The sequence below is a fragment of the Heloderma suspectum genome, chromosome 3 (assembly GCF_057233095.1).
Source record: "Heloderma suspectum isolate Gila_16-S chromosome 3, 16-S_ref, whole genome shotgun sequence".
NCBI lineage: Eukaryota > Metazoa > Chordata > Lepidosauria > Squamata > Helodermatidae > Heloderma > Heloderma suspectum.
Genome location: NC_139460.1, coordinates 216,838,783 through 217,086,758, shown reverse-complemented (window position 1 = coordinate 217,086,758; position 247,976 = coordinate 216,838,783). Strand labels below are relative to the sequence as shown.

The window sequence follows — 247,976 nt, the reverse complement described above, 5'->3', positions numbered from 1 at the left end:
TCCCCGCAATCCTGCAAAGACAAGATTTTGAGTCTCATACCAAGCTTTTAACACATTTAGTTCATGTAGAGTTTCTTCAGCAAAGGAGATGGTTACCTTGTCGTGGTGCTGGAGCTTGAGCATCTCAATGACGTCATGAGCTAAACCGTGAAGGGACACCCAAGACGGGAAGGTCATGGCAGAGAGGTCAGACTAAATACAATCCCTGGGGAAGGAAACGGCAACCCACCCCAGTATTCTTGCCATGAAAACTAAATGGATCAGTACAACCAGAGATATGTCGGTATACCATCGGAAGATGGGACTCCCAGGTCGGAAGATGGTCAAAATGCTACTGGGGAAGAACAGAGGATAAGTTCAACTAGCCCCAGATGTGATGATGCAGCTAGCTCAAAGCCAAAAGGATGGCTAGCAGCCGATGGTGCTGCTGGTGGTGAACGACAAATCTGATGTTCTAAAGATCAACATACCATAGGAACCTGGAATGTAAGATCTATGAGCCAGGGCAAATTGGATGTGGTTATTGGGGAGATGTCAAGATTAAATATAGACATTTTGGGTGTCAGTGAACTGAAATGGACTGGAATGGGCCATTTCACATCAAATGACCACCAGATCTACTACTGTGGACAAGAGGACCACAGAAGAAATGGAGTAGCCTTCATAATAATAAAGTGGCTAAAGCAGTGCTTGGATACAATCCAAAAAATGACAGAATGATCTCAATTTGAATTCAGGGTAAGCCATTTAACATCACAGTGATCCAAATATACGCCTCAACCACAGATGCTGAAGAAGAACAAGTAGATCGGTTCTATGAGGATCTGCAGCACCTACTGGATAGTACGTCAAACAAAGATGTTATTTTCATTATAGGAGACTGGAATGCTAAGGTGGGTAGTCAAACGACACCTGGAATTACAGGCAAGCATGGTCTGGGTCTGGGAGAACAAAATGAAGCAGGACATAGGCTGATAGAATTTTGCCAAGACAACTCACTTTGCATTCACTCAACAAACACTCTCTTCCAACAACCTAAGAGACGACTTTATACATGGACTTCACCAGACGGTCGACACTGAAATCAGATTGAGAACATCCTTTGTAGACAAAGGTGGTGGGCATCTATGCAGTTGGTAAAAACAAGACCTGGAGCTGATTGTAGTTCAGATCACGAACTTCTTATTGCACAATTTAGAATCAGACTAAAGAGAATAGGGAAGACCCACAGATCAGTTAGATATGAGCTCACTAATATCCCTCATGAATATGCAGTGGAGGTGAAGAATAGATTTAAGGGACTAGATTTAGTAGATAGGGTCCCGGAAGAACTGTGGACAGAAGTTTGCAACATTGTTCAGGAGGTGGCAACAAAAAATGTCCCAAAGAAAAAAACCAAGAAGGCAAGATGGCTGTCTGCTGAGACACTGGAAGCAGCCCAAGAAAGAAGGAAAGCAAAAGGCAACAGTGATAGGGGGAGATATGCCCAATTCAATGCAAAATTCCAGAGGTTAGCCAGAAGAGATGAGGAATTATTTTTAAACAAGCAATGCGTGGAAGCGGAAGAAGATAATAGAATAGGAAGGACAAGTGACCTCTTCCAGAAAATTAGAAACATCAGAGGTAAATTCCAGGCAAAAATGGGTATGATCAAAAACAAAGATGGCAAGGACCTAACAGAAGCAGAAGAGATCAAGAAAAGGTGGCAAGAATATACGGAAGATCTGTATAGGAAGGATAATAATATCGGGGATAGATTTGATGGTGTGGTCAGTGAGCTAGAGCCAGACTTCCTGAAGAGTGAGGTTGAATGGGCCTTAAGAAGCATTGCTAATAACAAGGCAGCAGGAGATGACGGTATCCCAGCTGAACTGTTTAAAATCTTGCAAGATGATGCTGTCAAGGTGATGCATGCCATATGGCAGCAAATTTGGAAAACACAAGAATGGCCAACAGATTGGAAAAGATCAACTTATATCCTCATACCAAAAAAGGGAAGCACCAAAGAATGTTCAAACTATCAAACAGTGGCACTTATTTCACATGCCAGTAAAGTAATGCTCAAGATCTTGCAAGGTAGACTCTAGCAATTAATGGAACGAGAATTGCCAGATGTACAGGCTGGGTTTAGAAAAGGCAGGGGAACTAGAGACCAAATTGCCAATATCCGCTGGATAATGGAGAAAGCCAGGGAGTTTCAGAAAAACATCCATTTCTGTTTTATTGACTATTCTAAAGCCTTTGACTGTGTGGATCTTAACAAATTGTGGCAAGTTCTTGGTAGTATGAGGATACCAAGTCATCTTGTCTGCCTCCTGAAGAATCTGTATAACGACCAAGTAGCAACGGTAAGAACAGACCACGGAACAATGGACTGGTTTAAGATTGGGAAAGGAGTATGGCAGGGTTGTATACTCTCACCCTACCTATTCAACCTGTACGCAGAACACATCATGCAACGTGTTGGGCTTGATGAAGCCAAGGCTGGAGTTAAAATTGCTGGAAGAAACATTAACAATCTCCGATATGCAGATGATACCACTTTGATGGCTGAAAGCGAGGAGGAGCTGAGGAACCTCATGACAAAGGTGAAAGAAGAAAGTGCAAAAGCTGGGTTGCAGTTAAACCTCAAAAAAACCAAGATTAGGCAACCATCTTGATTGATAACTGGCAAATAGAGGGAGAACACATGGAGGCAGTAACAGACTTTGTCTTTCTAGGCGCAAAGATGACTGCAGACACTGACTGCAGCCAGGAAATCAGAAGACGTTTACTTCTTGGGAGGACAGCAATGACAAATCTTGATAAAATAGTGAAGAGCAGAGACATCACGCTGACAACAAAGGTCCGCATAGTGAAAGCAGTGGTATTCCCCGTAGTAACCTATGGCTGCGAGAGCTGGACCATAAGGAAGGCTGAGCGAAGGAAGATAGATGCTTTTGAACTGTGGTGCTGGAGGAAAATTCTGAGAGTGCCTTGGACTGCAAGAAAATCAAACCAGTCCATACTCCAGGAAATAAAGCCAGACTGCTCACTTGAGGGAAGGATATTAAAGGCAAAACTGAAGTACTTTGGCCACATCATGAGAAGACAGGATATCCTGGAGAAGATGCTAATGCTAGGGAAAGTGGAAGGCAAAAGGAAGAGGGGCCGACCAAGGGCAAGATGGATGGATGATATTCTGGAGGTGACGGACTTGACCTTGGGGGAGCTGGGGGTGGCGACGGCCGACAGGAAGCTCTGGCGTGGGCTGGTCCATGAAGTCACGAAGAGTCGGAAGCGACTGAACGAATAAACAACAAACTAATGCTTATAAGCAAAAAATCATTAACATAAAGGCAAATGGACAACATGGGCTATTTCATCTCCCACTTTCCCAGGACCTAGGAATTGACCTTCTGCTGGATGTGTCTGATCTCATAAGCTAAGCAGGGTCAGCCCTGGTTCATACTTGGATGGGAGACTGCCTGGGAATCAGGCTTCCTGCATTGAGCAGTGGGTTGGACTCGATGGTCTTGTAGGCCCCTTCCAACCCTATGATTCTGTGATTCTACCTTAACGACAAACTCTTAATGCTCTTTACACACACGCATGCTAAATGCATTGGGGGCATGCAGTTTCTTAGAATCTATTGGGTTGGAGCCAGAATCTGCCTTCTATAACAGTGCCTCTACCCAGTTCTTGGAGACCCCACCACAGCTCATTCCATTAAGAGGGGTCACCTGTGCAGCATTTTCAGCGGGCTAGAGGAGCTGCTATAGGAAGAAGAGGGTGGGGAAGTCTATTTTCACCAGCCCAGTTGACAATACTTAAATCTAGATCCAACCCAGTATATAATTATAAAAATTGTGTCAGTTTTTGCTTGTGAAACATAAACCAAAATGCACAATGTGGGTTAAAACTGAAACCAGCTTCTCTACTGAAACTAAATGGAAGCAATATTTCAGTTTCATTCTCTCAGGTCACAGGTTTTTGGCCAAAATCATATGGAAAAATAAGTTTATTTTCATTATTTCCTTGTGCTTAAAAACACATATCTGGAATATAGTATAGAGTTATCTCACTTAGGAAATCTGTACATAGTTGTGAGGTGGGAAAGGTTGCTCTGAATCCTCAGGCAATGTCTTCTGCTTTTGTATGATATATGCAATGAAAAGATTCCTCCTTATGCTGCACACCTAAAAGGCTTTCTTTGCATCAACACCTTTAGAATGACACAGCCTAATTCAAAGACATCTGAAATAAATTCTCTCTGGAACTGTAGATGCAAGATCAATAGAGGGAGCTGGTGTGCTGAGATTTTCATGCCTGCTGTATTTTTCACTAGCAATGGAGCTATGAATTTTTGTTACTTTGGATTACTAGAAGGGCAATCTATCAGTCATGTTGGTTTTATAGTACACATTATATCTGTACCTTTTGCCTTTGGGATAGCATATATACAAATTATTGTTAACTTCTTAACCCAGAAGCAATGACCTCTCCATTTGCATTTGCCAGATGCACACACTGGCAATCACTTAACTGTCAAAGGCAACAGAGATTAAAATCGCAATCCGATACTTGGAAGCTGCAGGCTGAGGGGCTACAGGATTTGGCAGAAGCCCTGCTATGCCAGCAGAATGCTAGATATGACACTCCCATGACAAATATGCTAATTGACCTGCCCGGATAAACTGGTGGAGCAACTAAAATGGGGCAGAGTTGTGGGTGGGACATGGGTGACATAGGGGAGGAGCACATCCTATGCTCCTCCAGACTATGCCCCATTGATTGCAGAATTTTACGCCACATCTCATGCAAGAAATCCTCCCCATTAACTTCATAGGAAGGGGAAAAATAAAAACAGCTTCCCCTATATCATTAACCACCCTGCCCATATCATGAAGACAGACCATGGGATGTAGTTTACTTCCGTACCATATGGTAGCAATACCAGTGCAAGTATATAACCCCAACACAAAAAGACTTCTGCTCAGATAATTGGGAAGGGTGTGTGCATGGGGCTATTCTCTCTGGCCCCATATTGTGCACAGCTAGTGCTCCCAAGGGTGAACACTGATGATGGGAAATGGAGAGAAAGGGTACTTTGCCCCAAGGCCATAAAGCCTGCCTCCAGAACACTCCTAGGAAATTCAGGATATTGCTAACGCTTCTCTTCCTAGGACCCTAACAGGTACCTTGCTTTAGGGCTCCAGCCACCAACACCAATCCCTAAAATCCACTCCAGCAACTGGGGGTGGGGGGCAAGCTCTCTGGCAGAAATTCATGCAACAAATGAAGGTGTTATCATGCAGCTGATACCATAAGGGACATGGCACATTAAGCTGGTGTCTGTTGAGCCATTGTCCATGGCACAGGCATCTGGTTGGCAATCCTACACATGTATCTTTTCAGGATCTCTTCTACCTTAAATGCTGTCCAATAAAGGCCTTGAATTTGCCACATCTCTTTTGTTTTTCTCTGTTACAGTGTGGGAAAGGGATCCCTTTCCTACACCCTTGTATAACCTGGCTTCAGCTTGCCTCGGCACAGGACTCTGAAAGAGGTGAACAAGGGGCTCAAAGAACACTTTAAGGCCAGTGATCCTTCCTCACTCAGGTAACCTTACTGTGAAGGTGCAGAGTTCTCCGGACACGCAAATGGGATGGATGTTGTTGCCAGCATATATAAGGCAGTGAGGTAGAAGAAAAGGAGAGGGAGAGTGGCAATGAATCCTGTTGGAATGCTCAGCAGGGCTATTGTGTTGGGCAAAATAGCAGGGAAGGGGATTGGTCACATGGGTTACCAGGGGAAAGGCAGACTTTTAAAGAGGGAAGACTCCTGCACAGAATCATGGTTGGTGACAATACCAGGCCACAAAAGTAATTTAGTAATGGTATCATCCCCCTGCTCAGAATGCTCACAGTGACCTTGTGATGGAGAATGAAATTGGGAAGCAACAAAAGGAGAAAGTGTAGTAGTAATGGGTACTTTCAAGTACACGCACATAGACTAGATATATGTGTGTTCCAGTCATGACGAAGAGGTAACATTTCTAGATTTCCTAAATCATGGGTGGGCAGCTTCTGGGGGTGAATTCCCCTCCCCTCTGAACCCACTAGGGGCTGCATCCTTCTCTGGTGCCACTATAATTGCCACCATGCCACCAAAATTTGCCACTGCAGAAGTGGCAAAACAACGGGGCTCTTTGAGGGTTTCTCTAAAGCAGGGGATGTGCTATAAAGCAAAACAACTCCCCAAAATGTTTAGAGATTACTCAAAACCACATTAATAGAAGCTCAGATGTATACCACAGGTAAGGAAAGGTAGCACAAAGTCCAGGAGGTCACCAGCATGGTTGAGAAATAGTGTCAAGATAGTTAGAGGAAAGAGGGCTGGCTTCAGAAACTGGAAGAACAAGGAGAACAAAAAGGGACATAAATGCAAGCAAACAATAAGGGATGCAAAACTGGATGTTGAGCATATCGCTAATAATACCAAGACCAATGGGGAAAATATCTTTAAATACATCAGCTGCAGGAAACTGGCCAGGGAGGTGGCTGGACCACTGGATGACAATGGAGTTAATGGAGTACTAAAGGAGGGTGAGGAGATTGCAGAAAAGCTGAATGAATTCTTTCTGTCTGTGGAAGATGTGGGGCAGACACCCTTGCCTGAATAGATACTTCCAGGAAGAGTTTGAGGAACTGAAGCAAATAGTGTTGACAACTGATGAAGTTCTAGACTTTATTGACAAAAGAAAAAAAAATATCACCAGGTCCAGGTGCTTTCCAGCTGAGAGTTCTTAAAGAACTCAAATATAAAATTGCAGATCTTCTAACAGTAATATGTAATGTGTCCCTAAGATCAGCCTCTGTACCAAAGGACTGGACAGTGGCCAATGTAATACTAATTTTTAATAAAGGGACCCAGGAAATTACAGAGTAGTTAGCTTAATGTCTCTTTTGGGTAAATTGATATAAACCATTATTAAAGATAAAATCAAGTATATAAAAGGAAAGGTACTGCTGAAAAAGAACATGGTTTCTGCAAAGGTTAAGTCCTGTCTCACCAAATATTTGGGATTCTTTAAGTCTCAGCAGGCATGTGGAGAGGGGTGATCTGGTAGTGATAAACATGGTTTACTTGGACTCTCAGAAAGCTTTTTTATGAAGTCCTTCAGCAAAGGCTCCTACCCAGACTTGGCAGTCATAGGATAAGAGGAGAGTTTCTCTTATTGGTTGGCAACTGGGAAAAGAACAGAAAGCTGAGAGTAGGAATAAATGGTCAGTTCTCAGAATGGAGGGAAGTAAAGAGTGGAACCCACAAATATGTATATTGGGACCAGTACTTTTTAGCTTGTTCATAAATTATCAGGAGTTAGGGGTGAACACTAAAGTGACCAAGTTTGCTGATGACACCAAATTATTTAGTGTGGTTAAAACAAAAAGAGACTGTAAAGAGCTCCCAAAGGATCTCTTCAAACTGGCTAATTGACATTAAAATGGTGGAATGCTGTTCAATCTAAGCAAGTATAAAGTGATGTGCATTGGGGCAAAAACTTCTAACTTCACATATACATTGATGGGTCTGAGCTGGCAGTGAATGACCAAGAACGGGATCTTGAGGTTGTGGTGGATAGAGTCACAGCATCATAGAATAGTAGGGTTGGAAGGGGCCTATAAGACCACCGAGTCCAACCCCCTGTTCAATGCAGGAATCTAAGTCAAAGCATCTCTGACAGATGGCTGTCCAGCTTTATCTTGAATGCCTCCAGTATGAGAGAACCCACTACCTCCCTAGGTAGTTGGTTCCATTGTCGTATTGCTGTAACAGTCAGGAATTTTTTCCTAATGTTCAGCCAGAATCTGCCTTCCTGTAACTTGAGCCCATTATTCCATGTCCTGCACTCTGGGATGACTGAGAAGAGATCTGGCTGCTGTGAAAAAGGCAAATTCTGTGTTGGGGATAATTAGGACAGGAATCAAAAATAAAGCTGTCAATATAATACCCTCATACAAATCAATGGTGCAGCCACCATTAGAATACTCTGTACAGCTGTGGCCACTGCACCTTAAAAGGAGTATTGTGCAGCTAGAAAGTGCAGAAAAAAGACAACCAAAGCGATTAAGGGGCTGGAACAATTCCCCATGAGGAAAGGTTACAATGTCTGGGGCTCCTTAGCTTAGGAAAAAATAGCAAGTAAGAAGGGACATAGTATGTATAACATTATGTACCTCATAATACTATGAAGCTTGGTCACTGAATGAATCTGAGTGGTGGGAGATTCAGGACAGACAAAAGGAAGTACTTCTTCACACAGCACTTAGTTTAACTATGGAATTCACTACCACAAGATGGTCATCAATGTGAATGATTTTAAAGGAGTCGTAGACAAATTCATAGCGGATAAGGCTATCAATAGCTACTAGTCATGATGGCTATAACTTTACCTCCAGTATCAGAGGCAGTATGCCTCATCATGCCATTTGCTGGGGAACATGAGCAGGAGGGTGCTATTGTGCTCATGACCTGCTTGTGGCCTTCCCACAGGCATCTGGTTGGCCACTGTGGGGGAAAAATGGCTGGACTAGATGGGCCTTTGGTCTGTCTAGCAGGGCTCTTCTTATGTTGTTATTGAAATGCCAATCCGATACCAGATAGGATATGAGAGAACAGGACTATGAGCTTGATCCTATGCATAGTGAGTGTGCATAGGATTGCAGGCTATATGATCCCATATTCAGCTGACAGGAAATCACATTTGTGGTCTCTGGGAATTATTTCTGAGTAAAGATTAATATGATCAGGCTGTAGACCACCACTCCTAAACACACTTCAGACCTGGGAATAAATTCCTTGGAAATCAGCGGAGTTACTGCCACATAAACATAGTTAAGATTGGGGTGCAAATATATGGTTTAGGGAGCAACAATATTTTTTTTTCAGGAGGGGAAAAATATTATGACAACTAAGTAGCATTAGCAAAATGGTAGTGGATGGATGGGATTGAAATGGATTGGAGTGGACGAAGCCAGTTGTTATTCCAGCCTTCTAGATTTGGAAATCAGGCAGATTCATTTTATTATTCCCATCTAATCCTGTTTCTGACTGTGCTTTCTAGCATTTTGTATTTACTACATCTGCATTCATTGTTCGCCCCAATGTACCATTCCATTGTAAAAGGTGTGTGTTTAATCAGCAACAATTCAGTATGGTACCGTGCGCTCTTTTTACAAATAATAATTAAAAGATGTACCAAATTAACTTGTTAAACTGGACTTCACAGATCTTTTGGTTGCATTTCTACCTGTAAGAGACAATTGAATGTGATTAAATAAATAAATTAAAAATTAAATATTTATTAAATAAATAAATGAAATTAAAGATACATCTTTAATTGAATTAGAACACCCAAGTGTTTGTGTATAAGAACTGGTTTTCCCTGGAGCATGGTAGTACAGCTGAACTTTTTGAACTACTTATATCTTAATTTTGCTTTCTAGAGCTGTTTTAAAAGTAGGTTTAAAACAAACGAACAGAGTAAGCAAAATTACATTGCTCTGGTTGTCATTTGATAACTGGCTAAGGGTCCAATCCTATGCAGGTTTAGACAGAAAAAAGTCCCCGTGCCAGCTGGGGAATGCTGGGAGTTGTAGGACTTTTTTCTGTCTAAATATGCATAGGATTGCTCCCTTAGCCAATTTGTCCACCTGGATGTGCATGAACAACCTACTGCCTAATGAAACTAAGACCTATAGATTCAGCTTTAGAAAGGAGGGGTGGCTTCTGTGCAAGGTTGAAGTCAATTATTGGTTCCCAGTTCCTTATTCTTAGCTCCTAGTTTATCTTTTGATCTTGGATGAGGTTGGTAAAGACAGACTTGTCTTCTAGGAGTCCAATTCAGATAATTCATTCTTAGTATATCATGTCATTTCTTCTACAGGTTGGACATTTCTATTTTAGAGTAACTGTGCTATTAGACATATTCCATGTAGTCAGTGCAGTCTAGAGCAGGATACTCATGCCTGTGTAACACTGAACATGAAGAGAGTTTATTTCTTAATTATGGACTGAAGCCCAGTTGAGATCAGGCATTTCTGGATAGTGCCCAGAGGCGTGTGCACATGCATATATGTTTGCTTTTGTTGTTGTTGTTCAGTCGTTAAGTCGTGTCCGACTCTTCGTGACCCCATGGACCATAGCACGCCAGGCCTTCCTGTCCTCTGCTCTCTCCCGGAGTGTGCTCAAATTCATATTCATTGCATCGGTGATGCTATCTAGCCATCTCATCCTCTGCCGTCCCTTTCTCCTTTTGCCTTCAATCTTTCCCAGGATCAGGGTCTTTTCCAGTGACTTTTCTCTTCACATTTGGTGGCCAAAATATATGAGCTTCAGCGTCAGTATTTGTCATTCCAATGAGCAGTCAGGGTTGATTTCCTTTAGGATTGACTGATTTGACCTCCTTGCAGTCCAGGGGACTCGTAAGAGTCTTCTCCAGCACCACATATCCCACCTTTAAGGTTAAAATCCTACCAAGGTGGCTTTCAAGTAAAACAACAATACATTAATAAAAACCATTAAAAACAATATGAAAAAATAACACATAAGGATCTGTCCCACAGGACAGTTGATGATAGAAAGCCCTGTGGGGGAAGGGAAGAAGGACAGTCCAGCTGGAACAGGGGCCTGAGGTGATCTTTCCCTGCCTGCCTCTTACAGAGTCCACAGTCACCGCTCTCTGTACCTCTCTTCCACTGTCTCTGACTCAGAACTTCAGTCTTTTCTTCTTTTCACACATAGACATTAGATTATAACATTTTCAGCCAGGAGAGGTTGGGGGAGAAAGGTATGACCTCTTACAGGTATTTATGAACCCTGTTGTTTCCATGGAAACACATCACCTGTAGTTTACTTAGCAAAAGAGATACTTGCCAACGTGGCCTGGACCATTGAAAGGGGTTTCCAGGAGTACATCTTGAACCCTGTCCTATACAAACTCATCCCAGTCTAACAACAGCTGTTTCCCTCTCTCAGTGCTATGAGGGCTGTGTTTCCAGTTTGTAGAAAGGATAGCCATGGACGTCTTCCTCCCATCCAAGGGAATGCCCTAAAAGCTAAAGAAGAGGCAGCCCCCTCCCTACTGCAGGCTGGAAAGAGAGTGTGTGATCCAGAACTTAGATGGGATATTGAAGTCTGCCAGAAAAAGACAGGAGCATCAGAAATAAATTGAGTGAGTGAGTGAGTGAGTGATTGCAGTCTTCTCCCCTTGGCACTCACTCTGCAAGGAACTGTTTGTTTTGTAAATTGTAACATGGGACACAACCATCTGTACCTTTTAATTTTCAATTTGTCCATTGTATAATGCAACTTTCCCCAACCTGGTGCCCTCCAGATGTTTTGGCCTACAACACCCAGACAGCATAGCTGTTGGCCAGGAATTCTGGGAGTTGTGGTCAAAAACATCTGATGGGCACCAGGTTGGGGAAGGATATTCTAAGGTCACAGACACACCTATAATTATGGTTAGAATCGAGGCTCTTCTCAACAACTTCTTTTACCATAGGAAGTGGATAAGAATCCAAACCAAAAGAGAGATGGTGACATCTCTCATATTATACCAGTGGGTTATATCCAAGGTTAGTCTAATCCCGACTGATTTCAATGGGTCTGTTCTAAGTAGGACTAACATTGGCTACTACCCATTGTCTTTGGATAGTAGAATGATATCAGCATGTAGAATAGCAGTGAATGGTCTCCGCTATGAAAATCCACGTTCAAGGCTAGATCTGCACTAGTGCTTTTTATCAATTTTGATGTACACTGATAACTATTGGGACACATTACACATTCCATATGCCGCTTTTCTAGCGTTATTTCCCACTTTTTATTCCATATTATCCAAAATACCACAACAGATGTCACTGAGTGTGCTACAAGGTATAAATGCACAAGAGGGATATAGCATCCCCATGATGGGATTATATCAATATGACACCAGGTGTAGATCTGGCCCAAACCTCCACTCAGCCATGCAGCATACTGTGTGACTTTGGGCTGATCACCGTTTCTCTGCCTGGTCTACCTTCCAGGGTTGTTGCATGTTGGATAGAATGGAAAGCCCTAATAAGGCTGAAATGAAGAATAACTTAGGTGCTGTAAGCATCAACACAATCCAATGCCTCACTATTGCTCTTTGAGAAAGATAACTAACAGGAGCAACAGAAAAGCCTGACTGGTACCAAATTACACTGCCTAATTAGTACATTAATTAGGGATGCGCCCGATCTTGGAAGCTAAGCAGGGTCAGCTCTGGTTAGTACTTGGATGGGAGACCACCTGGCAATCAGGCTTCCTGCATTGAGCAGGGGGTTGGACTCAATGGTCTTGTAGGCCCCTTCCGACCCTATGATTCTATGATTTTGTGAAATAATTATTGAACCCTATTCTCATAGCAAGGGTGGGCAACTTGTGGCCCTCCATATGTTGTTGGACTGCTCCCATCAGCCCTAGACAGCACAGCCAATGGATGATGGGAGTTGTAGTACACATGTTGCCCACCTCTGTCTTATAGCATTAAGATGATGGGCATGCAAAGGAATAGGTCAGTTATTGGTACATTCTTTTTGGTCATAGCTAAGTGGGGCTTTCAGACCCATCCAGATGAAGCAGAAGGGTGGATGCATATAAGGATTCTGAAAGTAGTGCTGTTGCAATCTCGTCTTTTACACAAAGATGATTCAGCTAAGAGGTACTTTAATTGCTCCTTGAAGCAAAGCAGGGTGGACAACATGACTCTTGAACCTGCTTTCCTCTGTTTCAGCATTTGCTGATAACAGATCCACAAAATAATAATAATAAAAAAACCCTGAGGGCAAGGAAAACAGGCATTCATCATCTGCTATGTATAGGTCAAATCGATCTGATAACTGCTTTAAATGGCAATATGTGAATAAGCAGGAGATATGAAGAGGTGTTCACAAAATATATGAAGATGAAGTGTATTTTTTTTTTTTAAAATCTGGCCAACTCTAATTTCATCTTTTCTGCAACCTTCCGTGTAGTGTTTTAAAAGTGTTACTCTGCAGAAACTTGGAAGCTCAGGTCACTCCATTAAAAGATATCATCTTTGATCTGCCTTAGTCCTGCAGAAATGAGAGAGAGAGAGAGAGAGCGAGCGAGCAAGCAATAGTGTCTCTCCTTCCCACTAGGCAGAGTGAGACTACTGATCTTTGTGTGCTATCTGTGTGCAATTAAAGGGTGGGCTCTAGGCAGAAGGGGAGTAGGAGCCAGGAGCTGGATGCACTGGATACTGTTGTTGCACAAAGTCCCAGCATAACTTGAAAACTTTTATAATCCTTTATGGTAAGGGAGATCCACTCCCAGCATCCCTAATCAATGATCATCTATCTGGGGAAGATGGATTTGAAGTCCAACACATCTGGAGGGCACCAGGTTTGGGGAAGGCTTATCTATAGATTCCCAATTCTAGTTCTGGCTGCTTCTGACATTAGTCATGTATTATGTACTTTATCACCAGGAATCCATTTGATTGTCTTCAATCAATCAATCCCAGCTACTCTTTTTTTTAATCTATAAAAACTGGCCCTAAGTCATTAGAATATGAGATTAGAGACCAATTTACATGGTTTTAGGTGTATCTCAGGTATTGATCTACAATGGGAAAGGTATTGATCTACAATGAAACATTTGTCCCATAGATCCATCTCATGTCCAAGAGCAACAAGGAATTGACTCAACTCACATCTGAGCAGGGGCTGTATAAATGGCCCTGAAGACAAGTCAAACCAGCTAGCCGGATGCGTCATCTTCCAAAAGATAAAGACACTGTTGTTATGGCAATGAGCACTTCAGAATGTGGCTGGGGTGTTCCCCCAGTTTTGAAACCTACCTGAGACCAGCTCAGAACGGTGCCAACAAGACATGAGAAACATTAACGTTTTGATCTGGAGGCTATCATGAATCCCATGGGCAGTGGCAAAAGGTATGTAGAAAAAGGGCTGATCAGGGAGCAGCTGTACCCAGAACATCTGAGTGGGATCCACATAATTGGACTATGTCTACACTGTACATTTGTGACCTTTCTGCTTTGGCTGAAATGGGAGGAATTGTTGGGTAATAACTCATTCTTGTTTAATCAGGAGCAGTAGCAAATTGGGAGCTTGTAAATGGGATTACATGAACAGATACAAGCTATCTCTGCTTGCCTACGGAGACCTGCCAAGCTACCTCTCACCTGTTCTGGCTTTTAGGCATTTGGCAAAAAAAACACACCCAGCAACCATGGCTTGGATCCAGATTTAGTCATACTTAGAATAGATCCACTGAAATAGGTGGGAGTTAAGTTAGTAATCATTAACTTATGTCCCATGGATTTCAATTGGTCTTTTCTAAATATGTCTAAAACTGGATTCAACCCCAGGTGTATTTCACAAAGCATTTGAGGGGGGGAAGGTTTCTTAGCAAGTATCTGCACTCTTTTTTTTGCTGGCTCTGTGGTTCACTGATGCTTTTAATAGCATGTTCTAACTGGGTGGCTTTAATACAGCCTTCCCCAACTGGGCACCCTCCAGATGTTTTGGACTACAATTTCCATCACCCCTGACATTTGGCTGTGCTGGGTGACAATGCTGGGAGTTGTAGTCCAAAACATCAGACATGAGGTTGGTGAAGGCTGGTTTAATGGGTCTTAGTCTATTGTGTGTGTGCGTGTGTATGTGTGTGTGTCAGAGAGAGAGAGAGAGAGAGCAACTTTAGAGATATTTCAGGATAAAAGGCCTGCATTTGTCTTCACAGAAGCAAAATTGAAGCCAATAACCTGTAGTTAGAAGGGAGCAATGGAGTCCTGAGAGCAAAGTCACACATGCTGAGAAATTTATCTGAACAAATCTGGTATCAACAAGATATTATGGCCCAAGTTCACTGGTGTGTGTCGAGGTTACCACATGCCTTACAAAGATAAAGTAGATCATCTTTCCTTCCTAGCCAGACAAGAATAGAGAGTAAAATAACCAAGAGTCTTTTTGCACCTTGAAAGACTATGGGAAAACATGGAAAAGCTCCAGTAAAGGAGGCATGCAGGGTTTTTCTTTAGTGTAAAAGCAGCCTAAGAGGCTGGTAGCTGCCTAAGCTTTGGGCTCTAGTCCACAAAAGCTTATGCTCCAATAAATCTGTTAGGGTGCTGTCCAATATACATTTACCTGGGAGTAAGTCCCATTCAACTCAGTGGAGGCTTACATCTGAGTAGGGATGCACAGGATTACACTCTTCATTTTTAAGGTGCCATGAGATCCCTAGAGAGGTTCACCTGGCACCTATATTGCACTCCTTCAATCAGGCGCCAGGTGAAGACCTTTTTATTTATTTTCTCAGCATTTTAGCATTATAGTCTTTTAACTTTGCTGTTTTAAATCTGTTACTGTATTTTAAGAGCATCTCTACACCAGCCTAAAATCCCGCCTTTAAAACGGGGCTTTCTGCTTCCGTGTTAAATGCAGGATCACAACGAACTCCTTTTGCATGTGTTTCCTTTCCCCCCCTTTTCCGAGTCTCCCATATGTTTCATTATATAGCCGCTAGATCATGCTGTGGTGGTCTAGCTCCTCTTATTGTGTGTTTCCCTCTTTTCATGAGGGAACTCAAGCGGAACTCAAGCGCTGTAATTTGATAGCTCATTATCTCCATTCTTTTAAAAAACGGAAGAAAGGTCATTTAGTCCTGGAGAAGCACTGGAGGTTATCAATGTTATCCTCCACAAACTTCCATGAGTAACCAATCTCAATAGCAGGATAAAAGCTCCATGTGAAGAAGCCCTCTGCATTGCTGCTAGGTTTGATTCTGGTTGTATTTTTATACTGTAGTTTTAAGCTTTTATATTTTATACCATTTTTATTCTGTACTTTGTGGTTTTGATTTTTGTGAACCGCCCAGAGAGCTTCACCTATTGAGCAGCATAGAAATGTAATAAATAAATAAATAAGCCCCTTTGTTGCTTTTTGCTCTGACAGACTAACGTGTCTACCTGTCTGTAGGGGAGTCTGTCTCCTCCAGAGACTGGCCGGCGCTGCTGTACCAGAGCAAATGGCTCCAGCTACAGTGGTAATTTCACCTCCTGCTTGTTGCATGCATGTATGCATGCATGTGTGTTGTGTTTCTTCCTCAAGGGTTCCCCGGATTGCAACTGCTATAGAACCACTGTTCTATAAAAGTGAAAAAAGGGAAGGAAAGACTAGTCTTGGAATTACATGGTGATAGCTGGAGTGGCCACGTGTCCTACTCTATAGAAGACAGTTCTCTACTTGAAAGGCTGTCAGAGGACAGTCCTCTGTTTGAAGACACCCTCTGTTTGAGGGGGTGTCCAGTCCAACTCTGGCTTAAAAATAAAGAACTATCAGAAGGGAGAGCTGCAGGGGCCTTGAAGTGGCCCATCCACACCTGGACAGCAGATGGAGCAGCAGGCGCCCAGGTCACCTGGTCACGGTCATCCCTGCTACAGTGAAATGTATTGGGTTTCTATGTAAATTGTAATAATTATTTCAACATGCACACCTATATGTATAAATTAGCATATGCAAATGTTATGCAAACGTGTGTCCCCTTTTGTCATTTTCTGTCACTTTTGGTATGCGTCACTTTCTGGTGAAGTTTACCTCATTCTTTGGCGATACATGTGACCACTTTATGCCCCTGCTGTACAGCAGGGTGAAGTGACTTGCTTCAGGTGGCACTATTGGGGGGAGGAGAATAAATGAAGGCAGGAACTGATGTCTGAATGGCGCAACAAGACTTTTAAAACTGTAGGTCCCCCTAGCAGTGTCCGTGTGTGTATGATATGCCATTTGGGCTTTACTTCAGGCAGCAAAATATGTCGGGCCACCACTAGGATGGGAGTGTGTGGGTGGGACAGCAAGGCCTGAGTCAGGAGAGAAAGTGGTTTCCTATCCTTGAGGCTTTCCCCAGCTATGACTTCTTTTTTCTGCACCATTCACTTGAGCAGAAGTGATGGAGTAAGGAGCTATAATCGGGGGAAAGTGGGGGTAAAACTCCGGAGTCATGGATTTTATTATTGGGCTTGGAATTCTGCCTCACCAGCCATCCACTGGTGCCACCTTCTAAGCTGAGCTGGGCTGGACCTAGGAGCAAATAAAAGAACCTTAAATATTGGGCAACGTCCATGGTTCACTGAGTTATGCTTGGACCAAAGTATCTGAACTTTGTGCTCCCTAATTGGGGTGATCTCATCCTGTTACCACAGCAGTGTTTAAAGTCCATCAGGGACGGGTGTACACTGCACTCAAAACATCTCAGTTCTTATCAGCCCCTCGCTCTCTCCCACTGTAGTTCCTTTACGTTCCTGTGTCCATATTTGTTTTTTCTGACTTCGGGATGAAGTTAACCATCAGTGCATTCATCTGGTGCTTGTCTCTGACAGTGGGGAATTGCACTGAAGAGACAATGCAGGAGAATGAGGCCCACCAGTCAGCACTGCCAGAGGATAGCTCTTTTTCTGACTGGGGGATTGGGGCCATCCGGGACAGTTTTGAAGCAGTTAATGGCTATTTTGACTTTGTCTCAGAGCTGTTAGGAGGGAAGAATGGAGTCTGTCAATACCGATGTAGATATGGTAAGCTTTTCTTCTTTCATGTCCAGTCAGGGCTGGCACATATTTATTCTTTCTTATTTATTTATATCATTTTCAGCCAACAAAGGCTCCCAGAGTAGCTTACAAAGATTATTAATAAGACAGTCCCTGCTGTTGGGTTTACAATCTAAAAGGCACAAAAGGAAAAGGGATTAGGAGGGAGGATGAAAGAACAAAACACAGGTTGTTAGAGCCTTTCTACATGAGGCATTTATTGTGCGTTTGTGATTCCTCACTCATGGTAGTTTGTGGGTGATTTAGATGACATTGTCATCCTCCAGGGCCTCTCCCATTCTTTGGAACCATTTTAGTGAGGGGGGTTTCTAACGAGGAATGTCTGGTATATCCATGAATGGCGGCATGAAACCCTGGTGTATTTGCACAATTCCACTATACCACATCATAGAATCATAGAATAGTAGGGTTGGAAGGGGCCTACAAGACCATCGAGTCCAACCCCCTGCTCAATGCAGGAATCCAATTCAGAGCATCCCTGACAGATGGTGGTCCAGCCTCGTCTTGAAGGCCTCCAGTGTGGGAGAACCCACTACCTCCCTAGGTAGTTGGCTCCATTATTGTATTGCTCTAACAGTCAGAAAGTTTCTCCTGATGTTCAGCCGGAATCTGACTTTCTGTCACTTGAGCCCATGATTCCGTGTCCTGCACTCTGGGATGATGGAGAAGAGATCCTGGCCTTCCTCTCTGTGACGACCTTTCAAGTACTTGAAGAGCGCTATCATATCTCCCCTCAGTCTTCTCTTCTCAAAGCTAAACATGCCCAGTTCTTTCAGTCTCTCTTCATAGGGCTTTGTTTCCAGTCCCCTGATCATCTTCACTGCCCTCCTCTGAACCCGCTCCAGTTTGTCTGCATCCTTCTTAAAGTGCGGTGCCCAGAACTGGACACAGTACTCCAGATGAGGCTTAACCAGTGCTGAGTAGAGGGGAACCAGTCCTTCCCAGGATTTGGAAGCTATGGTTCTATTAATGCAGCCCAAAATAGCATTTGCCTTTTTTGCAGCCACATCACATTGTTGGCTCATATTCAGCTTGTGATTGACAACAATTCCAAGATCCTTCTCGTTTGTAGTGTTGTTGAGCCACGTATCCCCCATCTTGTAACTGTGCATTTGGTTTCCTTTTCCTAGGTGCAGAACTTGGCATTTATCCCTATTAAATTTCATTCTGTTGTTTTCTGCCCAGCACTCCAGTCTATCAAAATCACTTTGAATTTTGTTTCTGTCTTCCAAAGTATTAGCTCTCCCGCCCAATTTTGTGTCATCTGCAAATTTGATTAAGTGCATTCCCTGCACCTCCTCCTCCAAGACATTAATACAAATGTGGAAGAGTGCTGGGCTCAGGACTGAGCCCCGTGGTACCCCACTTGTTACCTCTCCCCAGTTTGAGAAGATCCCATTGATAAGCACTCTTTGAATCTGATTCTGTAGCCAACTGTGGATCCACCTGATTGTTGGTTCATCTAGCCCACTTTGAGCTAGGTTGCTCATCAGGATATCATGGGGCACTTTGTCGAAAGCTTTGCTGAAGTCGAGGTATATTATGTCCACAGCATTCCCACAGTCCACAAGGGAGGTTAGTTGATCAAAAAATGAGATCAGGCAGGATTTGTTCTTGACAAATCCATGCTGGCTTCAAGTAATCACTGCGTTGGTTTCAAGGTGCTTACAGATGGATTGCTTTATAATATGCTCCAGAATTTTCCCAGGGATTAATGTCAGACTGACTGGTCTGTAGTTCCCAGGTTCCTCCTTTTTACCCTTTTTGAAGATAAGGACAACATTAGCCTTCCTCCAGTCATCTGGCACTTCACCCATCCGCCATGATTTCTCAAAAAGAATAGACAGTGGTTCTGAGAGTTCTTCTGCCAGTTCCTTTATTACTCTAGGATGCAGTTCATCTGGCCCTGGAGATTTGAACTCATTCAAAGTCATTAGGTGTTCCTTGACCATATGCCTGTCAGTCTCAAGCTGCAATCCTGCCCCTTCAGCCTGTACTTCGCCTTTGCCAGGGGGGTCATAGACCCACTTTTGGGAGAAGACTGAGCCAAAGTAGGAATTGAGCACTACTGCCTTTTCCTTGTCATCTGTTATCATTTTGCCATCCTTATTTAATAGCTGAACCACCATTTCTTTCCTCTGTCTTTTACTTTGCACGTACCTGAAGAAAGCTTTTTTGTTGCTTTTAGCATCCCTCGCTAACCTCAGCTCGTTCTCAGCTTTAGCCTTCCTGACGCCATCCCTGCAATTTTGTGCTACCTGCCTGTACTCTTCCTTTGTTGCTTGGCCTTCTTTCCACTTCCTATATGTGTCTTTTTTTTTGTTTTCAGGTCATCTCTAAGCTTTTTGTGAAGCCACATTGGCTTCTTCTGTTGTCTTCCACCTTTTTTTCTTGTTGGGATTGTTTCTAATTGTGCCTTCAGAATTTCCTTTTTAAAAAATTCCCACTCATCTTGGACTCCTTTTCCCATTAGAGTCGCTTGCCATGGGACCTTACTGATCATTGTTCTGAGTTTATTAAAATCAGCTTTCCTAAAATCCAGGGTATGCATTTGACTACACTCGGCTTTTGCTTCCTTTAGAACCAAGAACTCAAGTAAAACATGGTCACTTTCCCCCAAAGTTCCTGCAACTGCTACTTTATCCACTAAGTCATCTCTGTTGGTTAGGATCAAGTCAAGGATAGCCAATCCTCTAATTCCTTCCTCTACTTTCTGTAGGAGGAAGTTATCCACCACACAAGTCAGGAATTTCCTGGAGGGGCCATGTCTTGCAGAATTTGTCTCCCAACAAGTATCAGGGAAATTGAAGTCCCCCATTACTACTACATCATGCTTCCTTGAAACTTTGGCAGTTTGCTTTTCAAAAGTTTCATCCTTGTCTTCTCCTTGATTGGATGGCCAGTAGTAGACTCCAACCACGAGGTTCCTTTTATTCTTCGCTCCATTTATTTTAACTCAGATGCTCTCAATGGGACTACCAAGCTCATCTTCCTGTATTTCTGTGCAGATACAGTATATGTATTTTTCACATATAGTGCAACCCCACCTCCCTTTCTGTTCCACCTAGTTGTTGTGTAATGTAACATATAGAAAGGCAGAGAAAGAAAAATCTTGTGTGTGGGGGGGGAGAACATACATAAAGGAGCCAATCTTAATCCCACAAAGAATCTAGAAGCAGAAGCCTCAGTAAAGTAGCAGATTAAAAGCCTAATCTAGAAAAGCCCTTAGTTTCAAAGTTCTTATAGGTGTTCTTTCTGACAGGGATGAGAGAAACAGCTGTTCCTTCTCTGACTGATGTATGGGACCAGATTGGTCTCCCCCTTGCCATGATATTCTTCCTGGGAGGCAGGGGGTGCAGCCTTCCAGTGGCCCTTGGTTTTGGTTTTGGTTTTGCTGCCCTGGGCAAATTCAAAATGTTGCCTTGTTTTTGTCTGTGTGAGCAATACATTATGAAGAGTTGGCCATGATACTATATTCTTATTGCCAATTTTCTTATTTCAAGTAACTGAGATATCACATGATTGTGATGCATATTAATTCATCTGGCTACATAATCCCTGAGATTCTGGGACATTATAATTAGCGTAGTTTCTAATAGCTATTTCACCTACAAGAATGGATACTATTCTTGTAACCCACCCTTGTTGCCCTTGCAGTTTCCCCTATCAAGATCTGTTGAGTACCAAAAGAATAATGGTTCAGGCAACCTGGTGCACTCAAGATGTTTTGGACTAGTACCAAAGCATGGCAAAATGGTCAGGGATTGTTGTAGTTGTAGTCCAAAACATCTGGAGGGCACCAGGTAGCCTCTCTCTGCTTTCGTTAAATAGACAGGGATGGGGAAGTGTGGAAACATCTGAAGTGTGGAGGGTACCATTCTTCCAACAAGCTGCTATGCTGCTTTCTGCACCTCCTCCAAAAGTGCAGGTACCAGCTCTCTCTCCAAGGCGTTTACATAGCTGTGGCAGATGCCCCATGAATTTTGGCACTCCTTTATCCAGGTGGTTGCCTAGTTTGCCATTATGGTTGAGCCAGTCCTGCTTCCCTATAAATGTCAGGAGTCCCAGCCTGACAGAGCCAGTATGGTGTAGTGGTTAGAGTGTTGGACTGGGACTCAGGAGACCTGGGTTCTAGGCCCCGCTCGGTCATGAAGCTCACTGGGGGACTTTGAGCCAGTCACTGACTCGCAGCTTCACTGAGTCATAATGCGGATAAAATAGAGAGGAGGAGGATCGTGCACATCACCTTGGGCTCCTGGGAGGAAAAGGCAGGATATAAATGTAACACATACATACATACATAACAAATGGGCTGCAAAATCCAGACTTCTCTGCTCCAATCCAATGTACTAGCTCAGCCTTCCAGTTGGTCTACAACTCTCATCATCTCCAGCCAGCATGGCCAATCATGGTGGCTGCGGGATGATGGGAGTTTTAGTCCAACAGATCTGGAGGGCACCAGGTTGGGGAAGGCTGCACTCACAACAGGGGTGGCTCACCAGATGTTTGGGCCATTCTCATCATCCCTCCCCATTGGCTATGCTGGCTAGGGCTGATAATGGGAGTTGTAGGCCAAAACAACTGGAGGGCCATAAGTTGCCCACCCCTGACCCACAGAGTCAAGCTTCCAGGTGAAGGGTTAGAAATCACTTGCACCAACCAGTTCAGTTCCTGGGGCCACTGATACATGCCATTTGTGTCACTAGACCCTTGAACACATCTGGGATCAAGTAGGCAGGGGTGGTCAATGCTGGGCTGTCTTCATGAGCAATTTAGTGTGAAATTAGAACAGTCTGAATTCCTTCATGACAATTGATGTTGTCACCAATCCACTGCCAACCAGCCATTTCCCTCTTGAAAAGCTGCATTTTCTGAAACTCCTTTTACTACCACTTTTTTCTTTTCTTTTTTTACTGAAAGCGGCTCCCTGGCAGTTTTACCACAGTGTGCCAGTTTTATATATATATATATATATATACACACACACACACATATATATACACACACACATATATATATACACACACATACACACACACACACACACACAAAATCTTGGGCGTTCCTCTGTCAACTGGCAGTGACGTTGTCAAGGGGGTGTGATACCCCATTCCCTCTTGTTTCCCCAATGGAAGTAGTTTTTCCCATTGAGAAAATCCCCAGGAGCGCAGCAGTGACCCCTCACATTACCGCAGTAGTGGGGACACTCATTCACCTTAGGTAGCCTGCTTTTAATCTTTAACATATCCTTCCCACCATGCATATTTACTCAGAAATAAGAAGTAAATCTCGCTCCCCTGCAGTGAAAGTGTTAAAGGCTAACTTTAGTAACTCACCCTAAAGTGCTCTTTCGCTTCTCAGATGCTCTCTTAGATCACTATTGTGATGTTGTGCTTCTTTGATGTTCTGTAGTTTCAGGTCGTTTCTCTATTGTTATGTAAAGTCCCTTCTCTGCTCTATTGCTTTATCGCAGATCCGATCTTTCTTTCGGGTTTATGGGAGCTTCTCATTGCAAGCAGGGAGAAGAAGAAGAAAGGGAGAAGGGGGGGGGCGGTGGAAGCAATAACTCCATTTCAGATTGCTGGAGTGGGGCAAAATTGGGGTAGGGCTCTCAGGGGGACGCTTCAGATGCTGCCCTCAAGAACTGCAGATTTGGGCCTCTTCAGGGAAATCTGCACAGATGGGGAAATTAGTTGCTCTCCATCCATAATAATGTAGTAGCAAGGGGGAGCCTGGACAGGGGCAGGAAACAAGCCTCTCTCATTAGTTGAGCAGCCCCTGCCAGTTTGATGACATTTAGTTCTACTCCTCCCAGCCCACCTGGAAGTATGTTCTTTCAAGTGCTGTGTGACCCCTGAAAACCAGATTTTAAAGGCATGCTACATTCAGCATATTTTGCTTTGTGTGTCCCTGATGGAGCAAAGCCAATTCCATGAAAATCTGAGTAATACTCCAACGTGCTTCTCATTCTGTTGTTGTGAAGATCCCCCGCCCTACCCAACCTCTTTAGGAGTAGAGAGACTCCCACCCTGCCGAAACCCCAAGTGGTCAAAGCCAGCAGCGCTCATCTTCAGTGAGGTTGGTGCACACAGCTTGGGTGGGCAGGCATCCTGTTTTACAGAGGACAGTTCTCTATTTGAAGAACTCTCAAGGGACAGTCCTCTACTGAAGGCCTCCTGTCTATTTGATGGGCTGTGCAGTTCAAGTCCAGTTTAATGTTAAAGAACCATAAGGAGGGAGAGCAGCAGGGGCCTTGAAGTGGCCCATCAATAGCACCTGGGCAGCAAACTCAGCAAGGCACATAGGTCACCTGGCCACAGTTTTCTGACTATGGTGAGATGTATTATATTTTTATTGAAGAGCTGGTAATTATTTCTAAATTTGCACCTACACATATAAATGAGCAATGTAAACTGATGTCCTCCTTTGTCCTCTTTTTGGGGTGATGGATTCCCTCTTTTTGGGCAACATGTAAGTAGGTGTCCTACACGCAGTTACTTGTGTGTGTAGCTGGACAGGGGCCCCATTAATCATGTATGACCTGGGTTTGCTGTCTGGTATGGCTGTGAGACAGTGAAGGAAGGGAAACACACGCAGCCTCTTTGGAGGAAAAATGTGTTGCATTTGTTTTCTCTTATTTTGCTGAGACTTAAGACTCTGCATTTTGCTTTCACGATGCCTCCCCCCCTCCATTAGCCCCTGAAATTGGTACTAATGGAGCTGCTTATCAACTCCCTTCTCATCCCGCACCACCACCATCCCTGGAGTGGCCAGTGGTTATTTAACCTGACCTCCAAAAATTCCCATTGGCTTTGCACTATTTAAAAAAAACGAAAGCAAAAAGTATTTCTGTACCACACATTACAGATGGTCCAGCACCAATTTACACATCACATTTTTGAAAAAAATGTAATGGAAAAATATATTATACAAGTACACTCATCAGAGAGCCAGGATGGACTGAAGCCATTTGTCAAGTGTGCTCTCAGCTGCCAAAACCTGGGTTAACTGCTGTGTAATGTGGGGAATGTCATCTAGCCACTTAAAAGAAAGACCACCAAAGTAGTAGGGCTCAGATGCCAGCAAAAAAGAGGGAGGGATTCATCCTGTTGCGACATGGCACCTGACATGGCGAGGAGGGTGAGGGCATCTTGCTCCTCTTATGTCCTTGGAACGGTGATAGCTAGCTTGGCAACCAGTGAAGGTTTGAACTGTCTCTCTCCATCTGGTCTGCAGGGATTTCTGCAGACTGTTAGGCCACTGGAGGGTAACTCATTTCATTTTATGTCATTTATTAAATTTCTATACTGCCCCTTAGCCGAAGCTTTCTGGGCAGTTCACAAAAATTTTAAACCATTAAATACATTATATAAAATATAAAAAACCATTCACATAATAACATAAAACAAATAACACACACAACAAAATATATCTAAAACAATGTATAACAATCACCCAAAGACAATCAGGAGACTCATTATACACTACCAAATGCCTGAGAGAAGAGGGCAATTTTAATTTGGCGCCAAAAAGATGACAATGTTGGCGCCAGGCAGGCCTCATCAGGGAGATTATTCCATAAATGGGGAACCACTACCGAAAAGGCCCTCTCCCTTGTTGCTGTCCTCTGAGCCTCCCTCAGAGGAGGATCCTGGAAGAGGGCCTTAGATGCAGAGCATAGTGTACAGGTTGGTTCATGCTGGGAGAGGCGTTCTGTCAGGTACTGTGGTCCTGATCCTCCATCCTGCCCCTTTCGCAGAGTGGCACGAACAGAGGATGGATACAGATTAACATTTTCCAAGGGGCAACGTACCACACTGTGTTTATAGCCACTTGCCAAACTGGTAATCTGTGTTATCTTCAGCATCTTCAGGTGTCCCATATTATGATAGATGGGAACATATGACCCTTCAGATGTTTTGGCCTACAGCTCCCATCACCCCTTGCCATCGGCTGTGCTAGCTAGGGCTGATGGGAGTTTAAGGCCAAAACATCCAGAGGGCCACAAGTTGCCCACCCCTGCCTTAAGAATTTGAGATTGATGTGGGCAAGGGGGAGATAAAAGGCTTGCTTGACCACCAGATGAACCTAAGCAGCTGCCAAGGCTGAGGTTTTCTAGGATGAGGTGAAGCAGGGGTGGCCGTCAGGGTCTAAATCTGTTACTCATGGCTCCCTCACTGACTGGGAGCTTCACCACACAAAGCTAAACTCCTGCATTCTTAGGGGGACTTCTGCTTCCGGATTCTTTGTGGGATTAAGATAGGCTCCTTTATACGTGCTTTGAATCACGTGCTTTGAATTGAGGAATTCCTTTCTCAGCAAGTTCTATATGTTTCATTTTACAGCCACTAGATGGTGCTGTGGTTGTAGCGGAACTGTGCAATTAGACACATCCAATATATTGGATCAATGTTCCTTATCGGGGTTATCTCCAAACTTTTAAAAAGTCGGATAAAGGCCAGAAAGTGTGGGAGACATCCTGGAGGTTGACGATGTTTTGTAAAGGATCCACAAACCTCCATGAATGACCAATCATGAGCATGTGATAAAAACCTTGTGTAGAAATGCTCTGGGCGAGGAATCTCAACAGCAAGGAAGGAGGGCTGCTTTGGATGTGACTTTTCCCTGTGCAGGGCCACTTCTGATGGATGTGCTCATTACGTGTGAAGCAGAGGTGGGTGGCAGAATTTGCCCTGTGGGCTGTCCACTCTTGGGTATCTCATCTGCACAGTGCCTATGCATGAAATGCTGATATCCATAAGCCTGAGTAGCACAGCTGATTCCTAGAGGTTGAATGCAGATTTAAGCAGGATCAACTGCGCTGGTGGAAGTGGACTTCCCTGCCCCTCCTTTCCATGGCAGTCCTTCCAGCCCTTCTAAAAGTATGGCACAGAGAGTCAGGAGACCCTGCTGAGCAGGGTGAGTTGTGGGGGTGGGGAGGAGAGAATACCCAAAAATTGGGTGGAGGGACTTTCAGTGAGCAGAGCACTTCCTCTCACGGAACGGCACGTCCTCTTGCGGAAGCCAGATCCTGGATCCAACCGCCAGACATTATATGAAATATTGATAGTGCGGCTGAAACATATGGACATTCTGCTTTTGGCCTGAAGGTCCTGTGCAAATGAGGTGCTCATGAATGGATGTGCAGCAAACCTAAACTCAGGGCATGCATTTGTGGTCAGGGAGGGAGGTGCAATCCCACTAACCCACTAAGAGGATAAGTCCATCTGAATCGGGTATTCGCTGTTATAATACAGTCTTGTTAAACCAAGAAATGCTTAAAAGCAATAAAACTTCAGTCAGGAAGGATGGGATAAGGCTGAACACATAGTTCCTTCTAACATACAAACTGTCAGATATGGATTTGACATGCATGTACCTTTTCTTTAATCCTGCTGCCTTGCATACGGAACCTCTTGGACTAGGAACCACAGGTGTGAATTGCATGTGCATCCAAATACACATCCATTTGCAGATGATGCCTACCCACACTCTATGGCTTTGCATGGGATTGTCTCCCAAACATGCCCATTCCTTCTGACCAGCAGGTGGTATCTATTGATGTCCCAGCACTAACACTAATGATGCTGTGCTATCATCAATCAACACATGCACAGCATAACTAGCACAATGAGGAAAACCACCAATTTGCTGCCAAAATTCTTTTTCTGTCTTACTCCTGATCACCACCATTTTCATTTTCTCTCTCTCTCTCTCTCTGGCTTCCCCAGCCTCCTCTGGCTTCCAGCTGCTCTCCCTCCCCTCTTGCTGGCTTCCCTGCCAGCCCCCCAGCTGGCTTACTGTTTCCCACCCTAGCCCTGCTCTCTTTAGTCAACCCCTCCCCACCCCTGCCAGCTTACCAGACAGAAGTGTCAAGAGTCCCCTTTTCTCCCCCCCCCTTTTCTGTAGTGTCTGTGTGCTGCAAAGGAAAGCATTGGCCTCAAGCTACCCACCGCCTTCATTCCCTAAGAAGGTCCTGAGCCCCATGTGTGGCCCAGAGGCATTCATGGGAATTGAAGATTTCATTTTCCTGGAGGCCCTCCAGGAAAGCACTTTGCTTTGAAGCAATCCCAGCTGCTGGTAACAATATTTGCTAATTTTTAAAAAGTGGTAGGGGTAGAACACATTGGTGGGCACCAAGAAAGGTTGCTGGGGGCACCACATTGCCTACCCCCTATAGTACATGCTCTCCCCTAAGATTATTTCCCCCCTAGATTTTCCCTTTGCTCATCGTTGCCAACCTCCACTTGACCAGCTTTTGAATCTGCTCTCTACAAAAGACCACCCAAAACCTGCGATAAGGAGATTTAATTTAAAAACCAAATAATGAACTAAAGTGTAACCTATCGACAAGCTAGTAGCCTTAACTAAATCATAAATCATGACCATTACATTCCAGGACAGATAATATCAACTGCTTGGCTGTTGTTGTTTTTAACATCTCTGTGCAAGTGCTCATAAAAGCTTGTTTTGCTGACATGAAGGCATTTGCTATACGCATCTCAACTCGACAAGCAATGACAGAGCCATTTGTATCTGCTATTTCTCCTCTCACGTGATATGTAGGTGCGTTCTCAAAAGCTGGCTGCACTGCAGGGGGCAAGAAAAAAAATTAAACATTCCTTGAATGCTGTGACTGTAGGATATTACGTTTTCTTTTTGTATATGTGTTGCATTTTATTGTTGTAGATAAATGAATGCAGTGTGCCTAGTAGGTTTCTTGGCCTTCTTGAATGTCCAGTGTGTGCATGACCTGGAACGTTAAACATGGTCAGGAACAGAGAAGCCATGGTATCTGAGAGTTGGCATGCAATGCTACTTCATATGTTTGACAGTATCTTATAGGCGACATGTAATGGAATGTGTTTGATTATTGACTACTGACATCTTATAAAATACCTTATTTCACATCTGCTAAAACTGGAACAATCAAAAGGGCAACATCTGAAGCAGCTGAATTTCAAGAACATTCACGTTCAAAATACATATTTAAATTTCAAATATGAAATGACACACTCACAACTTGAGGGGTGAAATTCATGATTTTGCCAGACTGTGATTTCTAATTTGTGCAAAATGTAATTGCAGTTCTAGTCTAGAATAATTAATATGGTGTAAAACAAGGGTGCACAATACCTGGCCTACAATCCTACAATGTAATGGCAAATTGCACTCTTCTGGGTCTTCTGGGAGCATGATTTGCCTTTTAAACATGGTGGTGCTCACTGAAGCAATTCCACAGCGATTCAGCAGCACAATGACAGCAATTGCAGTGGCGGCAGGGGTGTGTGGCCATCTGGTAAGGTCTGGTGTGGGGGGCAAAACTGACCTACCAAAGTTGCCCACCCCTGGTGTAAAGGGTGTAAACCTGTAAATATGGCTTCAACTTTATATTTCTAAGGACACTTAATCAAATGTATTCCTTCTCTTTGGCAAACCAAAGCCAGACTTTTCCTGTTGTTCAGCAACCCCCTAAAGAACTTTGTACAATGTTGTTCTTTCAAGGCTACTATGTAGAACTTTTAGTAATTTTGTTCCCCTGTTGCTTGTCTTGCAGGGAAAGCACCAATGCCCAGACCGAATTACAAGTCTCCAGAACCCAATGGCTGTAGTTCTTATTTCCTGGGTCTCAAGGTACCCGAAAGTGTATGTACTGCTAACAACTAATTTCCTGACAATATAATTTACTAACCAAAACTTCCAGGGAGAAATGAGCACTTGATTTTGCTGGCAATGTGGTGATCGCTTGTTTATTTTTGTCCACTTTTCTCCGAATGGGGGAGAGCAAATGGGTCAATGTTTGCTTAGAGAGTCACTCATGTCATGGTATCAAGTGCAAGCTGTCTGCCTGCCAATGGCTGCCTGCTGATGGCGAGCAGAAGGATGATGTGTCGCCTGACTGCTGCCCATGTAATTTACTGTTGGATTGGCTGGCTAGTCACTGCAGCATTTAGCCCCCAACTGTTGGTGGCTGCTGCCATGAATGAAACAAGCCCCTGGAAGGGGATAGCATAAAAGGACTCAGGATGCAAAACTCCCATCATCTTGATAACGATTAAAAGACAAAAGTGTCCTCAGTCATATGAATACTGGAGGAGCAATAGGTTGCAACAGAGGAGCACCCCCCAGAAGCCCACATGGCCCTCGGATAAGGACCAGATTAGAATGAATCCATCAGTGGACACCTGGCCCAGTGCCAGTTGATACTGCTGCCCAAGAAAGGGTTCAGCATTTGCCAGCTCAAGGCTGATGAACAATATATAAAGCTTGGTTGTCTCCCTGCTCCTACAAAACATCTTTGCACTTGTGAATTGCGGCTGGCCAGTGGAAGCCTCACTCCACATGGCTTGATCTTTCCTTTGTGCTGCTTTATCCTTCTTCTATATTGGGAAGCACGTGAGCTATGTCCCACTATGTCCAGGATCTTCTTCTTGTTGCTGTCATTATTATTGTAAAACACATTTATTGTCCTGCTAGTGCAAACAATCATCCTGAACATTTTCTTTGCATGATAAAAGTCAAACAATACAGATTGCAATACATATTATACACATCAATCAATAAAACATCTCTTCTCTGGATTACTGAAATAAGGTATTGCATTTTTACACTCACTTATATATATATATAATATTAATTATTTATTATTACATTTATATCCCGCCTTTTTTCCTCTTGCAAGGAACTTCAGGCAGCTTACATGATCCTCCTCCCCTTATCCTCACAACCACCTGTGAGCTAGGCTAGGCTGAGGTTCAGTGACTGGCCCATAGTCACTCAACGAGTTTCATGGCTGAGTGGGGACTAGAAGCCAGATCTCCCAGGTCCTAGTCCAACCTTCGAATCACTAGACCACACCGGTTCTCTCTTTAATGCAGAATCCAGAGTAACCAATAAACCATTTTTCTTCTTTATATATCCATAGATTTGATAAGTAACGGAGAGAGCAATCCTATCTGGATCGACGGTCACCTCCGACCCCGGGGGCGACTGCCTATCCGGCACGAGGGGGAGGATTGGTAAGGAGCGAATCTCCTCCCCGCTCCCGCTGCCCTGCTTTAGCGGCTAGACAGCCGATTTCAGCTGTCTAGCCGCGGGACCTCGGAGTGCAGGAAGCAGTGGCCGGATGACACATAGGATGTGTCGTACTGGCACTTCTGACCTCCCAGCCCTGGGAGCGCCCCGTTTTCCACACTCTGCGCTGCTCTTACGAGTGCAGAGCACGGGGATGATCTGCGCTGCTTATGAGGCAGCGCGGGAGGGGGTGGAAGTCAGTTCTCAGGGAACCGACCTCAGAGTGCAGGCTCTGAGGTCGGTTCCAGGAACCGACCTATCCTATGGCCATCTAGGCACTGACTAGCAGCCATAGGATTGCACCCTAAATCAGTTTGTTGAAAAACAACATTGAATATTTGGATGTATTGCTTTACTTCTACACACATTAATGCATGGTGTTCAGGATATTATTCAGTTCTTCTGGTATTTAAAAAATGATGGGGAAAGTGTTTATGCATTACCTGTATGTTTCCTGATGAATATCTAAAACAGCTGTGATGGCTGCTTCATTGACACATTCAGGTCATCTGTAGAAGAGGGGGTACTGCTGGGCGACGAACAATGTCTTGTTCTCAAACTCTCAGTTTCTTGAATTACCATTTGTGCTGTTCAAAGCACGATCGGGAGGTACCCTGGGTCTCCAAGACCGAAAGTCAAGTGATGATAGGCTTATCTAATGCTTAGTCTCATTGCAACAGATTGTTCTTCTGCTGGACTCGATGGACCACCAGTGTTACAAGCCAGCACCTTCATAATGGAAAGTTATAAATGGAATTTAGAGGTGAAATATGAGCCCAAAAAGAGTTATGGTTCAGAATGGCATCTCCCCTTTCTTTCCCTGTACAGCTGGATATGGGTATCCCAGCCATGACTAAGTGCTGCAACCAGCTGGATGTATGTTACGACACCTGCGGTGCCAACAAATACCGCTGCGATGCCAAGTTTCGCTGGTGTTTGCAGTCCATCTGCTCTGACCTTAAACGCAGCCTTGGCTTTGTCTCCAAGGTGGAAGGTGGGTTCTCCATTCGGGCAGGCTTTGCCACAGGGAAGTGTGCAGCTCAGCAATGGACAATTTCCTAAGCAGCTGCTGGGGAGGGAGGGGCTGTCATATTCTCTAGGTCCTACAGAGGGGTGTGTGTGTGTGTGTGTGTGTGTGCACCTAATGGGTACATGGGGGGGGGCTTGCATGTGTGTGAGTGTGTGTATGTGAATAGATGGATGTGTTGGTGTGTGAGTGTAAGAGTGTGTGTGTGTGTGTGTGTGTGTGGTGATTCAAAGTGTGAGGGATGGGGAGAATGAATTGGGTGGCAGAAAGGGGGGGGAGAAAAACAGTTTGCCTTCTGTGAACTAGGTTACTGCTGATGCGCTTCTGTGAAATAGATTTCTGCTGTTTAGTGTGTTGGGGCTCAGACGCCACCTCTGCATTGTACTCAGTCTTTTGGGGAAGTCACTTATCTTTTATTACTAGCTACACCTCCCATGTCAGCCATTATGTGGTGGTGCCCAGGAGTTTCTCAGCTTGCCAAATGCACCTACGAGCCCAAAAAGGTGGTTTTGCCCTAGAGCGGCAAACTCACTTACGGATGAGTTTAAAAACAGAATTCTGAGACCAGCTCACCGCCCCACCCCCCTGCCCCAATCTGGCCACTGATTGTCAGATAATGCTAATTCCTATTATATATTTGACATCATGATCAGACCAAATAAAATGGTGCTAATTTCCCCATGGGACCTGCAGGAGAGGGGCAATTAGGAACTGGAAATAGACTGGAAATCTGGTCGACAGGTTGTCAGTTGACTATCCCTGTTGAAGGTAAGCAGATTTTTATAAAGCTTCCATAGGATGGCAGTTTCCCTGTTCCCTAAAGCAGGGGTGGGGAACCTGTCGCCCTGCAGATGATGTTGAATACACCTCCCATCACCCCTGACCATTGGCCATTCTGGTTGGAGCTGATGGGAGTCGGGGGTCCAACAAAATCTGGAGGGCCACAGGTTCCCCACTCCTGCCCTAGAGGAACAGAACGCAGTGGAAAGGTTGCATCTGATCTCCCTCTGGGGAAGTGAAAGCAACACAGTCCTTTTTGAAGAAAGCAAAACGTGTCACATAGTAAGATAAAGGGGTTCAATTTTGTTTAAGCCATCCTTGTATAAAACCTTACAAGTTTAAAAGGGCATGTAATGCATAGCACGTTGCTTTGAAAAATATTGTTGAGCAAGAGTCCAGCATTTCTCCCCCACACACTATTTACCTCTCTCTGGCTCAGCCTTCAGCAATTAGATGGCAAAGGGACCACTAATTCCCCCTCCCACAAGTATAACAATTAAGATAAATGAGGAAGCTCACACTCCAGAGCTGCTGAAGCAAACTCACCACAGATTCCCAAAGGCAGTGCCTCTCATCACTGGCTTCCAACAGGTACAGTTTTGGTACTCACAGGTGTACACAACTTACTAGAAACCAAAGAAATAGGCCATAGGAGCAGGCCTGACTAATTTATACTATGCAAGGGGTCCCCAGTGCCGCGCTGGTGGTCTCTATATCACCTCCAATGGCATCACAAAGGAGTCTCCCACCTGGTGGCTGGGGCACCCAATTTTTTAAAAATGTTCCTGTTTTTTTAATATATGTACATGGATTTGTATGAAATGCACACAACTTTATAACAACTATACATAGGCTTCAACAAAAGCGGACCAAATATCCAAATATCCATTTGAAGGTGGTGTCTATATGCCACCCTTTCAAATACTGAACGCATTGTAAGGTCCTCAATCCATTGCATTATAGGAGGGGGGAGTTTATCTTCCAGTGTTGTAATATCAGTCTTTTAGCTGCCAAAAGGGCACCAAGAATCCAGACCATTTGTGGATTTCCATGAAGCAGGTAAATAATTTAAAACAGCATGTACATCAGTGAACACTGAAGACTGTTCCAGTACAAAATTTACCAGTACAGTAATAACCTCCCCACAAAAAGAAGCAACTGCTGGACATTGCCAAAACATATGTTTAAAAGAAGCATTTGCTGTATTGCACTGCCAGCATTTCTTCAGCAAAGGAAATCCTTGTCGTGGTGCTGGAGCTTGAGCACCTCAATGACGTCATGAGCTAAACCGTGAAGGGACACCCAAGACGGGAAGGTCATGGCAGAGAGGTCAGACTAAATACGATCCCTGGGGAAGGAAACGGCAACCCACCCCAGTATTCTTGCCATGAAAACTAAATGGATCAGTACAACCAGAGATATGTCGGTATACCTTCGGAAGATGGGACTCCCAGGTCGGAAGATGGTCAAAATGCTACTGGGGAGGAACAGAGGATAAGTTCAACTAGCCCCAGATGTGATGACACAACTAGCTCAAAGCCAAAAGGACGGCTAGCAGCCAATGGTGCTGGTGGTGAACGACGAATCCGATGTTCTAAAGATCAACACACCATAGGAACCTGGAATGTAAGATCTATGAGCCAGGGCAAATTGGATGTGGTTACTGGGGAGATGTCAAGATTAAATATAGACATTTTGGGTGTCAGTGAACTGAAATGGACTGGAATGGAACATTTCACATCAAATGACCACCAGATCTACTACTGTAGACAAGAGGTCCACAGAAGAAATGGAGCAGTCTTCATAATTAATAATAAAGTGGCTAAAGCAGTGCTTGGATACAATCCAAAAAATGACAGAATGATCTCAATTCGAATTCAGGGTAAGCCATTTAACATCACAGTGATCCAAATATACACCACAACCACAGATGCTGAAGAAGCGGAAGTAGATCAGTTCTATGAGGATCTGCAGCACCTACTGGATAGTACGCCAAAAAAAGATGTTATTTTCATTATAGGAGACTGGAATGCTAAGGTGGGTAGTCAAACGACACCTGGAATTACAGGCAAGCATGGTCTGGGAGAACAAAATGAAGCAGGACATAGGCTGATAGAATTTTGCCAAGACAACTCACTGTGCATAACAAACACTCTCTTCCTACAACCTAAGAGGCGACTTTATACATGGACTTCACCAGATGGTCGACACCGAAATCAGATTGACTACATCCTTTGTAGACAAAGGTGGCGGACATCTATGCAGTTGGTAAAAGCAAGACCTGGAGCTGATTGTAGTTCAGATCACGAACTTCTTATTGCACAATTTAGAATCAGACTAAAGAGAATAGGGAAGACCCACAGATCAGTTAGATATGAGCTCACTAATATTCCCATGAATATGCAGTGGAGGTGAAGAATAGATTTAAGGGACTAGATTTAGTAGATAGGGTCCCGAAGAACTGTGGACAGAAGTTCGCAACATTGTTCAGGAGGCGGCAACAAAAAACATCCCAAAGAAAAAGAAAACCAAGAAGGCAAGATGGCTGTCTGCTGAGACACTGGAAGCAGCCCAAGAAAGAAGGAAAGCAAAAGGCAACAGTGATAGGGGGAGATATGCCCAATTAAATGCAAAATTCCAGAGGTTAGCCAGAAGAGATAAGGAATTATTTTTAAACAAGCAATGCGTGGAAGCGGAAGAAGATAATAGAATAGGAAGGACAAGAGACCTCTTCCAGAAAATTAGAAACATCAGAGGTAAATTCCAGGCAAAAATGGGTATGATCAAAAACAAAGATGGCAAGGACCTAACAGAAGCAGAAGAGATCAAGAAAAGGTGGCAAGAATATACGGAAGATCTGTATAGGAAGGATAATAATATCGGGGATAGATTTGATGGTGTGGTCAGTGAGCTAGAGCCAGACATCCTGAAGAGTGAGGTTGAATGGGCCTTAAGAAGCATTGCTAATAACAAGGCAGCAGGAGATGATGGTATCCCAACTGAACTGTTTAGAATCTTGCAAGATGGTGCTGTCAAGGTGATGCATGCCATATGGCAGCAAATTTGGAAAACACAAGAATGGCCAACAGATTGGAAAAGATCAACTTATATCCCCATACCAAAAAAGAGAAGCACCAAAGAATGTTCAAACTATCGAACAGTGGCACTTATTTCACATGCCAGTAAAGTAATGCTCAAGATCTTGCAAGGTAGACTCCAGCAATTCATGGAACGAGAATTGCCAGATGTACCAGCTGGGTTTAGAAAAGGCAGAGGAACTAGAGACCAAATTGCCAATATCCGCTGGATAATGGAGAAAGCCAGGGAGTTTCAGAAAAACATCCATTTCTGTTTTATTGACTATTCTAAAGCCTTTGACTGTGTGGATCATAAGATATTGTGGCAAGTTCTTGGTGGGATGGGGATACCAAATCATCTTGTCTGCCTCCTGAGGAATCTGTATAACGACCAAGTAGCAACGGTAAGAACAGACCACGGAACAATGGACTGGTTTAAGATTGGGAAAGGAGTATGGCAGGGTTGTATACTCTCACCCTACCTATTCAACCTGTACGCAGAACACATCATGCGACGTGCTGGGCTTGATGAAGCCAAGGCTGGAGTTAAAATCGCTGGAAGAAACATTAACAATCTCCGATATGCAGATGATACCACTTTGATGGCTGAAAGTGAGGAGGAGCTGAGGAACCTCATGACGGTGAAAGAAGAAAGTGAAAAGCTGGGTTGCAGTTAAACCTCAAAAAAACCAAGATTATGGCAACCAGCTTGACTGATAACTGGCAAACAGAGGGAGAAAACGTGGAGGCAGTGACAGACTTTGTCTTTCTAGGCACAAAGATGACTGCAGACGCAGACTGCAGCCAGGAAATCAGAAGACGTTTACTTCTTGGGACGACAGCAATGACAAATCTTGATAGAATAGTGAAGAGCAGAGACATCACACTGACAACAAAGGACTGCATAGTGAAAGCAATGGTATTCCCCATAGTAACCTATGGCTGCAAGAGCTGGACCATAAGGAAGGCTGAGCGAAGGAAGACAGATGCTTTTGAACTGTGGTGCTGGAGGAAAATTCTGAGAGTGCCTTGGACTGCAAGAAGATCAAACCAGTCCATTCTCCAGGAAATAAAGCCAGACTGCTCACTTGAGGGAATGATATGAAAGGCAAAACTGAAGTACTTTGGCCACATCATGAGAAGACAGGATACCCTGGAGAAGATGCTGATGCTAGGGAAAGTGGAAGGCAAAAGGAAGAGGGGCCGACCAAGGGCAAGATGGATGGATGATATTCTGGAGGTGACGGACTCGACCTTGGGGGAGCTAGGGGTGGCAACGGCTGACAGGAAGCTATGGTGCGGGCTGGTCCATGTAGTCACGAAGAGTCGGAAGCGACTGAACGAATAAACAACAACAACTGCCAGCATTTAGCCAAATTAGACAATCCCTTATTAAAGAGATGTTGCAGCATCCAACAGACATGAAACAACTGTTTTTGCTGAATAAGATGCAGCCCAAGATGCATAGACACAACAGATAGACACCAGAGTGGCGATCCACTGATTAAGCATTTTGTGGTGGTGCCCACAGCAGTTTTATCGATTTCACAAATGTGCCCACGGGTCCAAAAAGGTTGGGAACCCCTGCTGCAAGTATCTTACCTGAGTTTCTACTCCATTCCTCAAGCCTCTTTGTCATTTAAGAATTCATCATTTACATTCCTGTCTCTACTTCTTATCATATGGGTCCTAGCCAGGATTTGTGCTGGGACAGTGTTTTCCATTTCCATTTCATTTGCACTACATTCTACATGAGGCTACATTGAGGAAGTTGCCTTATACCAAGTCAGATCTTTGGTCCATCTAGCTCAGTATTGTATATACCAACCTTCCCCAACCTGACACCCCCGCAGATGTGTTAAACTGCAACTCCTATCATTCCCCAGCCAGGTTTCTATTCTCATGGCTCAGTCTAGCTGGCTTGCAATGGCTGTTATTGCTGCACTTCAGAAGCACCAGAAAATATTTGTTTATCTATTATTTCTGGGATGAACAACTTTTCCAGCATGGTTAACATAGAAGGGTAATGTCAGACAAGGGGCCACAATTAATGTACACATTGTGGCCAGTCAAAAGACACTATGCAGCTATTCCTCCTTCGCATATTTTTCTGTTAACAAAAAAGATGACAGAAGCAGTGGGAAAATATGGAAGGGTTACAAATTGAAGATGTTGTCTGGACCCCCTGTAAAATTCTGTGAGTGAGGCAGGGGGATTACACAATAATAGACTCTCCTGGAAACACTCACCAAGAAGACTTCATTGTGGGCTTTGAAGGTGTTTTCTGGTTGACATTGCTGACATTGGTCTGTTGTCCCACACCGGGTTTCTTCTTCAAGTCTCCTTTGAGACAGCAGGCTTGTTGGAACTGGGCCAGTAATTTTTCTTTTAATTAACAGCTGTTACTTGTTCAAGCCTAAGTAGGTGCCCATTGTGTTCTCTGTATACCTGATTTTCACTTGATTGGCAAGTCATGGGGTGGGGGAGCTGCATGACTTCCTTTGCTCTCTTCTTTTGGCTAGCCTGATAAAAAGATGTGGACTTCCTGCTCCTTTGAGACTGAGGGTCCATTGGTAGCTGGATATGTTATTGTTCTGGACCCTGGCTCCCCACCCGACAAGGGAGTGGTGGTGCATGAGACATTCCTGGTGTCTGTCATGTCAGAGTAAGTATGGAGTCTCTGCAAATTAGAGAGTTTAAAGGCTTGGGTTTGCTTTTTCTCTTTTATGTATCCTCCGTTCTCTTTCTGTCTTTGTAAAAGCCTTTTCTTTATAATAAATGTATTTTTTCTTCTTCTAATTTCAATGGGAAGTGTGTGATTGAGGTCTCTGACCAAGACCCCAGTTTTCTCTCTTCACATGGCTTAACCACTTGGAAACCCTACCAAGGCATTTTGTCCGGACTCTGGAAGGGAGGGGTTGCTGTATAAAGGGGCTTCAATAATCTTCAGTCTTGTCATGACATCGGTATTCTTTTTCTTTCTTACAGATCACAAATGCAGATCCTGCCAAAAAACTGATAGGGTGTGTGGCCTGACAACCCCCCGTCAGCCAAATTCTCAGTCCAGCTAACATAAGCAAAGGTCATACTAATGCTGACTCACAGCAGTTAGAATAGCAAGTCAGATTCTGAAATTCACTTAGGGTGCAATACTATGGCCGCTAGACAGCATCTAAACAGCCATAGGATTTTTCAGTTCCCAGAAATCCGACTCCCTGCCCCTTCCCCCACCACCTCATAAGAGGTGTGCATTCATTGTCCTGGGATCTGCGCTCAGAAGAGCAGTGCAGAGCAGCGGAAAAGGGGGTGTTCCTGTGGGAGGGGAGAGGACTGAGGAAGCACCATTACGATGCTTCCTGTGAGTCATCCGGCCTTCCCCATCCCCGCTCCAAGACGCCCCGGTTAGACAGCCGAAATCAGCCATCTAGCCACAAATACAGGGCAGCTGGAGCATGGAGGAGAAGATCCCCTCCGTGCTCTGCTTGCCCTACATTGGATAGTTGGTAGCCTCTGAGTTCAGAAGCAGCCGACTATCCCCATAGGATTGCATCCTTAACTGGGTTAAAAATTATGAGACCTGAAAATGTTAGATGTAAAATTTTAAAATGTTGGCAGCTACTTTTCAAACGTTTATAGTATGTTGCCTTTACAGTTTCCTAGTTTTCCTCAGTATAATGAAGACTATATACTTAAGTTTATTTTAAACTGAAATAATGAATCCCTTCCCTTAATTATGAGCCATTTTTTCTTACATTTACACTCCCAGGCCTGCTCTTCAAAGTTGCCCCTCTAAACAGAGACATTTCTCAACTTCCAAGTTGGTGTTCCTTCCTTTGAATGGCTCTGTTCTTTCTTGTCTTATTTCTAAGTACTTCTCTGGTAGGAAATATTGTCTCTTCTTCATATGAAGTGCTATGCAAATTTATAATACTATATATTTGATAATTGTATTGCCAAAACTCTTTCCCAGACTAGTCCTAAAAGGTAATAAAAGTTATTGTGGTTATAAATATTGGCTAGAATGTCACATTCTAGAGAGGCAAAAAGAAGAGGTTATTCTTCACACATCATTCTTCACACATCACACATAAAGGAGGAAATGCATACCAAGGCTTGGTGGTTTAAGGGGCTTAGCACAAGCACATCATTATTTAGGGCTCAAGATTCCTGATCCGATCGCCCACTTTTTAAGAAGTTGAAAATGGTGTGGCGGGGGGGGGTGTCTCTGGGTGGGGGCAGGGGGAAGAGAGAGAATAGGATCAGAGCTGTGGTGCTAAGGGAAGCGAGTTAACCACTTCCTTCTCCAATACTTACCTGATTTAAATTGACCCTGAAGTGGAGGGAAAATAGCAATTTGGGAGGAGCAATTTAAAATAGCAATTTTAAACTGGGGAAATGGCATGGAGGAAATGGTTAAAACCACCTTCTTCTGCACACTGGCCCCAATTCAATTCAAACACACACGGGATGCAATTCGATGCATATTTAGACAGAAAAAAAGTCCTACAACTCCCAGCATGCTCCACCCAGCACAGCTTGCTGGGGAACGCGAGAGCTGGAAGAATTTTTCTGTCTAAACATGCATAAGATTGTGCTCACCATCTCTCTCTCTCTCTCTCTCTCTCTCTCTCCCTCTCTCTCTCTCTCTCACACACACACACCTACCCCACAGCTGCCTTTAACAACAACAAGGAGATCCTTGATCATAGATCTCATGTGTTATGTCAAACTGTTTGACACTCAATATCAGAAGGAGCTATGGAGTGATATCCCTGGGCTCAGACAATGATCTGACATGAAATAGTTTTTGGTTGAGTACAAACATACCATGACATTGTTTTATAGAAAGGCAGGGTAGAAATCCTAGAAATAAACAAGTTCATTCATAAGAACATAATCAGAGCTATGCTGGATCAGACCAAAGGTCCATCTAGTCCCACGCTGTGCACCCAAAGGGAGAGCCTCCCTCCCTCTCAGCTTTTAGTGCAAATGACAAAACTACAGTCTGTTTCAGGTGGGCGGATCACACTCTTATAAAAAAAGGCAATGCCATATATATATATATATATATATATATATATATATATATATATATATATATACATACATACATACACACACACACACACACACATCTCTCTCTCTGTGTGTGTGTGTGTTCAGTTAAATAGACATTGAACTGAATATACAGTACATAAATACTGGCTATTCTACTCAACTTTTGTGTAAGTTGTTGGTCTGAAAAGTTTTAAAACTATTGCTGTTTTTATGTAAGATATTAATTTGAATGGTTTTAGTCTTTGTGTTTTATGTATCAAATCGTGAACTGCTTTGTAAGGGCCTCTGGGAGAATGAGCATCTAAACTGCAAATGCAGTTCAATGTAAGCAAGTGTAAAGTGATGCACGTTGGGGCAAAAAATCCCAACTTCAAATATAATCTGATGGGATCTGACCTAGCAGTGACCAACCAAGAAAGAGATCTTGGATTTGTGGCGAACAGCTTGAGGAAAATGTCAACCCAGTGTGCGACTGCTGTAAAAAAGGCAAACTCCATGTTAGGCATAATTAGAAAAGGAATTGGGAATAAAACTGCTAGTATCATACTGCCCTTATACAAATCTATGGTGTGATCACACTTGGAATACTGTGTACAGTTCTGGTTACCACACCTAAAAAAAAAGATACTGTAGAGCTGGAAAAAGTGCAGAAAAAGGCAACTAAAATGATCAAGGGGCTGGAGCATCTCCACTGTGAGGTAAGGTTACAATAGCTGGGATTGTTTAGCTTTGAAAAAAAGAAGGGTAAGGGGAGACATGGTGTACAAAATTATGCATGGTGTGGAGAATGTGGATAGAGAAATTTTTCTCCCTCACTCAAAATACTAGAGCTGATTGGTGGGAGATTCAGGACAGATAAAAGGAAGTACTTCTTCACACAGCACATAGTTAAACTATGGAAGGACACAATCTTATGGGGATAGGCGACCACCTCTGAACTCAGAGGCGACCACCTACCCAATGCAGGGCAGGAGAAACACAGAGGGTATCGTTCCCTCTACGCTTCTCCTGCCCTGCATTTGTGGCTAGACAGCCAATTTCGGCAATGCCATATATATATTTCGACTGTCTAGCCACGGGACAGCAGAGAGGGGGAGGAGGCTGCTGGATGACACATAGGATGTGTTGTACCAGCATTTCCACCTTCCCTGCCCTGGAATGCCTCCCGGAATGCCCCGTTTTGGCCACTCCGCACTCCTCTTCCAAGTGGGGAATGCAGGGCTGTTCCATGCTGCCTTTAAAGCACAGCAGAAGCGGGGGGGGGGGGAAGGTTGGTTCTCCAAGAACCAACCTCGGAGTGCAAGCTCTGCGATCGATACCTGGAAAACCACATAACCTATTGCTGTCTAGCTGCTGACTAGTGGCCATAGGATTGCCCCCGAACTTGCTAACATGGGATGTAGTGATGGCCACCAATTTGGATGGCTTTAAAAGGGTATTGGCCCCTTCATGGATCACTGCCTTGTTGTGGCAAAGGGGCTTGCGTAACTCAGTGAAGCCATAAGCTATGCCGTGCAGGGCCACCCAAGATGGACAGGTCATGGCAGAGAGTTCTGACAAAATGTGGTCCACTGGAGAAGGAAATGGCAACCCACTCCAGTATTCTTGCCAAGAAAACCACATGGAACGTATCACAAGGCTAAAAGAGATGACGTCGGAAGAGGAGCCCCTCAGGTCGGAAGGTGTCCAATATACTACTGGGGAAGAGCAGAGGGTATTTCCAAGTAGCGCCAGAAAGAGAAAAGCGGCTGGGCCAAAGCCGAAAGGACACTCAGCTGTGGATGTGTCTGGTGGTGAAAAGAAGGTCCGATGCTGTAAAGAACAATATCGTTTAGGAACCTGGAATGTCAGATCAATGAATCAAGGTAAGCTGGAGGTGGTCAAACATGAGATGGCAAGATTGGACATTGACATCTTGGGAATCAGCGAACTAAAATGGACAGGCATGGGGGAATTTAATTCAGGTGACCATCATATCTACTATTGTGGGCAAGAATCCCTTAGAAGAAATGGAGTAGCACTCATAGTCAACAAAAGGGTGGGAAAAGCAGTACTGGGGTACAATCTTAAAAACGATAGAATGATCTCAGTACGAATCCAAGGCAAACCATTCAACATCACAGTAATTCAAGTCTATGCCCCAACCACTGATGCCGAAGAAGCTGAGGTTGATCGGGTCTATGAAGACCTACAACACCTTCTAGAACTAACACCAAAAAAAGATGTCCTCTTCATCATAGGGGATTGGAATGCTAAAGTAGGAAGTCAAGAAATCACCGGGATAACAGGCAAGCATGGCCTTGGTGTACAAAATGAAGCAGGACAAAAGCTAATAGAGTTTTGCCAAGAGAACATGCTGATCATAGCAAACACTCTTTTCCAACAGCACAAGAGACGACTCTACACATGGACATCACCAGATGGTCAATATCGAAATCAGATGGATTATGTCCTTTGCAGCCAAAGATGGAGACGCTCTATACAGTCAGTAAAAACAAGACCTGGAGCTGACTGTGGCTCAGATCATGAGCTTCTTGTTGCAAAATTTTGGCTTAAATTGAAGAATGTAGGGAAAACCACTAAACCATTCAGGTATGACCTAAATCATATCCCTTATGAATACACAGTGGAGGTGAGGAATAGATTTCAGGGATTAGACCTGATAGACAGAATGCCTGAGGAACTATGGACGGAGGTCCGTAACATTGTTCAGGAGGCAGCAACGAAATCCATCCCAAAGAAAAAGAAATGCAAGAAAGCAAAGTGGCTGTCTGATGAGGCTTTACAAGTAGCTGAGGAAAGAAGGGAAGCGAAAAGCAAGGGAGAAAGGGGACGATATATCCAACTGAATGCATAGTTCCAGAGAATAGCAAGGAGAGACAAGAAGGCCTTTTTAAATGAACAATGCAAAGAAATCGAGGAAAACAACAGAATGGGAAAGACTAGAGATCTCTTCAAGAAAATCGGAGATATCAAGGGAACGTTTTGTGCAAAGACTGGCATGATAAAGGACAAAGAAGGCAGGGACCTAACAGATGCAGATGAGATTAAGAAGAGGTGGAAAGAATATACAGAAGAACTATACAGGAAAGATCTGAATGTCCCTGATAGCCATGATAGTGCGGTCACTGAACTTGAGCTGGACATCCTAGAGAGTGAAGTCAAGTGGGCCTTAGGAAGCATTAGTAACAATAAAGCTGGCAGAGATGACAGTATTCCAGCTGAGCTATTTAAAATCCTAAAAGATGATGCTGTTAAAGTGCTGCATTCAATATGCCAACAAATTTGGAACACTCAACAATGGCCGCAAGACTGGAAAAGGTCAGTTTACATTCCAATTCCAAAGAAGGGCAATGCCAAAGAGTGTTCAAACTACCGCACAATTGCGCTCATTTCACATGCCAGCAAGGTGATGCTCAAAATCCTACAAGCTAGGCTTCAGCAGTATGCGAACCGAGAACTACCGGAAGTACAAGCTGGGTTTCGAAGAGGCAGAGGAACTAGAGATCAAATCGCCAACATTCGCTGCATCATGGAGAAAGCAAGAGAATTCCAGAAAAACATCTATTTCTGCTTCATTGACTACGCTAAAGCCTTTGATTGTGTGGATCACAACAAACTGTGGCAAATTCTTAAAGTGATGGGGGTACCAGACCACCTTACCTGTCTCCTGAGAAACCTGTATGAGGGTCAAGAAGCAACAGTAAGAACCAGACATGGAACAACCGATTGGTTCCAAATTGGGAAAGGAGTACGACAAGGCTGCATATTGTCACCCTGCTTATTTAACTTATATGCAGAGTACATCATGAGAAATGCCGGGTTGGATGAATCAGTGGTCGGAATTAAGATTGCTGGGAGAATTATCAACAACCTCCAATATGCAGACGATACCACCCTAATGGCAGAAAGTGAAGAGGATCTCAAGAGCCTCTTGTTGAGGGTGAAAGAGGAGAGTGCAAAAGCTGGTTTGAAACTCAACATTAAAAAAACGAAGATCATGGCATCTGGCCCCATCACTTCCTGGCATATAGAAGGGGAAGAAATGGAAGCAGTGACAGATTTTAATTTCTTGGGCTCCAAGATCACCGCAGACGGTGACTGTAGCCATGAAATTAAAAGACGCTTGCTCCTTGGGAGGAAAGCTATGGCAAACCTAGACAGCATAGTAAGAAGCAGAGACATCACCTTGCTGACAAAGGTCCGTCTAATCAAAGCTATGGTTTTCCCAGTAGTAATGTATGGCTGTGAGAGCTGGACTATAAGGAAGGCTGAGCGCCGAAGAATTGATGCTTTTGAACTGTGGTGCTGGAGAAGACTCTTACGAGTCCCCTGGACTGCAAGGAGATCAAATCAGTCCATACTAAAGGAAATCAACCCTGAGTGCTCATTGGAAGGACAGATACTGAAGCTGAAGCTCAAATATTTTGGCCACCTAATGCGAAGAGAAAACTCTCTGGAAACGACCCTGATGCTGGGAAAGACTGAAGGCAAAAGGAGAAGGGGACAGCAGAGGATGAGATGGCTAGATAGCATCACCGATGCAATGAATATGAACTTGAGCACACTCCGGGAGAGAGCGCAGGACAGGAAGGCCTGGCGTGCTATGGTCCATGGGGTCACGAAGAGTCGGACACGACTGAATGACTGAACAACAACAAAAGGGTATTGGACAAATTCCTGGAGGAAAAGTCTGTCAATGGCTCTGTGCTACCTTCAGGACCAGAGGCAATGAGCCTATGTACACCAGTTGCTGGGGAACATGGGTGGGAGGGTGCTTTTGTGCTCATGTCCTCCTTGTGGGTTCCTGGTCAACAGCTGGTTGACCAGAATGCTTGACTATATGGACCCTTGGTCTGATCTAGCCTGGCTCTTCTTATGTAAATAACATTTCTTTTATAATCAGGATGCCATCAGGGATAGGCAGAAATAATAGTTTTAACCCCATGTTTCAGACCACATGTGATTATGTCTCAGGAGAACTTTTTTTTTCCTAGCCACCTTACTGATCCTATAAGTAAAGGACTATTATAATCAATTACATGGACTTGTATACTAGGTGTGTGAAAATACAAAATGCTTTGTTCCCACGCACCCACCCCCCAAAAAGTTGTCTGTTTGTCCTGTGTTGTTCTCAATTATATAGGTACAAATAAAAAAGAGAGCAAAAATAATTACAATGAATGCTTTTACAATACGCATCCTCGCAATATAACCTTGAAAGTATCCTAGGGGGCCTTTGTAAAAGAGGAGTAGGCCAGCCTCTTACTTCTAGGATGGTAGGGCCCTGCTTGTTCCTGGAAAGTGGAGAGACTAGCAGGGCTGGCATCAGGGGTAGGCATGTTCAGGCACCTGTCAAGGGCTCATACCCCAGCAGGGGCCCATGAACAAGAGCTCCCTGGAGTTGTTCTCTCTTCATCATTGCAACCTGCTTGTTTATCTTCCTCCTGCTCTGGCCCAGACAAAGATGGTGGTGAGATAGAGGAGGAGTAAATGCTACGGTCTACTTGCTCATTGGCTAAAGAGCAAATGATGCCTGTCAAGCAGAAGCCTGTCAAGCAAGCAATAGCAATGATGAGAAAGAGCAGGCAGACCAATAGCAGCAGGTGACAGTGGTGATGAGAAGGTAGACTCATGGAGGGAGGGAACCCATTGAGGGTGTCTTACCCAAGGGCCCTCAAAAACCTGGAGCTCGCACTGCTTCTTGACTGGCAGTTCAGAAGACTGAACCAGCTCCCTTTGGCATGACCAATCAGGATGGAGTCTGTGGGTGAACGCCAGTCTATAGATGAGCCGAACACGTCCCAGAATTGTACAGTGAAAATCTGGGATTGCTGCTTCTGACATGCTTCCCCTTTTGCTTTTGCTACAGGCTGTGAATCAATAGCAGATACAGTATTCCGAACGGTCAGGACTCTGGGGTGCCGCCCCTTCATGAATAGCCAAAGAAGCGCCTGCATTTGTAGTGAGGAGGAACGAGATGAATTGTGAGGTGAGCATCAAGCCGCCTGACAGTGACAGCTCTCACTTTGTGTGTCCCTTTGCTTAGAAGAGGCTCGGTCTTCTACCCTCTAAACAGGTGCAATTTTGATCATGGCAGGGTTAGAGGAGCAGTTCATTGCAAATGCAAACGCAAATGCATTCACTGCAGCTTTGAAGGTGAGATTGGTTGAGAGAGGACTGCAAAAGCAGGAGGTTGCCATGGCCTGACGCTCTTGTCCGTTTTGTCTGATGACTCCTAACACCTTCTCAGAGCACCTGCTTGACTTGATGACAACCCTCCGTGAAGACCAACTGAGATGTGTGTGAGCATTCCAGACGTAACAAAGGATGCAGAGACTGTATGGTGACACCGATGATAATACATCTCTGCAGCTAATATGTGCACAACAGACCTGCCGTTTTCACCAGGCAGACAGCGGCCATTGCTTTTTAGATGGTGCAGAGCCATGCAAACCCACACTACTGGAAAAATAGGTGCAGGGCTGTACCACCCGTCCTGGATCACTGACTTGCTCAACAGGATGGTAGATTGTGGGAATTCACCTTGGGAGCAACAAAACAAAAACAACAAAAAAAGTACAACAAGAGCACATTCTGTATTGTTCCTGGAATTGTCATTAATTTTATTTCCATTCAGGCATTACTCCACTTAAAGAGAAACAACAGTTGTATTGTCTAATAACAAGAAAGAAAGGAACAAATGTTATATTGAGCATAAGAAAAGTTTAAAATGCAGGCCGTTGTAAAACTAGCTTTTATTAAATAACAGATATCGTTCAACAGATAGCATCAGAGATTGGCAGTTACATTTATGATGCTCTCTTCTAACTACATAGAATTACTATTATTTTACAACTTCAGGTGATAGATGTACAGATTTTGTTTTATGATCATTCTTATTCTTCCAAAATATAACTCCTCTCTACATACGGTTTTACCAAATTGTCACTCGTCCCAAATGGAAGGATTGCTGACACTTTGCATTGAAATTACTTTTCTAAACATAACCTGCCACAACTAAACCTCCTAATCTGACTCAAGGTTGTCTGAAAGTCTTGGGGCTGTTTTTGCACTGGAGTAATAGTATTTCCATTCTCCAACCATTGACATCAATACTGGGCAAACATGAGAGGTTCAGTGCCATTTTTTCCCTCGGGCCCACACTAAAGGCTGCACTCCCCCTGAAAAAAAATTAAAACTAAATCCTAAAAACTGGCAGCTTGCTGTCAACATTTGGTGGCAAACTGCCCTGTACAAGGGTTAAATTTAACATGGGACAAGTGACGATTTCATTAATTTAACTACAAGGATTAAATTTAGTTGGTTTGCAAGCTAAATTTGACCCCTGCAGCATTTTTTAGCACTATGGATACCACTTTTTTTGTTGAAAGAATGCCACTACCAAATTGAGCAGCATGGCAGGGGGCAGATGAGACTGCATCAGGGAGGGCACATTTGGCCCACAGGCCATGTGTTGCTGATCCCTGATTTACATTATATTTGCCTTGCATTATTATTTTCCATGTTCTCATAACTAAAGCACATCTTCCCCTGTTTCCAGATCTTATGCTCTCCAGGGATAAATGTGTTGTCTCTCAGGAGTAACATTTGGTATGTCCATCAGTTTCCTAGACTGTCCTCTATCATCATCATTTTTAATCTCTCACAATAGTTGTACATGATAATAAAACAAGAGCAATCTGATCAAAATGATGCAAAATGGAAATGATCCATGAACCAAGAATGGGTCGGAGGGACAAAAGGCAGACCACAACGATATCGACTCTCTCCTCCAAGGCCGGAAGGAGACAGTGCTAGAGAATGGAAGGAGAAACAGTATAAATTCTGGACTATTCTGGCAGAACTAGTTTGTGGACTGCAGCAAAAGATTTCCAAATTCAGTATTACTGAAATCCATAAAATTTACTGAAGAGGAAATGTAACTAAATGCCACTATTTTCTCTTCAGTAAATTCAGTAACTCAGATTAATCCTATCAGCTTCAGTGGTCACATAGCCATCTTTGACAGGGGGAAATCAGCCATGCTGATATTTGGATACCTGCATGTTCATCTGGTGTTGTGGAGAGCTTCAACACTTGTCCAGATTGCAGGTTAGTCTGCCACTGGTTCACCTCACTTTTGGAAGATTTTCTAGGTCATCCCAATGTAGGATCTCACCATCTACTGAGATTCTAACAAGTCAGCCAAAATGCCTAGATCTACCAAAACATTTTTTATATATATATCAGCCTCTGTTGATTTTAACACTTAAAAAATGACCGCATGCCAGTTTATGCTGTCGCTACATTGCAGCCAGACCTCCTTCCCCACTTTTATCCCCATGTCAGTGTAGCCTTGTAAAAACTCAGAACTCCTATTGATGTGATTATCTAGGCATTTGGGACGCTCTTTGAATACATAATTTCTAACAGATGTTGGTACCATGTTGGTCTTGTGAATCAAATGGTGTATTAAATGTAGAGAAAACCATCAAATAACTTGCAGATTGCATTTGTTTTCTACATGAACAAGGTGCGTCATGGATTTTCAATGAAAAGGTAATAAGGATCACACTGGGTTGTATCCAGTGGTGCCATTCTGCTAACTCAAAGCTTCTACCACTTCTGGAAGCCCTGTTTTCATCCTCGCGCAAGGGTCAACTACAAAAAATACTTTGATTCTGCTTGCATGAGGCACTGCGATGTCATTAGCCGAGGTGTCGCTTGTGCTAGTTGTGTGAGTGCTACTAGCAGTTGTGGAACGACACCAACTCCTGTAACTGGCGCTAATGTTGGATATAACCTAGCCTTCTGCTAGTATAACATTGGAGATAACTCAGCCTGGTGTCCTCCAGATGTGTTGGACTACAACTCCCAGAATACTCCAGCCAGACGATGCTGGGAATTGTAGTCCAACACATCTGGAGGGCACCAGATTGTGAAAGGCTGATATAACCCACCCACCCTTTAAAAAAAACACCAAAGTCCGGCTACTGCTCACTATTAAAGGCACAAAGGAGAAAGTTTCAGTGGGACACATGTTCACAAGACAGAGCTACTCCTCCATATCAATTCTAATTGGGCCACCAGTCAAGATGCGATTAGCCGTGTGACTGGCTTCCTCTTCCTTTGTCTCGGCCCATCTGCGTATCCGTCTGCGGCAGCCCTGAGCGCAACGAGACCTCTCATCCGTCACTCCACACACAAGGACACGGCAGTGCAGGAATACTTCCTGAATGTAAAAGGACAGATCTGTTAAGTATCATGGTGGTCTGGCTAAATCTGCCATGCCCTTCCTCTATCCTAGCTTTAGTTATGGATGCTGGGATTTGGTAGTGAAAGGGAACAAGTTGGTGGATAGTCATGGGGTGGGGGTGGGGAGGAGAATCTACACAGAAGCAAGGAACTCTTACATGCCACCTGTTTTACCTCTCAACCACGTGGAATCTATAAGCTTCTGAGGGGAGCAAGGCTCCAATGGATTATATGCTGGAAACTGAGCTAGGAAGAAGTAGTCTCTCATGCTTGGAGCTTGTTGGGCTATGAGGCTTGTACTGGTTCTGTCTTGACTCCCCGTCTTGCTACGGCACTCTTAACATTTCTTCTCTCCTTTCAGTATATTCTCCTCCCAAGAAGAACTTAAAAGTGCTGCATGAGCTTTCTGCCACCAGACAGTATGGATGAGGTGGTAATCCTCCCACTCTAAACTGCCAGACTCATTTGCTTATGTAAATTAAAAGCATACATATCAAGAATTGCTCTGCATTAAAATCAAAGTTGTAAGTGAAAAACAAGGGAGACACAGGGCTTCTTCACATGGAGCTTTTATCCTGCTGTTGAGAATGCTCACTCACGGACGTTTGTGGGCCCTTTAGATGATGTCGTCAACCTCCAAGGCATCTCCCACACTAAGGGTGCAATCCTATGCATGTAATAGCAAGGCTGACTGGGGAATGCTGGGAATTGTAGGCCTTTTCTCTGTCTAAACATGCATAGGATTGCACCCTACATGACCTTTATTCCATTTTTACATACATTGGAGATAATGAGTTATCAAATTATCCCACTTGAGTTCCCTCCATGAAAAAGAAAAAGTCGCAAGAAGAGGAGCTAGACCAATGAAACATATGGAAGACTCAGATGAGGGGGAGGGGGGAAAGGAAGCATGTGTAAAGGAAGTCCATTGTGATCCTGCATTTAAAATGGAAGCAGAAAGCCACATTTTAAACACGGGATTTCAGGCTGGTGTAGAGATGCTCAAAGGGCTCCTTCACACGGAGCTTTTATCCTGCTATTGAGATTTCTCACTCATGGAAGTATGCGGGTCCTTTTCATGATGTCGTCAACCTCCAGGGCACATCCAGAGATATTTCCCAGTTATTCCATCTCAAAAAGATCCGGAACGAATGAACTATCTTTTAAACTCAGAATGTTACGCGATTAAAATAGTCACTAGATGGTGCTGTTTCATTGAGTTCTGCGGAACCTTGAAAATTAAAAGTTTTCCCTCTCAGCAATCATGTGGTCACTGTCTGGGAGCCCATGGGAAATGAGGAAAGGCTCCAGAATGGGAGGACTGCAGGGTTTTTCTTTAGTGTAAAGGCAGCCAAAGTGTTGGTCGGGGTGGCTTAAAAGCAGCCAGGTTATAAGCAATCGTAGGTGGCAACAGTATCCCATTGTTGAACATGCTTTGAAAGTCATCAGCTGACCTCAACAAGTTGTAAGTATCTTTAGCTTTTACACTTGAAAAAAAACTGTGCTTAGCAAAGTTTTTTTCTCTTTTCCAAGGAGACAGAGGGCATATCAACTCTGTAGAATTAACATGGGTTCCCTTGTCATTCCCTCTTCCTAGGCGACCCTGGGAACTGCGGCTCGCTGCTAGGGATCTCTAATTCTTTGTTGAAAGCCATGTGAGTTAGTGGCATATAAACCCAAGTGTGTAATGGAGATGCGTTCCTAGGATGAGTCCACACATACTCCTTTGTCACCTAATGACTGCAACATTCGCAAGTGACTTGAACATGTGAAACAGCCATTGCAAACCAGACACCTCAGACAGAGCTTCAGTGTAATGGCATATAATATAATGGTACAAACATTTCCATTGGAACCAGTCAGGCCCATAGCCAGCCTAAAAGTTTGGGCAGGGGGGAGTTCATCAGGTTGCAGGCCTTTTAAAGACAAAAATATAAACTGTGTTTTAATTATTTGTTTGTTAAAAAAAAAAGAGGGGGCAGAGAAAATTTAGGGGGCAGCCCCCCCAACCCCCCCCACACTTGCTATGGGGTCCAGAACCAGTTCACACAATCAGCTCTGGAAGTCAAGTGCTGAATAAAGGCATGGTATGCATGCAGGTGTAATTATCAGCTCTCAAACTGGACATCTTGCTGTCTGAAGGCCAGCCCAGGATGAAGAGAGCGTGATGAGCCAAGAAATTGGAAGAGGAAAATAGGACACAGCATGCATTGACAAGGGCCTTTTCTGTTGTGTCACCCCATCTCTGGAATTTCTTCTTCCGAGTTGTGTGCTTGGCACCATTACTGATTTCTTTTCAGTGCCAGGTGAAAACCTTTTTAGCCGCCCGGACCTTTTAAGTGTCTCATAAGATTTTATGCTGGCATTGTATCTTACTATACTGCTCAGCTGGATCTTGCTTTATTGTAACTTTTATGGCTCATTGTTTTAAACTGTGATTTTATTGGAAGCCACTCTGAGACGACTGCTGAAGACCAGCCTATAAATAATTTTAAATTAATGAGTTAATGAAATAAATACAACGGAGGAGTCAGAAGAGATGGGAAATAAAAACCTGGACACAAGGTGCAGGCCAAAATGAGGGGGAAAGCAATATAAAGAATATATTGGAACATAAGAATGAAATATTGCAACTGTTTTCTCACACACATATATATGAGAGCCAGTGTGGTGTAGTGGTTAGAGCATTGGACTGGAAGCATCTCTAAACCAGCTTAAAATCCCACAATTAAAACGAGGCTTTCTGCTTCTGTTTTAAATGCAGGATCACAATGGACTCCGTTTACACACACTTCCTCGCCCCCTCTTTCCCCCTCCTTTCCCCCCTTATCTGAGTCGTCTATATATTTCATTCTACAGCTGCTAGATGGCGTTGTGGTCTAGCTTCTGTTATTGCGGGTTTTCTTTTTTCACGAGGGAACTCAAGGGGATCTCAAGCATGGTAATTTGATAGCTCTTCTTTTAAAAAAAAAATGAAGGAAGGTGATTTAGTGCAGGAGACACCCTGGAGGTTAACAACATCATCTAGGACCCACAAACTTCCATGAGTGAGCAATCTCAATAGCAGGATAAAAGCTCTGTGTGAAGAAGCCCTGGGACTGTGGAGAACCAGATACAAGTCCCCGCTCGGTCATGAAGTTCACTGGGTGACTTCGGGCCATTCACTGACTCTCAGCCTAATCTACCCCACAGGGTTGTTGTGAGGATAAAATGGAGAGGACGCCATGAATGCGACCTTGGGCTCCTTGGAGGAAAGGCAGGATATAAATGTAACACATGCACATACATGGGACTGACTTTAGGAAGATGCTCTCCATGGCACTGTTTTCCTCACACCCTGTTCCCAAGGGGAGCTGCTAAACTAGGTTGTGGTTATCGTCTGATGAACTGGCTTTGGAAAAAGGAGGAGCAGAAAATGCATCTCTGGTCTGCAATTCCGTGGGGCCTCTAAGAGGTGAATGACCCACTCTCCTGCATGCATTGCTCATAATAATGACAGTTGTTTTGCTAGCATATTGTTAAGAGATTGCTGCTCTGCATGTTTGCACACCTTGTTGTCTTTGCCCACAAATTTGAACACCGGGACCTGGAAGTGCTTGGCAAGATGATCTTTGGACGTGTACTGCTTCACAGAATCATCGGAAACACAGCTGAGGAAAGAGAGAGCAATGTTAATGTTTTTCACAGATAGGGCAGAAAAATCCAAGCACACCCCAGCAAGAACAGGGCAGGAAGGTTGGCTCTCCGATTAGTATCTTTAGCCAGGGTGGTATGCAGTCCAAGAACAAAGAGGGAAAAACAGAAGTGGGGACTGGTAGCATTGCCAGAAATGTGAAAGCCAATGCAGCAAGGGGAGTTGTCAGAACACACATAGCTCAGGTCTCTGCACGTGTGCGCAGACACATGGTCCTCATGAAAGCCAAGGGGTTCGCCAACATATTGCAGTCAAGTTTATCCCCACTTCACCTTTTCGAACAGAGGCATACAGATAATACAGAGCTGACTCAGCAGGCATACATTAGCTTTTCTTTCTTTTTTAAAGTATATAACTTCAGAAGTAAAGACGCAGTGGAGAATACCGCATAGAAAATCTCCTCCTCCTCCCATCTTTGATTCTCAGATACGCAGGATTCCTGCAAAACCAAATAACTTTTCATAGCAATTTTTAATTTTTCTGTTGATCTTTGCACATTTCTTCAGCTTGGATTGTAAATAATAAGGCTGGAGACAGACAACTGTTTCTTCAGAGGGTTCAAGTTGGTTTGAAAATGTGGGGCTATTTGTGGGGCTACAGTCATCATTCCACATTGCTCTGATAAAACAGGTTGCACAGGTTTCTTTTAATTGTTTTGAAAACCTGAAACATCTGCTTCATTAGAGGTGACAATGGGACAATTTGTGATACCAACTCATGAATGATTTAAACAATTATTTTACATATTTTTTGTCTGGATGTCAGTCAACATGACATGGGATCTGATTCTCAATCCATTTAATCCAGAATTGAAACTAGTGGGACTAATTTAAAGAAAGTAGGTTGAGGACTGCAAACTTCATTCCCTTGAAAAATTAGCTATAATGCTAAGGACATAAAAATGCCACAATTGAAAATTAATTGACCGACACCGGTGTTATTTTTCAGCAACCAGCCCTTTCAAAGAGAAAAAACATCTGGTTTTGTGGTGAATTATAGCACAACATGGCATATTTCTCTCCAGCAATCTAATCTCAGGAATGTGGACTTTGAATGTTATAAAAGCTGTAGTAAAGTCAAAAAGGGAAGGGAAAAGCCACAGGCACTATGATCTTTTAGCTATAATAACCTTTAATACCTGGACTCGTGGCAGAAATAGCTAACAAACTGTTTATCCAGGGGTGGGAAGGGAAGGGCTCACTTGGCAACACTTAATTAAAATCCAGGGTCATGATCATTGCCACGTTAGTACAGCTCCTTATATTACTGCCTTGTAAGGAGGGGGGAGATCATTTTGTAAATATGTGAAGTGTGGTTCAGGTATTGTTTCTGTTGCAGAGACACAGATTAGCTGCCCAAAGGTTGGAGGGAAAATGAATATGTCACTGTTGATTTATGTTCCTCTGTTATCCAAGGCCCCGATGCCATAATACATCAGTTAGCCTTTAAGGTGCCACAGCCTCTTTGTTTTTGCTGAAACAGACTAACACAGGCAATCCTTCCTCTGGAAGTGGCCAGGTCTTTGAATGGGGACAAGTCAGCGGAGGCTGGTGGCTCTGATTTCAGTGGGCCTGTGAATCCATTCTGGGTCTCAATCAGAACCATTCAGAACTCTAAAGAAGCTATTCAAGGTTCTGAACCTATTTTAGAGATAGGGCTCAGCACCTTGGATAGCTCCTTTAGAGTTCTAGCTGGTTCTGACTGAAACCTGGAATGGATTCATATCCCCACCAAAATCGGAGCTCCCAGCCCCCACGGGGACAAAAAGAAGTTAGTTTGGCACCTGGAACCTGGGCTGCACCTCCCTGCAAGCGAGGGGTTTGAAATGAATTTTGTCTGAGCCATGATTGTGCACGTGCACTGTGCGAGCTGCAGCAATTCCCATTTGGCTGCAGGAAGGGAGGAGACTTAGATCGTGCGTGTCTGGGCAACTCATGCTGCTTTGGAGACTAGTGCTGTCTGCCTGTGTGCTGGTCTGTGCATCCCTGTAATGCAGCCTTCCCCAACCTGGTGCCCTCCAGATGTTTTGGATGACAGCTCCTGACCATTGGCCATGCTGGCTGGGGCTGGTGGGTGTTGAAGTCTAAATCATCTGGAGGGCACCTGGTTGGGGAAGGCAGCTGTAATAAATCCGCATTTGTGAATAAAAAAGATTTGTTCCAAAGATACCCTGAGAGCATCTCTACACCAGCCTAAAATCCTACATTTACAATGGGGCTTTCTGCTTCCATTTTAAATGCAGGATCACAACGGACTCCCTTTACACTTGCTTCCTTTCCCCCCTCCCCTTTCCCCCTCCTCCTCCCCCTTATCTGAGTCTTCCATATGTTTCATTGATCTCATTCCTCTTCTTGCTTGCCACATTTCCTCTTTTCATGGAAGGAACTCAAGCAGAGTAATTTGATAGCTCATTATCTCCGATCTATGTAACAATGGAATAAAGGTGCATAGGATTGTGCCCTTAGTGTGGGAGATACCTGGAGGTTAATGGCGTCATCTAAAGGGCTCACAAACTTCCATGAGTGAACAATCTCAATAGCAGGATAAAAGCTCCATGTGAAGAAGTCCTAAGTTTCTAGAGGAGACTCCTCAAGATTGCCATGAGCGGCCCGCACAAAGCGGGGAATGACGTAGTACTAAGGGATCTAAAAGCATTATCTACCACCTAAGATTAGTTGACCTACATTTATTTGATGCCATAGTGTGAGTATTATAATTTGCGTATTCTAAGAATAAGAATCAGATTCCTTAAGGAAATTTATCTTAAGGAAATGGTGTCAATTTCATCATTTAACATAAAATCAATGGGACTCAAATGAGCTGAGTTTTAGAATAGATCCTGAAGACCAAAGGTGAAGTTCCAAAGCTAACCTGGGTGTCACTATTGCTAAGGGCCAAAACAGATATTTAACTAAAACTGTATCTACCAGCTATGTTTTTTTTTCTTTTCATTTTTTACTCTATAGTAAGCACAGGAGCTCTGATCTGAATCAGGGCCCAGGTGTGGGGTAGGGGGGGCTTTTAAGATCTGGATTGGTGGCCTTGTGCCTTGTCTAGAGTAAAACTGTAGGGCACAGGGGATGTTGCTGCTAGATGTGGATTTAAAGTAATGTCTGTTTAAGCCCTCAGTTTCAGCTCCTCAACGGAAAAGTAGGAATAGCAGCAATCTACTTTGCAGGGTTGTTCTGTGAGGTAAAGGTGTCCCCAACCAGTCGTGTCCGACTCTAGGGTGCGGTGCTCATCCCCGTTTCTAAGCCGAAGAGCCAGCGCTGTCCAAAGACGCTTCCGTGGTCATGTGGCCGGCATGACTGAACACCGAGGCACATGGAACGCTGTTACCTTTCCCGCTGAGGTGGTACCTATTTATCTACTTGCAATTTCTTGCTTTCCAACTGCTAGGTTGGCAGAAGCTGGGACTGAAGACAGGAGCTCACTCCATCACGCAGCACTCGGGTCTCGAACTGCTGATCTGCCGACCTTCCAGTCTGCAGTTCAGCATCTTAACCACTAAGCCACCGCGGTTCTGTGAGACACAGGGCTTCTCCACATGGAGCTTTTATCCTGCTATTGAGACTGGTTACTCACGGAGGTTTGCAGGTCCTTTAGATGATGTAGTCAACCTCCAGGGCACTGCCAGTACTAAGTGACCTTTATTCCATTCTTTAAAAGATCAAAGATAATGAGCTATCAAATTACAGCACTTGAGTTCCAGTTCCCTCATGAAAAGAGGAAAACCTGCAGTAAGAGGAGCTAGACCACAGCGCCATCTAGTGGCTGTATAATGAAATATATGGAAGACTCAGATAAGGGGGGAAAGGAGGGGGAAAGGGGAGGAGAGGAAGCGCATGTGAAGGGAGTCCGTCGTGATCCTGCATTTAAAACAGAAGCAGAAAGCCCCATTTTAAATGCGGGATTTAGGGCTGGTGCAGAGACACTCCAAATGGGAGTGCTTGCGAAATGCTTCCTCTATAAGGAGGAGAATGAAACAGTGCTAAAGAATCCAGAGGGATTATCCATCACCTGAGGAGAGCCAGTGTGATGTGCTGAGCTAGGACTGGGGAAACCCAGTAAACCACCAAGTTCACTGGGTAGCCTTGGGCCAAAAATGTAGCTGTGATTTTGCAGCTAACTCAGACTAAAATCCTTTGCAGATGTTTTGTATATTACAAATTACCCTGTATATTTCCAGGACTATTTCTAGTAAACAATGATGAAGTCATTAAAGAACAATGAAGTCAGTATTGACTCACACCTGAAATTATTAATTTATAAAATGCATTTAAGGTTAGCACTTCTAAAATTGCCCCCAAAGGCAGCAGGAAAAAAAAAAAAGGATCTCTGGAGGGAATTTATAAATTTATGAGATACATTTGGAAAGGACAATACCCATATATCTTAGCAAAGAAGAGAAACACCAGATTCTACACAAGGCTGCCCTTGAAGCATGGCCAGCTCTTAATTGATTACAAAGGATACAGTTTAAATGAACAATACTCAGTTGCCATCCTGTAAGGAAATGTCATTAACTGCTTATAATGAAAGCACCTTGTATTACAGGACCTGCATCTGATAAAGTGGAATCTAATCCATGAGAAAACATATACCATAATTAATGTAATAGCTTTTAAGCTTCCCCAAGACTGTTTTGTTGCTGTTGTTGTTGCAACAGATTAATAGAGCTACCCTGTGGCATTCAAAGACTCTCTCACACACACACCCCATCTGAAGTGGTACAGGTGAGCAAAAGATATATCTTAACAGACTACTCCTTGCACAGCTTGGCACTTACCAACAGACAGGTGGTGCTTCCAGATGAAGCTTTTACTGTGCAATCACAAATTCAGGGGATTTTATGGGGGTCCATTCGTCATCTTCGATTCGCAACCCTCCCATGTTTCCCCACCACTTTTTTTCTTTTTTCTTACCAGGAAAAATAGGTTAAGGAAAAAAAGATGGAATAGCTGCACAATCCCTTTTGATTGGCACAATCCCTTAGACATTACTTTTAATCTGTGTGTGAAGGTTTGAAGCCTACAGAGGCAAAAGGAAAAAAGGTCAGGCTTAGAGGCCTGGAGCCTGGAGTTTTTCTGTTGGGAGGGGGTAACCCTGAGAGGAGTAGTTTCATTTCTCCACTTTAGTTTCATTTCTTCAGGTTTGAAGCAGTATTTTGGGTTTTGAGGAGGAGGGTATATAAAGCAAGTGAGAGACCCAGTAAAAGCAGAGATAGCCAGAGCCTGAAGTGAGAACAGAGTCTGAGGAGTGAGCAGGAAGAAGCAGCCTGGAAAAGTCTAAGGACAGGTAGGGCAAAGGAACTTGTGTTTTGCAACTTTTATTTTCTTTTATGGCCTTTTGTATCACTCAGCTCTATTGTGTAAATACTGTAAGTTGTGATTATTTGCTTTGAATTTATGAGTTAACTACTGTGGTTAAACCTCAAGTGTCTAGAGTGTCAATCACCCCACGTCTACAGCCTAAACCCCATGTTACTGGGAAGGGGATGTTTAAAAGAAGGAAGGTGGGACTCTTAAGGAGACAAGAGATCCTTAAGAAGTTGCTCAGGGGGTCCAGGTTGCAAGGGGAACTTTGACACTCTATCTAGCTGCTACGTCTCTTTCTTTTTTCATTTTTACTCTAGGCTCAGGAGCCCTGATGATCCAAGTGAAGGGTATGGGGACGCTAGAGTCATGAACCAGATCAGGGCTCCTGAGCCGCTAGTCGTAGATGTGAAGAAATGTCTGTTTTGGCCAAGGGTGGACAACTTGGGGGGGGGGTCTGGGGGCCATTTTCATACAGCCTGGATGGGCTGCACTTTGCAGGGCACTGAAGGGTGCCTGAAAAAAATTACCCCCCCCCAAATGACTACCAAGCACTAAATAGGCCAAATGTAGCTTGTTCTGAAGCTAAATTTAACCTTTACATTACTAAACGGATTACATTTTGCTTCAAAACAAGTTAATTAGGCCATCTTAGCACTTTGTAATGCTAATACAGCCTTAAAAAAAAAAAAAACCATTTGTCAATGCGAGCTCCAGGTTTTGATGGCCCTTGGGCAAGGCAACCTGCATGGGCCCCCTTCCTGAGTGCGCCGACCTTTGCAGCTCCACTGTCACCAACTGCCAGGGCCAGCCCAAGACATTTTGCTACCTGAAGCAAAGGACAAGATCGTCCCCACCCCTCCCCCCATTCCACGTACAAAAGCCGACTGGACTGGCAGGTGAATCTGCCTTCAACACTAATGATGGGACAACGTCCTCCACTCTACTTGAAGGCAGCAAGCCAACTTAGGGTGTGCAGAGGAGGCTGCAAGTCTCACAGTTATCTCCTCAAACACCTTGCTGCTGCCTCCCAGCATCTGCCTCCTGAGACAACTGCCTCACCCTGCCTAATGGTAGGGCCAGCCCTTCCATCTGCCTCGTTCTCATCACTGCTACCCTTTGCTTGCTTGCTTGGCAAGCAGAGAGCCAGGGAGCAAGTAGGCCATGGTGTCTATTGTTCCTCTCTCTCATCACCACCATTGTCTGGGTCAGAGCAAGAGGCAGGTGAACTAGCAAGTTGCAGTGGTGAGAACTACAGGGGCTCTTGTCCATGGGCCCCTGCTAGAGTGTGGGTCCTGAGCAGGTGCCCAGTGATGCCTACCCTTAACACCCTTCCTGCATTTTGCCATGGCAGGGCAGGGGCTGCTCCGGGGTGGTGGCGGGGGTGGTGGCAGGGCCAACATGTGGCCCAGTCCTGGTTTTAGCCTTTTTTTCACACTAATTCCAGGTCTCAGGTTGCCTTGCACCACAGGCCTGATTTAATTTGGCATGCTAACTACACTTTACTCTCATTTTTCTTTGTAAAGGCCTGAATAATATTATCAACAGTGCAGTGTCCTCTTCCCAAAGCAACAGTTCTCTCCTATTGCCAGCTAACCCATGCTCAGTTGGAGGCAAGATGGGATTAGTGATAGGCTTATTTTCAGTATTGTTAAATTAAAAGTTGTGGGGTCATTTGAAGTAGCGATTATCCAATAAACAAACTGTTTCAACTAAAGTGCTTGGCTGCTGTTGTTGTTTTTGTAAACCTAGTCCTACAGGTCAGACACATTAAGGGTGCAATCCTATGCATGTCTACTCAGAAGTAAGACCCACTGAATTCAATGTGCATTACTTATAAGTAGAGGTGTGGTGGAGCCAGGGCTCACAGGGTCAAAGCTTTGGGATGTTTTGATTGGCAAGGACTATGACGTCATCTGCCACCCCTGTCATGCTTCCCTGTTCTATCTGAGCATAGCTGCAATCCTCACATGAGCTGAGGAATGGATTTTCTCAGAAACAATATATTGTTGTGAGCTCTCCCTGTTATAATGCAAAGCATTCTGGGGTGACTTGGTCTCCAACGGGCAACTAAGACCCACTGGCTTTACAGAAGACGAGCTCCTGATGGAAATGAAAACTGCTAGAACTGGTTTGTTGACTTTGAGATAAGAATTTACACCCTGGTGCAGGGAAAAAGAGACTTATGGAAAATCTTGAGCTGGTGGTCTTCTTATGCTGTTTGGGGAGATGTTGTGTCTCTCCCTTTCCCTTTCTTGTGCAATCTCAGGTCTCTCCAGCAAACGTCCAGCATGGTAACTACTATTACACCGTCCTTTGCCAGCTCAGTATTCTTTGACTATCAGCTGATCTTAATAAATTGGCTACTATACTGTGTGCTGCTGCTGACAAATATCAGCAGATCAGTATTGCAACTGCAGCAGGCAAGGAGGAGAAATTTAATGCCTGCTTCATTCTTTCTGCCAATGGGGTGGGGGGTGGGGAGGGAGATTTCCTCCAATGAAAATAGGACCTTTAGGGCGCAGTTGTATCAGATTCACCTTGAATACTTGTAAGCCTCAGATCTTGGAGGCTTATGAGCATCCAAAGCAGAGTGGGAAGCACACCACACCTCTCGCTCTGTGAGTTTGCCCATCTAGCTGAGGCATTGGGGAGGGGGAGGGATGGAGGCTAGGGAAGGCTGGTATATCTGTGTGTGTGTGTGTGTGTGTGTGATACAAACACACACATATAGATATACACATAGCAGAGAGAGAGAGAGATCAAGGCATCTGCCTGCATTTTTGGACTCTCCTTGTGGCCATGGCGATGGAGGTTATCATGATGAGCACCTGCATTTCCAAATTTACCACCACACTACAGCTCCTGAACAAGTGTGTATAGGATCATAGTCTACATCCATTAAATTGAACCCTGGTTCGTGCTGTGAGCCACTCAGGAACTTCAGAAAGTATCATTCATTGTAGCTCTGAGAATCGTCCCTGGGCTAACTATGCGACACTGGCAATAAAACATATTGAAGTCAGTGTTGTGTCTGTTCCATCCTACCTAGCCTCCATTCTGCAGTGTCTAGAGGCCCTCTAGAGGATAAAGGAAGAAGAGGGGTTACTGTGCATATGCACTACGAGGTTATCGGAGTCCTTTAATATGAGGCTGTGCTTAAGTGCATCGTTGTGAACATGCAATGTTGGAGGATCCCAATGCTGTCTCCAATTTTGATTGTTTCTTTTTCTTCTCTTCTCTTTTCTTTTTTTGTTTTTGTTTTTATTTATTTAAAATTACTCCTATGCTGCCTTTAAGGGTGGAACCCAATAACAATTTTGTATTTGGGGTGGGGTGGACATACTTGTGCCCAATGCAGCTAGATTAAATTCTTTAATTCCTTCATTGATGTCTATGGGCAGTTCTCTCTCCCATCCTCGGGGACATTAAAAATAGCTTTTCAGTGTAAGCCAGGAAGTTGCCTATCCAGACAATGAGTGGTTCTTTCTATCCTCTATAGAAAAATCTATGTGTCTCTGCCCTCCTTGTTCCAGCTACTGCATTCTATTCCCCTGCTCTCACGTAACAGTCAGTTTTTTACTTCCTCAGTTGCTCAACATTCTGTGCCACTGAGCTACTGTGGGGCTGTTTGGGGTTTTCCCCCCACCGCCTTAGGACTCTTTTTGGTCATTTTTTTTTTAGGATTTGCAAGTATCAGGGTTACCAGAGTCTGCCAAGACCTCTCAATGGTGTCTGGATAGCGTGGTTTGGGTTATATAAGCACAAATATAGGAAGACTCACATAGGTCTTACTATCTAACATGAGTGTAGAACCTCAGGCCCGTGGGCCAAATCTAGCCCTTCTGTGTTCCCAATCTGGCCCTCCAGGGTTTCCCAGATGGCCATGAGTAGGGATGGCCTTGATCAGGCTGCCCACCGAGGTAATCCAGCTGCTAAAGATAGCAATTCCACTAATTGGTTAAATATGCTGTAATGGTGGGTCACCACCTGGCCCATACAGAAGGACAAATGGCTTTAACTATGGACGCCAAATTAATTATCAACCATTATAATTAGAGGGGGAGTTGCCCCCTGTACATGCTATTGTAAATCAACCATTTGCTTGCCCAATAGCCCCCTCTGGTTACTTTTTTATGCAGTGGGTAGTCATGACAGCTGGTGATTATTCTGGCTGGCAACCTATCCTGTCCCTGCCTGCCAAAAGCCATTTGGTCTTAGGAAAAGTTGGCACTTCCTGTATGCTCCATCCACCCAAGCAACAAAAAGAACAGGGCTTTAAATATCAGATCAATGAAAGGAATGCATCGATACTTGCCCATCTTGAATTAAGTAGTACTTCAGGTTCTCATCGGTCTTGGATGTAGGAGTGGCAAAACAGCTTTCCACTAGTGTCTGAAGACCACTCACATGCACCAAAGGCTCAATCCCAAAATACAAAGAATCTCGGAGTTTAAGGGTAGGGAGGGTATTCCGGTAGGACTCTTCAAACTCTTTGTCTTTGAATATCTCGAGGGTGAAGGGGAAGACACCCTGGTTGCGGCCCATGATCTCCAGCGGTGGGTTCTTAATGTTGGGGACGTAGCCCTCTGAGATGATGTAGTGGCGAGGGAATTCACACGTGACAGGGATCAATAGCTTGCCGGTGCGGACGATGATGTCACCATTACTGCCAGGCATTTGCTTTGGCAAGCCAGTCACCATATTGGTAGCGATGATTTTGTCATTTACTACCTGTGACCAGAAGGAAAAGGAAATATTGGGAAGATGGATGGACATAGACAACAAAAAAGTGAAAATAAAGTTAGGACCAACTTTATTATAAGTACGTCACTGTGTGAGCATCTGCAGGAGTGCAGAAAAAGGACAGAATGAAAAGATAAGATTGAAAATGTGTGGGTAATGTCTGCTAAAATCTCAGGGATGGAAAATAAGATTTCAAGGGGTTAGCAGGGAGGGCTTTAGTGCCCTGCATAGATCTTTGACCTTCCCCCATGACTAGCAAAACCAGAATAGAATATGTGAATTGAGGAAAATGGGGATTTCTTTTACATTTCAGAATTCAGTGTCTTGTCAATAGTTCGTCAGTAGCTAGTAAAAAAAGAATAACTTTGGGTGTTATAGTTTTTATGAAAAAGTACTTTAAAGTTAGCTGAAAATGCCCCCTATTGGTTGACAAAATTATGACATCACCATTCAGGGTTGGATCAGCCCCAACCACATGCCTAATGGACTACGACTCCCATCCCCTGAGAATTGACCGTGCTGGCTGGGGCTGATCAGAGTTGTAGTCCAAAACCTCTGGGGTGCCAGGTTGGGGAAGGCTGATCTGTTGCTATTCTGTTGGATTTTACTCTTTCCTGCCTCCCCCCCCCCCTTTAATATAGCTCTGCTGTCACCTGTCAGTCCCCCAAATTCCTGTCAGGCTCTTAAGGGGATCAAACTGAAGTCTTTTAAATGGAAGATGAGAGCTCTCTTTCTCCAGCTACAGTTACTAAGCTGGAGTTCAGTGTGTCTTTCTTGATATCAATCCGCTGCCACTTTTTTGCCGGCCCCAAAAATCTTGCCTGGACATAACCCAGTATTGTGATGGGAGATGGGTAGGGCAGTGAGGTAGAGGAGTGGTAGAGAATAGAAGACCAGGGGGAGGGTTTACTAGATTTGAGTGAAAGAAGAGGCCATGCAAGGTGTGCAGTCTGATGTCTTGATAGCTGCCCATGTTGCAGAGGAGAAACCCCCTGGGCTGGGGGGTGAAGCAGATGGCAGCAGAGCAGGAAGGCTGTGAACTGTGGGGAGAAGGGGGCGGCATGTGGACCGCAGCTCCATTCGCTTGCTGGCAAGCAAGGACTGCAGTCTTCACGTCCTCAAAAGGCTGCTATGCGAAAGCGAGTTGTTCGTGGCCTACAAAATGTGTCAGCAGATTGATCGAGAAAGGCAGGAGAGAGACACAGTGAAAGTCCAGTTCAATAACTGTAGCTGGAGAAACAGAGATCCCATCTTCTTCCCATCTAAAAGACGTTAACTTGCTCACCTTAAGGACCTGAGAGATGACAGCAAAGCTATAAAAGAAGGTAGAAATGACAGTGAAAAGCCAATTGAATAGCTGTGGATTGATCAGTCATGGCTAGGGGAGCCGAGTGGTGATGTCATACCCTGTCAGCCAATAAGGTGTTTTCACTCTCTGCAGCTGCTAATACGTTTTCTTGAAAATTGTAATAACAAGAAGAACAATTCTTGGTTCTCTACCTCAGCCTTCCCTAGCTTTGTGCCCTCCAGATGTTTTGGACTACAGCTCCCAGCATCCATAACAATTGGCCATGCTGGCTGGGGCTGATGGCAGTTGAAGTCCAAAACATCTGGGGGGGCACCAGTTTGGGGAAGGCCGCTCTACCCATTGAGCATACTCTTGAATGCTATTATGGAACTGATACTAATCTGAGAGTTAGGACAAATCCCCGTTCCCGAGATTTTTTATGGTAATGCCGTGACAGTTGGATTGGTATAAAAGCAGTATGTGTTTGTAGTGTTACCATATTATTTAATGTGTTCTTACTTACACCAGTAAGTACATATGGGGAAAGGTTATAGGGATGATGTTCTAAATAGAAAGACCCCCTTTCAGCCAGGAAGGTAATATTGGTACATACATCTATTGTGGTACCACAGGATTTCAGGGAGAAGAGGATGTTGACATGCGTGCCATTGGATGCACCTCTGCAGGAACCATTGACGAGTGAGAGGTCCATCCCTCCCACAAGATCCTTAGGGATGTTCACCTCTATGGAGGTAGATTTGCATAGGACTGGGACTGTAAGCAAGAGGAAATCGAGTAAGTGAGCAGGAAACTACATGCCTTGAGAGGACAGTCAGAGAACCTAGATGAGTTCTCCTCCGATGCCTGTTATTTCTGCAGCAAATGCTTCCTGGCATATATTCACGGTCCCCCATGGAAACCTTGCTGTGATCTGCCTGCTTGTAAATGGCAATTATTATGTTAGGCTTTAGATTCAGCATCTTTTAGTCCCCAGAGAGCTGTCTGTCTTCTATGCTGTGACATTCCCGCCCCTCAGGATGTGAGCTTCACTATGCTTACGCTGTATTTCTGGGATCCTGTCATGGCATTAGCAGCACTTTTATGATGATTCAGTATTAGAGCGAGGGATGGTTTTTTTTCTGTTAATCCTAATCTTCTACAAACCAAGGACTCTTCCAGATGGAAAATGGTCTCCTTTGCAGCAGCACTGCAGATGGCTAGGGCTGCACCAGCAGCAACATCCTGGCCTTCATAGCCTAGGAGAATGCAGGACCATCTTCGTAACATGAAGATGGGAAACTGCATTGTCAAGGCTGGGAAAGTTTGAAGAAATCAATCATAAGAGATGTGCATTCCAGCGCAGTAGAAGGGACATTCATGGCCTCCAAACAGAATTCCCCCACATACACCTCCAGAAACAAGCTGGGATGTGGGAAAGTTTAAAATGTACAGTGAGGGACTTATGGCACCCCTTGTCATGCATCACAGTGCTGTCTCATCAATGGGTGCGATACCATGACCCTTTCTTCACACAGGTAGAAGTGTAATTGAGAGAGCGCAGGACAGGAAGGCCTGGTGTGCTATGGTCCATGGGGTCATGAAGAGTTGGACACGACTGAATGACTGAACAACAACAACAGAGGTTCATCCACCTACCCCGGTTGAAAGCGCGTTGATGCACTCTGTGGCCACACTGCCTGCTGCCACCCGCAGCAGAAACACTTCACTGCCAATCATGCATTCAGCCAGTGTGGAAACGGCTCTATGTGCATAATGATGTATGCAGATAGAGCTCCTCCACACAGGGCTGGCCCGAGACAGTCTGCTGCCTGAGGCAAAGAATTAAGATGGCACCGTCTCCCATTTCTTATACAAAAGCTGGCTAGACTGTTTCTTCAACACTGGTGATGGAACAGCACCCGCCATTGAACTTGAAGGCAGCAAGCTAGCTTAGGGCCTAAGGCAGGCCATGAGGCACACAGGTCTCTTTTCCAACACCTTGCTGCCACCTCCCAACATCTGCCACTTGAGATGACTGCTTCAACAACCCTGCCTCCATGTGAGGGGTGATACAAGGGTGTATGGACACAGAAATGGCGGAGTAGCATTTCTGTCACTGACATTAGTGGTGAGGAGCATGGCCACAGCATGCATCAGTGGCAGGGAAGGGGCTAACCCCTGCAGCCCCCAGCCCCCTTCTATCACTTTATTTTAGTGTAGGAGGGGTCATGTGATCCTCCCTAATGTCTAGACCAGGGCTGGGGAAACGTTTTCAGCCCAAGGGCCAAATTCCAATCTGGGAAAGGTCAGGGTGGGGGGAGTTATTCCACCTGTGAGAGAGGCCAAAGGCAAAATGAGTGTGGGCAAATGCGGAATGCACAGGGCCTAATTGCTCCCTGGCTTTCTGCCAGAGAGCAAGCGCAGCTGGTGACAACGGTGGTGAGAAGGTTAACTCTCTGCGGGAAGAGGCCCATTGAGCATGTTGTGCCTGAGGGCCCTCCAAAACCTGGAGCTAGCACTGACAGAGACATCAGTAGAAAACTCACCCCAAAGTCCCTCCACATTTACCCATTTGAATTTAACTAAAGGGTTTCTTTGCTGCCACCATTATTCTACAGAGAAAAATTGGGGCAGGGAGAAGAAATCTGGAACATAGTCTTGCCTGCTTTGCTGACGCATAATTTTCACGCTTGAGGGATGGACAGACTATAAATTATTTTGAGTGGAGAAAGCTATAGATTCATGAATCCTGTTAAGAAAGTAACAGTTAGAAGGCATTCGTTTCACCAGATTTTTCAGGGCCATGGAAACAGGTGTTGCCTGTATCGAAATCTGATGCATTGGTTCCTGACTCCCTGGAATCTGGGATAAAATGAGCACCTTGAGGCATAATTTTTATTTGTTCCCTTCATATAAAATGTTATTGTTCAAGCTTTAATTCTGTTTGAAAACCATCTGCCTACTCTAGAGGATAGTTTTGGAAAGAAAACAATTTGCTGGTGTGCACATTCATGTCCCCCACCCCCACCCCGAGGAGTGTGTCTCCCTCCTGACTTCACCAAGGGTGCTGTTTTGACAGAAAGAGAAAATGAAAGGCAAAGGCTTTCTCTAAGCTCCTGCGCTGGTAGATACACAAGAGAGGGAAGGAATCGATGTTGACCAAATAGCAAAGAACAAACCCGGGGGGGGGGGGGTGCAAAAAGAAGACAAACATTACTTTTAAGTCTCTGAGGGGCAATTTGGAAACCATTTCCAATCATTCCTGGCAGACATATAACTTCGGATAGATGAATTGATCAGCTCATAGGCCTGATTTAGGACGTTTATTAAGTTGCTCAATGAACTCTTTGATAAATGAGTGTGCTTGATGCTTTTCTGCTGTTTGGATCCCAATTTTGGGGCCTGTCTCACATTAATCAGGCAAGGCAAGTTCAGAAAAAATATGTATTTCCTCCCAAAAGCAATTTTTAAAGGGGGAAAAAACCACATAACAAATTACATTATTTGTCTAGGCCTCTCTTCTCCCACCCAGTTGTGAGCCACTGGCCATGTGCATTTGAGGCAAAAGGGTGATGAGGCAAGAAGGCAGATGAGGGGTGTTAAACCCATCCCCAGCCAAGGCTTACTTCCCCACAGCCAGTCCCCTGACCGCCCCATTCTCTCAGCTAGTGGGGGTTAAGGGTGGGAGGAGAAGGAAAGCTGGATGTAAGGAGAAGGCTAACTTTCCCACCCCTATAGCCCCTTGACACTTTAGGGCTGCCTTCACGGGGGGGGGGGGGTTGCCTGCAGATTGGGAGTGTTTTGAGGTCGTTCACAACACATGATGTCAGGGCCAGTGCACTGCCAGCTAGCAGCTTCTGTCTTGAAACACCGCATTATCAGAAAGTCATTTTACTCTGCCTTTTTCAGTTAAAGTGGATCCCAGGTGGTTCCAGCGCAGTGTGCCACGTTCCTTTGCATGAACTTCTGGGTGTGCCTTTGTGACCTGGCTGTGACCTGGCAGTGACATGGTCAAGGGGTTGGGCTGCCCCTCCCCCCCATTGATTTTCCCCATTGGCACTACTATCCCCAGGGAGAGTAACTAGCCTGCCTTTCCAACTTATCAAAGCACTATTGTGCTCTTTCAAGCCTTCGAAATCACTCTGCACTTCCTTTTAGCCAATGGGAGTAACTAGCCTCCATTTCCCTATTGAGAGCCATCATTATATCTTTCTCTGATGTTTGCGTTACGTCGCTTCTTTGATGTTTGTGGTACTTTACTTCTCTGATGTTGTGTTAATTTGCTTTCTGATGTCATGTTACTTTGCTTCTCTGATGTTTGCTTTACTTTGGCACTTCTCTGGTCCTTACATTACTTCAGCACTTGTCTGATCTTTGTGTTCCTTTGCTCTCTGATGTTTGCAGTAAAATGGGTTGGAAGCTATAACTCTGAAACAGTTTGCTGGAATGGGGCAAAATTGGGGTGTTGGGGTGCTCTCATGGGAAGCCTTTGGATGCTGCACTGAATAATCTGGGATCTTGGCTTCTTCATGGAAAAATGAGCAAACAGGGAGCTTATACTTTTTTCCTTTGGCATTGAACAAATGCACATTAGGCTTTATCGCAGTAGCGATCTCCTGGGGTATCAGGATCACAGGAGCAGAGAGGCCTGTCACTGCAAGCAGGGAGAAGTGGCCAGAGAAGGAGAAAGCAGGGTTGGAGCTATAGCTTCCTGACTTTTTTCTGGAATGGGGCTTATTTACGCTGTTGGGATGCTCTCATGGGGACCGACTATCTAGCCTGCCTTTTGTCATTAGTAAAAGTGCTGCAGTGCTGATTCTAGCCTTCAGAATTGTGAATTAATTACTCTCCATTCATAATAATGTAGTAGCAATGGGGAACCTGGACAGGGGCAGGAAACAAGCCTCTCTCATTGATTGATGATGTTCAGTTCTACTGCCAGGTTGATGATGTTCAGTTCTACTGCCAGGTTGATGATGTTCAGTTCTACTCTGCCCAACCGACCTGGAAATATGTGGATTCCAAGTGCTGTGTGACCCATGAAAAGCAGGGTTTTAGGTATGGTTTATTCTGCTTGTCCGGCTTCATGTGTCCCTGACAGACCAAAGCCGATTTCCTGAAAATGTCTCTCTGTGTGCTGTCTGTTTATATGTTTTTATGTAAATATAGTTTGTATAATGTAGTTTAATTGTTTTTAATCTTTGTATACCACTCAGAGAACTTTGGCTATGGGGCAGTATAGAAATGTAGATGATAATGATGATGATAGTATCTCCACCTAAGCCCCTTTTCATCATTTTACCGTCTCAGTACACCCTTTTGTATTCTCTTCTCCCATTTAGTCAGAACCATTTATTCTTGCCATTGCTGCACAGGGCAAGTCTTCTTTAAACAACATTTCCCCAGCCTTCATTTTTCACTGTTACTTTTCAGGAAATTACTGACACCGATGCCTTTTGTGCCTGCTTATTTGGGTCTCTCTAGTCTGGTGAGATATCTGCTGCTATCCCAGAAATGTGCATATCTTACAGTGCCTTCTAAAATGTAAACAACTTCTAGTAGGCAGCTGAACAGTATACCCTGAATATGGCTGAAAAGAGTGAATGTTTATTACTAATTTAGAGCAACAATGTAAAGTACAGCTAGAGTGTAAAGTGGAAGCATTAATGTGATACAAGCAAACTGCTCTGGGTAACTGTGGGCATGGTTAACTATTGTATCACCATATACCTAATTAGAATTAATAAAAAGCTGTATTTATGCAGTTGGAGGCAAGTTCTACACTTTATGTCCCCATAAACTATTGCAGGGCTAGGCAACCTGGCACTGCCCAGGTGTTTGTGACTACAACTCCCATAACCCATTACTAATGGCCATGCTGGCTGGACATCATGGGAGATGTAGTCCAAAACATTGCCTACCCCTAAACCAGGGATGAGAAACCTCTGGCCTGCCCACAGGGCTTACTCATTGGCCCAAAAGCTTATCCCTGTTAAGAGATAATAGGGTATTTCAAGGCAATTAACCTTTAAATATCCTGCAAAGAATCAAGCTGTTGCAAACGTTTTGCGCTGTAACGTTTGCAGGCAGGCAGAACTGCTTATTTGTGATATCTGTGATGCTATTTGAAAATGCTGCGGTGTGATTCAGTCCCTCTTATTTCTGAGTAGACATCAAGAACTTTGTTCTGCTTCCTTCTGGGTAGGCTTGAAATGGTAATAATCACATTTGGCCCTACCCGCTCTGCATTTGCCCCTCCCCCAGACCATTCCCATTTTGCAGTTTGGCCCCTGGGCTAAAAAAGATTCACCACCCCTGTGCTAAACTATTGTATGTATGGCCATATATTTGATTTGCTTAATAAAAAGCAACAGCTGTTCCTTTAACATGCTGTCCTCTTGAACAAATGTGTTCGATTCTTCCCATTCCACTCTAGATCCCCAAATCAAGTTGAAGCACTCTTGATTGCAGGGCTGATCCACCTATTAGGCAAATGGGATATTTGTCCTGCACATCAGCTTTACAGAAGAGACTGCTTCAGGATGAACCCACCAGCTTCCTCTGAAAAATGTGGGCTGGTCTACTTCACAGGCAGCCCAGCTATTTTTCTGTGACAGGGGAATGTGGAATAGTATGTTTGCCCCACACACACACACACACACACACACACTCCTGCCATGACAGATTGGAGTGATGTGTAGCTGCCAATGGTAGCATGATGGAGGAGGAGAACTGGTGCATGTGGAGAGGGGACTCTACGATGAACAGGCAGCCAAGAAAAAGGGTGGGACACCAAAGCCAGGACCCAACTGAGGACTTCCCCAATGCCCAGGGGCTAGATGGAATGGGGTTGATTTATATTTAAATTTAATTTTTGAGTGACCCCAGCATTTGAGAGGGTTTCCCCAAAATGCACTTCAGTTCTAACAGGGTGGGAAAACAGAAGGCACAAGGTGCATTTGCTCCACTGCAGCATTCTCCTGGACCAGCCACAAAGTACAGTTTGTCACTAGATATCCTGATTGTCCTACCTTGGCAAGCATGGTTGTCCTCTGACAAAACAAGACCCCGCGGGCACTCACACTGGTAGGTGTCTCCCACCGCGATGCAAGCATGGCTGCAGCCTCCGTTGTTGTTGTGGCACCCTTCGATATCTAGGACAGAAATAATAAGCAGGTACAGAAAAAGCATATTTCAACACAGGAGGTACTGCAAGGTACTGCAAGGATGTTGCTGTCTGATGAAATAGAATAAACCTGAGGGATTGCAACAGGAGAACAAGATGGGGGTTTCATACCAATTGCAACAGTGCTATACTATAAACCTGCATATATTATATATTCGCTTGGTCCAAATCCAAATCTGGGGCCAAATCCTGCTCAAGCCTCAGAAAGTTCTGCTTCACAACCCTCACTGCAATGAACGGCAGCATGGTTTTCAAACAGCTCCTGCTTTTGTGCCACTCTGATTCATTTCAGTAGGGCTTGTACAGGAAAACTTCCCGGTTGGACATTGTAACAATCTGGTGGGACAGGAAGCACAAGATCCCGCTTTCTTTGCATCTGTGCAATGTCTGACTCCAAAGCTGCCCTCAGTTTGACAATAGTGTGAGATGATGATGTAATTTTAAAGGAGGTTTTAATATTTAAAAAAATCTGAAACTTAGGAACACAGGAAACTGCCTTATACTAAGTCAAACCATTGGTTCATCTTGCCCAGTATTGTTGACACTGACTGGCAGCAGCTCTCCAGGGATTCAGTCAGGAATTTTTCCTGTCCTACCTGGAGATCAAGCCTGGAACCTTCTGCATGCAAAGCATCTGCTCTTTCATAAGCTTATGGCCCCTTAGGGATGTTTCAGAAACTATGTTTTTAAGTATACACACTTAAGTTTATAGGTACACCTAAAGTTTACACTTCAGTTTACAGGTACACCTAAAAAGAGAAAGATTTCAATGTGAAAAACTTGTCTGTAAATACAGATTCACTCAGTAGGAATCTCTCGGTCATTTGGTGGCAAACATGGGTGTGCCACCATTTAAGGAATGAACTGGCCCTTTAAGCAAGGATGTATTATGGACAGTGCTGGCAGGGGCACTCAGTCAAAATTTATCTGACCGTTTCAGTACTTGCTATTGGACAAAAATGAGGTTTGGAGAAACTTGAACAGATCCTGGTATTTGTTCCTCTAAGCTAAGAGTAATTAAAACCGGGGGGGGGGGGGATTTTAAAAATGGATACGTCGCTGTACATATTGAAAAGAATGGTGAATGTCCAAGTAAAATTTTGAAACATCCATGGTTTTTTTTAGATGGGTGATGAGCTCCCATCAGTTCACATGAGATTGAAGTTAGTGGTCACATGATATGTTTCAAAATCTCACCACTCTGATACTGTAATGATCAAAAAACGTTACATCCTTCGGAGGGTTTGTGGTTGTGCGATGGATGTCAGGGTGGTTGCAAAGTAAATTATATCTTTCCTGGAACAGCTCATAAACCACATGGCATATCAGTAAATATGAAACTGACAAACCCGACTGTATGTTGCTCAATCAATTCTGAAGAGAGCATTACACACATGAAAAATGTCACTTATTACCACAGAGTTTTAAAACTATCTATATAGCAAGTACAAACTTCTCAGCACTTACAGAAAGAGAAACAATGACTCTTCCCAGCAAAAAAACCCAGACTGAAATGGATACTACCAGGCCTTTACCCCCAAAGGCCAAAAATTGGGAAGAAGTTACACGTGCATCCTAGATTAAGCAGGGATCAGAATATTGTTGATGGAGGTGTATTATATGGGCTAAAGGATGGCTTTCCTGCTCTGTGATTTTGCCCATCTAGTTGAGGCATTGGGGGGGGATGGAGCCTGGAGTCAGCTGGTGATAGCTCATACCCCCACTTCCCCAGTCTCCTCCCCTCCCCGCCCACCGACACGCCCCCTTTCTCTCCTCTCTGAGCTCGTGTTTGTGGTATCATATAGGCAGCCAGCGCGGTTCTCTCCACGTTAGCTGGGAGGGGGAGGGGAGCTCAGACTCCTAGGTTTGAGTGCTGTCTCTGGCCTCGGATCCAAGAATCTGAAAAATCCTATGGCCCTCCAGAGGCCATAGGATTGCCGTTTTAGAGGAGGGATTTTCTGCAGGACCCCAGCAGGGGAGGAAAGGGTTAAATCCCCCCATCCACACCTGCTGCAATCCTGATAATGATCAGCCCTTCTGGCCACTGCTGTTGGCATTTTTAAGAAGCTGAAGTTCAATGCAAAGACAGACTGAACATCATGTTGAGGCAAGTGGCAGATACGGTGCTGTAGTTCCTGTTGGTTAGCCCATGTTTCTGTCAGTGTCAAGCTCAACTTTTTTTTTTTTTAAAGCAAGAAGATGTATGTGCCAAAACAAGGGTGTTGAACCTCTTTTAGCCCAAGGGCAACTTTCCATTTGAGAAGCTCTCAGAGTCGCCTTCCAGTGGTGGGCAGGGACAAAGGCAAAAGAACACAGGGCTAAAAGTGAAGGGGGGAGGCTGAAATACCAGAAATACTGGCGTATTTTAACTTAGAGCTCTTACTGCCAGTAAATAAGACATAGGAGAGGCATTTCAGCCTTTTAGAGTGGGGGAAAATGTGCAAAACTGAGAAACCACCAAATGATTGGCAGGTGGGGGAAAGGGGTGGTGCCAGAAGAAGAGGGTGTGGCCAGACGGGGTCTCCAGGTGGTCCAGGTTTGGCCTGCAGGCCTGAGGTGCAACATCTCTGCCCCAAGCCATGCTTGCACAACTTTTGATCCACTGGCCTTACAGGGTGGAAGTTAGATGAACCTCCTATTTTTGCTAACAGGCTGAGATGGCAAAAACGGGATGTTGTCAAAATATATAGCCACTGTTTGTCTTTTCATAAGCACAGCCTCAGTGAACAGCCGTTGATCATTGGAGCAGGATGCTTTTCAAACATGTTGGGCAATAACCTATCTTGTCACTGCTGATGGTGAATCTTAAAGTCCGATGGCACATTGATCAGACTCAAGGTGTTTGTCAGTGGCGTAATTCAAGGTGTTTGTCAGCGGAAGGTATTCTAACTCACTTTTCCCCTCACTCACCTTCACAGGTCTTTCCATCCTTGCCCAGAGCACGCCCAACTCCACATTCACAACGGTAAGAGTTCTTCAGGTTCACACAGAACTCGCTGCAGCCTCCGTTATTCCTTTCACATTCGTTTTCATCTGGGGAGGAACAGGAGCCACAAATCCACGGTTTAACGCCATGCAGCTGGTAACTAGCACCTGGTAGATATCAGCCAACAGCTCCATTGATGTGACTTGGATCAATTTCTTGTCAGGTGGCATTGGCTAGTCAGTAGCCACTTCATACAGCGTGTTATCAAAGAATAGCCAAGATTTTGACTCCAGAGATATAGGCTTGTTCTCACTGTGTTATGCACATGTGTATTACACACAGGCACACACACAAATGCTCTTGTGCCATCTTGTTTTGCGTTTGAGTGAGCATAGAGAGTTCGGTTAGAGCAGCCTTCCCCAACCTGGTGTCCTCCAGATATCTTGGACTGCAATTCCCATCATTCCCAGCCAGCAGTGGCCATGTATCTGTCGATCCGCTGGCATGGGTTGGTTCATGTGTAGAGCTCCTTCTCATGTGTCCCAGAGGGCAAATGTAGGAGGCAGGCTACAAGGTAAACCCACACAGCCCCACAATCTTTCTCATGAATCCTTTGCGCCCTTGAAGGGAGTCATCTGAACCCCACTCGCCTTACCTAATATTATATCAAATGTGGGATTGAGGAGTTAGTGAAGAAAGCCTGATATAAGACCCACATCCCAAAGCGGACTTTTAAAAGGGCCAGAAATCACTGGACACAATGGGCAGTGTCCAATGGTTTTGTTTAACAAACTGAAATAGTGCTAGCGGAGCTCCACCGAATCTTTCCGTTGTGCACGCGTTTGCGCATTACACTTGCATAACCAGTTGTGCAATTGCTTATGGAAGGGTAATGTGTAACCCGTTGCACAAGCGAGCTTGCACAAGCATAACTTTAACTGGATTCTCCTCTTGTGCATAGTTTGGAACCTAGTTTCCACCAGCACAAGGTCATTTGTGCTAGCAAAAGGACACTGTTAGTTACTGCCCAAGGAGTTTCAAACTGCCTTCCATGGAACTCTGCGATTCCTCAGAAGCCGATCAGGGATTCCTCAGTGCAGGACCAGTCCAAGACGTTACGCTGCCTGAGGAGAAAGACAAGATAATTCCCTTTCCACCATCCCCACCCTAATTCCCTGTATAGAAAGCTCCAAGCCTGGCAGTTTAATCATACTTCAACACTTGAGAGGGGAAGATGTCCTCCACCCCACGGAGGTAGAGGCAAGCTTGCGGGGTGTAACTTGTGCAGCAAAGCATGCACCTGTGTGATGCCCGCTGGAGTGTAGGGTGGCCACTTACGCATTGCCAGAAAAGAGGAACTGCACCACCAAAAAAAGGACACCAATTTACATTACATTTGCATGTGCAATTTATAAGTATAAATGCAAATAATGCAATATACTTTAAATGCAAAACATCTCACCTATGTGCCTGACTGCTCAGCCTGCTGTTCAGGTGCTAACTGCAGACAGGCCACTTCAAGGCCCTTGCAGCTCTCCCTTCTGATGCTTCGTGGGGCTCCTTCACAACCGAGCTTTCATCCTGCGATTGAGATCGCTCCTTCATGGAAGTTTGCGGGCTCTTTTCAGGATGCCACGATCATTCAAGGCATCTCCTGCACTAAATGTCCTTTGTTCCATTTTTAAACAGATGGCAGATAACGGGCTATCAAATTACCCTATTGTGTTCCCCTTGAGCTCCCTCCGTGAAAAGAGGAAACGCAGCAAGAAGAGGCGCGAGATCAGTGAAAGAGAATGGAAGACTCAGCTACAGGGAGAAGGAGGGGCAAGGGGGTGGGGGGAAAGGAAGCATGTGAAAAAGGGAGTCATCATGATTCTGCATTTAAAGCGGAAGCAGAAAGCCCCGTTTTAAACATAGGATTTTAGGCTGGTGTAGAGATGCCCTTGATCTTTAAACCAGACTTGGACTGGACAGCCCTTCAAAGAGAGGACTGTCCTCTTTCAAGTAGGGCACATGGCCATCCTATGAGTGTGTGGCCTTGGCTGACTGCCTCTCTACCTGCTTTCTCAGCCAGGGGGCTATCTCAGCAGTCCTGTCAGTGAAACGTTGGGACAGCGCAAGAGGGCCAGACAGACAGTCCAGGCCAACAATAAGCAAGGAGTGCTGCTGCCAGGGTGCCAACTCAGGAGGGTGGGAACAGCCAGAGGAGTCTCAGGAGGAAAGGCTCAGGGAGCCGCCACTGCCCCCTGCCCTACCAACCCCCAGCATCCACTGCCTGAGGCGGCCACTTCACACTCCCTAACGGGAGGGCCAGCCCTGCCTTAAGGAGAAGATTGTCAACAGTGCACAATGGACGACATCCCTACCATTACCAATCTTCCCTTTGATGCGTCGTGTTGGGCAGAGTACTGTTGGATGTGCTCTGTGGCACACTCAGTTCATGAAGGCCAATGAAGAAGTGAAATAGGTTTGGCTAGTAGGGGTGTTGGAGAAACGTGCAGGGCTGGCCCACAACATTTTGCTGCCTAAGGAGAGCAGCAAATGGAGCCCCCCTCCCCCCAAATAGTATCCTAAATTGGTCAAGGTGCAGAGTACCCTAAAGGTTCCCATAGTATCCATAGTACCCTAAATTAGTCATTTTGCCCCCTGAGACAGAAAATCTCACAAGAGCCTCTCCCCCTTCCTGGGGAAGTAAAAACGCAATCATCATGCATTACATAATTAAGAATTTCATGCCCTTTCATGATACTCAAAGCCTGCTGCCTGAGGCAGCTGCCTCACTCTGCCTAATGAGAAGCAGATTCCTCTGCAGGAAACACTTACCGTGGATCAGCAGCTTTTTAGCTATATTGAGATTTGTACAGAAAGCCATGAACTCTTTGTATATAATTTCTGGCACGTTTGCATGATGTGTGTGTGTGTTTCAGAAGCTTGTACACTATTTTGTGACCTTGGAGTTGGTCTAATAAAGGTATTACCCTAATATGGAATTTGAATGTTTTCTTTTTCTTTTTTATGGCCAACATGGCTACTTTTGCTTTTTACTTTTGCCTTGGATGTGATTTTTTGTTTGTTTGCCCTGTCTGGCATTACCATTCTGCGATTCAATAACTAGAAAAATAAGATGCTATAAAGCAGACTTTTAATCTGAATTAGGACAGTGCTTAGATCAAAATGAATTTTTCTTCTTTCTTCCCACCAATGGCTGACTTTTATTATCTTTCTTTCGATAAATGGCTTGCTTTGGTTGAACATATTGGAGTTCTGCTGTGAGTAATTCTGAACATTTATCTAATTCTGCTGGGGGCACCAGCCAAAGACTTTTCTTTTCTGGGTTAATTGCCTGGACCAGCCTTTCTCAACCTGGCGCTGTAGAGATGTGTTGGACTACAAACCTCATCATCCCTGTGCTGGCTGGGGGTGATGAGATTTGTAGTCCAACACATCTCTAAGGCACCAGATTAAGTCTGGCCAAGTCTGGCCTAGAGTTACCTATTGTCACATTTATTTTCATCTTTGTGATCACCTTATCTATAGAATCATGATTATCCCCATTATCAGGGTGGAGATGGGCAATTGTGTTTTTTTAAGTGACTAAGGGAGCAATCCTATGGCTGCTAGTTAATGGCTAGATGTCCATAGGATATGTCGGTTTCCGGGAACCCACCTCGGAGCCCGAGGTTGGTTGCCTGAGAACCGACCTTCACCCCCTCGTGCTGCTTCACTGGTAGCTTGGAATGGCCCTGCACTCGGAAGAGGAGCACAGAGCAGTGAAAAGAGGGCATTCCTGGCGGTGTTCCAGGGTGGGGAGGGTGGAAATGCCAGTACAACACATCCGATGTGTCTTCCAGCAGCCACTTCCCCCACTCCGCCTTCCTGCAGTTAGATAGCTGAAATCGGCTGTCTAGCCACAAATGCAGAGTGGCTGAAGTGCGGAGGGGACGATCCTCTCTGCGCTTCTCCTGCCCTGCATTGGATAGGCGGTCGCCTCTGAGTTTGGAGGCAGCTGCCTATCCTGATAGGATTGCGCCCTCCATGATGTTATTATGTTGTTATTACATGTAAATCCTGCCTTCCCTCCAAGGAGCTCTAGGTGGCACACGCAATTTTCTATCTTATCCTCACAACAACCCTATGAGGTAGGCTAGGTCACCCTTGAGCTTAATTGGCTGAGTGAGTATTTAACAGCAGTCCTCCTCTGACATTCTAACCACTACATGATACTGGCATGACAGAGCCCCCAGCGCCCATGATGCACACTCTCTTTTTTTTTGCCTTGCTATCTTCTGTGGTCAAATAGGCTTTTCAGGTTTTTGAAGCACTACACAACCCCCAAAAACCTGTTTGATCAGAGATGAGTGTGCACACCACAGGCAACAATATTTCTTTTACATCACCTTAAACTTCCTCAAAACTTATTGTGTGTCGCTAGCCTGAGAGGTTTATACATTTGCAGGTACAGGGAGGAGCAGGAATAGTTCCATTTTAGAGCTGACATTTTCTCCAACCTACTAATTAGGTTTGAGTCCTCAGATTAAAGCTTATTTGATCGGTTAGTGGATTGTTGCCCAAGTAGTTAAACACTAAGAGGGAAAAATAAGAGTGTCCACTGAAATCATAGGCCTTTGGTTTGCTTTAATTTTTCAGCAAGAGCTAATTGCAGATAGGCATGGATGAGAATTTTGTTTCTGTTCACAAATCATGCAAACATGTTGTCCTGTTTGCAACTCTGAATGTGAGCAGGAAGGCTTCTTCTTTTTTTTTTTAGAAATGTTTGCAAATTCCTAAATTTGCAATTGTGTTAGGAAAATGTGTATTAAAAAATGCATTTTCACATTTTAGTCAATGGGGCAAAAGTGTTCACATTTGAAAAATATGCACTGAAATGTACACCTTCCCCATTCGAAATGTGCACTTTCCCCATTCAAACAAGCTGAAAACAGGTCAAAAAGGAAAATGAGAGCAAGCCAAAATGAGCTTCAAAGTGATTTTCAGAAAATTTAGGGGATCTTGAAAATTGCTGGTTCTCCCATCCTCACTTGCAGGCTATAGCTCAAGGGGGAAACATATTAATCATGACCTACTTTTTTTCAGTAACTCATAACAATAACAAACAATAACAATAACAAACTCATCATGACGTTAAAACAATAGTGGTTTCATTTTCTTTTTCCTGGAGAGGCATATATTCCCAAGCTTTGACTGTAGAAGAAATCCCCTTAAACATTATCTGGTACACAGTGTTGGCAATTCAAGAATCGTGACAATCCCATTATGTGTCCCAAGCCATTATCTAACCTCAGCCCTCGGAGGCTAGGAGAATTAATAACCACAGACTGGCAAGCACGCTTTCTATTGGCCTCTTAAAATATGCTCTTGTAGGGATGCCATAATATCTATAAAACAGCACAGCAGATTATGGTGAAAGGCCTGCAGATTATTTAAAATAGGAACAGCTCTGAAATACTTTATGTGAATCCTGGCAATCTTGTAAAATTTTAATTACGATATGATTTTAAAATGCCCACAGCCTAACATAATGTATTTTTTATTTGTAAGGAACAAGGATGCCACATTTTAATGTAAGTGGCTGGAAGAAAACATCACTTCTAGATGATGTCAGTTTCCTTGGGTAGTTTATGTTTCTTCAAGAATGGAGACAGCCTCCCCAAATGTGGCACTCTCCAGGTTCATTGGATTACAACTCCGATAATCCCTTGGCTATGCTAGTTGAAGAAGCTGGAAGTTGTGGTCCAACACATCTGGTGGGCTCCAGGTTGGAGAAGACTGAACAGAGTGGTACTAATATGCAAAAATTGACCATGGAAAAGATTTTCAATCTCCAGTCTGTTAGAGGTGGTTGTGTACAAGGAAACAGCTAATTTTTAGTATCAAAAGTGATGGGGTGAGAGTGTACATGCATATGCATGCAGTGTATGTGAGTTAAGTGTATGTCCTGGTTCACGTGATCATGGAGGGGAAATAACCCACAATGGCTTATTCCCCCTGCCCCCGTGTGCATGCCAGTTGCATGCTGGGGGGGGGGGATTAGCATAATTACATTTGGTAATGCAACTTGTCATGTCATGCGAACCTGGCCTGGCCTGCATGGCTTATTGCCATAGGTAACAAGCCACCCAGAACCCTACAACAGCACATGTGTTCCGGGTGACTTGTTACCCATGGTACCTTCCACCCTGGCTGGGTTTGCACAACATGGCAAGCTGCACTGCTGAGGGTAATTATGCTAATCCTCCTGGCACTTGACCACCATGCGCATGGCGGGGGGGGGGGAGAATAAGCCATCATGTCTTATTTCCCCTGCGTGATCGTGCAAACCCAGTCTGAGGAATTGAATGGATCAGCAGTGGAAAAGTTTCTAATGAGAGAAGGGGAGCTGGCAGGGTGGAGGGGAATACACAGAAGACTAGCTCTGCAACAACCTTGTAAAGTGATTTGGTCTTTGCAAGCAAAACTGTTGCCCTTTGACTGGCTCCTCATCTTAACATTTGCTGTCTCACATTGCAGGGCAAACTTGAGCCACTTCTATGTGTTCTCTAAGATGCCGGAATAGCTAAGCCATATAGATGTACCCCTGATCCTCCTTAAAAGCCTCGATGAAAACTTGGGGGGAAGACAGCTGCAAACAATACGGTAGGAGATAGGCACGTAGCAGCCAGGGAACAGAGCACAGCCCTCTGAGGCTTCCCATCTAGCCCCGAAGTATCGCCTTTGGCATCAAGGACACGCCATCTTCTTACGGCCCTCATCCACGTTCTCCTGAGCAAGTGGAACTAATAAACCTCTCCAGATGTCCCAGGTGTTGAACTTCTTTCAGCCCAAGGGCCAAATTCAGTTTTGGAGAAGCGCTTGGGAAAGGACGGGACAAAGGGCAAAAGGGGCAGAGCCAAAACAACAGAACCACCAGCTTATCGTAGCTTCAAGCTCTTACTGCCATAACTAACCAAGCCTTAGGAGAGGCACTTCAGCCTTGTAGAATGGGGGGGGGGGGGGACTGCACAAAAACCAGGAAGCCACCAAACAGTCAGTGGGAATATCCAAGGCGCTATCCAAGGTGCTGAGCCCTAGTCTCAAAGTGGGTTCAGGACCCTGGATAGCTCCCTTAGAGGCCTGACTGGTTCTGACTGAAACCCAGAGCGGATTCACAGCCCTAGTGACATCAGAGCCACCAGCCTCCACCGTATCCAGCTGTCTGCAGACCCAGTGGGATTGACTAGATGCACGTCATCAGTGGATGCTGCATTCTGGAGCTTGGCTATAACTAAGCAAGATGGTTTGAAAATGGACTGATAATGTTTCTACAGCATTAACACACACACAAAACCTTGTACCCTATTCCTCTCTCTCTCTCTCTCTCTCTCTATCTATATATATATATATATATAATCTAAATCAAGACAATGCTAGGATTGAAATGAATTTTCTTCTTTCTTCCCACCAATGGTTGACTTTTAATATTTTTTAATTAATGGCTTGCATTGTTTAAACATTTTGGAGTTTTGTGCTGAGTAATTTCCTAATGCTTAATCTAACCCTGCTGTTTTTGATCCTAAAGTGCCAAGGTTTAATATAGTTTTTGGAAGGAGGCAGGAACGGTTAGACAACCATATGAAGGGTGAGTTGATGGGCACACAGGGTTTAATCCGTTCACAAATTCTCCGAGTTTGTACACGTAAAAGTCTATTGGTTTAGGTTAAGTTATGTTTGTTTATCTCAGTGCTGTGCCATAGGGAGAAAAGATAGATGGGGAGTGCTCTGGCACTTTAACAGGGATTAGTTCAATCAAACCTTTGACTATTTAACTGTTCCTGTTCCAACTATTTTCCACATATCAATTTACATGGGGTTTTATGGGATCTGTGAGTAGGTAAGATGTACTTGGGGCGCAATCCTACACATGTTTAGAAAGAAAAAAGTCCTACAACTCCCAATGTTGGGAGTTGTAGGACTTTTCCCTCCTTTCTAATCATGCACAGAATGCACTCTTAGTGTGTTTTCAAAATGCAGTGTGTGTGAAAATACACAGTACAGTGTGTTTTCAACATGCTTTCTTTTTACTCTGAGAATCTTGCTTGTTTCCTAAATCCCACCTCTTTTCCTACAGTTGTCTCTTTCCAGTCTTTTCTCGCTTCTTTCTCATGCCCTTCTTATCCATGGACAATATATTATATTATATTATATTAATAGCATGGATAATATTAGTGTGTATTTCTGCTACTGCAGGGCAAGCACAACTTTAGAAAGGTCAACCAAACACTCTGATAACCGCTCATGAAAAAGTAGTGATAGTGAATTATGAAATGGAAGTGGCAGCAGCGGGTGGGGGACTCCATCAGTAATTTGTTCATTCATCCCCCCAGCACTTCCTTTTTGCTCCTCATGTTCCCTCTTCTGGGTCTTTCCTTACCAAGGCAGGACTGTCCATCTGGTCCCAGGATTGTTCCTAAAGAGCACGTGCAATCTCCCACATCCAAACAGGAGCCCTGGCAATCAGCCACATCACAGATGTCATAGAAATCTGCAAAATGACAAAGGAGGTTTGTTAAGAATGCAGAATCACTGGTGTCCATATTCTCAGTTAAGTTAATAGGATGCAAGCTAAAGGTGAGACTAGATGCAACACTGACAGGCCTCTGAGTTCAAATCAGGTCCCAGTGGACTGGAACCCAGGACTGGAATCAACCTTCGCCTAGAGAAATGGGGAGAAGGAGATTTAGGAGGAGAAGAATGGGCAGGGCAAGTGGGACAGCTCAGTATCCCTCTCCCACCAGCCCATGTTTCACTTTAAATCAGACCCACCCTTTGCTTTATAGGAATTCAACCCAACTCATCACAGGGTTGTATCAAATGTTAGCACTACTTAGAGTAGACTCATTGAAATGATTGGGACATAAGTTAGACTAACATTGGATACAACCCATTGATTGTGCTGTTGTAACATCTATTGTGCCCTTAAGGCTGCAATCCTATACCCACTTATGGGAGTAGGTCCCATTGAGTTCAGTGGGGCTTACTTCTGAGTAGGCATGTACAGGATTAGGATGTATAGGATCAGCATCCTTTTGGGAGATCCATGGGATTAGAAGTGGCATGTCACTTATCTACTGGGACATTCACCAAAGCTGGTCCTTGTAGCCTCTGGCCCTTTGGTGAGCCATGCTGATCTCTGGCATCACTGGTTAAAGAGCTCAGGTCATGGCTCTGGGAAAGACCTCTGCTGGAGGTATTAAGATCTGCAGGAGAGGCCCTTGGGGGGGGCACTGTAACCTGCAGAAGCCATTCTTCTTTCCCCTCTGTTGCTCCCAAAGTGTGGAATAGGCTTCCTCAAGAGCCTGTCCAGCATTTGGTCTCCAACAGTGACTAGCCATTGGGCCCCAAATATCATATATGGCAGCCTTCGGCAACCTGGTGCCTTCCAGATGTGTTGGACTGCAACTCCCATCATTCCCATGCTGGCTGGAAATGATGGGAACTGCAGTCCAACATATCTGGAGGGCACCAGGTTGCCGAAGGCTGCCATATATGCACGCTTCTCTTTCCTTGAAGCGTCCCACTTAAAGAAATTCTCAAAGAGAAGAATACATTTTTGTATCCCATGTGCTGTATTCATGCACAGCAACTCAGACAATCTTGACAAATCAAAACAACAAAACAGTTTGAAGCAGCACACTTACAAAACAGCTAAAAGCAAGCAAGTGAACAGCCTCATCATCAAAGCCCACAAACCCAACGCTTTTCTTAAAAGGAGGGGCACAGCCACCCTCTGAAAACTCACGACGGAGTGGACCAACTGTTCCCCTCCAGCAACAGGCTGCCACATCAGAAAAGGTGTGCTGGCTATCCCAGCATCCCCATGCACACCTCAGCAAAAGAGGAAGCTTCAAGCAAGGCCCCCCACAGCTGGCCGTAAGGTATGTGAGGGCATTGTCTTCCAGAAGAAATAAATTCCTGACAAGATTTCTCTGTTATAAACTATAAATACCAATGAGTAATGCAACAAGGGGCTATTAACTAGATTGCCTGGAGATGCAGAGCTGAACTGGAAATTAGCTTTACATTTCTTGCAGAAGTCAGGGCAAGCTTCTCCTTTGTAAAATGTGGTTTTGGGGGTGGGGAGTCATATATGAAAAGTCCCCACTGGGAACTCAGAAACTGATTGAAGGTTTTTTTCATGCATGATAGCAAATGCACCTTAGAGTGCTATTATTATGTGCATTGTGCAAGTTGTTAATATGGGAAAGAAAGTGGAAGAGGGAGCCATGTTAAAACTGAGTGTATATTCTGGCCACTGTAGATTTTACATTCCCGTTGCCGAGGTGGGAAATGCAAAAACAGAGTGCCTTTATTTATCCGTGGGGGTGGGCACACCCTGAGCTTTTCTAAAAGCTTGGTGGGCTTATTCTGGCACTACTTTCAAAGTTGAAATATTCATAACTCCCAGAAGTGAGGCACACAATCAGGACAATCATGTAGGTCAGCCTTCTCCATCCTGGTGTCCTCCAGATGTGTTGGACTACAACTGCCATCACTGCCAGGCTGGCAATGATGAGAATTACAGTCCAACATATCTGGAGGACACTAGGTTGGGGAAGGCTGATCTAGGTGTTCTGTTCATACCACCCCTACTACTGGGTGGTCCAAAGATTTGCCTGGCCAGAGAAGCCAAGGAGCTTTCGGGTGGGTCTAAGATCAAGATGTTCAGGATAGCAGGAGAGCTGTCCAGCAGGGAGGCTCTAGGGAGCAGAACAGGGTAAGGCGGTGCATCAGCATTGGCTAGACCCCAACTGACCAGCATTATAGGTGATTCTGCTGCTCCACTACTTTCTGTTCTGACACTGAGGCCCATGAGGAGTCCGGCGTCCTTCTCATGAGAAGGTAAACCTCGTGCTGCCAGTTGGGCACTGCACCTCTGGTTCTGGGCTTCTGTTCAGATGCACCACCAGCTCTGCTCCTGGGGTTGTTCTTGGTCAGTCTACCCCCATCCTGGTGCCCACCAGATGTTTTGGTCCACATCTTCCAGCATTCCTGACTGTTGGGCATGCTGGCTGAGGCTGGTGGAAGTTGAGCCCTGAAACATCTAGAGGGCACCAGGTTTGGGGAAGGCTGATCTTGATGGATCTGGAGCAGAGGGATGAGACCAATCAGAGTGAACCAGTTCCTCTGAACCTACAGCCTCCTTGAGCAGAGTTTCTTCCCGGGTCATAGATTCAGGAGGGTTATTAATATCTTCTGACACCCCTTGAACCCATACTTTCTAGGACCAGCATAAGGTTCTCCTCTCCCTCCAAGGTCTCATCCAGTTCTGAGCTGGTCCTGTCAGGGAGCTGTTGGGATGCAATGGCAATGCTGCACTTGCAGGGCTATATCATTCCAGACTGTAGGAGTCACATGTATGAATTTTCCTCTGTTGAAAAAAAAAGCCTCCCTTTGTTTGGGAGGAGCTGTAGGTCGGTGGTACAGCACCTGCTTTGCATGCAGAAGTCCCCAGGTTCGATCCCCGGCATCTCCAAGCAGGGCAGGAAAAACTCCTGCCTGAATCCCTGGAGTGCCACTGCAAGACAGTGTCAACAGTACTGGGCTAGATGGACCACGGGCCCGATTCAGTATAAGGCCGCTCCCTGTGTCCCTGTGCTCACGTAAATAAGAACAACAGCTTGCAAGTCAGGGAGAAGGACTAATGTCCGGGGAAAAAGAGCATCTCGGGGAGGCGGCCAGGATAGCTGCGCGTGTGCAGGGGGTGTTTTTAAAATGACGCTGACAACAACACGAGGAATCATTCAAACATGTGAGCTTCCATTTGCAGTCTAGAATGGGTCATTCAAGAATAAACTGGGTTCTGTGATTCCCTGACTATGTGTTTCAGTTCTCAAAAGGCCTCTCCACACACTTTGCCAAGAGAAGCATTGTAACCACAAGGAGACTTCTTTGGGGGTCACTTACGGCCACAGTAGGCATGGTAGCAGGCACTGGGCTTGGTTAAGCGGTAGACGTAATAGCCTCCTGGGCACGCCTTGACTTCGATAGTTGTGTTCCAGAGGCAGCAGTTTCCATTGAAGGTTGCACAGGCCTGCCTTTGGACAATGCCCTCGGACTCTTGAGGGTGGCTGCCATTCAGCCAAATGGGGGCATGGGTACCACAGTGGTTCTCCGGGATGCAGAAGGTAGGCATGGCATCACCAGCCATCGCAGTGAAGCGGTACCATTCTCCATCAACACGGCTGTCACACTCGGGGTCATCGTCAGCAGAACCATTGAGCTGATAGTCTGTGTTCCTCCAAGGTTCATTCAGACTGATGTACGCAGAGCAAGGATCGAGAGCTGGAACACAGAAAGGAGAAGCCAGCTGTGATGAAAAGAAGGACACTACACATGCCAGAAATCTGTGGAGAGAGACCTAAAAAATGACGATGAGGAAAAGACAAACGAATGACCAATTCAGTCAGTCAGATTTATTTGCTAAACACCATTGGTCATCACAAACATACAACATAATCAGAATAAAATATACATTTTAATAAAGAGGATCCCTAGCACATTGAACACCATTTTGTATAATAAATTTGTATCTAAGTTGTTGGGTTGGAAGAGCAAACATAGAAAACTTATATCTACTGTATGTATCCTATCACCGAATAGGTAACAACTCTTCTCCCTGCTGTTCAAAAAAGGAACTCTCTCTCAAGAATCTCTTCAGAAACCTATCCCTAGAGGAATTAAACAGATAACAGTATAATACATAATGGACCATGTCTTCCACAGTACATACATAGCAGTTTACGGGTATTCCTGTATACTTGCCCTCTAAATATTCTGTAGGCATAGTTTGGAATCTCAGTATACCAACAGATAATTCAAAAAAGTAATCAGATTTAACAGAATAGTAAAATGATGAAAATAGCATAGCATGAAGATGACATTTAGTTAGCAAAATATCTCACTCTTTAGTTTTATTTTTAATGTTTGGTGTTTTACAGCTCAAGAATTAGCAGACTTAAACACATCAGAAATCCATCCATACTTAATTATAAGGGTTTCACATGCATTAGCCCAGATCTATTAGAAATGTGCTCCAAATAGCATTTTGGGGGGCAACCTTGTTTCTGGCATGTGCTGTACTTTTAGCCAGTACAAAATCAAAGCAATATGAACTCTGGACAATACTGAAGAAAACCCAACCTCAAATCTTGTCCTGGAGATAGGGGTACCACATAGTAAATTCAAGAGTGACCTCAAAAAGAAATCTGGATAGTTTCAAGTTTAACAACATTTGCTTTCCTCCTCACACTTCAGCATCATACACCACTTAAGACAGGGCAGCCTCCAGCGCTGGCAGTATGCCCACACCAATCATGTTGCACTCATGGGAATGACCACTAGTGCAACGGGAAGCTAGAGCTTCATAGCACAATCCCAGAAACTAACTCAAAGTCAACGTTCACACAAGATGCTAACCCACACTTATTTTTCTTGAGCAAGCCACCTTGAGAACCCATGGTTTATTGTTGGGTTGTTCAGAGTGGTTAACAAGCCCTCCTGTGGAAAATGTCCTGGGTTCAGACAACATGCTAACTCGCGGTTCAACAAACAACCCATGGTTCAGCAACAACCCACACTCAACCACCGAGTGTGAGTGAGCATGTTGTGTGAACAGCCCCATTCTAGCACTCCTTGAATGGGAGGAGTCAGCAGAGCTCCCTTCTGCATGCCCCACTGAATTCTCCCATTCTGGAAGTCCTCATTTGAGCTAGCAGTCCAGTGGTGCTGGTGGTCATTCCGCTGAGCAAAAGGACAGCATTGGATACAGACACGTTCTGCATCTTGGGGGCCATTCTATTCACCACACAGTGGCTCAGGAGTGGAAGTGTATTTTGTTTCAGTGTCCCAAACCAGCCTCTTCAACCACTGCCAGACTTCATTGTAAAGTTGGTGTCACCTAGCAGTGGGGGCTACCCAGTTACAGGCCACATGCGCTCAGGCATAGCATCTCATTTCCAAACCTGTGCATTCATTTACATTTTACATACAAAATTCAAAGCGATCGAATGTGAAATTGTGGAATATGTGTAGCATGTTTTTATTTTCCTCAGGAGTGAAACTGCAGACCGATAATTTCCCTTACCAGGATTAAAATTGGCAGGGGCTCTGAGGACTGCATAAAATGATCTCAGGCACTGGATCCAGCCCACAGGCCACCAGCTGGTCAAGCTAAGAGAATGACAAATACCCTTAGAGTGAAATCCTATGCATGTTTAGGATCCTACAAAAAAATCCTACAACTCCCAGCATTCCCCATTAAATACATTAAATTCTCCATTACTTCTGAGTAAACGTTCATAGGACTTCCTTGTTAAGTACTTAGAAATACTATGGGAAGAAAATGTGATGGAGAAAAGACATGAAAGACTCCAGCTACTACACGGGGTGGGAGCTGGGGAATGAAACACCCAGCTCATATTCTGTTGAGACCAAATGTGGAATACCTAACTGAAGCTGATGATATCTCCTTCCTATTCTAGAGAAGCCACAATCACCAAATGCCCAAGTAGTACCTGTAAACCCATGTTCAACTACGGAGACTCTTTCAGTGCCATCTTGTACAACCGACAGCAATGTTACTACTAAGTTCGTCACTTGCTCTGGTTGACTTATTCAGAAGCCTTTGAGATACAGAGATCAGTGGCTGATTATATTTACCAAAATCAAAATTGACAGTGCTCATTTATCTAATTGTTCCTTTAAACAAGAGAGATGGGGAGATGAGCGGATAGCGTCATTACATGGTCACTAGCTCACACTGGACTTAGTGGTATCTGACTGGTGCTTCTTTGTTACTGTTCTGTTCTTATTTAAGGCAGACAATAAAACTTCTCATCTAGCTTCCTGGCTGGTGTGTCCTCTAAGGCAGGGGTGGAGAACCTCAAGTCTGCAGGACAAATCTAGCCCTCTGAGGTTCCCCAAATTGCCAAGCCTCCTTTCCCCTGAATGCTGATCATTTTGTGGTTTTCCTGCTCTAGCATGGTTTTTCCCCCCATTCAGAAAGGTTGAGATGTCTCTCCTAAGGCTTGATTACGGGCAGTAAGAGCTTTAAGCTAAAACATGATGGTATAGCTTCAGCTATTGGGTGTTATAGAAATGCAATTAATTAATCAATTAATTTTTATATTGGCCCCACCCCTTTTCCCCTTTGGCCCTGCCCACCACTGGAATGTGGCCCCCGAGAGTTTCTCTGACATTGAATTCGGACCTTGGACTGAAAGAGGTTCCCCACCCCAGCTCCAAGGCTTTCATGACAATAGCCAAGGAAGCCTTTTCATAAAGGGATGCTTTCTGCTAGCAGTGGAAAGAACATAACAGGCCATATTGATGGATCTTGATAGCCAGGGAATTCCAGCTGATATTTGCCACAACAGAAAAGGCAGTACAAATGTGTCCCAGTTCATTCCCTGAGTAAGAGGCGACATGGAACAAAGCTTCTTCCTCTGATATGTAGGAAAGGAATATATGGGAAGTGAATTCCCTAGGGATTCAAGGCCCAGGTGTTTTTACAGGTGATACTATTGAGCACCTTGAGTCACACCTGAGAGCTAACTTCTGCCAGCCAATGCAGACATGACAAAAAATTGGTGTGACTTTTCATGTGACACACCTTCTTATCAATTAAGGGGCCAGAATTCTGCACATGCTGAAGCTTATGAACTGCCTTCAAGAACAGGCTTTTTCCTTTCCTTGTACGTCCTGTTGCAATGAAATTCTCCTAACTGGGTAACAGCGAGGAGATGTTTCATTTAAGCAATGCTGATTTCTTGATCACGTACAAGTCACCTGCAGTGAGAGCTGTGTATACGTGCAGTGGTCAACTGAGAACTATTCCTAACAAACAGGATTTCATAAAACTCTGAAAACAGAGTTTAAAGTAGAAGCCAGAGAGAAGAATTTAATAAAAATATTAATTTCACTTTTCATCAGGGCAGTATTTAATCTTCCCTTAGCAGCTTCTGCAGTGAAAGTTTGTAGCTTAAATCTTTGCATACATTTAACACCTGATTAAGTACCACTTAACAATGACTGGCCTTGTCCACCATTCAAGCAGGATTTATGCTAATATTTTTTCTGACTAAGGCAAATTCATTACCTTCACTGTCCTTCAACTAAAAAAGCCAATTGCTCTGATTAGGCATATCAAAACTGAGCAAAAAGCATTTTCCTAGTCTTTGAGATTTGCTTTCCTACTGGGCTGCCCCTGCTACTCTTACAGAATTTCACACCTAAATTTTAGGACTTGTGCGATATCATTGGCACCGTTTGAGAATAAGAATGTATTGTAACCTAATGAGAAACTTCTTTAGGCAGAAATGAACTGTGACTACTGACTGTTTATTCTTGGCTTGTTTATCCATGATTATGGATATTGGGATGGCTGCAATTCATCGTTCCCTCTATTTGCAATAGTCAGCGTGAGTGTTGCTGTTTATGTAACAAAAACGGTACCACTCACACACAAACGGGAGGCTTGGGAGAATCCCAAGATTTGCAGAAGTACAACCCCCCCAAAAAAACACCTTTAAGGGAAAAAAAACCCTATAGCAGGGGTGGGGAACACCCCGCTCCTGCTCCCAAACAGCCCACTGAGGGTTAGCATGCTTGTGGCCACAGCATGCTGACTGTTGTGGGGAGGGGAATGGAATGGAACATCATGAAGGAAGTCCAGGCTGACTGTTGAAAACAGTGAACAAGGCCACTGCATGCTGCAACATTTTGTTATAGCTCCCATTGGTACTCAAATCAACTGATACTTCATGCAGGAGATCCATGACTGATCTGGCTTTAAAAAAACACACCCTGAATGCAACTGTGTGCCTGTCTGTCTGTCTGTCTGCCTGTGGTTAACCTGTTCTTCCATTACATTCTCTCAATCAAAATCTGCCCTCCTCCCTGCGGTCTGCTGTTTGCTTCATGGTGGGAAAAAAACAAAAAAGTCACATTATCATTGTGGTTCATCCCCCCCCCCCCCCACACACACACAATTTATATCTGAATGGATCCAAGACTGGGTCTTTGGACTTTGCTTGAATGCTGCCTTTCACCAATGGAATTTCTCAACAACATTAAAAAAAATGAAATTCTGCCTCTGAACCCAAAGTAAGAATTAGGTGCATGGGTGTTCCATGCTTCACCATACTGCATGCCTTCCCCAAGCTGGTGCCCTTCAGATGTTTTGGACTACAGTTCCCTCAGTCCACATCTATTAGTCATGCTGGCCTGGGGCTGATGGGAACTGTAGTCTGAAACAGCCAGGTTGGGGGAAGGATGCACTGTTTCAAATGCATCTTTATGGGACTCTGGCTTAGTGGTAAACCTTCAGATGAGAGCATGGGAATTTCTTGTACAGATTCTCAGTGAGTATTTCCTTCACCTCCCAACTCTAGACCATTGTCAGCCATGAAGCTCACTGGCCTTGGTCCAGTCTCTGCCTAGCCTACCTCACAGAATTGCTGTGAGGATAAAATGGGTAAATTCATATAAACACAGATGTATTCCTAATACCCTTTGAGAAAAGGTGTTAGGGAACCCAAGCAGCATCTCAGAGTATTTACAGCCAATGGGTTGTATCCAATTTAGTCCTACTTAGAAATGAATGGGACTTAAGTTAGACTAACATTGCATACAACCCAATATTTTGTTTCAGTTTCTGGAAACAACCATGTTTCATTTTGTTTCTCAGAAGCAGAATCTTCATGACAATAATTCCTGGACCTACATTTATTTAAACTTAGGACTTATCCAGACACTTGGTGAAAGGGTTAATTTTAACATTGGCTGGATAGTCCTGAAACATCCCCCATTCAAGGCAACAGCTCAATATTTAGCCTGCATGAGGTGTGTGTGAATAGTCCGGCTCTGTAGGGGTATTGCTGAAATGTTATTTATCCTCTTAGAAAAAAAACTGGATAGTATGTTTTAGCACTAGAATGGGGCGGTGTTCCACCTTCAGAGAATTAAATAAAATTGAAAAGGGAGTACAGAAAAGCAAAGGCCTCCTAAAACACTGGGGCATTGTTACTATAAAGGAAAGACATAAATGTGCTGGTCTCCTCTTCCTTTTTTAAGTGGTGAAAGGAGGAGGAGAAGCTTGCAGAAAACTTCAGTGTTTGATAGGTACAGCAGTGGGATAAGGTGGGGGAACATTGTTCAGCCTCTCTAAAGTAACCTTCCCCAACCTGGTGCCCTTCAGATGTTTTGGACTTCAACTACCATCAGCCCCAGCCATATCGAATGTGTCATACCAGATTTAAAAACTGTTGGCTTTATGTAGAATCTCTGCAATTATGAGACATTATTTGTAATTGGTGATTATATGGGCTGTAATTTGTGTTTATTTTCCCACTGATGAAGACCATTTAGGTCAAAACGCGTATGGGACAGGGGTATTGTAAAGTTTGAATAGCCCAGATATAGATACTAATTATTATAGTATGTATGTAGGAGATATTTGAAGACTGTTATTAGATCTTTTTAACCTTGTTTGTAATATTTTATTAAAACCTTGTTTTTAATTGTTTATTAGAATTGGCAGTTTTCTATAACCTATATTGTTTGGTGGCTCTTGAAATTCTGTACCTTAGTTGTGGGCAGAGAAATTTGGGAGACAATTTCACCAAATTTCTCCAGGGGGAGGAGACATTCTCAACAATTTCTCCCAGGCAGGGTTCCCCATTGGCAGGGCTTGTAGCACAGCTTATTTCTTTTTTCCTGAGTTTTTTTTGGGGGGGTGGGGTTCATGTTGGAACAGCATCAACTGTCCTGGCAGGCTGGCCTTCAGTTTGTGCCCACTGCAATGCAACTGGGGGCAGTGTTGTGTCCAGCTGCAGGGATGAGGTGGAGCTAATGCTCTGCCAAAATCTGTCCTCCATTTTCCTGAAAGTTTTCTCCCACCATGAAAGAGGCTTCCATCGTTCTGCCTCATTCAGGATGTTTCATAAGTTATTTTTGTGTGTTTTTGAGCTAACCTAATCACAGCTAGCCTCCCGGGCTGCCTGCACATCCTGATCTGAAAAAGCCCTATGAGAGGAATTACCTCATGGTGCCTTAAACTGGGCTTAAGTGAAGTGTAGGAAGCTGAGGCGGTTACAGACGGCCAGAGAGATGATTGTACAGTGAAAAACAGGACACTTATGCTCACTCCTCAGCCACCTTCTAAATAAGGTAAGCCCAAGAATCCCAAACCCAACCCATGAGAACTTCTCTGAAATTTCTTCACTACTGAATTTCTTTTCGAAAGCAATTTCTCTTCTGTCAAATTGAATGAGAATGGTCGGAAAAATTTTGGGAGAAATTTTCAGCACAACACTACTCTGAAGCATGCACAAAAAGGCATGGAAAAGGGGAGATGGAATCATATCACATATTCCATATTACGAACAATGGCTTGAATCCTATCTTTCCATCCAAGAATGGAACAGGGTTCACATTCATGGAATGGGGTTTCCCCTTTCAGCCACCTGAAAATCTGCTCCTGTAGAATGGGGAATCCTTGGGAATGGTGTGGGGAACAGTAGATGTAGGAGGTGTTGGCAGAAATCCCACTCCCTTATGTTAATGGAGAAGTGATGTAGGATCCAAGCCAATATCTAGATGTATTTGTTTATTTCAAAAAATGTATAGCCCACCATTCTCATCAAAGACAACCTATGGGACCTAACAAGACAGGCACTGATACAAGAAATCAAGGTTTAGATGCCTGTGACATTTATATGGCAGTCATAATATCTGGAGGGCATGGAGGGTGGGAATCATACTTTTTGACAAGTACAACATTCAGTGCATTCAGTGCTAAGGAAACACAAGATCCCTGCAATTCACATGCAACCATAACTCTGCACTGCTCACAGTAAAGGGGTCATACCTGTGCATGTACTGCATTAAAACCTGATTGGCTGCAAACGCCCTGAAAGGAAGACAAGGTCACTGCAAGAACATTGCCTGATCAAGCTTCTAATAAATAGCTTTGCATCTACTCACCCACTGTATTCTCCTGTAAGGGCCGTGCTTTAGCACGGAGGCAGAGGTACAACACGATAAGCAGGAACATCCCCCTCTGACAAAGACAATGTGCAACATCCAAATAATCCCTTTTAAGTGTGTGCCGTGGATTCACCTGGACGCTTTCTCAACCACACCGGGCGTCCTAATAGGTTCTGGAACTAAGCACACCCAGAGAGAGAGAGAGACTATTAAGGGTACTGGAAGCTTTTATCAGAGGAAGAGGCTGAAGGGATACGGAGCTCAAATGTAGCCTTGACCTCCCCATAGCAGCTCTGCCTTTTGAAGACAAAGGGGGCTATTTTTTCCCCTCTTTCATTCCTTTTTGTTTTCAAGCCCATCCTCCAATTGTTTTCTTTTGCAAAGTGCCTGGCAGTGACACATCTGCTATCTTATCTGGAAAGGACTGCTAAGGAAAGGACACAGAGACATCCTGTGGAGATGGGGGGAAGGAGGAAAGATGGCCCTTATTATCTCTGTCTTCTTCTTTTTTGAATTTCCCTGAATGAGGAAAGGGCAACCACAGAGACATAATCAGAGGAAATAGTGGAGCAAGGGACAAGGAGCCTTCACTCCTGAGACTGCCAAAAAGGAGCAAAACAGTAACGGGGGCGGGGTGGGGGGGGGGAGGGAAATAGATATCTCAACTGAATAGTACATAACATAAGAACATAAGAAGAGCCATGCTGGATCAGACCGAAGGACTATCTAATCCAGCATTCTGTTTGCACAGTGGCCAACAGCCATGGGCCTATGGCAGGGTCAACTTGTGGCCCTCCAAATGTTTTGGCCAACAATTCCCATCAGCCCTAGCCAGCATAGCCAATGGGGAGGGATTATGGGAGGTGTAGGCCAAAACACCTGGCGGGCCACAAGTTGCTCACCCCTATGGGAAGGCCACAGGCAGGACATGAATGCAATAGCACCCACCGGCTTGTGTACCCTTGCAACTGGTATTCAGAGTCCCACTGCTGGTACTGGACCAGTGGGTGCCTTCAACTGAAATGAGCTTTACTCTTATAGGCTAAAAGCAATTTTCATGACCATGCCGGTATCTCTGAGGGCGCAGCTGCATCATGGAGGGGTGGGTACCCTCCAGATGTGTGAAGTCACATCAGCACTAGCCAGCATAGCTAGTGGTGAGAGATGGTGCTCCTAGGTCCATCTTTGTCACTAGAATCACAGGTGGCCTTGGGAGCTAGGAGCACCTTTTACCCACTCCGACTGGTTCTGCAGCTATGGTTGTTCCTGGACCATGATAGCTTGGCCGTGGTGGCTGAAGCACTGATAATCTCAAGACTGGATAATTTCAATGCACTCTGTGTGGGGCTACCCTTGGGCCTGGTCCAGAAGCTGCAGAGGGTGCAGAATGCAGCTGCAAGTCTACTAACAGGGGCCTCTTTTTGACAGTGCATTACACCTGTGCTGAAAGAACTCACTGGCTGCCAGTAAGCTACTGGGCCAAATGTAAGGTTCTGTTGTTAACATACAAAGCCCTAAACAACTTAGGACCAGGTTACCTTGCCCCTTATGTCCCTGCCGGGCCCTTGCAGTCCTCAGGAGGAACGCTTCTGATGGTGCTGCATGTTCCTGAGGTCCCCTCAGAAGTGCTTATAACAGAGCATTTAGTGTTCTAGCACCCACCCTCGGCAAGGAATGCGCTCTCCATTGACATTAGGTGGGTGTCTTCAGTCTTGATCTTTAGACATCTGCTCCAGACCCAGCTTTTCATGCAGGTTTTCCCTGAGGGGTGACCCAGCCTGCATGGTTAAAATCAACCAGTGATTATTTTATTTTCTGTTTTGTAATAGGTTATGGTTTTATTAATCATGTAAACCACTTTGAGAGTTTGCTAGAAAGCAGTATATACATGTTAAAAATAAATAAATTATGGGAGCTGTAGGGCAAACATCTAGAGGGCTCCATGCTGCCTACCACTGATCTAGATCCTGTGTTTTGACTATGAGCTTATGAGCCAAGTGATTCAAACAAAAACAACCAACAACTTCAGGCTAGAGCACATAACAAGAACGCACAAGCTCTTTTTGCTCCGCTTTTTTTCTCCCTACTTTGTAACAGCTCTTTGGACATTATGAATGGATTTCCTGATTTGCCATTATCAGGAACAAGACATTTGGCAAGCCACAGGAAACCCCTCAGGGTGGGTTGCCACTCGGGCACCTTGAGGCTCGAACTGGAAGCCCCCACCCCCGGTACTACAGTGGCTGCGGGTCAGAGTAGGGAATTTTAAACAGCTCCAGCTAGAAGAAGCTTTATTAAAGACATTTTCAGCCCACTTTTTTGCCTAAATAGGAAGCACTTGAGGACATAGAATCATAGAATAACATTTGGAAGGGGCCTACAAGGCCATCGAGTCCAAACCTTACTAAGTAGAAACATCCCTAAACCTTACTAAGTAGAAACATCTGAGAAGGCTAAAGGTATATGACATTTATTCCCCTCCCTTCTTCAACCTCAACCTGTAGAAACCAGGAAGTTCCACATCCTCAGTAGAAAGTGCTACAAGTACTCCAGAAGATGCCAATAACACGACCACATCTAACCCTGCACAGAAACAGGAGCTTCTCCAGCTGAGCAGGGCACTGCACAAAAGAGTGTGCCAGAGGATCACAGAGACATCTTGCCACATCTCCTACCTAAAGCAAGCAGCAGAAGGTGAGAAAGAAATCACGCCCAGAGACATTTTCCTTTCAACATCTTTACTCTTTGGAGGAAGCAATCCTACCAGGATAGGCGGACACCTCAGAACTCGGAGGCGGCTGCCTATCCAATGCAGGGCAGGAGAAGCGTGGAGCGGATCATCCCCTCCGCACTTCAGCTGCCCTGCATTTGCGGCTAGACAGCCAATTTTGGCTGTCTAGCCGCAGGAAGGCGGAGTGTGGGAAGTAGCAGCTGGATGACATGTTGGATGTGTCATACCGCATTTCCAACTTCCCCACCCCAGCATGCCCGCAGGAACACCCCATTTTTTCCACTCTGCGCTCCGCTCCTGAGGGTGGAGCACGGGGCCGTTCCGTGCTGCCTACAGGGCAGCGTGGGAGGGAGTGAAGATCGGTTCTCAGGGAACCAAACTCAGAGCGGGGGCTCCGAGGTCAGTTCCCGGGAACCGCCCTATCCTATGGCCATCTAGCCACTGACTAGTGGCCATAGGATTGCACCCTAGGTGAGGTTCAGAAGGGCTGGATCTTAACTAAGAATGAAGGAGTAGGAGGTGGGAAACAGTGAATCAAGGAACTGGCAAATGAGCAAGTAAATAATAAGGCTCAAAAATCAGATAACAAGACAATTAAAGAGGAGTACAGGATGGCTCATTCTATAGTATGGGACATCGTGAAAATTTTTTTGCGTAGAAGTGTAAAGAGTGATGAGGGAAGATGGGTACCTGTTTTATGGGGTACCAAGGCCCCATCAAAATGTTACTCTCTACCAAAACCACTTTGTCCTGGCTCTCATTAGAAAGTTATCTACATGTAGCAAGAGGGAAAGATAAAGCCGATAACAAAGACTGATAATAGTAGGTGAGGATAAGAGCTAATGTTCTCACTGTGTGTAGCCAATAGAAAGACCATCATTGGTTTTGGACTCACAGACAACAAGCCTGTCCTACAGGGGCAACAATACAGCAAGTCAAGGGAAGTTATGCGTTGCCATATTCACTTGGAGGCTGATGTATTCTTCAATTCTGGATCAAATAAAAAAGTGACACTTTCAGCTGAATTTCTGATGTGAAGTACAAGCACATATAGCATTATTTCCTTACCATTTATGCTTTCACTGCCTGCTCCAGCTCACATTTGCTAGCTAGCGTTATTCATTTTGACACTAGTTGCACTTCTGCAGCAGATCAACGAGAAGCCATTTGAACAAGAGGACCAGCAGCCTCTCGTTTATATTTGCCCTACTTTGAAGAAAAAAAATGTGCAAAGCCATTACCCTCCATCATATGTTGCATATGAGATTGTGCAGTTCCTTATCCCAGGGAAAGGCCACCTTGTGTCCTCTAGGTTTTGTGGATTACAACTCACACAAGTCCCAGCCAGTATGGCCAATGGTCAGGGGTTATGGGAACTGTAGTCCAAAATATCTACAGCACACCTGGTTGTCTACCCATGAGCAGCTAGAGACTTATCTGCCAGAATGAAGGATTGGCATTTCAATTACTTCTGAATAAACGAAAGTGTACCACAGTGGAGGAGCTATCACTGTTGAAAAACCTTCCATCACCATCATGCCACTTTCCAACGGGCAATTGCTTTGAATTGTCTCTGATCCAAATTTATGTATTTCGATTCCATAGGTTCTGGAGAGGCAACAGTACATTAAGGGAGCACTCCTATGCACGTTTAGACTGAAAAAAGCCCTAGAACTCCCAGCACAGCTTGAGTTGTAGGACTTTTCTCCATCTAAATATGCATAGGACTGTGCCCTTAAACTTAGATAACATAGAGCATTAAAATGAAGAGCACTTCATTGCATACTTTTTTCCAAAGATGTGCCAATCCTACTCCCCAAATCTGCTGCGCCAAAACTCCAAAGTCTGGAGAACTTTGCAGGCCCCATTTGCACTGTCCAGTGCAACAAGAAACAATATGAAGTATTTGTTTTCTGTAACCTTCCATAACAAATGCACTCCAGCACTTATTGTGGTGGTTGTGAAGCCACCGAGAACCAGCCACATGTGGCAAAGTCCTGCCTGCAGTTAACTGGAGGCTGTAAATTCCAGATAAGCTTGGACATTCTTCTAAGATTGATCGCTCAGGGTCAAGGAGCTAGGAAGACCTCATTTTGGTAAACAAGTTACACCAGGAATCTATGAGCTCATACTGCACCCTGGCAAGAGAATGAATGAATGAATTAAAAAAAATAGGCGTTCACGGAAACATTACTGGAATTGAAGACATAGATTTAAAGGGGGAAAATAATCTAAGGCAAAAGAGTGCTGAAGCAACAGTGCACAGAAATTGATAAAATGAGCATTTTGGAGAAAGGGAAAAAAGCCATAAGCGGAGATGCTGTGGAAATGGGAAGCAAAATCCAAATCTCGAAAGCATTAACCCCAGTGCCCCATCTTTACACTTTCCTAGCAGGCTGTGCACACATCACATTTCTGTGAACTGCCGAGAGAGCTTCGGCTATTGGGCGGTATAGAAATGAGATGAATGAACGAATGAATGAATGAATGAATGAATGAATAACTAAATAAATTTTATCTCCGGTTGCTAATATTTTGGCACCTCAGCAAGTTTTGTCCACACACAGATAGCAGGAGAGGTGATAGTAGTAGAGGAAAAGGAGAGGTGCAAGTAAAAGTGGCATAATCCATCAAAGACAAGAAGGGAGCTAATACAAAGAAAGAAGTCTGTACCAGTCTATGTGCAATAATATTAAACAAATTGTATCTTCCACATAACGTAGATCCAGTAAGGAACACGAAAAGATTCCTTTTGAAACAACGCCGTGATCCCCGTGTGTTTTGAGGGGAGAAATATTCTAACTGAGCAGGGTGGCAAGAATAGAAACAAGTTGCCTCTAATAGTGTTGAGGCTGAAGTGGCTGGAGGCTGGGCCAAAATGTACTGAACACAAGGAATTATTTAAGGAATTTTATTTTAAAATTCTTGTTTTATTTTTTCCTCCATTTTATTATCCTTTACAACAAATGGGATTTTACATATACAGGGCTGGAGCCAAGCAAAGTTTGTTGAACTTCAGTCCTTTCAAAATCAATGGGGCAAAATAATCATGATTTAAGTCCCATTGATTTCAGTAGCAACCAAGTGCAACCAACTTTGCTGGATCCAACCCATAGAAATTTTAGTAACATTCTTGAGCATTTTTCTGGCTTTTTTCTTTTTTGTTCTCTGGACTAGAACAGGTATGGCTAATGGACTCCCTGGCCCCTTAAGCAGTTCTGTCTGGCCCTTGTGACCCTACCACAGTGTAATCAAGTTGTAATGCAGAGTTTAGCCAGTTTCATTTCCACAGAAGTTGTAGTGTTCCAACACTTTCATGTATGTTTTTGATTTTGTAGGCGATATGCATATTAATACGGCTATATTTACACATAATGCTAGGCATGAGCCCATGTGTGTCACAACTGGTAAACCAGGCACCAACTTTATAGAGCTTGACCACATATTGGGATTGGTGTGTGTAGCAAATCCCAGTTGATTGTGTCAATTGTTCTATTGTATTTTATGATTTTAGAGTCATTATTCTAATGCTGTTGAAGTGGTGCGTCATGTCCACCCTGGGCTCTTTGTAAGGAAGGGTGGGACAAACATCAAATAAATTATTATAATAATCACTACAAAGAAACCAAATACAGAAACTGACCATCCCTGGACTTCATCTTTTGCTAGGGGTACAGAAACCTGACTTAGTGAGACTTCAAAACTTTAAAATTTTTATGATGTCCGTACACTACTACATGTACTGCTGCATCTTTACTTCCTCCCCTTTAAGTTGGAGGATAAGGCTATCAATGGTGTGAAGATTTGATGCCTACAGAGGCAAAGGGAAAAAAGGTCAGGTGTAGAGGCCTGGAGTTTTTTGTTGGGAGGGGGAATCCCTGAGAGTAGTTTCATTTCCCCAGCTAAGTTTTAATTTCATTTCTTCAGGTTTGAAAAGGTACTTTTGGTTTTGGGGAGGAGGTATGTAAAGAGAATGAGAGAGCCAGTAAGAGCAGAGTCAGGAGACCAGAGCCTGAAGAGGGAGCAGGAAGAAGCAGCCTAGAGAAGTCTAAGTACAACTAGGGTTGTACTTAGTTGTACAACTTGCGTTTTGCAACTTTTATTTTCTTTTAAGGCCTTTTGTATCACTCAGCTCTATTGGGTAAATACCTATACAGTAGTTGTGATTGCATGCTTTAAATTTACCAGTAAACTGTTGTGGTTAAACCCCAGTTGTCTGGTGTGTCAATTACCCCACATCTGCAGCCTAAACCCCACATTACTGGGAAGGGGAAGTTTAAAAGAAGTGGGACTCTTAAGGAGGCAACAGATCCTTAAGGAGTTGCTCAGGGGGTCCAGTTCATAAGGTGGAACCCTGACAAATGGCTAGTAGTCATGATGGCTATATATTACCTCCAGGATCAGAGGCAGTATGTGTTTTTATACCATTTGCTGGGGAACATGAGCTGGAGGATGCTATTACCTTCATGTCCTGCTTGTGTGCTTCCCAATGAGGCATCTGATTGGCCACAGTGGAAATGGAATACTGGACTAGATAGGCCTTCGGTTTGATCCAGCATGGTTCTTCGCATGTTCTTAAGGTATGGACAGTATATAGGCTTGTTTCGTATGTTGTGTGAATACACATTTTGTCTTTTGCAAACACCTGGAATCAACATTCGATAAATAGCACCCAAAGCAGATTCCCAAATCTAACAGCTGAAGCTATAGCATACAATCCATAGGCATAATGACAAATGGAAAGGAGGAACATTTCTTAATTTGGGCACCCGTTTCCTCTGTCACTGCACAAAACCATCTTATAGGAGTGTAGTGTCCAGACTCCATGCGATACGTTCAAGTGCATATTTTGAACATATTACTCCACTTCTGTGTCAACTGCACTGGTTGCCGTTCAGTTTCTAGGCCCAATTCAAAGTGTTGGTGCAAACCTTTAAAGCCATAAATGGCTTAGGACCAGTCTAGCTGAAGGAATGCCTGCCACCCATAACGGTGTGATGGATGACTACCAGGGAAAGAGCCTTCTCTGTCGTGGCCCCCCATCTGTGGAATGCCCTTCCCAGGGATATCCGCCTGGAGTCTTCACTGTATTCATTTAGACTCCCAAGTTAAGACCATCCTCTTTAAGCAGGCATTAAACCTTTACTCTGTTGCTTTAAGTTTACCGCTGGCTCCTCAATGTTTTTAATATTTTTTCATGCTTAGCTATTGTATACTCAGATTGTTGTATTACTTTATTTATGGTTATTTTGTTGTTTGGTTTTATGATCGTAAACCGCTTCAAAGGCATTTTCCAGTTGGGTGGTATATAAATCAATCCTGGGGCTGAGCCTTCGATTACTTTTTCAGTTTATGGGATCACTGCTAAATGAACTGCCTGAGCAACATGTTCCAGGGTTAAATCTTCATATGCATGTATGCAAATGAATGGGAAAACAACTTTTTTTTAAATTCATGGGAATGTTAAGTAAGAACTGGCTCTAAGACAGAAGTGTTATAATGCCTCCTCACACTTCCTATAGCTTTGCATTTTAATGTTAAAGCAAAGGATGGGGAACATTGATTGTATTTATTCTTATCTTCTTTCTGCATTGTATTTCAGGGATTTCACCACCATACAAGATGAGATTTGACTTAATGCCATCAAGGGCCCTGTTACATACATAATGAATAGGGGAGGGTGGTATAAGCTAAAAGTTACTTTTTGTTCTAACCATGAAGCAAATAATGATAGAAAGGTACCGTTATTTTAACACAGCTTTAACTTCCTGAAATGGACTGTTTGCCTGAATGCTAATTAAAGAAATGCTTTAATCAATGAAGCATAATAAGAAAATCTCCTGGCACCAGATACCTTTAGATTACAGCCAAGAAACTAAATACCCTGCTCATTCTAATCTTGGGAAAGCAGCCATGTGGGAAAAAAAGGTTGCCAATGCTGGAAAACAGCTACAGACACCTTCGTTTAGTGCGCAATCCTATGCAGGTTTAGATATATATATAAAAAAGTCCTACAGCTCCCAGCATTCTCCAGTCAGCATGGCTGGCTGGGGAATGCTGGGAGCTGTAGGGCTTTTTTCAGTCTAAACCTGCATAGGATTGTGCCCTAATACACCTTTCTGCAAATAACCTCATCAAGGGCATAGTTCTCACTGAAGTGCTAAAGCTTATCTGGGTTTTACCACTTCAGACAGGTTAGGCCTCACATGATGGGATGCTCCTATATACGAAGACATAAACAAAAAATATATCCACACAGAAAAGTAGATATTGGGTATGTAGCCTTGCCTTCTCCGATGTCTAGTTTTCTATGAGCAGGCAAGGTTGCCCTTTTTTTTAAAATGAACATTTTATCATGTGAGCCTCAACCTGCTATGTGAAGTGGTACAGCCCAGACACAGGTTTAGCACCTCCATGAGAACTCAATTTAATAGGCACCCTAAACACCCCAAATCAAAACTATTGCGACTATTAATTTAGGTAATCCAGTCCCTGTAACACAGTCCCATAAAAAAAAATCTGATCTGATTTGTGTAAACAAAACCTAGTGTGTAAGAGAACTAGAAAAAAAATGGGCAGACATCACCATAGTCTGGAACAAAGTTTCTAGATGTCATCTTTCAAAATGGCCACTGCCAAATTTTAACTGGACCTGTTTCAGCTCCTAGAACACTTACAGGCGTCATTCTGTAAGTTACAAGACTGCATTACAGGGAGAGGACTAAGGTCCTCGGTTTTTTCTGGCAGGGCATTGTCACAGACACTACTTCAACAACTTATTTTGCCATGTGGTTGCCAGTCGACTAGCTACAAAATACTTCTGAGAGCAAGGGGTGGGGGCATCAGCTTTGACACTGGGGATTCCAGTTGCCAACCCCTACATCACTATGCATTACTTGAAAGTGATGTGTCTCAACCTGGATGGCTTACAAGCAAGATTAAATATACAAAGCAAGTGAGGGAGAAAGGCAGGGACTGACATATTAAAAGATAGGGAGAGATAATAAAAGCCAGATAAAAACCTGAAAAAAATTGCTGACAAAAATTGGGCTAGAGAAAAAGATTTTGGGGTGGTATAGTAGGTTTGGAGGGGCCAGCGTTATCTTGCATGTACAAGAAGTTAGAGAAGCCATCTCTGCAGATGTTTTTTCGGGGGGGGGGCTTGTCCATACATTCACCCTGTAATGCCACTTATATGGAGAACAGGAGAGCCTAAGGGTGCAATCCTATGCATGTTTAGACAGAAAGAAATCCTACAACTACCAGCATTCCTCAGCCAGCATGCTGCGAGTTGTAGTAGGACTTCTTTTCTATCTAAACATGCATAGGATTATGTCCTAAGCCAACCTTCTGTTAACTCCACCTTGATGTTTAAACTATATTATAGGACACTCTTCCTTCCGTTCCAGCCTCCACTCCAGGACAAGTGATCTCTATTAGTTAAGGGAAGGCCCATATTACAAAATACATATATAAAAAGACACTGCATGGGACTACCAACCTTTCTTGGGTCAGTGGGCACATTTGGAATTTTGGGAATGTTGTGGGTGCTCTCAAAAAAGGGCTGCCGAAGGCTTGACCATTCCTAAAATAGCTCCCATGATAGGTATGGCCATCACAAAACATTCATTTCCCAGGAGGCAAACCGGTGAGACTAAAACAAAAGCAACTTGCCCAAGAATCTAGGTACAAGGCAGAGGTAGGGTCTGAGCTCCAAAACACAAAACCACTTTTTTGAACCCAAAAGAGATGGCGCTGGAGGGCAGCACATTGCTTTGCAGGATGTCAATGTCCCAGCTAAAAAGTACTGATTAAAAAAATCTTAAAGAAATAAAAGATCAGGAATGGTAGAAAGTCAAGACAGGGACTAAGAGGGGTATCTGCAGGCACATTGGTGCCCACAGGCACCATGTTGGAAGATTCCAGGTGTATTAGTAGTGGGCATCATGAAAGTGGTTAGACATACTAGCTTTTTACTCCATGTACACTTGAGGTACATTTACTGGGGATCTACAGCCAACCATGGCTTTCCAGAGTATATGTGCACAATATAAATTACCCATGTGTGATCACCACATGAATCAATGATATTCATGTTATTTCCATGCAATGCATGAGGCAGCCCTAAGTTATCTTAGTGTTGTCTCGTCTATAAATGGAGGAGCTCCAGCAGGTTTCTTCTTTGATTAATTGGGTGGATGATCGCCAGGCCAAAGTTAGCAAACTCCCTGACCTTGGATTTGCTCCCTTCAATTGGGCACTAAGCAATTTCAACACACCAGTTCAAAAACTGAATAGTTATTTATTGTTCCAGAAGTACATTGCTCTTTTATACATATTTAATAAATGATACAGGATTTTACACATGTTCAGTATTTTATTTTTAAGGACTTTTCTCCATGCCCCCTCCCTCACCCCAAACACGCACAAAGGATTCTGCTACAGGACTGCTCATTTTCTTCCTTTTTTAAAATGCAGCATACAAAGAGGATAAAACAGGTATTTTAAAAACAAAATCAAAAACATAATTGAAAATGGAAGGACTTAGGAAGAAAGATGAGGAGAGAAAAACACCTTGGAACATGCATCCATTCAGTCCAACATGCCATCGAGTGAGAGGAGGCAGCAACAATCCCATCTGCATTTCCACATCTGCAAGGCACCTGGCGTCTGGTTTATATTTATTTTGTACACTTTAAAACATGGTTCTCCATAAAGTGGGAGCCTCTCGCCTTGACACAGTGAGAAGTAGCGAACTGAAAGGAAACACCCGGCCTTTCTGCAAATTAAGCTTAGAGCCCTTCTCCAACCTCCATCCTGTCTCCACAGTATTTATCAAACAGGACGATAAGAAGAGGCTGATTCCACTCAGTGCAGGATGCAAGATCCACTTAGAAAAAAATCAGCTGGTTTGCAAGAGGTGGTGGTGGAGTGCCATTTCCTTGTTTAAAGGAGAGGGGGCTTGCAATCTGCTACCCTACAGAAAGCTTGGCCCTTAGGCATCAGAGCATTCTTTTAAAGCTACTTAAATAAGAGAGGGGTTGTGAATCAATGTGGAACTCTGTCTTGCTCCAGACCTCGGACAAAGTCACTAGACTGAGCAATTTCATCAAGACACATAATTCATTCTGCTGTGCAAACATCAAATTTAATTATTCCTGTCCTAAAGCTGCTTCATAAAGAGTCATGATTTTGAGCCAAATACTATATATCTCCAACGTTTTCAATTTGATAATCCAGGTGGCTACCAGATTTGGGGTGAAAAGAGTGTGTGTGTGTGGGGGGGACTTTGCTCCCTTAAGACTGAATATGAAGAATTATCTCATGCAACATCACCATTTATATGTAGAAGTAGATCCAGGGCAGTGGGACGTGTTGAAGTTTAAGGTATTCAGGAATAATTCAAAGTGTCAATTATCAAACGTTCAGGACAAGGGTTATTCAGTTTGTGATCATGATAAAACTGATTACATCACTAATCATCCAGTAAAGGAGGAAGTCTGCGTGTTAGTCGGTAGGCAGGGAGGGGAAGCTCATAATTTATTTTTTAAAGTAAAGAACAGTTTCACATTGATGTTACAAAAAAGACACAATCTAGAGGTCCAATATAGAGTGCATGTTAAATGGAGGCAAAGTTCTTTTTTGGATCACCAGCCATAGTTTCTTAAGATGGCTTGACTGTTTTCTTCACTTTTTTAGTGCACTTTTATTATTGTTTAAAAAAAGAAAAGAAAAGCTAAGCAGGCTGCTGGTGCACCATCAAGAGGCAGACTCTGCAAAGCTGGAAAAATATGCCTCCACATACAATCTCTACATGAAATGCCCAACTTTTAAATATATATTTTCGTCTAGAAAGAAAGAACGTTTGAATGTGACAATATTCACCAAGCCCTTTGAAAAGACTTAACATCCCACAATGCCTGATCTTCTGATTGAACACATTGCCCCCTCCCCAGCCACAGTCCTTATTCTGTTTTGAATGATAAAAAAGCCCTCCACCCCCACCTGACCTCCCAGCTTCCAACTGCAATGCTTTAATTAAAGAGGCGAGAGCTATGAACAGGTTTGCCAATTCTGCCAGGGTTCAGAGGTCCTCTGCTGATCAGTCTTTATCGCTGATTTGTCGGACAGGCAAATGTACCTGCAAGGGGTCCCGAAGCCTCTTAAGATCCAATTCTGCCTGAAAATTAAGAAGAGCAAAGTCATAAGAACCACATTTCCCTTCAACAAGCAGTAATGAAATTCCTTTATTACTGAAGCTATAATAATTAGAAAACTATAAGAAAAATGAGTACATGATATCATCTGAACTAATGTTATCTACATATATCCAACTGACCTAAGAACAAACATAATTAAGTACAATAATCCCCCTTAAAGTAGACAGCATACTCATCCACAAAGGCTCATAAATTTCAGCTGCAGTAACTGCAAAACCAGCAACCTTCCAAGTGGCAGAACAATTCCCTTATCCCTGTCTTAAAGACTATATTTATATCCCAACAGTTAATGCTTATTTCCTGTATACAACCAAAGAAACCAGCATTCCACAGAAACCAAGATAATGTCAGTGGCAGTAAAAACAGCATTTCATGCAGATAAGCAAGGTTGCCAACCCTGTTTCAAAAATACTGGAAGGTCAAAGCATGACAGAAATTGACGGGGCTAAGAACCAAGGCATGGTGCGTCAAGTCATGGGTGTAAGAGAACCAAGTCTTTATTCGGCCAGTTCTGAAGTTCACGGGATTTTTAGAACATGATATTAGACAGAATGTAGTTTGACTAGCTGGATCAGTAAAAGAATGGACAACTGGCAACTCTAAAAATCAGATGCCATGCACTGGAGATTACCCACACAAATCCGGGGTTCTACAGAATAGCATGCCTACAATGCTTTTGGCAGGGGTTTCACCCATGTTTGCAATTTCCTCATCTTTTCCTTGTTCACTTCTATGGCCCAACATAGTGCACTACCCAAAGGATTTCAACAGACTCACTATCTGGGAAGCAATGTTATACAGTTTGTAGAACCTCAGCTCCAGGTTACATCAAGGATGAAAGGAAAGGGGACATTAATTCTTATTCATGGGCAACTCAGATGACCATTTGTCATGTATTCACTGCATGAAACTCTTGCACATATTGCATCCCCATCTGGGGCCTACTGGCAACATGGAGTTGGCCACCACCACCACAAGTGCTTGCAAATAGTGGGCAAAAGGTTTGGGGTTTGGTAGTTACTTTCTTCCCAAGTTGTATTCCTACAGGTTTAATCAGCCACTGGTATCTGTGTCAAAATTATGTCTGCCAGAAGAGCCGGTGAGCCAAGTGCATCAATCAATATTGAACACAGGAGTAGTTCATCTCCTCCCATTCCTGCTCCCCACTTTCATTACCTGAGCAATAGCATCCTTGAGTTGGTTGTATTTTTCTAGGTCAAAACGCGTTTTTTTGGCTCCTTTATGGAAAAATAATAAGTACTGCCTATCTCTGGCATCTGGGTATACATACTCCTGCAGAATGTGAGATTGAATGAAAAAAGAATTATCAGGTCATGAATTATTCTTTATTAATAAAAGGGTTGTGAGGGAAGAGGACAGAACTGCAGATCAGCTAGTCCCTGCATTGACTAAATGTAAGATGGGAACAGAATAATGCAGAACAGAACATCAAACTTGACGCACAGTCATAAACCTAAGTTATCAGTTGAATAGTGATAAGGTATGAAGTCAAATATCTTTGGCATATCAGAGTGAAGAGGCTGCAATTCCCCAGCTCATCATCTTACTTATGGTTAGGATTGAGCTTTATGGTGGTTTATTCACGCTGTAGACTGCAGATCTGCCTTCTCTACGATACAGTGGCAAGCAAGCTTTGGCAGCTTAGCCACTCTGAACAGGACAACATGCAGTAGCCCATTAGAGCCACAGCAGTCAGTAAATGAAGCCTTGGTTTATGATGGAATTTGCCCTGCTAAGTTAATACTCAGTGAGCCTCAGTGAAATGTAATGCAAACTGCACCAGAGGCCAAGGTAGCTGTTGGGTAAATACTTGCTAGCTCTACTGACAGGGTCCTGGAATTAGGGATGTCTGTCGCTGTGGAATCCACCCCTTTGGGGGCTTGATTTTTTGAGCACCCATCTGAGCCACGGGGCTTTTCCCGAAATCCAGAAACCTTTTCCATTAAAAAAAAAAAAAAAAAGTAAATAGAGATGTGCAAAATTGTGCTCTGCGATTTGTGCACATTTCCATTTACGTTTTTTTTAAAGGAAAAATCCGCAAGCTGGCCCAACTCGATGCAGATTAGATTTTAAAAAGGGGGGGAATGCTTTCTTTTAAAAAATGTAAATAGAAATGTGTACAAATTGCAGAGCACAATTTGCGCACATTTCTATTTATGTTTTGTTTTTTTTTAATGGAAAAAGTTCCCGGATTTTGGGAAAAGCCCCGTGGCTCAGCCTGCAAATCATGGCTGTGAATATTTACGGAAATTGCAATATGCGCAAAATCATAGCCATAGAGCAATTTGCTCAAAATTGCAGGCATAAATGGTCTAATTCTAATTAGACCATTTACATCTGCAATTTTGAGCAAATTATGCTATTTATGCCTGTAATTTTGCACAAATCGTGGTTTCCATAAATATTTACAGCCATGATTTGCACAAATACCCCCCCCCCCCAAAACACAAGCTGGCTCAACTTGTCACACAACAAGTCTGGCCAGCTCATAGATGAGCGACGTGGAGTCCGGGGGGCTGAGCTGGAGAAAACACGCCGAGGTCTAACCCCCAACGGATTCCTCTGACATCTTTATATCCTACTACCGTTAAAAAAAAAGTACTGTGGACACACTCTTTGGACTAAAAAGTGATTTCTGGCTCACACTCTAAATGAAAGTAAACATAGGGCGCAATCCCATGCATGTTTAGACGGAAAAATTCCTACAACTCCCAGGCTGGCTGTGGAATGCTGGGAGTTGTAGGTCTTTTTTCCTGTCTAAACATGCATAGGACTGCACCCTTAGAAAAATAACTTAGTAAGAACTCTAAAGTAGCCTGGAAGTTGTGGCCATGGTTGGAGGGATCAACATAGAATCTACCGCTCTAGCATGGAATGTGCAGATACATCATAAACCTTCATTTCCATTTTCAAAAAAAAAAATGGTCTCATAACAAAACAATTTCAGTTATCAGTTGAGAAAGTTACCCTACAAAGCTAGAGAGCAAAAATTGGCAAGTGATGTGCAATAGCTAGAGGAGGTTTCCAGAACACCCAGTCTTTCACCCTGGTACATTCTGCCTCCTCAGGGAGCATGAAGAAAGACACAAAAATATAAAAGGAAAAACAGATCACCATAATCTTTGAGGAGGATTGGCTAGAACAGGAAGTTAGAAGCTTAAAGACCAGGGGCAGTATCCAATGGGATGCTTATGCCCCTGCCAACTCTTTTGCACCCCATGATTCCATTGTGCAAATGGCCTCCATTGCTTGCACAACAGTGATTTAGCGCTTCCCAAGGGCAACTTGAACTGAGCAAAAATGCTTGTTTCTGGAATGGAACAGGTCAGCAGAGTTTGCATAAGGTGTTTCCGCTCATTTCAAGGCTTCCTCTAGGAAGTGCTAAATCTCCATTGCATAAGTGGTGGGTCCCGCTTGTGCAATGGAATTAGCAGGACCCACCACTTGCAGAAGGAAAGTGATGGGGCAGAAGGGAATCGGCCGGCGCATAAGTGCCCCGTTGGATACTGCTACAGTTCACACATGTATACCATCTGATTTCTCTTCACTTAGCGTCTGAATGGGATATGGCTGAATGGAAACCAACAACTGAAAAGCATGGTATCTGAGGGGATATCGAAGCTATAGCTGTCACGGCTCACTCACACATGCAAGTCATCACTCGGTGTTGCATATTCACCACTTTCTGAGGGCATGTGTGAGCCAGGCCAAAGCTTCAGAAGTACACACAGTATTTACTCTGGTTTGCAAGTACTATGCAGCATGGATGAGGAAAAGTAACATTTAGGAGAATGATTTTCAGAGGACTTCCTATAAGATTGAATAAAACCAAAAGCAGATCTCACCTGACGCGTTACTACGAAGTATGCATACATTGCCATGGCACTACCGTACGTGATGAAGTAGGTCACTGGCTCCATAATGTCCCAAGAGTATTCCCACCAGGTGAGCCGGGCCAGAATCCCAAACTGAGTGGCCATGTAAGCCAAGCCACCCCATAGCACCCAGGTGGTTCTCTTCTCTGCTTTTCTGCAGATATCCATCCTAACCTGCAAGAATAAAATGTTCAGAACTAGCACGATATTGGACAGTTGCTTTTAAAAGGAGTTATGAAATAAGCACATACATCAAGACCAGTGTTTTCAATACTGATATTATAAAACTGCTTTTTATAGCAGTCTGAGAGACTGACATATTTCAAGTACAAAGTGACTTGAGTTTTCATTCCTTTTGTGCAACAACATTTATTCCTGATGAATACCTATGCCCCGCTATAGAGCTTTTCATTCTTTAAAAAAAAAAAAATGTTTTATTAAGTTTCCCCCCACCCAATTTTCAAATATACAGAAAGAAGGGGAACACACTTACAGAGCAATCTTGTGGGGACAGTATGGATAATGGGCCAAATCCTGGGGCCTCCTGGGACAGCAAAGGGAAACTGGATCCTGCAGACTTAAAGCCATCCCTGGAATGCCCTGTTTTGGGGCTTAAAACTGACAAAAGCCCCACTGGAAGTGGCACTTTCCGCGGGTGGATGGGCACTTCTGTCCCATCAAGCATGCTTGTCCGAGTGGGGGTAGGATTGCTCTGCCAGTTGTAGATAAGAAGAGACATACAAAACAAGGGATGAGGGTGGGAGGGAAGCTGCCAGTCACACTATGACTGATTCCTGTCCTTGGTTTGCAATGGGTATGCCTGCATGTCATGGGCCCTTTTCAGTGTTTTGGTGTGTGTTTTTTTAAAGATTGCCCAATGCCATTTTCACTTCTAATGCTGCATTTTCAGAACCAAGCTTCTTTTTTGGTGGGCAGGCAAACTATCTCCCCTTCTGTGTCTTCTCCCTGAAATTTCTTATAATGTTCTTTCTGGGTATGCTCACAACAGGCAAATAACACCACAATATTTACTTGTGAATAAGCACCTGAATCTGTGTGTGAACCAGGAGGCTGAGATGTTTACTCGTGAGTTCTTCCACTGCCAGGAAAGGTTCCAGCCTCTGGTCTGAAATGGAACTCTGGAAGGAGACTTTCCCAGCCAGATTATCTGCCCCACGGAAGGTTGTAAAGCACATCTTTGGATATAAAACTGCTAGCTGGGAAGGGCTTCAGACTGTCATTTCAAGCATCATGGTGAAGCAAATCTGCTTCCATGGTAGTGACAACATTCCTCAAACGCTGCAGGGAAGAGTGTTCCTCTAATAAGGAACTTGCTTGGCTGGGAAAACAAAACTCAGAAATGGAGCATGGAACACTGACTCCCCAGGAATGTGATGAAACATAGTATTAGGGCCCTTTCAGATGTAACATTCCCAGCTTGCTGAACCATGGCCTAGCATGGTAAGAATAAGTGTCCTTACACACATTCTCCCCAACCTCACTAGCTCTGGGCACCCATCCTAGTTACATCTGAAATGGGGAACTGTCATTTAATACTGGTTTACTAACTAGGATCTTAACCCATGTTCAAACCATGGTTTAAGATTCTGGTTAGTAAACTGATATTAAACCTCAGTTCCCTATTTTGGACATAATGGGGAACTGTAGTTTAAGCTAACCAGGATTGGCGCACCAAAGTCAGTGCACAGACAAGTGGGGTGAACATGTGGGCCTGACATTCGTTTCTGGCTTGCTATACCATAGTTTAACAACCTGAATATGTTAAGTACAAACCAGGCCTTAGTGTTTTACATTCTATATGTAGTTTTAACATTGATGCATATATTGTAAATGTGAAAGAACAAGAATGATGGGCAAACAAAACTGGATCACAACTGAGCTGGTATTTTCTCTTCCTTGGTATTTTTTGATGAAACAGCTTGAAAAATCGACAGGTGATTTCTGTGGTATGTGTAGTGGTTTGGAATGTATAGAGAATTTCCCCTTGAAAGGATCTTATGTCAGTTTACCCTGAAACAGTAGCCCAACAGTTTTCATTTTGTATATGAAAAACTACTCACTTTGAACACATTTCATGTTGTGGTGCTTTTATAAAGACCTGACAGCACTGCATAAAATAGGTTTCCCTTAGGCACCAAATCCTCCTACTAGCAACAAAAAAGCTATTGAACTCTACCGTTTCAATTGTGTCTGCTGTTACTGTATAATACAATTTATGCTATTTTTTCACTTGTTAGAGCAAACTGGAATGTAGCTTAATGGAACAGAGGTCCTCACCTTCTCCAGGGGGGCTAACTGCTGTTTGAGGTCTTCTAGCCGCCCAATTAGTTCCTTCTCCTTATTCAGCTGGTGTTCTTCAATACACAGTGTAGTGTATAGCTGCTGAACCAATGTCTTTACATCATTCAGCGTGGTTGCGTCTTCTTGGCTTAAGAGATCTAAACAAGCAAAAGGACCTTTTAATATTTTATTCTTCACACTGCTTATTGTCCCAGCAACTTATCAGAACCAAAATAACAAATCAGTTGCGTCTGCTCTGAAATTTACAGAACCAAGTGAAATAGAGAATGTCACTACCTTGGTTTCAAACAAAGACTAACTGAAGACTTAATTTTTTTTTAAAAAAAACACCTAACATGGAGAACCATGCTTTTTGAAGCTCCTAAAAGTCAAAGGGTTAGTACTTTGCTTGTACTTGCATCTCCTGTGATATGAATAGTTTCAGTTGTAAACATTCTACACTGGAACCATTTTCATCACCACGTACAGAGAAAGGAAGGCTCAGGACTTCAGTTTAGACTTTTAGAATCTAATTTAACCATTAAGCCATGCCTTCACATAGCACTCTCTTCCACTTCCCTAAGCTCAAAGCCAATCCTGCAGCTCCCACAGATAAAAGCAGAGGCTTCCAGTAGCCTGGGCACATACTGGTTTTGCAGCAAAGCCCAGAAAGAACAGTAGTGTAATAGGCAAACTGTCAAGCTTTGGAAATGGTAGTGTTTAGCACTCAGTATTCATGATGATTTCAGTTCAATAGATGCTTGGCTCAAATCAGTTTAATATAGCTATAGCAGCACTGGTGTTTTTTGTACAAACATTTTAGCATGATCAACTAGAATAAAATATCCCAGTATCAAACAGAAGATGCACTTACAAGTCCAAGGCCAACAGGACAGTGAAATCAACTCCTATCTGATAATCTCCACATTCCATGAAACCTATTATAGCTACTTGGTTTCACTATTATTTGGAAGTTTGGAAGCATGTAGAAACGACAAAAATGTTAAGGTTATTAAGATAAAAACGCTTTGTTAAGTTTCTGGCTTAAAATGGGTTATTATAGATTTTGTCATGATAATGCAAACTAAAAGATATAGAACCTTGCATGCAGTAAATTTCAGCACACAATCTTCAGGCTTAGCATGCCTTTGTTAAATCTCAGTGAAATCTACAAAATAAGCCAAGTTTGACAGACATCAGTTCAGCAATTATACAACAGTGAGCAACAGATGGAGATAGCACAACATTTGAACCACGGCAATACCTGGAAGTTCTAATGTTCTATATCAAGACAAGAAGTGTAAACAGCAAAGGGTTGGGGTCAAAACCTAGTCATACTTAAGAGTAGGAACACTGAAATTAACGGGCCTTATGTTAGTCACAACCAACTGAAGTCTTACTGATTTTATGGGTCTGTCCTATATATAACTAAGTCTGGATCCAATTCAGTGTTTTTACAAATTAAAAAATAGCATTATATTAAAATGCTTCAAAATATCGAAGCATTTATGCTACATTTGACTTATACACAGGTGAAAAGCAATGGAACTGGTACACATGATTAACATTTTCTTTCCAGAATCAGGTAGTAATCAGTTGACATCTTAGGAAACTAATGTTGAGATTTCCACACTAGCAAGCTAGCACTACTGTTGTTCTCACAATAGCACCCTAAAGGAAAAAGTGAAAGAACACTTACATAGTTATGGGTATATAGGGCCGATTGTTTAAAGGCAGTCAGCATATAAATGAAATGAAATGAATTACTTTCCTCTGTTCTCAGAAAGCTTTTATATCTGGAATTAAATGTTAACTCCAGATTGCACCTCTACATTGGAAGATGAGTCATTCATCTATTTGCAGATTAATGTCCTAATGATGTGTACTTCTCATACCTATTATGAAAAATTGTTCTATACACAGGGTATGAGACAGACTAAGGATGCAATCCTATGCCCAGTCACTTGGGGGTAAGCCCCATTCACACAGTGGAACTTACTTCTGAATAGACATGTATAGGATTGTGCTAGAATCCTTTCAGAACTGTAAAGTGTAATATGTAACTTTTTTTTCTTTTCTCTTGATACTTTTTCTTGTTCCATTTGTTTTCCTGTTCTTTCATCTTTTTGTTGATGTGTCCTCAAGAATACTGTAATGTTGGAAACTGTAGATGGTGATTATGTTGTTGGTATTTTTTATTTTATTTATGAAGATAAAAAGTAGAATAAAAATTAAGTCAAAAGAACTGTAAAGGAGCTTGGAAGTACCTTTACACTGTGTACAGTACTTTAATAAAGGTCCTTTTTATTGTTGCTATTCTTACACATGTCTGCATTATGCTCACCTCTATATAGACAACGCTCTATTTCAGAAGATGGAGGAGTTAATTTTAGGTCAATGGATAAATTATTTGAACAGAACACTAGCAACACATTGCCACTTCTGCATCTATCTCCAGTGTTTGGAATCTGAATCTTTTAAAAGTTCTATGTATTTGTATTTCCCTGCAAAGACGTTCTAGAAGCAACCCCTTCTCCAATTTAACCCTAGTTTTGTTTAAGTTGGTGTTTATCAAACTTTTTGAAGCTTTTCTCCCTTCCAAATTTACCCACCATCTGCCGCAACCAGGTGTTCAACAGGAGAGTATGCAGAGATCCTTGCACGCAGTTATGTGCAGGCAACTGTGTTCATACAGCCTGCTGCTTGCTGTGTGTGGCTTGAGGTACTAATCTCAACACTGGCATTTGCGATAAAAAGCAAGCAGACTCTTCCTGATCCACCCTCTTAAAGCCATGCACAGGGAAACTCATAAGAAAGCAGCAGCTCTTCTTCTAAACTCCCTTTTTCCCAAATCACGTTGTGGCGATAAGGCAGTCACTCACACAAATTTAATATGGATCAGAAGGTCTCCTTTGCCAGGGAGCATTCAACCCACACAAATCTTGGCTGATACTAACATCTACCTTAGGATTTTAACCCACCACACTTCACACCTCACCTGCCTCCAGGTGCGTCATGCCCGGAAAGGAGCGTGCCCCACAGTTTGAGAACCACTGGTCTAAGTTAATCTTACTATGCTGCCAGATATTTCACATCCAACTCTTCTCTGACCTTATCATAAGCTCCTTCACTTTATCTCCAAATTCAATTATTGCTTTTTGAAGTAGTATTTTTCCCTATAATGTTAAAAAAACCTATCTGGGTCCAAGATGCAGATCACATAGTAGCCTTGTAGCAGTGTGTATAAACAACCAAACTGAACATATACATTTGGCTCATTTATATCAACAAGGCAACGTAACACAGTGTATATATATGAATGCATGGATGTCCTGCTCTTTATGATGAAGTTAGTGTGTAAGAGTAAACTATAATCTAGTATACTTTACATACTGAGGTATCACACCATCTGATTCAGTGTGCAATCATCCCTGTGATGTTAGGGACGAAAGCCACCATGTATGAATATCGTCTTAAATACACTGTGGACAAGACAAGTACCTGGCATAAGGAACTTCTAAGTAGATACACAAACAAGGCATTGAAAGTTAGAAGTTGCCAGGCTAGTTCCAAGGCAATAAAAGAGGACGCCTTCAGAAATCCCAGGAAACACCATGAGAACAGCCCAGGTTTGCCTCATGGAGCACTAAAAATGTGTTCTATAAAACTGAGAAGATGTTATGGGCATCACCACTTGTTGGCATGAATTTTAACATACGCGTTATACTACCACTGTTGAAAGCATGTCTCTGATTAAGGCTTAGTAGCTAATATTTATTTATTACATTTATATCCTGCCTTTCCTACAAGGAGCTCAAGGTGGTGTAAATACTTCTACCCTCATTTTATCCTCACAACAACCCTGTGAGGTAGGTTAAGCTGAGAGATAGTGATTGGCTCATGGTCACCCAGCGAGATTCATGGCTAATTGGGGTTTGAACCCAGATCACCCAGAAGTTAAAACTTGTATGATGTACGGGATGATCTTTTGTTGGCCAGAGGCACTAATGCAGCCAGTTAGCACTAATGTTACACTACCTCCGCTATTAACTTCTATAAAGGAGCATGTGATCATTCAACATCTCTGTGTCACTAGTGGTAATCTTACTGCTGAACACCAGATGAAGTTAACGTACTCCTGGAAGTGGATGCAACACCAGTCCATCAAAAACTATCACCACCTCCTGCGTTCTTCAGTTTTCACTAGGGATATTTGGTCATATATGTGTCCAATTATATATTCTTTCCCCTACACTGAGAATTTCAGTATATGAGAACATGTAGATGTTGCTGCTCAATCAGGCCGTGAGGCTTTTTTCTGCCAGGTGGCTGTGGTCTGGTGAATCATCATACACCTGGTGCAAGGTACATTTGCTCAAGATTTCATACTTTATGTTATTTTCCTGCAAGGAAATTATGCCTCTGCAGAGAATGTATGGAGCAGCCTTTAAAGGCTATTCAAATAATTCCTATTAAGTACCAAAACACTGGGCACAGGAATCCATCTTTGTTTAACAGGTGCATGTTTATGTAAATTACTACATAGTTTATGTAAATTACTACATACATACAGTCCTTTCAGAGTACTAATCTGAAAGGACTGATCACTTCTTTCATCACAAGAAGCAGAAAGACAGAACATATGCACTTATGGGGCTGGGAATGGACAGGCCAGGAGGAGAGGTGGTGCATCTGGGCTGGGAATGCAAAATCAGACTGGGAGGAAACATCCTGATTATGTTGCATTCCTTCAACACCAAAATGAAACCATATTGGTGACACTGGTAATGTAACGTGTGCAAAGAGTGTTAAAACTGTTAAGATATTCAAGTGGAAGCAACATGAGCAGAACTACTCAACTATCATGGTAGTTAGGGCAAGACAGAAAGGAGGCCAAATGACTATGGAAGAATGTTCAATAGGATTTGGTCCAGCCTTAGGCTTAGCTGTTCACTTTTTTAACACACACACACACACTCAGATTAGTTCTATAGAAAGTTAAATTAGTCAGGTCACCTTTAAAACAGAAAATCTTTCCACTGAAGTTGAATCAAGAACTGTCCTTCCCTCTTCTGTCTGGTCAAATATTTTGCAACAGCTTCTCTTCTCAAAAGTGTAACTTACTTTTGGCTTCTTTAATTGTGCCATTCTTCCCCCATTATTTGTGGGCACAGCATTTTTTAGTGCCATGTTGGTGACTTACACCTGTAATAATTTCATAGCCACATCCCAGTAGCAAAACCAAACCTGAAGAGTCCCCAACATTGTGAAGGGCACGTGGTTTGCCTGCTGACCTTGACCCTTACGCCAAATCAGGACCCCGGATTTCAGCAGATGGCAGGTGATGTTGCCTGTCATCATTTTTGTTGTCTTTTCATATTCAAAGTCCCAGTCACCATCATGATCATGTGGTTGATAGCAGTCTTATTAGTATACTTGGTTTTGCCCTAGTGATGCTGTATTATAACTGGCTTTTTAAAAAGCAAATCTAAATTCACATGTTCTGGATCCAAACATGTATAACATGAGCAGAAAGGCACTTCAGTTCACATTGGGGGTGGGGGTCCGAGATTTCTGTTGTCTCCCACCTCCATTTCCCATGGCTCCCATGTTACATCCCACTCCATTCCTGAGCATCCACTGACCCTCAGGATGGGCTTTTCAGGGGGTGCTGGGGGCTTCAGTTGGGAGGAAGGGGCAGGAAAGCCTTGTCCATGAGTAGAATTCTGCTTGATGCTCTTCAAATCCAAGCCTCTCTGTATCACAACCACTGACCCTTCCCAAATAATCCCTAGTTGGCTAACTAGCTGCCTTATTGTACCTGCAACCTTTGCAACAGGAAGTCAAGTTACCATGAGGCCAGTATATCTGTCACACATTCAATGATCGATATTCTTATTAGTGGGATCTTGCACTACAAGAGTTCTTTTACCAATACCCTGGAGAAATCTCATGTGTGTGAGGATAGTGATTTGTCACCTAGAGTGTGGGTTCTTTCTACTGGACTGTTTGCCACTTTTTCAGTACAAAACACTTCTTACAGAAATTGGGATTAAAAACAACCCAAGGATGAGCAGTATGAATGAAATGTGGCAAGTAAGGGTGCATGTGTGCAGGGGGAAAAGTGACTGAAGACTGGGGGGGTGGGGCATATAGTTAGGCAGGACACAGTAGCCTTGCCCTTGAGACACTGGAGAGTTGGAGGTGCTGCTTGAATATTTTCACATTTATCTCCACATCACGATGGTCAGAGTTAGCATGATCTGTGCAGAATTCTGAGTGCATAGGTTTGCAGTAGATGAACCATCGTCTTTCCCACCATAGATGAAATTATCTTTTTAAATTGTTAGATGAAGGATCTTCCTGAAAATGACTTCCGGAAATATATCCCAATTGCATGAAGTTGTTACCTCTCTTTGGTGGACGAACATGATAAGTCAAGTCATTAATTACTAGTTTGAAATCATCAAGGAGTAGAAGATCTATGCCTGTTGAAGACGCTACGCGTGTCCCATCTGTAAGGTAAAACAGGAATATTTTATTAAGAGCTAGATGTGCCTTACCAACATTAATATTAAAATGCTGCTTTCAGTGCAAATTACAGTGTAATACTTTGTAAAAACACACATTTAATTTGCAATATAAGAGAGCATTCCATAGTCTCAAAGTTGTAAACTAGAAGTGTCCCAGAATCTGAGCTGTCCGAGGTACGAGGTGGGTTGTAGGGTTTAATTATACATGATGGGCAATATCCTAAACTGCCACTGTGCTTCCACTAGTTCTGTTGTGCCAGCGGGACCTGTCGCGAGCATAACTGGAACTAGGGGCTCCTGAAACAAGCTCAGAAACAAGCGGAAATGCTTGTTCCCAGATCAGGACACATCAGCTGAACTCCCTTCTGAGAGCTCCCCTGATCTGACCTATTCTGGAAATGAGCACTTAACAATTGTTTCAGGATCCTCAATTTCCCATTGCACTAGTTTTAGGACCTGCTGGTGCATGGGCAGCTTAGGATACTGCCTGATGGTGACAGACCTGTGTGTTAGAATGAAGAGCACTGCCAAATTTGTATAAAGTGGGTAGGGATTTAAAGTGGAGCTGAACCCATTCCCTGTGTATTTCTTTTTACCTGAAAACCACTTCCCCGCTCCCAGATGTTTTTCTCTCAGTGGTACCGCAAGACCAGAAACAAGCATTGCCAAGAGAAAAACACTGAGGCGGAGGGGATTGTGAGCAAGAAGTGGCAGGAGGGGGAAGGGTTCAGCACTCCCCTGCTATCCACTGGTTTTCTACTTTGAAATCCTCTCTCATTACACAAATTTGGCACAACCCACATTCTAACACACTGGTCATGCTGTCTTCATGTACAGTTAAGCCACTCCGTTGGTTAACCTTCTGGATAACCACAGTTCGTTTGTGGTAAAATTTTATGTAGGCTTTCTGCATTCCACCTTTCATTCTCCAAGAAACAAAGAAGATAACAGTTTCTCATTCAGAATCAGCCACTGTAGGTGTAGTAACATGCAACACCAAGAGAAGTGAAATGTAACTATGTTAGCTGCAGCGAGAGTAAGTGGTTCATTAATGCTGAAGTTTTAATCACCTTGGAGAGAAAGCAGTCTAAATCATAGCACATCTAATATTCCCCAAGAAATAAAACGTAACCAGCAGTTAGTTAAAGTTACCAGAACCTTAAGACCTCTATTATTAAATAACCTGATACATTTTTCTTTTTATCTTTTATTGTTCATCACTCTGGAATCTGTTTAGATGTGGAGCAGTATATAAATGTTGTACATAAAATCAATCAATTAATCAATCAATCTTTGGCATGCCTATTAAAAAAAAAAAAAGACTGTCAAAGGCCAACGTTTTCCAAGGTGCAGATTTTCTTGTTTTCACTGTTAGTATTACCACACATTCAAAAGAAGTGCAATATTCCTAATCTGAGTTAGTGTCTGTATCCATTTTACAGGCAGTTTGGGTAGTTTAAAGCAAAGGAGCTGTAAGTGCAGATGACAAGAGCAGAAGTTAACTTTGTATTGAATTCAACAGTACCTGGTGAATAAATTGCAACCCGGTCAATTCCCCGGTCTTCTGCCTGTAGTTGCCGTAAGAATACTCCAACTGAGTCTGAGATAGGCTTAAGTGTAAACTGGCAGCGCTCACGGCGAGATGGAAGATTCACAGATATTACAGGTAACCCGTTTTGGTAAACCACTGTAACGTCTATGGGGGTAAAAAAAAATAGGCAGTTAAAATAGATTCTTTTCAATAGATCTATTCAGGCAGCCAGTCTTTAGATTGCACACAAACAGAGCCTTCCCTTTTCAAAAAATCCCCAGCACTGGTGCCATCTTGAAGCCCAGTACTTAGAGGAGACATGTCTCTGCCTTGGTGGATGTCCTAGGAGGATTTTCCAGGCAAATTTCTCTCTGAATACTGCTAGCTATTCATCTGACATTTCTCCATATAAAGCTTCAATGAGGTCAGGCCTCTAGGTCTTGTCCAAACTCACTTCATGTCCTTGGGGAGTGTCTCCCTTGAAGACTCATTTTCCTTGTAGCAGTAGCTTGAGCACAGATCCCCAAGTTGGATGCCTCTTTCTTCAAAAGAAACGTTATGCAGGATAAGGTAATCATTCATCCATATCAAAGCTCACCCCCCTTCTACAGAACACAGGAACTGATCCTCCCTGTATTGCCCCTGCAGTAGGCTTTGGACTCTTAATTTAGAGGTGCCAAGATAGTGATAAATCAGATCCAGGTTTACTTACAAGGAGATACTTTATTGAGTACAATCAGCACACAGGAGTACCCAATGGTTGGATCAGACAGCTTCTCTGAACCCAGAGCCATGGGATAAAATGGGTTTTATAGCATACATGTCAGCAGCGAGGCAGCATGACGGCAGCAAGTATTAATTAGCATCCATCTACCACTTTCCCATCATAGACTAGCAGTGCTTGTTCAAAAGGAAAACAATCTGAACTTTCCCACTACAGACACCTAGCTGCTTTAAGGCAAACAAGCTTCACTTCCCAGGCATATCCTGATAAGGCCCTCTAGCTCATTAGTCTGGAATGTGCTTGAGGCCGCACCATTGGCCTTATTGCTCTTTGACTCATCCTGGTAAATCAAGAGGCCTGTTAGGGAAAACAGTGGCCTTCTGAACCAAAATCAGAGAGTATTATGGGGCACCTAAGCCCCTCTAAAACTACTGATAGCTTGGTTCAGGCCTGGGACCTTAGATTCCCCTTCTTCTGACCCCAGCCACTATAAGGAGAATTGTACATAGCTGTGTGTGCAGGGAAGGGGTGACCCTACCATTGAGCAGAATGAGGCAACTCTTTCACACAGCAGATGATGGGGAGCAGCAGCAAGGTCTTGTAGGACAGAGATGTGGTACCTCATAACCTGCCCAGTGGCCCCTAGGTGAGCATGCTGCCCTTAGATGCAATGGAGGATGCTGTCCTGTCAACAGTGTTGGGAGTAAGATTCAACTGCCAGTCTGAACATAAAGTGGGTGCCATCTTGGTACTTCACCTCAGGCGGCAAAAATGTCATGGGCTGGTCCTAGTCCTTTCATGGCAAGAACCAAGCCCATCTGCAAATACTGTGCTCTGCCTGTGTTATTTAAGTCAAGTAAGAGCATGTCAGTATGTGGTGTTTCAGATGTAATGCTGAATCATGGCTTGGTTAGCTGCACATACCCTTCCTTCATGCCATCTTTTCTGCATTTACATTCTGGTTCTTGGCAAGCCACAGCATGCTATCTTGGCTGAACCAGGCTTGCTCAACTCAAGGTTTGCCTTGCCGACACCATCTGTGGCTTCAAAAGGAGTATCTCCACAGGTGGGAGGCTGCCAAGTGCTGGACGGTGTTCTGCTTCAGATGGGGGGACTTTGCAGGAGCGGACGGTGCCAGTCGGCTTGATCTGTGGCTTCAAAAGTGTGAGGGAGAAGCTGTGTCCATGTCCTGAGTTCTAGCTGAGATTTGGGTTAACAGCCTGGATAGACTTTCATTCCATGCATATTCTCCTCTTCCCTGTTCTGGAAACACATGCTCTTTGGGGTGCTTTCTGCCCTCCCCTTAATTTTTTTTAATGTACTTCTGCAAACTTCAGGGTTCCCCTAAAGTTCCCCCCTCTTGCATGTGAGTGATGCGGATTTTGCATCATAACCATAGACACTCAAATATGATATTCAGAAACAGAGGAAATGGTGCGCAAGGCTTAACCTGGGTGTCTAGCCACATCTTCAAATACAATTTTTATGGTAGATACTTCTTGCTGAACTAAAGGATCTACTGCTCTTTCACATGCCTAAGTAGAATGCTCTCTTGCTTCTAGAAAGAGAAAGTAAGATTTTCTGTCTGAGTTGTACGTTTTTCTTTTCTTTAGAGACAGGAGAATGTTCTGATCCCAGTTACCCATTTCTGATCCCCTTTGAGGGCCTGGACGTTTGGGCTTCTAGCCTATGTAGTGTTCTTTACTGTGATTGGATATATATTTCCCTGTTCATTTTTTCCATCCAGAATAATTTGGTATTGTTATTAGCTCAGCTGTTGTAACTTCAAGACCATCCTACTTGTCTGGTTCTCAAAGAGGGAACTGGGCTAAATGACCTCCCGTCTATAGAGACAGGAAAATTGTTCAGGCAAAGCAATAATTTTATTCTCACCCTCCACCCCTACACACACACTTTACACACACCACTCTTCTGTTATATATACTCCTCTAATGTTCAAACCACCACAAAAATGTCTGCCTATCTTACAAATAAGGTGAACAGGAAATATACAGAACTATAGCAAGCACTAGCATCCAGGCTTCCAGCATAGCAAACAGCTGTTCAATCACACCACTAGATCCACTTCAACTCCCTAGCAGTTGGTTCTAGGACTCACCTGAGGAACTTAAAGTCTGTGTGTGATGGCAATTAAATTCTGTATCTAAAAAGCAAATGCTGCCTCACAAGCTCAACATGTACAACACACTGATCTATAGAGAACAACATCTGAAGTGTGAATGTCTCACCCTTCATTATCAACACACTTACTTGATCCTCAAATCCACAGCTGGGCAATACCTTTATTAGGATCAACCAAAATGTCAGAAAATAGTGAGCAAGCTTTTGCGTATGCCAGAACTCATCATCAGAGTGCTAGAGAGCTTCAAATAAAAGGTATTGCCCAACTGGATTTTGGAGTTTTTTCTTATAAACATAGCCACCATTGCCTTTTGTAAGACTTTCTTCATGTTACTCAATGGTACTACCAAAATGCTTCAATACTACGGCAAGTAATTTCAACCACCACCCACCATTAGTGATTTCTTAGACCAAAGAATTTTCTACCATTTGGGTAAAGAGATTATGTTTCTTGCACTTTTTAAAATCTGCTCCCTATTGAAGGTATTAAGTTACTAAAGGCATGTATGGTCATTTTACACTCCAAACCTAGCAAGAATCACCACTCATTTGAGTAACCAGTTATATCTTTTTTCCTTGAACCAAGTTTTATTAACACACTACTACTGAAGCAGTACCCCCCGTGTTTTGGAAACACATAACTTTTGATAGCATTTCACTTTTTCATAGTTTTAAATGGCAGGTTACTATTAAAATGAGTTCTCAAATCCATTTTTAATTCTTAAAAATAGAATTTTCAAAAAATACGTAATAAAAATAGTATTTTTAAAAGATATTTGAGCATACTTTAAAGATGGGATTTTCAAGTTTTCCAACAGTGCAACAAATACACATTACATTACATACAAACAGCAAAAATAAGATATAAGCCTAATCCATACACACAACATCTAGCTGGGCAGATGGCTTCATCTTATTATAACAGCTCAAAGAATGCAGCAACATTTTAGGATCCTGGAACATAACCAAAAATTTGCCTACAAGAAGCAGGTACTATAATTTTCCTTTAGAGGACTGTGAAGGCTTGTTTAATTGTTTTTAATTATTCTGGTTAGTTGGCTTTTGCAGTTCCATGAAGCATTCACTGGCTTTTTGTCAGACAAAATGTTTCTGTACAATTTTGTAGACTCCATGTCTTATTTCCATTTCTGGTTGAACCAGGCTGACCGTAGAATTCCTTTGCAGAATTCTCAGGACCAGATGATCCACTAGCAGACAGTAGGGGAGGAGTTCACAGATTATTCTGAATGACCACAACCACTCATAAGCACTAATTAATGATGGAAGGAAGTGAATACAATCAAGGAATACCAATAATGTATTTTCATCTGGAATACATACATTGAATACAATCAAAGTGACACCAATAATGTATTTTCATCTGGAATACATACATTGTAGATGGTGTGAATGTACAACAGAGGAGGCTGAAAAATACCAGTTTGAGATCATATATGCATTCTAGCTGTACAGGTTCCAAATTCAAAGAAAAATGCAGGAAATGCAAAAGCTTTTAGAGCACTGTTTGTGAGGCTTTCCTAGGCTAAATCTGCATTTGCAAAACAAAGAAAAAATGAGGATGAATAGATGTAAAATTAAATTATATATTTAAGTTAGCTTTTGAAGAAGACCGAGCATAGTTACACAACATCTTGAGTCTCTATAAGAAAAAAATATGATTGCCCTTCAAGACACAGGTGTGTGACCTTGAAATGACAGCCCTAAATTAGGTTGGCAAGTGATGTTTTGGAATGACAGCTGCCATTAAGTCACCAAGAACAAATAATCATGAAGAAAGATCCTTATCTAAACAAGGAGCAGGGAAATGAAAACTGACCTAGAAAATCACACACTTCTTGTAATTTAGTAGCGTAGAAAGACCATGGTAGGCATGGCTGTAATTTCTTTCAACAAGCAAACTTCTTCATCAAATTTTGAACTGTTTCAGCCTACTACTTGATCTCACTTGCCATAATTTACATGGAAAAAATTACTGAGTTACATTCCTAATTAAAATGAGACACATACATAACTCTTGAACATTTGAAAAGAAATCTTTTATTAACCAATTTGTTTATTGTACTCACCATCAGAGGGCACTACAGTACTGCAATAAACCACTTTCAAGGTCTGCCATGGAGGAAACCTTTGGTGTGCCTACAAAACGAACACAAGGCAAGATTTATTAATAAAACAGCAAATGCTCCGTTATATCAGATGACCCATGCCAGGATACCAGTCTAGCCACATCCTACTATCCACTGCAGGAAAGACAGTAAATCAGGAGAATCTTACAAGAGCAGTACCTCTTGTTGCCATCTGTCATTCGGTATGGATATTCTTCACAAGCCAGTTCTCATACCTTACAAAATTTGCTCACCTGATTTAGAGGTGGGGGGAAGAAATAATTTAGGGGTCATGAAATCTTTAAGCAGCAGTTTTGCCAACCAGTACTTTGAGAACAAATTTCCATTTTAAGCCAAATGTGGGGAGGGGGTGTGATAATAGACCGCAAAAAAGATTCCAGGAATAGAGCTTATCTAAAGAAGATGTACAATGCAAACAGAATGGATTATTAACACATTTAGAATCAAAGTGATAATCCCTTTAGGAATCCTAGCCAGGACAGCTAACCATATTGCTCAGTGTAACACATTTTAATACAAGCAAGCTTGCAGAAGCAGAAAGGAAAAAAATGTTCGTGGGTGAGAGTATCTATATTAGGGAAAGCTTAAGAGGGGCTACTCGGAAGAATTGATTAAGCTACATACACTGCAGATTTCTGCCTTAAATCGTTTGTTCATTTGTGTGATTAAAACCATCCCACACAATTACAGAATTTAAACAATTTAGTTTAAAATTTCCAGCATTTTAATGATTTTCACTTATTTGATAATGAAATTTGAGTTTCAGTTTGCTAGAGACATAGCAAACACAATTACCGAATAAAATCTCTCCCTCACAAAGGTCCAGTTAATAAATTCATCTGAAATCTCTTGTATTCATTGCCATATACCTGTGCAACTTCTTAATTTCTAAATTAAATTATTAATGGAAGCCACTGTTTTTCAAGAACATTTCAAAAATAAAGTTGTATATTGTGTTGAACCTGTATCTATAACACCTCTAATATCTTGTTAGGGCATCCACCTTAGTGTGACTAAAAAAGAAGAGATGTCTTGAAATATAGCGGTTAATATTTACACACAGCCAGCACCAACATTATATTCTGAAATATTTCCCATCTGTTTTTCTGTGAATAAACTTAATGTCTGAAGTGGGGACATGGATGAGATTCAAGGGGCTACTTTCCTGATTAGAAAAGAATGCCATTTTTTCTAATTCCAGAAGTAGCTGCAGCAATCTTCCAAGGGTCTTCACTAGGGATGTCAGACAATTTCGCCACGAATCTCGGGGAGGCCGAATGCCAGCGCATTCGGCCCCCCAAAATCGGTGGCGAAACGGTCTGCCCCCCCGCCCCCCCCGGGATGGGACTTACCCTGTGCGAATGTCCCTGGCAGCGGTTCGGTGGCGGTTCGGCGGCTGCTGGTCTTCCGACCGGCCGCCACCGCCTTTTCCAGTAAAAAAAAAACAAAACACCAAAAAAACGTGATAGGCTACGTAAACATTTACGTAGCCTATCACGGCTAGATTTTTTAAAAAAATACCGTGATAGGCTACGTAAATGTTTACGTAGCCTATCACGGCTGAGTAAAAACAAAAAAACAAAAACCGCGCGTACGCAAATGGCGGCGCCCATGGGCGCCGCCATTTGCATTCCTTATTTTGGCACGTCTAATCTACGTAAACATTTACGTAGACTACGGCAAAAATAAGGGGAACGCAAATAGCTTGCCATTTGTGTACGTGCGGGTTTTTTTTTTTAACTCAGCTGTGATAGGCTATGTAAACATTTACGTAGCCTATCACGGCTGATTGCAGGGACGGAAACGGCGGAGGCTACGGCCGCCGCCATTTGCGTTCCCAGCCAGCCAGGATTTGCGGCGGGAGGGACGGGGCGCCTCCCCCGCGGCCAGAATTTCGGGGGGAGGGATGGGGCGCCTCCCCCCCAGCCAGAATTTCGGGGGGAGGGACGGAGCGCCTCCCCCCCACTGCGAATCAAATTTCGGGCAAGGTAAGTGACTTTCGTACATCTGATGGTTCCTGGCAGTCTTACCAGTCTGCCCTCGGGTCTGGTGGTGCTGCTGTTGAATGCCAGGTCGGCCCAAAATAAAATCTCCCTCATCCATGATTTGATTGTGGATGAGGGGGCTGACCTGGCATGTATTACTGAGACCTGGGTGGGGGAACTGGGAGGGGTTACTCTCTCCCAGCTGTGCCCTCCTGGATACTCGATGCAGCACCAACACCGACTTGAGGGTCGGGGAGGGGGGGTTGCCGTGGTCTATAGGAATTCAATCTCCCTCTCCAGGCTTCCTGCTCATTCGAGTGCAGATCTTGAGTGTTTATACCTTGTGTTGGGTACCTGGGACAGATTAGGGATTCTGTTGGTGTACTGCCCACCCCGCTGCCCATCAGACTCCCTGCCTGAGCTGACGGAGGTGGTCTCGGACTTGGTGTTGAGGACCACCAGGATGATGGTCCTGGGGGATCTCAACTTCCATGCCGAGGCCGCTGTATCCGGGGCGGCTCAGGACTTCATGGCCGCCATGACAACCATGGGGCTGTCCCAACATGTCATCGGCCCAACGCATATAAAAGGACACACGCTTGATCTGGTTTTCTCGACTGGGCAGGAGGATGGTGATCTGAAAGTGGAGGACTTAACATCTGTCCCTTTGTCATGGTCAGATCACTTCCTGCTGAGGTTTAGACTCCTGGCGGCCTTTCCCCTCTGCAAGGGTGGGGGACCTATTAAAATGGTCTGCCCCCGGAGATTAATGGATTCCGATGGATTCCAGAGGGCTCTGGGGGATTTTCCCGCTGGTATGGCTGGTGCTCCTGTCGAAGCCCAGGTCGCTCTGTGGAATGCAGAGATGACTCGGGCGGTTGACACGATCGCGCCCAAGCGCCCTCTCCCTCTGAGCAGAGCCCGGCCAGCTCCTTGGTATACACCTGAGCTGAGGGCAATGAAGCAAGAGGGGAGATGGCTAGAACGCAGGTGGAGGAAAACTCGTGCTGAGTCTGACCGAACACAGGTAAGAGCCCACTATCAAGCCTACTCTGTGGCGGTGAGGGTGGCAAAGAGACAGTTCTTTTCCACCAGCATTGCATCTTCTCAGTGTCGTCCAGCGGACCTTTTCTGAGTGGTTCGCGGCCTGTTACATTCTGGACCAGGGAGAGAGACGGTGGAACCCTCAGTAGCACGCTGTGATGAGTTTGCACGGCACTTTGAAGATAAAGTCGCTCAGATTCGTCATGAATTGGACACCACCATTAATGCAGTTCCATTGGTAGAGGCGTTCAGAGCACCATCTGGTCCAGTTTTATTGGATGAGTTTCAGTTACTGAGTCCTGAGGATACGGACAAGGTGCTTGGCCAAGTCCGATGGACTACTTGTGTGCTTGACCCTTGCCCTTCATGGCTTATTAAATCAAACAAGGAGGGGTTGTCCGGCTGGGTCCAGGAGGTTGTAAATTCCTCCTTGAGAGAGGGAGTGGTGCCTGCCGCTTTAAAAGAGGCAGTAATTAGACCACTCCTGAAAAAGCCTAACCTGGACCCAGAGGATGTTAACAATTATAGGCCAGTGGCCAACATTCCCTTCCTGGGCAAGGTGCTTGAACGGGTGGTTGTAGGACAGCTCCAGGCACTCTTGAATGGAACGGATTATCTAGATCCATTTCAATCGGGCTTCAGGCCTGGTTTTGGAACGGAAACTGCCTTGGTCACCCTGTGGGATGACCTCTGCCGGGAGAGGGACAGGGGGAGTGCGACCCTGTTGATTCTCCTGGACCTCTCAGCGGCTTTCGATACCATCGACCATGGTATCCTTCTGGATAGGTTGTCTGGGTTGGGAGTAGGAGGCACTGCACTACAGTGGTTCTGCTCCTACTTGGATGGCCGATTCCAGAAGGTGGTGCTGGGGGGTTATTGCTCTGTGCCATGGCAATTGTGCCATGGAGTTCCACAGGGCTCTATTTTATCCCCCATGCTGTTTAACATCTACATGAAACCGCTGGGGGAGGTTATTCGGAGGTGTGGGCTGAGGTGCCATCAATATGCGGATGACACCCAGCTCTACCTCTCTTTCTCATCAAAACCAGGTGAGGCAGTGGCTGTTCTGAATCAGTGCCTGGGCATGGTAATGGACTGGATGAGGGCCAATAAACTGAAACTCAATCCAGACAAGACAGAGGTACTGTTAGTGGGTGGTTCGTCTGCCCAGCTAGGTGATATTCAACCTGTTCTGGAGGGGGTTGCACTCCCCCTAAAGGATCAGGTTCGTAGTTTGGGGGTGCTCTTGGATCCAGAACTGTCACTTGAGGCACAGGTGAACTCAGTGGCACGGAGCACTTTTTATCAGCTTAGGCTGGTATACCAACTACGTCCTTACCTGGACAGAGATAGCCTAGCTACAGTTATCCATGCTCTGATAACTTCTCGTCTGGATTACTGCATTGCGTGATACGTGGGGCTGCCTTTGAAAACGGTCCGGAAACTTCAGCTGGTCCAAAATAGGGCAGCCAGATTGTTAAGAGGGACTGGCCTGCGAGCTCATATTACGCCAGTACTTTTCCAGCTGCACTGGCTGCCAGTCCATTTCCGGGCCCGATTCAAAGTGTTGGTGTTAACATTCAAAGCCCTTAACGGCTTGGGGCCAGGTTACCTGAAGGATCGCCTCCTCCCATATGTGCCTGCCGGGACCTTAAGATCATCATCTGCGGCCCTTCTCCATGAGCCCCTGCCAAAGGAAGTGAGGCGGGTGGCTACTAGGAGGAGGGCTTTTTCTGCTGCGGCACCCCGGCTGTGGAATGAGCTCCCTAGTGAGGTTCGCCTGGCGCCTACATTGTATTCCTTTCGGCGCCAGGTGAAGACCTTTTTATTTTCCCAGGCATTTTAGCATTTTAGCTTTCTAAATTTTTATCTTTGCTGTTTTAAATCTGTATTTTAAACTCCTGCACTGCTGCTAGGTTTTATTGTGGTTGTATTGTTATATTGAGGTTTTAATGTTCTGTATATTTTAAATTGTTTTATTGTGTGTTGTTTGGTTTTAATTTTTGCGAACCGCCCAAGGAGCTTCAGCTATTTGGGCGGTATAGAAATGAAATGAATAAATAAATAAATAAATAAATATAAATAAATAAATAAATCACTAGTCTTCACTTCAGAGATTACAACATTCATGAGAGCAGACCACTTGCACAAACAGTTTGTTACAGAGGTTAGCCAGCTGCAGTTATATCTGCACCGACTCATCCTCAAGCTTTCTATGAGAAACAGGCTGTCCATTGCTTGAGATCCTCTTGCTGCTCTGCATAAAGGCATCGATGATTTATTCAAAAGACACAACTTGGGAAAAAGATTTTCTTCCCTCCATTTTTAAAGTACAATACGGTCTATTTGAGTCTACTCAAATATGTGATAATTACCATGCTATTACATGCTACTACATCAAATTTCTCCTAGCTTTTCTGAGCTGTATGAACTGGCATGCCTGTCTAGTGCTTCCTGTATATTAACTGTGGTGGTGCCCACACTCTGGAACACCCTCTCCCATGCAGTTCAGGAGGCAGAAAATGTGATCAGTTTTCAACACCTCCTGAAAACTCCCCTTGTTTGCCCCGATACTGATCTTCCTTTCTTGCATTGCCTGGTACATTCTGGAGGGCATGATTCAGTACTGTGGTGCATTACTATACTTTCCAGAACTGGTATTCCAAAAACTGATAAAGTGATCCTGTCTTTTAATAGAGCACTGCAAAACCAACATACCCACAGCTGTTTTGGTTGATAAGCACATGGATATTTCCCTTAGGAAGTTTGCTATTATTGCTGAGTGCTAGTTAACAGCTACAGTGGCATCTCCAATGTTTCAAAGCATAACAAAGTATTTGCTATGAAATGAGTAGTAAAATTAGGTGAAAGCTAGGTGCTCAGTAGGTTCTCATACTGCATAGGAGACAAGATAACCATGGTCGCACATCTGCATCTTGGGAACAACTGACAGGGATTGCTTTGCATAATCTCTATCCATGCCATAAGAAAAACCCCTTTCGGATATAGGCCTATGAAGGGAAGCACCACCAATATCAAAACACTCAAACTATTGTATTAAAACTACTTATAAAATCACTCTCTGCCTTGATTTACACACAGTAGTGATTTTTTTACCTTTGTGAACAAAACAGTTTGGTCTCTGCTCAAAGTTTTGTTTCATCCAGTTCTACAGAAGAGTTATAATGGTAGTAGGTTTAATACCCAAAAATGTGTAGTTATATAGGATTGGGTTCTGAAGGATATTTACAATTTGCAGGATATAGCTTCAAACCTCATAATTACTCAAACAATCCATAAATACTTTCAAGAACTAGTTTGCTAGCATCACATACTCACTGTGGTCCATCTTGGTCTATATTATATTTACTACAACAGCATCTTCTGTGACAGGAGGAGAAAATGCTGCCTATTCTCATATTATACTAGTGCAATAGTTAATATTGCAAAAAAGAAAAAGAAATGCAAGAAAGCCAAGTGGCTGTCTGATGAGGCTTTACAAGTAGCTGAGGAACGAAGGGAAGCGAAAAGCAAGGGAGAAAGGGGAAGATATACCCAACTGAATGCAGAGTTCCAGAGAATAGCAAGGAGAGACAAGAAGGCCTTCTTAAATGAACAATACAAAGAAATCGAGGAAAACAACAGAATGGGAAAGACTAGAGATCTCTTCAAGAAAATTGGAGATCTCAAGGGAACGTTTTGTGCAAAGACGGGCATGATAAAGGACAAAGAAGGCAGGGACCTCACAGAAGCAGATGAGATTAAGAAGAGGTGGCAAGAATACACAGAAGAACTATACAGGAAAGATCTGAATGTCCCTGATAGCCATGAGAGTGCGGTCACTGAACTTGAGCCGGACATCCTAGAGAGTGAAGTCAAGTGGGCCTTAGGAAGCATTAGTAACGACAAAGCTAGCGGAGATGACAGTATTCCAGCCGAGCTATTTAAAATCCTAAAAGATGATGCTGTTAAAGTGCTGCATTCAATATGCCAACAAATCTGGAACACTCAACAGTGGCCACAAGACTGGAAAAGGTCAGTTTACATTCCAATTCCAAAGAAGGGCAACGCCAAAGAGTGTTCAAACTACCGCACAATTGCGCTCATTTCACATGCCAGCAAGGTGATGCTCAAAATCCTACAAGCTAGGCTTCAGCAGTATGCGAACCGAGAACTACCGGAAGTACAAGCTGGGTTTAGAAGAGGCAGAGGAACTAGAGATCAAATCGCCAACATTCGCTGCATCATGGAGAAAGCAAGAGAATACCAGAAAAACGTCTATTTCTGCTTCATTGACTACGCTAAAGCCTTTGATTGTGTGGATCACAACAAACTGTGGCAAATTCTTAAAGTGATGGGAGTACCAGACCACCTTACCTGTCTCCTGAGAAACCTGTACGAGGGTCAAGAAGCAACAGTAAGAACCAGACATGGAACAACCGATTGGTTCCAAATTGGGAAAGGAGTACGACAAGGCTGCATATTGTCGCCCTGCTTATTTAACTTATATGCAGAGTACATCATGAGAAATGCCGGGTTGGATGAATCAGAGGTCGGAATTAAGATTGCTGGGAGAATTATCAACAACCTCCGATATGCAGACGATACCACCCTAATGGCAGAAAGCGAAGAGGATCTCAAGAGCCTCTTGTTGAGGGTGAAAGAGGAGAGTGCAAAAGCTGGTTTGAAACTCAACATTAAAAAAACGAAGATCATGGCATCTGGCCCCATCACTTCCTGGCATATAGAAGGGGAAGAAATGGAAGCAGTGACAGATTTTACTTTCTTGGGCTCCAAGATCACCGCAGACGGTGACTGTAGCCATGAAATTAAAAGACGCTTGCTCCTGGGGAGGAAAGCTATGGCCAACCTAGACAGCATAGTAAGAAGCAGAGACATCACCTCGCCGACAAAGGTCCGTCTAATCAAAGCTATGGTTTTCCCAGTAGTAATGTATGGCTGTGAGAGCTGGACTATAAGGAAGGCTGAGCGCTGAAGAATTGATGCTTTCGAACTGTGGTGCTGGAGAAGACTCTTACGAGTCCCCTGGACTGCAAGGAGGTCCAATCAGTCCATCCTAAAGGAAATCAACCCTGAGTGCTCATTGGAAGGACAGATAATGAAGCTGAAGCTCCAATATTTTGGCCACCTAATGCGAAGAGAAAACTCCCTGGAAAAGACCCTGATGCTGGGAAAGACTGAAGGCAAAAGGAGAAGGGGACGGCAGAGGATGAGATGGCTAGATAGCATCACGGATGCAATGAATATGAACTTGAGCACGCTCCGGGAGAGAGCGCAGGACAGGAAGGCCTGGCGTGCTATGGTCCATGGGGTCACGAAGAGTCGGACACGACTGAACGACTGAACAACAACAATAGTTAATATGATGCTCATGCCAGTCAGATCAAGAAATAACAGACTCCCTTCTCAAGCATTTTGAACTGGAGTGTCAACTTTAAAACAGCACAGACCTGGTAGATTGAAATAATCTCCTATGTGAAGGCAAAAAAGTTTATCCACCCTGCCAGCTTTTTAGTTCCCTTTCTTTTTATTAACAGGCATTCAAAACAACACAAATTCTACACTGCTTTTACGACTTGTTCCCAGTAATCTTCCTTGCTGCACTTGCAGCTTTAGGAGAAAAAAACCCTTTCTTTCCTCTGCCAGAGTCTCTAAAATTGGGTTCTTCTGTCTTTCTATAGTTCTGCAGCTGCTACCTCAAATTAGCCCAGAGCTTCTACCTAGGTGCATATGTTTGCCTGATGGAAGCGGACAGGATCATTAACTCTCCATCTGCCTGGGTTCATATATCCTTAAACTAGATTGAGGCTGTGATACCTGCTTTCATATAAGATGTTCTTAAGAGGATAAAAGATTGAAGCCATGCATCGTGTGGTCAGCATACAGCTGTTGATATCTAATGGTTGGCCACTTATTGCAAAATGATACAACTGGTCCCATTTTGAAAACAGCAGTACAATAAGACATAATCAAGAGGCTGTAGATGTCATGTGCATTCACTACTGGATCAATTATTGAAAGACATTCTCAGAATGGATCTGATTCTCACTGGTTTTTCTAGAAAAAAAGATTAGGTACCAACTATAAGACCACTAAGCTGAAATATTTTGGCCACCTAATGCGAAGAGAAAACTCCCTGGAAAAGACCCTGATGCTGGGAAAGATTGAAGGCAAAAGGAGAATAGGAAGGCAGAGGATGAGATGGCTAGATAGCATCACCGATGCAATGAATATGAACTTGAGCACACTCCGGGAGAGAGCGGAGGACAGGAAGGCCTGGCGAGCTATGGTCCATGGGGTCACGAAGGGTCAGACACGACTTAACGACTGAACAACAACAACAACATCTTCACCATTCTTGTTGCTTGTTACTCAAGCTTGCTACTCAAGCAGAAAGAGGGAATGCTATTTTGGTTGGACACATACTAATCAAAGGGATACGATGCAGTTCCTACTGCTGTGGTTAAGCACATGCGGCACTTGTATAGTACCAGGATAGGATGATGCCTGGGAAGAATATATATGCCACTCTGAGCTGTTTGGAGGAAGAGTGGGATATAGGTGTAATAAATAACCCCAGAAATATATTTAGTTTTCTTTTATACCCTGCTCCATATCAAAGGTTACGAGCTCTTACCCAGATGTCTAATTTTTTTACAGATACAAGAAAGGGGTACCATCTCCATCCTGAAATAGGGCATTGCTAAACTTAAGATTGTAGGCAGTGCCATGCTAGAGCAGAATCTATTTTTATTTTAGCCAATTTGTACCCCGCCTTCCCATCCAAAGATACAAAAAAAAAAAAATCAAGAGCAATCAAGTACATAGTTAAAGACAACAAAAACTAAAAGAAGACATACATGGCAGAGAATATACAGATTAACCAGGAACAGGTGTGTTTTCAAAAGACCGTGGAAGATCATTAAAGAGGAAGCTGAATGGATCTTCCAGGGCAGAGAGCTCCACAACATGGTGGCAACCACACAGAAGGCTCTCTCCTGCATTCCCAGTAGTTGTGTATCCTGGCTGTCTCTGAAGCACAAGAGAGCATGCTCAGACAATCTTCTGGACAGACAGGCAAGGTCATATAGGAGAAGGTGGTCCTTTAGGTGTCCTGGTCCAAGGACATTTACAGCTTTAAAGGCAATAACCAGCACCTTGAATTGAATCCAGAAACCAATTTGAAATAATTGCTACTACAACAGCAGAAGACTTGCATGATCCAGAGGACTGACTCCACATATTGTATGTTTTTTTTGTTCAGTCGTTCAGTCGTGTCCGACTCTTCGTGACCCCATGGACCATAGCATGCCAGGCCTTCCTGTCCTGCGCTCTCTCCCGGAGCGTGCTCAAGTTCATATTCATTGCATCAGTGATGCTATCTAGCCATCTCATCCTCTGCCGTCCCCTTCTCCGTTTGCCTTCAGTCTTTCCCAGCATCAGGGTCTTTTCCAGAGAGTTTTCTCTTCGCATTAGGTGGCCAAAATATTGGAGCTTCAGCTTCAGTATCTGTCCTTCCAATGAGCACTTAGGGTTGATTTCCTTTAGGATGGACTGATTGGACCTCCTTGCAGTCCAGGGGACTCGTAAGAGTCTTCTCCAGCACCACAGTTCGAAAGCATCGATTCTTCAGCACTCAGCCTTCCTTATAGTCCAGCTCTCACAGCCATACATTACTACTGGGAAAACCATAGCTTTGATTAGACGGACCTTTGTCGGCAAGGTGATGTCTCTGCTTCTTACTATGCTGTCTAGGTTTGCCATAGCTTTCCTCCCAGGACCAAGCGTCTTTTAATTTCATGGCTACAGTCACCATCTGCGGTGATAAAAAATGAGAGGTAACTAACTACAACTAAGACATATGTCATGATGGCCAAATCTATTTTCTCTAGGAGCAGATACAGGTGCTGGGAAACCTCGCGGATTCATTTCTTTCAGGAATGGGCAACCTGTGGTCCTGCAGATGTTGCTGGACTCTCCCATCAGACCCAGTTTGTATGGCCAATGGTTAGAAAGGATGGGAGTTGCAGTCCAACAAGATCTGGAGGGCCACAGGTTGCCCATTCCTGAGAGAAATGAATCCAGAACCCTTGAGTGCTGCTCCTGGTTTCAGTAAGTTTCCCCAGCTCTCGATGCTGTACAAAGCAGATTCCAGTTAATGAAACCATCAATCCTCTCCCGACTATACAATGCTGAAAAATTTTAGCTTCTGATCTCAAGGGCAACAGAAGTTAACACCTGCTACCCAACAATCTTATAAGAATTCAGCAGAATAATGAAGTTTTGGTCCAAATAAAACTCAATGCCCTTTCCAGACTTCATTGACTATGCTTCATAACCAATCATTTGATGACATTTAGTTAATAATGAAAATGTTCTGGCATTAGTTCAGGAGGCAATACAGAATAATTGACCCCCACCCCTGGAGTAACATTTGTAAATGGGATGGGAAGTGGCAGCCAGGATTTTAAATAGGCTACCAGCTACCACTGTAGGTGGCACTGATTTAACTGACACTATCTTTTCTTTGTGATCAATGGCTTTATGCAGACATAATGTTTTATCCATGGTTTCTTTTCCTTAATCATGCTTAAGCATTATGCTTGAATAACCACTCCATGGTTAAGAATTGGCTGCAAACCAGGATGTGAAACTATGTTTGAAATGGGTTTGAAAATCATTATTTGCATTAACCATAGTTAAGTGCTGCATCTGTATCAAACAAACCATGTGTCCTTGTCTTCCCAACACACTATCCAAGAGCATGGCTTAGCTCAGCAAGTTCAATTATGGTTTCTCTGTACATTTGGGCTCTTAACCAAGGTTAAGGCAACAAACCATGTTACATATGATCTTTGCACCAGCCCAATATATGCTGGTTGTTGCATTTGCTTCCACCTAATTTAGAATACCTACTGTACATATTGTAGAATAGATCCTGGCCAACTAAGTGCTTTGTTTTAAAATCCAACAGTAAATCATTTTATCAACTGTGTTTGCAAATACACGAAGGCATTGTAGACACATAAAAAACAGGTATGCAGTTCTTCCACCTCAGAATTAAGACACCCAAAACTGGATTAATTTCTGAACTCCAAGCTAATGGAACATTCCATACGGACATAACCTCAGACACCTCTAATTTCTAGTCTTAGGGTAAAACTGGGACACTTAATTGGCTGAACACTGAAGCTCTGGAGTTGTTCCATTCCTACTGTCTGCCTAAGAAAATTAAACGCTTTAAGGGAAAATTAAAAGAATTTTACATCATTATGCTGCAGGCCCTCAAAAACGAATCCAGTCACGTTTGAACCAGAGCAAGCCAATTAGCTGCTTATGGCTGAAAAGCAAATCCTGCTTCCAACTCTGCATTGTGAAATAAAAATCAATTTTTGGCTCTGACATACAAGTACCTCAAAACCTGCTGGCCACAGTCCCAGTAACATTACAGGATTGCTGCAAGCTTTCCTAAAACAATCTCAGTACCATTGGCTGTCAAGTAAGTGATGGGCTAAACTGCATGCCATCTCAGCCTCTGCGTGCATGCATGTGTGTGCACGCGTACTTTTCTCCCGTCTTTAGAAGTCATTAGATTCCATAGCATATTTTAACAAATTATGTAGAGGCTTTCAGAAATGCAACCAGCAGCAAAGTCTGAAGACTAAGCAGCCAGAGGTCTTTCTCAATTTTATCTGTTAAGAGAGTTTTCTTATACAGCATTTCAGATTATAAAGAACTAGCATGAGATCATGAGCATATGAGAGGGGGAGAGAGAGAGAGAGAGACTATATAAATAGATCCTCTGTCAGATAAAAAGTTGACAACATTAGACCTTAGTGATAATCTTAACACACAACTAAGCATGCTTTGTGTGCATATATTTTCAGTTTTTCTCAGATACTCAAGAGAAGAGAGCTCTCTATATCCATGCATGCTCAGAAAAGCTACTGCAGCTATCAGAGCAAACACATTGGGCAGCTTCAAATGTCATGATAAGCCAGCCTTCAAACAACCCACAGTGGTTTGTTTAATCCATCACTAACCCACACTGCTGCCATCAGATGATCAGGCACTCCTCTGTTTGCCATGCTTTGTTTCCCCCTTGGTCCCAACCACCTGTTCCCGGTACGTATCCCAGTGGCCTTTGTAGCACAACATTTTTTTAGAAGTAAAACCAGGGATGTACGGATTTTGTTAAATCTGTTCCACCTGTGCTTCGTGGATTGTCAGGCTTTAAAAACAACAACACACTTTCTGGAATTGTATGCAAATTTAATTGTACAAAAATATGGGGAACCCCCCCACACACAAACACTTTTGGGGAAATTTGTGCAAATTCACTTTAACTAATGCATACAAGTTAATGCAAATTTGCACAAATCTCCCCAAAAGTGAAAGAAAAACAAAGGAAGAAAAGTGCAACCCCTCCCCATCTACATTTTCATGCTTTCGCCTATCAGGGGGGAATGTATGTTTTTGGTCTCTAGTCGTCCCCCCCCACACACATTTTTTTGTACTACTAAATTTGCATACAATTCCACAAAGTAAAAAAAGCCTGCAAATTAGGAAATTTGGGGAAATTTGGACGACGTTTACAGTTGATCGCTGCCCGATTTGCACAATTCTCTTGTTTGCGCAGAGTGGGCAGCGATTGCAAACACGAATGGGAATTAGGCACACAGGTGTTACCAGACTGACATAGAGCCAGCAAGATCACGAGGGAGCAAGTGGTTCGCAAGCCTCAGCAGCAATTTCTGCCACTCTTGCCAAGCGACTCTGTAGTCTTTTGGCACAAAGCACACACAAGCCAAGGTCTTGCCCGTCACGACAAGCCACTCTGAAAAGCACCACCATCAACAACCCAGCAACAAACCATGGGTTCTCGGGGTAGCTTGTGTGTTGTTAACAAACCACACTGAAGCCACAGTGCCAGGTCTGGATATCCAGACAAGCCACTCTGAAACAAAGAAGGCTGACAACTCATCGTGAGTTGTCATGTCATGCAAACCAGGTCATTCGCCAGGCAGGTTCGCATGATCAGCAGGGGAAACTATGTATTATGAGTTGTTTCCGTTGCCCCTGTGCATGCCATTCGAACACCCTTCATTTCCTTAATTACCCGCGGTGCGGGTTGCTGTGTCGCCTGAACATGGCGCACAGTGGGGGTGGCTTCTAACCCACCCCACAACCCCTACTTCAAGCCACGGGTTGTGGGGTGGGTTAGAAGCCACCCCTGCTGCGCACCAGGTTCAGACAACATGGCAACCCATGATACAAAGGTAATTAAGAAAATGGCGGGCACACGCCTAAGCTCAAAGAGGGCAAGTACTTACATTTCTGGTATCTGCTGTATCCTCAAATACACTCCTTTCTATACAAAAATAGTGAGGAGAATTTGGGTAGTTACTTGGCATCAGAGAGCCTAGCATCTTAGTAATCTGCCTGAAAACTAACTTCTGCATCCTGTTCTTGAAAAGTGTAACTGCTGATAACCTGAGAGTCACCATTCTTCAACAAAAGAACGTAAAAAGGAGACTCCTGTATGCAATTTTGCAGCAAATCTTTTTCTATTAATTTACATACCATGCATTTTGCTCATGCTACTGGTAGAAAATCAGCACAGCAAAGCTAGGAAGACCGTTATAGCCAGCTGAATGGCCACTGTTCTTATGCTGGATTCATTTGAACTACACAGAGAAAGGTTAACAGGGTTACTGTACTGACTGCATTTCACAGACTCCCCCCCCCCACACACACACACAACCCCATTTACAATTTTTTCCTCTGTACCATGTACGGTGATGTCACTGAAGTTTGTATTACAACATTGTCAAGCCATTAATACTTAGCTGTATTATGAATCTAGTGCTATTTCAGGCACAAGTTATTTTCTAGCTCTGAATATAAACTGGACATTCTGGACATTCATGATTAGTAGCATTCAGTAGATCAGGAGTCCAAAACCAACTGTTTTGTAGGTGTATGCAGTACTTTAGTGTTTAACTTTCAGTTAAACTGAATTTAATGTGAACTATATGATCAGGCTACAAAGCAGCCTTTTCTATTTATGTCAGTTCTCTCAATAGTTCGTTTCCAGATCTAGAATTCTCTCTTGTACTCAGACATGCTTATTTTGGGAAAGGGAAGTTGATTTTCTACACTATGCCATGCTGAAAACATAACTGGTACTACTGGAAACTACAATTCCCACATGGGTGTTGCACTATCAGCATGGTGTATCAACGAGCTGGGAGAGTATTCCCTGAAGTCAGACTAGGGTTTTTTTTCCAGATATTTGCTGAGGAAGCTTGAAATTATCAAGCCAATTCCAAATTGAGCTAGGAGAGAGTTCACTACCCATGTATATATCTGTATGGCTTTTGGGGATAACATTTCATGCATCAGACCATGTGGGTTCTAGTCCATGAAAGCATGCCACAGTAAAAGTGTTAGTTTTTAAGGTGTCACAGGACACTTTATAACTGTTTCTTCTGATATAAAAGTTTTGATGGCAATTTCCCTCAAGTATTTTGCTACATGATCTCTACGTACAGTACAGTAGCTAGAGAAGTCAAACAGCTTACATTAATCTAAAAAAGACGACAGAGGGAATGGGGTCTTCCTGAAAAAAGGAAACCCTTATTCTGTTATCTTTACGGTTACTGCTTATACAGTCATTCTGTTTTCCTAAAATGTATTTTTTGTACCTGGTCTAGATACAGAGGTGCAGCTATGCAGGATATACCAGGGCTCAGATTAAACCCCTTTTCGCTGTTCTCCTGCCATTAAGAATGAATAGGAACAGCACAGTATCCCCTCTGTTGTCTTCTTGCCTTTTTCAAATAACTATGAAGATTGCTTCACCCATGACATCTTTCATGCACAGAAAATAATTATGAATTATTATGAGCAGCAAGCAGGGAGAATAACCTTTCCCACCAAGGGGAAGGGGACCACAGTTATGCAGTAGAGCACATACTTTACATGCAGAAGGTGTCATATTCAGTCCTCAACATCTTCAGCTATAATGTATCAGGTAGCATGGCTTAGAAAGCCTCTGCCAGTCAAAACAGACTTACTGGGATAGAGGTCCCCTTCCTACTGATAGAGGATCAATGGTCCCAGTGGAAAACAAATATGCTCCAAGATACTCGATGGAATGGCCGCATAATTCTGGACAAAGATATCTCTTTTCAGTGATCCCCAGAACACAGGAGGTGACTCTAGATCCTTATGTCATATGGAGTTAATCAAGTTTTTAAAAACAACAACACTATTGTTTTTTATCATGTGCTACATCACTGTTAAATGTTAACGATTTCAGAAGACATACTGTGTCTGGTACACAACATTTGTTTTCCTAAAAGGGTAAGACACTCTCTTATTCAAAGATAAACCCACGGATTCAAGAGTCTAAGGAGGGGAGACAGTTCTCATCTCAGATAAATCAAAACTGAGCAGGGAAAATTTGAGTGGAATATCAAAATACTAAGATATGTTACCCGTGTAAAACATCTATTAGGCTGCTCCTACAAGTATGCTTTGACTGCTCAGAGGTTAGGAGACTTCAGATTGTCATTGTTGGAATGCTGGAAAGTTAAACCTCACAGTCTCTTCAGTCTCTTCTGTATCATGGTTATAACTATGTATTTAAATGGGCCTATTTTGTAATAAAGTAGAAAAACATAAAATGTTGTAAGTTAAGCTGACTGTCAAGTTTCCTTCAGGGAGTGGGTATCCTGCCAAGTTGGGCACTTTAATCCTTCCAAATACACCTGTGCTTAGGGGTAAATAGCAGTTTATACAGAAGGAAGCAGCTCCAGAGAACCTCTGGTGTTGTTTGTTTGTTTGTTTATTTCATTTCTATACCGCCCAATAGCTGAAGCTCTCTGGGCGGTTCACAAAAATTAAAACCAAACAACACATAATAAAACAATTTAAAATATACAGAACATTAAAACCACAATATAACAAAAACCACAATATAACAATACAACCACAATAAAACCTAGCAGCAGTGCAGGAGTTTAAAATACAGATTTAAAACAGCAAAGATAAAAATTTAGAAAGCTAAATGCCTGGGAAAATAAAAAGGTCTTCACCTGGCACCGAAAGGAATACAATGTAGGTGCCAGGCGAACCTCACTAGGGAGCTCATTCCACAGCCGGGGTGCCACAGCAGAAAACGCCCTCCTCCTAGTAGCCACCCGCCTCACTTCCTTTGGCAGGGGCTCACGGAGATGGGCCGCAGATGATGATCTTAAGGTCCCGGCAGGCATATATGGGAGGAGGCGATCCTTCAGGTAACCTGGTCCCAAGCCGTTAAGGGCTTTGAATGTTAACACCAGCACTTTGAATCGGGCCCGGAAATGGACTGGCAGCCAGTGCAGCTGGAAAAGTACTGGCGTAATATGAGCTCGCAGGCCAGTCCCTCTTAACAATCTGGCTGCCCTATTTAGGACCAGCTGAAGTTTCCGGACCGTTTTCAAAGGCAGCCCCACGTATAACGCAATGCAGTAATCCAGACGAGAAGTTATCAGAGCATGGATAACTGTAGCTAGGCTATCTCTGTCCAGATAAGGGCGTAGTTGGTATACCAGCCTAAGCTGATAAAAAATGCTCCGTGCCACTGAGTTCACCTGTGCCTCAAGTGACAGTTCTGCATCCAAGAGCACCCCCAAACTACAAACCTGATCCTTTAGGGGGAGTGCAACCCCCTCCAGAACAGGTTGAATATCACATAGCCAGGCAGACGAACCACCCACTAACAGTACCTCTGTCTTGTCTGGATTGAGTTTCAGTTTATTGGCCCTCATCCAGTCCATTACCATGCCCAGGCACTGATTCAGAACAGCCACTGCCTCACCTGGGTTCGATGAGAAAGAGAGGTAGAGCTGGGTGTCATCCGCATATTGATGGCACCTCAGCCCACACCTCCAGATAAACTCCCCCAGCGGTTTCATGTAGATGTTAAACAGCATGGGGGATAAAATAGAGCCCTGTGGAACTCCATGGCACAATTGCCATGGCACAGAGCAATAACCCCCCAGCACCACCTTCTGGAATCGGCCATCCAAGTAGGAGCGGAACCACTGTAGTGCAGTGCCTCCTACGCCCAACCCAGACAACCTATCCAGAAGGATACCATGGTCGATGGTACTGAAAGCCGCTGAGAGGTCCAGGAGAATCAACAGGGTCGCACTCCCCCTGTCCCTCTCCTGACAGAGGTCATCCCACAGGGCGACCAAGGCAGTTTCCATTCCAAAACCAGGCCTGAAGCCCGATTGAAATGGATCTAGATAATCCGTTTTATTCATCAGTGCCTGGAGCTGTCCTACAACCACCCGCTCAAGCACCTTGCCCAGGAAGGGGATGTTGGCCACTGGCCTATAATTGTTAATATCCTCTGGGTCCAGGTTAGGCTTTTTCAGGAGTGGTCTAATTACTGCTTCTTTTAAAGCGGCAGGCACCACTCTCTCTCTCAAGGAGGAATTTACAACCTCCTGGACCCAGCCAGACATCCCCTCCTTGTTTGATTTAATAAGCCATGAAGGGCAAGGGTCAAGCACACAAGTGGTCGATCGGACTTGGCCAAGCACCTTGTCTGCATCCTCAGGCCTCAGTAACTGAAACTCATCCAATAAAACTGGACCAGATGGTGCTCTGAACGCCTCTACCAATGGAACTGCATTAATGGTGGTGTCCAATTCATGACGAATCTGAGCGACTTTATCTTCAAAGTGCCGTGCAAACTCATCACAGCGTGCTACCGAGGGTTCCACCGTCTCTCTCCCTGGCCCAGAATGTAACAGGCCGCGAACCACTCGGAAAAGGTCCGCTGGACGACACTGAGAAGATGCAATGCTGGTGGAAAAGAACTGCCTCTTTGCCACCCTCATCGCCACAGAGTAGGCTTGATAGTGGGCTCTTACCTGTGTTCGGTCAGACTCAGCAAGAGTTTTCCTCCACCTGCGTTCTAGCCATCTCCCCTCTTGCTTCATTGCCCTCAGCTCAGGTGTATACCAAGGAGCTGGCCGGGCTCTGCTCAGAGGGAGAGGGCGCTTGGGCGCGATCATGTCAACCGCCCGAGTCATCTCTGCATTCCACAGAGCGACCTGGGCTTCGACAGGAGCACCAGCCATACCAGCGGGAAAATCCCCCAGAGCCCTCTGGAATCCATCGGAATCCATTAACCTCTGGGGGCGGACCATTTTAATAGGTCCCCCACCCTTGCAGAGGGGGAAGGCTGCCATGCATCTAAACCTCAGCAGGAAGTGATCTGTCCATGACAAAGGGATAGATGTTAATTCCTCCACTTTCAGATCACCATCCTCCTGCCCAGTCGAGAAAACCAGATCAAGTGTGTGTCCTTTTATATGCGTTGGGCCAATAACATGTTGGGACAGCCCCATGGTTGTCATGGCGGCCATGAAGTCCTGAGCCGCCCCAAATACAGCGGCCTCGGCATGGAAGTTGAGATCCCCTAGGACCATCATCCTAGGTGTCCTCAACACCAAGTCCGAGACCACCTCTTGTTAGGCTGGGGTTGTTTCTAAGGCTTTCCTGAGAGTTAAGACTTTAAGGGCACAATCGTATGTGTAGTCACAAAGAAAAAAGTTGTACAACTCCCACCATTCCCCAGCCAAAAGAAAGGAATACTGGGAATGATGGGTCTTTTTTTTGTCTAAACATTTATTTATTTTATTTATTTACAATATTTATATACCGCTCCACATCAGAAGATTTCAGAGCGGTGAACAACACAGTAAAAGAATAAAACAGCAGGTTAAAAAAGTTAAAACATTTTTAAAAGACAAGCCCCAATAAAGTGGAATTTAACAAACCATGGCTGGTCATACAAGGAAGGCCTCTTGAAATAACAACGTCTTCAGTAGGCGCCGAAAAGAACACAGTGTTGGCACCTGCCTGACCTCTAAAGGCAGGGAATTCCACAGGAAGGGCTCTCTTCCTGGTGGACTCCAACCGGGCCATAGGTCCATGTGCAACCACCAGGAACATGCCCTCTAATGACCATGCAGGTTGGTAAGGAAGGAGGCGCACTCTCAGGTATCCTGGTCCAAAGTTGTTCAGGGCTTTGTTCACTTGTACTAATACCTTAAACCTGGCCTGGTAGCGAGTAGGCAGCCAGTGCAGTTCCCTCAGCAGAGAAGTTACATGCTGAAAGGGGGCAGCTCCTGACAACAGCCGAGCTGCTGCATTCTGCACTAGCTCTGGCTTCCGGACCAGCCTTAAGGGCAGGCCCACATAGAGCGCGTTGCAGTAATCCAGTCTTGAGGTTACTAATGCCTGTACCACCGTGATCAAGCTATCCCTGTCCAGGAGAGGCCGTAGCTGGCAAACCAGCCAAAGCTGGCAAAAGGCACTTCAAGCTGCCACGACCACTTGGGCCTCCAGTGACAATGATGGATCTAGGAGCATCCCCAGACTACAGACCTGATCTTTCAGAGGGAGTGCAAGCCCATCCAGAACAGGCAATGAGCCTATCTCCCGGACCCGGGAACCACTCACTCACAGGGCTTCCATATTGCCAGGATTCAGCTTCAGTTTATTGGCCCTCATCCAGGCCATTACTGAGTCTAGGCACTGATTCAGGACTTACATAGCCTCTCCTGATTCAGATGTCACAAGGAGATAGAGCTGCATGTCATCAGCATACTGATGGCATTTAGCTCCAAATCCCCTAATGACCGCTCCCAAAGGCTTCATATAGATGTTAAACAACACTGGGGACAAGATGGTGCCCTGCGACACCCCCGTAGCTCAGTTGCCAAGGGGCCGAGGAATAGTCACCCAATGTTACTCTCTGAAATCGGCCCCATAGGTAGGACCAGAACCACTGTAACACAGTGCCTCCAATACCCATCCCACAGGATTGATCCAGGAGGATACCATGATTGATGGTATCAAAAGATGATGAGCAACCAAGCAGAATTAACAGGGTTGCACTCCCCCTGTCCCTCTCTTGATAAAGGTCATCCATCAGGGCGACCAAGGCTGATTCAGTCCTGTAACCAGGATGAAACCCAGATTGAAATGGGTCTAGATAATCAGTATCCTCCAAGAGAGCCTGCAGTTGGTCCACCACGACCCTCTCAAGTACCTTCCCTAGAAAAGGGGTATCTGCAACTGGGCAGTAGTTCTCTAATACCGTTCGGTCCAGAGTGGGCTTCTTCAGGAGTGGCCACACTACTGCCTCCTTAAGGACAGCAGGGACCACCCCTTCCCATAGGGAAGCATTTATCACTCCCAGGACCTACCCAGTCATACCCCCTTGGCTAGCTTTTATTAGCCAGGAGGGACAGGGATCAAGAGGGCACGTGGTCGGTCGCATTATTGCAAGCATCTTGTCCACATCATCAGGCCGTAACAACTGGAACTGATCCCACAAAATTGGGCAGATGGTGGTATCAGACACCTCGACTGGTACTGCACTAACAACAGCATCAAGTTCGCTGCAGAGACAAGCGATTTTGTCCTCAAAGTGCAATACAAAAAGGTCACAGCAGGTTCTTGATGGAGGCAGGGCCCCATTTACTGGGGAAGATGTTAACAACCGCCAGACCACCTGGAAGAGCTCCGCTGGACGGCTACTTGAGGACGCAATGGAGGCAGCAAAATAAACCTTCTTTGCTGCCCCCACTGCCACGCAGTAGGCACGATTATGCACTTTAGAGCGTGCTCAGTTGTCCTCACTTCGAGTCTTGCACCATTTGTGCTCTAGCCGATGTCTAGCCTGTTTCATTGACTGCAGCTCCCCAGTATACCAGGGAGCAGAACGGGCTCCACACTGCCGGAGAGGGCACTCAGGTGCAATCAAGTCGATGGCCCTCCGCATCTCACTGTTTCACAGTGAGGCTAGGGCCTTGGCTGGATCACCAGCTCTCTCCACTGGAAAATCCTCAAGAGCATTCAGAAATCCATTGGATTCCATCAGTCTCCTGGGGCGGACTATCCGAATAGGTCCCCCACCCCCGCGGGAGGAGAGTAATGCTCTAAGTTCAAATCTCACCAGGAAATGGTCTGACCATGACAACGGGGTTACTTAGAGCCCTCCAATCTTCAGACTACCCATCTCACAAGTTGGAGCAAAAACCAAATCAAGGGTGTGCCCTGCTTCATGTGTTGGGCCGATGACATACTGAGACAGCCCCATGGTTGTCATGGATAGGATCCTAAATATGCATAGGATTGTGCCCTAAGTCAATCTACACATTAGAATTTGCAATAAAAAATTACAAAGAAATCCTAGCATATCCCATCCCTGTTTAAGGGCCATGCTATCTTAGAAATATCAGCTATCTTAAGGTGGGTTAGTCCATTTTCCTTCGGAGGATGGTAAACACCTAATACAATCAACTCATGGAAACTATTAGTCACATATCATACTCCACAGATGATGTTTGAATGATTATATCATTTTTTTTCAATATCCATACATCAAGACATTTTGGAGTCATGTGTCATTTGACCAGTGTAACTATGGATATTTCCTTCCAAAAAATACCTATCGTGCTAATGGACCAATTTTATAGTTCTCCTCTTTCTTCCTCAGATCTGTGGCCAGTTGCCAAAACTCCCAGCCAGAGCGCATAGTGGCAACAGCAGAAATTAAGAAAAAGATATCTGAACACAATACATGTACAAGTTATTTCAAAGATATATTTAAAGCCACTGAAACAAATTGGAACCAAGGTTGAGTGACAATTTAACCCCTTTCCCATTGGTCCTTTCTGTTTTATAGGCACACTTTCCTTCAAAATAAACCTTGTTTACTTTGGCCTTGTAGGCCCCTTCCAACCCTACTATTGTATGATTAAACAGCAGTTCAGTATTATGATAATGTGAGTAATGGAGAGCAGAACTGAAATTTCATGATGAAGGAAAAACAAGGAAGTAGCAGACATTTTCCTGAAGTTATTGCAAATGCAATACTGCATTTTCTCTTTGCCCTGCTAATACTTAGCCTCTATCCCCAACCTGAAATGTACATGTACTTAGTGGAGATAGACTATGTTCTAGTCTCCTATATAAATCAAATGCTGGTTACCACTAATTTCAAAATATAGCCACACACTAGTAGAAATGAAATCCCCCTTTTTGTATAATGTATGTTTCAGTTTTGCTGCCATAGGAAGATGTTACTATGCCTGCCCAGGGAAAAAGAGAGATTGAAACTAATTAGAATGTTGAACCAGTATTTTGAAAAACTAAATACTGTTATTACAAGGTAGTATTTGAGACAAAGTTGAAACTCTTCATCTTGATATTTTGAAACAACCCACCAACCCAAAGTAATTTAATCTTTGCATTACCATCTACTACAGAATGTAGCAACACACTTAATGGAACATATGATTTATCATAGCATGAGCATGCACATGCATGGATTTACTTAGGACTATTTGAACACCCAGATCCTACTCCAATTTCATGGAGCAGAACTACTGGGAGAAGAAACAGGATGCTCCAGTAAGTATTTTCCCTTTGAATGCCATTCAGTCTCTTATTAAGTCCATGTGAAACAATAGCAATCCAATCTGCAGGGCACATATGGAGTAGTAGGATGTGTTTTTCTGCATCCCCAAACATGCCTGCCTGCAGGTAGTACAGGCACTTGATTCTCCTCTCTGTGTCTTGAAACAAGAGGCACATACTTAGCTGAACTCTTTGTCTGGACTTAATGCAAAACAAAACAAAACAAAACAAAACAAAACAAAACGAGGCCACCTTCAAGTGCAGAGTTCAGCCACACATGCTAAGGCAATTTAAACACTACAAAAACAGCACAAAATTAAGCATTCCTGTCCTCAGTGGCTATTATGCTATCCTTATCTCAACACTTTGACATGAACCAGTGAAAGAAATAGTTCTTTATAAATAATGAATTAAACACCACATTTAATACTTACCAATAATCATAGAAATAATCATCTTTACAAACAATTTCTGAATGTGTATAGAGAAAAATGAATTAAGGGGGAAAGCCCTGAGTTAACTACACACACACACACACACACACACACACACATACACCCTAAAATGAGATCCAGGAGAACTTTCATAGGAATGTACACATGGACCAAGTAGGTTGTCTGAGAATGCATGATGCTGTAAGCATTGCTGACAGGGCAAGGCAAGTAACACAGTATCTGCCATAGTACCACAGGAAGCAGCTTAACACCGAGTCAGACCTGTAGGTCCATCTAGCCTAGTACTGACTACACCGGCCGTATTAGGATGTTATAATAAACCAAGGCTTTGCATGTGGAAGATCCTAGCTTTAATCCCTGACATCTGCAAGAACAACTGGGAAAGATCCTTGCCTGAAACCCTGGAGAGCTGCTGCCAGTCAGTGACTGCATTTGGATGTCATGATAAACCATGGTTTATTGTGACAGGAATGAACTGGAGTTTGCATACTCTCCCCTCCCCTCTTCTGGTGTCACCACAAGGAAGAGTTTGGAAGCTTTTGCTTCCATTTTCAATTTACCACAGTCTGTTGTTATACTCAGATCTGACGAACTGCAGTTAATCTTAACTCTGGTTTGTGTGAAACAAGTCAACTTCAAACCATTGCTTATGAAGTTGGCTTGTTTCAACCTCTTAGGTTTGGATGAAACAATAAACTGCAGTTAATTAAAAAAAAAAAAAAGGAAGCAACAGCTTCTGATCTCCTTGTGGCTGCGTCTGAGGAGGAAGAGCATGCAAACTGAAGGCTCAACTAGGCTAATTTCTGTCACAATAAACCATGATTTATCATGACATCCAAATGCAGCCATTGACTGATAGCAGCTCTCCAGGATGTCGAACAAGGATCTTTTGTAGCCCTACTTGCAGATGTCAGGGATTGAACCTGGTACTTTCCGGGACACCTACCACTTAGCTACCACCCATGTTTAGGAGATCTCTTGGCACCCTGTACAAGAGTGGTATGTAAATATTTATAGATAGATAGAAGTAATGTAATATGACTATCCAAGGTCCACAATTCTTACCACACATCCTCAAATGAGTGGAAGGAACAGCCACGTTCATGTGAACTGCACACTCTTTCCATTCCCACATACACTCTCCCCTGTCTAAAGTAATATCTTAAGTACAGTGGTGGGAACCGCATGCAGGCTATTTCCAGATCTCTAAAATGTCCTCATATTTTGGAACGCCCATAGGCAACACAGTGTTCTAGGGCTTTGCCAAAATGAAGAAGCCTCATGCTTCTCACTCCAGTCACTCACTTCCTCTCTCTGAACAAAGGGGCAGTCTCTTTTCAATTTAGTTACTAACTGCAGCACAGTAAAAGAATTTATGATCTCAGATATTTCCTTGAAGACCTGATGTTTAATACGTTTAAAGACTTTATATTTGAAAATGTAGAACTCATTTGACAGGTACTCCACTTTATTTCCCTGCAATATCTCTGATCCAGTGACGATGAGGACAAATATAAAACATTCATGACCAATGAATATATTAGATTCTGGGGAAACTTATTAGCTTGGATAGAGCATGACCTTGACTTGCTCTAATTGACAACTTTACCAGCTTTAGGATAAATTTCAGACAAATAATGGTGTGGTTCTCAAATAGCTGGATCATATGAAGAACCACAACACTATGACTATATTCACTTTAACACTCTGGGTGGATCCCACCCTTGCATGAGCAGAAGTCCACTTGCACAATGGGACTTTTCTGTCCTTTCCTTCCCACTAGAGCACCCGCATGTGGCCCAAATCCGCCCCTCCAGAATGGATTTTGAGGGGCACATGGGAGGGCTGTCATGAGGAAGGAACAACATCACCTTCAGCTTGTGGAACAACACCTTTGAATACAACCCAGAGGTTGCATTGCATTTCACTTTTTATTCAATTGCTGGCCTAAAAGAGTAGCTACACTCCCTTCTAGAATTGCATGAAAAAGAGTTTTATTAAAAATTGTCTTCAGAGAGGCCATGTTAGTCTGTTGCAATAAAACCAAGGAAGAATCTTGTAGAACCCTAATGACTAACACATTTATTATGCCATAAGCATTTGTGGACTAGAGTCCACTTTATCCTGCAGCTATACACCTTCCAGTAATTTTGATGCAGCACTCACAAAGGATTGCAGAGAAGCCAAGTACTAGTCCCAAGTTCTTACCTTTTGCTAGCAGATACAGTTAGCCAACCATCTAAGGGACATAAGTAAAATAGGGCAAATTGGATGGAACAGTGCCACAAACAGCAATAGCAAAGGAATGGCATCAGTAGTTAAAGTAAAAACTATGTAAAAAACATTTTACATAGTTTATCCAAGTTAGGGATAATATGCAGCTTGTTCTGCAAGAATGTATATCCATCTTTTGCCACTTAGAAAGGAATGCATCTGAACATTTGACTACCATAAAATATTCAAGTAGCCGCATGCAAAGAGAAGTCAGAAAAAGGAGAATAAAAATTCTCATTTAATGAAAGTGACCTTTTCAGGTATTTTGGAAAGGTATTTTGGGGAGTTGCTTCACACAGAATCCAAGTCAAGCTAGTGGTGACAGACAGCAAAATAGGGTGAATTTGTGTGTAATAAGAGTAAGGGTGAGTTTGCACGTAACAATAAACCAGGGTTCTGTGGGAACCCTGGCTTGCATGCTGCCTCATTCACAATAAGCCAGAATTCCTTAGCTTATCATTATGTGCAAACCAGGCCTAAATGTTCAGGGTGTGTTTTTTGTTTTTGGCTGCACACCTCTTTTCAGTTTTAAACTGACAAGCTTAGTTCCAGCTAAAAAAGCTGCCCTATCTTTACGGAATCAAGTATTGCAACGACCAATTAGTCTATATGTCAGAGAGAAAAGCATTTGTACAACTGGCACATCAATTGGCTCACATTTATGGGCACTATCAGTCACTTTCATAGTTCAGCACACAAACAGAATGCGAATACACAAGCTGTATAGTTTTGAGTTCTGATGCAGACTGTTTCAGTAATCTCCTCAGCCCTGAAGAAAGCTATACTACCTTAATTCTGGGCATACTTAAATTTCTTCAGAGTTCAGCACTGAATTTCACTGTTAACATCTTCTCTAGCTTTATATGAATGTAGCAATACTGAAACATTAATAGAGAGCAACAAATATCTAGGTAGCTGGGGGGGTTGTTTTGTTTTTAATAAAAAATACTATTAAAACATATTGATAATGTTGTGGGGCCCAGGGTAATCATAGCAATGGTACAGCAACATGTAACCAATGATGAAAAAGGGATGTAGGAATGAGATACTAAAAGCTAATACCTACAATGGACAAACACTTGAGACCATACCAATTCTTTTTCTGTTCACCACTCTCAGATGGTACAAAAATACCATCTCCATCATGGTGAAATGTTATAGGTGTACATACTGTATCCAATTAATATTATATTGAGAAAAAGCATTATACCTCAAGGGCTGTGGCAAGTGCATTTTACCAGAAGTTTGAATGCACAGACACACTTGGCTTAGTAAGAGCTTATACTAAATAGCCCAAAATGCCTTAACTTCAACTCATAGGGGAGTTGCTCTAGCTGTGATAATTCTGGTTGTCGTTTTTTGCATATTTTTCAGTTCTACAATATCCTTTTTGAGGAGTGATGACCAGAACCTCGACTTCAGCAAAGCTTTCGACAAAGTGCCCCATGATACCTTGATGAGCAAACTAGCTCAAAGTGGGCTAGATGAAACAACGATCTGGTGGATCCACACTTGGCTACAGAATCGGACTCAAAGAGTGCTTATCAATGGGATGTTCTCAATGTTCATTCACTATACTCAAACATTTGTATGTTCAAACATTATTACAGAACAATGGAAGGCACCTGATCTTTTAAGTTGGCACTATCCCTGAGCCAACACCATCCTGACATCATGAATATGGCAGTAATTATTAATTCAGTTACTTAACTTGCAAGACTAAGAATCTACATACAAGTGGGCATAGATATGGAAAATAAATGATGTAACTACTGCCTTCCATAGAATAGAACCCAAAGGTGTTATATTGGAAGCAGTCTCCATTCCGCTTCCAGGCATAAAGGAAAAGAAAGAAGCCCCTGGGATTTTCTGAAAGACATGACCTCTATGTGAAGTAGAAGAGCAACCTCTTTCAAGAATACAATCCTTTCTACTCAAACAGCACTGCAGATTGTTAGAATTTTAATGTGTTCACAGTAAATGATGGCTCCTGGCCAGCTGGTAATCTGTACTAGCTTTCTAATAGGCAAAATAGTTTGCCTTCCCATACTCAAAAGCTTGCAAACAACTCACGGAGACCAGTATTTATAGGAAGATCTTAAATAATACGATATTTTACAAATGTGCACATACCCTCACATGCTCATCAGTATAAACGCAGTCCGAAAATATCAGAGTGAGACACAGCAGGGTTATGCAGCTTGTTGTGCACCACACTTGCAGCTGTTCAGTCAGGTGTTATTAATGAGCTGCTAACATCATGCATGGAAGAAGGCGTCCTTGCTATACTTGCTACAGTTTCCTACCACACCTACAAAAACCTTCTAATATGTTAACACCCAAGCAATATCATGGCCCTTCCTCTGAATTACAAAGCTGAGAAGAGTGCATTGATCTAGTACAGAGCCCTTTCCAGATGAGAGGAACACAGAGGGCTAAATCCAAGGTTACGTGAACAGGTTTCTGCTTGTGCAAAGGGAGTTTTCCTTTCTGTGTTACCCCCAAAATCTGCTCTTGGGAGTCCCTCAACCCTCTGGAGTAGATTTGAGGTGTGTGCAAGAGGCTGTAACGGGAGGGGTAATTTGACCCTCTGGGCTGGAGCATCTCCCCTATGAGAGAAGGTTACAACAGCTGGGATTATTTAGCTTGGAAAAAAGGAAGATGAGGGGAGACATGATAAGAGGTGTACAAAATTATGCATGGTGTGGAGAATGTGGATAGGGAGACATTTTTCTCCCTCTCTCAAAATACTAGAACCTGAGGTCATCCCATGAAGCTGATTGGTGGGAGATTCAGGACAGATCAAAGGAAGTACTTCTTCACACAGCACATAGTTAAACTATGGAATTCGCTACCATGGGAAATAGTGATGGCCACCAGTTTGGATGGCTTTAAAAGGGGGTTAGACAAATTCCTGGAGGAAAAGGCTATCAATGGCTACTAGTCTTGATGGCTATGTGCTACCTCCAGTACCAGAGGCAGTGAGCTTATGAACACCAGTTGCTGGGGGAACATGTGTGGGAGGGTGCTGTTGTGCTCATGCCCTGCTTGTGGGTCCCTGGTCAACAGCTGGTTGGCTACTGTGTGAACAGAATGCTGGACTAGATGGACCCTTAGTCTGATCCAGTATGGCTCTTCTTATGTTCTTATGTTCAAAGCCAACAGGGATTTGTCAAGAACAAATCCTGCCAGGCGAATCTGATCTCATTTTTTGATCAGGTAACTTCCCTTCTGGACTGTGGGAATGCTGTGGACATAATATACCTCGACATCAGCAAAGCTTTTGACAAAGTGCCCCAGGATATCCTGATGAGCAAACTAGCTTAAAGTGGGCTAGATGAAACAATGATCAAGTGGATCCACACTTGGCTACAGAATTGGATTGAAGGAGTGCTTATCAACTGGATCTTCTCAAACTGGGGAGAGGTAACGAGTGGGGTACCACGGCGGTCAGTCCTGGGCCCAGTGTTCTTCAACATTTTTATTAATGACTTGGAGGAGGTGGTGCAGGGAATGCTGATCAAATTTGCAGATGACACAAAATTGAGTGGGATAGCTAATACTTTGGAAGACGGAAACAAATGGGGGATACGTGGCTCAACAACACTACAAGCGAGAAGGATCTCGGAATTGTTGTAGATCACAAGCTGACTATGAGCCAACAATGTGATGTGGCTGCAAAAAAGGCAAATACTATTTTGGGCTGCATTAATAGAAGCATAGCTTCCAAATCCCAGGAAGGACTATTCTCCCTCTACTCAGCACTGGTTAGGCCTCATCTGGAGTACTGTGTCCAGTTTTGGGAACTGCACTTTAACAAGGATGCAGACAAGCTGGAGAGGGTTCAGAGGAGGGCAACAAAGATGAGTAGGGGACTGGAAACAAAGTCCAACGAGGAGAGACTGAAAGAACTGGGCATGTTTAGCCTTGAGAAGAGTAGACTGAGGGGAGATATGATAGCGCTCTTCAAGTACCTGAAAGGTTGTCACAGAGAGGAAGGCCAGCATCTCTTCTCGATTATCCCAGAATGCAGGACACGGAATCATGGGCTCAAGTGACAGGAAGCCAGATTCCGGCTGAACATCAGGAAAAACTTCCTGACTGTTACAGCAGTACGACAATGGAACCAATGACCTAGGGAGGTGGTGGGCTCTCCCACACTGGAGGCATTCAAGACGAGGCTGGACAGCCATTTGTCGGGGATGCTCTGACTTGGATTCCTGCATTGAGCAGGGGGTTGGACTCGATGGTCTTGTAGGCCCCTTCCAACCCTACTATTCTATGATTCTATGTTCTTAGAAGGGTAACATTGGATACGACCTACACACTTTTACTATTAAACTGATGTTAGCTCGAATCCAATGCTGGTAGCACAATCCTTTCTACAATAGTCTGCAGGACAGTGGACATATAGGATGGGAAACAGCTTACTGCAGGGAAGGAGCAGAAACTGCTTGTTCACTGGGCTTTTTATTTCTTTAACAGGAATGTATGGTATTGGGGAAGGTGCGGACTGCTTAGAATGAAGTGTTCTTTAAGTTTATGAAAAGACAGTCTTGCCAATATTCTTCAGGATTCATGATGTTTGTGTCTTTTTAAAAAATACCTTGAGCTAGAATAATACACTTCTGAAGACCAAACAATGTATACAGAGTAATTCTCTTTAGAACAGTTTCTATAAAACAGGATAGGAATATAGAGCAGTAGGAATGGAAAGAGAGGTGCTGCTCATTGGCACCAAGCAATAGGTGTCCAATATGTATGTACAGCCACATTCCACACAGCTTTCCAAAATGCAAGAGGTGGGATAGCTAAGACAGGCAGGATTTAAAAATATATTCCTACATGAAACTTGAAAAATTTAGGAAAATAGTACAGCTCAGTTCATTAGGAAATAAGAATGCAAACGTGTATATTGTGGCCATTTTTCTATAATACACATAAGAACAAAACTTAAGGAAAGATGTTTATTTTTATATTACGCACGTGCGCGCGCACATGCACACACGCGCGCGCACTAATTAACTCTGGACAACAGTCTGCACCTAGAATTAAAACCAGATTGAAGAAAACTTGAAAGAAAATGCTATTTAACAAAAAGTAAATAATTTCCCATCAAAGGTAACAAAAATGACAACAAGGGGGGAAAAAACTGAAGAGGGAAGAGAAGAGATGCAAAACAATTTTCCTAACCCACCAAACTTGTTTGCATATCAGACTGGTTGCAGAAATGAAGTGTACTAGTGGACATGTGTCAAAGAAAGTATCTTTGTTCCAAGTTATTTGACAGATTTGCTATTGTTCTCCTTTACTTTTGGACTGAATTGAACACCAATGGGATAATCCGTAAAACCTCCTTAATGTTCATACAATAAGAACAATAACATTTAGCCAAGGCATTCTCACTCATTACTAGATATCATTATAAACTCTGACCTCTAAAAGTACTTTGTTGTTGTTGTTCAGTCATGTCCGACTCTTCGTGACCCCATGGACCTAAAAGTACTTTAGAGGGTACCAATTCTAATTGTCCTTTCTATGCTCCCCACTTTTACAATATGATGTTCAAAACAAAGGCAACTTTCTTCTAAGATTTCCATTCAATCTAATCAAAATAAAAGTGTGTGTGTCGTGTCAGATATATACTATATCTGACACACCAAAATTCTAACTTACTCAGAGATGCTAGCATAGTATTTTGGTGACCCATCCCAATCTCAGGCACTTCTGTGCCCCGAAAAGGAATAGAAAGAGCATGAAACTTTCTATTAAGCTTCTAGCTCTACAGAGGATTAATATAATTAGATTCTTATGAAAACTAGGTACATCATGCTTCTCGTAAAACAGGCTCCTCAGTTCAGAAATGTTTTGTAAATTACTTGGCTACAGAAAACCTGTGTCACTCCTCAATCTACATATAACCTCAAGGCTTTTAAAGTAGCTGTTTGATTTCATAACAAAAAGCTGTAACAGCCTATAACTAAACAATAAAACTGCCCAAGTAATAACAAAGCTGCAGAAACAAAATCCTAAATTTCTGTTCAAAGCCAGATGCTGCTTCAGATACAGCTTTCACTCATAGCCTCTTCTTCTTTCCGCTACACAGCACTATGGAGAAAGAAGGAAGATGCAGCAGTCTGGAGGGAAATTGTGCTGAACCACCTAAATACCAGAATATATATATATATATATATAAAAAAATCTCCCTCACTGCAGTGTCTTGTTTCTACCTGAAAATCAAAACTTTATTCTGCACAGCTATGCTTTAAAGCAGAGGTGGGCAACTTGGGGCCCTCCAGGAGTTTTGGCCTACAACTCCCATCAGCCCCTGCCAATGCTGAGGGGTTATGGGAGTCGAGGCCCTCCATATGTTTTAGCTTACGACAAGTTGCCTATCCCTGCTTTAAAGTCTCACTTGACATTTGGCACCTTTTTGGTGCTTACAGGAGGCTCTTTCCAACCGTGGTATTCAAAGATGATGCATGCCCAACCAATTTTGAAGGAAGAGCATTAATACAAGGCCACAAGACTAGTAGTAGGCAGTGCAGTATTTTAAGAAATACAATAAGCAGTGTTTAATTACTTATTTTTTAAACCAAGGTGACTCCCTGGTTCCGCAGGCAGGCTTCTAAATCCTATTTGATCCCTTTGTGATATGTCACACTTAGCTCTATGATCTGCCACAGAAAATCACACTAATAAACAGTCAAACCAGAAATAGAAAGATGGCAACAGCCAGCAAGTCGCTACATTCAGCCTGGACTCCTGCCAAAACTATCATACATGACTGAAGAATCTGTTCTCCAATGGTAAAAAATAATATCTAGTCACAGGAGGTTGTACTATCAGGCCATCATTCCAATTTTAATCTCTTTACAAAACACCCACGCACATCTACACAGAGCTACTGCATGTACATGGTGGTCAATAAACTGTATCTCTCTGAAACTGAGCAGCTCTAACTCGTCATCCAAGTGATAAATTAAATGCATTACATTTTATGCATAAATACAATTTTTGCTGAAGATATAACAGAAGTATAAAAGTTTAAATCAAAATTATTTAAAAATTAATGGCCTGCCCAAATTTGGAAATATTACATATGTCTAAGATAAGAAAATATAAATGAAATTAGAACACAGACCACCCAACATGATTCTTCAGGTTCACATCCATCAATGGTGTAAGTTAAATTATTTAGATCAGCCTTCCCTAACCTTGTGCCTTCCAGATGTTTTGGACTTCAACTTCCACCAGCTCCAGCCAGCAAAGCCAGGAATCCTGGGAGGTGTAGTCCAAAACATATGGAGGGCACCAGGCTGGGGAAAGCCAGTTCAGATTCTGCTAGCTTCTTTTTCAGTTAAGAGGTTTTACCTCCTACGTGCCTACAACATAATTATGAAGAGTCAGTTCACTGCACAGAGATGCTGGCTAGTGCATACAATGCACAACGTAATGCATATGTTACATACAATGTAACATATGAATTGGGCACTCATGAAATATTGTCAACCTTTCCATCCCTTTTGGGAGGGTGTGGGATGATTGCAAGCTTTGAGTGTATTATGCACATATGCCCAATTCAGAAGTTATGGTGCACATAAACTGGGTGTGCACTCTGCAATCCTGCATGTAGAGTATTCCTATATTAGAGACTTGCAAGCTCAATGCTTAACACACCAGTACAGAAACTAGAAAAGTTTTCATGTACTAGTATTGTTAAGAAAGCAATTGTTAGGGAAACCTCCAGGGTGAGTTACTTAAGAACTACAAATTTTGTCAATTTTACAGGACACAAAGCAACTTTAGGAACTGACAAAGGGTATGAGTGCACTCTGGGTAAACACACATCATGACTCTTCTCAGAGACAGACAGAGAGAGAGAGAGAATAGATAGGTAAGATAAACACACACTCTACAGAGCTGAAATTCAACGTATGGGTTCAAATGCCTGAAAGAGCAAGGTGTCCTCAACTTTAATCACACCAATTAAAAGATAATGGGTTAGATCCAGGATATGCTTTTCATGAGAAGAAGGAACCTTCCTCTAGAGGAAAGGCTGTGCTTGTGGAAGGTCCTTCTGCCCAATTCTGGGTGATCCCCCTGCCCCCAATACCCCAGCTCACTCCATTCAGCAGGGTGTCCTGACTCTGTGTAGCATTTCCCGGGGGCTGGAGGGCTGCCCACTTCCATCAGTGCAGCTGATCCAGTGATTTGCAGTCACTGCCTAATGCTTTTTGCATGCACTTAACCCCCCATGCTTTACAATGTAAAGTTTACAAAATGAATAGGTAAAACATCAGTTAAGTAAAGAGTTGAGCATTAAAGAAGAATAGCTGCCAATATAAGGGCTATTAAGTAATTCTTTCAGTAAAACTAACCTCTGTCCTGTAAAATTAAGTCAATATTTGTGCCAGTCCTGTACATATTATCTGACCTGTAAATGGAATGGTACAAGTTTTATTTTTCAAAAGGAACCAAGTGGCTCATTAGCATATTATAAAGCAGGGGTGGGCAGCTTGTGGCTATCCAGATGTGTTAGCCTACAACTCCCATCATTCCTCACTATTGGCTATGCTGGCTAGGGCTGATAGGAATTGTAGGCCAAAACATAAGGAAAGCCACAAGTTGCCCACTCCTGGTATAAAGAGTGCACTGTGAGTGTTGTATTTTAGGTTGCACTTAGCACTGTTTAAAATGGTTGATTTTGCCATGTGATAAGTACGCTGTGGTTAAAAAACAAACAAACTCAGGAACAAAGTACAAAATAGCCCCCATTATTTACAGCTGAATTATTTAAATATTTAAACTGAATTATTTAAATTCAGTGAGGCTTAGGTCTATTCTAAGTATGACTAGAATACTTAGTCTGGATCCAACTTTGTAACACCCTCCTAATTAATGTATCTGTATTTTACAATATATTTTATGATCAGGCCCACTGCCTTCCCTGAAGATTAAATTTTAAGTCTGCAGGCACAGTTTAGTCATGTGTTTTATGCTGTATGGTGCCTCATTTTATTTTAGGCGCTTACATAATTATATATATTTTTAAATAACACTACCGTGATTCCCAACACAATAATTTGGAAATAAGGTTTGTTTCATTAGGATCTACTTCTAAGGGTGCAATCCTATGGGGCTAGGCGGCCACCTCCGAACTCGGAGGCGACTGCCTATCCAATGCAGGGCAGGAGAAGCACAAAGGGGATCGTTCCCTCCATGCTTCTCCCGCCCTGCATTTGCGGCTAGACAGCCGATTTCGGCTACCTAGCTACAGGAAGGCGGAGCGGGGGAGGAGGCTGCCGGATGACACATAGGATGTGTGGTACCGGCATTTCTGCCCTCCCCACGCTGGAACGCCCCATTTTCAGCTGCTCCACACTCCTCTTCCAAGCGCGGGGCTGTCCTGTGGTGCCTGTGAGGCAGAGCAGAAGGGGAGGAAGGTCAGTTCTCCGGGCACCGACCTCAGAGCATGGGCTCTGAGGTCAGTTTCTGGAAAACCAGATATCCTATGGCCATCTAGCCACTGCCTAGTGGCACACTCCCTAAGTGTGCTTAGAAATGAGTTACCAGTAACATAGGAGCCTAAGCACCATAAGCACAGAGGCATCTCCTATCCATTGACGATAGCGAAGACACTACCTGCACATGCACACACACATACAAGTCTGGTACTTGTACCATATGTGATATAGTTTTCTCCTCACTATGGGTAGTGATACATTAAAGAGGCCAAACAAAATGGAGTGAAGAGAACTATCTGAATTATTTTACGTACCTTCGAGAAAGGGCCACATGAACTGAAACACATTAAGGATGTTATACAAGCAGATACTTTTAATTCAAAAATGCTAATTAATAAAGACTTTGGGCACTACTCAAAATTAAGTACTTTTAAGTTCCAAATGACCAGTGGGAAAATTATGGACATACTCTCTCCAGTTGATACCAGTGGATCTTTAGCACTTCAGATGGGTCCTGTGTATTTCAGTAAATTTTGGCTGTTTTCTGCAGATAGCACAATATAATGAATTTCTCAGAACACTGATTGCTATAACAATATAACCAAACAAGCCTACAAAATTCCCCTATCAAACTACTTCTGAACATAAACAAACTAAAATTTAATAGTGGTCATCTAATTGTGGTGTTGTCTATACAAAAGCCTATTTAAAAAAATTGAATACTGTTATCTATTCAGCTAGTCATTACTTGATGTTAACAAACAGGAAGAAATATCTGGGCTAATGATCAAGAAGAAGCTTCCATGTTTTGATCGCGCTAAGAGAGATTAAGAAATGCCGTTTTATTGTCATTTCGTGTGCATAACTAACAAAGCCATGAAGAAACTTTTCTGGCAAGGCTGAAACAGTGTTTTGGACTGAAGGGCTTGGAGACATGTTCTAGGCCTTAAATAGACCCTAACCCCCACCCCACCAGTTACCTAGGCTGACATTTAACTGTCCCCTCCCTCTATTTGTGTTTTCATCTCCTCACTGTATATGAAACCAGCTGTAGTCCTGGTCTAATGTTCAGACATGATTGCATCATGCATTGTATAATATACTTTTTCTTTTTACTACTATTGAGCAATTGGGCTTAGAACTATAAATAAGCAGCAGGGTATCCCATTAATGCTTAGAGTTGCATGATCTTTATCTTGAAAGTAAAACTGATTCAATGGGAGGTTTGTATCTAATGCCCACACCACCTCCGCTACGGCAATAAGAAAATAAGCAATGCAAACACAGGGTGAGTGGGCTTGCAATCCAAGTACTAATGAAGTCTCCTTCAAGGCATGACTCATTTCTCAGATTTCATTCATAAAGATTCTATTTTAACCACGTACACAGCAGTAGTTTTCTTCAGAGGGTTCTGGGTAATAATGAGCAAATACAGAAACTCTGATGAGCACTGCATTACAACAGGGGTGGGCAACATCTGGGTGTTGGGGGGCTACATTGTCTCCACTGGGGACCGCATCCCACCCAGCTGCATTTGCCACCATGGTGGCAGCAAATATCACAGCAATTTTGCAGGAAAATAAGGAGTGCAGGGAACATGCGCCTTGTTTGCAAGCAGAATTGCGCTCCCAGAAGCTTCCAGGAACGCGATTCTGCTTACAAACAAGGTGCACATTCTCCACATGCTTTGTTTCCCTGCAGAATCATTGCGATTTTTGCCACTGCAGCAAATTCAACCATGGTGGCAGGGGAACACAGGAGCAGCCACATGGGGCCCACATGTTGCCCTTCCCTGAACTACTGCTATAGCCAAATCAGTTTCACAGCATTTAAAAAAACAAACAAACCCCAAACTACCTGCAGTGTAAAAGGAAAGATTGTGCAAAGCCTACCTGTAGAAAAGGAGCAGGCTCTTCCACTGTGCCTCCTGGTTCAAACATGTTTTAATAGGGTTTAACAATATTATTTACTGAAATGGTAAAACATTGGCATGGATTATATCCAAGAAAATATGCGCAATATGACGATGAGAAACAAACACACACATTCCCTGTGGTGGCATGGGTTTACGTAGGTTACAAGCAGAGCAGGCTTTTAACCCAACGGTCTGGAAAAACTATCTTTAACTCTTAGTACAAACCAGTGAAAAGCATCAAGGCTGTAACCATGGCAAACCAAAGCTCAATTCCAGCATCAATTCCCTTCACACAAGAAATAAAGCAGAGTGATAAAAGGATAAGATTTCAGACTTTGCTGAAACAAATGGTATGTGGCCAAACTCACCTAAACCTTCTGTCCATAAGTCTTGGCGCTTAATGTTCAACTTAAAAAACAAACAAACTCAATGTTTATATTTCAGTGGATCCATATTTTTTTTCCTAAACATTACCCTGCTGTTTGAAAAGGCAAAATTAATGGATTTCTATGAGAACATCAAATGGATTAACCGCAGGACACAGAATAATGGGCTCAAGTTACAGGAAGCCAGATTCCAGCTGAACATCAGGAGAAACTTCCTGACTGTTAGAGCAATACGACAATGGAACCAATTACCTAGGGAGGTGGTGGGCTCTCCCACACTGGAGGTGTTCAAGATGAGGCTGGACAGCCACCTGTCAGGGATGCTCTGACTTGGATTTCTGCATTGAGCAGGGGGTTGGACTCGATGGCCTTGTACGCCCCTTCCAACCCTACTATTCTATGATTTTTCAGTCAGCCTTTCCTAGGCTTTATTCATTGACATAGGGGGCAGTATTTAAGACTAGGTTCACATGACATGACAACCATTGTGGGTTTTTGTGTAAAAAAAGCCACAGTGGATTGACTTGTCGTCCGAACCCGGACTGCTTCCTGCAGGCTGGCTTATTTTTGGCCAACAAGCCACCCTGACAACCTGTGGCTTGTTCTTGGGTTGTTTAGCCCATGATAGGTTGGCTTGTCATCCGAACCTGGCAGACCCATCGTGGGTTGAGGCAATCAGGCAGCGAGCTGCTCTCCAAGAGCAGGAAAAAAAACCCTGCTGCTCTTCCCGAGCAATCTTGCCCATGCTGCAGTGACGGCCCCTCCACCAATGCCCAAATGGCACTTTGGAGGGGCTGTCACTCATTCACCAACCTAGTTTTTAAACTTTTTCATGCCCCAACATTTACGCTTATGGGGCCAGAATACTTTTTTATTTTTTCAGCCCCAGGAATTTGCGCAAATGTCTTCGTTATTTTTTATTATTCTTATTTTGTCAACTTTTCACAGCTGTGCAGGTGCGCATTTGCAGCTGTCAAAAAAAAAAAACCGAGCCTTGTCTTGCCTACTGCCTTGAATGTTTCAGCTGTCAAAGGGAATGAACTGAAGTATAAAACATACCAGGTAATTGACAAGAGGGATTGCATATAGGCCGATTTGACAGCTGTTGACAGGTCAGGAAAAGAGGACCAGCTTGCTCCCTTAGTTAGGTGACCACCAGGGTTTAAAGTGTTGATCTGACACTTGTGGGGAGGTGCCCTGCTTCCATTCCACACTTTCCAGTGTCTCCAGCAAGTCCTTTTAAGAGAGATCGGGCCTCCCCCCTATTTTCGCAGCTCCCATTCAGACCAGTTACTGTGATGGTTAATGCAAATGGGAATTTAAAAATATTACACACAACACACACACACACTCATTCATTCCCTATTTGTGCAAATGTTAGGGAATGAAAAGAGGGTTGCAGTCGGAGCAGGGAGGGGATGGGCAGCCAAGACGGGTTCAAAACTCCCCAGGAACCAGCTGGAGGGCTGAGGGGGATGGAGGGAGAGAACAACCCATGGTAAGCCCAATAGTCTGTCAGGCTCACCATGGGTTGTTCCGCGAACAACCCATACTGCGTGGCTTGTTCTCCAGGGTGGGTTGTCATGTCATGCGAACTTGCCCTAATACTGCTGCTGCACTCCCACACGTTCCTTGAGACAGCAGGACCCACAGCCAGCGCAAGAGGGAGTTAACACTTTATAAAGGAATCCTGGAAACATTCATTTCCAGATTAAGACAAGTGAGCAGAGATCATTTCTGATTGGTTTAAGAACCATTAGCTCCCTGTTGCACTAGCAGTGGGTCCTGCCAGTGTGCCAGCAACAGGATGGGGAATGTGTGGCTCTCCAGATGTTGTTGGACTGCAAGTTCCATTATCCCTCACCACTGGCTATGCTAGCTGAGCCTAATGGGAATTGCAGTCCAACAATACCTGGAAGGCTATATATTCCCCATCCCTGGATTGAGTTACTTTTTATTTTTACATTTTTATTTCAAATTCAAACACCAGTTCAAAGAAGCAGTATCCTTACACTCCATTTCACATAAGGAATATGTAACCTACCAAACAGATTTGAGCAACTAGTTTGGGGCATATGCTGTGTTTCATAGACGTGGATCTAAAACCTTGGGCTGAGGAACACAAACAGGAGCAAATCTGAGTGGAAAAAATAGTTGGCAGGGAAATGATGAAGCAACCCTTTCCCCACTGCTTATCCAGTGGAAGCTATAGCCACCTAAGGGTTCTTTTCATTATCAAACAAAACAACAACAACAAAAGGACAGAGACATATTAACTCTGTTACACACATTTGCATATAACAGCCTTCCCCAGCCTGGTGCCTTCCAGATGTTTTGGACTACAAGTCCCAGCACTCTTGACCACTGGCCATGCTGGCTGGGACTGATGGGAAGTCCCAAACATCTAGAGGGCATCAGGTTGGAGAAGGTTGGAAGGTAACATGTAGTTCGCCTCTTAGTTCTCCTCCTCTCACTACAAACACAGCTGCTTTGGGCCAACTGTTACCTCAAGAATGTGGAAAGGGTACTCAAATGAACCTGGGTGATCTCTCTCTATGCCTTTCCCCTTAATGACTGCAATGACCAGCTGAGGAGCTCTGAGATCAGTTGGCAAAGCTGGCTGTACTTATGACAGTTGCGGTCCAAAACCTCGATGAACTGTAGTCCAGAACAACGGGAGGGCACCAGGTTGCTTATCCTGCCTTACAGGAATTGCCATACTTGTTTCCAGGGCCAGATCCCAGTGGGCTCTCAGCACAGTGTTACTGACAAGCCCCAGCCGTTGCTGATGGTACCCTGCCACCATCATGCCACATCCTCTGCCAGCCAAAGCCTCTCACCCACCCACCAGCTGCCACTGCCACAGTCACCGAAGCCTGTCTCCCTCCCGCTGTTGTTTTTAACTTGGTATGTGGGGAGCGGTGTGGCATCACAGCCCAGCATAACAGAGACCCAAAGTTTGGCCAACAGGTCACCAGTGGCAACAGCTCCATTTCACACAGCAACTGCGCTGCCTTGGACGGCCACCATGAAGATCCTTCCCTCAGATTTTTCCACTGATGGCAAACAATATGCGAATGGTGCTGAGACTGCCTCTCACTTCTGGGCTCTGCAGAAAGCATATGCGGCAAGAAAGGCTCATGCTGCTTCTGTCTTCTACAAGAGGCCAACAAGAAGTAGACAAGATCTTGAACAGTTCCTTAAGTCCCCTGCACATGCAGAGTACTTTAGGAAGAGACAAGGCATTCTTCTATTACTTCAAGTTCAAATGGGCTTTGGAGAAAGAACACGGCAGTTTGATTCCCTGTTCCTGTCTACCTCTTGTGAACTGCCTGGAGAGCTTCGGCAATTAGGAAGTATAGAAATGTAATAAATAAATAAATACTTCTTCCACAATGCCTGGTGTAAAGTGACCAACAACAAAAAGAGACACACCCCAGAAGACTCATGAGGTTGGTACAACCCAAAGACAGTGGAACAGAATACATTGTTTTTATAGCCTTACCTACTTTTTTCCATTTAGCCACTCCACTCCACAATTCAGCATACTGGATATGCAAGGCTACATAACAAATATGACTACCAGTGGCTGGCAAATAAAAAAAACAAATAAAAATTCAGGATCTCCCAGGGCAGGTGGTCAATTGTTACTTGCCTGTTATGAGCAGTAACATGGTTGTTCAATGTCCGCTCATACTACTGCACACTACCAGCCAGCTGCAGCACCCCTCCCCCAGTGCTGCAAATAAGAACACAACCCTGTTACATATGTCAGCTCAAGAACTGCGTTCAGAGAAACATTTACATTGCCTGTAATACCTTCACTAGCCCTGTGCGATCTGATGAAACATAACCCATCAAACTATCTATCCAAAAGGAAGTTCAAGGCTTTAACACTTCAGCTCCTTACTGGGGTAGCAATTTAAAGTTAAGATTCTTTAGCAGTATGCTACCAGTATGCTCTTGCGCTGCTAGCTCCAATGGCTATATGCCAATGCATTTGTTGTGTTGACTATGTCACACCATCCATCACACCCACTGCCTCACAGTGAGAACTTAACCAGAGAAGTGATGAGAACTACATTGCCTGGGAGGTATTCATGGAGCTGCAGGATAAGGTTGCCAAGGGTAGACATCCTGCCAAATGGTGAGGTCACTATTCTATACCCATGACCATGAATACTCCATTTCACTATGGCTCTATTGTTTTCACTCACAATAAAAAGTGTCCATATTTGGTTTTAACTTGCATGAACAGTGTTTTGACTTAGACATGTCAACAAGCATACATGCTACCAGTCAATTATGAATTATGACTACCTAACAGCACAGCTACAAAAGTATGTCCTAGAGAATGTACTTGGCAGAACAGAGTTCAAACCCCAGGTCACAAGGTGGCCTTGGGATAAGCAACCCATAAAATATCCCACTTTACAAGGTTGTTAAAGGGGTGGAGATGGTATAGTAATAAGGAGTGCAACATTTTTTTTTTCAATTTAATAAGCTAACCTTTTGATTGATCAAAAGGTATCCCTGATTAACGGGGCAGCAGATACTGTGGGTCCAGTCATAACTGACTGGCAGATTCTAGAAGGCAGTACTGACTGACTCCTGTTTGACCTCCTTAGCTACTGACCTACAGGGTCTTTCAGGATTCTAGCTACATGTAACTGCTGGGAGAGATCATCCAGAAATTTGGGTTTGGGAGTTATCAATATGCAGATGATAGCAGCTGTTTCTCTCCTTTTCAACTGATGCCTGGAAACAGTGGAAACTTTGAACTAGTGGACAGTAACGTAAATCTGTGTACAGTAATGAACACAGTTGTAATGGACAGGACAGGGATTAATATACAGGGGCTTAATCCAGACATGCTGTTAGTCAGTAGCAGAGCTGAACAGGAGTGGGGATATGTTCTGTTTTGGACAGGGTTGCATTACCCTTGAAAGGTCAGGTCTACAGCTTATGAGTACCTCTGGACCTGGCCTTGTTCCAGGATCTTTGAAACCACATGGGGACTCAGTAGCATTTCCATTCATCAGAGGGTAGACTGCTTAGATCAAGTCCTTTGCCCTCCATGATTAGCAGAATTATGCAAATCCAAGTAAGTATGTAAATGAGATCATTTACTCAGGACACAAATTTCAGCTTTTCTTGGCACAGAATTTTTTTTTCCTGCACAAATACAAACAGCCCATAAACCTGGGCCAACCTTCCCCAACCTAGGGCTAGAGGGAGATATTGCACTACAACCCCCATCATCCCAAGCCAGAATGGCCCGTTGGGGGAAGGCTGGCCTAGGCAATTAAACTGAAAAAATTAGTATCTTTTGCTAGCTCCAACAAACCAAGAGTATATGTAATGACCAGGTAAATTTCTCACAATCTACTTCTTGACCAGCAACTGCAGCTCTCATTTAGCTGAGAGACACTAACCTCTTTCACTCTCTAACGCTTAGATTGTTCAAATCTATTATTGCACTCTATCACTTCCTGATATTTGCAGTACTATAAGTTCTCCGTGTAAGCTATCATTTTTATCAAGACTAGACCCAGTACTAACAGAAATTATGTTCCATGCAAGCTGCAAATGCAACTTCTTACTTTCATTCAAACGGCCTTTTTGTGCTTGGGGAAAGAGGTAGGTGATGGAGAGGATTTGCAAATGCCACATCTCTTGCTATTTGTGCATAATTTATCAAATCACTTATGCCTACTAGCCTTACTTGCAGCAGTATTCTAATGTACCAGTTTCTAGAGGAACTACTGCAGAACTGCATACCAGGTTTCCCATATGTAGTAATACATGCATGGCTTAGCAACTTTAAAACAAGCACTTTTAATTGCTTAACTTGTCAGCTGGATTCTTTCACTACGGTAACCATTACTGATCAAGTGGCAAAAGCACGAACAGCAAAATAAATAAACTGACAGCATCAAAAGAAACAAGAAAAGCCTACCCAAACACACCAGAGCTAGCCCAAAGCGCATATTTACCTTCAATACCACAATAAAAGGTAATCCATAGTAATGAAGTTACTTAATAGTACCAAACGGTGCTGCCGGCTTTTCTTGAAATTCTGTATCAGCAGACTGAAACACACATATCGCTTTCGAAAAAGCCTTATTTTATTTAAATACATCCAGCCAAAAGAATAGGGACCAAAGTGGGATGCAGCACAGATGTGTGAATGCCTGGCCTTCCCATCTTGCACAGTCATAATCCATTTGCACGCCACCTTCTCCAGAGTTTGACAATGCAGTCGTATACCCACTCCTGCTCCCACCACAGCAGGACTGACTATAACACAGAGCCTCTTACTATAGCTTTAAGAGTTGGTAAATTTTGCTTTTCTGAAATGGGAATGTTAACGTTATAGGTCAGATAAACATAGGTGCTTCTATGGAACCACTAGACTCACTTAATTGTGAGTCTAATTATTAACAGAGAGGGATTGACATGGTTATCACTCAATTGAAGACTGTGCCATGGTGTTGCACTTGATAACAGAGGAATTAGAGCAGAAGGTTGTTCAAAACACCACCTTCATTACAGGTCTCACAGATTTATTTTTTTTTAGACATCACACTGACAGCAAAGGTCCGCATAGTTAAAGCAATGGTATTCCCCGTAGTAACCTATGGCTGCAAGAGCTGGACCATAAGGAAGGCTGAGTGAAAGAAGATAGATGCTTTTTAACTGTGGTGCTGGAGGAAAATTCTGAGAATGCCTTGAACTGCAAGAAGATCAAACCAGTCCATACTCCAGGAAATAAAGCCAGACTGCTCACTTGAGGGAAAGATATGAAAGGCAAAACTGAAGTACTTTGGCCACATGATGAGAAGACAGGATACCCTGGAGAAGACGCTGATGCTAGGGAAAGTGGGAGGCAAAAGGAAGAGGGGCCGACCAAGGGCAAGATGGATGGATGAAATTCTGGAGGTGACGGACTTGACCTTGGGGGAGCTGGGGGTGGCAACGGCCGACAGGAAGCTCTGGCATGGGCTGGTCCATGAAGTCATGAAGAGTCAGAAGCGTCTGACCGAATAAACAACAAATAACAAGACATTTACAGTGTAATCCTATGCCTGTCTACTTGGAAACAAGTCCCACTCTGTTCAACGGGGATTATTCCCAGGTAGCAGCATTAGTCATGTACTGCAAGCACCTAGTTAGGGACACTTAAAAATTCTGATGTCTACTAGCATTGTATAACTCCCATAATAACTGTTGTATAAAACATGGTACAGGCAACCTTTCACTAACAGAGAGCCAAATCCACAATGCCCAAACCCAAGGTGGGCTAGAGTGTATTTACTATGGCATCACTGCATCCAGTGCTGGGATATTATGAGACTTTGAAAATGGCCTAATATGTAATATCAGGAAAAAAAATCTTCAGATATTCACAAGTCTATGAAATATTGCTCCCACAACATACAGAACTTTGACAGCCTTTTGAAAGAAACTTTTCTGCTTTTGCTGCTGCTTTTATTGCTAGTTTTCTTGGTGGTTTTATTGCTGCTTTTACTGTATTCTTGCTGTTTTTCTTGCTCTTATCATCATACTGTTTTTATGTGTTATTGCTGTATGCCACCTTGGGAGGGCTTCTGCCCTGAAAGGCGGCCAAGAAATATTTTAAATAAATAAATAATAAACAAGAATAAATAATAAACAATTTAGGCACTGCTGAGATGGCGGCAGTATTTCTCCAATAAAAAGCTCTGATGGACTGGATGCAGATCATGACTCTTATGGTGGCTACCCAAAGCACAAAATGATTTATGCAAGGCAACAAAGCCCAGAAGGGGCTGTTTTGAAAGATGGGCGAGCAGACACATATCTGGACCAGAATAACCATGCAAGGTCAGGCAAAATAATCCTTTAAGATAAAACACCATGCACTAATAAAACTGGAAAACATCTACCACTATACTTTATCTGCAATAATGTGCCAGGGGAAAAAAATGCTAGTAGCAAGCTTTGGAATAAACAAATGTACATCATGGAGCCTATTTCAATAATCCAGTTTTGAGTATTCTGAGCTTGATTTCTTCTGTAACGTATTGCAAGCAAATTCAGGAGCATCCTTTCACTCTAATATCTAGTATTTGTTTTTAAAAGGAAAGTAACTGCTAGCAGGAAGACTATATCAGATCTGAGATTTTATCTGCATACCAAATGCATATTTTACCGTAAATCTTAATAAACTAGCTCATTTTACTTTTTTTAAAGAGAGGAATGGAAACTTTAATGTTAGGAAAAAAAGAGGCACCCAAAGACAATCTGCTAACGGAAATAAAGTTGCAGCTTTCAGTCAATACAGCCAGTAACCTTGCAACAGCACCAAGGTTATAGCAAAGCACTAGCATTTGTACTGCCAGGGTTCTCAGCATCTACTGCTGCTTGCTTTGCTGAGTGTGTGATGTATAAGAGACGGGGAGATACTCATGCTGGATGATAAAACTCACTCTGCATACTAAGCAAGCAAAGCTGAGGAGAGGCACTATAATGGTCGGAATCCCCACTCCCATGACTCTCAAAGAATCTCCCTCAATGCAGATTTGAGTAATTCTTCCCGATAGGCAGTGTGTGCACGAAACACAAGTTATTTTAAAATATTGTTCTTCCGCCCTGCCCCAGGATGTCTGGGAATTACCTTTTGGTGCAGGGAACTCCCATACTATGCCCTAGAAACATACAGCAGTTCTGCAGCCCTTTTCAATACAGGAGGCTTGAAACATTTCCAGTACAGTCATGCGCATCGTTCCCCAGATATTTTTGATATTTACAGAATCTGTTCACCAATCTGAATGTTTGGCAGCTCCATTAACATTCATGGCAGATAACAGAGGGGTTTTCCTGATGCACAAGGCCATCTCAGAGATCTAACCTTCACATTTCAATATTTTCTGTGGCTGTTTCTGGCCTCACTATAACATACTGCTGGAATATTTTAAGTACATTTATACTGCCTCCTATTAAATTAGGCAAGAAAGACACATTTGTTTTATTTTTCATTAAAAAGTAATTATACTAGCATTAGCTAAAAAAGCAGAAAAGTGGTACAAATCATTTTTTTAATAGACTGCATAATCACCACATTTAGAATTGAAGTAGTGCTTGCTATAAATTTCTAAGTCACTAATCTTAATGTCAGAAAGTTCATAAACAAATAGAAGTATTTTTGTTGTTCAGTCGTTTCCGACTCTTCACATTTATTTGTGCAAGTTACAGCATATTCCAGCTAAATTTTGTCTTTGCCTTCATCATTTTCTCCTCCCCACATCCAATTTGCTCTCAAATACTTTATATGGTATTGATATACTTTTAAGTATCTGTTTCTTTAAAAAAAATATGCAGTTATCCCTGCTGGAAATTCTCTTTTTCTATAGTTGGCACCCAACATCAAATATCCACAGCTTAACAAAGCCTGATGGAATAGTATAGGATACTTAAAACATAGGTAATTTACATCAGACTAGAGAACCCAACTGTACACACCCAGGTATTCTTACAACACTTTTAATAAAATGGACAAAAGTGCAACTCAGTGCCAATTAGCATGGGTAATAAGGCGGGGGGGGGGGATCTGCAGCAGAAACACCATGTGCTTAAACTGGCCACTTTTATTTTGAAGAAAAAGCAGCTCTGGGGCCCTTAATCTGAGCATGCTCCCAATCCAGATTGGCAGGGCCATGCCAGATGCCTAGTAAAACTCACCTCGTCACTGGCCATTTGCCCCCTAGGGCCTGAAAATATGGCCTGATAAAGGCAATTATTTGTAGATTTCCCAACTTGGCTTCCAATACGCGGTAATTCACACAGCCTAGAAAAGCTTCGGCGTCATTATAGAACCAAACTCCACCCCTCAGCCATAAAAGGGCAGACAGCGGAACCAAGGCCACTGAACAATCCACTTATTCTGCTATAAACTTGAAGTTCCTCAGAGCTTATTAGGGTTTCTCAGTGGACAACTGTCTGCAAAAGACAACTCACCCATCATCACTGATCTTCCCCTACAATGCACAGATGGGATCAGGGGCCGGGGCATGTTTTGGATGTATTCTAGGTCACATTCAGTCAATACAACCTGATGCAAGGCCCAATAGGCCTGGCCAGGATCCTATTTGTCAAGTAACCACTGCGTGTCACATAAGCCGATATAATGTAAAGTGTTCCCTGAAGCTAGACAGTTTAAAGACAGCCAACCTAGAGTACACTTACAGGATTTCTGCATGAGGGTTTTATTGCACAGTTGTGATTGGCCACTCACAGAAGTTTGCGGGTCCTTTACACGACATCAACCTCCAGGATGTCTCCCACACTTCTCCCTCTTTATCCTGCTTTCAAAAAGTTCGGAGATAAACTGCAATAAACCTTAATGGTGTCATATCAGCGGTGTGAAATGCCATCATTGTGCTATAATTCAGCCACTAGATGGCACTGTTTTGTTGAATATATAGAGCATTGCCAATTTGCCAAGAAGGGAAGTTTTCAATTCCAAATCATGTGTTCGCTGTCCAAAGAAGCCCATCATAAACCCAGAAGGACTCTGGAAGAAGAAAGCCCTGGTAAAGATGCAGGATTTTTGCATAATGTAGAGAAGCCCTTAATATCAGTAACCCTAACCAAAGAGTGAAGAGTCCACCCCACCATGAACACTGAAAACTGCTGTTCTTTAGCTGTGCGTTATGAAGAATTCGAATCAACCTTAAAAGGCCTACAGTTTGTAAGGATTTTGAAGGATTGCTATGACAAACTAATTTGCCTTGTAACAGTGCCTCAGACAGCTAACAGCAGACACATTTATCATGGGAAAGCAATGTTCACCACTGTAATATGTAGTGACACCCCTCTATTTATGGGAGATATTCATATGCCCTTTTAAACTGGTGCCTTGTCATAGAAAACATTTGTAGTAACAGATCAGAAAAGGTATAATACATGGGAAATGCTACCATGATTTCACATGTTTATATCCCTCTTTCAGAAAATTAGTGAAGGCAACTTATAATTGACACTGCAACATGACACAAAATCAACTAATGCTGTCATTAGATTTCACACATTGCCACTTCAAATGAGAGGCCAAACCAGTTTGTATCATTTGCACGTGCACACGTGTGTGTGTGTCTGTATAGATGTTTATCATGGCAGTGGCTGTTCTTTCCTCTCCGGAGTGCTTCAGGGATGATGCTAGCATTAATCATGGGATGCTGGTGGGAAGAAGCATGGTGGAAGATGGCTCTCCACTCCTGCTGCAGCTACCAACAGAACCAAACAGCTTTTCAACTTTTCAAAGATAAAAAACAGAGAGGAAGTAGTGGCTGCCATGGTAAGCATCCCATCGGTTTTGTGGGTTCAAAATCACTAAACAGCCCCCCGACACACACACACACACACACACACACACACTTACCACCTGTGAATGGAGGTGGTGAATTGGTGCACCTGTTTAAATTTAGCCCTTGTTCCAATTCCAGTTTGGTCCTTAGGATGCTAGCTCCCTGGTTCCATTCCCCATCTGCAAGATCAGAATATACTGTCTAAAAAAAACCCCAATGTCTCTATTAGGCATAATAGTTTAAAGAAATTCTTCAGAGTACAAAAACAACTTGACTACATGAAGTAAAACACACACCATATATTGTATCCCTAATCATTTACATTCAGAGAGAATGCACCATGTGCGCCATGAGAGACAAAGTAGTTAGCAGGTATTTCATAGAAGTCAGACTGTGTGAGATATGAACTATTTTAAACCAGCAGTAGGATGTAGTAAATGTTTTGCATAAAAAAAATTCTTTTTAAGCAGAAAAGAAATCACAACAAGCAGTCCTCATTTCGCCTATGTATGTGAACTTGCATGCACGTGTGTCACAACTAACACAGGAATAAAGGGATCATATGCACTATGATTTACGTTCTGTGCTTCAACGAAGTGGGGAATAGTTATTTCAAGACAACCGTTAAGGTTCAAAAGTATAAGCTTTTAATTTAACCACCAATATGTTACAGAAGAAAAAAATAAAGCTACCTCTATGACGTACACCAGCATAGAACTTCTAATATGCCCTAACATAAAGATAAAGACAGAGGCAGGGGAATTAACATTTATCATAAAGGTTGTGGGAAGAGGATGCTATGGAAATGGCAAGGCAAGGTTTGGGAAGCTGTACGCCAGCGGAAAGATCAAGTGCTGGGTCGTGTAGAGTAGAAATGAGAGATTTAGAGGGAAAGGAGAAGGAAATGGAGTCAAAGCTGTTACATTTACATTACTTCACAGTAAGGAGAACACAAAGGGACTCAACCCCTGGTTGATTATGGTCATTTGCAAACTCATAGTGGATGTAGGGTACCCTCAAGTCTCCCAGCATTTGGTTAAGAATTCCAAAAATGGGACAAACTCCTCAAATTGCTTAGGAACTCTTGAATGCCACACTATCCAGGAACAACCAATAGAGGATATATCCAAAGTTGGTCCTGGAAGATTCTGGCACCAGAGGAAAGAGAGGGGAGACCAAATGGAGGCTTATCTATTATTAGGGACTCCAGACTTAGGACAATATGGTTGCAAAAACAGAAGAGTCTTTTAAAAAGGATTTAAAAGGGAGAGTTTTTAAAAAGAGGATTTTTCTTAGACCTTGACTACTCTTGTGGAAAATAACAAACATGGAGAGAGGCAAGGGAACTGAAGAAAGGAGGCAAGAACCGGAACTGAAAATGAAACAAAAAATGTGGCTAAACAAGTGGTTGCGTTTTGACTCAAGATGCTTGTAGCAGATTCCATGATGCCCCAGATTCCCTGCTTACCACCACTACTGGACTGAGAGCCAGCAACTCATGTGGATGGTGCAGCCCCTGTGGGACACCAAAGGAGAGGGGGTGCAGGATGCCCAAAGTTTGACTTGTCTAGCATGAAACCAAGTTCTGGATTCAACAGGCACTTCATCAGGGGGTGAAGCTCTATCTAGTGTACAGAAACATTTATCTCTCTGGACAAACAATGCAGCAGGGTGGTTCAAGAATAGGGAAAGGAGGACTCTGTCTCTGGAAATGTGGGTTTGGCAACAGAGTAGAATGCTAGGAAAGTATCATGAGGAACATGTGTAAGAGCTAAACAAACCCAGGCGATTCTTGAAGCAGAACCGAATCCCATGGTGACAGAGCAACAAGAATGCATACAAAAACAACATGCTTGGTGCCCAAACTCAAGGGCAGCTATAGACTTCAGAATAAAGAGTACAAATGGCTCAATGGCTGGACTCAGGATGGTGTACAAAGTGATCAGTACCTTGAATCTGGGGGATGAGAGGAAATCTCAGAGAGGTTCCTTACTCCCTTAGTTAAAGCCAACAAAACCATGCCTCTGTGATAAAGTTCAGTGGATATATTCAGAACAAAAGGCATCATGATAGGTGCACCAGATGGTCCTCCCACCAACTGATCTATCTCAGGCGGGGAAAGTTCAGGATTGGGCCATATTTCCCACCAAGGCTCTGTACTGACCAATTTAAGGGTGCCCTCTTGGGTTGTCTTCTGGGGTGGTGACCTGGAAGTCAAGTAGACATTTGCAGGTATCTACAGTTCTATGGGAGCAACTCGTTTTGATGTAATCATTGGAGGATATACATCCTCCACATTGCACATAAGAAATTTGACTCTAGTCCTCTGCAACCATCAGAGGATCTCTTCTCATTCCTGGCAACCTTCAAGCCAATGCTCTAGTTTTGTTCTGCTTTCCAGAACAAAATGAAACCTTTAGCCAAGGTGTCAGGGTGATGTCAAGAAATATACAAAGCACTAACCTCACATGTGCAGAGAGCCAACATGTCTAAATTCCTCTGTAACAACAGACTCTTATGGTGGACAATATCTGGAAATTTCAGTGGAAGTGGGAGAACGTGCTGGCAAACACTCATGAAACAGAGTATGGTAAACTGGCCATACAATCCTTACTTTCTGGCTGCTATCTACTATGCAGAAGCTATTCTCCAACACCACTGCAGATCTGAGAAATTAAAAATGGAAAGCACAACTTTCAACTAATGATTTGATGGATTTCAGTCCATCTGAAATCCCATTTCAGTCGGGCTTCAGGCCTGGGCATGGGACAGAAACGGCCTTGGTTGCCTTGGCAGATGATATGAGGAGGGCTCTGGATAGGGGTGAATGCTCCTTCCTTGTTCTCCTCGACCTCTCAGCGGCTTTCGATACCATTGACCATGGTATCCTCCTGGACCACCTGGAGGGGTTGGGCATTGGGGACACCGTATTGCGGTGGTTCCGGTCCTTCCTCTCCGGCAGGTACCAGAGGGTAGCACTGGGAGAGGAGGTTTCGGACCCGTGGCCACTCACCTGTGGGGTGCCACAGGGTTCCATCCTCTCCCCGATGCTATTTAACATCTATGTGAAGCCGCTGGGGGCTATCATCAGGAGGTTTGGGGTGCAGTGTCATCAATATGCGGATGACATGCAGCTCTACCTCTCGTTCAAATCTTCACCAAGGTTGGCCGTAGAATCCCTGTCCCAATGTCTGGAGATGGTGAGTGGCTGGATGGGGAGATATAGGCTGAAGCTGAACCCTGACAAGACCGAGGTACTTTTGGTGGGAGACAAGAGGAGGCTGGGGGATGTTGACCTGGTGTTGAATGGGGTACAGCTACCCTTGAAAGACCAGGTCTGCAGCCTGGGGGTCTTTTTGGACTCCCAGCTGTCCATGGAGGCTCAGGTGTCAGCTGTGAGCCAGACAACGCTGTATCAACTCCATCTGATACGGCGGCTGTGTCCCTTCCTTCTCGACCATCTGCTCCCATCGGTAGTACATGCCCTGGTCTCCTCTCGTTTAGACTACTGTAATGCACTCTACGTGGGGTTACCCTTGAAGACAGTTCGGAAACTGCAGCTGGTACAGAACGCAGCGGCTCGCCTGATTAAAGGCAGCCGCCGGCGAGATCACATCACTCCAGTGCTGAAGGAGTTGCACTGGTTACCAGTTGTTTTCCGGGCCAAATTCAAGGTGTTGGTTTTGACCTTTAAAACCCTATATGGTTCCGGCCCAGCCTATCTTAAGGAGCGCCTCCAGCAGCACCAGACAGGCTGCTTAACAAGATCAGCCTCGGATGGCCTTCTCTCTGTCCCATCAGCCAGGACAGCTAGACTGGTGGGGACGAGGCAGAGGGCCTTTTCTGTGGTGGCCCCCACTCTGTGGAACTCCCTCCCTAAGGAACTCCGTCATGCCCCCTCTTTAATGAGCTTCCATCATGCATTAAAAACGTGGCTGTTCAGGCAGGCATTTGGGGTGGGTTAGGGTATTTTAGAAAATGTTTTTATTGTAGAATTTTATTGTTTTAAACTGTTTTTATTGTATGTTGTACATCGCCCAGAGTGGCTGGGTGACCAGCCAGATGGGCGATTAATAAATTTAATAATAAATAAAATAAATAAAAAATCATACTGTAGCCAACAGGATGTCAATTTCCTCTTTCACTGCTGAATGGCAGGACTATGCAACTACGAATGGAGAGCTCCATCCTCATATGGAATTAACTTTTCAGAATCAGAGCTAGAAAGGATCAAAAGACCATCCAGTCCAACACTGGATGGAAAGGAAGGAGGATGGGGTTTGAGGATTTGTTTTGTATTTTCAGGAGGCAATTGAAGAAAGTCTGCACCTGGCGAGCTTTGGGTTTTAAAGAAAAAGTTGAATTTACCAGTTTCCTAATTGAGGCACTAAAATTTAATTCTAGTTTAATGGCGGATGAGCATCTTGCTGAATTTGCTACAGGTCAAAATGAGATCTCTGTTCACATGTAAGAACTCTCAGCTTTCAAATGGCAATTCCAATATGTTCTGGGAACCTTGTCACATATTTTGTTCCTGGGAACACACAGGAACAAAATACGCATTTTAGAAATTATTGGTTTTACAAATAAGAGTATCTAAAGTCTGTCAATAATTGTCTTAAGACACTAACTTAACAGTACTATCAAGTAAAATAACTACTCTGAATGAGACAGCAGTAGTTAAACTGCTTCAGTAGTTTTACAGCCATTATCATGTTTTACTATACAAGCTAAAACAATGACATGGTCTATTAAAAAAAAGATGTTTCAAGATGAAAAATGCTCACCTGTTGAAGTCCGAGAAGTGACCCAGACCACCTTGAAATACAATACTATGCACCCGATTAGATATATTATCGGTATTTTCAGAGAGGAGAAAGGTTTTTAGGTTCTATGTATTAATTCCCACATCATCTTTTGTCATAGTCATTTAACTTTTTTTTAAATCTAGCAGAACAGTCACCATTATGAACAGAAGACTCATAGTGTGTGTGTGTATAGACAGACAGACATGTGTGCGTGTGCATAGAATTTCTGGAAATTTTGATGCCATGGGGGGGGGGGGATGGTTTTTCCCCTGGATTTTTCAGGGGGAAACAGAAATGTTGGGGAAAATATGCAATACTTGATATTTTGTGCTCTTTATGGATCTAAAGTCACTTTGTTTCCTTAGGAACTTAAATGTATTATGTATAACTTGCTTTGCTCGTAATATTATCAATAACAAATTTATTTGACATAAGCTTTTGTGGACTACAGATCACTTCATCAGATGCATGGAGCGCTGGAGAGTTTCAGGTTTTTGTGCAGTACATATGGGGGTGGGGTTGTAAACAGTGAGGTCAGAAGGAAATTAAATGCAGAAAATATTGACCCTCCATCCACTCAGCTTGAACCTGACACCATTTGACTCCTTCCTTCCCAGAGCTGTCTCCCTCAGTGGTTATTCCATCTAGTCATTTTAACAATTATGTTAGATTATGTTGGAATTGGAACCTGGGTTAACTTATTTTCTTCTTCCCTTCCCATCTCCTTTTCATTTTGCATTGTGACTATTGGATTACTTACTACTGTTTTAAATTGTAAACAATCTCGAATAAATTGTCAGAAAAACAGTATATAAGGTAAATAAATAACACAACTTCAAAGTGTTAGAAAAGGCCCAGCCTGGATTACTATTCAGGCAGCCTTGTTTCTTTATGCAGTATTTAACCTCTATCCCTTTAAACTATAAATGAGGAAGCATATAAAATGGATAATTCATCTTCTAAGAATTTAGAGTTTGAATATATCTACTGCTCTGTAAATATATTTAAATGCAAACTCTACACTTTAAAAAGTAATTGCTTCCCCAATCCCAAAGGACAGAAAAAGCTAAAAAAAATACTGTTTAATCTATTTAGAGTGTAATCCTGTGGGTTGCTCTCCTGATAGACAAAGGGCCCCAAGTGCAGAGCCCTCTGCCTATCCTGTGCCCTGCTGAGAAGAGGACAGAATCAATTTCATATCCGTTCTTCCATTTAAAATATAAAAAGCAGGTAGACGGGCCTCTGAGCCCATCTAGCTAACGTACATTTTGGTTCGTAGGGAGGGGACTGGAGAGGCCATAAGATCCTGAGTATCCCAGCCTCTTCTCTCCCCTCTCTTTTCTCCCTCTCTGATTTCTCTTACAAGGTTGCACTTGCAACCTTGTAAGAGAAGATTTCCCCGGTGGCTGGGAGGGGGAGGGGGAAGAGAAGATGCACAATCAGATCTCCTCCTCCATGCTCATAGCTCTGTCCATGGGCACAGAGGAGGAGGAGATCAGCAGCATACTATGGTGTCCCAGACGCTGTCTAGGGGCCACAGGATTGCTCTCTTCAGCTATTATGATGAAATAGTTCTAGGACTTTATAGCATGTATTTAACTATGAGATTTCACCTGCATTTCATTTGCTGCAAAAAATATTCAGATACAACAAATTCAGGCCTTGGGCTAAAAAACATTTCCCATCCCTACTCTAAACCCACCCATCCCCTGCACCTAGCAATATTACTACACTGCATATGCTTCAAGTAAGCACAAAATAGCTTCACACTGCATTAGAATCTAGGTACAAGGTATTTTTAACGCCAAAGGAAATGGTAAGAAAACACCATGTAGGACCCCAGTAACAATATGTATAACAATTTAAGAGGAATATCCTTAATAAGCATTATGGTTCATTTAATAAATTACACCCAATTCTAAGCTATTGCAATAGGAAAAAATACTAATTCAGGTAATAATCAACCTTTATAATCAACCACTTTTTATAGCTGTGTAAAACCCAGGCTTATTTTTGCAAGTGTCCAGTGAATCAAAGCACCAGAGTAACTACAAGAAGTAAGCAACCTAAAGAAGACACAGCCAAGACAAACTCTTTTTTCTGGTCTGCTGCTAAGTTTTAGAGGGTTACAGTATCTTTACACCTTTCCCATTCACATTATGAACACGCACTTAAGAAAAATAATAAAATGGGAGCAGTGCACTCACCGGTGCCATATAGTTAAAAGTTGAAGCTGCCATTAGTGTATTATGTGTCCTACCCAAACACCTAGATCAGAGACATTAGAAATAGTTTTAGGGATTAGAAAGCAGTTATTCAATGGAAAGTTTTCTTTGATGCATGTGACTGATGTTCCCAAAGAGGGCAAGCCTTAAGATAGCCAAGTATGACAAGCTTCTCCAAAACACGAACAAGAAATTAAGGAAGTAGAACTGAACATAGACACAGACTAGTTCCATACCATGTTCCTCCTTCATTTTTGCAGATACTTCTACCACGTTTTAAGGAAATAGCATCAAATGCTTAGGCAATGTATAGGTTTTATCTTTGATACTCAAACACTACACTGAACATTAATAAACTAAAAACTAACATGTGGTTTGCCTTCTGTTTCAAGTGCAGCTTATTGATCTTGGTCTTCTACAAAATATTTTATTTATATGCATGATAAGGAAGCAAAAGTTCCTTCCTTCAGTTCTGAAGTGACACATTTCAGTTCTAAAGTACTGGTTTCACTCAAGAAACTTATTAGTGGTCTGGCTTTCCCACAGCTCTTGCCACGTATCCTTCAGCTTACACTTAGCGACAGGGACAGCCACTTGATTGTACTTTTGCATGTTTAAAAGGCACTGAAAAAGAGGATATAAATGTTTTTAAATGAAATAATCTTTAAGAGCAATGGAAGCAATGTAGTGAAAACCACTAACAAGACTTGCACATAAACCTGAAACATGGGAGTAGTAAAAACCTATTTCTAAGAAGAGAAAGCAGATCACCTCAAAAAGCAAATGAAGCTGCTTAAGACATTGGAAAAACACAATTCTATCAAATCATTACAGGTCTAGTAATATATAATTCAATAATAAAAAGTTATGACAATAAGGGTACAATCCTATTCATGTTTAGACAGAAAAAAGCCCTACAATTCTCAGCATGCCCCAGCCAGCCTTTTTTCTTTCTAAGCATGCATAGGATTGCACCCTATGTGTTTGACATTTCTAAAATCATTCCTGTTCCTATTTTGCTAAAGGCAAGTTTAGAATAAAAAACGAACTCGTTCTGTTAAGGAGAAAAATCAGACAGCCCAACACAGGGCATGGTACTACCTGTTCTGGCCTGGAACAACACAGATTACTAAATTATGGGGCTTTTTAGACTTGAGACCATATGTTAGACATAGAGTGCCTATTCAGAAACTAAGAGACACTGACTATATTGGATGAACTCCTTAAGTAGCCACACTTCTTCGCAAGCACATGATTAGGAATAGATGTATTTTCACTCAAATCAATACTATCTACAGAAATCTATACAATAGGGATCACATAGCTGAACACTTGTTTTACTTCCTAGTAATAGTAGTACTTCCCTATATTTGTTTCCTCTAAAATAGAAGGAAACAAAGGTGTAACATGAATGGTTCAAGCTAAGGTCTCAACTGAATCTTTAGAAATAAAATATCTCATATGAAACTTTTTGCAAATATTATGGATAATAACCCTAAGATGCTACTCCCAAAGCAATAGGGGAATAAATGGTAGAACTATTTGTCATTACAGTTATCTACAAAAATTTGAAAAGCCAGTTCTGTTTATTCCTCTTTACACCATAAAAAAATAAACAAAAGGATGCAATTTCAGAGAAAGAGGCTAGTGTGGAAGCACTCTGACTGTGAATTTATGTTATGAAGCACAAGCTTTTAAGATCTGTGTACCTTGTATGGGAGCAGAAGAGCAAGACTACTGCTTTCATCTGGTAGACCTTGAAAACTATTTGAAAAAAGTGTATGTTTTTCAAAAAAACTGCTGGTTATGCATACTATGCCAGAATTCTGAATGACTTCCTTCTTGGTGCCTGATGCATATAAATATGCTCAATTAACTTGGCTCTGCAGAGCACAGCCTATTCAAATCAGGACATGTTCAGTTACCAGTGTGGAAGCCTCTTGCAATTCCTGATTTCAAGCAATACAAGGATGGCCATCTCAAGAGGGAAGCATAGTTACCAACTGATTTATACTCAGACCTTCTGCCTGCACACCTGCAGTGCAGGCCATCAATAGGAAAAACTAGGAAGAGTTCTCAGAACCAAACTGATTATCTTCCTTTTAAAAACAGCAGTAAGAGAAAACCCCAGGGATGTTATGATAATGAGCTAATTCTTGATAGGGGATTTAAGAGACATTTGGTAGACCTGAGGGTTTTATTTTTCCAAATAAAGCCCAAAGGTTCTATACCCTACTTAAAAGTTTCAAGCTAAATATGATTCATACATAAGATGGCCTATTTTGGAAAAAGCTAATTTAATCCCTTGTAAACATTACAAGCTCAACACTTGTATATCCCCTTACATCACCTGAAAGCTACAGCCAATAAAGAATTCACCTATCTTCTGTGGTCCACAAAAGGCATGTTGTACTGGGGGGGAGGGGGATTACCTGGCAGTCTGAGAACACAGCAGAACTACCCAGACCCTTGCAATTATTTTAGGGAAAGCAGCTATCTGTCTACGACTAGTTGAGGTCACCTACAACTATGAAAGAGACTATTAACAAATCTTGAATTAGTGACCTGAGGAATGTTGGGAGGGATTCTGCTTGTGCACCATTACCTAGCTCTTACCAAAGGAGGGAACTGCACAGACACCTACCATGGAAGCCTACTTGCAGCAACAGGCCAGAGGATACTCTTTGACCTTATAAAAGCTGCCAACACAGGCTTGTCTGCTATGAAATAGCAGACTTGCTATTGTTACCTGCACACCACCCACATCATCTTCATTTGCATTTGCCTCACCCTGCCCTTGGATGCACAGGAGCTGGCTCTGAAAAAATGCCAATGGGACATAATGTATAGCTTTGCTGTTGAAATAAGTTCAGATATTCTCTGAACCAGTGTTCAGAGCAGACTTCACAATTTGTAACGCACCAAAACAAACATAGCCCACCAAGCAGGCAAGCTACATGCCTTTTTTTCCCTCTTTTTTTTGCTTTTTGACACTTCTGTAGTCTAGTCAGACAGCAAACATGAGAAGTTTAATAAGCCCCTGTTTGGCTGTGTTTTGTTTGGTGTGTCACAATCTGCACAGTGCTGGTTGAGAAATTAGCTGAGGTTCATCTTGTATTTAGGGAAGAAATCAGAGGGAACATTTTATCACTTCCTATTAATCTAATCTATCCTAAAGGTGAAAGGTAAAGGTGTCCCCAACCAGTCGTGTCCGACTCTAGGGTGCGGTGCTCATCCCCGTTTCTAAGCCGAAGAGCCAGCACTGTCCAAAGACGCTTCCGTGGTCATGTGGCCAGCATGACTGAACACCGAGGTGCAGGGAACGCTGTTACCTTTCCCGCCAAGGCGGTACCTATTTATCTACTTGCAATTTCTTGCTTTCGAACTGCTAGGTTGGCAGGAGCTGGGACTGAAGACGGGAGCTCATTCCGTCACGCAGCACTCGGGTCTTGAACTGCTGACCTGCCAACCTTCCAGTCTGCAGTTCAGCGTCTTAACCACTAAGCCACCGCGGCCCCAATGTATCCTACCACATCCCTATAAACATTTTTATAATTGCACTGCAAAAAAAGGTAAAGGTGTCCCCAACCAGTCGTGTCCGACTCTAGGGTGCAACGCTCATCCCCGTTTCTAAGCCGAAGAGCCAGCGCTGTCCGAATACACTTCCATGGTCATGTGGCCAGCATGACTGAACATCGAGGTGCACGGAACACTGTTACCTTTCCCGCCGAGGCAGTACCTATTTATCTACTTGCAATTTCTTGCTTTCGAACTGCTAGGTTGGCAGGAGTGCACTGCAAAGCACATTGCTATACTTAAGAATGTACCAAGAGTAGCTAGTGTTGGTGTATGCAGCCACATTTACCAACACTTAAAATACCTTTTAAATACTACAAGAGCACAAGGAACCTATCCCATTAGATCTTGTTCACGTTAAATGCTGGTTATCAAGGATCATGTTCTCATATCCACACCTTTACTGATCTGCTCGCTGAAAGCTAAGGGTTTTGGTTTTGGATCATTTAGCAACAGCAAGATTATGTACTTAAGCTTACCAAAATTGGTTCAAGTTTCTTTTGTGTTACAGAGGAAAAGGATGTTAGAGAAAAAAGGAATAAGAAGACTAACTCTTCACAGGTACCGCATATTATCCGAATGAAACACCTGGATGGTGATTCTGAAGGATGGACTGAGATTCAAGCTACTATATTCGTATTTGTTTTAAAGGCTAGCCCAAAAGCTAAGACCACAAGGGAAGAAACACTTGTAGAACAAAATTGCTTGAAATATAGTTATATTGGAATACACACTCCTCCTAGAAATCTATGATATTTACAGATTATTCATTATAGGGATGTATGAAAGTCACTTACCTTTTCGAAGGGTGACATTCGCAGTGGGGGGGAGGTGCTCCGTCCCTCCCCCCGAAATTCTCTCCGGCCACAGCCGGACATCCGGCTGCTGGGCAGCCTGCAGGGACGCAAATGGCGGCTGCCGTAGCCGCTGCCATTTGCGTCCCTGTATTTTGCCGTGATAGGCTACGTAAATATTTACGTAGCCTATCACGGCAAAGAAAAAAAAAACAGCGGACGCAAATGGCAGTGGCTATGGCGACTGCCATTTGCGTTCCCTTTTTTTTGCCATTTTACCTACGTAATATTTACGCAGGCTATTATGGCAAAAAAAGAGAAAGGGAATGCAAATGGCATAGTGGCCGCCATTTGCGTTCCCTTTTTTTTTAGCCGTAATAGCCTACATAAATATTTATTACTTAAATACTTACGTAGCCTATCACGGCCTCTGCAGGGATGCAAATGGTGTGATAGGCTACGTAATTATTTACATAGCCTATCACGGCTATAATGAGGGAGCGAATGGCGGTCGCAGACACGGCTGCCATTCGCAAGTCAGCGTGGATGGCAGCAGGTGTAAGTGCTCCGTTTCGTGCGCCTTTCATGGGGGGGGCGGGGGGCTTTGTTCTGCCACAGATTTTGGGGGGCCGAATGCACTGGCATTTGGCCTCACTGAGATCCATGGCGGAATTCTCTGACATGCCTAATTCATTATGACTTCTGATAAGAAGGTGCAAAAATACTTCCTGGATTCCAAAATCCTGGATTCCAGAACATTTCCTGCCAATATTTTTTTCCTATGAACGACATAGACTAATACAGATTACTAAAAGTATATATAAATCTTTGCTTTAAGAGTATCATTTGGAGGGGGTGGGGTGACAGACAGCAGCTTACAGTTACATCTGCATACTCAAGCTATTCTCATAAAGAAGGTTTATGCTTTGGAATGAAATACTTTTTCACATACACATACACATAAATACTTTTTGTTTTGCCAATATTATTCCTAAGAAATTGATCCTTATGCATTTAAGATGTTCTGCACCTTCCAATACAAAAGTTTATGAAGTAAGAAAATAAATGGACACTTTCAGGTGTATTGCTACAGGCTCCATTTAAAATAAATAAACAAATAAATAAATTTTAAAAAATATATTTAAAATAAAGTGACCCTGTCCCCTTAAAGATTTAAGAATCTCAGACGTCTCCATAAGGGGAAAAAAAGACCCCAGCCTTTCTAGATCAGGCCAACGTTTATTTAGGACAACATGCCAATCAACATGCAGCACAGAGTTCACTGAAATTATCCTACCAGATGTTTACCCAATGGGAATTATAATGCTGGAGCTTTCACAGAACTCCTTCAAGCAAATGGACTCACTATTCCGCTCTTCACAAGAAAGCACTTTATCTTCCTCTGCAATTATACCCAGTTCACACAATCAGAAAGCACAATGGGCTAACAGTACAATAGCTATCTATTTAATCGTGGAGAATGGGAGTAAAGCAGAGTAGTAGCATTGGCCTAATGTGAACACTTAAAAAGGAACATTAATTACATGTGGCCCAGCAATATGGAAAACTAGTTATGACATTTGTAATATACCGTGAGTTACTCCTGAATATAAAGTGTTGAGCAGCACTTTCGCTACTTCCAAAATGCATTCATTCTTTACTGCAATAGCCAAAATCACATTAATTATTTACTGCAATATTGTACTGATTCATATGCAACTTTCTGTGACCGGTATAGACATTTTGTCCTTTCCACCAGCATTTGCTAGTTGTCACATATAGGTTTGTCTGCTGGATATAGTTCAAAGCTAAAATATCAATGTCACCGGTTAGCAGTTTCAGTCTCACAGATTCATTTAAATCACACATCCAAAGAAATATAGGCTTTTCTCCAGGCTCAGTCCAATTCAGTTATGTCTATTGTTAAGCTATAGACAGGGATCCACAATTCTGCTTCCTACATTAAATGTTCCATCACCCTCTGAAAAGTGTGATGGGTTCCAACCTTTCTCCCAACCAATGGAGCTGGAAAGGAGGACAGAAAATATCCACGTGGCTGCACTGAATTTCTGAAGTACAACATAGCTACAGGGACAAATCCTTTCCCATTCTCCAGTTTCAACAAGTGGGAAGAAGGCTGGGGCTTGTTCTGGTGTTGTGCTTCTGAGAAGCTTCCCAAGCACTCCCTCCAAGCACGGGGCCAAAATTAATAGCCCTAGCCTTCCTCGCCACCTGTGGAGAGGAAGGCTGGGGCTTGGACTATGTCAGAAGCACAACACAAAAATACAAGCTCCAGCCTCCCCTCCAGCTTGGAGCTGGAGAGGAGTGCAGAAATCATTCCTGCAATTGCACTGGGTTTAAGAGTTCCTCTGAACCACAGCAAAACTGTTCCCTCAGGTGCACGTTCAGAGGACATTGGAAGCCCACCCAAGCTTGGAGCTGGGGAGGGGAACAGGGGATTGCACAAGCCCTGTTACATAACATTAAGTGTGGATAACTGCTTGCTGTTAATCTTGCCCTGTCTTCCTCAGTGTTACTGGGAAGATTATATTACTTGATTGCTTCTCCACCCCCAAGTCTTTACAAAAAGAAGTGAACAATGACTGGAAGATGGGGAAAATATCTGGATAATTGAGCTTCACATGATATTGTCCTAAAACATTACAACTCTGTATTAACAGAAGAACTTTCATTTGTTACTTGACAGCCCCCGCCCCCAGACTGTACTCTTATTGCTATCTGCAGTGGATATCTGTTTCCTGCGAAATTAATCACGTCACTGTGGGTAGAAGTTACTGGCAAAACCCAGAAACTGGAGATTGTAGAAAACTGATTTTATATTGTATGGTGTAAGCAATTCACTAAGTAACTGCGACCATGATAAAGGGGCTATAATAAAATTCCATTGTGTCATAATGACCGATGACTGGGGGTCACTAGGAACCAAGAATGTGTACAGACTTCCCCGGCCCCATGCTGCATTTTGGAGGTATAACATGAGGTTAGGGACATTCTCTGTAGTTTTAATGATTGCTTAATATATTATGGAAAAGCTTCCCTTGGGCCAAGAGGCAGTACCAATTTTGGTAAACAGAAATAGAATACCGGTTTTAAGATGTGGTATCAGTCTGTGCCATTTCTAACTGAAGTCTTGAAGAAGAAACAGCTATACAAAAGTTTATCATATAAGCCTTTATGAATACGTCAGCATATGCTTAAGATAAACAAGCTCTTCGGCAATGAGCATTAAGTTCCATGGGGAGAACTGACTGCCCTCTGAAGTAGAAAACGGAACAAAAATGCAATCTGAAGTGCATTATGTGTCTACACATTTGTATAAATATCTAGCTACAATTACTAAAGCTCCATATTCTCCAGTGTATTTTAGAATCTACATGTATTTTTAGTTTATGTAGATATTTCATGTTAATTAGCAAAACTGCTGGTTTTGCTTAACATAAACAAAGTCTTGCTGGGTCTATGACTGAACACTTTATGGCAAGGGTGGAAGAGGTGTAGTGGAATGCATTTTTGGTTGACTTTTCTTCTGGGTTTGTAATGTCTGTATTTGAGCATTCATATTTATTATGAGATTTGAGGAAAACTAATGGTGTCCGTCTCCCCGCCACCCTTTTCTGCTGTCACACAGAACTTGTCTCCCAAGGGAGAAATATTAAATATCTTTTGAAATTTGGTCTCTATTAATTTGGTTCCATTTTTGAATGCATGTAATATGTTTTTCTTTCAGAAAACCACCAGTTTCCATATCTGGCTTCTCTGAAGTTTAATTTCTGCATTAAGGCAAATGATACTAGCGGTAAGGATGGAAACGAATAGGTGTTCTACGTCTTGGAGAAGATTTGCCTTAAGACCTCACACTTTTATTGAAACCTACTTGCACCACTGACACTTCTATCCTACTTAACAGCTTATCAACTGGAGACACATTTATGCTGACACCATTGAACACTATACTCTAGGTTATTCTGCAACAGCCATCTGTATACATTTATCACCCAGTAACCTTGACAAGTTTGAGATTAATGAAATAGCACATCAGCATCTGTTGAAAGCCACCTTCAGCCAAGCTTTGAATTCTACATTGAAATCCTGGAGTCCAAAGGAAAACAAGGTATAACACTTCAACACCAGTTCCCTTGTGTAGAATCCACAGCAGAAAGTAAATATGAAGTTACCAACCCTGGATTCACTTGCATAGTAGTACAACATGCCAGGATTTTGTATGGGGCTCAGATACGTTGATGACAGACATATCTGTTCCCAATGTATTAAAAACAACCTAGCCTACAACTCCAGTATCCTAGAGGGTTTCAGCTAAGACTAAATAGATGTTGCAATTAAGATACACATGAGACGGAAAAATATTTCCAACTCTCGGCCCTGCACAGATTTGGGAAAAAATGTCAAAATGCCTTGGGTTATCAGGTTCTTGGACTTTCACTAGCTATGCACATCCCAACTTAAATTGACATTTAATTTTATGGAACTCAACTTTAACCAATGGGACAAAAAGTTTATGTAGGCACAATTTTTAGCCTTGTAAAAGAAAAAAGCAGTTCGGTGAGGTAGCAGCTTTCTGATTTCATGCTAATGTTTTAAACTCTCTTAATTTATAAGCAGTACAGTAGTCTTATGTATAGCTGGACAAAACATTCCAGAATTAACTTTTTCATGGAAGTTCAGGAGGTTTGGAAGTGGGGGAGCAGCAAGCCATCTTAAGGGGGGTTGAAATAACTAAACTTTCAGAAGGGCAAAGAGGCTTACCAAAAAAGTGACAGAAGCTGCAGAGTCTTCTCTTTTCTTTCAATTTTGTTGTTGTTGTAGAAGCATTCCTCCTCTAGCAGTCCTATCCTCCCCCACAATACCTCCCTGAATGGTGTTACATCATGACATAGCATCATTCCAGGTGCACTGTTTGTGAAAACACAGTGGCAAGGGTTCTTTTAAGGATAACGTACGGATAGGATACATTTTAAAATAGTACATTTTTTAAAGGCAATTGTCCTGCATTTCAAGATCTCTTTGTGTAAATCCACAGTGCTTCTTCCCCTGCCTCAAAAAAATGAGAAGTCTGGTTTCTTTATCATAAAATAAAATGCAGAGGCTCAAGTGGCAAGGTAAGCCATACATGATTCAATGTACATTATACAGAAGATGCCATGTCCGTATGTTACTTGTCCAGGTTCATAAGGACCTTCTTCTTTGACTTTCAAGTTCCTGGCTACTGGATCCAGGTCAGCAGAATTTGACAGGTTAATATAACGGTAGTTTAGTTCAAATACCAGATCTCTCATACCGTAAGTACCAGGTTAATGCATGTACTTTTTGACTGCTGGTGCTTTCTCTCCCAATGCTAAGTACTGCGGAACAGACCCCTTTGCACATAATTTTTTGACCACCACAACAGTTTTCAGCAGCTATTTGGCTGAGTACCCAAACTCAGAAAACTCTAGACTGATTCAAGTGACACACAAGACTAGTCCAGCCCCACTAGCTCTCTGATCACATAAGAAGTCCCATGCTGTGGGCAAGATTCAATAATTCCATGCCAACATTTTCAGCCCCCATTTGTGACTCCCAGTTACGTCCCAACTACTTTGGGGAAAAACATTTTTTAAAAACCCACAGCTACACAGCATGATATAAGCCATAGCCAGTCATGATGTGCACTTCAAACTGTTACCAGGAAATGATCCTAGTTTTTAAAAAGAACAGAGCTAGGATTACTGGGATCAACATAAACTTTCTGGAGGCTTTCAAGAAAAAAACTACCGTTCTCCCCCCCCTCCACCCCCCACACAAAGGAAAACAAAAGGTTTAGGGAGGGACACAGTACTATTTGGTGTATTTATTATAAATAATTATCTAGTCACTCTTCAAACAAATACACCCAGTTTTAAAGAAGGTGTTCTACTCTTAAGAACCCAATTGGTAGACAAGAAAAATTAGAAGTTAAATAAAAATCATAACTGAATGATTTGAAGAAATGGAGTAATACTTCAGTTCCTACATGAAGTGTCTTCACAGTAAAAACCATATAAAGTGTTAAAAATGGTCTTATACATTTTTACATTTTCTTCCATATTTCAAAAAAGTTACCTGTATTGAGGTTCTGGTAATATGCTCTTCATTTAAATGCAAAGTCATTCAACAATTGGTTTATCTAATCTACTGATAGCTCTGTTAAGAGCTATCAAGCCCTGTTATTTTTAAAAGTTTAGTGGTGAACAATAATTGTTTTAAAATATCTAATATTAATTTCATTGCAATAACTATTCCATTGGAGGTTTATTCAAGCCTCCCCTACACATTTTTTAACTTTCCGTATCAGTTCTTAGGGAATAAGAGGAAAAAACCTGACCCATATTTTTCAGATTGTCTTCTGGACCTTCACATTTCTGCTTACAAAATGTTTCCCCTCCCCCTAAAAATGTTTTGTATTTCTGCAAAACATGGGATCCCTCTACTCCCAAACCTGCTGATACCTCCCTCTTGTGTGTGAAGTGTGCCATTTTGGCGGTGTAGGGACCTGCACTCACCTCTGAACTTCAGAAATAGAGGAAATGATTTCACCAGTTTCATACAAGTCTTTAACGGTTCTAGAAGAGAACAAAGCCAAGTGAAGGCTTACATAAGTGACCCCAGAATAAGTCTGTAATCTGCATCTCATTTATTCCAGGTTCGTCCTATTAACAATATGTCAGTAGGAACATTTCAGAACTAGTAGTTTCTGAATTCCATATTCAATGTCAAGTGATTTTTTCACTTTCTGAAGTTTAATCCACTGCAGAATTTAAACAGATAAAACACTAGCATTCCTATTCTGCTGGAATTCTTTCATAACTTTTCTACTTAATATTTTCCCAGAAAGTCTGCAATTTTTAGACACTTTTTATCCATTACATAGGATAGAACCAATAAAGTTCTAAAAGTCTAAGTACCTAAAAATAATCTTATTTTACAGTTAAGTCAACTCTACAGTGCAATTTTCCTTGAAACGTCTAGGCATTCAACAATATAAAGCTACACTGGATGGCTTTTACACTCCCAGAGAGTTATTACTGAACAGCAGATGCATATAATTTTGACAGACCAACTAGGAGTTTGGAATGTGCTAGATAGGTCACCTCCTTTTGCACCCATGCTTCAGCTTGCCTCAACAGAAGCAGAAGTGTTTGAACAGACAGAGAGCCAACTGCACTGCTAAACACCAGTCTGGTAATATGAGCCTGGCCTTCAACTTAATGTAAAGCAGAAATGTACATTTCACAATTAAGTGTTACATAATTTATTTTTTCCAAATCAAGTAGTGTAAGTTATTCTTATAAGATAGCATGTTCCTGTTAGTATAGAAAAATAAAGGACACTTTCAATTGGCAGTTTATTAATTAATTACTCTGAACATCAACATTAACTCCTACGTGAATGCTAGAAGACTGGTGTTACTAGCAAAATTGTTGAGGGAACAAATTTATTGTACAGCTTTACACTGCATATATTTTAGGGATGTTAACACTAGAACCCACAAGAGAGACTGCAGTATATACTAAACGTACTTCTCTACTACAGTAGCATTTATTATCTTTCATGTATATATAAAGTAGCTGCTAAGAGGGGATGTGATTATAAATGCTGTTTGAAAACAAGTATCTCATACAGGTATACTCAGAGAGCTGAGAATGTGATTCCCTTCTGTGTACAGAGTTAGGCAAAGCCATTTTGTTTCTATGTTAAATGGACCCTAAGACGTGTTTCTAGGTATTTTAAACATTACTCCAAGAGTGAGACCTACCATAGCAAGAAACCCAGCAATGTCAGTCTTTACAGTTAAATAATCACACTTAACAATAAAGCCTTGGTTTCACCTGAAAATATAGCCACCAATCCATGTGCTCTACCTATCCCTATTTTCTGGGCCGGTGCCTGGCCTTAATTTGTCCCTGCTGGGGTTTGGAGGATCCCTTTTAAAACTCATGCACACAAAATATTAGCACCAATTCACTTCCAGTCCCCAACACAAAACCGCCTATCTAGTTAAGAAATATTGCTGAATGTGTTGCAACTATTCTGTATAAAGTACAACCAAATCCATTGAGAGAGATTATTAAACAAGCTGAAAGAAAGAAAGAAAGAAAGAAAGAAAGAAAGAAAGAAAGAAAGAAAGTTGTCCCGTCCAATTTTATCCTCACAACAACCCTGTGAGGTAGGTTAGGCTTCAAGATAGTGACTGGCCCAAAGTCACTCTATGCGTTTCATGGCTGAGTCAGGATTTGGATCTAGTCTGACAAGTTAACCACTGAACAAAGTAAGACTTCCTTCTGAGTAAACATGAACAGGATCATGTTGTAAACATACATTGCTGCATTCTTTTAGGTTAGACAAACTTTTGATAATGATACACAAGATCAGAAGAAAAACTAAAACGTCTGGTGCAGGAGGAAACAATGTTTTTCTAATCTGAGACACTTCCCCAAACATTTAAATAAAGGCAGTATCCGCAGAGTAAGAATACAAAGTAAACCTTTTCTTTGGTTGAGCCTCTAGAAAAGAATGCACCTCTTATTACTTTCCAGCAGCTAGGATGACAGTTCTTTACAGAGAGTACACTTACAAAATTGGCACCTTATGACAATATTATTTTGCTTTCAACAAAGTGTTATTTTTTCTTGAGTTTACATAACATCTCCCAATGACCAACTCCACTGAACCAATAAATTGTAAAAAATGAAAGTAAACAGCCCTTGGAGCAGAGGCAGCCCTAATATCATTTTGAACTATCACTAAAAAAAACATATTAGTTAACAGCTGATTTCTAGCAAACATTGTTTTCATTGGATTTCCTAGTCTCTTCCTTGTACAATGTAATTAAAAAGGGACACAGTTCCAATAGGAAACAGCCAACATTCAAATATTTTAATATGAAGCAACTGAAAATGCATTTTGTGCACATTTTGTGCACATTGTGCATTTTAAGAAGCCAACAAGTCATTCATTCAACTACTGATCAGACCATATTATTAGTTACCTCACACTATTAGCAACAATGCACTGTTAAGAATATTGGTTGGCACATAATGTAATTAAATAAGACTTCATAATTAAGATTGTCCTAGTTGTGAGCACAGTGAATACCTTTAAATATTAATTCCATAATACTAGGCATGGAGTGCTTCCAGACACATGGCTCCTAGAGCTTCCAGTCATTGGGCAGCTATTCTGTCTTTTCCTCCTGATCTGATTTTTTTGTGGTATGAAAAAAGATGGAAGAAGCAGTGGGAAAACACAGGAAGGTTACAGACCGAAGGCAACATTGTCTGGAAACACATTCCCCTCAAATTCTATGAATGACACAGGGTGATTGCACAATAAAAGCCTTGTCTGGAACCACTCAAGGTTCATTTATAATAAAAGCCAAAGTATTAATAGCTAACCTTCAGGAAGGAGATTTCATTAGTTCCTCAGTTCTCTGGGGAACTGAGGCAAAGGAGGGGTCAGAATGGAAAAAGGTAAAATGATTAGAGAAGAGAGAAAGCAAAAGAAAAGCAGACTTTATCCAAGTAGCTAAGGTAGAGGTGAAAATAAGAGCTGCTATTGATAACATGAATTCCAAAGAGGGAGTCCAAGGGGCCTAGAAATAAAGTTGTCCCCAGGAGGAAGAAAAATCAGTATGATCCATGCAGCAAATGAGAAGATAAATAAATTCATAGATGAAAGGAAACACAGACTCACTGTTTACAAAACTCATACCATTTACAGATGGAGTCAGATTTTGCTGTACTCAAATTCCCTACTTCACCCTTTCTAGTAGCTGAACTATGCAACAGTAAGTTAGAAGGTAAAAAAAGGTAATCCTTTTAGCAAATGAAACCAATACTTCAGGATTAATACTTGTGGCTTTTAGTTACAACTTGTTGGGGTAACACAGATTCCAGTTTAAAAGAACCAATTATGTCCAACTCTCACAAGTGTGGTAAGCTACTAACTGAAGACAACACAGAACAAAGCCCTCCCTCTCCAATTTTATGACCTTCTATTAGAATACTGAAAGATTCAACTTGGTTTTTTTTAAATCTCCATGATTCTTGAGAAACCTGAAAACATGAAAGCATCATGTTACAAATGCCCAGTTAAGAGGCAGCAATTAAAAATCCTTATATTCAGTAGATCTTATGTTTCCAAAAAGATCTCTTATGATACACATTCCAAACCTTGTTCTCAGTTATTTGGTATTACCACAATTGCTTTTGGTTGCCAAGCTGGAGAATTCAACTGGTGAGATGGAATGTATAATCCCAGCACTGCAAACAACAAACTTTCACTGGAGTCCACACCATTTATGATCACATCTTCAGTTTTGTTTGATGTTTTGCTAAACAAGCCATTTTCACCAAAAAACCAAATGATGCAAACTTGTGAACATACCATATGGGCCATCATGTACTACCTATACTATGTAGCTTCCTAGCTCTGAAGATAAATGCAATACTGAGTCAGGAAAATGTTGTCCTACCTGCAGCTTGAGCAAATTAGCCACCAAAGGATTATGGAGAGTTCCAGAAGGACAAGGGCTGGAACCATTCCCAGCTTGCAACACATGTACAGATATAAGTGGTAGTTAGTAGATGCAGTATAACTGTCCCTGTCTCTACTGCTGAGACAGCATTAGACAGGTCAGCATTAAAGACCTCACTATACAAATTCCTCGGCCTCATGGATCTTTAGCAGCACTCCTATCTTAGATGTGGTAGAGCACATTTCTTACAACAGTGTAAGGGGCTCCTTCTCCATGAGCCCCTGCCAAAGGAAGTGAGGTGGCTGGCTACCAGGAAGAGCGCCTTTTCTGCTGTGGTATCCTGGCTATGGAATGAGCTCCCTAGAGAGGCTCACCTGGCACCTACATTGTATTCCTTCCAGCACCAGGTGAAGACATTTTTATTCTCCCAGTATTTTAGTATTTTAGCATTTTAGCTTCCTAGGCTTTTAGCTCTGCTGTTTTAAATCTGCATTTTAAATCTCTGCATTGCTGTTAGGTTTTATTCCAGTTGTACTGTTATTTTATGATTTTACGCTTTCATATTTTATATTGTTTTATGCTGCACTTTATGGTTTTAATTCTGTGAACCGCCCAGAGAGCTTCAGCTATTGGGTGGTATAGAAATAAATAAATAAAGGTTGCGCAACTGTGGGTTAAATTCCATACCTCACTGTGGATTGTTTGTGCAGCAAACTGCCTGGAAACCATATAAGAAAAATCCTGTTTTCACAAGATGAAGTCTTAGCAAATAAGGCACCAAGTTTAAGAGTGATAAAAGTTGGGGTGGGTTAGGGTATTTTTAAATAATGTTTTAATGTATGATTTTACTGTTTTCAATTGTGCTGTTGTACATCGCCCAGAGTGGCCGGGTGACCAGCCAGATGGGCAATTAAGAAATTTAATAAATAAATAAAAATAAAATCATGCAACTCTTCTGTTTGCAATACTTTACTGTTATTGCTGTTGTTGTATTTTAATGCATTTTTATTGTTTTAACTACATTTTAATTTCAAAAATTTGGTTCCTGTGATTGTTTGTTGCCTTGAGCACCATTTTCTTGATGGAAAGGTGGGGTACAAATCAAATAAAAAATATATAAAGCAAATTGAAACTCATCACAAGAGTGATACTGCTATTTACGTGGAGTACAGGGGCTCTGGTTGAACAGCAGCATGAAGAGGAATGAAAAAGATGTACTTCACATGAATGCCACTTCTCAACCCAATTCCCACGTGAATCACTTTGAGTTCAGCGCATCTGCTGCTGTTTTTCTGTTGCTATGTTTCATAGCTGGCATTCTGCAAGACCAATATAGTGGCATTCTTCAGATATTTGTGGTTTGGCTGTGTGCTCACATCCTGCCAAACCTAGTAAAAACAACAAGAGGCAACTCCTGTGTTTATCCAGGGGGTCCACACTGACAGAATCTACCTTCCACACATCCTCCATACACCATAGCCATTTAATTGGAAAAGACATTCCTTCCATAGACTAATCATTAGAGCTAGTTTTACACAGACATGTGATACAGAATCAGGGTTGGCAATTGGCCAGAAAATACTATGTCTGAAATATTTCCAACCAGAAAAACAAATTTTAAAGCATACCACTAGATAGTTCTTCATAGAATTAGTGATGAACATTGCTTGGGCATATGCTTAGTAAGTCTTTAGATGGAACTCAATAGATTCCAAGTTGTCAAAACAGATTAGGACTTTTCAATGGTAGCGCACAAAGGCTTAAGGTCAAGCACAAACTAAATTATGAGAATGAAACAAATAATTAAGAAAGTCTACATTCCACAAAATTATTTCTAGTTCTTCAACTATACACATGGGATGTAGCTAGCTTATAATAAGCAATAACACACATACCTAAGGGCCAATTCTCATCTTACCTTTGCTCTTTGAAACAGAGTATTATTTATTAACTTGTGAAATTTAACCCACCCACCAGAAACACACGCCCTCAAGGCAGAAATATACATGTGCCTCCATTAAATATGAAGGTACATACCTCTGTAGCAGCAACTTGTTCCTTTCACAGTCATGGACAAAAAGAGAGACATGCCCTACACATTTAGTTGGGTGCATTTTATTTTGTATTCTGTGTGCACTCAAATACCAAAAGGAAGGTGAGGTTTGCTTTATAATCACATATTGACCTGATAGTGGCTTCCTGGCTGAAGGAGCATCCCATGGGAATCCCAAGCATCATTTTCAAGTGTTGTCATATTTCACAAGGGAACTGAATTCCACATAACAGGATCAGGGCCCCCAAGGTTAGGAGGTAGCAAGCTGTCAGCTAGGTGAGGGCCTGAGGCAAATAGCATGATTTAATAAGTTATATGGGATGGAAAGTTTTCAGTGATTATTTTTCCACAGGTTTTCCACATTCTTTCATACAATTAATTAGTAATATAATGAATGAAAATACAAGTCAAACTGGGGAACTGGAATGGATACAATACCAGTCAAATCTTTAAAAGCTGAAATTCACTTTTTCATGTGACTCTTCCTAGGAAAGCACATGTAGAGAGCTTTGGCTATTGGGTGGTATAGAAATATAACTTGGAATATTGAGTGCTGTAGGCACTCTAACAAAATAGCTGTCATGGAGGGGCTTGCCCAAGATAGCAGCCATGGTGGGTGCAGCAGATCAAAATACAGATTTCCCAGAAGGCAAACTGGTGAGTCTAAAAGAAAAGTAACTTGCCCAAAAATCCAAGTACCAAGGCAGAGGTGGGGTCTGAGCTCCAAAACACAAAGTCACTCTTCTGAAACCACTTTTTTCTGCTCCACTCATTTCACAGAAGGCAAATTGTTGAGTCCCATAGACACAGAAACAAAGGAAGATGCCTTATATGGAGCCAGGCCACTGGTCCATCTAGCCCAGTGCTGTCGACACTGACTGGCAGTGGCTCTCCGGGGTTTCAGGCAGGAGCTTTTCCAGCCCTACCTGGAGATGCTGGGGATTGAAAAAGGGACCTTCTGCATACAAAACATGGGCTCTACCACTGAGCTATGGCCCCTCAGACAAGTACCTTGGCCAAGAAAATGAATACAAGGCAGAGGTGGGTTTAGAGTCTCAAATGCTAAATCACATATTTATCCCCCACAATGCACAACAGAATATTCATTTAATAAAAGACAAACTGGGGATGCTCATAGAAAAAACACACACAAGCGAAACACAGAGGCAAAATATACCAGCCAAAACAGAAAAAGGCCACTCATACACACCAGGCAAAACACACCAGGCAAAACACCCCCTCATACCCCAACTCTCCTCTAGTCCCCCCACCACCCCAACATACCTTTTTCTTTTTTTCTGCAGCTAACTACCATTTTTATTTTATAGAATGCTTCTGAGGCCTATGTGGGGCCAAGAGGGATTCTTAGAAATAAAGATAGTACTGGGGGACAGCATTTCACTTTACAGAATGCCAGGCTCTCTGTTTAAGATGTTGTTTAATTTTTTTAAAAAGTTAAAAAAAAATCAGAAGGAGCAGGGAGTCTGGCAGGTGGCATTCAGACATATAGGATCATCCACCACTGCCCGCAATATTAAGTGGTGCAGCCCTCGAAAAGCTTTAACACTTGATTTTGCTGACTTGCAAAGTGGCCCTAAGCCAAGGTATCAACAAATATGGAAAAATGAAAGAATTATATACAACTGCCTCCCACTCCAAAGACTGACAGATGATTCTTTGCCTACTGAGATGGTAACTGACTGTCAGAAATATAGCAAATTTGTCCTCCAAAAAAGAGGCTCTGATTTGTGTATGAAAAAGGTGTAAAAGGTATGAACATTTGCTGTCATTGGATTCTCGGCCCTCTTTCAATATTTGAAACGCTAATGAAGAGATTATCTATCTATCTATCTATCTATCCATCCTTCCATCCCTCCCTCCCTCCATCCATCCATCCACACACATGGGTTTTACCTGCAGTAATTGGGCAAAAGGTTTCAGAGGCATTTTGTGGAAAGAATGTCTTTGTAAAATGTTAATTAGGAACCTAGTCCACACCCAGGGAGAAGGAGAATTTTAAATGTACAATCTAAACTAGATTTATTCCATATGACTCTTTCAGTTACCAAATTAAAAATAGCTTGGCAGACATCTTCAATCTACTTTGCTATTTATAATCTGATTCTTTTGAAAACATAAAAAAATCATTGATTTGCATTATCACTTAATGGATGTGACCATTTACATTTTTTGCCTGAAGCAGAAATATATAGGAGGTGTTTGTCTGAGAATATCTTTACCTCTCTTGTTGGAAAATATACAACTATTCATGATTACTATTCAGATATTCAGAGTAAGAAGAGAAGTACAGTTCAGGATAAGCAGCTCCCTCCCATGTTTTAATATCTGCTTTTGCTGTATTCATTCAATTAACCCATACTTTCTTTTAAAATCCATCAAGGTATCAACACATATTTATATAATCCTATCAGAATTCTGATTTGATTTAAGTTCTCAAAGCATGTTTAGGAGGCATATCTGGTATGATTTTAACCAAGGTAAGTAATAGTCATATATAATGTAAAAAACAAGTAGTGGGGGGTGGAACTTGTGAGCAATCCAGTGGCACGATCCCAATGTATAAAACATGGTTTGGTGTTGTTAATGCCCGAAGTTATTTATTTTATGGGACTGTGACTTTCCAAACCAGTACTGCTGGCTCGAGCCTAGTTACTACGGCTAGATAAATTCTAGACTGAGAATATGAAGATTCATTTTCCAAAAATTCACTTAATACTGGAAATGAACAAGGACAAATCATTTGACAATAGCATGATTTAGTAATTCCATTGCTTACACACTGTAGGCTTATATTTATATTTGACAATCAACTCAGCAGGCCGTTCAAAGGCTCCTTCAAAAAGTAGTATCCCACTCCCAGGGTAATGTCAACATTTTTATGCTCCTGTATGATTTGCACACATTAGTTTAGCAAACTTCAAGAAAAACTTCTAGCAGTTTGAGAATTCCAAGAGGAGAAACTAAGTTAGCATAGCCGTCTACGGAGAAATCACATAATTACTACTGAGCAATTCATATCAAGTAGTTTTTTGTTTAGAAAAGTTATCTATCCTACAATATAAGGCAGAATATTTTGAAAACATGCCAAGATATTAAAATAACTTTAATATTAAAGTTGGGTGGTCAATTTAAAAAAGCAACATAAATACAAGAATTAAAATGTCAGTGCTACAAAAACTCAGTTTAAACATTACTATAGCTAATTTCATAAAAAGACTGGATGTTCTGGCTATTTTTTTTTTATTTTAAACACAGCAGTTGGGGAAGTGTAAGCTTAAAGATTTGAGTGGGTGACCATTTTCAGGAACCCTGAAGCAACAGCATTAGAACTGTTCCAAAATAATGGTATGGAGTAGGAAGCCTTGCTTTAGTGCCTTGCTATTGGGATGGTGAAGGAGTCTTTTCATTTCTTTAAAAAAGTAAAATATGCCCCACAGTGCTGAGGAGGTACACTGTTCCAGCATAGTTTAGCAGTAGTTGCTAAGACTATGCTAGAAATCATACAGGAGCATTTTAAGGCTTCTCTGTAATATATATCCCACGTCTCAGCAAGCAGACACATGGAAACTCTCAACAAAAACAACATTCTATTAACAATGTTGTTGTTGTTCAGTCGTTCAGTCGTGTCCGACTCTTCGTGACCCCATGGACCATAGCACGCCAGGCCTTCCTGTCCTGCGCTCTCTCCCGGAGCGTGCTCAAGTTCATATTCATTGCATCCGTGATGCTATCTAGCCATCTCATCCTATGCCGTCCCCTTCTCCTTTTGCCTTCAGTCTTTCCCAGCATCAGGGTCTTTTCCAGAGAGTTTTCTCTTCGCATTAGGTGGCCAAAATATTGGAGCTTCAACTTCAGTATCTGTCCTTCCAATGAGCACTCAGGGTTGATTTCCTTTAGGATGGACTGATTTGACCTCCTTGCAGTTCAGGGGACTCGTAAGAGTCTTCTCCAGCACCACAGTTCGAAAGCATCAATGCTTCGGCGCTCAGCCTTCCTTATAGTCCAGCTCTCACAGCCATACGTTACTACTGGGAAAACCATAGCTTTGATTAGATGGACCTTTGTCGGCAAGGTGATGTCTCTGCTTCTTACTATGTTGTCTAGGTTTGCCATAGCTTTCCTCCCAAGGAGCAAGCGTCTTTTAATTTCATGGCTACAGTCACCGTATGCAGTGATCTTGGAGCCCAAGAAAATAAAATCTGTCACAGCTTCCATTTCTTCCCCTTCTATATGCAACAAGAGGAATTAAATGCAATAAACTAGAGCAGACAGAAAGAATAAAAACAAATTATTTTTTAAAAATGCCTTCACTAAAAAATGCCCACTGAAACTACTGTGCCAGCTTTAAAAACTAAGAATGGGCAATATGCACTACTATGGAGAGGCTATTCCATAATCTGGGTGCCACAATTGAAATAGCTCTTTCTCTTGTTCCCACCAGCTGAAGAAAGGCCTCAAATGTTAAGCCATGCTGCTGGATCAGTTCATATAAAAGGAGTTGATTTGTGAGATATCCCGGGGTTAGAGATGTAAAATTTCCAGACATTTTGAGGCCATGAGAAAAAATCTTTTCCCCCCATTTTTTCCCAGAAAAAAATGGAAATTTTGGAAAAAACAGAAAAATATATACTTATTTTTGTAGCATTCTTTACAGAATTAAAGTCACTTTGTTAATTTAAGCCAGTCTTCCCCAGCCTGGTTCCCTCCAGATATTTTGGACGTCAGCTCCCATCAGCCTCAGGCAGCCTGGCCAATGGTCAGGAATACTGGGAACTGTGGTCCAAAACATCCAGAGGACACCAGGTTGGGAAGGGCTGCTTTAGCAACATAAAGCAGCCTTTCTGTTCCTAAAGTTATTTTATGTATAACTTACTTTGTTCATAAAATTATCATTATATTTTAAAACTTTTAAAAGTAAACTCAGATAGCAAATTTGTAATTACTGTCTGGATAGACTAGAACTACATTAAATGACTGCTACAGTATCAGAAATACAAGACTCTATAGAACAAACCCAAACTGTCAAGAATGCATAATGGTGACTTTGCTCACATGCTGGAAACGGGGCTTAAATGTCTATCAGTAAAATATACTTTAGATCAATAATCAGGAATGAAAGAAATAACTACACTGGGAATCTTACAGAGAGGATTAAAAAAACATTTCCCCCATGACTTCATTATTTCCAGATATTTTACATCTCTAGTTTTTCTATAAAAGTGTTATTACACAGTTTTTAGAAATCACTGGGCGGGGGAGAAAGGCCAGGTAACAATAAATAAATAGTTGTTGTTGTTCAGTCGTTCAGTCATGTCTGACTCTTCGTGACCCCATGGCCCATAGCACGCCAGGCCTTCCTGTTCTCCGCTCTCTCCCAGAATGTGCTCAAATTCATATTCATTGCATCAGTGATGCAATCTAGCTATCTCATCCTCTGCCGTCCCCTTCTCCTTTTGCCTTCAGTCTTTCCCAGCACCAGGGTCTTTTCCAGGGAGTTTTCTCTTCGCATTAGGTGGCCAAAATATTTGAGCTTCAGCTTCAGTATCTGTCCTTCCAATACTTTGTCTTAAATTCTAAAAGAAAATATTTCATAAGCTAAAGCTGTTCAAGTTTTGAACAAGTTTTCCAGTTATAAGGAAAACACAAAAATGGTTGGCGGGGGGGAACAGATGGGAGAAAAACAGTTTTTTTCTGAATTTCTGGGTTTTTTCCCAGGCCTTCACATTTCCAATCCTGGTCCCAGACTATTTAAAAATTAGAACCAGAACCTTGAATTGAACCTGAAATAAAGTTGTAACGAGAAATAAACAGGATTGGCATAGTAGCTCTGAACAACTGTCTGGCCACTACATATTGAAGTTCTGCATCTACCTAGAAGGCTGGAAGCACAGGTGGTATCACAATTGTTGCCAGTACTAGAAAAGTATCAACAACTATGGTAATGCTTTTGATACAATCGGGAGATATTGGCAACATGAAAAACGGTGAGCTACGGGCTCCTATAGGCCCAAATTGGCTTATAACGCCAATTTCTATTAAGTAATTGAAATAATCATTTTTCAAATTATTCACACCAGTTCTTGACGAGGGATGGCCCCTTAACAGTTCTTTAGTTCTTGGATTCCCTAGAGAGACAATATGCTTCATCACTCTTAACATTTTGTACAGTACATTAACTATCTGAGTCAGTCTCAAATAATGTTTTCTGTTACAATTCAAGAGAACCTGTGTACAATGTTTTAGCTCTGCGCTTTTCCCCCTACTATTATGAAAAAGTTGTTAGAAGTTTCAAACATAGATGCTAGCATAAATCATAACAGTCCAGATATGCTAAAGAAATGATTTTATACTTTAATTTTCTGAAACATGTAGGGCATATTTTTCATTAAAATCACAACCCTTAAACTGGAAAATCCTATTTAAAATTTCTGAAATACCATTGCATTCTGATTGCAATTCTGACAGACTCCATACAAAGCCTGAAGAATTCTGAACATTAAACTTAAGAGAAATTGAGTTCTAGACTGATGCACTCATATTCATCAAAATATGATGAATGTCATAGCCATATCTGAAGGCTACTGACAGTAGTTCTCCATAAGAGTTAGATTTCATAAAGTAAAATCCATGCATAGGAGGAAATCTGTTAATTGTAAAACATAACTGTTTTTACTTTTTAAAACAATCTTTATTTTCCCTTACTATTTCTCCACCATTTTATATGGCCAATAAATACAAATTCTTAATCTCATTTATGGGGAATGGAGTATTCATCAGAAAATTTGGCAAACACTACAAATATAGGCAAGTACAACCACACAAGCCCCATTGAGATGAAGAGAAACTGTGCAAGACTTACTATTGAATTGTAGCTACAAAAAATATTAAAAGGCTTTTTTATCATCTATTATTCCATTTGCCATAGCAAGTATTCCATCACCCTCTAGTGAGCGTGATGAGAGGAGCCCCAGTCTCTCTCTCCAGCTTAGAGCTAATGTGTGTGTGTGGGGGGGGGATCATCCCCCAGCTGTGCTCTGCTTGAAAGCACAGAGCAACTACCAGGAAAATCAAGCTAGAGAGGAATACTACAGGTTGCTGAGGTATTCTAAGCACCTCACAGCACTAAACCAATCCCCAGCCTTTTCCTTCTTGCAGCATAGTGCTAAAACAATGCCCAGCTCCAAATGTGGAGCTGCAGAGGTGGTCAGGGACCATCCTTGCAGTCGTGTGGGGCCCCACACAACTGAATTTTTATGTGTGACAAACGCATTTAAAGGAACGTTTGTCAGAATCACAAGTAGGTACTAATTAGCGCTGAAGAGAGTAGAAGAACTGGATGTATTTTCAAAGCTATGTGCTTCAAAACTAAATCCACCAAGGGCAATTAAATGTAGTAACGCTATCCTCCAGTACACTCCCTTTGATATATTGTGTACTCCCACTATGCTCTATGTTCAGATAAAAGGGAAAAGCTGTTCCCCAAATCCAAAACTCAGATACCTGGTATAAAGATTTACATTGTTTCTACCTATATCATACTGAACCTTCTGGACATACATAATCACAGGCCTCCAAGATGCTGAAGACAAATTAGAATGATCCCTATGAAGCAATCTTTACTTGAAGTAGACAGAAGGAAAATGACAACACCATACGTTGATAAGGAATGATAAGTAGCAAGTATGAGCCTGAACTGTAGCACAAAGATTCAGGAAATAATAAATGCAATATTTTCATTTACACTCACTTGCCACATTTTCCTACTAGTGTAAAGCCCGTGTTGTCACGGGCGCTAGTAGTCTGAGACTGATTGGATGAAAATATGTTTGGCCATTTCCATTGTGACTGGAACAACTTTCACAGGTTATTTTCTTCTTTCCCTCCCTCTTCCTCTCAGAACTTTCCAATTATGTCCCACATCAGCTTCCCTTCAATGAGAACCCCAATAATACGACCTCTTCCCATTACATTAAAGCAAGCCTCCCCTGGCCATAGCAAACCAACCCACCTCCTTCCCTCTTGTTCACCCACAGCAATAGCTTCCCTCCTTCCAATAAGAACCCACTCCCATTCCATGAAAGCACAGACTGACCAAACCCTCCACTGCTGAAGGGAAAGGGGGTGTTCCAAGCCCCCACCCAGGCCTGGAAAACAGAAGGTGAGATTGGGGGGTGGGAGAAGAGAAAAACTGCTGCCTTTCCCTCACTTGCCCTGAGCCAGAGCCATCCAATATGATGCCGGTTTTGTACCCCGCCCCACCCCACTCTCTCTCTCTCTCTCTCTCTCTCTCTCTCACACACACACACACACACACACACACACATCCCACCCATATGCAGGGCATCACAGGAGGAGAAGCAGCAGCCCCTCCTCCCTCCTCACTTTCTGATTCATCCTGTTCGAAACAATACAATCGAGGGGGGGGCATGACCATTGCCCCTAGCAACCGCCCCGAGGCATAGCAGCCTGAGAAGCAAAGCAAATGAAAACAAATGCAAACAGAGACAGCAAAAAGGAAAGCAGGAGGATGCAGGTAACAGAGGTCAAAACCACATGATGTCAGATCAGGCGCTGTTTGGCGCATCCTTTTTAAAAAGATAATTTAACATTTCTTTAAGTTTCAGGTTTATTTATTATCATTTATTTATAGTATTTTTATCCCACTCCTCAACCAAAAAAGGCTCCCGGAACAGTTTACAATCAGTGAACAAAGAAGACAGTCCCTGCCGTCAGACTTACAACCTAAAAAAGACATGACACTCAAGGAAAAGGGGAGGGGGGGGGAAAACATGATGTCAGATATGGTGCTGGTTGGCGTGGAGCAAATAAACCAGCACTGAACTGCAGAGCAACAGGAGACTGTTTGGCGCAGAGCAAATAAACATACCGTTTTGCTATTAAAGTTCAAGCTTTGACGTTTATCGCAGTATCAAACGTTTCAGCATGTCTACACTGCTCAAACTTCAGTTTAAAAAAAATGAGCAAAATCGCTCTGGTAGTTCTCTAGTAATAAGCATTACACTAATGTTTTCTTATACAGATCCTTTCTTTTGCTCCTTATGAGTGCAAGTGAAACACCTTATATTAGAAATGAAATACAGTATGTAATGTTATTTTCTACAAAAGAATCTTGAATAGAATTCTTAATGACCTAGTTCACACATAACGATAAGCCAGAGTACAGGTTAAATATGGGCTGTTGTTGAATTGTTTGTTATTGTTATGCGTGAACCCTGCACTATGGTTTTACAATGGGTTAACCATGAACAACCCAGAGTTCACAACTCAACAAACCATGGGCTCTCTTCCTGGGTTGTTTGTGGTTAACAACCCATAATTAAACTAGGGTTCACACTTAACAACCCATGATTCAAAGACAACCCATACTCAGCCCATGCTCTGGGTTGTTGTTACATGCAAACCAGGCCAATGTCTCTTCCAACTTATAGATTTTTCCTATACATCTACATCTAATGTAGTTTTTCTTCTCAGAAGTGCAACACTGGAATTTAAAATCAGCCTCAGAGTATACCCTGATTGTAAACAGGCTTATTTTATGGCCTTATAGTTCTCCTAGCCTTCTCTATAACATAAAGACCAGCTTTTCCTAACCTAGTGCCCTCCAGATGTTATAAACTAAAACTGACCTTTGGTCATATTCTCTGGGGCTGATGGGAGGTGAAATCCAAAACATTGGGAGGGCACCAAGTTGGGGCAGGCTGATATAGACTATACAAATTAGTGCTTTGTTCTTCCTAAACATATTACTAGACATAGCTTCTCTGGTAAATTTTTTTATCTGGAAAAGATCAAGGAGGCAAAATTTCACATTACTTTGCATAAATTTAAATTAATCTAATTCTGTACATCTGAGCATTAGATAAAGTTGTTAGTTCTCTATTTTCCCCTATATTAACTATTTAAAAATAAATAAATTATCCCACCTTTCTTCTATGAAACTCTAAGCAGTATCCATACCATTCCCAAGCAGTCTCCCATCCAGACACAGAAAAAGACCTGTTTGGTTCAGCAAAGCTGCTGCATTATGGGCCTTGAAGACTAATCTGTATGCCTAATATTGTCTATGCAGTAACCCTTCATTACCAGAGAACAAACTAAAATTCAACTCTGAAACTTGAACACTTAAAAACAAAAAAGAAGCTATCAATTTCTACTGTTTTTGCAATAAAACCTTACTCCCCTCATCTGCAACATATTTGGGGCCTTCATCAAAAGAGAGGATATGTAAGAAACAGAAAGGTTTAGGTTGTGACTTCGGTGACAACAGTGGTGCTAGTATCTGTGATGAGTAAATATTAAGCAATTTTGATCTAGCTAGCATACTGCTTTTTAAAGTGTTTTAAATATTTACAATCCTAAGCACACTTCTCTAAATAAATGAAGTGCAAAGGTTGAACTCCATCCAATTTCCACTCCATTGCTAGCTGTCACACATACATCCACATGATGACTTCAGCTAGATGCTACCCAAAAGTAGCATCAGGCAGTTGTAGCCAATGTTTAGAGCAGATTCATTTAAATGAATGGAAATTTAGTTGTGACTAAGTCCATTCATTTCAACGGGCCTACTGTTAGTAGGACTAACACAAGATATAACCCAGGGCCATATAACTTTTTTCTCATTACCATAATCCGGCCTTTTCCATCCTGGGCCCCCATATGTTGTTGGACTACAGCTCTCATCATCCCCTGAAGGCTGGGGATGATGGAAATTGGAGACAAACTTCTGGGGACCCCAGAGACAGTAAGCAATACTGTCACAGTGCTTGCACTAATGACAATGTGCTAGCATAAACCAACACTAGCACAACATCATTAGTGCTTGCTGGGCAAAGGAAAAATGCAGCAATTTGCCATCAAATTTCTGAAATTAAGCATGCTGCCATACTTTGGAGTAAATCACAATTTTTTCCCTTTGCCTAGTTAGCGGTAATGATGTTGTACTAGCACTGGTTTACCCTAGAGCAATATCAGTAGTGCTAGTACTGTGATACCGGATACTGCCCATAGTTGGAAAAGACTGCCATAGTCACTATTTGTATGTCCCCCAATATGATCCATACAATCTACTGTTCTGGCCAGGCTGATCAAATGGGTCTTTCCTATGAAACTGAGATCAGCCCATACAATATGCCCCATGAACATGGTTAAGTAATTCCTGCACAGCTGTATGGGATTATACCACAAACAAGCAGCTACCACACTGCTGTGGCTACATATAAAGGTTGCGATCTTTTGATGGGTTCAGAAGAGACTTCGCAAACTGCTAAATAAGAGATTGTTTCAAGAGGAAGATACAACGTCCAAAACACACATGTATAAAATTCTGCATTACTTCAGACAAAATAAGTTGGACATATAAGCAAATGATGCCATAATTGCTATCCACCTTTCCAACACTGTAAATCCAGGGTTAATATCTGCAAGATCTCAAATCCTACTTTTACCAGTTTGGCTGTGCAATCAGAGAAGACTGTATAGCCAGATTCAACCCTGTATATATGTAATTTTTCTTCAGCTAAGTTCAGAGTTCTGTAAAAATAACAGAAGAGAGAATACCAAACACAGTTTTCCTTAAACAGCAAAATTTCAGAGTCAGCTTAAGACAAATAGTTTCCAGTGCATGGTTCATTCAACAATGAAATCATAACTAGTTGAGACACTTGGGAATTTCAACTGTAATTCCCTTCAATAAATTCTTTCTATTGGGCAGTATCCAATGCTGCCCTAGTGGCCACCTCTACCGATTCCCTTCCACAAGCAGTGCCCACCCCTTTGGGAATGGAGATTTAGTGCTTCTAGGGGCAAGCCCCAAATGGGGTGGAAATGCTAGTTTCCAGAACTGGACAGTTGGAAGAGCTCCCTTATGCAAGAGGACACTACCTGTGGAAGGCAATTGGCAGAGCTGCCCACTCGCAGGCAGTCTCTATTGGATACTGCCCATTGTACAGATCAGTTTGTGCAAGTCTTTTTGATATCTTTTTTTAAAAAGTGTTTTCATTAAGCAAAAGGATTACTTTTCTCCCATTCCCACCTAAACATATAAGTTGCCTTATACAGAGGCAGACTGATAGAATCAATCTAACCCATTACAGTGTACTCTGACTCACAGCAACTCTCCAGGCTCTCAGATAAAAACTCTTTCCCAGCCCTGCTACCCAAGGTTATATGGAGATGCTAAGGACTAAACCTGGAACTTTATGTATGCGAAGCATGTGCTCTACGACTGAGCTATAACCCCTCCTAAATGACACTGTATACAAAACAGCTTACAATACATAAGCCATATTATAATAAAATGGGAGTTACCCAAATTAAGTTGTGATTCCCATCCTTTTTCTGCCCCCAGAAAACTTCACTATCTTTCAAACTTTTCTGACATTGGCTTCCTGAATGCTGATCCTGGACATGGCTGCTCTAAGCTTCCTAACATAAGAATGAGGAAAGAAATGCTTTTTGGCTACAGCTTGTCAAAAAAAATCAAGTCACTGCTGAACCAGCCTCCTGTGATATCATCAAATCCAATGTCCAATTAAGTTCATTACAGTTGTAACACCAATCTGAAGTGGCAGCATTCACTGTAAAGCAAGAAAGCACTGAAAGCGTTTTAACTTTATTGTGGAGCCTACCTTTCATTTCATTTTTTTGAGCTCCAGCCTCTGAAGAGCTTCCTAAACATCATTCCTTCTGCAGCTTCAGCATTTTTAAATGATGCATAACACTAGCTCAGACAGAGACCACCAATCAGTGCTGCATTTTTACCCCTGGCAAGCTAGTCACTTCAGTAGAAAACAACATTCAACTATGCTAATTCTTTCATTTAGAGATGTATTTTCAGTGTTCATATTTTCTAAATTGTATGCATTTGTCAGTTAACAAAACTTCTTTACAAAAATATGAATTGACTTGAAACCATTTAATTCTTGTTTTCCCATCACCTATGCCCAAGATTGCGAATTTAATTCAGGTGACCATCATATCTACTATTGTGGGCAAGAATCCCTTAGAAGAAATGGAGTAGCACTCATAGTCAACAAAAGGGTGGGAAAAGCAGTACTGGGGTACAATCTTAAAAATGATAGAATGATCTCAGTACGAATCCAAGGCAAACCATTCAACATCACAGTAATTCAAGTCTATGCCCCAACCACTGAGGCCGAAAAAGCTGAGGTTGATCGGTTCTATGAAGACCTACAACACCAAGATTATGAGATCATCTTGTGCATACAGAAGGAAAAGGCTATTCACACAATTAAATCAAGCAAAACTCTGCAGTAGTGATTTGTATTATGAAGACACTAAAACCAAGGATTTCACAGGTTAATGCTTAATTGCGAGAGCTATTTGCTGCAAAGTCGATCAGGCAGAGCAGGTAGTTTTGCAAATTCTGAATGTGTTACATTCACACACAGTGAAGTTTTTAATTCCCAATGAATGAAAAGGAATTTCCCAAACATAACTGAGCAAAAGACAGGGAAATTTCTGCACTTCTTTGCAAATATTTAAAGATATAAATAAGTTATTTCTGTACACACAGAGATACTGTTTGAAGTCAGGTAAGAATTCCACAATTTGGGTAATAACACTGGGTTGGATCACAACTAAGTTACTTGCACTTAGGTCCCATTGAAATCAGTACAACTGTCAGGATTCAACTCATGGTTTATGGTGTCGTGCATGAGTCTCTTCCGCATTCCTCTCCTCACACTGCATATTGGCTTCTGCAGGAAGTTCTTGGTGTTAAGCCAGAGTTCCCTGTTATGTCCAAACTGGGGAACTTTGGGTTAATGTAGATTAACAAACCAGGTTAATATGCCAGGATCAGATAAGACAAAAGAGGGAACTCTGGCTTAATGACAGCCAGGATCTGCATTGAGCGAGGGGTTGAACTAGATGGTCTTACAGGCCCTTCCAACCCTACTATTCTATGATCTTCGCACAGAAACAGACATACAATGGGAAAGGGGGCACACTGCCATGACACTTGTCCACAACTTCATAAAACATGATTTATGAAGCAAATAATTAAAAAATGGCTATTGTTTCAAAACAAGGTCCTCTGCATGGAGTTTCCATACATTTATCTCCCAAGCATTAGTTCTTCTAAACCGCCCAAAGAGCTTTGGCTAATGGGCGGTATATAAATAAATAAATAAATAAATAGAACTGCAAGAGAATGGCTGTTATACTACTTGGTTTATATAAACAATGCAGTTCTCTCTAATGCCTGGGAATAAGATTCTATAGTTGGGATCTTGTTAAAGAGAATGTTACAGTAATCAATGCTGGATAGTATTTTGTGGATTAATCCAGCAACTCTTCAAGTATCAACTCTTGCCTTCTGATTTATAACTACGTGACTTTTGGCTGGCTCTCTCATACTAAATTGAAAGATCTCAAAAAGTAAAGCCTTCTATATCACCCCCACGGTCTTAAAAGCTTGCTTTATCATTAAGAGGAGTCAACTCATTATCTATTTAAAACTCTCCCATCTGTGGAGGCACTTTGCCAGGCTGAGGACTGAACCTACCACCAAGCAAGAAATGAGATTGAAGAATAAGTAGAATAAATCAGCTTCAACTCTACACTTAATGAAATACTAAGAAACAAAAACCAGGAAAGTACATCAGGGACTTCATTGCAGGCATCAGAAAATGAATATTGGACAGTGTTACAATTATGAAATTAACTTTGTCAAAGTATTCAGAAATTAGAAGAAAAGTTGCTGTTCTAATGTATTCCCTGAAAAAGGGTGACTCATTCTCATTTTCCCATTCTCCCCTACCCTCACATTCTTAAGTGCTAAAGTACAGCAACAGATGTATTACCTAAGGCTGATAGTCATGTCATGGATCATGTAGCTCATCTGTACTTCATGCTTTTTTCAGAACTTCTAATGTTATATGCAAGTTTCCGGTCAATAAAGCCAAGGGTTCTAGTTCCTCAATTCACAGAAATCTTTATCTTTCCTACTAAATAGCCAAGAAACATTGTGTGAAACATGCCCATGGACATGAGGATACAGAACAAAGAGTATTCATCTCCCAACTCCTTGTATAGTACATGTCTTAGGCAGTCAAATCATCATAAAACTGTAAAGATATAGTTTGGATAGGGGGTCAGTTATTCAGTATCTGTTTGGAAGTCTCTTAAGAACATAATATCAGGGAAATGTTGTGTGCTTTAAAAGTTTGCTACACAACGCAAGGAATCCACTTTCTTTTAAAATAAATGCAGAACTCTGAACCAGTTGAAAAAGCTGGTTAGTAATTATAGGAGCGATTAGTAATATTGCCCATATAATTAAAAATATTAATCTGAGTTTGGTGGATGTTGTTGAACAGTCCTAATTCTATGGAATGGTTTCAAGAGGGTAAACATGTACCCAATACAAAAGTAAATTACTATATAACTACAGAGGTGAACACTTAATACTATGTAAATTATGAATATTCACTAAAGTTATGGCAAGTCATAAGAGACTGGACAACCTACAGGTGGGGATGGAGTTTCACAATGACTATCCATGGACCATGGCTTAACTTGCATTGTGGCTGCTCGCCAGAGACTATGAAACCAAACTGAATGGCAACAAGGTGAAATATTAGCAAACAGTATGCTAGAGATGAGCAAGCTACCCATGGCTCTCACTGAATTGGCTCCTCATTAAGCTAAGCTATTTACCTCCACCCCAAAATCTGAAATAGCTTGACTTTCGTTCCAAATTTAGCCATCTAAACCACCACCACATCGAGCCCCAGAGTTGTCATTTGCAACTGGGGACCGAAGCTGGAGACCTGGAAACCATGAATCACTTTGGCTAGGCTATCTGTATCCAGGAAAGGCTGCGGGTAGTGAACCAGCTGAAGCTGGTAAAAGGTGCTCTGAGCTACCAAGGCTTCTTGTGTCTCTAGTAATGACGTTGAATCAAGAAGCACTCCCAACCTGTGCACCTCCTTCTTCAGGGCAAGTGCAACACCATCCAGAACAGGCTGAACACCAACTTCCCAGACCCGGGTACCACCGACCCACAGTGCCCCTGCCTTGTCGGGATTCAGTTTCAGTTTACTGGACTTCATCCATAGCCTTACTGAGTCCAGAGAGTGGTTCAGCACCTCCATAGAATCACCTGATTCAGATGACACAGAGAAATAGAGCTAGGTGTCATCACCCTATTGATGATACCTCACTCCAAACTCAGAATTGACACATTTGCCTACTTACCTGGGAGTAAGCTCCATTTAATTCAATGAGACTTACTTCTTGGCAAACATGCATAGGATTGCATTGTTACTGCTTAAGGATGAGGGACAATTTTCTAGAAGTGCAAATACACAGAGCAGTCATAGCATAACCAAGAAATCAGTATCTAACACTTAGTCCAATCAGATTGATATTTTCAAAAAACCACTTCCCCTTGGTAGCCTGGAGTGCCCATTACCAACTTCAGTTGGAGCATTAACCATGCCAGTTCCTGCATAGAAACAGCCTAGCCACAGTGATCCAACTAGTAACCTCACGATTAGACTACTGTAATGCGCTCTATGTGGAGCTGCCCTTGTGCCTGGTTCAGAGGCTGCAGCTAGTCCAGAACACAGCAGCAAGGGTGCTCACTGCAATACCCAGCTATGCTCATATAAAATCTATGTTGAAAAAAATGCACTGGCTGCCTATTAATTACTTAATTAATTATTAAGTTTAGCACATGATGGCATGAACACAGTTATTCAAATTGAGCCTTAACGAAGCCACACTTTTAAGTCCCATAATCCCAAGACCATAATACTTACCCAAATCAGATACCTTGGAAACCTCTGTTAATGCACTGAGCCATCCAGAATAAATTCTCAGTTCCTTTTATTCTATTCTAATATTTTAATTTTGTTTTGCTACTTTTGAACCTACTCAACAGTTCAAGCAAGCGTCTCAACAGCTGCAAATTCACAATGATCCATTACAGGGCATTACAGCTGAGCTTATGAGACCCAGAGAGACTTTCCAAAGGGATTGCTTTTAACTTGTTTGTGTGTTGAATGCTGCTGGTAAGAGCAGCCAGGGATGCTTAAGTTTCCATTTGCAGTATGTTCTTCAAATACTTAAATAGCCCATACAATATAAATTAAGCAAAACATTTCAGGACAACTGAATCAATTTTTTATTTTATTTATTATTAAATTTATTAATCGCCCATCTGGCTGGTCACCCAGCCACTCTGGGCCATGTACAGTGTACAAATAAACAGTTTAAAACAGTAAAATTCTACAGTAAAAACATTTTCTAAAATACCCTAACCCACCCCAAATGCCTGCCTGAACAACCACATTTTTAATGCACGACGGAAGCTCATTAAAGAGGGAGCATGACGGAGTTCCCTAGGGAGGGAGTTCCACAGAGTGGGGGCCACCACAGAAAAGGCCCTCTCCCTCATCCCCACCAGTCTAGCTGTCCTGGCTGATGGGACAGAGAGAAGGCCATCCGAGGCTGATCTTGTTAAGCAGCCTGTTTGGTGTTGCTGGAGGCGCTCCTTAAGATAGGCTGGGCCAGAACCATATAGGGTTTTAAAGGTCAAAACCAACACCTTGAATTTGGCCCGGAAAACAACTGGTAACCAGTGCAACTCCTTCAGCGCTGGAGTGATGTGATCTCGCCAGCGGCTGCCTTTAATCAGGCGAGCCACCGCATTCTGTACCAGCTACAGCTTCCAAACCGTCTTCAAGGGTAACCCCACGTAGAGCGCATTACAGTAGTCTAAACGAGAGGAGACCAGGGCATGTACTACCGATGGGAGCAGATGGTCGGGAAGGAAGGGGCGCAGCTGCTGTATCAGATGGAGTTGGTACAGCGCTGTCCGGCTCACAGCTGACACCTGAGCCTCCATGGACAGCTGGGAGTCCAAAATGACCCCCAGGCTGCGGACCTGGTCTTTCAAGGGTAGCCGTATCCCATTCAACACCAGGTCAACATCCCCCAGCCTCCTCTTGTCTCCCACCAAAAGTACCTCAGTCTTGTCAGGGTTCAGCTTATTCCTCCCCACCCAGCCACTCACCATCTCCAGACATTTGGACAGGGATTCTACGGCCAACCTTGGTGAAGATTTGAACGAGAGGTAGAGCTGCATGTCATCCGCATATTGATGACACTGCACCCCAAACCTCCTGATGATAGCCCCCAGAGGCTTCACATAGATGTTAAATAGCATCGAGGAGAAGATGGAACCCTGTGGCACCCCACAAGTGAGTGGCCACGGGTCCGAAACCTCCTCTCCCAGTGCTACCCTCTGGTATCTGCTGGAGAGGAAGGACCGGAAGAACCGCAATACGGTGTCTCCAATGCCCAACCCCTCCAGGCGGTCCAGGAGGATACCGTGGTCAACAGTATCAAAAGCCGCTGAGAGATCGAGGAGAACAAGGAAGGAGCATTCACCCCTATCCAGAGCCCTCATATCATCTACCAAGGCGACCAAGGCCGTTTCTGTCCCATGCCCAAGCCGGAAGCCCGACTGAAATGGGTCTAGATAATCAGTTTCTTCCAAGTGTGCCTTCAACCGCATCGCCACCACCTGCTCAATCACCTTGCTCAAAAATGGTAGATTTGAGACTGGGCAAAAGTTGTTCAGAACTTGGGGATCCAAGGAGGGCTTCTTTAAGAGCAGTCTTATCACTGCCTCCTTGAGGGCTGATGGCATCACTCCATCCTCAAGGGAGGCGTTCACCACCGCCCTGATCCCCTCACCCAGTCTCTCTCTGCAGCTCATAATGCGCCAAGATGGGCAAGGATCAAGTAAGCAGGTGATCGGCCTTACAGATGAAAGCACCTTGTCCACTTCATCAGGAGGAAGAAGCTGGAACCGATCCCACAAAACCGGTTTGCCACAGGCTGCCTCTTGCTCACTAACTGTATCCACAGCGTGCAGAGTAACACACCTAATCTGATCGATTTTATCTGCAAAGTGCCTTGCCAAGGCCACACAGGAGGCCTTAGAATGCTCCAGTGGTTCAGAAGCCACAGGACTGACCAGGCTCCGGACCACTTGGAACAGCCTCCTAGGACAGCACTCTGCAGATGCGATAGAGGCAGCATAATATTCCTTTTTTGCTGCCTTCACTGCCACATGATAGGCTGAAGATACAGCTCTAGCCCGTGTCTGATCGTCTTTGGAGCGAGACTTCCGCCACTGGCGCTCTAGCCGTCTCACCTCCTGTTTCAGAGCTCGTAACCGCGGATTGAACCATGGTGCAGTCTATCGGGGGAGAGGGCGTTTCGGAGCCACCTGATCTAATGCCCCAGTGATTGCGGCATTCCAGCCACCCACCAGGGTCTCGACCGAGTGGCCGTTGGCGTGCCCCAGAGAATCCCCAAGCACGTTCAGGAATCCATTTGGATCCATAAGACGCCTGGGGCGGACCATTTTAATGGGTCCTGCACCCCTGCGGAGGGGTTGTGGAACCGAGAAGTCCAACGTCACCAGATAGTGATCTGACCATGACAAGGGGGTGGTGGATATACCCCCGACTTCCAGATCACTCCCCACTTCTCCAGAAACAAACACAAGGTCTAGTGCATGACCGGCTACATGGGTGGGCCCAGTTAGAATATGGTGCAGGTCCCAGGAGGCCATGGTCTCCATGAAGTCCCGAGGTGCTCCTGTGAGGATGGCCTCCGAATATACGTTGAAGTCCCCCAACACCAATAAGTTAGGGGACTGTACACGCACATCAGAGACCACTTCAAGCACCTCGGCCAGGGAGTCAGTCGTGCAGCGGGGTGGACAGTACACGAGCAGAATCCCCAGACTGCCCTTCGGGCCCAACCTCCAGTACATGCACTCAGCAACCTTGGTCTCCCGGAGAGGGGGTCTGGTGAGACGAGACTCAAAGACGAGACTCGGCTTTTTGACATTGTAAGAATAAGTCATTCAGAATTTATTAAGTTACATGTGAATAAGGAACAGACTTCTGTGCTAGTATTTCTTCCTGTTAGATTTAGCAGTTAGTAGAGAATTAGACTATGGATGTATCTATTCTGCTCTCAATAGCCTTCATGTTTTTTCCAAGCACAAGTTCATTCCATCCTGTTTCTCCATAAGGTTGTGGGGGGGTTTAAGTCAGCACAAATTGGCATATACATTTTTGTGCGCATTTTCCTATGGAAAACGTTTTTGTACAGAATTTTCCCTAAAGTATGCAGTTTTTGATTAGAGAACTGAATCACAAAATTTGGAGAAGTGCAAAACCTGAAAAATAACTGCATTCTGTCTGGTACATGTATTACTTCAGGAAGTGCAAACTAGAATTCAGTTATACTCTTTACCCAATATTATGATTATTTTGGATATCCAAAATAGCACAACTAGAATAATAACCGGGTTCAATTCTAGTAACTAGAACAGTAACCAAAAGAATGCAACTTCTAGCACTAGAAGATTCAAATATCAACAAGGCAGAACTTCAAGTAACCATCATTATATTTCTACTAAATATTATTTAGACCAGGATAAGATAAAAACCCAGGTGACCTAGACATTGAGATGTCCATGCCTTCCTGAGCATGGTTGCTACTTTAAAGTATTTAAGGGCACAATCCTATGGAGATAGTTGTCAGCCTCCAAACCCAGAGGCTGACAGCTATTCTATGCAGGGCGGCCAGACCAGAGAGCCGATCCTCACCTCCATGCTCCAACTGCCCTGCATTTTTGGCTAGGCGGGCAATTTTGCCTGTCTAGCTGGGGAGCTTCAGAGCAAGGCGGAGAGGCTGCAAGGCACATAGGAAGCTGTGTAATGCTACTTCTGCAGTCTCCTCCCCTCTTGCCCCCAGGACAACCTCCTTTTCTCCACCTCCATGCTCCGTTTCTGAGCGCAGAGACGTATCTGGTGTGGAGGGAATTGCACAAGGGGAAGGGAGTACAGTTTCTGACCTCGGATCCCAGAAACCAAAAAATCCTATGGCCCTCTAGACAGTGTCTAGTGGCCATAGGTTTGCTCCCTAAAATACTTCTCCAGCCATGCTCTTAGTCTTACTTCATTTGCAAATATCATGTAAGCATTATTACTATACTATCCCCTCAAACCCTGCCCATATTAAAATTTATATCCTGCTTTTCATCCCAAAGACGTGCAAGTGGCTTACATATGCAAAAGCATACACTATAAGGAGTCTTGCCATTGACTGTTCTGTCATTGCTATTCTTGAAACAGACATTCTATACCAAATACAGGGTCCAAATACAGGGCAAGGCAAAATGGTTGAAAAGAGAAAGAAGATGCTATGTGGGACCTCAAAAAGCTGTGATACAGGAAAGAGATAACGCTTAGTTCCCCCCGCCCCCATAAACTATATTTCTATAAACTATGGAAGCTGGGAAGCCCCTACTACCTTTTCACCTAGAAGATCCTCCAAGTAGATATGGAGTACTTGCAGTTCTGCTGACACAATTGCCAGCTCCACCCAACCTGCAAAAGGAAAAAGGAAGGAATCCTCTAAAATAAATGTTTTATATACCATTGCATCATTCAACAAAATGTCAAATGAAATGGCAGATTACATGCAGAAGGCTCTCTGCCACTCAACCACAAGCAGATGGTTGTTGCAGGCGGCAGGGTGTGTGTGGGGGGGATAAAGAGCAGAGCAAGTTTAAGGGCAGAAACGGAGTTGAAGGTGTTATCAACCAAAGACTATCTAACCAAATAAGCAAGCAGCTGAAGAGAGTTCAATGTCTGTCAATGTAGATGAAAAGTCCCCGATGACCAACAGGCGCATCGAAGTCCAAAATAAAGAAGCCTCAACACAGGTTATACTTGGTTCACCCATTTGTACAGGATAAACATTTTACAGACATTTAAGGTTTAACAACACTGCTTATATAATATATCTTTGCATTTTGTTTCCCTATGGCCTTACTGTTTACATGCTTTTCTATATATCCATGTGTATTATACCTGCCAACTTGGGTTAAAACGTCATATATCTGAAGAACTTGACCCTTGGTCCAAGAAAGCTTATGTCAAAACAGATTTGTCATTAAGGTGCCACAACTTTCCATTTTCAATATAAATATATTTTATTCATAATTTCCCACCTCCTTTTAAGTACACCAAACTGTTCCATCAAAACTTCTTAACAATACCTCTCTACTTCTAGCCCAACAAGGCTTTTTATTTATAGGTCCAGTGCAGATATCACAGTAAGCACATAACATTTCAGAAAATTTCTAGACAACTTTTCATTTTTAAAAACATCGCAAAACAGTTCACAAAATAAGATCATAATACAATAAAACCAATAAATAAAACAGTAATAACATAAAAAATTAAATTAAAATAACCAAGAGTAGCTGGCGATGCTCACGGTCAGGAAAATGCCTGGGTGAACAGGTATATTTTTAGTTGTCAGTGGACAACACTCCATACTACGAGCCCACCTGATCTTGACAGGTCATTCCACATGGTGGGCAACAGAATGGAAAAGGCCCTACTCCACACAATGTGAGCATCATCAGGCCGTGGTACGGTAAGCAAAGTGTCCCTTTCAGAAGGTCAGGACTAGGGTATCCTATATAGGGCAAGGCTATCTTGGTTATTTTAACAGTTCAGAGCTTCCAGCAAAGGAGTCATACAATACGTGCACAGTAGGACACTCCACTAAACCATCTAACCTCCACATTCTGTGCTAGCTGCAGCTTCTAAACAAAGCTCAAGAGCAGCACCACATAAAGCACCATACAATAGTCCCATCTTAAGGTTACCAGTGCATGTATCACTGTCCATGAATGGTCACAGCTGTCATACCTGACAAACCTGGCAACAGGCACTCTCTGCCACCAATGCCACTTCAGCACCTCCAGACTACGTACCTACCCCTGTAGGACAAGTAAATTACTCAACCTCCAGACCTGGGAACCAGCCACCCACAAAGCTTCTGTCTTAGAATGATTTAATTTCTGTTGATTGGCCCTCATCCAGACTACCACTACATCCAGACTTCAGCCCAGATTGTGCATGGCCACGCCTGACTCAGATGTAGCATCCTAGCTTTAATTCTCCTAATGAGTGCACCCAATACATTAAAAAGCCTTGGTGATAGGATCGTGTCCTGTGGCACCCCACAGCACAATTGACAAAGGGTCAAAACTAGAGATGCGAAGGCCAGGAAAAAAACCCTGAAAATTTTGGGGGGGAAACTATTTTTTCCCAAGGACCGCTTTTGTTCTTTCCCCAAAATTGGAAAAATTAAACAGTTTTGGATTATGAAGTATTTTCTTTTAGAATTTAAGACAATTGTTTATATATTGTTACCAAGACTTTACTCCCTGCAAAATGATTTCTAAAAACTATGTAGTAAGAACACTTTTATAGAAAAACTAGAGAAGTAAAATATCTAGAAATAATGAAATTGTGGGGAACATGTTTTTTTAATCCTCTCTGTAAGACTGCGTAGTTATTTCTTCCATACCCTATTAAAATTACTGATCTAAACTATATTTTACTGACAGTTATGCTCAGTTTCCCAACATGTGAGTGGAGTCACAATTGTGCATTCTTCACAGAAATGTTTGGAACTCGTTTGGTACATTAAATGTAAAAATATAGTTTATTCAGACAATAACTATGAATGTACTAAGTTTACTTTTTAAAGTTTTAAAATATAATGACAATTTTATGAGGAAACCAAGCTATACATAAAATAACTTTAAGAACAGAAAGGCTACTGTTCCTAAGGGAGCAATCCTATGGCTGCTAGACAGCGGCTAGACAGCCATAGGATATCTTGTTTTCTGGGAATCAACCTCAGAGCCCGTGCTCCAAGGTCGGTTCCTGGAGAACCGACCTCCCCCCACTTCCACACTGCCTTGGAGGCAACATGGAACAGCCCCATCCTCTGTGCTTGCAAGAGGAGCACGGAGCAGCTGAAAAGGGGCGTTCTGGGAGGCGTTCCAGGAGGCATTCCAGGGAGGGTGGAAGTGCCTGTACAACACATCCAATGTGTCATACAGCAGCCTCCTCCCCCGCTCAGCCCTCCTGTGGCTAGACAGCTGCAATCAGCTGTCTAGCAGAAAATGCAGGGCAGGAGGAGTGCGGAGGGAACGATCCCCTCCATGCTTCTCCTGCCCTGCATTGGATAGGCTATCACCTCTGAGTTCAGAGGCAGACACCTATCTGAATAAGGTTGTGCCCTAAAGCAACTCTACCCAACTTGGTGCCCTCCAGATGTTTTGGACTACAATGCACAGCATTCCTGACCATTGGCCATGCTGCCTGAAGCTGATGGGAGCTGAAGTCCAAAATATCTGGAGGGTGCCAGGTTGGGGAAGGCTGTCCTAAAGCAGTGAAGTGACTTGAGACCTGCAAAGAGCACTAAAAAAGTAAGTATTGCTTAATTTTCAATTTTTCCCCACATTTCCATTTTTTTCAATCCCCCCCCCCCCCGAAAAACCCTGTTTTTTCCATGGCCTCAAAATTTCCAGAAAATTTACATCTCTAGTTGAGACACAATCCCCCAATGCCACTCTCTAGAACCAACCCCACAAGCAGGAACGGAACCACTGTAATACAGTGCCCCCTACTCCAATCTCACAGAGTCAATATAAAAGGGCACCATGGTCAACAGCAACCTTCCCCAACCTGGTGCCCTCTAGATGTGTTGGACTGCACCTCCCATAATTCCCAGCCTTGTTGGCTTGGAATTATGGGAGCTGCAGTCCAACACATCTGGACAGCATCAGGTTGGAGAAGGCTGGCCAACAGTATCAAAAGCCACTGAGAGATGAAGGAGAAGCAACAGGGTCACATTCCTCCTGTCCCCCTTCTGATAAAGTTGGTCCATCAGGGCTACCAAGGCCTAATCGATCCTGGAACCAAGCCTGAACTCAGACTGGAATGGATCCAAATACTCCGTATCCTCCAAAAGCACCTGTAGCTGTGCTGCCAGCACCCTCTCAAGCACCTTGCTCAAAAAGGGGGAATTTGTAACCAGACAGTAGTTGTCACAAACCTCTGGGTCAAGGGAGGGGTTTTCAGGAGTTGTTATACAATTGCCTCTTTAAAGGAAGGTGGCACCACTCTCTCACATAAAGCCACGTTAAACACTTCCTGGTCCCACCCAATCAAACCACCCCAGCCAGTCCTAATAAGCCAAGAGGGGCACAGGTCAAGAGGGCACGTGGTTGATCAAATCCCTGCAAGAGGTCACATCCTCAGGCCGCATCAACTAAAATCGATCCCACAAAACTGGTTAAGATCAGACACCTCATCAGGACCTGTTTCAATCTTGTGTATGTTTATCATTAACAGCATAGATGCTCCCCCACAAAGCTCAGAAAAATGTTATCTATATGGGCAAACCTCCACTTATACAGCCAAAAGTTTATAGGTCACCTGAAAACCAGTAGTTACACAGACCAGCTCTGTAAAAGAGCCCATTCAGAAGTTCACAGAGACACACAGCAAAGTCCACAAATGTGACCATTTTTCTTATGGAACTGTTTGGTATATATTTAACTATTTCTCTAAAATGTTAAGAGAAAAGAATGTGCTTCCTGCATCAAGATCTTCCTTCATATGTAAAGCTTATATGGAAGAAAATGGCACTACAACCTACCTGAACCAGCCCTTTAAGTGGTCCTCATTATGTACCTTGCTCAAAGTTTTATTCAGAATATATCCCATCAGCATGGTCTGAAGGCATATCATACAGTCAACTTTCTGAAGCTAAGCAGTTATGGATACAGTCAATGCCTGAATGGAAGACTGCCAGAAAACACGCCCCCTTGATTTATAATTATGTATTTACAATTGCATTGCATCATAAACATAAATACCAGTGATATAAAAAGTGTTCAACCCAAAAGACATATTAAAGCAGGAGTGGGCAGCCTGCAGATGTTTTGGCCTACAATTCCCATTATCCCTCACCATTGGCCATGCTGGCTAGGACTTACAGGAATTGTAGACCAAAACATCAAGAGGGCCAAGTTGCCCAGCTCTGCCTTAGGGCAATGCCTTTATTTAGGCTAAGTAAATATCATAAAATAGTGAGCAATCTTGCTCACTATTTTGTGACATTTTAGATTATTCTAATAATTATTCTACCGTGACTTCTGGATTACTTCTAATGGAACAATACAGCTACCTACATCTATTGTATAAAAGTATTGCTAAGCTCTCTTTAATTCATCCACTAGGAGGCAACATTTTCCTAGTAAATTGGAGCTCTTGATAAACATCTGTTGAGTTAGCCATGTGGTAAGGCTTGTAGGGCAAGTCTGCATGACAACTTCATCATAGTCGAAATTTTCTAAGATTCCAGAAAAATAGGAAAGTCCATCTCACACACATTCCCATTATTAACTACAGTAACCTATGATGGTGGTAGACCATTCTTCCCCAACCTGGTGCCATCCAGATGTTTTGGACTTCAACTCCTATCCAGTCCAACCAATATGGCCAATGGTCATAAATTCTGAAAGTTGTAGTTTAAAACACCTGAAGAGCACCAGATTGGGGAAGACTCTTGTAGATGAGCCACATACCAGCACTGTGTGGCTTATAGAACTCTGAGGCACGGAGATAATAAATCAAGTTCTCAAAAAAAGACTCATACAAGTGTTCACCCAAAGTTGTTACAGTAACTACTTCCCTTAACCAAATGGGGTTTTATCTTATAAAAAGTAGGTTTATCGTATACAGTACAAACAACACCCAAATGAATGGATGGATCCAAACAAGGGACATGCACGCACAGGGGGAAACTGCATACCAAGAGTTTGTATTGCTGTTCCTTGGAAAACAGAATAAGAAAAGCTCACTGGCATCAATGTTCTCCCCTCATCTCAATATCAGTAACAGAGCCAACAGCCATGAAGTAATTACACTAAGTGGCAACTCAGCACATTCAGAAGGCCAAACCCCTATAAACCAATACAAAAGCAAGCTCTTTAGAGCCACCTTTCCCAACCAGTGCCCTCCAAATGTATTGGACTACAACACCCATCATCCTCAAACATGGCCAGTATTGATGGGAGACCTAATCCAAGATATCTGGAGGGCACCAGGTTAGGGAAGGCTGGATACAAACATAACACAGCCAGCTATCTCTGACCTCCCCAACCTGATTAAATGCCTGTACATTTCCAGGTCAACTGGAGGAGGCTGTTTCACCTGGCAAGATGCTGTAGTGATTCATGAACTGTCTGCCAAATACTGGTCAACAGAACTTCAGCATGTGTTTCTTTCACAAACTAGAACAGTCAAATTGTCCAGGACTATCTTGATCTTGTACAAATCACCAGAACAATGCAGAGTGCCATCTACTGCATGCACAGGATGATTGCTTAGTGAAACCTAATATAACCTTGAAACAAAATGAACACAAAATTCAACTGATTAAAAAAAAACATGGTGAAGAGCTTATTCCTGATAATGATTGATTCCGGCAGTAAGAAAACAAAGGAACTTGACAAGAGCATCAAAATAAGCAATCTTGTTTTACATGTATTTTCCTGTTTTTATCGCTACTAGGAGTAAATAATGCTTTCATACAGTCATGAAAAATAGAACTGCTTTATGAGCAACAAAACTGCCCAGTAACAAATCTGATCCAGTGGCTGACTGTGATCAGTTTCATATTGATACATCAATAAATATCTTCCTTCAATTTCAGAAACACATTCTTTGACAATACGCTAACTATTAAGCCTATTTTCCAAACTGTTTTATAGTATTAACTTCATTCTAGAACTACTTTTAACAAATGCATACTTCATCCCAATCCTACATGAGATGAGACTGTCAGATATTGGTTTCATTATAATGACTACCTCCTTGTCCCTTTGCACTTCTATAAAAGTTGCTTTTCTTGGACACAACGTGTCAACACTGTAGGTTACAAAGAATAAAAATTATGAAGTAGAACAAGTTTGGCACATCTAAACATTTTCTACCTATTTTTACTTGATATCTTGGCAAAATGTGAGACAGATTTCCAAAGTTTACTTCTTTTGAAGATGAAAATTACAAGGATCATTCATTATGAACAGGTTTTCCTTACATCCCAATATAATGCCTTGCTGAAACAGTAACTTCTGCACAGTAACTTCACAAACAATTTCATTTGAAGACCTCCTCACAGAACAAAGCAAAGAAAAAAAAAATGGACATATTACCATAGAATATATTAAACTTATTCTGGCATGTATGGCTACAGATTATGTTCTTGCACTGGAAGTTAAAACCTATTCAAAGGATTTTTAAATCGGCAGAATAAAACATTACTGATTACAGCTGTAGTAGAATTTTGAATCAACCATGGCCTTTTAAACTACAGAAAGACAGCAAGGCTTTTGGAACAGATTGCAGAGAATCTTTTAAGGAGGTTGGGTGGGGGAACATGCGCCTGCTCTGACATTATTATATAAAAGGCTGGATTTTCCCAGAAACACTTCACTATATACCCAACATTTAATTAAATGCAACCCAAAGGCAAGTAAGTAGAGCTTAACTAGGAAGGTATCTACCAAATTCCTAATCCACAGCAGCAGTGGGGAGTAGACAAAGTTCAGCAACAGGCATTCCCCCCACCCCCACACAACTTAGTCTTATTTCATCAGTTTCAGTTGTGAACTCTGCTATCGTGCACAGATTCCTTGCTGTCAGAGGTAGCAACTTCCCGATTACCTGGATTTCATTCCAGCTGTGAGTACTGGCTCACCCATTGTGGCACATCAAAGGACTATTATTGTCCCAGTTAAGCATTTCATGCAGAACACCAGCAAAGAAAAGTGCTGCACACAGATTTGCATTCAACCCAACCTCAGTGCATCGATTCTGCGTACTTCTCACAAATAACTTTGCCTAGAGACGGGAGGGGGGAGAGGGGGAGAGAGAGAGAGAGAGCATACTTCTCACAACTGTGAGAAATCATTGGGTGGAATCCAGCCACATTATGGATCTAGGAAGCCTAATGGAGAGGGGGCAGGGGAACCCCTGTACAGTATCTTTACTCCTGCGTCATTTCTAAGTAATTTGGGGAGAGGGGGGTGTTAGGGAGAAAACAACAGAGCTGGCTCATGCCCCCCTCGCCCTTTTGCTCCTGGAATCAAGGGAAACTGGGACGAACGAAGCCGATATTTCACCCATCCAAAAACGCTCCTCCTCGAGGAACCTCTCTCTTCTCTCCCCCCGCCTCCCCCAAAGTCAAGTCAAGACGGGCCCACGCGAGGACGGCGGGCTGCTCTGCTGAGACAAAAAGAGGACGCGGCAGCGGCAGCGGGGAGAGGGAAGGCGCCTGGTTCTCCAAGTCACTGCAGCGGCGGCGGCTCCCTCCTCCGCCTCTTTTCCCCGCACACCGCGGCGTGCAGCTCCTTCTCTCTCTCTCTCTCTCTCTCCCCGCCAGCCACCGCGCTACGCATCGATCTGCCCCCAGCGCGGGACGGAGGAAGAAGGGAGGCAGAGGGACCCCGACGGGAAGGCGGAAGGGGGGCGCCCCGTCCCGGGCGGGCGGTGCCTCCGCTGGCGGGGCGGGCCCGCCAAGGACTGGGCTGGCTCCCCGGCGGAGGGAGGGAGGGAGGGAGGGAGCGCGAGCACGGCGGCGCCGCGCACGTCCCGCGCCGGAGAAGCCCGCCGCTGGAGCGCTCCTCGCGCGCCGCGGAGGCAGGGCAGCGGCTCCCCGGCCGCCGCCGCCGCGCCAGCGTCCCGCTGCCCGCCCCGGCCCCGCGCCGCCGCCCGGGGACTCACCGTCCTGCGCCGCGGCTGCTGGCGGTGCCTCCCCAGCGCCGGGAAGCGGCCGGCGGCCGTCAGCGCCGCTGCTCCTCCGCCGCCGGCAGCCCGGGAGAGGAGGCGGAGCGGCAGCGATCTGCCCGCGGCGGCCGCCATCTCTCCACTGGAAGCCGCGCCGCTCTCCGGCAGGCAGCGCTGCGGGCAGGGGGCGGGGAGCTCCCCGCGCGCGCGCCGGCCAATCGCGCGGCCCTCCCTGCTCGGGCGCGGGCGCCGGCGCCGCGCGTCAATCCCGGGCCGAGCCCGCCGCCGCCGCCAATCGCCCGCGCGCAGCGACTGAGGGAGGCGGGACTAGCGTCCGCTCCGCGCCTGTCACAAAAAAGGCGGGGGAAGAGCGAGCGCGAGCGGCTGGTTTGCCGAGGGGAGGGGCGGGGACGCCGGCCGTGGCGGCGCGGCGCTGGACGGACCCGCCAGGCTGAGTGGCAGCTGGACGGCGCGCGCGCAGCTCGTCGGTGCCGCTTCGGCTGCGGCCCCGCGCCCGCTTACCTGGGAGGAGGTCATGTTGGACTGAATGGTCCTTACTTCTGAGTAGGCATGGGTGGGATCGCTAGCCAACGTTATGTGTTTTCCGTTCACACGGAGGAAGTTATAGGCAGCTCTCGTGAGAAAAATTCCAAATACTGTTAATGGCATGACCCATGTTCGGGTAATACCATTAACGGGCTAACTCAAAGGTCACCAGCAATGGGGGAGCGTCCGCGATCTCGAAAGTGATCCGAAGGTACTGAGAGAACTCGAAAGCCTGGATGTTTGGGGTGACGTTTGACTTGGTTTAATGACGGTATCGCCCTAATACAGATGTGGGGATGTTTTCCGGTGTTAGGTTCAGAGTGCAATCCTTTACCTGTCTGTTCTTGTTCAGTCGTGTCCGACTCTTCGTGACCCCGTGGACCACAGCACGCCAGGCCTTCCTGTCCTGCGCTCTCTCCCAGAGCGTGCTCAAGTCCATATTCATTGCATCCGTGATGCTATCTAGCCATCCCATCCTCTGCCGTCCCCTTCTCCTTTTGCCTTCAGTCTTTCCCAGCATCAGGGTCTTTTCCAGGGAGTTTTCTCTTCGCACTAGGTGGCCGGAATATTTGAGCTTCAGCTTCAGGATCTGTCCTTCCAGTGAGCAGTCTATGCAGAAGTAAATCCCCTTGAGCTCAGTGGAGCTTTCTCCCAGTTAAGTAGGTACAGGATTGTAGTCTGTTAAAAGCGAAAAGAAAGCAGTTCCCTAAAAGAAAAGAAGGTGGTTCCCTAAGCATGTAATCTTAGTTTGCCTTTCTTCTTTGTCCAAAGGAAGTCCATGCAATGTCCGTGCAAAACACCTTGTTTTCCTAGCTTAACTAGTTAGTTCAAGTAAAAGGTACACCATGTGCTTTTCATCTGCCTGTGGCATCGACAGGGCTTCTACAGCCTTGATTTTAAAAAAGAAAAGAAACTAGAGTCCGTATCAGCAATATGGGGGGAAGGGTCACAAATCCAGGCCCCTGAGGTGTGATGGTTAACGCACCTGGGCTTGCTAGTAGTTGATGTTGAGAGGAAACGAAAGGGGGTTATTCTGCCTCACCTACCCCCAAAGTGGCCCTCTCATGGAACTAGTCGCTGACCAGGGTGTCCGACAGCCTCCAATGATTATGTCTATAGAGCATGGCAGCATGGGTTATATGCACTACAGTATTAAGAAAGGAGTTCTGCCAACCTAGCAGTTCGAAAGCAAGAAATTGCAAGTAGATAAATAGGTACCGCTTCGGCGGGAAAGGTAACATCGTTCCGTGTACCTCGGTGTTCAGTCATGCCGGCCACATGACCACGGAAGCGTCTTTGGACAGCGCTGGCTCTTCGGCTTAGAAACGGGGATGAGCACCGCACCCTAGAGTCAGACACGACTGGTTGGGGACACCTTTACCTTTTTATTAAGAAAGGAGAGACATCAGCCCAAATTACTCACAGCACAATCCTATGCATGTCTAGACAGAAAAAAGTCCTACCACTCCCAGCTTTCCCTGGCCAGTTGGGACTTTTTTCTGTCTAAACATGCATAAGATTGCACCTTCAGTCTTGAGAACCTGACACAGTAGACTTGTTTAACTTCTGATGGGGAGGTGAATCCTAAACAACAGTGCAAGTCTATACAGGTCTACTCAAAAGTAAGTCCCACTGAGTTCCATGGGGCTTATTCCCAGGTATGTGGGTATAGGATTGCAGCCAGAGACATTCAGCTGTAGCAACAGAAGTTGCTGTTGCCACACTGGAATTTGCTTTTTAAAGGGTGTATATTACCTGCTGGTGCAAGACTGATGTGAGATGTAGCAGGAAGAGGTTGGACCTGGACCTTAGGTTCACTGAACAGCCCTGCACAAGCCACTGTCTTCCAGCTTTCTTTACTGAATCTGTCATAGGGCAACTATGAGTTAGCCAGGTTTATTATTGTAAGTGTTAATGGCGTAAGGAAATGTTCTGCTCTAAGTCTTTAAAATGTAAATCTAAACACTTCATAATATATTGCCATAGAATGCCTCCAGCAATATTCCTCTAAGTCTAGGGAAATCACCTGGATATTTCCATTTCATTTTGAACTCCCTTCCTGCTGGAGTTATTTCAATTTATATCCTACCATATATTTTAAAAAGCCTCAGGAAGGCTAACAATTAGACTGCAATCCTATATTGACTTACCTGGGAGTAAACCCTATTGAAGTCAATGGGACTTACTTCAGAGTAGGCAGGTATATGATTGTGTGGTTAAAAAACAGACTCCAATCAAAACAACACACGAACATCAATGAAATTGATTTAAACTATGTAAATAGTAATTACCAGTCCATTACAGCAGTGGCTTCCAATAAAGTATTGCAACTCTGGAATATATTTAACGTTCACTGGAACGATCTGGTCTTAACTAAACTGTTACATATCAGAACTGCATGGGTCTGCCAAACCTCTCTAGGGAGGGTGTTCAATAACAAGTGTGCCACCACTGATATTGTCCTGCCCCTTATTCCCAGGGATCAGCAGTGTTCAAGATTGCTGAGGTGCTCCAAACTCTGTCCCATTTTTGACTGCAATCTGTTTTTCTCTTTGTTCAAACAGGAAAAGTGCACATTTTGACACACATTTTTTTGAAAGCATGCACCCAAATGCACACTTCTCCCCATAGACTAAAGCCTGAAAAAGTGTATTTTTAAATGCCCGTTTCTCAAATGAGAACAAGTTCAGGAACGTGTGAGCTTTTCCCAGAAAAATAAGCTCATGTCCATGTTTGCATTCAGAGGTGTGAACAGGGCAAATTCAAGTAAAAAATGCTTCAAAATGAAATTTTCGTACATCCTGCTTGTGCCAGCCCAAGCTAACATCAGACAGTACTGGCCCTCAGAGCAGGGCCTCGTCTGTGGCTTAATGCCTAGAGAGGTTCATACAGGAGGAGCATAGTGGTAAAGCACAGGCAGACAGGCCCAGGCCCACCCTTCCAGTCTCCAGTTAAAAGGCTCTCAAGTTGTAGAACATCTACCTCAGACCTTAGAGCAGGGGTGGGCAACCTGTAGCCCTCCAGGTGTTTTGGCCTACAACTCCCATCAGCCCTAGCCAGCATAGCCAATGGGGAGAGCTGATGGGAATTGTAAGCCAAAACACCTAGAGGGCTACATGTCACCCATCCCTGCTTTTGAATGCTGCTGCCAGTCAGAATAGATTACTGAGCTAGACAGAGTAGTGGTTTGACTCGTACAAGGAAGTTGCTTATGTTATTATGGGAAGAGGCAGTTTCTGAGACGGCATGGTGCAAGCTGTTTAGGGCCTTAAATGGCAAAAACAGCACTTTGAATTGTGGTTGGAAATCAATTGGGATCCAATCTAGCTCTTTCAGCACAGGGGTTATGCATTCACTGTAACTGATTCCCACCAGCAGGCAGGACACCGCTTTCTGAACCAATTGAACTTTCTAGGTAGTCTTCAAAGGCAGCCCAGCATAGAGTGTTACACAGTAGTTCAACCTGGAAGTTACCAAGGCATATCTAGTAGTGACCAGATCACAGCCCGATAGTTGTTGTTGTTGTTGTTGTTCAGTTGTTCAGTCGTGTCCGACTCTTCGTGACCCCATGGACCATAGCACGCCAGGCCTTCCTGTCCTGCGCTCTCTCCCGGAGCGTGCTCAAGTTCATATTCATTGCATCCGTGATGCTATCTAGCCATCTCATCCTCTGCCGTCCCCTTCTCCTTTGGCCTTCAGTCTTTCCCAGCATCAGGGTCTTTTCCAGGGAGTTTTCTCTTCGCATTAGGTGGCCAAAATATTGGAGCTTCAGCTTCATTATCTGTCCTTCCAATGAGCACTCAGGGTTGATTTCCTTTAGGATGGACTGATTTGACCTCCTTGCAGTCCAGGGGACTCGTAAGAGTCTTCTCCAGCACCACAGTTCGAAAGCATCAATTCTTCGGCGCTCAGCCTTCCTTATAGTCCAGCTCTCACAGCCATACATTACTACTGGGAAAACCATAGCTTTGATTAGACGGACCTTTGTCGGCAAGGTGATGTCTCTGCTTCTTACTATGCTGTCTAGGTTTGCCATAGCTTTCCTCCCAAGGAGCAAGCGTCTTTTAATTTCATGGCTACAGTCACCGTCTGCGGTGATCTTGGAGCCCAAGAAAGTAAAATCTGTCACTGCTTCCATTTCTTCCCCTTCTATATGCCAGGAAGTGATGGGGCCAGATGCCATGATCTTCGTTTTTTTAATGTTGAGTTTCAAACCAGCTTTTAAACTCTCCTCTTTCACCCTCAACAAGAGGCTCTTTAGATCCTCTTCACTTTCTGCCATTAGGGTGGTATCGTCTGCATATCGGAGGTTATTGATAATTCTCCCAGCAATCTTAATTCCGACCTGTGATTCATCCAACCCGGCATTTCTCATGATGTACTCTGCATATAAGTTAAATAAGCAGGGTGACAATATGCAGCCTTGTCGTACTCCTTTCCCAATTTTGAACCAATCGGTTGTTCCATGTCTGGTTCTTACTGTTGCTTCTTGACCCTCGTACAGGTTTCTCAGGAGACAGGTAAGGTGGTCTGGTACTCCCATCACTTTAAGAATTTGCCATAGTTTGTTGTGATCCACACAATCAAAGGCTTTAGCGTAGTCAATGAAGCAGAAATAGACGTTTTTCTGGAACTATTTTGCTTTCTCCATGATGCAGCGTATGTTGGCGATTTGATCTCTAGTTCCTCTGCCTCTTCTAAACCCAGCTTGTACTTCGGGTAGTTCTCGGTTCGCATACTGCTGAAGCCTAGCTTGTAGGATTTTGAGCATCACCTTGCTGGCATGTGAAATGAGCGCAATTGTGCAGTAGTTTGAACACTCTTTGGCGTTGCCCTTCTTTGGAATTGGAATGTAAACTGACCTTTTCCAGTCTTGTGGCCACTGTTGAGTGTTCCAGATTTGTTGGCATATTGAATGCAGCACTTTAACAGCATCATCTTTTAGGATTTTAAATAGCTCGGCTGGAATACTGTCATCTCCGCTAGCTTTGTTGTTACTAATGCTTCCTAAGGCCCACTTGACTTCACTCTCTAGGATGTCCGGCTCAAGTTCAGTGACCGCACTCTCATGGCTATCAGGGACATTCAGATCTTTCCTGTATAGTTCTTCTGTGTATTCTTGCCACCTCTTCTTAATCTCATCTGCTTCTGTTAGGTCCCTGCCTTCCTTGTCCTTTATCATGCCCGTCTTTGCACAAAATGTTCCCTTGAGATCTCCAATTTTCTTGAAGGATCTCTAGTCTTTCCCATTCTGTTGTTTTCCTCGATTTCTTTGCATTGTTCATTTAAGAAGGCCTTCTTGTGTCTCCTTGCTATTCTCTGGAACTCTGCATTCAGTTGGGTATATCTTCCCCTTTCTCCCTTGCTTTTCGCTTCCCTTCTTTCGTGAGCTACTTGTAAAGCCTCATCAGACAGCCACTTTGCTTTCTTGCATTTCTTTTTCTTTGGGATGGATTTCGTTGCTGCCTCCTGAACAATGTTACAGACCTCCGTCCATAGTTCCTCAGGCACTCTGTCTATCAGGTCTAATCCCTGAAATCTATTCCTCACCTCCACTGTATATTCATCAGGGATATGATTTAGGTCATACCTGAACGGTTTAGTTGTTTTCCCGACGTTCTTCAATTTAAGCCGAAATTTTGCAAGAAGCAGCTCATGATCTGAGCCACAGTCAGCTCCAGGTCTTGTTTTTACTGACTGTATGGAGCTTCTCCATCTTTGGCTGCAAAGGACATAATCAATCTGATTTCGATATTGACCATCTGGTGACGTCCATGTGTAGAGTCGCCTCTTGTGCTGTTGGAAAAGAGTTTTTGCTATTATCAGCATGTTCTCTTGGCAAAACTCTATTAGCTTTTGTCCTGCTTCATTTTGTACACCAAGGCCATGCCTGCCTGTTATCCCGGTGATTTCTTGACTTCCTACTTTAGCATTCCAATCCCCTATGATGAAGAGGACATCTTTTTTTGGTGTTAGTTCTAGAAGGTGTTGTAGGTCTTCATAGAACCCATCAACCTCAGCTTCTTCGGCCTCAGTGGTTGGGGCATAGACTTGAATTACTGTGATGTTGAATGGTTTGCCTTGGATTCGTACTGAGATCATTCTATCATTTTTAAGATTGTACCCCAGTACTGCTTTTCCCACCCTTTTGTTGACTATGAGTGCTACTCCATTTCTTCTAAGGGATTCTTGCCCACAATAGTAGATATGATGGTCACCTGAATTAAATTCGCCCATGCCTGTCCATTTTAGTTCGCTGATTCCCAAAATGTCGATGTTCAATCTTGCCATCTCATGTTTGACCACCTCCAGCTTACCTTGATTCATTGATCTGACATTCCAGGTTCCTAAACAATATTGTTCTTTACAGCATCGGATTTTCTTTTCACCACCAGACACATCCACAGCTGAGTATCCTTTCGGCTTTGGCCCAGCCGCTTCACTCTTTCTGGCGCTACTTGGAAATACCCTCTGCTCTTCCCCAGTAGCATATTGGACACCTTCCGACCTGAGGGGCTCATCTTCCGGCGTCATATCTTTTAGCCTTGTGATACGTTCCATGGGGTTTTCTTGTCAAGAATACTGGAGTGGGTTGCCATTTCCTTCTCCAGTGGACCACATTTTGTCAGAACTCTCTGCCATGACCTGTCTGTCTTGGGTGGCCCTGCACGGCATAGCTTATGGCTTCACTGAGTTACGCAAGCCCCTTCGCCACAACAAGGCAGTGATCCATGAAGGGGACAGCCCGATAACCACCACCTATATTACTAGGCGTGCTATGGTCCATGGGATCACGAAGAGTCGGACATGACTTAACGACTGAACAACAACAAATATTACTAGGAGACTATAATCTTCAACACAAATATTGGGGGGTAAATCCCATGGAACTCAGTGGGACCTGTTTCTCAGTAAATGTGCTTAAGATCACCCTGCACCATAGGCCATTTAAGGTATGACTACAACTCATTTTCTACACGAAGACAGACACACACACACACACACACACACATACAATCTCAGAATCAAGAGGCTGTGATTCTTACTCCTCACACATCTGATGCTGCTGAAGGTAAGCAAGTCTGGGAGATGATATGTGGACCTTGAGTTCCATGACAGTAAAAAGCTGAGATATACATATAATAATAAATAAAATAATATTGAACTAGGAGACATACCATCAAAAATAAACTTCAGTGTAGCTTCCTTCAGAGCCATCATCCCTTGCATGGAGGAGGTAAGCTGTTTCTTATTTGTATATGCTAATAATCAAAAGACATAAGAAGAGCCATGCTAGATCAGACTAAATATCTATCTAATCCAAGTATTCTGTTCCCACAGTGGCAAACCAGATGCCTCTGGGAAACTCACAAACAGGATGTGAATGCAATAGTACCCTCCTGCTTGTGTTCCCCAGAGGCATACTGCTTCTGATACTTGAGGTAATACTCAGCCTTCATGACTGGTAGCCATTGATAGCCCATTGTCTAGCACTAAGGCATAGCATTTTATTTTTAAAAAAATCACACTGGGTGGCCAAAGTAAGAAATCAGGCTACTGTAAAACTAAACAGGTCTTCCAGGCAGCAGGATGAGGCACTTCAATGAAGTTCTTCATTCTCTTGTACAATTATAGTAATTCCTGTAAGAAAAATCCTGCTATGGCAAGCCAGAGGCACACACCCTTTTCAACTTGCTGCCTGTTGCATACGCTCAGATGGATGAAACCATCCGGCTGCTGTGCTGTGGGGAAGACAAGGGGCCACTCTATAAGGGGCTTTTGCTCAGGTTCCACTGCACCCCCAAGACGATTGTGTCAGGTAACACATGGCCCTCTTTAAAAACTGCTTCATTGCAAACTTGTTTTGTGACAGATTTTCCTCTGTAGCAGCTTGAGCACAATTTCAGAGTCTGTGTGCCCTGAACTGGCTTCAGTGCGGGCTGGGGGAGAGCAGCGCTGACTGGCGGAAGGGAAAGTGGCATCATTAAAGGGTGGACCCGAACAAGCATAGGAAGCAAGGGTGGATGGTCATATCTACTCAGAAGTAACTCCTCCATTGCACATGAGCACGCAAGCAGAGGGGGGAAGCCTGTTGATTCAAAGCTGCGTACCTACAAAGGAGCGCAACTCAGAAAGGGTGGCCGCCTGCTGATTCGAAGCTGCGTAGCTAAGGAAGGGTGGATACCAGAGTGGATGTTTTCCATGAACATGTACTCTGAAGTGCTTCATTGAACCCGTGCAGGAGGAGCACAGCAGAAGCCTGTTGATTGGGCAATTACTATACAACAAAGACACCATGCTAGTCTCTCTCCCTCCTCGCTGGCTGCATGCTCTCTGCTCTCACCGCCCCTTGTGCTTCTGCTCATTCTGCTCAATTTCCAGGCGGCGGCAGCTGGCTGCCTGCCTCCCCCCCCCCGCCTCATAAATGTGTGTGTGTATGTGGGGTTTTTCATGAATGTCTACCCATAAGTAAGTCTTCCACTGCACCTCATTGAACACCCAAGGGAGGAGGAGAGGGGGGCAAGCCTTCACTCATTTGCTGCACCACACCTACGCAGCTGCACTTTGCCGAGTATGGGCAGCTCGTTCCAAGCTCTCTTCTTCCCAAATCACATTGGGCTGATGGGGCAGTGAGGGGTGTAGTCACTCCCACAGGGTGGCTCATTGGGGTGGTCTTCTGGTAGGAGTCATTCAGTGCACCCAAATCTTGGCTTGCAGGGGGAAGAGAAGAGCACCACCTGCTTTGGGATGTTCACTTTCCCTGGAGACCCCACACCTTCAAGAGGAGCTTACCCCCTGGTTCAAGAGCCATTGCATTAGGCAACTAAAGCTGTGCATCAGGGAAAAGCAAATCAGGGTTATTCTTCAGGTGGGTTCCACAGCCCCTGCTCCCTCCACACCTTCCCTATGCCAATTCCTTCAACCAATTTCAGACTGTCTTTCTCAGATGCTGGTAGCAACCTGGATTTGCTGGTGCTTGATCTCCTGGGCAGAAACTTCTGCAAAAATCACTCGGCAGGAGCAAGAATTACAATAAACATGGCTCTGTTAAAGAAGAATTTTTGTTTTGAGTCGTTCCTGCTGCACTCCAGATTCACTGGAAGGGTACAGCCAAGAGTTTCTCAGGCATTTTTCTGTATACTTAGTAATACAACTCTGGCTGGGAGGTGGTTGCAAAGTGGTTGCTGAGGAAAGCGATTAAGCATAGGGTTGCAAAGATGGGGTGTAAATGAAATAGGAAGCGTCACAAGGAAAAAGATTGTAATAGCGAGAAGGTTTTGTCGGCCTTGAACCTGGAATATGCTGAAGTGAACGCTAATTCCCATAAAGAGGAAGTGCAATAGAGCAACAAGCTGTCTGGGAAAATGTCACAATATTACCTCTACACAAGCTTCATCTGAATAACGCAAGCTTCACCAGAATAACAAGCACTATACAGGCTGACAGATAACTGCACTTTATCAGAGGAATAAGCAGTGAGGTATTTTCCAGCTTTAGGCTGTAGTTAAGGCATTATCATAATGTCCCCAATATCGTGTCACAACTGGTGGTGGACACAGCAACAAAACAGTGCCTGCCTGGCATTGGCGTCATGCTATTGTGAGGGATGGAGACCACAACCCACAGTCAAAACCAGCAGAATGAAGAGGCATTTGGATATGGTGCCAGGATGGGACATGAAGCTGTTGCAGCTCAGAGCGATCAAATTGCACTGCCCTGACCAACCCCCACGAAAGGACGACATTGGACATTAGCTATAAAGACACAAATCTGTTTTATCACATTACTCTTGACTTTAGCCTACCCTTTGACGCATAATGTTAGGTATCCTGGTGTTAAATCAAGCCACTCATAGGGCAGTGAGCAAAGTTGTTTTTAAGGGCCTCTGGAAACCTGAGCACTGGGCAGCAGCGTAGCTTAATAGCTAAGGCTGCAACCCTCTTAAAAATCAATACTTTATTACATGCATTGTTATGACCTCAAGGCCCAGCCACGTCAGTCCTGCCTCTCCACAGGCAAGGGAGAGGGTTAGCAGCACCTTAGTCCTCCTCCTCCGTCTTGTACTCCACCTCTACCAGACTCAGAGACTTCAAGTAAGCCTTCTCAGCCGCAGCACCCAGGCTTTTAAAGCAGGCACTTCAAGCTGCACATAAACCCCTAGAGATCTCTGGACTTCATGCAAAGCATCCAGGGCCCTGAAGGGAGTTGCTTGTGGCCATGTCACCTTGGAAACAGGGCAGCCATCTAAACCTTGCTCCCTTTCCTGCTTCCTCAAGGCCCATTTCAGAGACAACAGTCATGGGCAGCAAATCTGATGGCCCCTTTCGCTTGTTCTTGACAGGAAGAATGGGCACTCCATATGCTGTCTTCTCTTGCCCCCACTTCCCCCATTCAAGTATCCCATCCTGGGACTGGGACCCAGACATACATTTTCAAATTTATACTATAAATCAATGTATAATCACAACAGAAAGAGCTAAGCCTTTATACCAGTTATACCTTTATACCAATTATGTATTGTAGTCTAGGTGTGTTGGAGTAAATTCCCACTATCCACAGAAAGCATGGCCAATCATGGCCCAAAACATCTGGAAGCATCAGGTTGGGGAAGGCTGACTAAACGTTATTTAAAAGGAATCCAGATTTCATCAGACAAAACATTTGATCAAGAACTCTTTTTCTTGTGTTGCTAAAGTATACAAAGCTCTGAAGAGCCAAAGAAAGGTAACTTTTTATTCAGATAAAGGCAACTTTTTAAAATGTCTTAGTTATTAAAAAGCCCAGTGTGGTGCTCTCCAAAAGTTTTAGATGACAACTCCCAGCATTCTTGACCATTGGCCATGCTGCCTGGGGATGATGGGGGTTGAAGTCCAAAGCATCTGGGGGGCACCAGTTTGAGGAAGACTGTGTTACACCCATATACACTGATAATGATTGTGTTACCATTGGGGAGGGGTTGAAATCCTAAAATACTGCAAACATAACCATATTACTCGGATGAACCGTTGAGTAAAAATAGTAAGGATCAATCTGTAAAAGTGTGGGAATCCCACAGGAACTTCTGATGTGGGAAGTTCTGATATGGACACATCTAGAGTCGCAGGCATGAAGCTAGTCTTGATTGGATGGCTCTATTTAGAGTTTCATGCTTGCACTATGAATTAGTAGATCATAATCACTAGCTTTCTGCGAAAACAGAAGTGACACAATAATAGCTGGGTTACCTTACATATAACAAAATGTGTGCAGGATAAATGGTTGGTTTAAAATATACAAAAGTTCCTTGAAAGGCTATTCACTTGGCTTACTTTTTTTAGAAGGGATTTTCTTTCTTGTTTTGTGTAGTTGCTTTGTAGTTGGTTTGTTTTTTCAGGCGCAATCTGGAAACAAGAGCATCCATTTTATTTTTGGAATTCACCCCAGAAGTAATGCATTGAGGTCATTAATTTTACTCCCCCTGCAAAAAAAAAAAAATTCTTTTCAGAAATGTACAACCAGTTCCCACATGTACTAATATGGCTGTGAATGAAAGAAAGCATTTGGCTCAAAACCAGCTGGGTTCATGCCTCCCCCCTCCCTCCTTTAATGAAAAGTCAAGATGATTGGTTTCCTGATGAGAATGAATTACTGTGTTCATTTTGCATGGAGGATTTATTGTAAAATGGAGGGAATTCTCACTGCCTGCTTTTGCAGGATGCAGAGAACTGGATCTGAGCCATAGCTGCTGCAGGGAGCTTATTTCTGTGTTTTGGAGTTTGTCATGTTTCTGGACAGCTCCAGCTTTGATTTCTCTCTACCCTGCTTTTATGCCCGTTTGGCCAGATACTTTGAACTGCATGTCAACGCTTGCTTATCTACAAGCACTCTGCCACTGATTGCACTAAGTGTATGGCTATGTCCAGATGTTTTGGACTAACCACATGGCTAATGGCCAGGAATACTGGGAGTTGTAGTCTAAAATATCTGGAGGGCACCAGCTTGGGGAAGGGTGGAGCAGTCTCTTCTTAAGCCTACATCACTGTAGCTAGCTGCCAGCTTCTGTGAATTTGAGGCAAGATGGGTCAAAAAGCAGATGGGACACACTGACGGTGGTCTGTAGCTATTAGGAAGAGGTCTAGTTACACAAAGCAGATCTGTGAACAAGCTTTTATGGGGTCAGGAGTATCACCGAACCTATGTAAAGGGTCTTCTTTGGCAAGTCACCTTGCAATTTCCTCCTTTGGCCCAAGCTGGGTTCTGAACCTCTGCCTGATATTCCTCAGAACACCAAGACCCACTGCAGGCTTGAGTTCTTCCTCATACTGCCTTACCTAGACTGTCACAAACTGATAGAAAAAAAGCTCCTTTCACCAGAGATACTGAATAAGCATCTCTCCAAATTATGGAACAGAGATGACCAATGCGTATTTTAAAAAATTATTCACCTGGCCAAAAGCCCCAGCACCTTATCACTGTACTTGCCTCTTTCTCCAAAACAGCATGCATCTACCGGCACACACCCACACCCACACTGATGTGGCCCCTTGGCACAAAGACATTTTCGCAACTTCCTTCTACCCTTGACACTGTCGTCAAGTACTCAGTGCCAGCTCCAGGTTGTGGGGGCCAAGACACACTCAATAGGCCCCCTCTCTCAGTGTGTTTACCTTCACCGCCATTGCTACCAGCAGCCATTGTTCCTCATCCTCTTTCTTGTCATTGTTACCCCTTGCAATGCTACCACAGACAGATCCAGTGAGCAAGGAGGCAGTGGCAACTGCTGCTCCTCCTCCTGACCACCACCATTGTCTGGGACACACCAAGAGGCAGGTGAACAAGCGGGTTGTATTGGTGAGGAGGAGGAACAACACAGGGAGCTCTTGTCAGTAGGCCTCTCCTGGGATGTGGGCAGGTGCCCAGCCATGCCTACCCTTGATGTCGGCCCTGGCAACAGTGACAGGTGCAAGTTCTCCATAGAATCTTTGTAAGGTTACGTACTGGCCACAAGTTGTAAGGTGCAAGCTAAAGGAAGGTGGAGGGCCACCAGGAAACAGATGAGAGTGTCATCAGTGAAAGATGGTGTCAAGAATGGGGAAAACAGTCCAATCCCAATGCCTAGTACAAGGACAGCTAGAGATTGTTGGAGCCAAGTGACAGCCAGATGGCCCATCCAAGGAGATGGAGACTACAGAAAAGGGAGTAGCATATGCTAGAGCAGCAATGGGGAACCTTTCTTGGCTTGAAGGATGCCTAAAAAGCTCTGGCCCCACTGCACACTCCAAACCCTCATCCTCAAAGGGCCGAACCCTTTGTTCTCAGAAGAGGATCCAGAGTTAATGGGAGAGGACTTGGCTATGAAAAAAGGTGTTATGAGGCTTCCATCTCCCCCAGATCCAGTTCTCCAGAAAGACCCAAGGGTTGATTCCCTGCATCCAGAGGATGCTGCATTACCATTCTCAGACCCTGAGCATTCAGGCCATGAGAAACTAGCATGCCACAGCCTCTCCCTTGTCATCATAATCTGAGATTGCTCAAACAGGCCAGGCCTTTTAAGAGACAACCCTTCAGTCAATACAGACTTGGGGCCAACCAGTCTAAAGGTACCTAAATTCTGATTTAAGCTTCAGTTTTGCTCTGTTCCTTGGTGGAGCAACATACAGCCTGTCTGGCTTCCAGCCCCACTCGGAACTTTCTATGACGCTGGTCTCTTCCTGTTCCTGACCTTGCTGAAAAAATCCAATTCATAGGTGAACCCTGCAACCCAGTCCTCACCAGCACCTAAATGATGCTAAGCCCTCACCACAGTAGAGGGAGAAGAGAATGTACACCCATTCAATTATCCCTTTCATTCCGCCCAGGGTGCTGGTTCAAGACATCATCATCCAGCGCTGGTGGCGACCACATCAGTTTTGCAAGTGTTGAGTCCCTAGCCAGACTGCTTCTGCTTTTCCTGTCTAGCGCACTCTTTACTACCATGAGGCCTCACTGATCGTGACACTGCTGCTGCTACCCTTCTATTTCCACATTGTGACTAGAGAAGGAACTGGGCGCAAAGCTTGAACTTCAAGTGCCTGCATAAGTCTCTGTGGACAGAGCAACCTAACTGATTTAGCACCCCAACAAGGACAACAGAGGACAGGGTTTGTGCCTTCAAGAGGCAATGAGAAATAGCATGCTGTTGTGGTAAAAAGTGAATCTGAACTGGATTCAAATCTCGCTTCAACCCTTATTCCTATTCTTTTGTGTCATGTGGAAGGGGTCTCCCCCCTACAGCCCGAATCAGCCACCATGATCCTAACTCTCATACCCCACTGAATAATGGCTGACACAAATACTAATGTAAGTATATTGCCTATTAAGAATGGAGGTTTGGAGTCCAGCTTTCAGAGAGGGTCTATTAAATAAATAAGGCTGCACATTTGGTAGGTTTAGATATCCTAGTTTAACCCAAATGGTTAAAATATTGAAAGGCTACGCTGGGGAAATGACTTTTGAACTTTCTTATTGAACCAGTAAACTGAAATAATAAAAAGAATATAGAACCATCACAAGCATTTATCATCTTGTTGTACAGTACTACAGAGTAAGATAAAGAGAATGTAAGTATTATGTGATTACAAGAAAAATATAAACCATTTTTCTTATTTTACTCTACATCAGGCTCTGATTAATGAGTGTCTGTTGAATCTTGTTTGGCTTCCAAAGTGTTTATTACCTCTTGGCTTATTGTTTGCATTCATATATATCTTCATCTTACTTTTCTAAATATTTGCATGCAGCATCTGGGTAAACTGTTCCTGGAAAAGCAGCAGTGCCCCTTCTCATGTTGTGTTTGTTAGCTCTGCAGGTGCCCCTGTAAGTCATTCCTGTGTCTAAAAATGTGGGAGAGAGTTTATAATTTTTTTTTTTACAATGTGTAATAAATCTTTACATGTTGTAAAGACTGGCTCAACATTACTTTTCACTAGAGCAGTCATTGCTTTTATTTTCAGACACAGAGACAAATGTCTCCACTAAACCATTTCCTGATTGTGGCTTTTGATTTGAGAATGACTTGCAGAGCACCTGAATCTTTTAAGAAGCGGAAGCAGGGAAGTAGCAGAAGGCGCTTTCAGACACCTCCTCCGGCCTCAGCTACAACGCTGTTGATCATGACCGAACTGGCTTCTGAGGAGAACACAGGAGAGGTGAGCACACAGGCAAAGACACCATCGGGTGCCTGCTCCTGCTAAATGGTGCTCTCTGTTTTTGTTTGTGTAAAGTGTAGCTGTTAATGATTCTTTTACAACGTGCGTGTATTATGAGCCACTTTGGTGACTCCAGTCAAAATGTAGAGACTCAGCTGGCCCTAACATTTGGCAGAGTGAATTGGCCACCTCAGGCAGTGGAAGCTGGGAAATGGGGGGTGGGGTGGCAGCCCCCCCAGCCATTCCTCCTGAACCCCATCCCAGCCATTCCCCTCTGTTGGAGGACAGAGCTGTGCATGCCACTAACCGCCCTCCTCCCCAGCTAGCCTGCTGCCCTCAGCTGCAGCGGAGCACTCTGTTCCATCACCAGTCCTGAAGTAACACTCAACGGCCGGTCCAATCGGCTTTTGTATGTAGAATGGAGGGAGGCACCATGTTGTCCTTTGGCTCAGGTTGCACAATATTGGAGGCCAGCCCTGAACAGGATACACATTCAAGTCAAAGTAATATGTCTTCACTTTATAAGCCCTTGCATTTCAGACTACATATGAATATGCCTAAAGAGTACCTATATCTCTCACCATCAAGAGGGAAACCATGTTACTCTGTTGTAGCAAGAGCAAGACTTGTGGTGCCTGAAAGACTAACAGGTATCAGCTTTCACCAACTTAGGGGACAAGACAAATTCATGGAGGATGAGGCTATCATCAACAATATCTAATCTTCAAACTTTATGCCACTGAATGCAATTTGCTGGGCTGGGAAGTAGAGGCAGGAGAGGGACACTCCATTTATACCCCACTTCCCACCACAATTTCTAGTCCTTGAGCAACAGAGAACAAGTCTGCTCCATCTGCTTCCTGACAGCCTTTCAGATATCTGACAATTGCTATCATGCCTTCCCCTTAATTTCCTCTTCTCCAAACCACACATACCCAGTTCTATCAATCATTCCTCAAATGTCTTGGTTTCCAGACCCCTCACCATCCTGATTGCCCTTCTCTTGGAGGTACTTGGTTGGTTACTAACAGAGAAAACAGAGTACTGGTTTAAGTGGACTTTGGGTCTGAACCAGGCAGGGCTCTTCTTATGGAAACATCCCTATTTATTTCAGTGGAACTTCCAAGCACACTTATTTGCAAGTAAGTTTCTATCAGGTTAATGGGATTTGGTTTCCAGCAAGTGTGTTGAGATCAAGGTGCTTAGAACTACACTGTTGATTAAATAAACTAACAGATTAACAGGTTAGTTAATCTACCTGTTAACTCCATAATGATGGGCATCTCCAATAATTGTGTCTTAAGGGATGAAATTTAGGCCCAAAGCTGCATCCTGCATTCTAGTGCCAGTGACGATGTCCTTTGGTGCAGCAAACTCTTCCTGTAGTCACAGGGGGGAGTAAATTGAATCAAGCCTAAGATGCCCTCATTCTTCTCTTGGGAAAGTCAAAAGAGAGATTGAAGAAATCTTGTGAGCACAGCTTAGCTCAAAAAGAAGTGGCCTCAAACGGGGTCAAATCCATAAACCTTGTCGATGAGAGCACCCAATAGTTCCTGAGTCACCAACAAAAACAAGGAACCAACTGTGAAAATATTTAGTCTGCCAGAAAAAAAATAGTTACTTTAGATTTTGTTTTAGTTTATATTTCTGCTGGGTTTTTATCTGACTGCAATAACATGGTCTAAAATTATTGTAGCCATAAAGGCACACTGCACACACATTTAATTTCTGCCAAGAAATGTGAGAACATCTATT

The 247,976-nt window shown here is 43.2% G+C and overlaps 3 protein-coding genes across 12 annotated transcripts; 1 reads left to right on the top strand and 2 right to left on the bottom strand.

The window, feature by feature from the left end:
* The first annotated feature begins 17,292 nt into the window (after nucleotides 1–17,292).
* On the top strand, nucleotides 17,293–50,464 carry PLA2G12B (phospholipase A2 group XIIB). 4 transcript variants are annotated; one of them, XM_084845602.1, is made up of 5 exons: nucleotides 17,293–17,626; nucleotides 29,217–29,305; nucleotides 31,562–31,727; nucleotides 46,548–46,667; nucleotides 50,295–50,464. In XM_084845602.1, exons 1-4 carry the CDS (start codon nucleotides 17,389–17,391, stop codon nucleotides 46,664–46,666), a joined length of 612 nt encoding a protein of 203 aa, XP_084701728.1. In that variant the 5' UTR covers nucleotides 17,293–17,388; the 3' UTR covers nucleotide 46,667; nucleotides 50,295–50,464. The 4 variants fall into 4 exon arrangements, with proteins under 4 accessions (XP_084701728.1, XP_084701729.1, XP_084701727.1 ...); XM_084845604.1 differs by having other exon boundaries at nucleotides 17,334–17,626; nucleotides 29,217–29,293; XM_084845603.1 differs by lacking the exon at nucleotides 50,295–50,464 and having other exon boundaries at nucleotides 29,217–29,293; nucleotides 46,548–48,377.
* OIT3 (oncoprotein induced transcript 3) lies at nucleotides 47,257–95,351 on the bottom strand. The gene is made up of 9 exons (XM_084845600.1): nucleotides 95,129–95,351; nucleotides 87,050–87,427; nucleotides 83,517–83,627; nucleotides 75,073–75,195; nucleotides 72,008–72,130; nucleotides 65,590–65,750; nucleotides 63,261–63,676; nucleotides 53,484–53,583; nucleotides 47,257–49,910 (listed from the first exon to the last, which is right to left on the bottom strand). Exons 1-9 carry the CDS (start codon nucleotides 95,196–95,198, stop codon nucleotides 49,734–49,736), a joined length of 1,659 nt encoding a protein of 552 aa, XP_084701726.1. The 5' UTR covers nucleotides 95,199–95,351; the 3' UTR covers nucleotides 47,257–49,733.
* An 8,593-nt stretch (nucleotides 95,352–103,944) lies between these two features.
* Nucleotides 103,945–230,652, bottom strand: MCU (mitochondrial calcium uniporter). 7 transcript variants are annotated; one of them, XM_084845598.1, is made up of 8 exons: nucleotides 230,506–230,652; nucleotides 127,297–127,366; nucleotides 122,338–122,508; nucleotides 120,690–120,794; nucleotides 114,277–114,437; nucleotides 111,949–112,152; nucleotides 109,259–109,375; nucleotides 103,945–108,042 (listed from the first exon to the last, which is right to left on the bottom strand). In XM_084845598.1, exons 1-8 carry the CDS (start codon nucleotides 230,641–230,643, stop codon nucleotides 107,965–107,967), a joined length of 1,044 nt encoding a protein of 347 aa, XP_084701724.1. In that variant the 5' UTR covers nucleotides 230,644–230,652; the 3' UTR covers nucleotides 103,945–107,964. The 7 variants fall into 7 exon arrangements, 3 of the variants coding, with proteins under 3 accessions (XP_084701724.1, XP_084701723.1, XP_084701721.1); XR_014789383.1 differs by lacking the exons at nucleotides 103,945–108,042; nucleotides 109,259–109,375; nucleotides 111,949–112,152; nucleotides 114,277–114,437; nucleotides 120,690–120,794 and adding an exon at nucleotides 122,798–126,758 and having other exon boundaries at nucleotides 122,418–122,508; nucleotides 194,711–230,652; XR_014789381.1 differs by lacking the exons at nucleotides 103,945–108,042; nucleotides 109,259–109,375; nucleotides 111,949–112,152; nucleotides 114,277–114,437; nucleotides 120,690–120,794 and having other exon boundaries at nucleotides 122,466–126,758; nucleotides 194,711–230,652.
* Nucleotides 230,653–247,976: the final 17,324 nt, after the last annotated feature.

What these genes read in the sequence shown, in the direction of transcription:
- PLA2G12B (XM_084845602.1), top strand. Translation starts at nt 17,389, where the DNA reads ATGAAGTTAACCATCAGTGCATTCATCTGGTGCTTGTCTCTGACAGTG. An exon ending in TCAATACCGATGTAGATATG is followed by an intron (nt 17,627 to 29,216) that starts GTAAGCTTTTCT and finishes CTTGTCTTGCAG; the next exon opens with GGAAAGCACCAATGCCCAGA. An exon ending in GTCTCAAGGTACCCGAAAGT is followed by an intron (nt 29,306 to 31,561) that starts GTATGTACTGCT and finishes TTCCCTGTACAG; the next exon opens with CTGGATATGGGTATCCCAGC.
- OIT3 (XM_084845600.1), bottom strand. Translation starts at nt 95,198, where the DNA reads ATGTTCCTGCTTATCGTGTTGTACCTCTGCCTCCGTGCTAAAGCACGG. An exon ending in CTACCATGCCTACTGTGGCC is followed by an intron (nt 83,628 to 87,049) that starts GTAAGTGACCCC and finishes GTCATTTTGCAG; the next exon opens with ATTTCTATGACATCTGTGAT. An exon ending in TTGTGGGCAAAGACAACAAG is followed by an intron (nt 49,911 to 53,483) that starts GTGTGCAAACAT and finishes TTTTACATTCAG; the next exon opens with GAAGTATTCCTGCACTGCCG.
- MCU (XM_084845597.1), bottom strand. Translation starts at nt 219,533, where the DNA reads ATGAGCTGCAGAGAGAGACTGGGTGAGGGGATCAGGGCGGTGGTGAAC.